The following is a 278362-nucleotide window of genomic DNA, read 5'->3' as shown; positions in this document are numbered from 1 at the left end:
CCTTTTTTGGCTTCCTGTTAGTCTTTCAAGCCTTGTATTATACCCTGCAAAATATCATGGTGTTTAGGCAGTTCTTGCTCCAAACGCCTGACAGATTTTAATGAAAACAACATTTAAAAAAATAGCTAGCTGTTAGTATCTGATATCTTCTTAGTTCATGACTCCTGATAGGTGTGAAGTCTAGGAAAGAAACTGACCTTTTTTCTTTATATTATTTTCTTTATATATATTTATATAATTCTCTGAATTATGCATTAAGTTGTTTTCTTGTGGTCTTCCGCCATAATTTCCTGCCTGATGCTTGCTCTTTATGTTTATGTGAACTACTTGGGAGTTGGGAGAAGACAGACAAAAAGGAGTTTCCATGATGCTCTTTGTGAATGACAGGACGGGATGCAGTAGAAAGGTATTTTCTACCTAAGGGCAAGAGACCTGTCCCACTTTCCCTTTTCAAAGAATAATGAGGTGGGTAAAAAAATCGAAGCATTAATTTGGAGAAAAAGCAAAGGAGATTTGAAGGGCCTGACAAACATCTAGCCTAGCAGCAGAACTGCAAAATTCCCTGCATCTTCCATTCATCTCTAAAATCAGTCATTGCTTCATGTGCTTCTATCTGCTAGTTCCCAGCAAGGCAACCTGTTTAAAATAACTTCATAATGTGTACGAAAATGGTGCTTTTTTCTATTATGAATGGTGCCTGTATAGAATTACTCCTCTGCAGCTGGACGTATCCAGTGATGTAACTGACACTGCAAGCTAATCTCCTGTAGTTCATTTTGTGTCCAGGGGTCATGATACATAATTTAGATCTGACCTGTTGCATACCCTGGCTCTTTAGTAGATCTATATTTAAATGACACTATTAATTCCATAGACCCATTCGGCATTTTGCAATATTTATGTTACAAAATCACTGACTTCCCATTAACTGCGACTTAGTCTGGGGCAATATAGGGCAGGTAAGGCTGGAAGGTCTGTTGTGATCATGGCTATCATGCACGTACAGACTGCATAAAAGTTTATACTGACTACCTGGACAAGGCTATGTGTTGGAGAGAAAGGAAGAAATAGACTTAAATCTGTTTTGGGTTATGGCTACCGCTGTGTCTAATATTAGAGACGGTTGTGGATGGAGGAGTTGGTTGGGCACACTCACTGAAAGATATTTGGGTAAGCTGAAACTTGTCAAAGTAATGTTTTGATTTGAGATTTAGTTGTAGCAGTACCATGGCACAATCAGAGAGGCAGGCCGTTAGAATATTTTTAGGGGCAGAAACAGGTATCTGGGGAAGAGGGGTTTACATTTGTGGGTGTATAATATGGGTACGATGGAGCGGCTTTCTGTATTGTAGGCAGATAACTAATTCTCTGCTACTTCAGAAACCATTTCGTGAATGATTACTGTTGCATAACACAGGGTGAGGAGGTTTATTGAATCCACTATATAATAGCCAGCTTGCATTGCAAGTGGCTGAAATTGCTCCGGAATAGCTTAAATTGTAGGTCTGCCTGGCAGCCCCTGGGAATCAGAATACATGGATGGTTATGCCAGTATCAAAGTTTTGAAAGTGACCTGAATATTTTGATTTACTACGAGCTTTCATGAAAAGCCAATGATCAAGGCAAGTGATGGTGCCCTTCACTTCTAGTCAGTAGGTTCTAGAAAGACTTTTTGCCTATTCACGCAGAACGGGTTGTGGGCTTAATGCATGAAGCACGTAGGGAAATTGCTGGCCTCTGTTATTCAGAAGATCAGATTTAGCAATCACAATTGTCCATTTTGGATTTAAAATCTGTGAAACTAGTGATTAAAAATATTCTTTTGCTTAAGATGTGCTGGCTTGCTTGGCACACACATACTTGAAACAGACTTTTTGAGAAAGAGAAGGTTTCAAGCAGCATTGGACTGATTCCAGGAGGAAATGAGTAAGCTCCTACCTAGAAATATGCAGAAACATCTACGCAAATGGTTTAGCATTAAAATAGGGACGTCTGGAGTTTGTGAAAATGATCTGACCCAGGATATACAATTTAACAATACTCTTTTGGATTCATTTTTGATGCATTTAGCAGTGTAAGGCAGTTAATTTTTCTCAGTAAAGAACAAGTACTACCCGTTACGTAAATGCCTCTTCCATGCTGTAGTGCTTGCTTCCCCTGGGCTTGCTGTCCTTCACGCACTAACACATTTCTGTACAGTGCATTGTATTCACAGTACACATCAAATTAGCTGTACACTCAAGTAAACCTCTTACCTGCTCTATTCTGCATTGTGCAAACAGATATTCACATAAAGTGCTTTGTACTCTCTATTTAAGCAGCTAGCATGACTGTAGTGCAGATGTTAGGTAGACTGTGCCTGACAGGATGGCTTTAGGGAGAAGAGGGCCCTGGTGGCCTTGGCCTCCCACGGAAGGGAGATGGCTGGGGGGCTGCACTGCACTGACAAGGTGTCCAGAAGTGGCTGCGTCTCATCTGAATGTGGAGTCCAGAGCAATGGCACAGCCACACATCATCTGGAAACCAAAGAAATCTGCATAGGGTTGACGTCGCATGTCAGCACGCCATCTAATTACAAACCATGTGTACATAGATAACTGTGCGGTCTCCTAGCCTGGCCCATGGAGCAAAAAACTGTGATTTATAAAAATTATTGGCATTCCTCCCTGGAGAGTGTGTTGATCCTTTTTTTTTTTTTTCCAGATGATGACAGCCAGCCAGGTTGTCAGGTGGTTCTGCTGTTCTGTAATTCCGGAGCACATTTCCTGAGGAGATCTGGCACTCTTGGCTTAAGCTTTCTATTAACTCCATCCTGTAAAGACTGCTTCAGTGTGTGCTTACATTGCTGCATCTGCCTTTCCTGTAAAGGGACAGTATTCAAGAAGTGTTGCCACACAACGCTGCCTGAGAAACTAGTTTCAGCGTTTTATTTAAAATAGGAAATTAATGTCAAGAGTCTCAATAGAAGACACTCAATAGGAGGAAATAAAGCTCCTATTTTTATCCTCAGTCTTAGGTACTTCATAACTTCTACATTTTCAGGCTGAAATAGCTTAGCTTAGTCTATTTCTATATATTATTTTCTCCTTTTTCAAGTCCCAGTAAAATCACTGCATCTTTTTTTAACCACAGCATATATATGTGTGTGTGTATTTACACACTTCTACAATTAGAGAACACATGTTTTTTATGCAAAAGTTGTTGTGAAAAATTCTATAGCTGAAATGAGATGGGATATAAAGTTGCAAGTTTGGCATTGTGAGGCTGGTCTAAAAGTTCTGATGAGCTTGAACATTGTCTTTATTAAAACTGTTCGTGAAATGTACTGTGATGTGATTAATTGATAATTAATTATTTATCATAGCTGGTAAATTACCTAGCTAAGAGAAGCACATGTTTACATGCGTCTGAAGCTGTGTAACTTAGCTGCGTGCTGCAAAGTATGCAAATAACATACAAGTTTAAGAGGTGGTGCTGTGTTTTTAGAGCATATACAGGTAATTGACTTTAGAGATGCTGAATCTAGGTAATGAATGTGAGATCAGAAATCAGTTCCATCTGAATTTCCAAACTGTGTTGTCATTGTTTTATTCTAGCCAACAGAATCTTCTTATTATCATTACATTCTTTTTATAGATTTTATTACATAAAATAGATGGAGACTGATTTAAAAACCTCTATGTGCAAACTCTGGGAAATAATGGTTATTTTTGAAAGGTTAATTTAAACTTTTTTCATCAAATGTATACTCAGTGATAGGTCAGAGATGACACATTATCAGTAATACATGCAAGAACAATGAGTTTAAGGGAAAGGCAAGCCTAATGTATTTTCCAGATGCTGTCAGCAGAGGTGCTGCAGTGCTCTAGAAGAGAGAGTGGCAGGAGGTTATCTGTAAACATGAGTAAAGAATGCGTCTGTTTAAAATGCCAGGTCTTTGTACAGGTGTGAATCTGAATTGTATGTCCTTACATAGCTTGTCAACGATGGGCTAAATAAGAGAAGAATCAGGCCCTGTAGCTGCTATGGCAAAGTGTGATTCAATGAAAGGAATAATACAGTTAAATGAAAAGGCATCTGTGTATGGAAGTACTCCAAAATGTAATTCATAGAACAATGCATGCTATTGAAATGTAGTTTAAAAAAAAGAAAGAAAAAAAGGAAAAAAAAGAGCTGTTCAAAGGGTTCTTTTGTATCACAGACTCATGCTTTTAGGAGTAGTTCCCAGCTCACAAGATGTACGGGGAGAGGAGGGAGGAAGGAAGGAGAAAAGAAAATTTCCCTGTGAGGTAGAGCACCAGCTCCACAGGTGCTATGGCAGTGGTGAGGTTCCTGAGGTCCTGAAGCACTTACCCTGCAATGGACCGGAGGAAAGAAATGAAGAACAGAAAAGTAGACTCCATTGCCAAGGTCCACCCCATCCCCATTTGTTAGGTATTTTAGTAATTTTACTGCCTTTTAAAAAAAAAAGTGATCCTTGCTCGTTATCACGGTCTTCCAGCAGTCAAAGTTTTTAGAGGTCTTCTGTTGTAATAGGATTGTGACTGTGTGCAGGGCTGCACAGGCTGTAGGGCCTGAACCTGTTTGATTTTGTTTAGACTCTCCCAAGACTGAGTTCAAGTTCCAGTGTGTGCAATGGGATGAGTTTATGTGCATTACATGTGCACTTAAATACTGCAAAAGAAGCTTATTAGTGTGACTAATGTATGCAACAAGAGACATCATGTGTCTTGAGTATGCAAATAGAAAGGCTGTTTTCATTGTCAAGTAAGAGTGCCTAGTTAAGGTTGGTTTTTCCAGAATTTCTGGAAGTTGTATGTTCCTAGATTCTTAAGATAATTCAGGTTGAAAGAGACATCAGGAGGTCAGCTAGTCTAACCTCTTGCTCAAAGTAGGATCAGCTGTGAGATCAGACCTGGTGACAGGGCTTTACCGCAGCCTGGTTTTGAAAACCTCCAAAGTTGGAGGCTTTCTGGACAACCTGTTCCATTGCTTGTTCTCATGGTGAAAATGTTATTTCTACTGTCTAGTCTGAATCTTTCTTTTTTCAGCTAACGTCTGTTATCTTTCATCCTCCCATGAGGCACCACTGTGAAGAGCCTGGCTCTGCCTCCTTGGTGGGTTCTTTGTAGGTACTGGGAGGCTGCTACAAGGTCCTCTCAAATCTTCATGTGTTGAACAAGCCCAGTTCCCTCAGCCTCTCCCTCACAGGGCAAGTGCTCCAGTCCCTTGACCATCTTGGTGGCACTGTGCTGAACTCGCTCTAGGTTATTGATGTCTGGTTTGTATTGGGAGCCCAAAACTAGATGCAGTTTTCTACAGGTGGTCTCATGAGTGTTGAGAGGTACAGGGGGATAATCACTTCCCATGATCTACTGGCTGTGCTGCTGTTAACGCAGCCCAGGGTGTTGTTGGACCCTTTGCTGCCAGAGCACACTGCTGGCTCATGCTCATCAGTCTTGAAGTGTTTTTTTGGTAGTTTCTTTGTCAAGATAATGTTCCAACATATACATTTACAAATAGCAATTTACACCCCTTTCATGTTGTCTTTTTGCCAGTTTCATAGGCTGTCATGAATGAGTGGTTTAGAGGCCGCTTAAAGAATCACCGTCAAAGGTATTAGCGAAAGGTGATTTTAATAGAAATTTATAAAAGTGCGACTTAACAGAGTTCCGTGTCAAGCTTCACTCTATCATTTACTACGTGGATGAAACAGACAAAGGGAAAATCGAGTCAGAATAGAGCTAGAATGATTTATACAGAGACCGAAGTCACAAAAGGGTAAGGGAGACTCAACCTCCTGTTGAGTCACGAGGTTCAGAGGAGACCCCCTTGCTTTCTAAACTCCTGTTGGAGCTTAGGTACGGCTGGATCCACTCCTAGTCCCAGACTTGGTCAACGGTTTATGTCTAAGGATTAGATGTGTCTAGCAGCAGTCTAAGATTCATTCACAGTTTTAAGGTGAATCACAAGATTTTAGCAGCACTTAATCATTGACTGATTTAACATTTACAAAGTGAGTTAGTAGAGTCGACTACAATCACGACAGTGACTTAATTACAGATTCGAGATGGTAATATCCACACTATCCTTGCTCTCGGGTACCTCCATCAATTCACACACACGCGCACAGACGCAAAGATAGATAAATATACAAAGGTATACCTGTTAAAAATTCCCCTCGAGTCCAGTGAAATATTCACGTCAAATGTCTCGGCATTTCTCAGAGGGCGAGGGGTTGAGCCTCGAGGAGTGTTTCAGCCCAGGTCCCGTGGCAGTCGGTGACGGTCCTCCAAATACCGCAGACTCGAGAGTTTGTGAGCTCTGCGAGGCGTCCCGCTCCGAGGGAGATGCTGGGCGCAGCCCGCTGCGGTCCAGGAGAGCTCAAAGGCCTCACTTGGGTCTGCTGTTCATAGGGTCCCAAGATGATTGGCTTTAGCCATCTGTAAACTCCCGTCCTGGCCCCAGTCCACCGTGGTAGTTACTAAAATTCTCCAGATTCCAGTAACAAGGGAACCATTCCACTCGAGTTACGACTGAGACGAGGGTGTCAGGGGATGACAAATTATTCCCCACCTTGGCCAGGCAGCAGGAGCTCCTGGTAGGGTCGGTGCCGTTCCCCCACCTCAGCCATGCAAGAGTTCTTGGTACAGTCAAGGGACGCTTCACCGCCCAACTCATTACACAAAGGCCAAGTTTAACGGGAGTTTCTGAGATCATAGAGCGGCCCAGGAGATGGGGTGGGGGTGGAAATACACCACCACATAGGCAGAATTTTTTTTGAAAGCCAGGAATTTGACAGTATAATTTTTTGTTTGTTTGTTGAGGAAACCACATGAAATCTTTAGGTCTGGATCATTTAAAATGATACCTGCACAATTTGATTGCTGTTCATTACTGAGACACAGTTTAAAGTAGCAAGAGGAAATTCCACCTGAAATGTATATTTCAAGGCCAGAAATCACTATTAGGATCATTTTGCTTGAATTTCACTCAGCACTACTTACAGTTTGCCCAGTACCTGGTGGTTGAACCAGAGCACGTGTTTTAGAAAGACAGCTGGTTTTGTTTAAGTCCTTGGCACTGCTTTTAAAACTGACATTGAAGGTACTCGACAGCTTTGGGATGTGGTAAATAATCAGCTTATAGACTAGACTGGACTGAAACCATTAAATATGATACATAAGGAATTTTTTTAATCGACTTAGACCTGAAAGTGCCGAGTGCCTTCAGCAGAACTTGTAGATGCTTTCATTCCACCTGTGATCTTCAGTCACTCATTCCCCTCTGCAGTTACACTGAGTGTTATTGCCTGTCTGTTGAAACACAGATTTACGTTGGTGTTTTACTGGCAGACTAGCAGAAATACATTGCAAATGTTTTTTTCTCTTGGTCTCCATCTTCAAGAATACATATGTATGAAAGTGATTTGTTCTTTAGAGACCTGTTGCCTAAAGAAAGCAGCGCCATCTGGCTTTTTGTTTCTTCTGTCGACTGAATATTTGATGCAGTATATCAAAAAGATTTCCAATATAGCCAGTTTACTAGCACTGTGTTGCCATGTTTTCACTTCATTAGGTGCTTATGCTTGCAATTATTTCCCATTGTTGGCTTTTCTTCTTTTATTTGCTGAGTGACTTTTGTATTCTTATTAAATCTTGTGAGTAATCTTCTCTGACTTAAATATAATAATCAGGGAATTAAACCATCAGTCATTAATAGGTCATAAAATAAATAAAAAAGCTGTCAAGAATATCAGAATGTCAGTTACATAGCCCAGAGATATAAAAACATCTTTGTGTTTACAGGGTATTCGTTGTAATTCATTTGTATCTGCTTTTGTTGTAAGCTTTGTGAGGGGCTTACATGGAATATGATTTTAGGGTAACTGCCCCATTAAGATGCACATTTTACTTTTTAAACTTTGTTTGCTGTGTCAGTTTCTGCCGTCTGCTGAACTGCGCTGCAAACATCTCTATTTAATGTTCGCATTACTCATATGAAGAAGTTGAGCATCAATCCAGTGTTACAAACTGAAATACTGAGGTATAGAGAAAATGAACCAGAACTGATAAGTAATGTTTTAAATGGGGCATAGATAGATGGGGTTTAGATCCAAAAATGTGATTTTTAAAACCCCTGTCTCGTTGGAGATTAAAATCAATAGTTGTGCTTCTACCTAAAGTGAAGAACTGCTCGCATGGAGCATCTTAATGCTGAAGCCGGACTGAAATCTAAAGGCTGGTTAATTCATCTCCTTGAGGGCTCCGAGGATGGATCTCTGTTCCCCATCTACCCCAGGGCATGTGCAGTTTGTATTGACAAGACTGGGATCCCTCTAGAGTGCAGGGGTAAGATGCTACTTTACTTTAAAACATGGACTTTAGAGGAGGCAAGTTGGTAGTTCTAGATAAAAATCTGGAGTTATGCCCAGAAGTGGGAGGTCCAAGGTCTCAGCCCAACACGGAGCTGCTCAGTGGGTGCTTTGGGGAGCATGGGGAAAGCCAGTCTGAAATCACATTTTCCCTGATCCAGCAAATTTTTCCAGGTGTGGTGGCATGACTTCAGCGTGAGAGGTGCTGAGCGCCCCGACTAGCACAGTGTGAAAGCCATTGTTGCAGTCTTTGGGGCACTCTCTTGTTGGGAAAGGAACTGAACACAGCTAGGTACTCTAACAACTACACTGCTCCAGTTTAAAAGGGAAACTTCTTTATTTTAGAATAAAGAATTTCACCCATCTCTGCTGGGGGAAAAAAGTCATTCTGGTGTCTAGCCTATAGATCTTAAATGAAATAGAGTGACTTCTTACACTGTCTGAGGGCAGACGGAGGAAAAGTTGCTAGTTCAAACCATTTGCAAGCCAGGCATACCAATGAATCTGGGCCCCAAAAGGAAATCTAGCGTGCTGGCTACTTTGGATCCCTTTCTGATAGACCAGCTAGGTACCAAACACAGAATCCCCAGATCTGCTTTGGGATCAGATGCCTCAGGATGCAGTACTGCAGAATGCAAGTTCTGTACTGGATCTGGTTCCTAAGGGACCTTCAAGTGACTAAACACAGGCTGCATCAGTGCTTGGAGCAGAACCCAGGTGTCCTCATCTGCAGGCCTGCTCTTATTCACTGCCAGCCTCCACGGTTCCAGGGAAGGCTGTTTTTAAGGCATGGATGCAGGCAGAATTTAATCTTTTGGGCTAGAACTGTCTCTGTTGTAGGACTATACGTGAATCACTTCTGCAGTGCAGCTGGTTGCCGGGAGGTCTAACTGTGAAGCCCTAAATCTACCAGTCAGTGTGATGGATTGTAAAAGCGTTACAATAAAAGGGGAAGTCATTAGTCCCTTCTGAGGATTTCCTTCTTGAGCACGACCAAATCATTTTTCTGACTTCCTAAGTAGGCAGAAGGAGTGCGATATGAATTTATCTTTCTCTCTGGCATTGCTTTTCTGCAGGATTGATATACAAACAAGAGGTAATCAATGCCTGAGAGACAGGAAACGTTCTAATGCTGGGGCCAAGGCAACTGTGGTTTGGATATTGCTGCATGCTGCACTTCTAGGGACTTGGTTTTTATTTCAGAAGAGGAGCTCTAATGGTAGCGTGTAGGAATAATGGATGCTTATACCAACACACTGGGCAATCTCAGAACCTTTATAAAGGCATTGCTTCTAGATACTCAAAGTACAGGAATTTTGAAATGGTTAAAAAAGAAAAGTTTGACCAAGTAGGGGTTTCTGGATGAAGACAGAAATAACCACCTTCACATTTTTAGGAAAAGAAAACACAGAGTCTCAGTCTAGCTTAGAAATGCTGCATTTTTTTCATATCTGTGGCCTATAAAGATGAATCAGGAGGATGAGAAGGAAATCTATATCTGGACTCCTTAGTCTGGCTGCACCATGCGCTAGTCACTGTGTTCTAAAGCCCTAGTTTACAGTATGGTGTAAATATTTAAATTCTTGTCAGCAATTATAGTTAATCACTTTCTTGGTAAAGTAACATTGCGAATTTGCTCAGCAAATGCTTCTGCAATGGTGCTGGCTATATGAGAAGTGAAACATTATTTATTACTCTGAACATATACCTTCTTAAACAACTGCTGTCAGGATAAATACAAAATGTGAGAAATAAAACTGCTCTGATGTACTTAATTGCTGCTGGTCTGTCACTTACCCATCTAAAAATGCATTACTCTAAAACCTAGCAAACCTAGCATGAGGATGAAAAGCAAGCACTTAAAACTGGTGCTGTTTTCCAAACCAATTGACTGGAAATATTGTATGAAAATAAGGATTCAAATTTACCCCCATTTAAGGGATGTTGATTTCTGATTATATGTATGTTCCAAATAATTCTTGCCTTAATGCATAAAAAAAGACCAAAATTCAAACTCCTGAAAGCTTCAACTTTGAGCCCTTTGTGTCAGATCCATTTGCAGTATCAAAGCCAGACACCAAGATGGACTTTAACATCCTGATTCAAAAAAGCACTAAATTTTTAGGTGTTCTTAACTGTTTTTCAGACTAAACATATTCAAGTACATTTTTTTTTGTTTTGGTGGAGGTTTAAAAGCAGCTATATAATAGGATAAAATGTAAGAGATATGTGTATGAGCTAGCATGTGAAGAGATCCATCTTGTTCTGTTCTTCCAGAACAACAAGGTCGTTAGGAAACTAAATGAGATATTTATGTCCATTTTCAGTGAGAGAGGTGAGACCAATGTGCTCTCAAAGTGGCTTTCCAGGAATTCAATGTTCTTTGGTAACCTTAGGGCAAAGTCTGAAGATGAGTTCACAATTTTAATCCTTCAAACACTCACAACACCCTGCCGCCAGATGGTATTTATCCAGGTCATAAAGAAAACAATGCAAAATAGAGATTGCCACTATTATATGTGATGAATTATTGGAAACCAGCTTCGAGGATTTTATTATTGTTATTGAAACAGCTCCATTTTATTAAAGAAAATTTAATCTACTAAGTACATAAGCTTGTCTGTCACTTTATCTGACTGTCTACGCCACAACATATTTTCTTCTTTTTTCCTTTTTTTTTTTTTTTTTTAATAAATCTGTCACAAGCAGAAAGGAAAGGGCATCTTTGGTCAGTGGTCTGAGTAAGTTTGTCCTGATGCTGTTCAGGATACAAAATACATGCTTATATTACGATGTTGTAGTAGTGATCCCAAGAAATTATTTGCTTTGTTTTTAAGTGGTGTACCTCACCATGGACAGTATTACTGTCCATTCAGGAAATTAATTGAAAGTATGATTAAGGACAGTTACACAAGACTTGGAAAAAATATAGCCCCATAGAGCCCAAACAGCACAACTTAACCAAGAGCATGTTGCAATTCCTTAACCTGTTTTGATTCTTTGAAAGGATTTGAAAATGGCTGATGTGTTTAACTTACATTTTTCACAAAGTTTTTAACAAAGATATCTCTTAAAGCTCTCAAGTAATTGGAGGAAGGAGCCGAATTGCATTGCGAGTTAAACCCTGGTTAAGTAGCTGGAAACAAAGTCAGTCATAAAACTCTTTCTGTAAGTAATACTGCGTCAGTGCTGAGGTCCAGGGTATTTGCAGTTTTGGGCAGGGTGTGGGGGAAGCTGCTGCCTCTCTGCCAGGAGCGCGTTTTCCGCATCCCTCGGCCTGGGAGCCGCTGCTGGCGCAGAGCAGAGCGGGCGGCCGCTGCCCTCCTGCTCCGAGACCAGGGAGGAGTGGTGCGGCAGGGTGCGCCAGGCTTTCCCTCCTGCAGGACCTTCGTGCCGTCACTTCAGATGGGCTGTGGGTAACACGGACAATAAGCTGCTTGTATGCAGCGGCCATGGGATACCGTGGTATCACTGCCCCTGCCGAAGAGTTGGACCTGCACTGAAACAAGAAAGCTACTCTCAGTGTTTCCAGTATAAGTTAGAAGCCAGAAATCAAGGGTATGGTGAAACCCGCCTTCAGAAAGTACTCAAAGGATACAAAAGTCTTCTTAATAAAGGTAAACCAGGCCTGTAGACAGTACATTTGAGGACATTTTGGGTTAGTCTCTCAAAGTATGATTCTAGCATACAGTTGTAGGGTTTTGGATAGGTTTTCCCATTATGCAGCTGTAGAGCCAGCAAATAAATTCAAAAAAGGAGAGTAAGATTAAAAAAGTATTCCTTCTCTCCATGTATCTGTTCAGGTTTAGAGGTACAGCTTTCTTTGCTTTAGAAGCTTAAGAGTATCTAGAGCCATTGTCTTCGAACACAATGCAGTATAAATTTGCTGTGAAAAGCAGCTACGCGTTACTGGAAAGACCAACAGCCAGTCTAAAGTAAAGGTTCTGAGTAAGTGCAGACGTATTTAACTTGGATAACACTGTTTCTCACTTTGCTATTATTTCATGGTGCCAGTTGATTTAAGAAGCAACCAGAGACACGACTGTGTATTATCCCACTAATGTATATACTGAGACATACCAAGGAGAGAGACGTAAACTGTCTCCCCCCCCAGTATTTATATCCTAGCTAGGTAACACTGTAATACAGAAATGAGCTGTGTATTCTGGCTGCTGGACAATATTCCTGGATCTGCTAATGCAATCCCACTGAAGCGGAGCAATCATTCTGATGCATCTTTAAAGAGACTTTTGATTTTTAAAGTGAAATAACTCATGGGGAGGGAGCTGCTACCAACATGATTTCCAAGTAGTAGATGTGTGGGTGAGCATCTTGCTTATATTGCCTATGTACTGTGCATCTTTTATGATACGGGAAAGAGAACCTGTGTTTTTGTGAGCTGATCCAAATCTTGCTGAAGTTGAAGGAAATCCTGCAGTGAGCTTTTGCTGAGTGCATTGAACGTGAACCAAGACTGCAGTAAAAGATATAAAATGAAAATGTTTCTTTTAAACAAATAAAAAAAGACATTTTTTACCCGCTGTGTAGTTTGCATGTTTTATCTCCTTTGCCTTATTCTTTTGCTAATTGCCTTGCCTACTTTAGCTGCTCTAGATCTCACTGTTTTAGTTTATATAGAGTCTATAGCAATGGGTTTCTCTTCTTAGCTGGTAGTCTTTTGTAGGAATAAAATACACTAGCAGGGGGGAGAACCAGGCTGCTTCCAGAATAAAAATATGCTGCCTGTATCAAACGTCCCATCTACCTTCACAGCCTGATTGGAAAAAAACGTATTTAAAGTCTGTATTGCTGTGGTTTTTTGTTTTGTTGGGGATTTTGTTGGTTTTTTGTGTTGTGTTTTTTTTTTTAAAGTGATGGTACTTTGTTAGAGTATCTGTCTGGTTTTCTCCATCTCGCCCCTTGCCACTCACTATTTTGCCTGCTCCGTCTTCCTGTGATGTCTCCTCTGTCCCCAGTGTTTTAACTGCCCTTTAATCCTCTGGAGCATATTCATAGTTTCTCTATGTGTGCAGAGTGAACAATTCCTTTTTGTAGGCTCTGTGCAAATGTTTCTGTCACGGCTCTTTGAGCACATGTGCCAGCTCACCATGGAGGGCAGAATTCTTTATTCCTTACAAAGTACTTGCTGTTTTAAGATCAGGGAGCTGTAGGTTAAAGTGAAAGTAGCAAATTGATGCTTGCAAGGTATATGGTGACTACGCTGCAGCCCTGCATGAAGGCTTTGTTATGTTTGGCCCATCTGCATTGCACAGTAATGATTTTATAACTTTGTGGCAAGCAGCACAACCTTTTTCATAGCACCATCAGCGACGACTTTTTTTTGTATCAACAGTCCTGTGGAAAAAGATTCATTGTATTGAAATAGGGTATAAAGATCCTTACTGTGGGAAGAGCTCAAATGCTGCAGCCAGCGTGTGTATCGTATTATCTCTGCGGTTTGTAATATATGCTAATTTTAATATTCAAATGAAAAATGGAAGTGTATAGGCACAACCTGAAGCAATATTATAGCTCTCTGCAATCTTCCCTATTTATTTGTGTATAGGCTGAAATAGGAATGCACAATGGAACACACACATGCTGTGGGTGGTGGGCGACAAATGAACGCTCCCACCTTCGGTTCTGAAACCATGATTGTAGTCTACGGCTGGATCTGCATTGAGAGGGCTATATCCTCCTACCCGGGTAGGCACCGGAGTGCAATACAAGATGATGACGGCCAATTCCGTTAACTCTGCTTTTTGTCTAACAGAACGCAGTTGGGATGGTTCCTGGGGATGATAGTGCTTCAATACGGAAACGTGCAATCCTAAGCGTCCTCCTAAAGGTGACATGGGCAACTCAGGAAGGGGTGGTGGCTGTAGAATGTAAATGCAGTTAAGTGAACACCTACAGGGCCAGACGCCTGAGTGTGCGCTCTCCTCTGCCAGTTCTTTCCTTCCCCCTTTCCTTGCCCCTTCCTTTGACGGGGGAAACTCCACAGGTTCCAACCCCAGCTGCGACAGTTGGTTCCAGCAGTGGGTCTTCTTCTGCTGAGACGTAGGCTGGAAGAGCGAAGACCTCCTCCTTGCAGAGCTTGTCAAAACCTCACCACTGAAGGACAAGGTCAGAGGCAAGTAGTCAAGGGTTTTCTCTGTTCAGACTGGAGCTGTAGGAAGTGTTAGCGCGGGTGCAGGGAGCCCTACCCATGGGGAATGACCACCATCCTCCTCAGGAACTGTAATCCATCATACAAAAATGAAAGGCCTTTGATTCAGACAAAGGTTAGGTGTGTTACTCATCATTCTAGAACTGGGACTTAAATTAAGCTTGGCAAAAAAACTAATGCTGTGAGCACTTTTCAGCTCTGGGTGAGTGCAAGCTAGGTCCAGGGAACAACACCCTGCAAGTCCTTGGAAGAGATGAGGAAATATCTCTTGGGGCAGATTCAGGTTGTCAATTAAAATTTAATGATAGCCTTTGGCAATATGAGAGCAAAGGTTGGGTCTAAAGCCTTTGTTCAGTCCTATAAATAAATTAAAGCTGTTAGGTGCATTGGTCATCATTTAAAAGACAGCTTTTGCCAGTAAACACAATCACGTCGTGTATTAGACTGTGGAATCACGAGTACAAGCGTACAATGACAGAAAATTAAAAATCGGCTTCTACTGCAAGTTTAATATAGTAAATATGTATAGTGACTGAATAAACACAAGCGAGATGGTAGAACGTAATTGGAAGTAGCTGATTACTTACCTGTACTGGTTCTTGTTCTGCACACGGGGTGGGTGATGGTGGCGAGGTGAGAGAGCCGGCGCAGGGTTCTTTCGGGATCTCAATAAGAAACGCCTGACAACAAATGGCTTAATAAGATAACTGCTTTAATAAGCATAGATAGGAAGGAAATCTTAGGTCCCTTTAGATGCTGGGTACCCCGCGTTCATACAGGATCGGACGGAGCCCGGATTGGTCTTCCGCTGGTGCACTGCGCAGGGCAGAGCAGATGCTGTCCGTGGAGAGAAGCCCTCCCTTTCGGTCATTCGAGCTAACATATAATTTCCCTACAAGAAAAAAACATCTATTCCTAAAGGATGTTCTCATGAGAACTTCTTGCTGGGCTTTCAGATAAAGGCAAGGCCCGGCGGGCAGCATAATCGCAGTATTAAGTGGGAGCTGCCGCAGGCTCCTCTCTTACACCGAGCGGGCTGAGTTTATCCGGCAGCCACGGGACTTGTGCGGCGCGACACGAGCCTGGGAGCCACGCTGGGTGTGCGGCACCGCACAGGCACGCGCCTGCTCGGGTCAAACTGTCCTGTGGGTCGCCAACTCCTGAACGTGCAACCGTCTCGGTCAGGATCAACGTTCCACCCCTTGATCCACATACAGCTTACCCTTCCCAAAGATACTGTAAGTTACAGATGACATTAATAACATACGGGCTTCTCAAGCCTGGATTACGAGGTCCAACGGAGCAGACGTGGCTGCTGGGGTCGCGGCCTCCGCGAGTACCACGTCCTCCGCGAGGCCTCCAGTACAGTCACAGTATTACAGCCCACGCTAAGAATGCATCTTGCCACCTTTTGTTTCACATCAGCTGCACAGAGCTCCGTAGCCGACCCACCTTACCCATCGTTTCAGACAGAACGAGCGTGGGGAAAACCTGAAATAGAACTGCTTTGCCCCCCTAAAAAAAGCAGCAGAAATTGCAAAGAGATGGTATGTCTTGGTAATAAGAGTGCCACTCCTCAGAGCATCCAGCACCAGAAGGCTTGTTGCTAGGCAAAAGCACAAAGGAGTGTGTAATAATGTTCCAAAGAGGAGTCTGTAGATTTGATTTTAAGAAAGCAGCTGAATTTCAGCAGAGACATTTACATATTTCGTTTGTGGAGCTGGTGTTTGATATTAATTTTAAAAGAAGTCTATAATTTGCCTTGCTGACTATTGTGTTTTAACTGTGGCACTATTCTAATGCCTCCCATTAAATTTTTTCCCCACTGCAATTAACTTATGTAAAATCAGCTTTCCAGATTTTTTTCAAATTTTATGAAGAAAATTGCCTTGAATATGATTACTGTGCCATGGCTTTTCACAGTGCGTTTGTTCATTGTCTTACACAGTTAAACATGTGTTATTAAAATACAATAACAGTAACATCATAGAGTTGCAATTACATTATGAAAACATTATCTTCATGGAATAATGGTACTTGAGGGACACAGTAAAGTACAGGTTTTCACAAAAGCATCTTGAGGTTATTTTACCAGCGTGATGATGTCTTTCTAGGCATGTCATGAGACTTCTGCAATGCTTTTAAAGTGAATGCATAATAATAATAAAAAATCTTGAAAAGTAGCTCTTGCTTAAACTTTAGTGACTTAATTTAAGCAATTTGACTACCTTTTTGGAGTTGTGGTTAATAGCTGGAAGATTTTAACTGTTGAGAGAGTTAATCAGTACACATATCTATGTACGTACCCTGTGTTTACATGCATGTACAGACAACATCTATGTGTATGTGGGTGCCCATGCAAATCCAACTGGAATACAGACCTGTTAAGTGATTGGATATCAACAGATTTTTTTTGTTTCACTTTTCTCAGCAAAAAAGAGACATGGTAAAATCTTAAAGCTGACCTTACCGGTTGGCCTTGCTAGAGCTAGAATTTCAAACCAGGGATTTTGACCCTCAGGCCAAGGGAAATATAAAAAAATCCGAACATTTGAAGTTTACATAGGAGAACATTTTTAAAGATTTCGGGGGGGTGTGTGTGTGGGTGTGTGTGTGTCTGTTCCAAGTCCATCCTAGCACAACAAGGTAGTAAGAAGAGGGTACAATTTTTGTGCTCTTTGTGGCAAATTTTTCTCCTCTTTATAGGAGATCTGAAATGTAGATGATGCGCAGGCACATGCTGAATGTTCAACAGACACCAAGCAGTCTCTTATTTCCTTGATAAGGGCTGGTTCGTTACTTGCTGAAGTACACCTTGATATCCCATGTAAACAGGCAGAAAGAATGGCATTTCATTTAGGTAGAAAATTAACAGCAATAATTATGAAATCAATGTACAAACTTCTTTCATAAAAAAATTAAGTAATTGAAGACAAAATTAACTGCATATAATAGCATGATTCATATTAATTCAGATATCTCTAGGCAATTCTATGAAGATGGCTTCAGCATTTATATTACTTAGGAAGTCTCAGCCAGTTCTGGCACGCAGCTAAGGAGGGAACAGATTACTCTGCAACAAAATGAAGTTATTCGGATTAACGTTAATATCATGGCTTATTTATAAAAAGTAGTCATCTGTGTTTGTGTAGAACTAGCTCAAAACTGATCTCAGCTGTGGCAAAAAGGGCCACAGGGAAGCTTATGACAAAAGGACTTAGGATGAGTCCATGCCTTGCAAGCAGTTTTCGCCTGGGGACCGGGTATGTTGGGGTCCTGCTTTACAAGCCTTGCTTGGGGTGATTAAAGACTTGATCAGGCTGTAGTAGGGGGGAAGCTCTTTCCGCAACTCTGCCTCTGCCCCTGGCTCCCCTCCACATCCACTTCCTTCACCCACCAGTTATCCTCCGGGATGGGCAAAGTAGCCAGGCTGCCCTTAAAGGGAACGTTGTGCTCTTTGCAATAAGGTGCCTTAGGTACCTGCCTCCACTTGCAGCTAAGGCTGCTCCTGTGAGTGTGTATTTGTGTGCACACACACATATGTGCTCTCTTATCTTTAGCATATTTAGACAAGTGTTGTCCACAGCTGTTTAACTTGAATAAAGTTTTTTTGTCTCTCCTTACCCTTTTCTATGCTACACAAGTTTTGAACTACTGAGCTGCTGAAGGAAACATTTGATGTTTGATGGAGTTGTATTTATGTGATGTGTTTGCTTGGCATCTTCCTATTTTTGCTGATAAATGAGCTTGTCAGTATATAAGTAGCAATCTGCTGCATTAAGCAGCTCCAGCTCATGGAAGATGATGCTAAGAAAGTGTAGTTGTTTTATATTGCTATGTGGTTGGCTTCTGAAGTGGAGTTTCAAGCAATTATTTTATCCAAATAGACAAAGGCAGGATGGAAAATTTTCTTTTGATGTAGTCTTGGACTCTTAAAGGTATGATAAAAAATATTGGCATTAACAAAAGAAGGAACAACTTAAGATCTTTATGGGTGGAAAGGCAGGAAACAATTTACCGTCTCCTAATGAAATAACTGTTCTAAAAGTGAAGCATTTATTTATTCTACAGCTCTTTTAGAAAAGCCACTGCAAGGATACAGCCTAGCATCTCTGAAAGATCGGGGAGATTGGGTGGGGGGATCCTTGACTGCTGGAGAAATGCAAATGTTGTACATATCCTCAAAAAGGGCAAGAAGGACAATCCAGGGAACTACAGGCTAGTCAGCCTTACTTCTGTCTTGAAAAATCCCGGAGCAAGTCTTCGTGGAAGCCGTTTCTGGACATGTAAAGGAGAAGGGGGTGGTTGGGAATAGCCTGTTTACCAAGGGTAACTCCTACTTGACCAACTTGCTTGCCTTCTGTGATGAAATGACTAGATCTGTGGATGACAGGAGAGCAATAGGTGTTGTCTATCTTCACACAGCCTCTCACAGCATCCTTGTATCCAAGAGACTTTAAGAGTTATGGTCTGGGTGTCTAGTTGTAATCTAGTAACAGCCTAGACTACTAGGTAAGTGAAAGACTGGCTGGCTTGTTGGGCTCGAAGAACAGTTCATGCTCAGCCTGGAGACAGGTTACAAGTGGCGTTCCTTAGAGGTTTGTGCTGGCACCTGTCCAGCCTAGTATATACATCAATGACCTGGAGGAGGAGGTAGTATGCACCTTCATCTAGTTTGCAGTGACACCAAACTAGGCAGTGCAGTTGATGTGCTTAAGGGCAGGGCCACCTTCAGAGGGACCTAGGCAGGCCAGAAGAAAGGGCCAGCAGGAACCTGATGAATCCAGCAAGGTCAAACACAAGGTATTTGCCTCTGGGATGAACTAACCCTCTGTAACAGCGCAGGCCGAGGACTGACTGGCTGGGTAGCAACCTGCCGAAAAAGAATCGGGTGTTCTGAGAAACAGTAGGTTAAAAGTGAGTCAGCATTACAGCCTGGTAGCGATGAAGACAGGCAATGTGCTGGCCTCTATCAACAGGACCATAGTCAGTAGATGGGGGGAAGTGATTTTTTTTCTCCTTACTTTGTACTCACTAGACCACGTATGGAATTTTGCATCCAGTTTTGGGCCCCTCTGATGTTGATAAACTTGAATGAGTTTAGTGGAGGGCCCCTAAGATCGTCAAGGAGCTGTAGCACATGAACTATGAAGGGAGCATAACAGAAGTCTTTCCTATGAGGTGGTTACCAGGAACAACCTCCTTTAGGGGCATGATGGGGAAACGAGAGGCCATGGTCATAAATGGGAGGTTCCAATTACATGTAAGGAAAATATTTTTCATTGTGAGGATCCTTAACACTGGAATAAGGACCCAGCGGGGTTGTATAATCTCTGTCCTTGGAGATGTCTGGGTAATGCCCAGAGCAACCTCATTTGAACTCAGTGTTGACCTTGCTTTGAGCAGGAGGTTGGACTAGAGACCTCCTGATGTGCCTTTCAGCCCATGGGAACCTCTGGTTCTACAGAGTAACGCAGCGTGTTCTCTGCTGGAGAAGGCTCTCGGAGTTCTACTACAGCCCATGAAACTACAGGACATTATGTGACTTTCCCTTCTGTTCCTGCAATATGGAAGTAGAGAATTGTCCTAATTTGGTATTACAATATTACAGCATCCCTTGTCTGTGTCTGGGCAGGTATGTGATATCCATGAAAGAGTAAATTTGCAGCATAGCTGATAGGAAAAAGATATAATCCCAAGAAACTTCTCTGGTATGATGGAGCCTCACCGCACGGCTTGTAGGATAACTTCTGGGCCATGACGTAAGTTTACAACAGATTGCATCAGACAGCATTACATACCCAAATGACCCCCAGCAGAAACCATGGGCAGAGATGCAAGCAATCTGGCAGCAACTGAGTTGACATGAAGTGAATGTGTGGGGTAGGCCAACTTTGAGGGCTGGAATAATATGCAGAATATAATATGTGTTCATCTCTTCTGCAATTTGTAAGGAAAAGGAAGGAAGAAATTGTGGCCAGGTTTCCAGAGAAGCAAGAGCAAATGGGGAAAGATCAGTTTCTGCCATCCAACGCGATGTTGGTGGTATTGCCTTCTAGGGAACCAACCCTGGCTGCATATGAATGCCCTGAAGCTTTCACCGCTTTGCAACATGCAGTACCCGTGTCGCTGCTGCACCAGGTAGATGTGAGGCCGACTGCCTTACTTTTTGTTATGAGCAGTGCCTTTCACATGAACAACTTCTTGCTCCTTGTCACGTGAAGCGTTTTTAGGCTTGTAGTGTTTTCTTTTGCCTGTGGCTTTATGAGCTGTGATGCAGTAACATGCTACACAAGACAGGAGTGCAGCATCAGGGTTTCACTCGGTAGCTGGGAGGATGTAAATCAGTTGTGCAGAAGTGTTGGTACAGGCAGAGTTTTCAGACATCTGTTTACTTTAGCCACAACACTTGCGACCCTGACTTCCACCTTCCAAACCCATAGTGTCATTTTTTGTTCTTCTTTCCCATTGTTAGGAGCTGGGCAAAAAAAAATCGAAACCATGCTGCTGTTGTATATTTGTACTATGTCTTGCCTGTCTGAAATTATGCTATTCCTTCTCATCTTTGCCATACGGAGCTGGTATCTCAGGCTAAAGCCACTTCTGTCGTTGAACGTATGACGTGCTCTGACGTACTGAGCTTACAATGATCTCGTTCAGGTGCAGACAAGTGTACTGTGGTTAAAAATGACCTTTTCAAATCTGCTTTTATTTAAAGTACCTCCGCTGACTGCTGTCTAAGATTAACAACACACCCAACGTTGCTGGGATACGAGGCTGTTCACAGGCGGCCCAGCTTGATGGATTTCATGCACCACTTAAATATAAGCCGTATGTCCAACACATTGATCTTTCTCACCCTCCCTTGGGCTCGCAGGTATGTTTTGTCAGAAGCCTGTATGCTCTGCAGCTGTAGCAGCAGGTTCGCAGCTGGGGTGAGTCGGCACACTCTGCTACACTACCGGAGGATGTGGTCTTTAATTTGTACTTCTGGATTTAGGAATCGGAGGTATTCGAGGAGACCAGCCCTGAAGTGTTTGGGGTTCTTTTTTTTAATTATTATTATTATCAGCTGAAAAGTTGAATATATATGTTTAAAGCATTTTTTCAGTCTTCTCCAGTGACTCACACTTTCAGTGAAACATGGTCTGTAATTATGTTCTCCCTCCGTTTTTACAGTGTCTAAGCATTCCTATTACATTTGTCTAATGCTTGTACTGTTTCTTCTGCCTCTTTTTAATTTTTATTTTAAGCCTGTGACTAAGGGAAACAATTTAAAAACCCATTACAGTGTTGTCCTTGATGATATGTTCATCAGAGAACAGCTCATAACGCTCTCCTAGGACTGAAATTATTGGGTATCTTCAAAGTTCAGCTGACAGAAACCAACCAAGCAAGGGAATTAGCCTGATCTACGAGATAGAAGAAATTCCTTTCTGCATTTGCCAAAACATAATAGAAAGGACCATTGTTGCAGTGAGGGAAGCATCCTCCGCTACGGCCCTGGCCATTGGCCTGCATTGTGAGACGTGGATTATCCACCGCTGGAGGTCTTTAAGAACAGGCTGGAACAACATGTAACTTGGCAGGAGTATTACAGGCTTTGACGAGCCTGCCTCAAGCATTGGGTTGGACTAGACGACCTCTCTTAAAGTGCTTTGTTATCCCTTCTGCTCCAATATAGTTGTCTTTTTTCCTTGCTTGACAGGCAATACAAATGTAAATGCCTGTGTGTAGCTAGGCAACGTCTCCAACTAGATCTAAAGTTTTGCCCCCAAAAGTCACTTTTTCCATTTTTGTCTCTGAGAAACTACAGAACTGGAGGCTGGCTCAGACCCCAGGGGAAAGCAGCAGAACCGACGTGCATCTCCTATAGGAGTATGGGGGGGAAAAGAGCACGTGCTGTTCTCATGAAACCGTGCTCTCCAGGCCCCCAAGCCCCTGTTTCAAAGCTTAGGCTTGGAGACTCGTTGAACAGTCGGTCAAGAGGCTTTAGTGTGCAGAACACACACAGAGAAGACAAAGGTATCTAGCTAGGTTCCAGGAGGATGCTCCAAAATCGAGTTAAATTTCTTTTGAATCTGCCATTTAAAAACTTCGAAAGAGTTGATCCAGATCAGGAAAATTAATCCGAATTCAGACTTCTAGGAACACCTGGTGCAATTCTTCAAATCTGTCACGTGCCTTCATAATCTTTTGAGTTTGCACTGCAGATGGAATGTGTTTGGCTTTAAAAGAATTGAGGAGAAACCTGCATTAAAATTTGCTCTAATTCAATTTAAGGCCTTTTGGATTCTTAAAATGACATATCCAGCTAAAGTTGGATGGGGCCTTATTTTGCATCAACCAGGAGTGGTTGGTGTGCTGATCCTGCAGTGGCTTGTTTAAATACCTCCTGACTGACTTGAATGAACCCTGTAAAGTTACGATGCATCAGGATTTATGATGCAAAAGCTTTTCCTTTTCCTTTTCCTTTTTGCCCTGTTAATTACAGTCCAAACAAGCATAGCTATCATCTGGAGCAAAATCAGGCATTGCCAGGTTCATGGTGCAATAACTTAGAGACAGTTAATTCGGCGTTTTATCTGTTTCTTCTTATCTCGTAGTGCAAACCCTCGCTCTGTCAGGCACCTGAGGAGGAGCCAGGCCGGAGGGTCCCTGCCGCTCTGCCCCGCTGAGCGAGGTCTCTCCAAGAGACTCATCGGATCCAGGCCTTGCCTGGACACAGTGGGAATGTAGCAAAATCACTGCTCTCTTCTTCCCTTCCGAGGCGATTTAACCCCCAAAAGGCTTTTCTCTTAAGCAATTTTCAGTTAGTAACTATACAATAGGGGATTTATCCAGAAGTGATTACATACTTCGACTATTTGAATCATTTGGAGTACTCTGGAAACGTCACAGCATTCAGTGAAAACCGCTGACAGCTCTTCATATCCTTAATGGGGTTTCCCATTGTTGTTAAAAATGTATTCAGTCTAAAATAACGTAATGAAAATAGGCAGAATCTCTCTCTCTCTCAATCTAGTCTCAGTGTAACAAAAAAAATCCTTGCTTAGTTTTTAATCAAGAGAGCTTTGCTCTACTATCTTGTGCATACTAATACAGTCTTCTTTTAATAATAAAGAAGAGAATGTTCTTAAAACTAAATTTATCAGCAGTTAACTGGTTAGTGCCATAATTGGCTTGATATTGTTGGTTATGACTGTGACAAAAGACATCCTTCAGTTTTCAGCCCAAGAGTAACAGAACTGGGCAGTCACTGCCATTAAACTTTTATTTTTTACATGTTTGTATTTGGATATTCTTTTTCTATATCTTTTTAATAAGGTTTTTCAGGTCTATCTCAGATTCTGTGTAAGTAGTGCAGCTCCCAGAAAAGGCAATGGATCAGATTAACAACTGATGCCATTTCAAACATACAGCAGCCTCATCTAACTTGCACGTATGTTATTCAGTTATTTCATAACTTGCATTCAGAAAACATTGAGGGGAGCGCGCAGGTAGAGGAAGCACAGCTAACGGAAATTTCCTCAAACAAGACTTGCCTCGCAGCTCAGCTATGATATATGATAGGGATTGTTCTCCGATAATCTGGTCCATTAACTCTTGCCATTGGGTTGCCATGTGCAAGGAAGGAAGAATCTCTTTTTTATTGCAGAAAGAAGGTATGAAGAAAGTTAATATGAGTTATGAAGAGAGCTGCACACCAATATAAGCCATAATGAAAATATACAACAAACTGGAGAACTGCTGAAAGCAGAAGGGTGTTGAAAGTGGTGCACTGTGTACTTTATTTATGCTATTGGCATCATAAAGTGTTTTTGGATGGTGTGAATCCTTATCCAGCTCTAGCAGAAAAGAACAGCTCTCTGCAGTCGCACTCAAACTGTGTGTCTCTCTTTGGGTAAGGGATGTCCTTTTTGACAGCAGAAATAATGCCCCAGTAAAAAGCTTGGCCAAAGGTTTTATTCCTCCACATGAGTGTTTCCCTGCTGGCCTTCCTTATTTTTCTATATCTGAATCTGTGCTTTCCTGCTGTTAGGTTCATTAACTTCACCTCCAGAATGAGCCCATGGTTCCCTATAAAATTACAATACTTGGCAGCAAGGTTGCAAGACCCTGCCGCATCTTCCTATAGCTGCTGGTTCATGGTAATTTTCCATGATACTGAGGAACAGCCGACCAGTTAGTGATCTAGGATCCTTTAAACAGCCCAATTCCTGTGCACTGGTGTAGTAAACCTAAATCAGTGAAGAATATACCCATTGCATGAGTGACAGAAATCTGTATAACATTTCCTTTCTGTTGTTTCGTGGTAAGAAACTTTGCAAATTATTTCGCAAGTGCACAGATATGACAGTGTTTGTTATCATGCTCATTTTTGTTATAGCTGTTAAGGTCTTGGGTGTCTCGAAATATTATGTGCTTTAGCAAGGAAAACGCCTTTGCTATTCTGCTGAAAGCTTGCTCCGTGCAGTATGTTTCCACCAGAGAAGATGCTTGAACCACGCAAGTGGAAAATGTGAAGAAAAACCCTCCAACAAAATGAGAAGACAGCATTGCAGAGTTTCAGCTGGTAGCCTGGATGGTAGGACCTGGGCGGAAGGGAATCCTGTGTCCGGCGGGGAGGGTTTGTCCCGGGGCAAGGGTAAGGAGATGTCTGCCTGTCTGCCGCCGGAGAGAGCAGTCCACTGCTACCCTGTGGAGTGGCCCGGTCTGTGCGATACGTGGAGGGATGGTGTCTCTTGCACCAGATTTACTCACGAGGGTCATTCACGTTGGGGAATTCTCTACAAACCTGGCTGCAGGAGATTCTGCAACCAGAAGCCTGTTTCTATATGTTACTTTGCCAGATGGCTGCATTATGCAGGAATTGGTCAATCCCTGCATCTAAAACCAACTATGGATTTTAAAGTCACAGTAATTAACTAAGCTGGAGGAGATGATCTGCTAAACCTTTCTCATATCTGACATCTGAAATGTGTGTGATAAGACTTCCAGAGTCTAGTGTGTTTCTAAAGATGTGTCTGCTTCCAGTTACTTACTCCAGTACGTCCATGCTTTTTAGAGTGCTCAATTAATTTTCATCACAGCACTCCATTGGCTTTTGGGGGTTATATTACATCTACTGTAGATTAATTTTAGGCTGCTGTATTTGTTCTAACCAATTTTCGTAATGAAACTGCAACCTTATTTATTTTTATTTACGTTGTAATTAATGACAGCTACATATTAGATACTTGGGAAAACTCTGATCGAACGCCTAGGGTGATAAGTTGGGCAGAAGTCTCCCCAAAACAAACTGCCTGCACAAGCTGGAGCACGACCTTGACATTGCAGTGGTTTAAGGAAGGCGACCTGTGTGAATATTAAGTATTTCTGCTTCCATTGGGGGGGCCAAAAGCAACTAGAACAAGGAACTTCCAGAAAGAATGGGAAGGAATGAACTAACTTCTTGAGCTCAGAGTATATCTTTGGTCTTTTCTGTAGGAAAGTTTAGTTGTTAATTCCCTCAGATCAATTCACCTACCTCCAGCTGCCTTAAAGTGCCTTCAGAAGAATGGGAGCATTCATTCTAGCAACAACAGTACCCTCCAAAACTATAAAATCTTTTAAGACTGCTTACTAATTACCCTCATCTCTGGAACAGAGGAAATTTTAGAAGCCATTAAAACAAGGAGGACAAGGAAATAAATGTGAATGTCTCGTATCTTACAGTTTTCAAGAAGAAATTTAGTTTAAAAGAAAAAATCTAAAGATTTCAGATAAACCTAACCAACCTAGTCACAATGTAGATATAATTCAGGGTTGATAAAAACAACCCACAATGGAAAAGAAACTTGAAGCACCTATAAACCTTGCTAGGATGAAATTAAAGGAAGCTGATCAGAACGTGGCAGTGGCCATCTCATAAAATGTGAGAAGATGGATAACGATCTAGATAAATACTACTGCAAATGTAATCATGTGATATTTGAAATCCACGTCGCAGCCTCACCGGAAGCACAACATTTGATTCTGTTTGCAAAAGCATTTTCGAATTAAAGCTAGTGAGAAAAGTAGGTAAGAGATAAGGCAGACACATGGTAGACAGGGAGACTATCAGTAAGAGGGGATGTAATGGATGTGCTTAGAGAACTGAAGAGAAATCTTGTACCTCCATGTACTTTTATTGCAAGAGCAAGCATTTGAAATCAAAAGGCATAAAATCTGATGTATCAAAGAGGCAATACACAGTTTCACTGAGGAGTCACTTGTCTTGAGACACTGCCTATTTTCTGGACAAATGTATTGAGCGCTAGAAAAGAGGTAAAAAACCCCACCTCTAAAAATTGTTTGAGCTGGCGTAAATGATTGTCATCCTCAGAAATCTACTTCTTAAATCTAGAGCAGGCCCCAGGGAACTGCAAATATATGAAAGGTTTTCTAGGCACCATATGGTGGTTATGAAAGAATCTAACACAGGCCTATTTTTGACTCAGAAGAATGGAAAAGAGGAGGGCTAAATCTTGGAAAGCAGTATGTTCATGATTATGAAACCGAATGTGGTAGACAGGCTCAAGCCCTCTACACTTCAGCAACACTTGCCCTAGATCTGTTTATAAGTCATTTTGCTAGAGGGGCATTAATCAAGTGAGAAAATACTCTTCTGCTCCAGCTTGGGAGTGAAGAAACTGTTATGACAAACGACAAGCAAGTAGAGCTATTTTAAGTTGTTGCAAGAGGCATTAAAGACAGCCATATACTCGCAAAGATTGTTGCCTTTGCGGTTGTCGCGTCCTGTGCTGTGAGAGCAGGGTCTGCAGCCCAGCCGCCCCTGAGCAGGTGGCTTTGCAAAGCTTGCGCCGTGTTCTTCTGCGATAAAACAGAGGCTGATATTGCACAACTACCTACAAAAATGCTGGCAAAGCATTTCAGAGGATGTTGATAAAAGCCGACGGAGTGCCTTTAGGACATCTGTGTTGCGCTAGAGGGTTACTGACTCTGAGATCTTCTCCTATCCCGTGTCAGGGAGACACTGTTATTGTTTTGCTGGTCCCGGCACTGTCCTTCTCCATGGCATTCCCTGCACCTCCGTTCCCTTGGTTGCTCTTCCAGCTCTGGGACTCCCCCCACTTGAGTGCTACAGTGTTTGGGAAGGACGTGTTTTATGTGCTTCAACTGTCCATATCCCTCTTAGCAGGGCAGAACCTGCTGGGGCTTTTGTTTTACGACAACAATAAAAGTGCTGCAAAGCATCAGTTGTTTGCTCATGACTTTCCTCCGATAAGCTCCTACCCGCTCCCCAGTTTGGCAAAACCCAGCTCCTCGGGGCGTTCCTTGTAGGAAAGAGAACTTTCAGGGATACTTCCAGGTTGGCTTTGCCTCCTTTTTACCAGTCGCAGGTTTCAAAGAGGACACCGGGAAGAGGGGTCTTTGTGCTTTGGATGCCCAGCAGCATACCTCCCGGGCTGAGCAGTGAGGCGCAGAACAACTCGGCAAGCTCAGCCCAGCTGAGCTCAGCTCAGCCGGTTGTTTCAGGCTACTGATACCCACGGGAGGGAGCTGAGGGGAGGAAGGGAGAACACTCACTCATTTTCACTGTCGTCTGGCAAAAAAAGGTATATTGGGCACAGTGGGAAAACGCATTTCCAAGCAGTGGTGATTTCCTTGCTGTGACACAGTCCTCCATGTTGTCTACTTCATTAATTCCTTTATACCCTCGGTATAAACAATCTTAAGGACAACCAGATATATTTAAATAGGTCACACTGGAAACTGATGTTTTATTTTCCCAATGTTTCTATTATTTAGTAATTAAACCAAATGGATCTGTACCCAATAGCCGGATTTGGCACTGAATAGTTAATCCTGCTGTAAAAACTGCGAAATCAGCGGGAAGAGCTGACTTCAACCGTCAGGGTTTCAGTGCAGAGGATAAAGGTATATTTTTGTTCCCCTGTGGCTCGGATCAGGGATGTACAATCTACTGAACACAGATACAGCTTCAATTACTTATTGAAGTTGGACTCTATTGGTAAAACTAGAATAACATTTTAGAAAATATAAATGCTTAGAAGAAGGAGCTTAAGAATTCCCTGCTGAGGTATTATTTTACTTATATAGAGCAATTCTGCCTCACAAAATGAAATGGCAAAAGATCCAACTGTAACTGGATATTACGCAAAAGGGAGGAATGAGGATTTTGCTTTAAAATTAAAAAAAATTATTTTTATAACTGTTTTTCATTTAATTTTTTAACAAATATTTTCTGCAAACCTCTGGAAAAACTTTGTGAATCCATCTATACAACAGCAAATTTGTACAAAATATTTTGTTCTTCAAGTTTGTTCAACTTGTAATGAAATGCCGTAAAGAATGCTCTGTGTCCTATTGTCAAAAGCTGCCAAAAATTAATTGTAGTGCCTCTCTGATGCATGACCTGAAAGCCCCACGTTTTAACTACTTCTCCAGCTTATAAGAAGATCTTTGCACTACACCCTTGTTTACAGCAGTATTTAAAAAATAATGACGGTATTAAATAACACTATTTGAAAATGAAGATGATCCTTTATAAAGTGCAAGTTGTTGAAAAACCATTCACAAACAGGAACAGCAGAAGCATTCGTTCTTCTGCTTACTGGAAATGTCAGGCTATAGAGCCTCCTAAAGCACCTGTTACAGGAACAACGGAAGGCCGGACGAAAACGAGGCAAACTCATTCAAATCCACGATTGTTTCCCATGGTATTTTCATAGAATCATAGAATCCTACAGGTTGGAAAAGACCTCTAAGATCATCGTGTCCAACCGTCAACCCGACACCACCACGCCCACTACACCATGTCCCTAAGCGCCTCATCTACACGTCTTTTAAATACCTCCAGGGATGGTGACTCCACCACTTCCCTGGGCAGCCTGTTCCAAGGCCTGACCACTCTTTCAGTAAAGAAATTTCTCCTAATGTCCAGTCTAAACCTCCCACCATTCCACCATTCGGCAGGGTGCCAGGCTTTAACCTGCATCTCCTTTAGAAATTAGTGCTTTTGCCAGTTTCGGCTGTGTATTCTAAATTTCACTAAAAGTTGTGAACTGTTTTAACTGGTTGGCCAAGGGAAGAGTGGGATCAGCTTGGTGGAAGCTAGACTTGGGTGGCCCTGTGCCCGGGTGAGGCGCTGAGCCACCTTCAGCTCCCAGGCTGTCACAGGACGGCACATTCACCCTCTAGAAATTATCACCCTGTTTACAGTTTATTACATATCAACGTAATGAAAATTGTAGATTAACCTTTTCAGTAGGCACTGAAATACACCAACCTCTCATTAATTTCCAGTGACGTGCCCACAATTTCCTGAACCTTGAAAACCTGCTGCTCGGGCATTTAATTGTGAGAGCTACACGCTACTTCTTTTCCCTGTCTCATTCAAATTTCTCTGTCTAATACAGATATGCTTTGCCCAGTTACAAGGGTGATTTTCAGGTGATGCCCATTGTTATAGCCGAGGACTGTGTTTACGGTGCGTTGTCAGCTGGTACTGTCAGAAAACATTATCCCTTCCGCACTTTGGTCTCCAGTAGCAACACAGATTTCTCCCTATCTATCTGTGGTGTTCTGACAGAAGCCCTGAAAGGCTGGATATAGCTTTTAGATGAAAATCCTACAAGTAAAACAATTCTTACAATTATGGAAATAGCACAGATTTTGAAGCCTTTGAAGACCTGGCATCCTTTTCAGGAAGGTGATGGAAGAAATCACTGAGTTTGTCTTAAATGCCTAAAGCCATTCTGGTGTTCAGGGACAGAAAATACTATGCGCATCATTTGAAATAATCAATGACTCGGCAGCTTGGTTTGCCTCTCCCAGGATGATGGGCTCACAAGCCATTGATCTACCGTCCGATACGCAATTATATGTCTCCCTCTTCCACTCTTTCCCTGGGGTTGCACCCATGATTCGTGTGCATTGGTTCTACGCCGATGTGGAGATGGGTGTATTTTCATACCTGAGGGGGATGCGCACGATTTACTGAGTGTCGCAGAGCTTGGATGTCAGCCTTTGAAGGAAAGCATGTTTCACGGGAAATGGATGTGGAGGGTCAAAGTGAACAACTGGGGATTTTCTCAGTTCTACTTCATTCTCATATAATGGAACATCATTAAGACCTCCAGTGGAAGGCTGATAATGCTCACAGAATTTAGCTGGCATCTGGAAAAGAAATTAGGGTGTTGGAAAAATCCTGTCTTTTAAACTGTTCTAATTTCCAAATTCACTGTTACTTGAATTAAACGTTCTGTGCTAGTTCTTCATGTTGCTATTATCTCGGAGTTGGGAGGCTATTATTGGCATTCCACTCTCTAATACAGCCATTCAATTATTTTGGTGTTGTGTACTACTCATGACCTTTTTAATATTCTGTCATTTGACTGACTGCCTATTCTTATTCTTTTTGCTATTTACAGTTTTACAGCCCCATGGGAAGGAATAACCACACTGACTGTTAATGAAAATGTAGACTGCTGAAATGAGCAAAATGGTTTCTCAGACTGCCAGTATATTCGTAGAGCTTAGGAATAACAGCAGCCCTGTCGCAATGGTAGTCCTCGGCTCTATTCCCCCTGAAGTCTTCCATTGTCTCATTAATTTGCGGAGAGCAGAAACAGCACGAAGGAGCTGTTCCAACAAAATTTCTAACAACATCATGTAAAATTGTAAAGAAAATGAGAAATTATGAATACAGGCGTTACTGGGTTTTTCCTCCTCAAGTTCATCACAGGTGTTTTTAGAGCAACACGGAGTACAAGTAATAAGGAATGAAGTCTTAAGATGTGAACCTAAGAAAGAACAAGAATCTCTGCAAAAAAAACAGGATCAGGAAATTAAGATTAAGTTTATGTGCCTGGACAGTGAAATTGAGATCAGAAAGATACGCTTGGACTTTCAGTGCAATTTTTTTATTATGTGCGAGCAGCATCAAATAGGAAGGAAAATTGGCAGAGACCTTTTGGTCTCTCCCGCCGCCAGTGCCTGGCCACGGCAGCGGGAGGGCGACTGAGGCATCGAGAGCTGAAGCAGCCCGGAGGCTGCTCGGATGGTTCCTGTCCCCGGGGAAAACCGTCAGCTCTGAACAGCTACAAGGACCCCGGGCTACTGAAAGGTTGCAAAGGGCCAGGAGACACAGCCGCTCCGTGCGGGCTGGCACGGGGAGCCAGGAGTTCTGTCCTGTTTTGAATAGTTTATTTTAGAAGAACCAAATGTTAGCAAAGTTTTGAAGATATGTTATTGGTAGTGTTGTGTACACAGCTGAAGTCCAGGGGATGGATTTACAGCAGAGAATTAATAGTATGTATGATAACACGCAGTTATGGATTTATGAAGTTAAAGTTTATGAAGGAATTATTTTACACCTCTCCTAATGAAATAGTGCAGATAGTTACACTCTTAAAGAAGCAGAAAAGGAATATGAGCTTAGAGTGTAATAGGATCCAATTTTTTCTAGCTGTTGCATTACAGAGGCTTTGGTAAGATGCGCAGGGCAGCACTCCTGGGCCGGGGGCTATTTTTCATTTGCTTGTTTTGCATGCGGCACAGGATAGAGCTGTAACACTCACAGTTAACTTTCGAAGAGCACGTGCAACGTAACCAAAGAGTGGAGAAAATGTGTGCCTCAGCTGAAGGCAGAAAATTACCTTGCACCATGAGCTATCTGCACCATATTTAGCCTCTAATTTTCCCATACGTGTGCTTGCATACTGTACCTTGTCAGGTATATGTTCGGCTAGAAGGTTAGTTTTCCTCAGTTGCACGCTTGTATCCTGGTAAAGGTAGTGTGGTAGCCCACAGGAGTAACCATGTAAAATCACAGGCTGGGATTAAAAGTATGGTCTCCCAATGCTTAATTCTTTTGATGTGTTGTCTGGCATGAAGCAAATTACCCAAATTACAAACTGGGTGTGACGCAGCACAAACATGAAAGAGGAGAGGCACCTGCTTTTGACTGACTTTGTAATATCATACATGAAGAGTATGGGAAGTCGTGCCGAAAGAGGGCCTCTAATCTTGTACTGGGAAATTTGTAATCAGAAATGGCATGGTTTATATCCTTCTGTATTTCTAATCGTATTGTTGTCTGATCTAATCTAAAGCCTGAAGGCTTCTTGCTGGGTGAAAATTGCATGTGGAAATAGAATCTAGATAAGATGCCTGTCATCTTAATATCAAAGCACTTGAGTCCGGGATGAAAATGGCAGGTTTTTATTTTAGAAAAAGAGTTTTCCTTCTGTGGGATTCTGTGAACAACGTGATTCAAAATGTCCCAAATTGTTGGACTGCAGAAAGTCAGACAGAGTCAATTAGGTTTCAAAAATATGGCCATGGCGAGGTGTAACTAATCAACTAACCATGATGAACTCAGTATCTTGCCAATATATATTTGATAGCCATTTCTTACTATCTTCATCTCACGAATGAGAAGCATAAAATACCTGCAAACACTGTTCTCCAACAGCATTTTTGCATTTGTCAGGAGTTTATGGAGACAGTTGGCAATAACTGGTTCCAGCCATTTCTGCCACATCTCTTGGCTTTCTGGAAAAGCTGCTTAAAATCTGCACCACACTGAAAGTGCCTTGTTGCAGAGACTTTTAAGGTCTTTTAGATTTGCTTTAGCCAAATTATTTAACACCACGTCTCCGAGTATTCCAAACAACAACTCACTGAGACCCCTTAATTGCACAGCTGAAGTGGAACCCTAGTGCAGCACATTGCCCCAGGCAAGATGTTTAGACCACAGACCTCTCTGATTAGTCTTTAGTTTCAAGGCAAAAATAAATGCATTTAGTAGCAGTCGTTTTGGGGTTGTCTTTGAGGGTTGCTGGAAAGAGTGATGACAAGTAGGGGAAACATATGACCAGTAAGTGAAAGACAGCAGTGCAGAAGCCTGGTTAGGGCCAAAGCTACTGTATGAGGAAAGGCAGATATCTATAAATAAAGTACAGAAGATATAGAAGCTGATAAGGAGAGAGGATGGTGTGAAAAGTGTGCTCTGTAAGCCAAATGAAAACATATTGCTTAAGCTTTTGTTGTTTGTACTGCAATTATCACTGTAAAAGTTATCGGAACGTTTTCCTCCCATAGCAAGAACCAAAAATATCCCTTTTATCCCAGAATTAACAGCATCAAGAAAAATACAGAATCTCCAGGAGTCCTTTTGCAGCCCAGTCCCCTGGGGGAGAGAGAGAGGGTGAGACACCCCTGACATTCAGCAGAGGAATCCTAGTTATGCCTGCTCTTTGCCAAGTCCAAATCTGCCTCCTGTGAGAACATTGCTGGATTGGTAACGTCCAGCATCAAGGAATTTGTGTTCAGAAAGCCACTGGCTCCCAAATGGTGGTGGCTGCGGGCTGATTTCAGGGGTCAAAGGGAAATGCACAGCCTTTCTCTCCTCCACTAGCCTCCAATGCACCAGCAGGACCCTTTCTCTAAAGTTATTTGTGCTTCACATTTGTCCTAATCAAAGAAAAAGAAGTTGTGGCTTTATTAGCCAATGGAAGAACTCCCCTTTCTCACGGAGGTGCATGAAGTCTCAGCACAGTTGGAGTGGGTTCACGTATCTTCTCACAGTTGGTGTGTTGCAATTTTTCTAGGCAATTTTGACTCTTCTGCAATGAGATACCATAATGCACGAATAAGGATGATTGCAGTGGTTGCTGATGAAAGCAGGTTAATGTATAGAGTATATTCCATCTGTTTTCTAGCTCCTATAACATTGGGACCACTTGGTGAGTAGACAAACCCAAAGAAGGTTTCCTACCTGTCCTAAGGCAACTCCAGAGCCTGTTCAGCCTCCTGCGGGTGCCGAGTGATTAACTTCCAGCTTTGCATTCTCTGCAGCACCTAGCAGACCCTGGAGCAAACACGGCTGGCACAGTTAACATTGGGCACCTTCATTTATGGGATGGGCTACAGCAGTTCTTCTGTTGAAATGAAGAAATGAGAGGTATTCTGAGACATTACAGGTGGACTTCTCCATGCGGGAAGTAACTGAGTAAATTGAGAGTGACATTCTTTAAAGCATCTATAACTCAGCCTTGTGGCCTTCTGATGAGGGATATATTAAAGCAAATACTGTATTACAAAAACACTGACAGCGTACCATCTCAGTTGCTTTTGCATAACGTTGTGTTTTCACTTCACTACGGTGTTTTTACAGCAAATAAGTGAGAAAGGGATCTAAAAGAGCTCAGGTATTTCTCCTGTATGCTGCTCTGTAGACTGTTTCTCAGGCTATGTTCCTCATAGCTGTTAGAGGTTTCTCATAGCTATTAAATGGGATTAAACCCAAGCAAAGAGCAAACTGCACTTTTCTGAATAAATTCTGATACTTCTTCCCATACAAGCAACTGCTGGAAAAGACTGGCTTGGCAAGGAGCTGTCCCAAATCCCACTGCCCTCCTATTCCTCTGAGACCACGCGAGTGCTTGCAGTGCTTAGAGCAAGCTACCTTCCCTTTGGGGTCTGGATTATTTGGCCTTCGCACATGGTACAGTTCTCGATGGCCCCGTCCTCAAGTGTTCCTGGGAGCCGTGGAAGCCAGTGAAGACCGGACTTCCATTTTAAGCTCCAGACGTCCACCCCCCGGGTGCATCTAGATGGGGGTGAGGCACCGGCCCCTCTTTCTCGGGCTGTGCGGTTCCTCCATTCGATCCTTGAACACCTCTTTCTGCGGGCGTGCCCTGGTCACCGTGGAGGATCAGTACGTGTGCTTTTCTTTCTAGTGTTTTTTCAGGTGGCCAGGGAGACAGTCGTCTGTCTGCTCTTTACAGCCCGGGCGTTTGGGCCCGATTCCTCCGAGAAATAGTCAGGGATTCCTCTCAACCTTAACTAATTCCCCGGAATCACATCTCCCTACTCGTGGCCTGCCCTGTCGTTTCTCTCAGCCCTGCTCGTGACAGGGGCATGGCCTGGGGTGGGGAGCGCGGTGGCCCGGACGGGGGCTGCTCCTGGGAAGGAGGAGAGCCGTTTGCCACGGACCTGTGTCTCCGCACCCAGGCATGAGAAGATTTCCCTCAGGAGTCAGGGACCTTGCACAACCCTTTCGATCGTGCTTCCCTTTCAAAGGAGCTACAGGACAACGCGTGCAGACACGGTGTCACACAACACAAGACGGTGTTACACGTTTCCTATGTCACAGTGCGGAAAACAGAAGTGTAACCAATATCTTTTTTCTTTTTGGCTCGTCCTTGGCCATGACCAATTTCTCTGTCGTTTCACAGTCATGAGGTGATTGCGTCCTAGGAAATTCTATTGGTCCCATCTTCCTTTCCTTTCCTGCTTCCCCAAGCATATTAAAAATCTGGTTTGATAAGACTTCTTCTGCGTTCATTTCTCTCTGTGCGGGACGTGCGGGACGTAGCCCCTCTTGCGGAAGGTGCTCTTGCTGGCCGTAAGCAACGCTGGAAAGCGTGGTGCTGCAGGCGGATGAGTGATGGTGCTGGTCCGGGAGCTTTCTTAAGCTGTCCGCAGCTTTACAATCACAGATAAAATAGCTCTCTAGTTTGGCGAGTGTACAGTCTAAGTAACGTGAGATCCAGAAATATTCAGGAGACTGATATTCAGTGAGAAAAAAGGAGATGCTTCCACAGAATGATGGAGAAAGGCAGAAAATACACGTTACTAGACAAGGGTGGGTAGGTATTTTCATGTGTAAGACCAAAGTGGGAGACGGTGAGAAGCTGAACCTAGGAAAAGACGACTACTGTTCTGTGATACGATGGGTTGTGAAGGCAAGGATGACAACAGAGCGACTAGTTCAAATAGAGGAAAGACACAACACTGAAAGCATCACCGTTTTTGGAATACATTCTAGGCTAAGAACACATGTTGCTAGGAAACTTTGATATTAAAAGGCATTCATCTTTAAACCTTGGGAACATAGTAATAGCTTTTCCTCTGTGCTAGGGAAGTTCTTTTAATGTCAGTCCTGATGTTACTTGGACAAGTAGTATGTGAGGGAGAAAAATACCTTAAATTGTCTTGGGCAAAGATTAAAATCTAACATTATTTTTAGGTAGCTTACAGGGTTTAACGGAGCTTTAGTCATTCTGGTCTGACTAATAAGAGACTGATAAACAAAGATGACCGTGTTATGTTTGATGTTATATGGAATAAGAATTGAAATATGTCTTGAAAAATGTTCAGTTAGCCCAACCCAGAAGATAACTTTGGTTTACGGCAAGATTCTGCCATCCGGAGAGGAGGACAGCTAATCAAATTCCTTCAGGTTATCGCATTCTCATCCACAGGCTTTCATGTTTCTCATTTTATACAAGTTCTGTATACCAGTCTCGATAGCTCATATAAACTCCTTTAAAAATCCCCAAGCATCAAATATCTTGAGGCCAGTTTCTAACAGGTTTCTAATATTTTTGCTGATGCTAAAGACCTGCTTCCTGAGCAGAGAAATCTTTAGAAAAGAGAGCTCTTTATGGGATTCTCTGCTCACATGAGACATCCAAATGTGGTTCTAGTAGTTCCTAACCCTAATACTTTAAGATGGTATTTTTCTCGTGTGCTTTACGCTGCATTTTATTCACTCTTTTTATTTTGGTTTTTTTCCCCCCCTCAGTTTTTCCTTCCTTCCCTCCCTGGCTTGAGGGTAGCTGCCACCCTAACACTCCCTGACGGACGTGGTTATAAGCCAGCATCCTGAGATGCCTGACGGTGCAGTGGCAACTTCAGCACCTCCCTCCTACCGCTGCCAGGCTCTCCGTCGCGCCGCTTCAATCGCCTGGGGGATTGCACGGTAAACCAAAGGTACTGCTTTTATTCCCCCAGTGTGCTCTCTCCCTCTGTGCCCTGGGCACACTGAAGGTCTATATCTGACTTGTTTGCCATGCTAAATTCAGAATTTAAAACATGGTATATAACATGTAATGGTCCCCTTAAAAAAAAAAAGGCAAAAAAAAAAAAAAGGAAGCATTACTGATGAGAGTATTACAAGTACTTTTAATGGACTTCTGTGATTAATATCACTATGTGACAGGTTCTGGGGTATTGGGAGCTTTTCCATAGTATGTTCAGCCTCAATCTCTTCACATGTGGCAATGAGAACAGAGAGATCTGCCTTTCTGTCTGGCACCCCCAGAACGCAGAAAATTCTCTTCTGAGGGAGCACTGCAATTCTGAACGATTCACTGAGAGGGGAAAGCACCGTGTTAGGACTGATACTAAACATGCTGTTAAATGAACCTAAAAGTAACATCCTTGCATGTGCAATGAAGTCGGCTTTTTTCTGGGGGAAGGTGATAGCCTTTATCACATCAGCTGATAGCCTTTATCACATCAGCTGATACAGCCGGCAAAAGCAGACAAGCTTTTGGCTCGACCATAACTTAAGACCAGAGAGGAAAGGGCGAGTAGGGGCAGCGTGGGGCTTCTGCGGGTGTTCCTCCCTCCAGGACCAAGACTGTCGGTTAGCGCCTGTGGTACGCCGTTGTCTTTGTTAGCTTCTCTTGCATGCTATCTACTTTTGCTAGTGTTTTTATAAAGGGATATGGGTTAATTTAGTGGCTGGAAACCTTTCAGGGCAGGAGTCATCTTTGTTTTCTGTGCTGGTAACACCATCCTTGTCCTGCCTGACCCACTGCCAGAATGGAAATGAGCAACACCAGAGGTTTGTCCCCCAGACGTGTACGTTCATAGAGGCGGTGGTTCTGCAGGTACGCAGGGGTGTGACACTTGCACAATTAACCTCATAACCAGTGGGATGGACGAGTAAAATTGTACTGCCCGACCACGAGCTCAGTGTTATATGAATAATAATTATATTGCAGGCCATCTTTCCGCCAATGTCCTGCTCCTCTTCCATGTATGAGTTAGAGAACAAAAGTAGCTGCATGCTTAATTATGGCAGGCTAAAGGAGATCGCAATCGCCTCTGAAACCATTCCAGCGCGCGGATGTTATGGTAACACCTTCTCTCTTATGCCACTTGGTGGAGCTTAGTGATTTTGGCTATCACATACATCGTTTTGCAAACTTACTGTTTGATTACACAATCAGTCGTCAGTATATCTTGAAAACGGACCAAATCCCTACTAAGGAAGTAAAACCAAAAGCGTACCCTAAGTTCTAACAAACAAGATGCTGATTCCTAGCTGCTAATGAATTTGGTAATCATCCCTTCTCTTGAAAGCAATAAAATATATGGTGTTTTAATTTTTTAAAGAAAAAGTTAAAATACGGGCTTAGGGTGTTGGTATTTATGATATACAGGATGAGAGATGGGCAGGATTATGTCATGTTTGGTTTATTTTTCAGATTTAAAATAATGTTTTAAATTTTAAATTTTATCTTCCCTTGCAGAATTTTGGGAATGTGTACATGTATCTGGGTGAAAGCCCCCACATTTGTCCGAATGTGTGCTTTTGCTCAACAAGCACGTGAACAGTGAGCAGATCGACAGTTAAATAGGGAAGTGATTGTATCACACACTGGTCCTGCCTTCATTTAAATCAATAGCTGGTCAGGTCAATAAAACCAGAATCGGGATCTTGGCTAATTAGGTGCTCAGCCAAAACACTTGTGCTCAAAGCCTACCTGGAAATTCAGGATATTACACCAATTTGACTGTAGACTGTGTTGTTAAATACAAATCAGTTGCTCTACAAATCTTACTGAGTCTTGCTTTTGAATGTTTACCTAAGACTTTCTTTATTCTAAATTATCAAACAAATAATATTGCCAGATGAATGCTCTCTGGTGTTTTGGGGATGCTGAATTTTGACATCTGAATCTGAACTTCAGACTTGGAGTTTGGTACCCAAAGTGAGATCCGTTAGTTTTATTTTTGTAGGTATGTTGTAACTAACAGGTCTCGATGATTCTTCCTAAATCCTTTCTAATGCGGGATGCCTACTGTCTAAGCAGAGTTGTGAGGAATAAAAGTTTCATACACATTCCCTTTGCTGTTGTCAGGGAAGAGAAGGAAAAGGAACAGAGGGCTCAGTCCTGAAATCTGTTGTCTGCACTCTTAGGTGTCTTCCCGTGTAGGCAACTTCGGGGAGTCAATGGGTTTTCTGGCTTCCTCTGAGGAACTGGAAGCAGTAACCGGGCAGCTTCTTTCCACTGTGGTATGGCCCAAATTCTTTTTTGTTGTGTTGGACTGAGAGATGAGAAGGAAATTTTTGACATAGCAATGTACCACACATATTCGTCAAATACTGAAAACTGGTAGTATATCAATGTTCTTCTGGTGTGGCATTTTACAAGGGATGAGGGTAAGAGCAAACTTCTGTTAGGAGCCCTAAAAGCAATGCAGACCTGGCTGTGACTCCCTGTAACACACGTGTACCAGTGGCTGGTGTTCAGTGTTGCCCAGTAGTACTTACTACAAGAAGAACAGCAGTGCAAGTAATTCTGCCCAGACGGATGATGCAGCTTAAATTGACTTTTTCAGATGTTTACACGGGAGCTAGCAGAGAGAAGAGCAAGACTATACTAAGCAACCACACATGGCTGTATGTGACGACACTCATAGTGCACATGGCTACCCCTCGTGTATAGTCCACGCTCCTTGTCCATGCATTGTTTCCATCGATGACCTCTCTTACCCAGATCGTATTGCATATTTTCTAGTTTCAGCAGATCGGTCAGGACTGGAAGGGCAGACGTCATGTACCTCAGTCACTTTGGGAACGCGGAAAGCTCCTTGTCCTTCTTCTGACTCCTTAAACGGGCTTGGAGCTCCCTGTGCCTGTGTGGTGGCACCTCTCGGGAAGTCAATGGTGTGTGCTACTTACTTAAAAGAACTTAAAAATGAAGTGCCAGTGTGCTAAACAGGAGACTTCCCATCAAGAGGGTGGAGGATGAAGGCTGTTTAGAGCATGGGCATTGACTCCTCAGGTGGTTTGTTTTCATCCGTGGGTGACACAGTCTCTGTATTACTTATGCATTTTACCTTTGCGTACATTGTTTTTAGTTCAAATTAATGCCATAGTAGACGTACTTCTGACTGTTGATCATAGTGGTGTGTTCAGAGTCACTGGAACCAGTCAGACGAATGGGCACATTCCTCATAGCACAGCGCTGGTTCTGACTCTCGTTTGAAAAATGAACCTAGTCACTTGAATGCTCGCTGCACAAAGGGAGGTTTTTGTGCTAAGGTTATATGCTCTCATCACTTCTTTAGTTCATGAGAAAAAACAGGATCAAAGAGCGAAGTACAACAAGCAGCATTGCGTAGAGACTAGAGCAGCAGATGTTCTTACTAAACTTAGAAGAACTTGTGCCTCATCTTTTATGTTAGGAGGAATAATGGCATTGTCATTATGTCTTAAATCTGCCTATTTTGCAACACAATGTGTTAGATGGGCTCTTTGATAAAATATAGCTTCATGATAAAAAAAAGTAAAGGCTATTCACTTGCTCAACAAAAACATTAACATTTTGGAAAGTCCTAACTGCTATGAAGTGTCGCACTTGACTCATTGATTTGGTCTATTTTGCTCTGCTCCTTATTTTGCTCTAATCCTTACTTTGCTCTATCCATCTATTTTATTTCCATTATAAAGGTACTGCAGGGATTGTAGCAGAAAATAGTATGAGAAGAGGCAGAGAGGTTTTAGAAAATACCAATGTGCTGTTTGAACTCTTGCAATCCTCATGGCCACACAGAAGCTTTGGGAAATTAATTGCGTAGTTCATTTGAGTTTCTTACAGGCTCAAAGCCATCATTTCCTGGCAAATAAAAGCAGATAAATAATTAAATACAAACTTTCGAATTGTGCAGTAATTCTAAAGCAACTATTAAACATCGGTCAGCTTTGGGGTGGGAAAGGTGATAGCCTGCTTGTCTAAAAAATAAACCCCACCTTCATGAACTGGTGTGGAGAGATGATGCTCCATGTAAACCATATTGAAATGCAAAATAACTGTGCGCTGTCACTTTGCTGACTCAGCTGCCCTTCAGGGAGGCCCGAACACAGCTCCCTGGGGCAGAGCTGTTTCTTGGGCAGGGGCGCAGGGAACACACCTCAATAAATCCATAAAGCAATGAAGATACTGTCCATTAACTTCTTTGCAGCACCATTAAGTCTGTTTATTTTAAGGAACCTGAGAGGTAATGTTATGGCATGTTGTTATGGGCTGTATAAGCTACTATTAAAATCTGTAGGAATTAAAAACACAGAACATTTTTTGAGTTTAAGATTGTCGTGCATGTTAGAACGATATATTGTACCAGTGTCACCCCTGAGGGCAGACAAAGATAAATGGGGTTTATCCCCTCCTGAGGTGGGTGATGCACGTCTCGCCCACCGCTTGCTGCCTGGCTCGCTGTACCTGCCAGATGAGTTTGCCAACAGCATCCGTCATTTTGACATACAGAGAGTCTTTTCTAAGCATTTGTGATAAGTTTGTATTAACTCGATGGCTTGAACTATCGTATCTACAAACGAATAGTTATAACAGAATACAGATGACCTAACTGAGGATATATTGTGAAACTGGGTTTTTTAATTATTATTATTATTCTTCTTTTAAAGAAAACACAATTATTATATAACTCCGCATTAGGGCCAGTAGCACACGTGCAATGGTAAAAGCACACCCCGGGAGCAACTGCAAGTAGCTCTCAATAGGTATTTGACCTGTTTTTAATCAAGTTATAAATGATTTAAAAAACAAATAAATAGAAAACTGGAGGCCAATATAAATGTTTCCATGGTCCCCTGCAAACATTTATTTTAAACAAATAAAAAATTTCTCGGTATCTGAGAACCTGAAAGTCAAGCAGTTAACATGGAGAACGGGACTGGACTTCCTCACTCAAAACTAACAAATACAGAAAGAAAATAATGGCTGTTATTAGGAGAAAATAGTTATTTTTGTCCCTTTTAAAAATAACACCAGCTATTAGCTTGGACAAGCTGTCCTGCTCTGTGTTGGTTAGTGGCTGACTGTTCCTGACATCAGTCAGCGGAGCGGTGAGGGGAGTCACAGACAGAACGGTGTTAATCTGCTCGTCAAGTGGAAATACCCATCTGTGCTCCGGGGCGATTCAGCTTCTTGCACGGAGAGAGAATTTCATCCAGGAGGGTGAGCAGTTTGGCTTTCATACGTGCAAAGAACAGTTCTCCAAGTCAAAGGCTTGATTAAGGTCGCCATGTCACAGGCAGCACCTTCACTATCTTTTTGTTGAAACGTGCTATAATTTACAATGCCACCTGCATACCGGCGTGCTCTCGGTGGTGAATCTACTTCAGGCTTGCTCTGGTGATGCTCTGACAATCAGGGAAACCGTAACCCTTTATCTTTTTCTATGCCCTTTGGTAATAAAGCATACCTTGTCTGTCTGTCTGTCTGTCTACTGGCTCGCACAGAGCTGAAATCAGGACAGCAGAAGAATCAATAACACGTTTCTGTTCTGGGTAAATTGAGGCAGGCAGAGGAAACTCAATAAAACAGCTTATGGAAACGTAGCTTGTGGGACTCTGTTCACAGCAGCTGAGGAGTCTTTGGCTAGATGGTAGAAACGAAGAGAGCGGCAGCCTTTACCTTCAGGCTTCCTTAAAGTCCTCCCTGTGTAGCTGCCAAGCCCTCCTTGCCAAGCAGGGGTCACACTGGAACGGCAGGCTGCCCGCGGGGCTGCTCAAACAGAGGACATCAGAGAACCGCGCGCGGAACGTCCCCAGCTGCGTGTCCATCGTGGTCACTGACGCCTGGGAAGCTCCCGTGTCCATCGTGGTCACTGACGCCCGGGAAGCTCCCGTGTCCATCGTGGTCACTGACGCCTGGGAAGCTCCCGTGTCCATCGTGGTCGCTGACGCCCGGGAAGCTCCCGTGTCCATCGTGGTCGCTGACGCCCGGGAAGCTCCCGTGTCCCTCGTGGTCACTGACGCCCGGGAAGGCTGGGACAGGCAGCTCCCGTGTCCCTCGTGGTCACTGACGCCAGGGAAGCTCCCGTGTCCATCGTGGTCGCTGACGCCCGGGAAGCTCCCGTGTCCATCGTGGTCGCTGACGCCTGGGAAGCTCCCGTGTCCATCGTGGTCACTGACGCCCAGGAAGCTCCCGTGTCCATCGTGGTCACTGACGCCTGGGAAGCTCCCGTGTCCATCGTGGTCGCTGACGCCCGGGAAGCTCCCGTGTCCATCGTGGTCACTGACGCCTGGGAAGCTCCCGTGTCCATCGTGGTCGCTGACGCCCGGGAAGCTCCCGTGTCCATCATGGTCACTGACGCCTGGGAAGCTCCCGTGTCCATCGTGGTCACTGACGCCCAGGAAGCTCCCGTGTCCATCGTGGTCGCTGACGCCCGGGAAGCTCCCGTGTCCATCGTGGTCGCTGACGCCCGGGAAGCTCCCGTGTCCCTCGTGGTCACTGACGCCCAGGAAGGCCGGGACAGGCAGCTCCCGTGTCCCTCGTGGTCGCTGACGCCCGGGAAGGCCGGGACAGGCAGCTCCCGTGTCCCTCGTGGTCGCTGACGCCCGGGAAGGCCGGGACAGGCAGCTCCCGTGTCCCTCGTGGTCGCTGACGCCCGGGAAGGCCGGGACAGGCAGCTCCCGTGTCCATCGTGGTCGCTGACGCCCGGGAAGGCCGGGACAGGCAGCTCCCGTGTCCCTCGTGGTCGCTGACGCCCGGGAAGGCCGGGACAGGCAGCTCCCGTGTCCCTCGTGGTCGCTGACGCCCGGGAAGGCCGGGACAGGCAGCTCCCGTGTCCCTCGTGGTCGCTGACGCCCGGGAAGGCCGGGACAGGCAGCTCCCGTGTCCATCGTGGTCACTGACGCCCGGGAAGGCCGGGACAGGCAGCTCCCGTGTCCCTCGTGGTCGCTGACGCCCGGGAAGGCCGGGACAGGCAGCTCCCGTGTCCATCGTGGTCACTGACGCCCGGGAAGGCCGGGACAGGCAGCTCCCGAAGGCTAAAGGGCGATTCTCTTCCTGCTGGGGAGCGTCATTCTGCTGGGAAAGGCCGTCGCTGGCTGCCGTAGAGCACTGGGTCAGACTGGGCACCAGCTCCAGAGCTGCTCACACGTCGCTCCGTAGGCGTAATCCAGCCAGAGCGCTGTGCTGGTCCCTGACCCTCCCGGTGCTGCACGCTGCCAGATGTTGTCAGACTGCTGTCCAAGGTCGCTCGCTTGAGGATGTTCAGCAAACCCATAGCACCACGGGAAATGTCAAACAGGAGGAGTGTGAAGGAGCTTTTTCTTTGTGTTTAAATACTATTAAAAATCATCCATGTAAACAGATTCAGAGCACTTGGTAGTGGATCACTGGATTAAGTTTGTGACGTGCAAACTACGTTAATTTTTCAGCAGCCAAACGGACACGGAAAGAGCACTAGGCACCCCCTCGACATGGGACAGCACGACAAACGCCAGAGGAAACTCAGCTGTTGCGAGGACGGGTCTTGCTTCGCTTGCCCAGCGCTGAGGACTGGTCAGGAGCCGCCGGCGCAGCTCGGCAGTGCCTGTGCGTCCTGGAGGGGGTTTGTGGCGCTGCCCTCACCTCAGAACGTGCCGAGACCTGCCTCCCTCCAAGAAGGCCCGGCAGTGAAAGGCAAATGGGGGAACCAAGTCTCTTTTTTTTCCCCATATTTTTCTTTATTGCAGGTTTCGGGTTTGGGTATTTGGTGGCCTCTAGAATATTCCCCATTTTCTTCTGTCCACCTGCTGAGTGAAATGTTGCCTGCTACTTTTAGTCGTCTCATTAGCCTGAATCTTGTCCTTTTTTCTGCATAGTGGTGGGAATTTCTCTGGCTGGGAAGAGAGTTCTGGGTCAAGTTTATGCAATAACCAGGAGAAGGTGTCAGAGCTCTTAACCTTCCCTGCTTTTCTCTTGGTAACTTCATACTGCTTTCTGTTTATTAAACCTCTGGCTGTGGAGTAAGAAGAGCCTGGCACAGAGAACTAAGGGTAGGTAATTCTGTATTTCTATACATCATGCAAACCTGTGTTTTATTCCACAATTGCAAGTCCTAGAAATATTGTATATATTTGAACACTTTGAAAAACAAACCACTGACAGATTGAATGTACCCATAAAGCTAAATTATTATAATCAACCGTGTTTTTTAAAAATTAAAGCACCAGAGATTCCATTTAAAATAACCACCTGTTTTCTTATTTTAAAAGGTTTTTTTTTAATCATCCTTAACTAAAAATGATTTAATTAAAAGAGAAACTAATTATGATTGTCTGGCAGTCAACTTCCTTTCCTTCAGAAATCTCGGGGAATAATTACTTGGTAAACCTTCTCTTTTCTTTTTTTTTTTTTTATTTAGTTAAATTTTAATTACTAAAACATATGGTACGTTTGTATGAACCTAATACTTAAGAAAGCAAGCTTGACAGTAGTGGAGGCCAGAGTCCTTTCGTGAATTTACAGAGCAGAAACATCACGGCTATGGACGGGCGCAGCCTTTAGCAAAGGAAGCCCCCCGTGCCTCCAGCCTCCCCGCCGGGGAAGCACGGTGTGGCCTTCAGAGCCCGGTTTCCCCCGGTCTAGTCTAATGCCAAGTGTCAGCCATAATGCACCACGAGGTCAACATCCATGGAACGATTCACCAGCTGCTAGGAATGAAGAAAAAACCGCAAACAAAGGAAAACCCAGATACCTGTGGCAGGCAGCGTGCTCAAACCCCGAGCGCTGAGGCGCAGGGTGTACAGTACTGGGTTACCAAGCGCTGTGCGTGAGCTGCTCCCTGGTCATGCTTTACGTGGGAAGGATGCTCAAAAACGACGAGGAGGAAGGGTATTCGGTTCCTCCCGAGTCACCTTCCTTCTAATTACACCGGGAAGAGCTGGCTGCTGCCGTCACCTCCTCGCCGGCCGCGGACCGGGAGAGCCGACGGAGCCGCGGGCTGTGGCCGGGACCCGCGCCCCGCGGCCTCGCAGGGAGATGCTCCGCGGAGCAGCGGTGCGGGGCCGTGCGGGGGTGCGGGGGCACCTGCCCGGGGGGGGGGGGGGGCACCTGCCCGCGGCCGGGGGGTCCCCCGGGGCCGCTCCGGCGCCCCCGGCCCCCGCCCGCGCCGCGGGGCGAGGCGGCGGCGGGGCGCGGGGACCCTCCCATTGTCCCCGGCGGCGGGGGGCGGGCCGGGCCGGCCGGGGGGGCCGCCCTCCGCAGCCTCATTGGCGGCGGCCGAGCGCCGGTGCCTTAAATGGGGCGCGGGCGGCGGGGCGCTCCCCATTGACAAAAGCGGCGCGGCGGCGGGCGGGGGCGGCGGAGCGGGGCCGGGGCGGCGGGCGCGGCCGTGGCTGGCGGGGGCTGCCGCAGGGCTCGCACCCCGAGCCGCCGGGAGCGGAGCGGGGAGGCCGGCGCTGCGGGCGGGGGCGTGCTGCAGCGCGCAGGGGCGGGCCGCGGCGCGGAGCTGCGCTGCCGGCAGCCGGCTCCCTCGGCACCCGCTCCGCGGCGCGCACAGCCGGGCGGGCGCACGCACGGCGGAACCCGCCCCTTCTCCCCGCCGCCCTTCGCATCCCCGTCCATGGCGCTGCGGACGGCAGCCCCCCGCTCCGCACGTAAGTAAGCGGCTCCGCCGCGCCTTTGTGCGCGGCCCTGCCCGCCCCCGCCGCAGGTGAGGCGGCCCCGCCGCGCACCTGAGCCCGGGGCGCGCCGCGGGGCTGGGCGGCCGCGGCGCGGCCCGGGGAGCCCGGCTGGCCGCAGCCCGCCCGCCTGGGAGCCCCGGGGCCGCCCGCGGGGGGGGAGCGGTGCCCGGCGGCCGGGGCTGAGCCCGGGCCGCGGCCGCCGGTGCGTCAGGGCGCTGCGCTCTGCCTTGCCCCTCGCAGGTGGCGGTGGGGCGGCTCGGCGCGGGCATGGAGCACGGTGACTTCCCCGGCCCGGGGGCGGCGGCGGGCGCGGAGACCTCAGGCCTAATGGAAACTGGGGGCGATGCCAGATCGGCACCTCGGCGGGGAGGCAGAGGAGGCGGCGGCCGTGGCGGGTTTCCAGCGACTGCCGAGCCCGGCGCTCCCCCGGCTGCGGAGACGAGCATGAATATTGATGGGCCCGTCGGCGGCAGGAGGAGCGGGGCGGCCGCTGCTGCAATGCCGGGAGCCCCGGCCCCGCCGCTCCGCGCCCCCTGCTCCAGGGATCCCAAAATGGTCCATCAGCGGTTCCTGCGGCGGAGCGTGGTGGACTCGGACCAGGAGGAACCTGCTTTCGACCTTCCCGAGTCAGAGCATCAGAGGAAGATTATCCTGCTCCCTAAAACCAGGAGGATAATTGCGGAGAGGGCGAAGGCAGGGCACGGGGCCGGGGAGAAGGTGTGCCTGGAGGCTGAGCCCGCGGGGGGGCTGAAGGCAGCGCCAGCCCCGGGCACCGTCGGCGGGGCTGAAGAGCAGAAGGAAGCCGGCAAAGATGTGGAGAGGAAAGAGGCGTCGGATGCTTCCAAAGATCAGAGCAAGGCTAAGAAAGAGGAGCCCGAGGAGGAGGCTGATATGAAAGCGGTTGCCACCTCGCTGGATGGCAGGTTCCTAAAGTTTGATATTGAACTGGGGAGGGGATCCTTCAAAACGGTCTATAAGGGCCTGGACACGGAGACGTGGGTGGAAGTTGCGTGGTGTGAACTTCAGGTAAGCCGAGCTGATCTTCCTGTGTTTTTTTTCTGCTTTGTAAGCCTGGGCGCTAAGGGCAACATGCCGGTGTCATCTACAGAAGCTCAGCTTTGAGCAGCCTTTATAGTCACCATTGCTTAGTATCCAGTGTCTAACTATAGCGCAATATTCTCATTGGCTCTGAATCTACCACCTTATGTACACTCCTCCCAGGCTTAACCCTCCCGGCCCCGGGATCTGGCTGCCGACACTAACCATGTTAACATAGGACCTGTCATATTGCATAAAAGGGTCACGAGTTGCTCTCTCCGAATGCGCAAAGCCTGGCGAGAAGAGCTAAACGGAGCTCCTCTCTTCCCCCCTGCCCCCAGCCGCTTCAGAAAGCAGCAGCTTGATTTAGCAGGTCTCTGTTAGAAAGGCACCGAACATAAATGAAGTTGGAGAGCATTTGCAGGAGTGAACTTTCCTTTTTCTATAAATAAAATGCGTTATGATTTTAGAGATTGAAGATCTGCTGCCCCCTTACTTGCCCTGTCCCCTGCTCTGAAATTGTGACTGTCGCCAGCCTCTTGTGAATCAAACCTGCGGAAGCTTGAGTGCTTTCCTCCTCTTAGGCATCATGAATTAGTGCTTCGGTTAGGTCAAAGACCTGTCTGTCCAAATACCTTTTAAAAGGAAGATTTTAAATAAAAGGTCTGATTTGGGCTCTAGATTGAAGTCATCCACTAATATCTAAAGAGAGTGATGGTTTAGATACTGTCTTTTGCTGGTTTCGGACTTAGCTGTTACCCTTTTCGTAGTGATTTTTATATTCTCACTTCTGTAAAAGTGACAGTAGTATATGCTTAATTTTTTTCTTTGTGAAGCTTTTAGTGTCTGTTACTTACCTCATTTCTGCTAGCATCCATTTGAATGAGACCTATCTAAGAGAACCTGAAATAGATTTTTATTTTCCTTGCACTATTACTTAGTCTGAGTTACTCTGCAATTTTGGTGGAAACTAGAAAATTTAAGTGTTATAATTTGGGGTCCTTAAAGTCCCACTGGTTGACTGAGCTTTATGGCCTACGAGAGCGTTTGAGAATAGCATGTAAATGTGATGTGATAAGCCTGAGCTCCTGATTGTTTGTTTATTTTTTACTGTTGGCCCAATCTGTAAATCACTCCCGGCTTCCTGGGGTAGGTGGGGATGGATGTACAGCCACATCTTTATTCCCTAATGATTTCATTACACAACGCAATCATAATTCACTGCAGCACTACTTCCTTAAGAAGTATGGGGAGCACTTCTCAGTCTTCATAATCATGCGTTCCCATGGCTTTTATTAGACAGAAATGCAAAATACAGAGCCACAGCAGTTGGGCAAGGTAAGGCCCGGAGCAGAGGACCCGGAGGGTCCCTCCCCCGCCTGGAGGGGGTCCTGGGGGGGGCCGGGGGATCACCAAGGGGCTTGATGGGACCTGAGCGAGGCCGGCGCTGCTGGGAGCCGAGCCTTGCGGGCAGGCCTGGCCTTTCTCTGGCTTCGGCTTGAAACTGAATCCCCAGCGCGTAAGGCTTTTACTTCGCTAGCCTGGAAGCCCTTTAGGACGGTACCTGGGTGCTGTCGGAGGGCAGGTTTGTCTGTAGCAAGAGGCCGATGCTGCTCAGCTGCCGGCGCGGGCCAGCTCTGCGGCTGCAGAGCCATCGCACGGGTCAGGAATTCATCTTCCTGCCAAATTTTTCAGTATGCTCTAGCAGGGGAACTGAAATAGATGTATTTTCGACATACTTTCTGTAACAGAATAGCTCTATCTACAAAAGACTGCTAAATGTGTTGGAGAACACATCTGTGTATTGAAATTCCAGTGTTTGGGTCGTTTACACTTAAAGAGATTGGGAAGGGAAAATTGCGGCAGGAAGCTTACCTGGTGACTGGTTTTCTTATTCCTAGTTACGCTTGTTTAGGAATTCTTGAACCGACTGCATGTGAAGAAATCATCTCTAATAATTCCCTAATTCCCACTATTTCCATTAGATGTGCTTCAGCTTAAATCAGATCTTACTACTAGATACTTTCAATTTAATACAGAATTTGTTTTAGGCCTCTGACTGTAGAAAGAAAACTCTCATTATTATTCAGTGCTTTAGAGAAATTGGTGTGAATCCACAGAAGTAGGCGAGGGCTGCTGGTTCTCCTTAAACGCTGCCTGTGCGCCCTGCGGATTGGGAGGTGATGCCGGAGGCCAGGCGGTGGAGGTGGGGTGGGAATTTTGAAAGCCAGTACTTCGGTCTGGCTTGAGAAAGTCTAACTGAATGACAAAAGTCTTTAATCGCCGTGTGATTAAAGCCTGTGCTCTTAGGATGAGTTTGCATGAAGGAAGCAACCGGGAGAAGGTGTGAATAGCTGTGTGTTGTCTTGGGCTTTTTGGCTTGTACAGGACTCTGCTAATTCAGGTAGGGAGTTCTGCTGGGAAAACGTTCAGAGGGTGCTGCCAAGTAATCACTTTATTCACGGCATTTTGAACGTTTTTAGGTAAGCTGTGCTGGTTAGATATGCCCCCGTTTGTCTCTGTGTAGGAATGTTCGGGTACCCATAGCAGAAGACTGAGTGGAAGCCGTCACCACCATGCTGCTGGAGACAAAATGACGTCCTCTGCAGTCTCAAACCATCAAAACCCATCCCGGAGCCTTTTTGCGGAAAAATTGCAACAAATTGTACTTTGTCTTTCTTCTGGAGATGTGCTTGTGCTTGTTACTTTTAGAGCCTGAGAGTTTAAAAACTAGCAGTATTCACGCAGGCATTAATCCTCTGGCCTTGCTCAGCACTTTTTTCAGCCCAGTTGTGCTGTTGCCTGTGTGTCTGTCTCTCTTCTTTGTCCGTCTGTACAAAGACCTTGCGAGCCGTTCTTGTTCAGTGGTTTTATTTCATTGAAAAGATGGCTTTAGGGTTCAGAACCGAAATCGTGGCTTGGATTAGGGTAGGATCCAAATGCCAACCAAACTAGATCTGGATTTTAGACCTGTCTGAGAAGATGTGAAAGCTGTAGTCAAATTCTAGCTAGAAAATAAGTGTATTGTTCCTTCCTGAACCTGAAGTATTGGAGCAGGATTAGCGTGCCCTTGCAGTTTGGAAGGGTTCGCATTCTAAGGTTTTCAACAGCTATAATTAATTTTAATTGGTGGCATACAATTGCTGTGTGGTGTGGCTTCAGCATAACAGTATTTCAGTGTTGCACTCCTAAGTAAAATGTTGGGTCATGAATAAGAAATATAGGCTTTGCCAATCTACTGCTGGCAAGCCAAATATTCTTTTTAGTTAGATGAATGGTTTCAAAATCCCATCCTACTTCCCTTTGGGAACATGTAGGGGAACTGCAGAAGAGTCAGACCTGGTACTATCTCAGATGCAAAGACCTCATTGTACTTCACGGTTCTCTCTTTGACTCTGAATACAGAGCTTCTGTTCGACTGTATTTAATTTTAGTTTTCTTCGTTGCAAATGTGGAAAGGAGGGACTGCCTCATGCTGCTGTTGCTGTACCCGTGGGGAGGGGGGGTGAGAAATGCCTGCTGGTGAACACCGCAGGGAGGCCAGGCTTTTTCCACCAGTTGCCCAAGCCTTGTTCTCCACTCTGCGTACTGGTACTTAGATGGACGCTGGTTTTCTCGGGACGCTTGGCCTCCGGGTGCTCTGCATGAGAATGCATGGGAGTCCTGGATGCTCCCTGGGACAGCGCTTGGTTCAGGTATCAGATGTTAGAGGTGTTTGCAGAGCTGTGGAAGAGTGAAGGATGGGCAGAGGTCAATTCTCCTTCCCCGCCCATATAGCTGAAATTAGAAATCGAGGGTATTAGAATAGCTCTGACCGCATTTTCCAAATGGCCACTAAACCAAAGGGGCTGTAATGGTAAAACAACCACAAATAGACATTCCACTCTAAGGTGCCAATTTCTTACTCCCCGCACCTGCAGCTTTTCTGCCAAGCTTCTGGTTGTATAGTTCTGTAGGGGAAAAAAATTATCTTTACGAGATAAGTGTTTTACTTCATAGTTTTATAGCGCTTTTTCCTTTTTTTTATGCCATTGCCAGTCTTTTCAAACTGCCTGAACCAAAGAAAAAAACGTGAAAGTACATTGTATGTCTTAAGTCACTCAGATATTCAGGAATTTCAAATTTTTGGAGGGCACAGATCTTAACTGAAAATTAAGTTCTAAATGTGGATGTATTTCTTTCATTTGATTCATATGCAGTATTAATATAGGAACAGATAATGTATTTTCTTGATCTCAGTTTTTATTCCTTAAATGAGAAGCTCATCCAGATTGGCTGATAGCTGGCTGATTTTAATATGGCATGAATATTCTAGAAGTACAAGATGAGATTAGACTTTGTTTTAATGCAAGGTGAATAAAAAGGGCATTTAAAATCATTAATGCTAGACCTATGTGAACTCCCTAATTTTTGTTTCTAAGGCTGATAATCTTTCCTCAAAGCAAAATTTCTAGTTTGGTGAGTGGATGAAGGGAGGAAAAGCATGCAGTTTATTTCTAAGCATGTTACCTTATGTATGAGAGAAGGCTATGATGCCTATGTAAATATTTTCTTAAATTTTTAAGCGTTATTTTCCATCTTATGTCCACTTAGAAGATCTGTGATAGTTGTTCAAAGCGATACCAAAGGTCCATGGCTCAGATGTTTTTGTGTAAGCAGATACATTTGCATGATTAAAAGTGGGAGCCTGTAAAATGAGCAATATTAAAGCAAGTTCACTTTGCTCTAGCTGGCAAGTCACTTTTGGCAAAATTAATTATGTGGAGTTAAATTACGTGGAAGGAGGAGGATGTCCACAGCCCCTGCCTCAAGAATCCAGGGGATTTCTTTCTGAAGAAGGTAACATCTTCAGGATTTTCACTGGTGCAGTAGTTTGGCTTTTGTAGTGTCCTTGTAGGCTGACAGCATTCATCTGGTGTTGAAATAGTAGCTGGTTACTATTTATGCTGTTAATTTATTGGCCGGGTAAACTTTATAGTGTAAATGAACAGAATAATTTAGAAAACCTGTTTGGGAGAAAGAAGGAGGGAGACTGTGTCTGAAAGCTTGAATCTGGTGTTGCTGTGTGCTCATATTAAATTAACTCTGAGACTAATTTTGTCTGTTTCAAGTTAAATCTTGAGATAGTGACTTCTGTTTAGATTTAAACGATTGGTTTAGCTCTGCTTTACAGTGTCAATATGAAAACATGTGCCTGTATCACTGGTGTTTATTAGTATAGCTGTTGCCCTGACATGGAGAAGCAGGATAGGGATACAGTAGTGAACTATTAATAGACTGCTTCTCAAATTCAGTAAATCAAAGAGAGCTGGGTCAGACTTCAGATCCTGCCTTTGAATCGAATAAGACTCCTTTCTTTTGCTTTTGAGTGCATTTTGCCTAAAGGTTGGTTGTATGCTCTTAATCCTGGTTAAACTCTTCATGCTAAGTGTGTGGAGTCCAGCTGCAGTAAGAGGGAATGACTTAAAATAAAACCAGAACTCGGTGTAAAGGATATTTCTGGTCCCTTTGGTCATCTCTTGTCCACAGCTGACAGGGAAAAAGAGTTGATGTTGCAAGCTGTCATCTTAGTAATGTTTGCACTTGAGATGCAGTCTGACTTGTCTGTATAACATGCTGACGTGTATAACATGTATAACGCGGTTGAATGCTGCCTTTTTTGTGGTTAGGGTGCTACAGAGGGCTGAAGAAAGCTCGGTGGCACTGGTAATGGTGTGCTAAAAGAAGGGTGGCAATAGCAATTCGGCTGTTGGATACTGGGGTTACCAGGATTTTTGCGTGCTCTGAGAGATCGGAGCTGCTGCAGAGGCTGGGAAGAGTGATTCTTGGGGGGGCAGAGGAGGGTGGAGGCCCTGCTGTAAGGACCAGCTGTGAAGGGATTGTGGAGGAGGGAGGTGGTGATAAATCTGCTGGGCTTCAGGAGCCCAGCTGGAGGGGTAGGTCTGGGTTTGAGTGCTGGGGAGAGCTCGCTACAACTGTCCGGTCAGGGCGAGTTTGGTTTTCAGACTTGCTGTGACATAGCTGTTGATTGCTGGCAGCAGGATGCTTCCCTGCCTGTTGAGTAGGTGCTGTGGTAGGTCTGACTGGCCAGAGAACACAAATAGAAGGTGGGTGCTGATGCATGATACCCGGGCAGCCTTGTAGGTATAAGGAAAGGGCAGCCAAAGGCATCTCATGTGAGATGTATGACGCTTGGCACGCCTGTTGGAAGAGACATCTTCATTGCTCAGATGGGAGGGGGATATGCAAATAACGTTTGGAGAATATCTGAAATGGTCATGCAGAAGCAGAACTGGTTTTCCTCTTGGTTCAGTTTGTACCTGTGAAATTGAAGTTACATCTGGAAACGCGTTATCTCCCTGAAGCGATATTGGCCTATTGGAAAACATGGGTGCTATCCCAGTGTTGATTTCAGGGTGCCTGAAGCCTAGCTTGGCAAGGCAGGGGAAAGCTGGGGTGCTTTCCATGCAGTTGAGAAAGGTAGAAACAACCTTCACCTAGTATCTTGCTATTCCTATGTAGCTCTGAAACAGAGGAGCCAACTCGCCACTCTCCTACTCCCCTGCCTTTCTGCCAGGAGTGAGTTTTACAATTGTGTTCTCTGCAACATCTTAAACAGTGAATGGCTGCAGCCTCTTCTGCGGGGGCGGCTGGACCCGTTGTTAAAACCGCAAGATGATAGATACTTTTGAATCTGCTGTATATGGTGATTTTTCTTTATATTTAGAGAGAGAGGAGTCTTAGCTCCTCTTTGCCTCCATTTCCCTTCTGCGGAGCAAATGAGGAAAAGGCTTTGATCAGTTGGTGAACGTGTGAGCTGTCCGGTGTGTAAAAAGCAAGGCGTGCACCCTCATTCTCCATAGCCCTCTTTTCTTCCCAGAGTGCTTGCAGATCTTTCTAAATCCAGTTTCCACATAAACCACAAAATAGAGCCCGTTTTATGTATTAGATTGGTCCCTTGCTCTGGAATGGACTAATCCTCAAACCATAAGCAGCTTCCCATATCCCTGAATAAAATCTCACTATCCTCCAAAGAAATCGAGTCCATACCTCCTTTTGGCATGATGCTTATCCAAAGCAGCTTGCTTCTTGGGAATTTTGTGCAGTACGAACTAGCTTGGGTGCTGCATAGCTTCTGAGCTGTTCTTCTGACCTTCTCCTTGCAGATGATCATTCCCATGTAAAAGACACTGAGAATTGAATGCAAGGAGAGGGTCACAAGTCCTGTCTCCTGCGATCACCTCTGTTGTGGACACAGGGTGTCACTGAACACCTCTAAGCCTTAGGAAGCATCTTAGTTGCCAGCCAGTCATCCGTAGGGATTGATGAGCTCAGTCTGAGTTCTAAGTCAGCTGGTAATAAATGTGTTCCAAGGACTTCCTAGAGCAACCATGTTGTTAGCAGTGACTTGGCTTGCTCCGAATATGTACAGCTAAATGGTGTGTGGTGATATCCCTTCTACTCAATCCCTGAAAGAGAAAATAAGTAAACTCATATAGTTGTACTCATCTTGAATTTTATTTTTGGAAGATGCTCCATTTCAGGCTTGAATGGTCTTACATACCTGGGCTTTCAATTCACTATTGTCCCACCAATGCTTTCTTAAAAAAATGTATTACCCCTACTAAACACGCCATAGCCTAAGCCCACTGTGGCTACAGCGTTATTCTAAACCCGCACATTTCTGGAGCTGATGGGATTTCTTCCCTCCTTCTCCAGAATCTTCCATGTAAGTGCGTGTGCATTGTAATTCCTAGCAGGTGTCAGTGTGTACAATCAGATTTTATAAGCGATTTACGGGAAAATAATTTTTCTGTATTGTGTTAATACAGCATAACGGCTATATAATATGGTGGTTAAATACGCAGTGGGAGTAATGGGTAAAATGAAATGCTGTATTATGGGAATATACATGTTGCTTAAACTGCCAGGGAAGGAGTAACTTAAGACCTAATACCATCTGTTCTTCGGTTGTTTGCTAGAGAGGGATACAAAACACTTATTCATGAACTCTGAGGAAAACAGATAGGAGAATGCAGGCTCAAATAACGCTTGTGGGTTTTTTCTTATTTGGCTATTTTTTGTGAATTCAATCTGATCTTCATGCCTGACTTCTTAAAGGAAAATTTGTAGATTTGATCCTATTATAAATCTCTGCAGCACTTTTCAAATTAACTTTGGTATTTTCATGTAATTTTTGGTTAGGTAAGTCAACTTAAAACTGCTTTGATTCCTAGCTTTTTCTAAGAAAATGAAAACTCAAAAGGAAATGCGCATTTTTGTTACACGCTAGTCCTTTTTTTTGCAATGCTGTGTTTTGGGGAAAGCTGTACTTTAGTTGATTACTAAAGCTCCCAATTTGCCTTTCTCAAATTCTGAAAGTCCTGCTGTAGTAGTCCAGCTCTCCTGAAAACTACTTAAAAGGCTTTTTGTTTCATCTTAACCCAGAGAATTTGAATGTAAATCTGTATGGATGACTTTTTTTTCCTAGCTATGTTTATGCTTTTCGGGAACTATCTTACCTTTTCCATTAATTATTTAGCAAAGTACGGGCCTTAATAAACTGTGGTTGTGTACCGAGCACAGCGATGTGGTGGTCCCTGTATTCCTGTATTAGCAGGGCTTGTCCAAATGCCGTTGTCAATGTTTTTCAAGTGCTTAAAACTGTCTAAAACCCAGTAAGACTGAACAGATGGAGGAAGGTTTTTTCTTTAGCTAAATAATCAAAAAATTGTTTATTCTACAAAATAAGGTTTTATTAAAAAGAACAAATGACAGTTGGTCACTTCATACATGGAGAACTGGGTATTTATTTTACAAAAGCAGTGTAAACCAGGCATTGCCTACGTCTGCTTCTGAAACGGATGTTCCTTTTCTCTCACTGGCGTGTGCTTGAAGGATTAAAATCACGGTGTTTGTTCCAGATTTCTGTACAATAAGCAGCTTTCTAACATGGCTTTTCCTGATGCTGTCTTGATTTTTTTTTTCCAGTTAGAGCAACATTTCGGGTGACCCATTGTACTCGCTGGAGCTAATACAGCTGTGGTGGTTGACTGAGCAGAATCAATTTTGTCTATTAAAATAGAACAGTGTAGAAGGGGGGGCGGATCACAAAATTTCCAGCGGATGTATCTCTGCTGCAGGCCGTGCAGCTCTGCTGAAACATTTGATAAAATCTAGTCTTGTAAAACTCATCCCAAATAGGTTTGCTGTGTTCTAGGCTTTACTGATTAATTCAGGAAAATTGCCATGTTTACATGCATTTGAACTTGTTTTGTTTCTCTTACATATCAGCGTTTGTTTTGAGAATTGTAGAGAATAAAGCAAGTGTTGCATTAATAAAATGGACTTGCTTTTCTCTCAGTTACAGTAGGGCTTATATTGCCTTCGATTACTTCGGAGGATGAGAATATCTTGTCCTTTGGCAAACAGCACAATCATGACTGACATGGGTGGTTACTTAATGTTGTTTGTGCATATATAAAACTAATAGTAGAAGCAGAGAAAATGCACAACCACTTGTACTAAGTCACAGGATATAGGGTAAAATGAATTGGCAAGAATGACCTGGAATGGTTGCTTGTAGCCCATCTGTGGTCCTGCCTCTTCAGGTTATGTTCTCCCTTGCATGTTTTTTGCACATGCTTCTGGGGATGTAGCATCACCCCCACTGCCCTCCAGGCTTCTCTTTTTTTTTTTTTCTTGCACAAGTTGTAACAACTTGTGTAACATCTTTCATTGACCTTAATGCATTTAAAAAGTCATTGTGGCAGTTCAGCCTAACCAAAGCCTGTGAGCTCCAGGAACTTCCGGCACGGGCAGATGGGGTCGAGCGAGGGGGAGAACATCACACGATATTTGGGAGTTATTTGCATTGTAAGGGCCTCGTTAATTGTTAATTTGAAGCTCTTGTAGCGCTGTTCCAGAAAACAAATGGTGATTTTTCTGTAACTTCCCTCTAAAAAAAAAAAGTGAGAAAAGCTTCTACTGATAATCTGCTGGTCCTCAGATGCGGGGCAGACTCTTGAATTGGACTAACGTTATCTGAATCAAGTTTGAGCTATAAATTCTTCTAGGCTGCCGAGAGCTTCTGAGCCCCATCGGTGTCAGGTAGCAGTGACCACTTGGTCCTTAAATAGAAAACTCACTTTGGAGTCTTCGTTTCGGACCTTAAGGACTGTCTGCTTAGGCACCAGGCAGCGGGTGTAACCTCGGGCATCTGGGGCCAGCTCCTGTAAGGACAAAGCCCAGCCCGTAGCCTGTTGCCAGGGATGCTGCCAGCAGTGCGGGCGGGAGCTGCGTTAGCTCAGAGCAAGGACCCAAACGAGCAGCACGCTGATGGGGAAGGCTCCATCCAACCGCTGGTGGCTCCATCTTCAGACACATGAACTGCCTGGGAGGGAGGCGAGACCAGTGGCTAACCCCTCTGCTGGGGAGGGGTCCTATCCAGCAAGCTCCATGTTTCCTCTTGGGATTCACTTGTCTGAGAATGGAAGAATCCCCTGTCTTGGAGGCATGAAGTCGCAGGAGGTGTGCTCCTCTCCCTTCCCTTAGCTGCTAGTGTAGTAGTTTGGAGGCTTTGGTGGAGGCTCCAATGACTATTGCAGGTGGGGATGGGAATTTGGAATGAATCTCCCCTGTTATTAAGTCCTTTGGTCTAAGTATTGCTGTCATGGGAGGGGAGATGGGCAATACCTCTTCAGGTGCCACGTAAGAGGAAAGTAGGTGCCATCACCCAGCTCCTTCACAGTGTGGTGGGTGTGCTCTGCAAATGTCTCTTGGCTTCAGCTATTTGAGGAATGGACGAACAGTTCATTTCTGGGTCCCAGCTGTGTTTATATACAAGGCGGGCACTGACCTAAGTTAAGACTGAGGCCATATGGGGCGTACACAAGAGACCTTAGCTTCTGCAGGCATCTCATCTTAAGAAAAGGCATGGTGCCTTCAGTATGCTGGCGGCTGGAGGACTGCGTGTCAGAGCCCCAAGAGCCTTCAGAAGAGTGCATTTGGACCCAGGTCAATTCTACGCCTTATTTTTATAGTCTCATGTTAAATTAAGCCAACTGGATAGATTCCCACATGATACAAGATACTCTTACGAAGGCACCCTGCGGTTTCCTCTAGGCTGTAGACAACTCTCTGAATCCTTGTATGTGGAAGAGGATTAAGCCTTCTTTTCAAAGTCTAGAAGAAACAAACTTGTAGCAAATATCTGTGGTTGGGAGAGGGAAATGAAGGGAAACCTCTTTTTAACTCTCTGGAATAAATGATAGACATTTTGTGGGATCTTTCTTCACAGCTTGACTGCTTGAATTCCTGTTCCTTCTCTACCCCCACTCTCAAGCACTCTGCCAAAGCCCATACCCCTACCAAGAAATCCACTACACCGACACCTGGGCTGTTGATGTGGAAGGTTGTTGTACAGGAGGAGAAAAGCAGCTGTGCCCACTGGTTCCAGAGCTAATTCTGGCATCCCATACCATGAGAAATAGTTAACACTTAAAATGTGCGTGATCCGAGATGTGTAGGTTTACTTAGATGAAGCCAGCATTACAAGTTTTTAACCACTGAAGCTACGGAACTATTAGAAACAGCAGTTCTTCCTCTAAGTAACATCGAAGCATTAAATACAAAGCTTCATTTATTAAAGAATGTGCATACTTTTTTTGGAGTTCTCTCTCAGGTGGTTTGAGGAAGGGAGAGAACAGGCTAGCGCTCACTCACATGTGGGCTTCAAAGAAAACTTTTCTTCTCAATAGCTTTGGGTTTGGGCTGCACACTCGTGTGTGAAATGAGACACCCGAGATGGTGGAGCCTGTGTGTATTCAAAAGCAACTGTTGCAAATAAATGGGACTGTGGATGGTTATTGACTTCTGCCACACTAATATCTGTCCGTATTTTTCTTCCTTTTGTTGTGCTGTTGCTGAACAGCAACTCAATTGATAACAAGTGTTGCTGGGGAGTGCGGTCCGTGTTGGGCGGGAGTGTCTGAGCGTGAAGATGGTGATGGAGAATGACTGAAGCCGGAGGGTCTGCGGTTGGGGCTGTTAGCTTTGCCTGAAGAGGGTGTAACAGAAAATACAGCTCACTAACCTGGGACCTAAAAATGAAATCAGTGTCACTGCTGAATCCCAAATTCCCAGTGTGAGGGGTGTGACTGGTGCTGATCTGGTTTTGTTACAGGTCAGGGAAGGATTACAAGGTGGTTCATCAACCTGCTCCCGCATTCCTTTGCACGTTTTTAGGGAGGCTTTGTTAGAAATGGATGCTACTTCATAAAAACTTTCCAGTAGTCTTTTAACAAACAGTTTAAGTTCGTCTTCCCTCCCATTCCTTCTCTTCCTGTCCTCCACCGCCACCTCAGAAGTTACAAGGACGGGTCCTGCTCTTTGACACCTTCTGCATTCCACAGGGCGTATGCACTTGTTCTTTTTTCACGTCCCTTTCTTTTCTTTAGGGGGTCATCTTCACAATCACATGAAATTATCTTCTTTGATTAATCTCATAAGACACTGTTTCATCTAACAGTCTTCCAGTTCTCCAAGGTGTTTTCTTGGGCAGCTGCTTTGTGCAGCAATGAGACTGTCGGTCGGTGGCAGCTGTGGTAGCTTCTCATCGTTTTGGAAATCCTGATGCACCTGAGGTGAAAATCAGAATTTGCAGAGAAATGAAGGAAAATGAGGTGGCATCTACTGAGATGAGATGAAAGGGCATTTTATAGCCTCTTCTGCAATAATTGTTAGTTTCTCATTCTCAGCAGTGACTGATACCGGTAGTCTTTCTGACTGCCTTGTGGATGCTTAGCTATCCTAATTCTGGTGTTACAATTAATGATTTAACAGTACAGATGCTGTAAATGCTCTTTGTGTAAAAAAAAAAAAAAAGTTTTGATAAAATTTATATATTGTGTATTTTATGCATGTTGAAGTATCCACTGTCCTAGCTGCATAACCTCTGATTTTTACAGCTGAAATTGTAATTTATGAATCCTCTTAGAGAAAGGAGAAAAGCCATTAAAACATTTCCACTAAGCTAATTTTTGTGTGCAGAAAGAGAGAACTCTGTAATTTCTAATGAACTGTGACCTTTGTACCTTAAAAGAGAGAGAGATATATATATAGCGTATATTTCAAAATGGATTTCTGTCAGCAGGGTAACTAATGAAATCATCTTGTAGTTGGAGTCCTCGGTACCTGATAAGATGTGAACTCCCCGTGAAGCTGCTTCTCAGAGTTTGGTTATTTCTGAATGTGCTTTTCTGTGGATTTTACAGCTACTAGGGTTGTGCTTTTTCTGCATTTTTTCCTTCAGTGGGGGCAACAAGAGAATTTTCCTTCCCCTTTTATATCAATTGTCCTGAAAATTGAAAGTTGCTTTGTTTCCGCGAGTCGCTACCCTGGTTTACTCGCTAAATGTGTTGTGGACAACAGGGGAGACGTGCGCACACGCAGAGCATCACTGCAGTCGTATTTCCCGAAGAAACAACGGCTGAAAAACCACCTTTGAATTTTTTTTTGACAACCACTAGAAATAACTAGAAGGGATGGGTTTCCTTAGTCTTGTCTTGCTCTTCCTACGTTTATGATGTCTGTGAAAGATGCCAAACTCCCAGGGACTGCGCGGAGAGCTGCAGCCTGTGCCGAGGGCACGCGCCCCGCAGCGGAGCGGCTCTGCGCGCCGGAGGGGTCCCTCGGGGCCGGGGGAGGGTGCGGGGGAAACGCGGGGTCCCGCCGGGCTGCGGGAGCAGCGCTCGGGAGGGCAGCGCTCCTCTGCGTCCCGCTGGCAGCCTGGCAAAACAGAGCGCGAGCTGCGGTGCTGGAGGGGTTGTGGGATGGTGGAGGGGTGACTGGGCAACCTATACGGAGGACTTCACGTCTGTTTTAAAGTAATTTCCCAGCCTGGATGAATTCAGTAAAAACACCGCTCCTTGATTACCATTGTCGCGTCAATTCTGAACAACGTGTATTCAGTTTTTCCATCAACTTAGTACGGTTTTGCATGTATTTTTCTCAGAGGATACATATTTAAGGGTCGGGATGAACTATAATCTGTGACAAAGCAGTGTGTTTAATTGTGTGAATGGAAAAATGGAAGGACTGGTTTAACTAGAAGATCTTAAACATGCTGAAACGTTAATTACTCTTAGAGGTCTAAGACAGATGAATAATTGGTCATGAAAGCCTGGTCACCTGTTTTAATGAGCTTAGTTTAAGAAAAAAAACACACCCAAAAAATAAAAGAAGCTGCATACTATTTCTAAGGTGCTCATGTACCAAAGTTTTAAAATCCCTGAGCCGGGATAAAATTTGTTTCAAGAAGCATTATATTCAGTCTGTGTTTTAAGCGTGCTCTATATTTTGAAATGTAGTAACGTTCCCAGAGCAGCAGCTTTTATTCTTAGGCCTGCCCAGAATTACCGTGTAAACTTACCTGGTTTTAAAACAATTCCTTGCACTGATAGCGGTGTGATGGTAGCAGGTCTTGAGTGTGTTATTTCTCTTGCAAGATTGAAGTGAACAAACGATTCTGAAGAGAGGTAACGAAAGCAACTGTATAGCTATATACCGTGTGCAGCAGCGGCAGTATGTAAGCCTGTGCCAGAGCTGTAATCTCCACAATGCAAAATCGGCATATTTGTAAATATATGTAAACTTTTACAACATAGCTAGAGAGTCGTGGTTCAGTTGATTGACTTCCCCTTAACCCTAGCTGTGGAGGTGAAAAGAGAGCTCAAATGCTTCCCTTGCTTTTCAGAGGAAAATCCAGTAATTCACCTTTCTTTAAGAAACCATTTTAAGGAACATTGTACCTGCTCTTGGGGTTCATTTTGTAGCGTTAAGCCTCGTTAAATAGCTGACATGGGATGTGTCTGGTAACAACACTGCAAGCGGAGTGGGGAACTCGTTAAGCAATGGCTGTCTCGTGATGTGATTTAGATTACTTTGCTCTCACCTGCTGAGTTGCCGTTTACTTTCTTCTTCATGGCAAGTGTTTACTGTTTGTTTGCTTGGTCTTTGCTTATTGCATAGCTAAGGTGGATGGGAGAGTTACTTTAAAAAAACCCACACAAGGATGCAATAGTAATTAAGGATAAAATGTTTGTACAGGTGAGATTAATACAAGAATCTAAAATTGTCAATGTCCTCCTAAATTTAGCAACCATTAAAGATCATCGTCGCAATGAGTGTTATTCTTTCTTAAAAGACCCTTTAAAGTATGTGGGTTTTTAAAATTAATTGCAGTATGTGGCACTCTTAATTGTAGTGGTGCAGAATATATAACATACTGCTGGTAGCATGCCTGAATGATTTGAAGAAAAAAAAAAAATATTTGGTTTGTGAATTCTCAAGTGCTTTCTTTAAAAAGTACCTGGAGTGGTTTAGGTGGATTGTGAACTTGTTAGGTAGAGTTCTATCTAAGCCTTGCTTTTACAAATGTTTAACTGTTTCTTACATTGCAAGTGAGATATCAACTTTCTCTTGAATACTGTGTATAAGATGGTGCTGATCACGTGCTATCATACCGTAAGATGCTTGAAAGCTGAGAAATTTGATCTTTAAAATGAAATTGCAGCTCCAAGGAAGGCTGTGCAAAACCTTTTGTTTCACTGCAGTCAAGAAATTGTTCTTAGCATTTCTAATTTTGAAAACTTCTGAAAACAAAGCTTTAAAATAGTTTAAGTAAATCACTTTGTGACTCATAAGAAGTTTTTCTTCGATCTTAAAAATGCTTGGGTATTTTTGTATGGGATGATAATCCGTATCTAGATTTTGATGTTTCATTATTATTACTTTTATTTATGATACTCAAACCATTGAGTTCTTTGGAAATTCACTGAATCTGCTGGCAAGACTAATCCAGCCTCCTCCTGCAAGAAGTCCTTCGAAAACTCCTCAGCACCCTTTTCTGAGATACCTAGAATTTAACTACAGCTACTTGGAACCTCTTGGAGCTCCAACTTGTACGTTTTTAGTCTCGTAGACTAAAAATAGAGCTTTTAGAAAAAGAATGATATTTGCAGTAAATCAAATTATATTTGTTTCAAGAGTACTAATGTAAAATGAGCAGTCTTTGAAAACTTTCTCGTCTAGAGCTTAATGAAAACCAAGCTTTCGTCAAAATAAAAGGCTCAGCATAGCGTGCTGATAGTAATTAATTCCCAGGGAGGCTGCCCGCCGCTCTATTTCTTTGCACTGCGGCAGAAAAATGCCGCAGATTATTTCTATAATCAGGTTAATTGAAAGAGCGGAAAGGGGTAAGGAGAAATTTTCTGGATTTAATGTCACGGTTGGGGGAAAGCGCGGGAAGGGCGGGTCCGGCACCTGCTGCGATGCCGCTTTCCCGAGCGGGAAGCGCGTGTTGTCTCTCGGTAGCTGGCAGCCTGTAACGCGTGCCGGGAGCCGCCTCCTGCAATGCTCTTCTAATAACATACGTTTTACGTGTATATTATTAGAGTGGGAATTAATGTTTTTTTCCCATGGAAATGTCTTGGGAGAAAGGGGTGTGATGAGAAAAATTTCTTTACCCAGCCTTGTCTCAGTTTTCAAGGAGAAAACTCCCAGACTCTCTCACTTAAATTTCTCCAGCTCTAGGAAAGGCTATGTGAATTTAAACACAATTAAGAAACTGCCCGAGGATTGGGGTTTTTTTCCTTTTAAAGTTCAATAGGTAAGGGCCTTTTATTTCCTACACCTGTATTTCCTGGTTCCTTTCAGAAGCCGCAGATTACGGCTCGTCTTTTCCCGTGGCGGCCTCCTTAGCTGAAAGTCTGAAATGCGAAATCCTGTTAAAGGCTGAGCCCGTGAGGTTTTTAGAAAAGTTTCGTTGTGTGTGTTTAATAAGTTGCAAAATCTTACCTCCATGTGAAATGTCGTAACGTTATGGTGCGTGGACGTAGTGTTTGTTTCTTTTTGCCTGCTTACGGTCTTACCTGCTGGTGCCGAAAGCTGCCCCGGCAGCAAAGCCGTGCCGGGAGCGTGCCCGCGCCGCCGGGCTCGGGACCGGAGGAGGGCTTCAGGTCCGTCACAGCGGCACCAGGGGCTCCCTTGGTCATCTGTAGGGTGGAAATCTGGGAGGCTTGTGAATTGAATTTGGAGGCTGAACCTCTGTTGACGTATTTATTTCCTATCCTATTTTTGTCTCCTACATTTGAAACCATTCTTATTCAGGGTAATGTTCTGGAGGACCTAATGTAGTTAATAGACTTAAAAAAACCAACAACAACTGAAACCAAAACACCCTATTGGGAATGAAAGGTCATCACGGAGCTTTTAATTTGAAGTCCAACCAAACAGACGTGGTATTTAATCCATCTTTCCTTGGAACAGCAGCCAACGTATAAAAGCCGTAATAAGAAAATTATTAGTTACATCCTCTTCTCAGTCTAACTGAGCGTCCTCTAAGCTAATGCTATGGTGCTGCCTGTGGTGGCTTCCTTTACGTCTGGCTTTTTCTTTTCCTTTAGGTTTCTGGTAAATAATGAGAGGCTGTCCTGGCGTACCCGGGATAACTAGCTGTGCTTCATCAGTTTATTTCCAGCTGGTTGTTCTTTCAGACGGGTATCCCTGTTGTAAAGGGATCCCAATTTAACTAATGTCACAGAAAGTATTTACATTATGTTACCTGAATTCTGAAAAGAACTTCTTCCAAGTCCTATTTCAAACTAGTTAAGGTCTGTTGAGTTATTTGAATTGAGATGGTTTTTGTTGTGAATTTAAGTGCACGCCTCTTTTTTTTTTTTAAGAGATCACATGTATTCTCTGCATCTGTTTTCCACATCTTTTTTAGGTTGAAATGTTCTGAATTTCTTTGTCCAGAGCTTGCAGATTTAATTGGGTGAGGAAATCCTTTCCTCACTTTACATAATAATTTAAATAAATTATTATGTCTCAAATCAAACTTTTATTATCAAGAAAGCAAGGCACATAATAATACTTGGCTGTGCCGTGTAATGCTCTACAGTTAATGAAAAATCTTCCGTGTGAAGTTAAAAATATGAAAAAAATAGAGTAGATTGTTCTATGATAAAAGAACAACAATATTTCTCAGCTGTTGCAGATGAAGAGAGATCGGCTTCAGAGGAATTTATTCAGGTACCTTTTTTTATCACCACAAATGGGGAGGCTCAGCATTTGTCCCCGGGCAGGTTGGCGAGGGAGCGCGGCGGCGGCTCCGTCGGAGCAGCCCCTCTCCGCAGGCAGCGGGCCCTGCCAGAGGAGCCTGGCAAAGCACGCAGCGCTGCGGGAAGGCAAGGCTTGCGTGGCTGCCCGCTATGAAATCTGCTGGTTTAGCAGCGCCTGCGTGGGTGCTTCAGGGATGGGAAGCAAGCTGCGGCGGGATGAGCCGGGGGTGGTGGTGGCTGGAGCCACCGGGCTGGGTTCTTGCGTGGTGGTGGTGGCCATGAGGCTCCTGGTAGCCCGGCGGGCACTGCTCTCCTTTGCTGTTCTGCTGGCACAGGTAAACTGGTGAATGATTTGAGCTGTTTGGAAACGGGGAAGTCTAGCAGAGCCTCTGTGACAATACAGCGTCAGGTTAGGCTGCCGTCAGGACGTTTTCTTCCCCCTCCACGGGTTGTTTCTGCAGAGGCTGTCTCTCTTGGTGGGCAGGCGTTGAAAGCGTGGTTGCGTGCGGTATTAAGGCAAGATGATGATTCACAAGGGTGAGTTCCTAATGTTCCTTCCTCTCAAAATTGCCGTGAACGTACATGGGAAAATGTGGTTAAAGCTGATATTGGAGAGATTTGTCCCCGTGCAGAGGCACAGTTATGTAACGTGGATATGAAGGACAGCAAGCGCTGTTGTCCGCTGGCGCCTTGTAGGACAGCTCCAACGTGACCCCTTGGGAAAGGCAGGCTCGACATTTAACACCAACAGACAAAGCAAGGGGAATGTGATTATTCCAGACTTTCTTTGTCTGTTTGATCCCCCAATGTTTGCCTAATATTCACTACTCTTTCGGCACAGCAGAGGGAAAATGCAAGTCAGGAAAGAGTTAATTAGGTCTGCGTCGGCAGGCCAAGGGCTTTCTGCCCTGCTGGTTGGGCTGCGGGCGGGTGATCCTTCGGGCTTTACGCCAGCCCTGGACCTGGGGCACACCCCGCTGCGTCAGGCTGAATGTGGAAATCGCCTTGCACTGGTCTGGTTTTTGGTTTTGTTTTTTCCTGGGAGTTAAGGAGGGAATAATGTAGTGTCAGTGCAGCAGAAAATTGAGAGTGTTCTCCAAGGAAAGATAAATGGATGAATGGATGCTTGCGAGAGGGGTGACTCGGGGACGCAGCAGGGCAGGGAGGAAGGAGGGGAATGAGGGGTTGGGATAAACGGGGATGGGTGGTTGTGGAGAGGGAGAAGCCAGGGGCTGGGAACTGTGGGCAACGTGCAGTCAGAGCCGGGAACGCCTTCCTGCCCCTCTCTCCTGGGATTGTCTGAATCCCTGTCCTTGCTCCTTCACCGGAGCTGAAGCTGGCTTGATGCTTTGGCGTGAGCTGGGGCTTGGAGGATGTCTTCCCTCTGGGTAACGTTTTGCCCGAGTTGCTCTTTCCGCTTGCCTATGCGTTACAATTGCAGCGAATCATGGAAGAGCTCTGAGCCCTCTTCTCTGCCTTCCTGGTGTGACACAGGACCTGTGCTGCTCTTCAGCTGTTTTCCGAGCAGCTTTCTGACTCGTCCCCGGCCTTGCCGTGGTGGGAGGTGAAGGCACGCGCTCGCGTACAAAGCAGCGGTGCTGGGGGAAGGGCAAACGAGCCAGCTTGCCCGGGCGGTTGTGAACACGGTCGCTGGGGAGGGAGGGTGCCCTGGTGAGAATGAGCAGCACAATCCCCTCCGAGGTGTTGGTTTAGGAGGGCGTCTAATTGGGATGCATGAGCCTCTTCAAACCTTTCTGAAAAACTCTTCCTGTTTAAGGATTAATATCCTAAGTACTACAGTGCCTGTAGGCTTTTCTGGATTTTTCCTCTAGCTGGGGTGCCTTGTCCCGTGGTTCTAAGGCAGAGCGAGTGCACCGACATACCCAAAAGGTTTTCCGGAAAATGGGTTAGAGCAGTATTGTGTTCCAGATCCCACAGGTAAACTAAATCAGCGGCTCGACGTTTGAACAATCATATTAACCTCACCTGGCTGCTGACCATTGAAATGGTATCTGTTTTTCAGATTTAACATGAATTGAGGATCTGTGAAACACCTACTGAGTGTCTGCTCTTCCCGAAAGCGGGGATATGTATCAGCAGGGGCGTTGTGAACCATGAACTCTGCTTTCAGCTGATGTTCCCCAATCTCCCAATCTTAATATACAAAATGTTGGACAATTCCCTTGGATAACTAACAGCATGCTGTCCGGTGCGAAGCACTTCATGCATCTCACTTCAAGAAAGATGTGGACTAGTCAGTCAGCATCCAGCATGTGGTTACAACAGCACGCGGAGATCCAGAGAACATGGCTGGTAGTGAGAGATGGTTCGTCCAGTCTGGGGAGAGGTGACTGAGATAAAGATAGTGAAGATAAAGGTATTTGAAGAATACTGTCTGAAAAAAAAACCCAAAGCCTACTTAAAGGAGGAGCTGAATAAATGATTCTTCATGCCCACTATGTAGAGGCAAATAATTAATGGGCTTAAATTGAAACTAGGGAGATGTAGGTTGGACAGAAGGGAGAACTTTCCAACTAAGAGCTGTTGAGCATTGACAAATATTCCCTAGGGAGGCTCATGGAGCTGGTGTACAGGTCTGTCAGGAATAATTTAGAAATCATTGCTCCTGTCTTGGAGCAAAGGAGTAGACTTCGAGGAGTAGACTGGAAATATAGTGATATTTCCAGATGACTTCCAGACCCACTTGCTGCGATTCTCTTATTCTATGCTGTGGCATTGGTCACATATTCAGGGTTACAAGGTTTGCATTTTTATTGATTTGATGAGTCCTGTGAGCACTGTTATTTCAATCAGTACATGGTTTATGTAAGTTTGGTTTAGTTTGGTAAGGAGCCAACCTAAACTGAACAGTCACAAGTCATCTTTAAATTGAGCTGTTGGCAAATTGTATTTGCATTTGTTTCATTAAGACTGTGTTAAACTGGTTTCAGATGGTGCAAGTGTTATGGTGCAAGTTCAAATAATAGCCCAGCCAACAAAAATTGTCCCCATTTCGCATATAGAAGGATCGAGCACCTAAGAGAAGCAATGACTTGTCTGGGTGCAGAGACTACCCTTACAGTTGTGGTGACTGTCTTCAGGAAGGAAGAACATGTCATGTAGGGCCACCAGAGTGACTGAGTGGAGAACCTTGCTTAGGAAGTAAGGCCAGACTTTAGCTCGGTTAGCGTGGCGAACCAAGAGGGGATGTAATAGCTCTGTAGAAAGGCAAAGGCAGGGAAGACTCAGCAGAAGGAAAAGAACCATGAAAGCTGAAGATGAAATTGGTTCGGGAAGCAATGTATCTCAACTGGCCTTGAGTAAACTAAACAAAGAGGAGGAATAAGGTTTTAGCACAGCTTTGCTTTGGGAGTGGCATGACAAGAATTCCAGTTGTTTTAAGATGAAGGTTGCTGAATTTATGAGCAAGATTATCTGGCATGTCTTGCAATTGACCTCGGAAGGTGGGAGGCTTCCAGAAGAAGAAACTCTTCCTGCTAAGAGCTTGAGCCATTGCTTGTCTTTTTTTCCAAAAGTCAGGAGTCTTATTGTCAAAATTTTCAGGTTTCATCCAACACTTGCAACGTACTAGCGCAAAGTGGAAACTTCAGAGAGAGGAACATTAAAAAACCCCACACTTTAATTTGGAAATCTCTTTTTTTAAGTGCTCATATTACTTCTGATTTGCTCTTTGGTGTTTTTTTTTTTAAAGGTCTGTGGTATCCTGAAGTTAGGTCGGGTTGCAAAACCGCACAAATCGCTGGGTTTTGAACATACGTGTAAAAATAAAGCTTTGTGTTTTCCGGATAGTGCTTCCTATTTAAAAAACCAGGAAGAAAGGCTCTCATTCTGTTCATGAGCCATGATGCCTCTCAGCTTATGCATTTACACTTTTGTTTATAAATTTGATTTTTGTTGGCATTACTGGCAATGGCTGGAGGCTGAGTCAGAAAACTAACCCCAGTGTCTGACGCCAGTGGAGCCTTGAACTTGAGAGCAGAGATGAATTGATGTAACCTGATGGTTGCTTATCCAGCACAGAACATATAAACTGTTTTTAAGCAAAATGCTGTTCTGTCCGACTTTCTCAGCATGCAGAGATGATCACGGTGCTTCAGCAGCTGAGACACTGAAGCCTCAGAGCAGAGGAGCCGGCAAGGGCAGCCGGCATCATTGTTGCATGGCCCTGGCTCTTCGTGTCTTGCCATTCCCCGGGTGCTTACCTTCCAGCCCAAAGTGATGAGGTCATACGTGAACTAATTTTCTCATCCTTACTTTACCGAGCTTCATTTTTATGGCTGTGGAAGTGGTGGTCGAGTGTTCCCTGTAGTTGTTGATGTTTCCTGCTGTCTTCCTGGTTTTGTTTTAAATACCGTACTTGTGTCGGTTCTTTTTCCTTTTTTTTTTTTCAAATGACAGGGTTGGAAAAAGGTTTTCAGACGGTTTCTACAACTTAATTTGAAGGGGTAACTGCTCATCATACGGCAAGCCTGAAGAATGAAGGAGCCTTTTCTTGATATTTTCTAGAAATGCTGCGTCTGTGAGCATTTGCCAAGGTCGCTGTTTGTAAGGACACGATCTTCCTGAGGATGGTGTATCAAGTGCCTTGCTAGATTCTGCTCAGCGTAATCTGAAAATTTAGAGCTGGTGTCTATACCGCCAGAACATACATGGTGGGTTTTGGTCATAGTAGAGGAAAAACGCAACGCTTAAATCTCAAAAGCAATGAAGCCTTAATGTGTAAGTTTTGGCTGAGGCTAAAACACCGAGGTTAACGCGCGGTTTTCCACAAAGCCTCATCTCTTGAGAGTAGGTCTCCTGTTACTGGCTGGGTGCATATTTAGTGAAGCAACCAAGTAAATAGTCTAGAAGAAATCATTGGTTATTAACTTAAGGTTGGTTAACAGAGACAGTAGTAATAACAAAAGAGAAACTAATCTGATTTGTTATAGTGGTAAATCAGCTCTAAATTGGTTACTGCAGTATCTTTATGTTGAAGTATTTTTTTGTGAAATAATAACACTTTATTGGAAAGATTATTGCTGGTTTTACTAGGCATTATTTTAACACACAGTATTGTTTCTGTAAGGACACAAAATGAGTGTGCGTTTGCCCTTCTCCCTTCCTGTCTTTCTGTCAAAGGTATATGATTGCTTTTCTTTCTTCTGAAGCCTTGATGTAGCGCAAGAATTGAATGGAAATGGTGTTGCTGTTGTGGCAGAGGTTTATGTTTGTGAGCCATCTCATCAATCACACCTGCTTTCCTTCTAAGTGTTTCCTATGGCAAGAACATCTGTTTAGGACAATATCACCGATCCCTATGGGATGATTTTCCATATGCTCCCGTTTCAGGATAAAATTAAACCAATGGACCTTGACAGTGTTTTCTTAACCAAAAATGGGTCCTTGGGCTTCTGTTAGCAGAACATGAACAGTATTATTTAAAAACGGCATGAATCACTTCCACTAGTGCTCTTCTGGAGAGTGATGCAGCATCTATGTGACTTGAACCGCCCTTTCGCACGCGAAGGCAGATGGTGTTGAACAAGTCAGATAAGCGTCATATGTCCAATCTGGTGCCGCCTGGCATGCTAACAGGGTAATGATTTATAGGATTGAGAGCTTGGAGGTATGGTTACCACCAGGAGGAAGAAAATAGTGCTCCTGTACTCTTTCCTGCAAGACGAGTAGAGCTGTCAAGGGCCCAAGTTTCCTTGGGTATCTCCCCTTTCTGAGTCTATAAATTTTTGGCTAGAAAATGGAGGGCTCGACTGCGCAGTGTCCAGGGATCTGAGGCAAGTGGCCAGTCTGTGCTCAGCCTCGAGTGGGTGGGTGTGAGTCAGGCTGTAGATGCACAATAAATCCAACGTGTTCGGGCGACAAGGCTTGCAGGGTGGGCTCTGGGCAGCTGCACCGCCTGTATGTGAATAGTCCTGTATGGAAATCTTGCAGAAAAAGACAGCCCAAATGAGTTCAAACTGGCTGTGATTTCTCCCTGCATCTGTCTCATCCTGCAAAATTGTGACCTGGCAAAATTAGCATCTGTAAAACACTTTGTGGTCCTGGCGTGGCTGAGAAATGAACACTAATGCACTGCATGGTATTAATAATAAAGCTTTCATTTGGAAACTAGTATAAAGGCTCAGAAATCCCTCGCAGCTTTCATGAGAGTGAAGCCCATTGATAGAGCTGTGTGCGCACACTGGGATAAACAGCTGCCAAGTTGCACAGTGATATTTTTTTTTAATGTGTTTTCTGAACTTTTTTTTTGTACCTCTCACCCTAGCATACACATCAGCGTGAGCTGAAAATAAAAGCACAAACTGCTGTTCCTGACTTCAGTTGCGTGGACTGGAAGTGCGGCTTGTGCTTTGAACTTGTGTACAGTCAATTGTGAATGAGTGCGTGACCTTGGATTTTAATGTGCCGATGGGTTTTAAAGACAGCCCTGCCCTCTTATGTAAGTTTTTAAGGTATTTTCATGCCTTATTTGTGCTATTTATCACGGTATCTTACCTGAATTTACTATGCAATTATACAAAAAGGATATGTTGGGAGGGTTTGGGAGGAATTGGGCAAGTTACTGGGCAAGAATTGATGATGAGATTTCTGATCGCTCTACTGATGAGTTGAATTAGACTCATAGACTTAAATTCATTCATCCTCTCTGTCTGCTGTACCTTGCATTAATCCAGGTTTTGCTGAAATCTCTATAGAAAATGTGTAAAGAAATAAACTATAAAAGAATTAACTCAAGCATAAAGCGGGATTTTTAATACTTCATTTAAAGGGATAAAAATATTAAAATTGAGGCCCATGAATGCACATGCAGAGACTGAAATCTCTTCTTAGTGCTGTTTCACAGAGGAGAGACTGTATCCTTCAGAAATTCTGAGCAAAAGCATTTTATGCAAAACACGTACCTCGCTGCTTTCTTTGATTTCCCCAGGAAGCTTTTAGAATTATTCTTGATGACAATTTACCATCCTGAGACTAAGCCTCATTTTCTTGCACCCGTAACCGTTCACGTCCTGCTCTTCCACATGAGCACGGTAGCTCCATGGTCCGAGAGGACACGGTGTGATGCCGCGTTAGCGGAGGGGGAGGCTGCCTGTGCCAGCCGGACTAAGGCTGAGCGGTGGGGAAGGGCAAAGCTGAGTGAGTGTTATAGAAGTGGTGCTATATGGAAACAATGATTTTACTGAGAAAGAGGTAGATAGAATCATTTGAGAGTATCTGTTTTGCTTTTAATTTCAGCAACGGTCTTGAACGTTTTCCTGCAAGGATATATCCTACAACATTTCTTTGTCCCAGGGCAGGGCAATTACTAGTAATGTCCTGTGATACGTGGTTAAATACTGCATTCTTTTTTTTTTTTTTCAGTCTACGCTGCAGACATCTGTGCTTTCATTTTTCTGTATAAGTACTGTTTTCCCCACGACTGAACAATAACGTGTTGACCGATGAAGCCCTTCTGTGTACTCACCTGTCACTTATCCTGGGACTGTGGGAAACAGTTCCAGGATTTACATTCTTTCAGTGAGCGTCCATTACTGCTGGTGATTAAAAAATGTCTTACTCGAGTTGCTGGTTCTCCTTCACTAGTAATTAAGCTGCTGTTTCATACTAGGAAAAAGCTTTCATGCTATGCAAGCCACAGGGACTTCAGAGAGACCAGCATTTGCAATCTTAAAAGGGCATATTGATTGGTCTTTATTAATAGGAAAATCTCTAAGGAGAGATGAAATACCTGAATTTTGGAAAGTTTAAAGAATGATTATAAAGCATTTCAAAATAATACGAAAACTAGGCAGAGTTCCCAGGTCATTTTTCCTAACTTCTAGTCAAGTTTTTCACTGTGCTGTATTTTGTGTTTTGTAGGCAGTTAACTTTTACTGAGCAAAGAGATCCATCTTTGGGAAAAAAAAAATTATTCTTTATAACTCCTTAATGGAAGTGTTTAGCTTTCTAATAATACATACTTCTGCATGATTATTAATCTATTGAATACAGAACCGTTTTGTTTAATGTGCATTGAACCAAATGGATCTTCAATCCTAAGTTTTGCAGGCAATGCAATTTGTCTTTAAAAAAAACAATCCCAAGCAATCAAGCCAGGTGGTGTCACTCAAATGAATGTGATATTTGTATGCATTATTGTTTTTTTCTTTAGTTGTTTCATTCAAAGAGATTTTAGTCTTTATTTACTGAAATTGATAGAAGGCGGCAAAGACTTCTGTTGGGTTACTTCTCTGTGGGTGGGTTCTTCACTTCTGTAGTACCTTGTTAGTGCGCTTGAAGTCAAACACTAGCCAAATTGAAAAGAGTTTTTATTTGCTTTGCGTAGGTACACATCATTACAGAGTGAGCAAGATAGCCAAGAACAGCGTCATCTTTATATACCCCCTTCTTAAGGGAGTTTGTAAAGCTGGCTTTTGCAATTTTTTTTCCTGTTTGCAGAGTGTTTTGGGGGAGGGAGAGAGAACAGAGAGGGGAAAGTTTCTGTATGTTTTTCTAACTAGTATTGGGTTTTACGAATGTAGGAAATAATATGTGATTAAACATACAACAAGCCTTTTTTGGCAAATAATGTCTCTGTGAACAGTATCTGCTCCTTGCACTACTCAACGAAATCTGAGTGTGAAGCCCAAACTACCAGGCCATTCTTTTCCATAACCTAATTTTCCCATTTGAAAGTCATTTAAGTATTCTTAAGCCAACCGTATCCTGGGCTGCATCACCAGCAGCGTGGCCAGCAGGTCGAGGGGGGGGATTCTGCCCCCCCGCTCTGCTCTGGTGAGACCCCCCTGCAGTGCTGCGTCCAGCTCGGGGGTCCTCAGCACCAGACAGACATGGACCTGTTGGAGCGGGGCCAGAGGCGGCCACCAAAATGATCCGGGGGATGGAACACCTTTCGTATAAGGACAGGCTGAGGAAGTTGGGGTTGTTCAGCCTGGAGGAGAGAAGGCTCCGGGGAGACCTTATTGCGGCCTTTCAGTACTTCAAGGGAGCTTATAAGAAAGATGGGGACAGACTTTTTAGCAGACCTGTTGCAACGGGACAAGGGGGAATGGTTTTAAACTAAAAGAGGGTAGATTTAGACTAGATATAAGGAGGACATTTTTTACGATGAGGATGGTGAGACACTGGCACAGGTTGCCCAGAGAGGTGGTAGATGCCCCATCCCTGGAAACATTCAAGGTCAGGTTGGACGGGGCTCTGAGCAATGTGATCTAGTTGAAGATGTCCCTGCCCCCAGCAGGGGGGTTGGACTAGATGACCTTTAAAGGTCCCTTCCAACGCAAACTATTCTATGATTCTGTTCTTGAAATGTTTCATAAAATTATATATAGTGTTTTGTCCTCATAGTTCTCTGATTGATATTGCTTTCCGTAGAGTCTCTGAATGTCTGATGCTGTTTGTTAAATACCGTACATGGAACATTCCTTGCATCATGTTATAAAATCCATACTTCTGTAGGCTAGAGATTTTAGCTTATTAAACAGCTGTGATCAAGGGGTCTGAACACACTGTCTCATAAGAAATGTATCTATGCCCACCAGTTGTGAATCTGCCAGTGCAAGATACGGTTTTTGTTTTGTTTGGGGTTTTTTTTGCTAATCCAATTTTCAAACTCTTGTCATCATGGGCTGCAGGAGCTCCTATCACTAAGCATCACTCACATTTGTTTAGATTTGGTGCTGCTGACTTCATGTTTTCATAGGTCCTGTCTAGCCAAGATTTGAACTATCTTGTTTGCATTTGATAACTAGCATTTGAATTAGTATTCCGGGACCTTAGCCAAGGGCATGTGTCTTATAACTATAACTGTAACAGAACTATGTCACAGACTTCAAGTCAGAAAGTACCACTGTGATCATCTAATCAAACCTCCTGTCTACCTTGGTTCGTAAGAGTTTCTTGGATGAATCTCTGATAATCCCTTACCCTCTCTCAGATAAACTGTGCAGACTGAACTCCTTGGTCATGGCCAGCATGGCCCAACTCTAGCGATTCTCACGGCCCACCCTTAGAACTGGGTCCATGCTGAGGGGCATGGTGAAAAGTGTGCTCTGCGCCGGGAGATGCTTTCTGCAGCAGAATACAGCAGACTCTTCTTGCTTCACACTCCCGCTCCAGCCTCGCGGTCCTGCCGCCCGGCAGGCTGTGCTTGGCTGCGCTGGCCTCCCTAAGTCTCGTTTAGGATCACCGCTTAGCAAGGCTGGCTCTCCCCTGCGCCGGCTGGTCCTTCTCTGGTCCGAGTTACACAACCTCCTGCCAGCCAAGCGTTGTTAGACGGCTTGCACAAGCATCTCAGTCTCTGTCTGTGACCGGTCATCTTTATGCTTCAACACTCTCTTAATTCTTTTCAGAGTGTAAAATTTGTTAGTAACGATGGGCTTTTTTCACAGTTCTTTATAAAAATATAAATCACTTCATTAGAACAAAACCGAAGCAGAACCTCTTGAAAATCATCAAGGACATGTATTTTTATGTGTGTAACTTATATTTTGTGACTGATCACTTACCCAATTTTTAATCAATTTATGTAAATGGATATTTTCTGTTTCATTTTTATTCTTTCTTAATGTGAAGCAAATGCATTGCAGAAATCTGAGTTTATTATGTCAATGCTATTTTTTTTGTCAACCCAAACGTATAATCACATTGGAAAGTGGCCAAGATCTGTTTCTCATAAACCCACGTTGATGTTACCCTTTCATGCTTTGCTGTTCAAGGGATGGGAGGTTAAATTTTTAGTTGTTAGTATGTTTTAGCTGACAAGCCAGTGTTATTCTTTTGGGCAGGGCTACAGAATGTCAAGCTTTGTAGGAGGGAAAAGAAAGAAAAAGGAAATATTTTGTTACAAATGTGATGCTTTCAGCTTAGTTCTTAACTATTATGGAAGACTTTGATTAATGTATCCTGGCCAGGAGTGCAGCGTTTGCCTTTGAGTGTGTTCTAACAGGTTGTCAAGTGGTGTTAGGAATGCACGAGAAGTGACAGCTCTTTTCAGCATTTAAAAAGGTTCCCAAGTAAGGCATTTCCAAACTCCGGATAAATTACTACGTAAGTGTTGAGGAGCTGGGATACCCCAATCTGCAAAGCGTCTTTGTGGTGGTGAAAGGTCCCTGTCCCTACTGTCCAAGAGTTTTGCAAGAACACTACAGGGAATGCTTGTTTCCAGTCTCTGAGTTGTTACAGCAGAAAAGATGGCCTATTGGCTTTTTCCTTCTTTGCACTATATCCTTCCCACATATCTTTTCTTTTGAATCTTATTTCCAGCAGTATCAAGCAGTTGGTCCTTTCTCGGGTGCTGCGTGCTGTGGAGCAGGGCTGGGACGAGAGCAGAGTGTTCCTGGGGCAGCTCCGAGGCCTCTGACTTTCCAGGTGCAGGAGTTTAAGTGGGTGTTTGCAATAATATGGCCCTCTGCAAGGATTTTTTTTTCAAAACAGGAAGAGGAAGTCGTTAAAGGACTATTTTCCTATATTCTCTTCCAACGAACTCCCCCAAAAGGTCCCTAGGAAAAAACAGAAGCAAGTTGGGAGGAGGAAGAGTTCACGATACTGCTGGTTACAGTGCTGCTTATCCATGGATCTCCAGGGGGTACCGAGGAACTCCTTATTGGTTTTTTGTGTGTCCTGGAGATGCGAAACGTGGGCACAGAAGAATTAAATGACTAGGTGTAGGTGGCTCAACAGGCCACAACGTGAGGGAAGAACTGAAAACGTTTCTCTCCAGGATGCATTAAGCCACTATTAGAGTTTAAATTAAGACCCGTCACTTTTCTGTTGTCTAGCTATTTTATATTCCTTTCCCTCAATATAATTAAGTTCAGCATGTATGTACATAGACACACGTGCACTTGTTCAGTCTTACTTGTTTTGTGAAAACATAGATACGAAAAGTTATGAGATGCTGAACTTCTATTGAAGGCTGCGTGGGCAAGTTTTCCTTGCTCGCCTGGCTTGTGCACCAAGACAGCTCTTCTCCGAGAAGAAAATAAAATATGTCCAGCTAAATAAAGGCTGCAGTCGTTGGAGTGATAAATGAGACAGAAGGTGCAAGTTGTTCTCCTGCACAGAGAGCTTGGGGCGGCCGCTGCAGCCCTGGCCAGCGAGACTGAGGGAACCTCCTGATGTTCTTGGTGCTCTCCTGGGCTCAGCTCTGCTTTGCTGATGTGTTTTAAGGTCTTCAAGTATTATGCTGCATTGGATGGACAGGAACAAGTGAGAAATGGCTTTTAACTCTGCTTTTATGTGACACGAGGTGGTTTTTGTGAGAAGAATGATCGAATTAAAGGTGTATTCATTGCTGTGTAAGAACCATGATTTGAAGAACTCTGAAAATAGCTCTTTCTACAGCCTGCTACAGGTTGTTGTCCAGCTGTCTGGTTTGGTGGGGAGTCTTGGGGTGTTCTGTGGTTTTAATGGTTTTTTTTTTTAATTAATTTGAAAATTTTTGAGGTAGTTTCCTAAAATGGATGTACTTAGTCTGTAATTAGAGACTAAGTCTGAAGGCCTATTCGGTGGGTATCTTCTAGGATTGGTAAGGCTGCCTAACCTGTGGTTGACTAGCGAATCCAAAACAGTTCAAGGGCTTAATTTTGGAGGTGGAAAATATATGTTCTGACTTGAATGATCTCTGTTACAAACGCGATAATATATTTCCCGTTACCGCATCTCTGCTTAAATAAAAGTTCGACAGGGAATGGTTTGTTTTAAGCGACTTTTCTAAATTAGCTTATTTCACGAGTGATAAAAAATAATACAAAGTGAAAACATTTAAAAGTCATTATATAAATGTCACATTTATGTTCTTCCATTTATAAGGTGTCAGCAGATAGAAATGCATCTGGTTTAGCTAGTGCTCAGCTTTGCTACTGCTCAAAGAAAATTTTAGTCATCTACGAAGTATTTTACTGAAACTGTAAAGCCATGCAAACATTTCTGTTGGGTCTTAGCAGATTTACCATTTTGACAAATTTTACCATTCAAAACACCTACGATGCTGGAAGGTACGTGCTATGCGGTTGCACTCAGGTTACAGTGAAACTGTTTTATTATTTCTGAATGTTTGTGACTGTAACTGAGCATCCTGTTCTCTACTTAGGGTTAATGGTGGATTATAATTAATTCACTGGTAAGAATATTTCACTTTAAGTGTGTTTTACAAACTGAAGTACGGAATTGCTAGGTTATAGCAGGATGGGAAATAGCGGCAATAACGGGATGAAAATGAAATTTGCCTGTTAGAAAGGCAGGATTGAACGCTACGCGAGACACACTCAGATTAAATTTGCCAGGGCAAATCTAAATAAAACTTGCCTTGTTCTGCTAATTCTTCGTGCTGGGGTAATTTTGGCTGGCAAAGCTTGCTGGCCGAGTGAGCATTAACATTTGCACGCTGAATGGTAACACGGGGTAAATGGCACCGTTTTCATCTTGGGAGGCTGAGAAAGGCGGCAGTGCTCCTCCGGCTGGGTCTCCCCGGCGAGCGAGGAGTGGCACCCCCTCTTTTTTAGGAAAGACAACACTTCTGGAGGGGATTTCATACCCACAAAGTAAGTTAATTTGAAAATTGCCTCAGAGTAAGGAGAGCAGCTGAAAGAAGAAAAAAATGGGATGGCTTCTCTCTGGGTGCCCGCGCCCTGCCGCTGTGCTGGTCCGGACAGGCTTGATCCGTCCTGTGACAGCGGGAAGCCCAGCCCTCCCAGGGCAGCGGCATCTCCTCTCGTCCCTCCACACCTTTTCAGCTCTCTGAAGGTGATTTTTGGGCAGCAGCACCGAAATGTCTCTTTCCACTCCTGCTGTGGCCTGGGCCAGAGGGACCGAGCCTGCCGGGGCTGGCGGAGCCTCCTCCTCGGTCCGACTCCTCTGAGTCCGGCACCGGAGCAGAGGCAATTCGTCACCACAGCTATTAAAATTGCGAAGGCATCAGCCATCGTACGTGGAGGTATTCGCATCGTCTTTCTGCGTCTTCCAGCCTGCAGCTCGTGCTCTTCCAGCCCCTCAGGCGTGAAGGCAGAAGTAGGAGCCCGCAGCGGGGGGCCCGGGCCCAGGGCCGGGGGCAGCTGGGCCTTGGCTGGCTCTGTTTGAGGCGGCGTGCCCGGTGCTGTCTTCCTGGGCCACGTGGCGCAGGTGAAGCAAAATGCTTCTTAAAACCAGCACAAACTTTAATGAACGCTAGGCTCAGAAGTGAATTCCGGAAAATACCAAAATACCGAGTTCTCATGACATGTCCAGAATGATTTTTTTGATGGTGTGGGTTTCTTTCTTGCTGTGTGAGCAGAGGTGATCTGGTGTCACGGGGTTTGTCCAGCTTTTTTCACACATTGATTTCACGGTTTCCTTTGAAAAAGTCATTTTGTGAGGCAAGCCTGAACTGTTTCTGGTATTTTGTCTAAAATTACAAGCTTATGTGGAGCCTGTGAAGCACTGGTAATTAAGAGAGTTAATGGGGTGCTACCTGCAATTAATTCAATTGCTTCTGACAAGAACTTTTTTGTTTGACCGTAGGTTATCGCAGTGCAGTTGTGTTGGGAGGTTTTCATCTGTAAAACACGGTCTCTGCCCATGGTGTTGGGTTTCTTAGGTGTTTTCATGGCTCTTGCGTTGGGATTTGTGATTTGAGATGTTGATTCCCCTTCCTCCTGCACCTTGCGGGACGAGTTTTTTAAGTTCTGACATTCCGTAGAAGACATGAATCTCATCGTTCCTCTGCCATAGGACTTTGACATGTCCCTTAAGCAATTTAAAAAGTGGCAAGCTGTACTTGCGTCCAGCAAAAAAGCAAGCTCAGCCTTTTCTACAGTGCCAGATTTAGCCATAAAGACCTGAATTCAGCTCCTAATTTTCTATAGCTTTCTAGCAATGACTCAGGCAAATAAGTAAATCTCTCTCGGCCTGTTCTCTAGCTCCTGTTCATTGAATTGTGAGCATCCTTGGGGGCAAGGGCTGCTTTTTATGCATTGGGAAAATGAGTTACCACTGGGAAACCTCACTGTGCTTCACTAATACAGCTAACAAATAGCAGGCTGTAGTTTCACCAAGGGTGACTTAGTGAAGAAGAATGTTGGCTGAATGCTGATACGTAATGAAGCTGTAAAATTTTTTCCCCGATTTGCAAGTTATCTAATGGCATCTGCTGTTTGTTCACAGAAAGGGGATTTTCTCCTTTAGGATCACTTTAAATGATATGTGCTTATAATTGAATGTACAGGATGTGGGAATAAAAGGTCCTGAATGCTATTAAAAATTTCTAGCAAAGGCATAATAATATTAAAGGCATAGAGCTGGTACATGAGAGCAGCTACTTCAGTAATATCTCGAGCTCTTCACAGTCCCAACTGCTGCGTGTCTGAGCCTGCTTTTGTGCCCAGTTATGTCTTTGGGAGAAATCCTAGATTCCTCTGATAGTGGATTAAACAAGTCTTAATGTGAAATCAAAAGGTGATTGCACTAAGTGAGTAAAGTTTTCATTTTAAAAATACAAAAATTGTTTTTATTTTTTTCTTCTAAAACGTGTTATTGTTCATCTTTATTTCTGAAGGCCTTTGAATTTTTAAAATTTGAAAACTTTTGCAAAATCGTGACATTTCCCTGAAGAGGTGGTACTGACAATACGGGATTTAATGAATTAATAGTCCTATGCAGGTACGAGCTAACACGTCCTAAGTTCACTGTCAGAGCAAAGCAAGTTCTTGGCTTACGCTGCAGGATGTCTGGGAAGGCTGCCGTCTGTTCCCACCAAGCTGGGTATCTCGCTATCGGACCCGTGACTGTAGGGCAGACCAGAACTGCACTTCTGTTCATAAATCCACAATAAACCAACAGGCAGCTACATAGGAGAAGGCTGTCAATGGATCTCTCTGCTGATTTCGTATCTCAGGGCAATCTCTGATTAGAAGAGTAGTTGTGGTACATGAGCAAATGTACAGATTTGGCATGCAGATGTGAAAATGTAATGATATGAACAGATGTTCATTCTGCTGATTTAGATATCTGATTTCTGATCCTGTGATGGAAGTGCCACTTCAGTTTCCTTTTCTTCATCACTAATATGGGTGAGAGATGTTATAGCTTCTGCATGGCAGAGGTGAGCCCTTCCCTCATTTGGTGACCTGCTGCTCCTGCTGCTTCACCAGACAGACCTTAATCTGTTCCAAAATGAGGACTTTGTCCTGTTAGGCAAAGTTAATTAACCATCAGTAAATACAGCTATGTCAGTTTAAGCATTTAAAAAAAAACCCCAACAAACAATATTTATAGGCTAGCTGGACACAGAAGTAGAAGTCCTTAGGCCAAGAAGTCTAGGTAAGGTATCCAAGTTGTGTGCCAGGGAAGGAGACGTGCCCGTACAAATGTGTGGGCAGGAGAGGAGAGGGCTTTCAGATGTCCTTAGCCAGGCTGTAACACACCAAACGGACAGCTTGAACCTGTCGTGGCTTGGGAGGGATCTCTCAAAATAGCAGAGGGTCTTTTTGGAGTGAGACAGGAGAACTTCGGTAGGCTGTCCGAAACCAGCAGTACTGTGGCCCAGGCTCGCTCACTAGCCAGCGTGAGTTTATTCTTAAGTCATTGCCACTTATAAAGTCTTTAAAGCAGTTTATTTTTTTTTTAATGTTACTGAAAATTCAAGTCTTTAGAAGGAGGAACTTAAAGAAACACAGTGAAACTGCAAAGCAGCACAACTTTCCAGTTTGGTAACAGCTGTGCTTCAAACCCTGCTCTGACATGGTTATAGGCATTGCTATGTAAAGAACAATTTTTTGCGTGGTCTTATTTTTCTTCCTGTCATTTGATCCCCTTGCCTCATGGGGTGAGGATGCAGTTTCTTCCCAAACCTGTTAGCCCCTCACAAGTAAGTAGGCAAGAAACTTGACCTCAGTTGTTAATCTTTCTTAGAAATCTTCTAAAGACTCAGGTGAAAGCCAGTCTCTTGCTTGTGTAACTTGCAAAGTCTTAGTCAGAGCCCATATGTTACAACCTGGAGGAAATGATGCTTGGGGATGACTAACAGAACATGTTCCTGCTGTTAATTTGGGTGTCATTCCAGAAATTTAATTCGTAAGCTTTCTCTTTCATTTTGTTAACGCATTTACTTACTAATTCCAGTCTTTGCTGTTGTTCCTCACTAAGGAACTTAATGAAGGGATAAATTTTATTTTAACAAAGAGAAGTATTTGTTCACCCTGCCTGTGACGAGTACGGAGAAGCAGAGAGCATATGTGTGTTAGATTAGAAGAGTTATGATTTACGGATAGGAAACTCACTTTAATGTAGCTTCCTGATGCAAACATCGTTCTACTCCAGTCTCTCTAAATGGGTGTGTAATTTAACAAGGGCGATGCTATAAAGTACTAATTGGGAATTATTTCTTCCTTCCAAAAAAAAGCAAATGGCTTTCAGTGGTCTGATGCTTAAAACTGACCATGCGGTTATAATCTGATTTGCAACAGGAAAGCTAGGAAAATTAGTGAAGAAAAGATAGCTTACAATTTATAACCTCTTCTTACCACTTGCTTAATACCTGTCTGTTAGACTGCCCTTCACAGCGAACGATAGGTTGTATAACCCCAACCCAATTAATGCCTACTTATCTACATGAAAGGTGGCATGATGGAGCCATACGCCAGCCAGGCTGTATGTGTGACTGGACAGTGTCTGTGTGACTGGTGACGCCGTGCCCGAGGTGCACCAGGAACGCTTGCTGTTGTGGTTTATTGCTGCAGAAGCACTCCGTAAGCACTTAACCGCAGGAGCCCAGAGTAGCTGTAATAATAAAATGTCTAATTCTTAACACAGGGTTAAGGCAGCCGACCACGGATCGGTGTGGCTGCACTGGGGAATGCCTTTTTAACCCGTCTGCTTTGTAGGCTGCGTGGCAGTGGATGCAATCTCCTGTCTGCTCTTGTGTTTTGTAAGACCTAGTGCTTTTGTTGCTGCTGGGCACGATTCTAGCTATGGCATTGCGGTAAAATAACAGGCAATTGATGAGTTTGCATTGTGTATGTATTTGCAAAGCTGATACATCTAAAGCTCTGAGGGTGAGAAAGCTCGTTGTTACTGTGTCGGCTCCCGCTGGTGCTCCGGCTCCAGCTGTGCCACCGACAAAGTCTGTACTGAAGCCTTTAAAGCTGACTATTCTCCATAGTTTATTAAGACGGAGAAACAAGTTCAATTTACAGATTCTTTCTTAGCAGTAACACAAACCGAGCAGCTGTCTCGCTTCTTGCTTTGTTCTGTTTAACTTCAGTTTGTCTGGAAAAGTTGAACCAGCTCAGTGCGATTGCTGTGGACTTTTGACGGTTGAAGTTTATTTTAGAAAGCTTGGTGCTAAGTGGTAGGTTTGAGAAGCTTTCAGTTATTTGAAATGGAATTATAACGTCACCTTCTGAGCCAAGGCTTTGTGTCCCGTCGAGGAGGGAAAGAGCCAAGAAGTGTGAATGCCTTAAAAGGAGAGGAAGCCTGTAGATATCTGCAAACTAATATTGATATCGCCCGGATCACGTTGAGAAGAACGTTTTCCAAGTTTCAAGTCTCGTGTCTTGAGGGAGCTCAGAATAGCAGTAATGCCATAAATGCAGTGGAGCAGACTGAGCAACGAGCTTGTTTGTCAGCTCGGCGTGATGCCGCTGGTGCACTTGTGAAGCTATGGAGGAGCAGGCCGTCGCGTGTAACTCGAAGTAACGAGTGTTCATGTGTAACGAAGGCCTCCCTGAGCTGCCTCCTTCAGCTGTACGGTGTTGTAAATGTCTGCTGCTGCAGATAGCATGATGGTTGATGACTCCTTGGGTGAATCCGGAAACTCACTTCATTCCCCCAGATTTTGATAAATTTGGGTTATGCAAAGTGATGCCTTAAATCCAGTTAAGTGGATTAGCTTTCTCTGGCATGACCGTTCCAAAGGATCCTGTTCCTCATCTTGAAATTTGATGTCCTAAGGTTGTTTCAGGCTTACACCCTTACCTTAAGCATAAGGACATTTCACCTTGGGCGGATTATATGATGGGGAGTAAGTGTCTGTGACCCCAGTGAAGGTTTTTTGGGCTTGGATTAAACCCCGAGTGAGTCACGCAGTTAAACGGGTGTTTTTGCTGCTTCAGAGTAGAAAACGGTTCAACTGTTAAGCCCGTTCAGAAACAGCGTATGCTTTGGCCAACGACTCGTGTCAGGTTCAGCCTGGAGGAATTTAGAAAAGGTTGTTTGAGCCCTTACAGCGCCGGAGACCGGTCCCGTGGCGGGGAACGCCGCATGCGAGAGCGGCTGCTCTGCCCAAAGCCTGCCTGCACCTCTTCCCTGCCCTCGCTTCTCCTCTCAAGTGTTAGTACTGGACTCAGGCTTCCTCCTGAGAAAGAAGCTCAGCTATCATTCTGATGAAGAAAAATCCAGATTCTTTCTACGGTAGTTATAGATAAAACAGGTATTTATCTTCCAGAATCACTTTGTTGCAGTTACCCAGCTTGCCGACTTAGTACTTTGAATTCAGACAGCAACCCAAATGATCTGGCGCTCATAATATGTAGAATATACAGATTATGATTGTCTGGAATGTCTGAAGGATATTTTTGAAAGTTACCCTTAAAGTAGCAGTGGAAAATTTCTCACAGTGCTCAGAAATCTGGAAATGAGAGTCAAGGGGTATGGTATTACTTTTTTGTTTTTAATTAGAAGGTTTGTAAAAAACTGCTGGATCTGTGTCACCGCCTTTTCCTTTCTCTGCTAGCCCACACTCCGTTTTTCCTGTCTCAAACAAGGACTTGCTCCTTTTCCTCCTTAATAGCAGTGTGTCTGATTTATTCTACAGGGCTTAAATTAAGAGGAAACTCAGCAGTAGAGGAAGAAGTGATGGATTTGAAAGCAATTCTCAGGCTTTTCTATCCTGGCTCATTAGACAGCCTGCTTTTTTTTTTCTTTTCTTTTTTTTTTAACTTTGAAAAAACACAGTGGCTACAGAGCAGCAGAAATACTGCCTTGCTCTCGGCTGTTGGCATTCGGCGTGCTGCTGCCCACCCGTCCCCGGCAGCGCCGCTGGGTGCGGGGTGCTCCCGGCTGCCCCTGGGGATCCGGGCATCGGTCCCCACGGGGCACCCCGCTGTGCCAGCCCAGGAGGCTGCTGTTGCTTGGGGCAACGTTAGCTCTGATGCTGCTCCGTAAAATGTAAAGAAAACTGAGAACCTCCTCAGCAGCCACGGTGTAAAATGGAAATGTTCCCCCCATGCACACACGCTGCTGGGAAGCAGGTTTTCTGTCTTCCAAAAGAGCCAAAGCATCATTGTTTCAACCCGGGTTTTGCTCTCGGGAAGTCTCTGTGTAAAGCTGACTTGTTTGTAGCCATGGAAATTCTCATTCCCGTATTGAGTTCTTTGCAATCGCAGATGAGGGCAGGCTATCAAAATGGCAGCGGCCTGATCCCTCTGCATCTTGGTTACAAATCAGATGGGTGCCAATTTAATTCACTACATATATGCTCTTAGAAACATTCCTAAGTGAACCGAGAAAAGGAAAAAGTCTGAGGTTAAAATACGAGCTAATTAATCTTAGTGATTTGTGAGCCTTTGCTTCTGTAAGAACAGTTACACAATCGTGCCTTTTAAAGAACGAAAAAGCTTCATTTCTAGGGCAGTGGAGGGGAGTGCTCCCAGCCCGAGCAGCCATCCAGGGGAGACAAACCAGACGGCGACAGTGTGGTCTTCGGTGAAACTCCCATTTTGCTCTTTTACGTCGTCTAAAGAGGCTAGAGCATGCATCTGAGCTGCTTGTTGGAGGGGTCTCCATGTTGCTCATGAGGTCCAGGCAGCCCAGCAGGCTTCTGCCGCGCGGTGGGGAGGAGGAGACAGGCTCTGCGTGCTCCTTGCAGGGTCACTTCACAGTTTATGGTAAATGCTGCTAATTTTCTCTAGGAAAACCAGAGTAGTAGGACATGACATTCCTCACATTTCTAATCTAAAAGAATAAGTATTTCCATGTGGCCAATGTGCAGCCTCCAGAAAAGGCTGAAGGACAGCTTTAAATCCTTCCTTTGCCAACTTGAAAGAAAAGTCTGTAAAATCAGGGAGAACAGCAAACAAATAGAAAACTTTGTGTTCGTTTTTTTTATTTTTGCGGGGGGGGGGGGAATTGTTTTAATTTGTCCCTAGAGAAATGGGATGGGCCGTACAGGCCAGCGTGGTTACGGGGGGACCTCAGCCGGTGGTCACTGCCGGAACTTCGCAGGAGCAGCCGTGGAAGGTGGCGAGCGGCCACAGCTGTAAGAGACAGCAGCAGCTTAGCTGTGAGGACGTTCATACCTGGAAATGAAATCCTGCGTGTGTTAATCTCTCAGATAACGAGCCTCACAAACCAAAACAAGTGTTGATCCATCAAGCCACAGGTGTGTTTGTGTTGCCTGAAATATTAATGCTGTCATGTAGCATAGTGTAGCACAGTCATCTCTTTGTTCGGAGGCGAGTCTTTGTCTTCTTGACACTGGATTTAAGGCGAGTGCCCTAGTTCCTACACGCTGCTCATCTCTTACGTAAAAGATTTTATAATTGCTCTTGATAGAAGCATAAAACAAATCTAAAATTCTGAATACCCTCGCATTGCAGTGCCTGTATTTTATTTTTGTCCATTCGTTGCTAATAATGTCTTATTTTGGGTTATAGGACAGAAAACTCACAAAAGTAGAGAGGCAGAGATTTAAAGAGGAAGCAGAAATGTTGAAAGGTCTACAGCATCCAAACATTGTGAGATTTTATGACTTCTGGGAATCCTGTGTAAAAGGCAAAAGATGCATCGTGCTGGTTACCGAATTGATGACCTCTGGAACACTAAAGACGTAAGTACTGCGCTCCTGGTGAGGAGGCTAAGAATAGCGATGGAAATTTTTAGAAAAATCCTACTTTCATATTCTGAAAAAAGGCATCTCCAGATAAAAGAAAAAAATGGAGCTGTTCTCTGGTGTCTGTCATTTGTCCCTGCGTTTGAACTGCATTGATTTGACAGGAAGAATTTTGGCCTCCATCTCTCTTTCCCTGCTCTCCTCTTTCAGTTATGCAACTAGAAGCTGTTCTCTGGTGTGTTTCATCTTCTGCCTGTGACGTTTTAATTTGTCAGGGTGTGTTTTTGTGATTGCTTTTGTGCTTGTATTTGCATGTTTTGTTAGAAAATTGAGATAGAATAACACTTGAATGGTAGAATCTCTTTTTGAAGCAGAAGGTGCTCTAGGTTATCTACTAAACAATATTAATTAATAGCTTTTGGTACTGACAATCTTGTTAAGGTTGATATAAAACAGTTGGCATGAATTCTGGAACAGATTTTTAGCCCCAATGGGAGCAGTACTCATCACTGCATATATCCAGTGTGCTCCTCTGCCAGTGCACAAGCAGGTTTTAAATTTTTCCAAAATGTACCCTCCAAATCAGTGTTTTAGGTAAATGGAAAAAATGCAGGTGCATGGTACAGAGGTCAAAGTCTTGTGGTTAAAATTAAGCTTCCGTATTCTTCTGATTTGAATATATGAAACATATTCTAAAGCTGTTCTCTGCGTGAAGTGAATTGCTGTTCTATTAGACTTGCAAATGTTTGGTTGTATTTGCACCAGAAATGCTTATTATCTTCCTCCCTAAAAATGAATGCTCTAATTCCTCCTTTGAAAAGATCTATTTCTTTCAATTTTGTGATATTTCTGAGCTGCTATTATGGCATCTAATAAGGGGCTCTTATCCAGAATGGAGTTTCAGCTGTTAAAGCCCCTAGAATCTCTAATAACACTTCATTTTCTTTATACCCACTTCTGTGTATGTTTGTGCTCTAGGTATCTGAAGAGATTTAAAGTGATGAAACCAAAAGTCCTGCGTAGCTGGTGCCGGCAAATCCTGAAAGGTCTTCTTTTCTTGCACACAAGAACTCCACCAATAATTCACAGAGACTTAAAATGTGACAATATTTTTATTACTGGACCAACTGGATCTGTGAAAATAGGAGACTTGGGTCTGGCAACCCTCAAGAGAGCTTCGTTTGCCAAAAGTGTAATAGGTAATGCTCCTGTTCTCCTTGGCTTCCTTCTGTTGGTATGGTGGTCGTCTTTTAATATCTTTCTTTCACATTTTGCATTAGTTTTTTCACTTGCAGGTTGGTAGTAGAAATTAAAGTGGTTTTGTGACTGTTCCCTTTATACCACTATAAAAATCTCAGTCAGTAGGAAATGGTGTCAAGACTTCCTCTTCTCCTTCCTTCTGTGTCACTTTTTTGTTTGTTTTTTAATTGAAATATTACTTGGTATCCCAAATCCTTCTCCTCTCTCCTTCAAAAGGAGCGGCGAGGGTTCTCAGCAGCTTATGTGCATCATCCTCCTGAGAACAGGCTCAGTGCCTGCTGGGGGGGGAGAAGAAAAGAGAGAGGATAGGGAAGAGAAAGGATGCCCTGCTCTCTCCCTAACAAGGGAGTGCTGCAAAAGCCCAGGAAAGCCCCCGGGAAGTCTTCTGCTTCCAGCGATGCTGGGATAGGGATGGTTATTTTTGCTGAAGGGAGAGGCAGTAGTGCCCTGCGGAGCCGGGCTTCTCTCCTTTGCAGAGAGGTCGCAGAGGAGCCGGTCCGGCTGGAACACCTTATCCCCATTTACTGGGGCATCAGCAAAACAGGCTGCTTCTGCAGGCAGCTGCAGAGCTCGTCCCTGCCTCGACGCCGTCCTGGCAGAGTTCTGCTGAAACAACATCTGCAATTTATTAAAAATCAGTAGGTACGAAATGAAAAGAAATTTCCACTAAGATATGCAATAGCTGATGCCCTTAGGTGGTGCCTGCGTGAGGAGTGTTAGAACTTGGGTTTGCTTGAACTGGGAGGACATTTTCTGAATGACTGTTGAAGGACATCGTTTCCTTGCAAAAATTGAATTTAATGTTTTCTGTGTAAATGTAATGTTTTCCTGAATTCTCAAACATTTTGTGTTTTTTACCCAAGCTTCTGTAGCAAATCTCCCTTGTTCAGATCTGTAGGTGATGGTTCTAGGAAGCTGCAAATTTCTGAGAAATGATGCTGAGGGTGGGGGAAGTTACGATGCACCTAGTCGTATTTCAGCTTACAATATAAATGGAAATTAGAATCTAAGTAATTAGAGTTAGCAAACTGATAGTGACAACCACTCTTCCCTTACTATATATGAAAATAGCATCCTATCTTTCAAGCAGTAGTTGCTTAAATAATTATTTTAGCATCTCAAATTTTCAGAGGTTATAATTCTTTACAATTATTTGTACAAAAGTATCAACCTTAATGCTTAGGGAGCCCAGTATCGTTGAAGTCGAAATGATAGAAATTTTGGATGTGTGCTTGGCTACTGTGGGTCTGCTTAACCTTGTTGATTTTAGTGAAATCATGTTGGTTTATATCTGTTAAGTTTCTCTAATTTTTAACTTCTAATAATTGGTAGGTTTTTTCTGTTGAGAGTCGGTATTTCTTCACACAATTTTTTTGCAGTATAACGATTGTCCATGGGACATAATGGAATCATATCAGTAATACCAATACTGGGAATGATATCAGTAATACCAATACAAGTTTTTGTAAAATCAGTTGTTACCACAACACTGTCAAAGCACCCTCGTGTCTAAAAGAAACTCAATACTGAAAAGGGCTGCAGGTTGCTGGCAATGTGTCTGCTTATCTTTTTCATGAGTAGTGCTGCTCCAAGGAAAGAATTAGGAGGGCTTGGAAACGCTGGTGAGATGAGTAATTCTGCTGCCTCCGTAGATGTAGTAGCTTTAAAGGAATATTAGTAGCTGCGATTTTACGTTGGTCTGAAGGGAATGAAGTCAGCATGGCTGAAGTCCAATTTTTCCCTTGCTGCGTTCCTGCCATCGCTGATGCTCATCTGACCTTGCAGTGTATCTCCGCAGGGAGCCGAGCCAGGGCAAATCTCCTTCTGCCAAGAGGAGTTGAATAGATGCTGAGCGGCTTTACATTTAGGTGGTCAGTTTTGTTTAAGGATACTCATATGTGTTCCTTCCCACCCCCAAGGGATGGGGGAAAATGTCATTTTTGTGCTATTTTGGAATGGTGTCAAGAATTTCATTTGCTTCTTAGACTATCACTATCACTTTTTCAGATTTTCTTTAAATGCTCCATAATTCATGAGATTCACTCCTGCCTCTGAGTCTTGTTCCTTCTAAAAGGAAGGTAGCAGCTCCAAAAAACGTTCTCTATGGCAGTTGTTAACCGTTTCAGAGCAGCAGCCACCGCCTGCGTGACAGCTGGGAGAAAAACCCTAAGAGCAGGCGGTGAGTTAGGCTTTCACGAGATGGGTCCGGCTGATTCACAAAGGCTGAAGGAATGAGTGTCTTTGAGGTGGAAGGAACGTAACAAGGGGAGAGATCGATCCCGAATTTTGCAAAATGAATTTTACAGAAATGCTTGTGCTGAGGCTTGTTTTGTGAGTTAGGCCAAGTCTACTTCAGAAAACGTGCGAAAGCGGAGGTTTTACTGACAGACCCTAATTTTGAGAGATGTCGTTTATGTTGCCATTAAAAAAAAAAGCTTACGTCAAGTCCCCAAACATATACAAGAACTATTTTTTCCTGGTATATGTTACTCCAGTTACAGTTGTGCTTTTGCTGCCAATGTAGAGATGTCATAACAAAAAACCGACGGACCTGCCAGGCTGCCGCGGGGCTCTGGGGGACAGTTTGGGTGCTGAGGCGGCTGCTGCTGGGCTGGACGGGCAGAGCTTGTCCGGGTCCTTCACGTGGTCCGAGACCTCTCGCACTCCTTTTGGCATCCTGGTGCTCACGGCTCGCTGGTCCTCTCCCACAACACACGACTGCATTGATCTCTCTTCCTTCATCTTTTCTAAATGTAAAAAGGAAATAAATTAGTCTTGACTCCTAAGCATAAATTACGTTACGAGATACAGCTCCTGGAATAAATTACCTAAGTGTTAATTTTTTTCCCTTTTGCTTTATAAGACCACACTTTTCAGAGTAGTTTGCTGTGCAAACGTTGCAGGCGTTGTAAGTCACCACTTGTCATAAAGCTGCAACTTCCCGTTACGAAGCAGTAAGTACAGTGCTTCACTTAATATTTATCCAGTTGCATCAGATTTCTGACACCCTAATCCCTGTTGAGTAGGACCTTATTCTGTGAGTAGCCTCATTGATTTGTCCCACTAAACCAGTGACAGAATTACGTTTAATGTCTTGTGCGTGACTTTGTAGGTTATTTGTGATGCCACTTGCTTTCAAAGTGCTGTCTGTCTGCCGGGTGGTTGCTATGTATCTCTGGAGGAAAAAAAATATAAATTTGCATTGATAAAAACACGAGTGATGGTTCTCGTTTCTTCTGTCCTTTTCACCTGCACAAGCCTGTGCACATCCCTCTCTCCACCCAGAAAAAGAAACCATTTCATGACTTCCAGCATGGTCAGGCAATGTGCCATATGTCATTCTCTTGTTCACTTTTGAAATTTTGATACTTTTTCTTTTTTCCTCTTTTTTTTTTTTCTTTTTCTCTTCCCCCTTGTATTATTACCAGCGAGCCATGGGTATGTAAGTGTGTGTGTTGACTTTGGGTTTCTTCCCTGGAGGATGCTTGAGCTTATTCTAGTTACTTCCCTCTTCTGAAATAATCTTGCATGCACCCTTACACAGCTATAATGGGCACTCTTCTTATAGGTGAAAAAGATTGTGGTTAAAGCCATTTAGACTTTATCAAAAATTTACATTTTTTTTATGTGTGTCTGTGTAGGTACACCAGAATTTATGGCCCCGGAAATGTATGAGGAACACTACGATGAATCTGTGGATGTCTATGCTTTTGGAATGTGCATGTTGGAAATGGCTACCTCAGAATACCCTTACTCAGAATGCCAGAATGCTGCTCAAATTTACCGGAAAGTAACCTGTGTGAGTAAATGTCCTTAATTTGTATTGGGATTTTGTAATTTGAAGGTTTAAAAATGTATTTCGATGAGGTGTCAGTACTGTCAAATGTGTAGCGTGTTGTAGAAGTTGAGGTGTCTGAGCTCTGGGTTAAGCAAACCTGTTGCAGGTTTATTTGTGAGCTTGTGATTCCACGGTTGGATTGTGTTTGACTGTTCAGCAGCTGTATAAAATATTTGCAGTAATCTTTGTTGCTGATTTTTCTCTCCATCAGCCAAAAATACATAAATCTTGGAAAGAATGAGCAGGGAAAAATCTTTGCTCTAGTCTTGCTTCCTAAATGGGGGCTTTTCAGACTTGATCAAGTTTCCCACAAAGCTAAAAGGGCTAACTTTTAGGTTGCAGCCTAAATACTTATTTATATGGTGGAGGATGTTTGATTCAGATTTCCAGCCCAGGTTCTCTCTGTTTGTATGTGTAACAAATTATCTCAAGATATTAAAGGGAAAAGATAGCAATGTTTAGTTTTGGAGTCAGCCAGAGGAGCATTTTGGAACTCTGCAAGGTCTGGAAATGGGTTTGCTGCATTTTCAGGTGAGGTTAGGCTGGAGGAGAAGTCAATCTAAAATAATTTCTACACTGAATAAAATACCCTCTCCAACATTCTCACTCCCAGATAATAAATGTATTTGTCTACATAAGCTGTACTGTGAATGCCTGAAAAAACTCCTGAGTCTGTAAGATGCTATCAGATTGCAAATCACTGACTGCAGAGAAATGAGACTTGCCAAAGGCTTTGGCAGCAGTGTTTATATTCTGTTCTACTTGGTTAAGTGAAACCAAGAGTTACAGGAGGTTTTTTTCAGGGTAGATTATGTTAAGCAGACTGGTTTGTCAAAGATTTTCCCAGGGACTTCTTTCCATCTGGTTGCTACAAGAGCAGATAGTGAGCTGTGTGGTCAGCTCGTGCATCACCAAAAGATGCAGCCTGCACACTCGGGATGTGAAGAGGCCCTCGAAGAAAGCTGCGCTAAAATTTGCAAAGATTAGCTACGGATAAGGTTGCTTTTATTTCTTTGACCTATAAGGTAGAAAGAGTAGTTAGGCTTACATAGTAGATATGTTGAGCGGATCCATCTCCAGTCCCCAAAAGTGTGGTCCCAAAATTAGTTTGTATTTCTCTTATCCAACTGCTTGTTACGAGCAAAAATCTTCCCAAATGAAACTTAGTAATGACTGGTTGATTTTGAAAGGTACTTGAGACCACTTGCCTTCTCCAAGAGGTTTAGTGAATCCGGCCAATACAAACATGGTTCTCTGAAATCCTGCAGTCAGCAAACACTGCTCGAGGTCAAAATTGCATTTTCTGATTTGCCGTATGCTAATCTCTCACACTGGATATAAAGGTGGTTTCATCAGATACCCAAACACTTGCATGTGCCAGGTGATGGGTTTATGTGCAATTTAATGTTTATAGGTATAGTTTGTATTGTTCACTGTCTGTCTTTTCCCACCGCTGAAGACCGGGATGCCGGGAGGTTGGTGCTGTTGTTGCAGGTTGCTGTGCTAACCAGCCATGATGACGCTAACCTGCTGGGAGAGGGAGGATGCAAACGATTTGGGAGTCTGCGCTTAAAAGTTGAAGTCAGTATCACAAGACGCAGGAGGATGTCCCTGCTGGAAATGAGAGAGATGCCGTGTCTTTCTGAAAGCAGGAGGACACATCTGAAGAGGGGAAGCAGCTTTATCCCATTTTTGTGTAAACTGTTGCAAGCTGACATTTGTAGCTTGGTAAAGCTGAATCTTTCCCAATGGACTGCAACCCTCATTTCTGGTAGTTTAACTCTTCTTAGAGTGTTGCTTTCAACCCATAGCTACTCAGAAATAATTAAAAAAAAAAAAAGGCATCAGAAGCGGCTCAGCAGTGCAGTTACCTTCACCGCTGCGGCTGGAGCAGCTCCCTGTGGTGCTGTAGGGAAGGGAGTGTGTGCAGAGATGCGGGTTTACTGACTGCAGGCCATTGCGCTCTGCACCGTGGGCTGGCTGGAAACGCGTGTTACATCTCCTCAAAGAGGGGAAATAGCTTTGGTGGCTCAGTGGAGTTGCTTGCCTGAATCCTTTTGAGGATGGCTGCTTGTTCCACATCGTTATTCCACGGTGCTTTATCACATTGTTATTCCACGCACTCCTCCCCTACATGGAAGAGTTTATTTCATTTGGTACAACGGCTTGTTGGCTTCATTTAGGTACGTAGTCCTTCGATGTGCTCTAAATGCCATCTTTGTAGGTAGCCTAGGAGACATCTCCTTGGGCTCTAAAGCTTCACATGGTGACAATGGGAGTCTCTTAATTTTAGGCTCTGGGGTCTCGTCTCCTGAATGTGATACTGGTCTTGTAACCCTCGATACCGAATGGCTTCCATGAGAAGTGTAGAGTGTGTTACCTGCTGCCGCGGGCAGGCGTTGCGTCAGCAGCGTGCCTCATTTGTTTGTGGAGTGCCATCGTGGTTAGCTGGTGTTAAGGCGACCTGGGTATGTGTGTATGCATTTAGAACCACAAATAATATGGATGTCTTCCATTGCTCCACATAGCCAGAGAAACTCTGTACAACTCTTAGCCATCTGGAATATTGGTAATTAAGACTTTGTAAAACTCCTAAGCCTCATTTATCAAAGCAATATCCAAGATGGCAAAGAATAATGATTAATCAGAGGATTCCTAATTAGATGTTATATTTCAATTTGCAGACTTAAGTAGTCATTTTTTTAAACACTGATGAAAGCCTGAGCCAACTGATTTTCTGTGGCAATAACCTTTACATAGCTGAGGATTATATGGTAAATTATTACAACTTTGTAAAACTGGTCTTATATTAGCAGCTTTAGAGAGGTGGAAAATAATGCTTATCATGAAGAACAAGTAATGGCAGAGAAGCTGTTGAAAGGTCACTTTATTACTTGTAAGGGGTACTTTTGAAACAGAGCTGTCTAGCAGGGAAAGCTGAGGCAGAAAGCATCAGGTACAGACACGGAGGCTGTGTTTACTGCTATTTTGAGCTGAACTTGGGGCAGTAGCAGTGGCAGCAAAGGCACTGGGATTCCATAGATGGAAAAATTGGCATTACTGTTGTTCCAAGGAAAGGGTTAACCAGCTCCCTGTGGAGAGGGAAAAAGCCCTGTGCATGCCAGGAGCTGCATGAACTGTCGGGCACGGAGGAGGAGCAGGGGGTGGACCTCTTGGTGAGGGTGCTGAGGGTGCCAGAGGAGCAGCGGGCGCCCTGGGGAGATCCCCGGTCCCAGAAGGAACCTCTCTGGCCGCTCAACAGCTTCTCTAGAGGAGCTGCATCCGCAGAAGAGCTGGCGACAGCAAGGGACCCCGCTTCGATCCGCGTGAGTCGCTCAGCCAGCGCCGCGCGGGCTGAGGGGAGATGCTGCTATTGAGGTGTAGGCAATTAGTGTGCGGGGTCCCTCCGCCTTGTCCTGAGCCATCACCTCACAGTGGGGTCTACCCAGTTAGTTGGGGCAGTGGCGACTTACAGATGAAAAAACTTTAAAATCACTTTTCGTGAAGAGTTAGGGTTGGCCGTGCAGCAGCTATTGCTAGTGTTGGGTTTTACTAGACTGAAATGTAGCATAGAAATGGAGTGTAGACTAAAACCAAGAGGCTGAATTACACTGTTTTCTTCCCCGTGTGAGATGAGGTTTGAGGTTCTCACTAGAGCAGAAGGTGGCCCTGACCTTCTCGGATGGAGGGGATCAATGGTGCAGTGCTCCTGGATGCTGTCACGTATTTCAGCATGTCAGTGAGAAATTTAATTTTTGATGAAACTGTTTTTTTGCACCAGAAATGTAAACACTATTTTTAGTCTTTTAAATTGAGGGTCAATGTAATGTAAAAATGCGATTGCTGTCTAGTTTCCTGATGCTTTTATTTTAAAAATATAAAATAAAATAACTGACTTCTCCTGCCTTGGGCTCAGCATCGTGGTGGCAACCACTGGAGGTGCTAATAGCATCTAAAGGGGTTGGAATTGCTTGCTAGCGTTTGCATCAAGCAAGCGATTGCTTGCTGGTGAAGGTACAGTAACCACCTTACTCTTTAGACTGCCTCTAACCTTACTTTGGATTACGCTGGGATGCACGTTCCCTCTGCTGTCCAGCACAGTCAGTGTGTTACTTTGGTTTTGCCATTATAATATCTTTTTCAATTGTTTCTACTCTGTGTCCTAACACTCTCTCAAACTCTGCCTGCTAACAGGACATGAGATACATCTGAAGTCATAGCTGTCCAAGTCACGTGCATGGGTAGTCCTGAGTGGTATAGAAAATAGAAACATTACCTTTCTGTGACATTACCTTTCTGTGACATTACTGGTTTGTGTTAAGATATTACACGTTATGCATGTCTGTAGCGTAAGATTATTATACTTATTTATTTCAGTGACCTTTTATTCTACCTGACCATATTCTCATGGCTTAACTGCTGCTCTAGTTTTCCACTCTCATTTCCACATATGTGTAACTGCATGTGTATAATAGCCCAGCATAAAACGGCAGTCACTCCCCAAGCTGTTTCCCAAATGTGCAGGGAGGCTCACTTCTTTGCCAGATTAGACATGCTTGTTACGAGTTGTCACCTCTCTCTCTGCCCTTTCAGCCTGGATTCTGGAGTGTAAACATTAAAAAAGTGGGTATGTAACGTAAATAGAAAATACATATTTTTCAAGCAACAGGTGCAAGCCACGTTTACTGCAGTTAATTTGAAGTGGTTTCCTGGTCAGCATATTTGCAGTGACCTTCAGTCTGATGCCATAATCTCATTTTTCATGCATAACTTGATGGTTTTTCTTAGTCAGATTTTTTTTGTATTTAATCATTCTGCCAAGTGATTTTGATGCAGACAATAGGCATATTAAGTGATGAAACATCAGAGTCCGTGACCTTCCCATGCAGCTCCAGTCCAATGTTTTTTTACTGATGCACAGCAGAATGCACAGCAGACCAGGGGGGTTCATGGCAACCTTCTTGGGTTTAGCAGCACAAACCTGTGCTTTAAAAAACCCCACGTTTGTAGTGTTCGGTTTTGCATTTTAAGTTTTCATATTGTTTCTTTTTTATACGTATTGAGTGTTTGCTCGGCGTTTGCAGGCTATATTCTATATTGCTCTTACAGATAGAATAAGTTCTATAGCTGTAGCACAGCAACAACAGACAAATAATGTTCTGAATGTCATTGCATTGACTTTTTGTGTGTTTCAGATATCTTCTTAGGTCTGCAGATAATCTTCTTAGATTAGCATTAGGATTGAGTACCACTTTGGTGTGAAATAGAGATGAGTTTATAACTGCATACAGCGATCTCGCTGCTGAATGTCGTGGAACAAAATCCTGACAAAATTGAGAACTTCCCCTCCACTTTATTGACTTCAGAGAGTGTGTGGTAGGGTGGAATTTCACTTGGAAACATGGTTTCAGCTTTTTTGGAAGAAAAGGTTTTTTCCTTTTCTAGGAACTACATGAGTCTAGAGACTACCTTCAGGTAGAAGGTGGAGTTTTAGTCCAAAGTAGACTGTAACTAGACTAGGAGGACACCTCCTAGGTGAAAGGAGAGCCTTTAGAAAAATTACTGGCTGACATGGGTCAGACTTAGGGTTGACTTGTCTGGCATACACTGTGTATCTTATAAAGCATTATGTGTTACTCTCAAAAGTGTGCTCTGCTGATGGAAAAACGGCAAGCGGCTACTTTTAGACCTCTGAAAAACAAGCTTCATGTTTTTACACCCAACATAAAGGTTAAAATTTTAATGCCCTATATGTGCCTGACTGTAGACTCAAATATCATATACTGGAGTGCAATGTATTTCAAATCTAATCACTTCAGTAAGAAGATGAGGAGACTAAGTGGTGGTGAGGGATTCAAAGTAAATAATCCTGTTTGAGACAGAGAAATCTCAAAAGGGAGATTATTTGATCTTCACTCATTTTGCTCTTGGATTTTATATATATATATATAAAAGCATTTAAAGAATTTGTATGAAAATATCCTTATGCACCTTATGTCAACCAGTTAGCCCTGCATTTTAGATGCAGTGGTGCTGAATTTCATTTTGGTTACAAGACGGCTGTACAGTTTTCAAACTGTCATGGATAATTCCTTAGCTAATATACTTTGAATTTTGGTGCCATGTTTCCTTGGGAATGCTCAGGAAAGACAGATGGCTTTTGTAGAAATGAATGAGAGGAGTCCTTTGATTGCAAATAGCAACCTGTGTTTCGCATAAACCCCCTTCATTGTCAGGAGGCTCATAAGCATCAGGGCACAGCGCTGTAGGGAGGGTTTGCAGCATTGCAATGAGATGGCCTCGGAGATTTTAATGACGAGTAAGGAGCAAAAGCATGCTATAGCATCTGGGCAATGGGAAAACACTTTGGCAAAGCAGTTCAGTTCAGTACTTCACTGTGCATATTTTGTCCTTGTTTGTTTTAGTCATCTATTCATAGCTTAGCTGTTCAGTAGATTAATACAATAGATATTTGGAGAGGAGTCAGTGTTCCTTCAAAAGATGTTGAGAGTAAAATGGTGTTTGGAGGAGTTGCTTTTTTTTTTTGTGGAAGCAATTTGTAAGGTCAAAAATAGGGGTCAGTCATCAGGGATCTGTCAAAAGGACCATTTTCAGGCAAACCTAATTTCTAGGTGCCCAAGATGCCCTGCCCTGCTCCATCCCAGTCATGTCAGAGTTCCAGTCGATCCATGTAAATGAAGATTGTTCGAGAATTCTGGAAAAGAAAATTAAATTGAGAGATACTGTGGTATGCCTTATGCTATTTGTGTCTCTCATATGTTCAGTTTGTGTTAAGATACCCATGAAGTGCTCTGCAATTATAAAAAGCAATTGGCAGGTTCCCTTGAGGACATAGATAAGTGAGCGATGTATTGCTCTAGATAGCTGAAAGCTCTTCAGGTAGTATGGTGAAAGGTGCCCCTACTGCTTTGTTGGGGGGTTTTTTGGTGGTTTTTTGGGGTGTAGGGTTTTTTTTCCCCCCAGTTAAATTGATACCGACCGATGCACGTTTGTGGGATATTTTTCAGTAAACATTAAGCTTTAGCAGCTATATATGGTTTTTATTACCCATTCTTCCTGATAAGTGTCACTAAGATGGAAATCAATGGTTTCCAATAGCAAACTGGAGTGTTTGAAAACGTAGAGATTTGTCCCGTTGCTTTCCATTGTGAATTACAGATTCATTACAGAAATGAAGATTTCTTCAAACTCCTCCCCATCTGAGGACAGGGTAGGCTCCTGTAGCTTTCGGGTGTATTAGGGTATAGAGGATTCATGTTAAAATGTCTTTTGGTGGTACTTTGTTTTCTTTCTAATTCAGATATCGGAGCGCTCTTAAGAAACACTCTTGACACACTTTTGCTTGTTTTGAGCACGCCTGGGCTTTGGTGGGCTGGACACTCCCTGTCATTTTGACATATTTTTCTACTACACAAAATTTGAACCCTCATCTCATAAATAAGATTTAGGTTCACTTAACCAAATAATTCCTTTTAGTGGGTCACAACCAGCCAGCCATGTGTACGGATTATTTTGTTTTGTTCCCACAAGAATGTTTGTTTTTGGCTCTCAGCAGCTCTCTGCCTAGGCAAAACTGGGAAGCTGAGTCTTTGTGAGTCTTTGTATGACTATTCCATCTTTTTTTTTTTTTTTCTTTTCCAAGATTTATGAATTACATATTTCACTCTTGAGTTTTAAGACAAAAAGGGAGTGGTTGACCTGAAATAAATAAATAAATAAATCTGAGTTTGAAGTCGAATCTGAGGCTTGAATGGCAACAGAATGTTGATAAAAAGATAGAAGTATAATCTAATGCTGGAATATTCAGAAATTCTCAGAGAGGTGACAGCCCTCATTGAAATTCACCTGTAAAATTTATTCAAGACTAAATTCAGTGAAGTACTTGCAGATACTTTCTGAAATACATATTTTCTTTTTTTTTTATCCAAGGCAGCATCAGGTGAGGCAAAAGTCCACTCTTCAGGACTTCAGGCCTCCTTATCTGCCACCGCATGATCCATTATTTGCTGTTCTTTCAGGGTGAAACTTTAAAAGGATTTGAATGGAATTAAATGTCCAAATCGCATTCAGTTATGTGCTTAATCAGATTCTGGGTTTTTTACATAAAGGAAATCATGTTTCCTTTTTATTCTGCTTATTGACTTCTTTGGGAATACTTGAATCCTTAAGTAACAGGGTCTAACTGCAGAATCTGTTCCCAAATTAATTTGGTCAAATTTTCATCCATATACATTTGTTTTGGTACGTGCAGTTGCTATGTGTTTTTAAAACGGAATCAATTTTTTTGTGATTTAAGCTGAACATCAGAAATAAAAAGGATAACTTCTTGCGTTGCCCCTCTTGTCATCTGTAGCTGGATATATACATGAAAAGTATTCACAGTTACCAGCATTGCAGATGTTGGTATCTATTAGTTGCTCCTATGTCGTTTGACAAGGAGAGCGACAGGGTGGCCTCACTGGAAATGACGGCTGTTCCTAAGGGAACATCCCTTCCTCCCTGTCTGCAATCTGGCATCAGCAGAAATTGTCAGCCTGGGCTTTGAAAAAGCGCAGCTGCACGTGTGTGTTAACTGCCCAGGTGTTCCTGGTAATTATTTTTTTTAGTACATTTTTTGATTATGTGTACAGAAAGATGACATAATACATAAACTGTTATTTAGCCTGAGAACTTGCATACTACTTCTCCTACAGTCTCTCCTTCTGTTGGGAAGATACATGTTATTTTAATTAAGAGGCTGTATACCCTGAGGAGGATCACGCTGAGTTACGATCTTGGTCCTGAAATATTAGAAAGTAGGGAGAGATGACCCATGACTGCCCCAGAAGTGTGTATGTGTTTCTTTTAAATCCTCTCCATCTTCTTAAAACAACCCTACCTAACCTGAAAGAAATGCGGACTATTCCTGTGGCACCTACGTCGAGCCACAGCTCCCTATGTGGAGCAGCGGATTCTGCTTCTCTAAGTTTTCTTCTGCAGTGAACAGTTGGGTTTCCTCCTTGAAAGGCCATGCTTATAGGTTATAGATTCCAAATCTAGAACTGAACACTATTCCCAGCAAAAATGTTAACATTTGACAGAGACTTAACTTGATTTATAGGTTGATTTATAGTTACACCTGCTCTGCCACTTGTTCCTGATGAGATTCTAACGATGTGCTGGGGAAACGCAAGAGCAACACAGAGCTGTTGGGCATATTCTCCTGCTCCCCTGCTTGGTTTTGGGGTTGGTTTGGGTTTTTTGGGGGGCATGTTGGAGAGTGTTGGGGACATAGAAAAGCAAAAGATTTGTGGGAAACAGGAATATGGAATATTCCAAGGTATTTTTGACTCATTCTTGAAACTAGCTATCTCAAGAAAAACATGATTATTTGTCTTTATTTATTGAGTGGTTTGAGAGTTAAGGCAAAAAACACAAAAGGAATAATTTCAGAAAAGAGTTATTTTGAAAATTTAAAATTGGCTGTTTCTTGAATATTGACTTCAGAGTCCACAGGATATAAAGGTAAAGTTTGCGAAGGTTAGTAAAGAAAAAGGGAGATTTGCCCTGTGTACGGCTGAGTTCATGTACAAACTAGTGTGCTTATTTTGAAGTGTAATGGTACTTAGAAATGTGGTAGCCCTAAATCTTCAATTCAGTTTTGCATTAAGACTAACAACTCTAAAGTATTAGTTACTTCAAGGGTTGAAATGACTGTAAAATGGAGAAAAAATGTCCTTCATTAAGAGATATAATGTAATTCTTTTTCAAACTAAATTGTTTTTCTCTGTTGTTTTAGGGTATAAAGCCAGCAAGCTTTGAGAAAGTTACTGATCCTGAAATTAAGGAGATAATTGGGGAGTGCATTTGCAAGAATAAAGAAGAAAGGTTTGTTTCAAGTAATCAAGTTTTGTATTAAATAATGTGTATGCAGGGATTTCAAAGCTGTCTGTGGATTTTTGTTCTGGCCTCTGGGTCTCCTCTCTGCAGGAGAAAATGCAGAATGGAAATACAAATATAAATGATTGCCTGCTTTCCTGCCATATACTGTCAGGATAATTGAATAAATGCCATTGTTGTGTCTCTCAACCTCTCAGCTTCAAAGGAGGTCAGAAAGCACCATTGTGGACATGTGAGCTAGCGTATTCTGGCATAGCTGTCCGTAAAATCTCACTCAGGAGGTTCTGCGTGGAGCATCGAGCGTGGTGGAGCTCGGCCACGAATGCGACACGGTAGATTCACCACAAGCTGCTATAGCAGATTCCATTGACTCATTAGCTCTGGATATGGAGGCAAACTGTGCCGTGTTTCCAGCTTTGGTTTTAAAACCTAATCTTCTTATACTGGCCTCTCCTAGATGAGTGTGTCTACTGCTCAGTATTTCATAACTTTCACGAATACAGTTTTTAGGGATCTCAGCTGACTACCTAGAGGGAACCTCTTTTTTAGTACTCTCTAAGCTCAGATACTCAAGAAAAGTTGAGCAAAGCTATAATCTGCATTTGTGTACATGCTTACGGTGTATGAATATTGCTGAAGCTTTGTGAAATAGGAAATGTCATTTTTTCAGCAGTCCTCAGTAATACTGGAAATACTATCTTTTCACTAAGAACACAAATTTGCTATGGATGAACACCAAACATACTGTAGATGTTTTTGCCTTTAACAGCAGTTTCTTGTCACAAACCTCTTTGAAAGGGCTTAAGACTTGCAGTATTTGAATATTCTTTATATCCATTGCAGATATGAAATTAAAGATTTATTAAGCCATGCCTTTTTTGCTGAAGATACTGGGGTAAGAGTGGAACTTGCAGAAGAAGACCATGGTAGGAAATCCTCTATTGCCTTAAGACTCTGGGTAGAAGATCCTAAGAAACTGAAAGGAAAACCCAAAGATAATGGAGCCATTGAGTTTACTTTTGATCTGGAGAAGGAAACTCCTGATGATGTTGCACAAGAAATGGTAAAATAAACTTCTCCTGACAAAAATATATATATATATAAAGTAGTGCATAAATCTCAAAAGGACAGCAGGAACGAGTCTGGTAAAGTAACTTCCACTTAAACCATTCCAGGTGTCTAGTTTAAGCAGTTTGCACTGATTTTAGAATGAATGCTGCAAGAAGGGGATAAATGGGGGAAAACTAGTAACTGAAAAATATTGTTTACCAAGTATCAAAACAGATGCATGAAATGGCATTTCAAATAGCTTAGGGACCATAGAGGTCTCTTCTACTTTCATATTTTGAAAACTCTTTTGCCAATTTCTGTTAGCTGTTGAATGTCTTTAAATTTGTTTGGAATCTGTTTAGTTTCAGACAGAGCTTGAAATAAATTAGGAGAGTTCAAAAGTTCAATCACAAAATATTCTGCACTGAATTCTTCAAAATGCTTCTTTCCATCTTTTCTGTCGGTGTTACTTAGGAGGAATGTAGATGAGGAAAGTCTGTGGTCAGCCATTCTATCACCAAACATAAATAGGAAACTAGATTGAAGCCCACTGCACAGAGTTAGGAATAAGCTTTGAATTTTTTAACAGATAAGTTTAACTTGGTGAATTTCTGTATCTTCATAACTTGTAGGGTTTTGTTAGAAAAACTATTTTGTATTCCAGTTTCACTATATAGTCCTTGAACTCATATTTTAATGATGTCTATACTGCAGTTGGTTAGGTTCTCTAACGTCATGGAGACATAGAATCAGTAAGCACTGAGTCAAGGGTCTGAATTTTCTTGTGCTTGCAGAAACGTCCTATTATAATCTAAATCCCAAGGGATCCCATTACCTGTTCTGCTTAGGAGGCGCTCATTTTGGTAACATTGCCTTACTATGCTTGGACTCATCACCACGTACTTCAAATTTAGTGGGAGAAATCCAGGCTCCTCTGTCTTCTTGTCGTTAGATTGCAGTAGGTCCAATATTTTTCGAGCAATGTATTGTTCCAGAACTCATTTCATTTCAAAGTTACTCTGGTACAGTTACTTGCTGTTATATTTTGCATTTAAGCGTTTGGAATTTTGAAGTTCTGTAAGTTACTTGGCCCATAGTTGTGATATTTTGTTTTGAAGAGGAAATAATTCTCATTAAAAGTATATTTAAAAGGATCACTCCCAAACTACTGTGATACTATACCCTTTCCCAAACAATTTTAAAACCTGTGTTTTACTGTTACATTAACAGTTACCTAAGCACTGCATATGAAATGCTTTCAAAGTTGAGGCAGCTGCGGGGGCGGGAAAAGGGGACATTTATTCCTAAATGTCTTTTTCTAGCCCTTATGAATTGTGGAACACCAAAGCCATGTGCTTTCATCAATTTGTGTTGCTTTATGTGCTATGAAAGAGAAGAGCAGGACCTTTTGAGTACGGCAATTATTTATCATTATTGATGGGTTTTCAGTAGTCAGGCGTTCCGGCCTGACCAAACAACATGGGCAAAAGGAACTTGAAACGTTCTGGTGGGTTTGCAACCTGAAGGTACCTTCCAACAACCAGTGGGTACTGTAAAACAGCATGTCTTCATTAAACTTTAACCATTGTCTATATAGAGATGTAGGAATAAGAACTGTTTAAAAAAATTGTTAATGTGGCAGGTTTTCAGTGCCTTCCCATTAAGCTTTGTCATGAAGAATCTACTAGGCATGTTAGTTACTACCATACAAGGTTCTCTGGACCTGTGTGGTTCTTCTCCCGAGTAACTCCCTTCTGTTGTTAGCCTTTGCTGGATCATCGGTTCAGGAATGTCAGTAAGGTCTGAGGGCATAGGCAGTGGAAAATACTTATATCCATCTGCAGCTGTGTTTTAAGCTGCTTTGCACCTATTAATTTTAACCAGCGAAAATCTAAGCTGTGAAACTGTCTTGTGTTTGGGCAAGAGCAAAGAAGGAAACCCTCTAGATTTCCTCCATGTAAATAAGTGCTTCCAAATCTGTAGAATATGCATGTTAAGAATGTAGGGAGAGCAGACAAATCTCTGGTAGGTCATTATTAAACTAAAATTCATACCTTCCTCTGTAGGAGATTATGCAAACAAATAGCACAAAGATGAATTTCCATTTTATCTGTTGAGCAGTTGAATTCTGAGAAAGCCTGGTCCCCTTTTCAATCACATGTGAACAGCCTGCATTTGACTCAATGATAGGCTTTTTCTTTATAAAAGTCAGTCAATACTGACTGACTTTACCATTTAAGAGAAGTTAATTTGAGACGAAATTCTGTTAACAACTTTTCCTTCATGACTTGTGCTGTGATATCAAGCACAGCAATTTGGGAAACTGTGTACACTGGAAAGGTTAGGCAATAAATTCTGATTTAGGGGTAGTATGGTTTAGTCCAGTTGCATTGTTCAAAGAGCATTTTTCAAAAATGTTTTTTTCCTCTTTTGACTATTTGCTACTCTTTCCAAAAAAAAAAAAAAAGGGAACCCATCTGCAGTTAAACTTGCTCTCTTCTTCTCAACGGATGTCAACTGGTGAATAAATTGACCCAATCCATATTCAGGTCTTAGAAATTATATATTGTTGTTTTAAAATGCATTAAGAATAGAAGTTTTATTTAAAAAACAAAAAAATCAAGCTCTTGAGTTCCTGTTCTTGTGAGGAATAAATATGTAATTCATGTTGTTTCAAACTGATGTTTTCTCTGTTAGGAAGAGATTCGAGTAATAGAGGTGTGTGCACACGTGTGCATGCACATCCGTGCGCACATAATCTTGCTAAGTTTGTGCCTCCTCTGTAGATTGACTCTGGATTTTTTCATGAAAATGATCTCAAGATAGTTGCGAAGTCAATACGTGACAGAGTAGCATTAATACTATGGAGAAGAGAGAGAATTTGGCCTAGGATGCAGTCAGAGGAACGTCGGGACTCTGAATGTCTGGAGAAGTTGAAGACGCCACATGCGCAGCAGGTCCAGGTCACCTACCTTTCTCACACTGGTCACCATGTCCTGTCGGAGTCGGAGGAGCCGGAGGCGGACCAGCATCCCTTTCAGCAAAACCTGCCCACCAGCGTCACGTCTGTGGCATGTAAGTCTCGTGTTGGTTTTGTGTGCGCACAGTGATGAATGTCCGAGGGTAAAAATCAACGATAATCTGAGCTCAGTGGTGAGATGAGCGAGTTTTTGCACAGTAGCTCAAAGGACACAAGCATCTCGGGCAGATGCATAACAATTTTGAAAGAAATAAAGTTGCAAGAAAAACTATATTATATAGAGATAGCTCCTCCTTCGGTAGCCATAAATGCAGAAAACATAATATATTTGTAAATGGAAAAGCAAGGAGACCTCCTGCTAGACACAAAAAATACGTTCTCTGTGCCAGGTGTTGGGACCAGCACTAAGTTTGTGCGAAACACGGTTTCAGAGCCTGCAGAAGTTGAATTGGCACCAAACTGGTCAGAGCGAGTGGTGGCTCTTTCAAATGATGTTGGCAATGTGGAGATGTTTATTCAAAAGCAGACCTGGCTGAAACCAAGGCACTGCAGTTGCTTGTGTTTTGCGAGTTACTCTTGATGGCTTGCGTGAAGTTTTTTGTGAAGCTGTGCAAAGATCTACAGCAGAAAAAAAAAAATCCTTCTCTGAATGTTACATGACGCAATTCAAGATTTCCCTGTTTTGTGGGAAATAGCAACTGTGGTTTGGTCACGCGTGTCGGGAGCACCAGACCTTGTGGGCTGACTCTAATTATTATTGGGGTCGTTAGGTCATGATGCAGGCGCTCTCTCTGTTCCTCCGGGCTCTCTGTTTTGTCCTGAGCTCAGGGCCTTGAAGCAAGGGGGTTGTTTGATCTTCGTTATGGCAGGTCAGAGTAGGCGGTTGCTCTCCTTCGTCCAGGCCCTGGTAGCTGCCCGCCGGTGATCTGCCCACTCTTCACATTCAGCTGGGGGCTGACTCGAGAGTGATCACTGGGCTATTTCAAGACAGGTGGATTTACATCTCCTGTTTTAATTTCAAGCACTGATTTTGGTCTGTCTCTGAATAAGAAACTACCTGGCTTTGCTTGCAGAGCTGCTTGTTTCTTCATTTTATTTCTGAGCATCAGACTTAGCAACAGCAAGACGTGAGGAAGTAGTGTTTTTATTTCCCTAAAGTAACTCGTCCCTGTCTCTGTCCCCTAAAATCAACCTTTGTTACTGAGTCAAGCTCTGGTATTGAAATCTTAATCTATTTATTCTTTTAAACATCTTGAAGGAAATGTTGCCAGATACTTTTAGCTTGGAAGATTTGAAATTTTATGAGAGTTCTTTTTTTTTTTCTAGCCAGTTTTTCCTGATAAAATCTGATGTACATATTTTGCTACTAAACTATTATCATAATGTTTCTGTTTTACTGTTCTGGACTTTGTATAAGCATATTTAAATTAAAGATGCATTATCTTTAGCAAAGAGACAGCTGCTGCTTTAATTCAGGTATTGTATAAATTGCTATACAGAGGTCTGCTTTGAATACTAAAATAACCAAGCATGCCTCTACAAGAAAACAAACCTTTACAAGATATGAGAAATGGCCATATGTGCATAACACTCAGAATATTGCAGTATTTAGAAAGCTTTTTTTTGACGCTAAATTGATCTCATTTCATTTTTTTGGATCATATACTTATTTCGTGTTATCTAATTCCTTTGAGAAACAGCGTGATTATGACTCTTTTTCTTTCCAGTGGTACAATGAGACTACTTGTGCTTCCCATGGTTCTGTTGGACATGAGTTGGCAGAATTTTATACTAAATATAAACCCCTCCAGTTTATTTCCTACTCCTCCTCAACTTTTAACCGATACTTGGTATTATTTGACAGTTCACTATCAGATGTCTTTGAACATTTTCTTAGTGATGTTAGGCCTAAGACCTCTATAAATTACTGTTCTACCAATTCATATAGTAACCTGAGGTCAAATGTAAAAATGTAAATTAATAACTTAACCTGTGTAATGCATGTTGTTTTATAAAAATCTGAGACTGACTCACAGCTTTTAATTTAGCACTTTACTGTTACAGTTTTTTTTTTTTCCCCTTTGAGGTTTTAAATAATTGTTTGTAATAAAATGGAAGTGTGTACGCAGCAGAAATCCCTGCGTTCTTAGAGTAGGGCCATGTTGACTCTTTTTGGAAATGAGCTGAATAAATATAGAGGGGAGGTTTAATTTTGAAAAAAAAAAAGAACAGTTGGGAGAATAGTTTGTGAGTACTGAGGAGAAATGTCATCTCTAGTGCTATTAAAAAATAATTTGTTATTTAAAAGCCAAATAAGTGAAGCCTTATTTGGAATATGGAAAAAAGAGAAGATGGAAAGTGTCTGAAAAAGAAACAGCGTTTAAACTTAGCTGTAATTTAAGCCATTTTTTGGTAACTGTGTTACAGTTTTGAGTTTTAAATCTTTGTTACAAGCTATTTGTCTTTTGGATGCTTACAGCTATGGTCTTGATTGTCTCATTTCATTTCTCAAATGAAGAAAACAGTAGTTTATGCTGAAGAAGAACTGGGCACCTGTACTTTACAGGCTTCAAAAGTCGTGAAAAGACATTTTTAAATCAGTAATACTCAATTGTACAGCTAAAAGATTTATTTCTGTTTGAGGAAGGATACGATGCTTGCCCAGTAACCATAGCTGTGCAGTTCTGCAGGTTAGCTGGGAAAACACCCTGCATGAGAAATTCTGACAGAGCTCTGAATGGTAGTCGTAAATCCCAGCAAACCTGCAAATTATTTTGTTATCTATTCTTCATCTTGAGGTATTGCTATATACTCAAGTAGGGTATGATTTGCTGAACTAATAAAGCGTACAATATAAAGAATTTTGTAATTTTCAGTGCTACTAATAAAAAAAGGTGTTAAAGTCAGTGCATCCCTGGGAGATCTAACTCTGAAAGACTCCATGATCTGCTATGAACATTACAATTGGGGTTTTCTTTCCTTTCATCCTACAAAATCTATAAATGTCTGCAATTCTTAATGTCAACCTTATGCCCTTTAAAGAAAATATCAATGTGCCTAAAGTATTGTCGTGCACAGAAATCCATGGGGATGGTTTTTGGCTTAAGAGAAGCACTATGTGTCTTCTGTAGAAAATAACATTTGTGTTGTATAATTTATTTATATAATGGAAAGGGCTAGGGTAGTAAAAATGCTAATTACGTAAGCCAGTGTTGACCTTGCTCTAAAATCATTACTTGAACATTTGGAGTTGTTGAGCTTTTAATAAAAAATATTGTTCTTTCAGCTGACAGCACATTTGACAGTGGCCAGGGGTCCACTGTTTATTCAGACTCCCAAAGCAGCCAGCAAAGCGTCATCTACTCGTCTCTGCCTGATCCAGTACCTCCTGCTATCCAACGGGTGTATAGCCCACCTCTGAGCGAGAGCCAGGCTGTGCCCCATAGCCTTCAGCAGCTGGGGCACTACCAGCAGCCCTCAGGAGTAAGTCTGAAGCTTTTCAAAATCATTTTGTATCCTAGATCATACTTAGCGGCTCATTTATACTCTTGTTCTCAGTAGGTGTGGATTCCAGGGCTTGCTTCATCTATTCCTCACTCAGCTCTACCGATGGTGACTTGCTTAGTAATACATTTCTAGTTGATCTGAAATGTGCGCTTAGTAGATGGTGTCTGGCGAGCTATATTTGCCATTCTGAAGAACTGCTTCGCTGGTAGCTGTCATACTTTCAGTAAAAAAGCTTCTTATCAATCCGTTGTCACTGAATTACATTAGTAGCTTTGCAATTTTTAGTTTTAGACTCATGCACGTAATTGAGAACTGTTTTGTTTGGTTTTGTTCACTGTCGATATAGCCACACATTATTGTTCCTTCATTTGTTCAAGAGCCTCTTGGGCCTGATGTTTCTTCCAGTTGTGACGAAGGTCACACATCCAGTCACTGCCTTTCTGGCTCTGGATTTGGATTTAATCTTGCACAGAGATGGCGACGTACGTCCATTCCTGAGGCTCCAAAATCAGGCGCTGGTAGTCCAGCCAGACATTCACGCTTGCTCCCATTTTCATGCTGTTATGACCTTGACCAAAAGCAATTAATGGAACTACTGGTGCAAGAACAAACACATGCGAGTGAACATAAATCTTCAGGTGCTTCCAGTGAGAGGCACAACATGAGTGCGTTGCGTCCTTCAGAAGCTGTGGCAGCACCGTGTTCCAGTTCCAGCCTGCACCCGTTACACGCGGCAGGCAGTGCTCGCGCTGCGTTTCACCGCCACAGTGACCCCGACGTGGCTTTGACTCCAAACGCAACGTCCCTTCCCCAAGAACCGGGAGAGGAAATCGCACATCTGCAGACTAGAGAAGAGGCAGCAGGCGCATCGCCTCTGGTGGCATTGGGGACCTCTGCACACCCTGCGGAGCTGACGGCTCCTCAGCAGCCCCGTCAGACATGCCTAGCCTGTTTAGTTCTGTCTGGCCAAGATCAAAAGGTGTCGGGAGTCTTGATGCCTGTTGAAAATGCTCACTCCCCAGGTAGCCAACTCCCAGAAAACTCGGTGTCTCAACCTCTCCCGCAAATCAGCAGGCCATGGGGCAGAAGTTTAGACCTGCCTCTGTTACATGAATCTTTACAATACATAATTAGCCAAAAGACCAGTTCTTCTCCCGCGAGATCTGCAAGAGTTGCAGAAAACGTTCTGCCTTCTGAATCCTGCGATGGCGGAGAAGCCGGCGTGCCTGGATGGTCCCAGCCCTGTTGTAAAGTGTGCGCTGGCAAAACACCGCTGGCAGAGAGCAAGCTGGTGACTGCAGCTACCCTGAGCAGTGGAATCCACCCGCCTAGTAAAAACGATAGTAATGTCGTGGTAGGTTAATTTTTTGTTCGTTTGTTTCATCCTATTTGACTTAAGAGAAGAAAAAATAAAATCCAGGACCAATGTTTTTTTCCTGCTTGATCCAGATTTACCCTACGTACTTGGGAAGTGCATCATTTCCCTGGTTTTACCTTACATTTTCCAAAATGCCTGCAAGAAATTATGAACTGTGCTTTGTGAATGCATTGAAACATGACTCCGTATACCTGAAGGAAAAAAAATCATCCTTGGCATCTGTAGCCAGCTCCCCCAGTGTGGAAACCACCTTTCCTATCTGCATACGTCTCCTGGGATGCGTCCTTCCTCGCTTCTTGTTCACCTGAAACACTACCTTAACAACTCCAAATATAACACTCAAAAGACACATCTTGAGCAGAATTTTTTTTATTAAATTGAGCTGTGCAGCATACTCTTTTAGAGCAGACTCATTCTTTCCATTGATAGGTTTCAGTAATTTTAACCTAAGTGCATTACTTTTTTCGTGATTGAGGGTTTGGCAAGATAATAACCTTTATTCACAAGCAAAATATTTCTCATAGCCTTTTATTTTCTGATGGGTTTTCCGTATTTTTTTTTCTTCCTGCGATAACCTAGGTAAAAAGTTCCGAGGCTTGAAAATCTCAACACAGGAAACAAAAGTCTGACTCAAAACCTTCCATTTTCCAAGAAAAAAAAAAATTTGTATTTGTCTGGGAGGTTATTTACCAAGATAACAAGCACATAACTAGAGCTGTAGTAGGTTTTTTTAGGCTTATGAGCCTCAGTCTGACATACTGTTTATTTTTAATTTATCTACTTTGAGCTGAAGTTTTAGAGAACTGCTATTGTTACAAACCTTATCTGAATTTCTTTCAATTTTTTTTGTTTTCACTTCCACTGTGGTTTTAATTTGTTTCTCATTTCTGTATTCATTTTCTTGGCATCCATTTCAAGTAAATTACCTGCTTTTTTGGAAGATAAAGATTCTTTATGAAATTGTAAAAATCTTCGTGAAGATAAATTTCTTTTTTACCCAGTTAACAGCTTGTTGTTGCTGTTGGTATATTCTCACTGTGTGTGTGCTTTCACTGGTTTTACTGGTCTGCATGCTTGCTTCCAGAAAGAAATGCAATGCAGTTTGGTTGTCTATTTGGAATTTGCTGACTTTTTCCCACGTGTTTAGATGAAGTAACTTTCCTTTCCTTGCAGATATTTTTTTTTCCCCCCTCTGTGTTGAACAGAGTGCCCAGTAGACTATTCCCTTGCAATTAGGTTCCTGGTGAACAGTTGCAGAGACTCTTGACGTGAGGATGACTCTTCTCTAACGCCGTGCTCTCCCTCCTGCAGCCTGGCCTCCCTGCGGTTCAGGCTGCGCCCGCGGTGGTGCCCCAGCGGCCCCAGCACTACCAGGAGCCAGCGATGCCGTTCCCCGTCGTCCAGCCCACCACCGTCGCCTCCCTGCAGCTGGGGCAGCCGCAGCCGGTGCTGGCCAACCAGCAGGTGAGAGCTTGGCTGCTGCCGAAAAGCGCTTTTCTCATCCCGCTCCTTGCCCATGCTCTGCTCCAAGCCATACCTCTAGCACGTTTGAGGTGTTTGAAACTATTGAACTGCAGCTGGGGAGACCTAGGGATGGGGCAAAGGGCGTTGGGTTTAAGGGACGGAAGAGTAATGGGCTTGAGGACAATCGTTGTGTGATGCCACGTTGTGTGATGTCCTGATGTAGCTTAAGACTTCTCTTCCATTGTGGCTTGACAGCCTTGCATTGGTTTCAATGTACTGTCTCAGACCTTAGAAATCAAATAGTTTTTTATTATTTTTGTGTTATTATTTGGCACCTCCTTTCTAGCCTTTCTAAAAGGTTAGAAAGAGACTCTGTTGCCTGGTGTCAGTTGTCTTTAAATACTTGGCAATGCCGCTTTTTGATTTGTGCACCGTGTTAAATAGTTAGAATCATAGAATCATTAAGGTTGGAAAAGACCTCTAAGGTCATCGAGTCCAACCATCAATCCCAACACCACTGTGCCCACTACACCATGTCCCTAAGCGCCACATCTACAAGTCTTTTAAATACCTCCAGGGATGGTGACTCCACCACTTCCCTGGGCAGCCTGTTCCAAGGCCTGACCCTCTTTCAGTAAAGAAATTTCTCCTAATGTCCAATCCAAACCTCCCCTGGCGCAACTTGAGGCCATTTCCTCTTGTCCCATCACTTGTTACTTGGGAGAAGAGACCAACCCCCACCTCACTACAACCTCCTTTCAGGTAGTTGTAGAGCGCGATGAGGTCTCCCCTCAGCCTCCTCTTCTCCAGACTAAACAACCCCAGTTCCCTCAGCGGCTCCCCATCAGACTTGTGCTCCAGGCCCTTCACCAGCTTCGTTGCCCTCCTCTGGACACGCTCCAGCACCTCCATGTCCTTCTTGTAGTGAGGGGCCCAGAACTGAACACAGGATTCGAGGTGCAGCCTCACCAGTGCCGAGTACAGGGGCACGATCACCTCCCTGCTCCTGCTGGCCACACTATTTCTGATACAGGCCAGGATGCCGTTGGCCTTCTTGGCCACCTGGGCACACTGCCGGCTCATGTTCAGCCGCCTGTCAGTCAGCACCCCCAGGTCCTTTTCCTCTGGTCCTTTCCAGCCACTCTTCCCCAAGCCTGTAGCGTTGCCTGGGGTTGTTGTGGCCCAAGTGCAGGACCCGGCACGTGGCCTTGTTGAACCTCATACATTGGCCTCAGCCCATGGATCCAGCCTGTCCAGGTCCCTCTGCAGAGCCTTCCTGCCCTCCAGCAGATCAACACTCCCGCCCAGCCTGGTGTTGTCTGCAAACTGACTGAGGGAGCACTCGATCCCCTCGTCCAGATCGTTGATAAAGATATGGAACAGGACCGGCCCCAGTACTGAGCCCTGGGGAACACCGCTCGTGACCGGCCGCCAACTGGATTTAACTCCATTGACCACAGTATAGTTCAGTATAGGCATCCAGCCAGTAGCTTTATCTTCCAAGAGAAGAACCTCTCTCTCTCTGAATTGTCTCCAAATAGTAATTCTTTGTGCATTTTGAATTACCAAATTCCCCGCAAAGCCTGTGTTCCTTAAAGGTATTTACAAAACACCTCTTTCAAGCAGCTGAGGGGCAGCTGCGAAGGCTGCAGCCTCCTGCAGAGGTGGTGCCAGCCTGGGAGGAATGCAGCCGCGGACCTGTGCGGCCTGGTAATTCGTGGCTCATTTTTGTGATTCTACCAAAAGCTTGCCTGCCTTTGGTAGAAACTGTTGACGGGGCTGGGGAATGTCTGTATACTTTGTGACTGGCATGCATCATACCCCTCCAAACCTTTTTAGTTATCAACATTTATCTCTCAGGTTGCTTTTTTTTTTTAACATGCCCTATTCTTCTGAAAGCATGAGTATAAGAACAATGTAATTTGTTCGAAAAACACATGCTTACGTGAAGTTTTTTCATATATCATTTTTTTTTCTAAAGGGCAGGGATACTCTCATGCTTCTCAGACAAAAATTTTACACTTATGCAAATTTAGGACCTCACCAGTTGCACCGGTCTCTCTAGTGGCCTCGAGCTTTATGCTGACAGTTCAAAATCTGTTGTTTATTTTCTCCCATGAGTAAATGCTGGCTTGGAATAGGATATTTGCCCAACTTTCTCAATTTCTTTCACGTGCCCTTTCCTCACAGCGTTGCTGTCTCTTGAAATAATTCTATCCCTGATAGTAAAAGGGTTTAATAACTAGTCTGTCGTTTTCTAATCTTGCCAGGAAGCCCAATAAAAGGCTGACTTTTTACAGTATTATTATTACAGAAATAGGTAAAATGGTAAAGTTTCTGTGCAGAACTTCCCAGAGCACCTGTGCGCCTCAGAGGCCGAAGTAGGTCTGGAGTTCCCAGAGTCTCCAGGCATGATGCTCTGAGCCGTGGAGATCTGCAGTCTGTTGTAAATGAATGGTAGGGCAGGTCAACAAAAGGATGGGAAATCAGGGTGAGAAAATTCATCTGTCGAACAGAATGGAACGTATTGATCTTGTATGAATATTCACTGATGGCTCAGACACATGGGATCAATACCGCATCTCCTCATTTTTTTTTTCTTCCAATTTGGGTACCTGTGCATTTATAATGTTAAGGTTATAATGAAGCAAAGTTAGCATAATTCGTTTGGATATTTTGCCCTCCCTATGCCTCATTCACAAGCATTTTGTAAGACACAAGTTGAATTGGAAATGGAGGCTTAAGGAAGCTGCTTAGTTCCACGAGCAAATTTTTCTGCTTTTAACGCAGTGTCCTCTCGAGTCGAGGGTGGCTTGAACAGCCTGTGTCAGCGTGCTCAATCCTGTTATCTGTGGGCAGCCTGTCTGAGCTGCAGATTAACCAGCCAGGGATGCCAAGATACCTGGGCTGGCTCTGCGTGCCGGCAAGGTTCGTTAGCTCCAGCCCAGCACCGTGTGAGTGGGACTGTTCCGCGCCTGAGGCCGGGTCAGGTCTGGCAGGAGTTTCCCCTGTGGCAGAGCTGAGGAGCCCGGTGGAGCAGAGCTCGTGCTGTGGGACGAGCGGGGGCTGCCCCGGGGTCCATCTCAGCCGGTTTGCTCTGTCTCAGCACCGGTGCCGGGCCAGCTCCTGCTGAGCCGCTTGTTTGCATCGGCGCTGCCATTCCCTTCAGTTTGGGATTTTAATCGGGTAAATGCCCCTGCCTTCCCAAAGCCTGGAATGGCAGAGACTGCAATACAGAGCCACGTCATTGTTTTTGTCTTTAGTGTGGCAAGATGAATACTCAGGCAGGACTAATAAACGCTGGAGGAGCTGAGCTGCTGCTGTGCAGTTATTCAATGCCGCCTCCAGCATGTCTTGCACTGCTTGTGGCATTTGGTGCATTCAGCCCCGGACACTCGACACCAGTCGCCAAATACTCTTTTGTTCACTGATCCTTGTATTGGAAACTTACCAGTCGTGGTTGAATTTTAGCTATTTAAGGCTGCTTCCTTGATACATCTTCTACAATTTTATTGTATTAATACCTAAAAACTCTGGTTGAAGAATCCTGCTGCTAAAAAAATGCAGAGCAAAATATTACGACACTGATTTATGGTGGAAGTTGCGAAGATGAAAGATGATAATGCTTGGCTATTCATTTTACAGTTACCTTTTGACCATCGGGCATGATGTTAGGTTCTCTGTGCCGCAGAGCCCGGGTGAAGCAATCAATCCTGTGGTCCCAAGTAGGTCAATCCAGAGCCAACGTGGTGCCTCGGTGCCGTCCTTCTGAAACAGAAGATTTTTTTAAAGTACTTTCAGCGTTAATTAGAGAAACTGAAGAAGGAGATACCGGTAGCATGGAAAATACAAAAGCTTGTTACTGATTATTTTCTGCTTTAATGCAGCTTTTTATTTCTGTTCCACTGTATGAAATCTGGCAGGCCAGTGGAGCACTGTTTTCCCTGGATTGGTAAAACTGCTTTTTTGGCTGCCACGTTGTTACTACAGCACCTCAGAAATAACTGGGATCCAGCTTTTACTCTAATTATTGTGTTTTAGTCACGTCTCAGGTAATAAGTGTTGTATATTTCAATGCCTGCTACATTATGTAGTCAGCTTTTGAATGCCAAGATTAGCTGGGTATAATCTGCATAGTAGGAATCTTTGAAGTTAGTAGGTGGGGATTTTACAGGGCCGACTAGAACAATCTCTGGGATTTAAAGTCTGAGTCATTACAAATAACCTTTCCAAGACAGTTAGAACTTGTCTTTTCAGGTAATGTATCTTGCATTTAAATGTGTTTTAAACATAGGTTCTTGTACAGTGTTTAAATTGGGAGCGCCCTTCTCTTCCGTAAACCCTCCCTACTCCGAGCGACAGTTCTGTGCTGACTGTGCTGCTTGAACTAGAGAGAGAAATGGGTGGCTGTGTCTGGTGAACTGGATCTTTCATAATACACAGGCTATAACCTTTTTTTATTCTTCTTTTCTTTCCTAGCAGCAACCCATATCACAGCAAGCTTCTCTGCAGCAGGTGCTTGCCAGCCAGCCAGTTTGCCCAATCCAGCCTGCAACCCATCTATTGCCCCAGTATCAACCCCAGACCTCTCAGGTGGCAGCTAGCAGTACACCACTAAAGCCCCTCCAGATTTCAACTGTGCCACAGCTTCCGCCGGTGGCCCCTTCCCAGGTAATATCTTTGAAAACTGAGTGTGAATACATCCATTTGAGTAAAGCTTTCCAGCTAATAATTAACATGATTTGCAGTTTTTGTGTGGCTATTTTGAATGCATGCCAATTTAATTAGTCCGTAAGAATATAGCTTTTTCCTAATTCCTGTATTTTTCTTTATATTTGTTTTTGTTTGGTGAAGCAAAAATCTCCTTTGTGAGTGCCTCTGTGTCGTGCCTAGAGAACCCAGTTAATGGCAGTTACAAAATTGCAATAACTGCTTTTTTTTTTCCCCACCTTCCCCTATGGCATACTCTCTTCCCCATCCCAGGCTTAAGAGCATGAGAAATTGCCCATTTTTTTCTGTTTCTGAGCTCCTGACTTCACCACTTTTCCCCATCACCCACCCGCCCCCCGCCCTAGTTCTCAGCCCTGTTTTTGTTTTCAGTAGCAGGGACGGACCCTTTCCTTGGCCTGGAAGGGTTTGTGGGTGCTATTAGTGTGTTTGCTAGTGACAGCCACCATGATGTGAAGCAGCTTGTGCCAAAGGGAAGAAGCAAGCTGCTTCCGTGATGACAGGGTAGTTACGGTCTGCTACATCACTGGGAAGTTTTGATTGTATAAAAATCCTTTTAGGGGATCTTCCATGCTGCCTGGGTTGCAGCCAACCTGTTCAAAGACAAGGGTTTTAAATTGTCTTGCTGAATTTTGCATGAAAGAGTTTTGCATTTTGTCTCGTCCGATTCCTTTTCATTTCTGTTAAAATGAAAGCAGCTTTTAATTAATATGTTGCTTGAAGGCTTCAAGCTAGTGCTAGAAATAGTTTTAAGCTTCTAAGGTATAAAAACGCCCCCCCAAAATGAAGTTCTTTCTCTTTTACTAATGATTTAAGCATAAATCGGTTTTTATTGCTGTTTATAAACCTCAGGAAATGAATGGAAGTGATTAACAAACAGACATAATTATCGTCATGGCACAGGTGATTTTTACGTACTTGTATGGCAAATGAAACTACTTTGTTCCATCAGCGAAAGCACTTGCAATTTATGTGGTATTGTATTTTTTTCAGATTCCTCAGTTTCCTGTCATTCCTGCAATTACTCCTCTGGCAGGACTTGACAGCCTTCCTCCAAACCTCTCTGATATGCCTGCTGCAAACGTGCCCCCCATCCCTGCTCCTTCTCAGTATTTCGCTCCAGCCGTGATTTTACCCAGCCTCCCCATGAACCCCACTCTGCCCATGGCACCCAACTCCCCTGCCCTCCCCATGCAGGCAGTCAATCTTCCTCATACAACCGTGGCTTCTTTGGTCTTGCCCTGCCAAACAATAGTGCCAAATATGTCGGCTGCTACAATACCATTGCTTGCTGTGGCTCCGCCGGGGGTGCCAGCGTTGCCACCGCATCACGGGGTGCCCCAGCTCCCCCAGCAGCAGATGTACCAGACCACCTTCCAGCAGATCATTCAGAGCGAAGCGCCCTCTCCCCATCACACGCAGAGCACGCAAGCAGTATCCCAGCCGCAGCAACCTCCACCTCCTCAGTCACTCCAGCCAAGCATAATTCATCCTTCAGAACAGACTCTCTCTGCGCCTGGGGCTGGTCACCAGGTAATCCGCTGGGCACGGGGCTGTGGCGGTGCTGGACCGTAGGGCGGTTACTGAACGCAGGCGTTCCCGGGGCCCTCTCCGTTGTGAACACGCAGCGGGGAGGTTTTTTTCCTTGCTCTTAAGATGTTTTGTTAACTTCTTGACCTTGGTCCCGGAGGTGGTTGCTAGAGCTGTGAAGTCAGGTGGAGCAGGCGAGGTCTTAATCCAGGGGCAGGTGAACGTCGAGGGGATACAGGGAATAATCTAGGGGCTTTGGAAAGTGAGCAGACGAGAGCACTTTTTGAATTCCCTCTTCCTTCTCCCTTCTCAAATACGAAAGAAGCATGAGCTGTCATTGTCCTGTGACAGGAGAAGAGGCTGAGCCGTGACAGCACCTGCACAGCCTTGCTGTGCCTTTGCTCCAGTCTGCGCGTGATGCATGCACAGGTTGTTGTACGCTCTTGGCAAAATCATGGGCGAACTGGCAGCAGTGAGCGAACTGATAGAGTTGTTTTGACGTAGAACTGCTTTAAAACAGTACAGGGAAATGGCCGTTCAGTAACGATTCCAGAAAACTGCATGGAAGAGGTCTATCGGACAAGAATGAATTCTAGCTGCAGACCCTTTCCCCCTTAAAAGAAATGAAGCATAAAACGGAGCTTCTAATATTAGCACTATTTACAAGAGAACTTGTTGTTCAGGACTTGTTGACAGAGTCTGTAAATACTTCTATCGCCACATCTTGACATATGACAACACGCAATGCAGTCTGACCCAAGAGGAGAGGGCACTAAATCTGTTAATAATAGCATTCTTGAAAATCTGTGTTCTACTACGTCACTTTGCCATAACACATTGATTAAAATTCATAACATCCCATTTCAACCTGCCATATCATGGCATCTTCAAAGTAGTACATCATTTTTAAATTTCTCTCTTCAGCCGTATATTTGGTACAGAAATATTGTTTGTGAAAATGTAGGCAACACGGAGCCCGAGGCAGTTCCCGCTGAGCTCATTAGCCATGGTGTTTCCAATGGCTTTTGAGGGAATTGAATCGGGCCCGTTACGCACAGCAAGCATGGCAAACACCAAAACTGGAGAACTGATATTCCCAAACGGTCCTGACACAGTCATTATCTATCAAATATGTATGGAAGAATTGCATAGTAATTTTTTCAGGATAAAAAATAGCTATGGCAAACAAAATGGACAAATGCAGAGGGATATTCAAAAATACATTGTTCCGTGTTTTAAAGTACTTTTAATGGAGAGGTATTTCTGTAAATAAAGGTTTTCCAGTGCACTGCTGTTTTGGCAGTTGATGTTTAGCACCTCTGAGTTTAGTTTTGCCCAGGTAAATTATACATTGAAACATTTTGTGAATTATTTTACTTATATAAGATTTTTTAAAAAAATTTCACTGCTCTTCTGCAGTGTACACCACAGTTGCTATTCTAACAACCTCCACTTAGGCAGTCATGTAACTGTTATGTGTTGCGAAGCACACCGCATCTTTATTTATCTACATTAAAACCTGGAATAATAATTTCAGCTCATATCCAGAATCTGCAGAGAGCATGCAGTAACGAAATTGTGTGGCCTGGTTCTCATCTGAGTCTTGACTTTTTTTTTTTTTAATATATTAAATAGTCTAAATCTCTAGGTGATGATACTTTAAAAAAGTAAAAATTAGGCAGAGTTTTACCTAGTACTAAAAAGCCTTTTTTCTTCCATATTTTCCTTTCTTTCCTTTTTCCTCTTCCCACAAGCTCAGTCCCCTTGGAAAAATACATGATGTACCTAAAAGGAGAATGTTCTGTTCTTGAATGTACAGCTCAACAGAACTGTTATGCAGAATAACAACATAGTCTCTAAGGTAGTTGGCATCTAATCGCATCGGTCCAGTTCCCACAAAGCGCTTACGCACACGAGTTATTTTAATGCACTGAAGAAATCCACTGAGATAAATGAAACTTCCTCTGTGCACGTAACACAAGGAAGCGTTTGCAGGACTGGGGCCTCGGCCCTTAGCATGTCAAGAGTTAAGTTGCGTCTTAAATGTTTAAACTAAGTGGAAAACAATGTCTTCCGTAAGACACTGGTGTATATTCAGTAAAAAAGAGTTAATTGTGTGGTCTATACCGGCTACTGGTTCTACATATAAACCAGATTTTTTAATAAATCCTAATTTAGATTATGGGTAGAGTATATTTTTTCTCTGCATGGACTTTGTGGTATGCTCGTTGAAAGCAGAGCAAACTATTCAGGACAACGAATTAATAATCTAAGATTTTAATTTCTTAGCAAAATATGGCTTTGTTTCTACAAACTAAGTAGCACTTGAGCAATACACATTGTCATAATTACGTAGGAAGAATCCTTAGATTTTTATTTGGTTGTTTCAAAGCGAGTTTAAACTCTTAAGTAGTTGCCTTTCCAAGCAGAGACCACACAAATACAGTCTCACTGCAGAATTATAATCCGCTTTCCATGAACTCCAGTGGCTTTAGTACCTTGTCATGTAAGTCACAAGCACTCTAAGTAGAGATTTGTTTTAATAGCTGTCTTGTGTTACAGCAGATTACTGGACACACTCAGTATGCTTTGGAAGCTGGAGCCCAGGTGCCCGTGCTGCCTGTGCAACCTTCGATAGTCATGTCACCGCCTTTGCAGTTGCAGCCTGAACTGTTGCCTCCCCGCGTCGCTCCAGAAGGCATTTCACAGATTCATGGCAGCCTTGCTACAGCTAGTCCGCCTGTCCCCATAGATCACTGTCTGCCTCTTCAGCCTTCTGGTCTGCTGCAGCTTCAGCCCGATCTTTCCCAGCCGCTGGGTCCGCAGCTCCCAGCTCCCTGCTCCGCTGTCCAGGCAGTCGCAGAGACATCCCAAGAGGTAGAGCCGTTTCCTCTGAAGTAACTCACCAACTTCACCCTTAAACTTCTTTCTTACTTCTTTGTGAAATAATGGGCTTATTTCACAAGGGAGATTATCCCCCCTCACCATATAGAGCCGCTTGTCCTAGATGCTAGCAACTCTGGGTCAGCAAAAAATTGGCTATTTCAAATGAAGCTGGAAACTGCATGTTGTACCTTGAGAAGTGTCTCCTTGAAGTAATGAGACCGCAGGACTAAGTAGCTCTTTGTCCATAGCTGAGCACAAACACAGAGCTAGAAATTACTTTCTCTCAGTGCTGTGGGTCAGTAAGAAGCTGTTCTGTAGAGTTTCATCCATGTTTTGTCCAGTCTTGTTTTAAATGTCTCGAGCACTTGTGCAACCAACCATCATTTGCCTTAAGAAACTATTTCATAATCTGATTCTTCACTATGTAAAAGCTGTTCATGCTCCTCAGCTTGAGCCTTATTCCCATTTCATTTAGCGTTGTATCCTCCTGTATTGCCTGAATTCTAGTCTAGCCCTGGGATTTTTGTTTCTTCAGATGTTCGTAGGCATTCCCAATTCTCAGTGGTCATATAAGCAAGATACATTTTATTGTTTTTCTTTATAAAACTGTCAGCTCCTCCTGTCTGCTACTTTGACTTTTCTTTCCACTCCCATAATTGTTTAACCTTCAGTCTTGACAGAATGTCACAGAACGTTTCCTTCTCTTCAACTCTTTAATAGATACCCATAAGCAAAGCAAAACGAAGGTTTTGGCATTTGTACCAGATTTCAGTAAATAAGTCTAATTTGTTCTTCACTTCTGAATGGAAATGTCCCTCAGCAATTCTGCTTTCTGAATTGTTCCTCCTGAGGCTCTCTGTTCTGAGCTACCTTTCCTCCCAAAGTAACAGTTTCCATCTTTTCAAACTAAATGTCTGTTGTTTTTTTTTTTCACCCATGCTTCCCTGCACTTGCCTTGACTACACAGTACAGCCTGCGGATTTCATTAGAGGGACAGCTTAACTCCTCTTCCAGAAGATGTTCAGTAAGGATGCTGCTAACACTAAAACTAGATTCTAGTTCCCCATTTTGCCTGTCCTTCTAGTGGCAGCCGAATTCTTGTCAAATAAATATCCATGCTGTGATGCAGGACGTTTCCCGGTGAATTTCTGTATCCTCTCGGTTAGACAGAGCAGAAACGGTAGAACCAGTCTATAGTGCTTCACTTGCAGAATGCCCCAGTGCAGCCTGGCTGTGTCAGGCGTATCCCTTACTCAAGGTATTTCTCCTCCAACTGCCTTTTTTCTGTATGCACAGCTCATGTCAGGTTCAGCTGACGCCACAGCTACAGCCTTCAATGCAGGGTCCGTCCCATTAGGGATATGGAGATATGAATAACCTTCATTGTTATTGTGCCGTGTGATATGGGGGATACAATTTTTCATAAATTGCCTGAGAAATCGGTGCCCACTGAGGCACGTGTCTGTCCTGTCACTTTATCATGTCCCTAAGAACATTTAACCGCTGTTTTGCTAACTTCGTTCCCATATTTCATCTGTAAGTTAACTCCCTTCTCTGGTTCAAGTTAAGAAATCAAGCCAATGTCATAGGTTGGTCAAATTGATCAACGTGCTCCCCATGCTGATTTTATGACATATATTACCAAGGTTTTCTTGGGTGTAAGAACAGTTTCATATCTGTATATATTCGAAACACTGCATTTTGTTGCTGCTCTGCCATAACGTTTTTCTCTCTTACCTTTTGTCTGAACGTGTGGCAGTACTCGCATCCAACCCGATCTGAACTGATCAGGCAAATGAGATTTTGTAAGGCACTTGATCAAGTGCATTACTAAAATTTGGATACATTATGTCTGTGTTCTCACTGTTCATTAATTTTGCAGTTTTATTGAAACTGCAGTCAAGCTTGGCATGGCATATTGTGGCATTATAAGCAGGGAGTGGGGTGACTGGTTAACCGCTAAGCTTTTAACTCCGGTTTACCAACTGCTTTGGTATTAGATGTAGTGATGACAGTCAAGGGGCTTGTTTCTAGCTGTGTGTCTACAGAAGGATTCTATAAGCGTATGTTTGTCAATGTATATATAAATATATATAAAATTATATATATTTATGAATATATTTGGGGTGTATGTATATATATATACACAGTTATATACATGCACAGGTGTGTGTGGGTCTGTGTACATATATGGTAAGTTTGTTGCTGTAGGGCCAGCAGCATCGTCATCACAAATTCTGTGAAAACAGGTCTACCCGATGCGAAAGTCACTATCGACGTCTATCCTAGCATTGCAACCAGTGAAGAGGGAAGCTTTTAGGGAAAATTTCTATTGTGTAGAGAGCAAGAGGACATGATATGAGAGCTGTTTTTAAATGATGAATTTTCATCTTTTATTTGCAAGTTCCCCAGAAATTTTCACAATAAGCCAAATACAGTGAAAATACTTGACATATTTCAGGAACCTATACAAAGCGATGAAGCAAATTAGCTTATACTTTATATCCATTCCAAAAAAAAAATAGGTAGGTGGATTTGTCCTGCAATCAAGTTTTTCCACTGTGGTGAGAACTGTTTTGTTTCTTTCACCACCTCTTCTGCTTTAGAGACAGCAGAAGGGGACTAGCAGATTAGTCTCTGTCTTAAAAAGTGGTTGTGCACAGATGTTGATGCTTTGGACAGGAGTAATGTTGGGAGGGTACAGTGGGACATTTGTTTTTTTCTGAATTCCAAGAATTGGTTAAACAGAATGGTTTAGGATTACTGGTGTCTCAACAGCAAAGCTTTCTTAAAGGTGTTTTTCATCTGCCAATATAATGCATTTACTTAAATGACTTTTTCTTGCATTTTAGGAGCAAGCAATACAGGACAAACTTCAAACTCTGTCACAGAGCTGTGAAAGGTATCATTATGATCTCTTTGGCATAAGAAATGTTTTCTTTCTGGAGGCTGTTTTTCCTCTTTCTCTTTACAAGGCTGAGCCAAATGCCTGGCCTTTGCCTTGGCTGAGAGAAGAGTAGCAGGAGCTGACCAGGAGAAGATGGAAGGGTGCAAGACTAGGGAGAAAGCTGCAGATGTTCTGTGTGCAGTGTGCCTATTTTGGCTCCTCCAACTCTTTTAATTCTTTAGTTTGGGTGCTGCATCCTAGCCCTGATGTATGTACAACAGCTTTCATTTCAGCAGGTAACCTCTTTTTGTTAAGATAACTGAAGTGGTACAGTCCCTGCTGTTCCATCTGTATAAAGACATGCCACGCTACTGTAATTGGGTGTATAGTTTATTCCCTCTTCAGACTGGTTATGCCTGTGTCACCTTCTGTAATGATCTTTCCCCAGGTATGTTACGGGGAACGATGTATCGCTGAGGGTTGTGTGTTAAGCCTCTCAAAGGTATCATTACAACAAGTGTTAGAACACGCGGCCAGAGCCTGTTCTGTGGTTTTGCAGTGCACGAGGTCATACTCAAGCCTAGTAACGCTAATTACAGAACTAATGATAAATAACCCCCAGAGCCAGCTCAGCGCTCCTCAGAAATGAAAGCAAATTTCAATTTTTGCCAGCCCTCGTCTGCCTGTTTCTGTACTCAGAAGCAGAAGGGGAAGCAGCAAGGTTTGGAGGAAGCAGTGAGGAAGAGCCCTGGAGAGGAAGGCTCGCTGCTGGACTGGAGAGGGGCTGCCTGGGGGCAGTGGCTGCTGCTTCGGGGGCAGGACTCTGCTGCCCAGGCATCTGCTGCTCCCGCGCTACAGCTCCTGCTCCGGCACCAGCAGTAAGCCGGGTTTTTCAGTGTTTGGATATGGATAAGGTAGATATGAACAGTGTGTGTTCATAAGCAGCTGAATGCCTTACCTATTGCAGGAGCCAGCACCACCTTCGTCCTTATTTGACTGTAAAGCTTTGGGGTTAGGGTTTTAGTGACCCTTTTCTATTTTCCTGAACAGATGAGGTGAGTTAAGTTTATGAACTTTGAAGACACCTCTGTCTTACTGTTTTCATTCTACCCCACCAAACAAGTTAGCCTGACACAAGTCAATGCAACCCCACGACCTTAGGATGGAACCTTTTTTCCCAAGAATTTGCTGGTTTTAAATACTTCATGGAAAGTGAAATCTAATTTTTCATGACTATAGGTTAGTTCTGGCTATAAATAAGTTACACAAAATGAGTTCATTTTGTCTATCTAATCACTTGTAGAAAGGCACATCAAATTTTCAGTCACCTATTGAGTTCTAATTTGCCTGTTCCAGAATTGTGTTTGAGAAGCTGACTGTCGTGACTGCAGCAGCACGGAGAGTCTGTGTCAGCACACGTCTCGTAGTCGTAGAGGGAGGTCTCTCTTTTCCAGGTGCATAGGTAACTCAGCGCTGGAGTTGGGTTGTGCTTTTGCAGAGTGGAGGGTAAAGGCACGTGAATCACACGGCTGGCAATTGCAGCAAAGATGTGATCTAGAGCATACCCTATGCGCAAAATGTGTTCGCTTTCCTAGCGTACCAGTTACACCTACTCCCTTTGCAGCTGCCTTGTACAAGTAAGCTGTTCTGTGCAACTAGTGCAGAACAAGAAGTAAAGGCCTTAAATTCAAGCAAGGGATCCACAGGTTAGACTTAAATTCCTTTATGCCTGTATGGCTAAATGAACACAGGAATAAATTGCCCGGGAAGGTTATGAAATCTCACAGGAGCTTTGTAAGATCAGTTTACACAAAGCTCTGTGAGGACTGGTTCAGAGCTGATCATACCTTGGGGTAATAAATAGGCCAGATGGCCTTACAAGGTTCCTTCCTGACATGGTTTTTATGAACCTCTGAAAATTTCCTGCAAATTACTTGCATGTTGATGTTTTCTGTACATGTCATATTACAATAAGGTTGTTAGCAGCTACTGTTTTGGCTGCTAAAACTAATATACTGTTGCTAGCTGCTCATCTGGGATATTGTGGCATAAAACCTTCCTTCTGGTTCTTGAGAACTGCAGGGAGAGGAGAGGCACTCTCTTACGGGATGCTGTACCGACTTCTCACTCTTCTCCTTCATCTCCGACACACATAAACTGACCCTGTTTAGACCTTCTGCTGTGAGTGCGGACAGGCAGGAGTGGAGAAAACCAGACCTTAGGAAAACAGGAGCTTGTGCCGTTCAGAGGGGGACTGTTAGGATCCCTGAGGTGAAGGGATTAGGGGGATGTAGTGATATATTAGGAGCGATGGGACTTTCCCTATGGTATTGGAGGAAATGTTAATAGATCATTTCTTATTAGGTGTGATAGCCAGAGAACATGCCTGACTTGGAGTAGTCCCTTCAGGTACTGAGCATCTTTCAGTAGCAGGCTTGGTTTGGGCCAGAAGAGTGCAGATGTGTGCTTTTTTTTTGCAGTCTCTGTTGCGTATCTTACCTATGCATAACTCCATCGTGTGTGACGGTGGTTTTATTTTGGGGTTTTTCTTCCTTTCTCTTACAAAGCTACATGAGTCCAGATGTTGCTTCAGGTAAAGAGATGAGTGACAGCTTTGAAGGAGCAATAGGAAGTGGAAAACAAGAAGGAAAGTCTTCAAAGAAACATAAGAAATCTACACGTGCTCGTTCACGCCAGGAGAAGTCCAGCAGACCAAAACTGACCATATTAAATGCAAGTACAATCTCTTTGAGGGTAACTAGGATTCCTTTGGCTGTGCCAGAAATAACCGTTGTTAATCTTTGCCTGCAGGTTTGTAACACGGGGGATAAGATGGTGGAGTGCCAGCTTGAAACACACAATCACAAAATGGTGACTTTTAAGTTTGATTTGGATGGTGATGCGCCAGAGGAGATTGCTACTTACATGGTAAGACTTGGTGATGCGGCTGCCCGCGGTCTCTTAATGCACTTCAGCCAACCTATTCATATGTGTGCTTGTGGACTAAGCGTTCTGGTAGCTGTGGAATGGGTTGTTAATCGAAACATTACTGTTTTTCTCTTTATTTTGATGTGACCTTATAGGTAGAGAATGAATTCATATTGCAGAGTGAAAAAGAGACATTTATTGAACAAATGAAAGATATTATTGATAAAGCAGAAGATATGCTCAGTGAAGATACAGAAGGAGAACGAAGTTCTGATCAGGGAACGAGTCCCCAGCAAGATACCGATAGACTGGAAATGAATGAGGTAAGAAATGTTAAATAAAGATTCCTAGTTTGATTCCTTTTTCTTAACAGCCAGTTACTGTAAATTAGTTTTACATCCTGTGTTAAAAAAAATGTTTCTTGGCTAGAAAAATAATGCTTTTACTCCATTAAGGCTTACAATGAGTGCTCCTTCGAATGTGCTCCTCTTGCATTGATACAAAGCAGCTAGTTCTTCTATTGTTCTGTTTGTTTTTTTTTTTTAACAGGAGAAGCGGCAGTCTCAAATGAAGACACCCGTGTATCAACAAAATGGTAAATGTGCCTTTGAATACAAACTTAAGCTCAAGCTCTAAGGCAGTTATGAGCCTATGCAGAAGTTTGCTAGATTCAGGAAGAAATCCACCAGTTACTGGTGGTTGGAAATACATCTAGAAATATGGGTATAACAGTGGTCCCTGCTGTTAGCGACCTGGAAGGTTGCAGGGCTAACCTGGATGAATCTAACATTGGGGATGTTTAGGGAAGCCCTAAGCTTCCTAATTATTACACAAGCTGATAATCAGTGGTGGAACAGTCAAGAAGGCACGGGCGAGCATACTTTTTCCACAACAATAACTACATTTGCAAGAGAAAGCTAAAAGATTATGTTTGCGTTGGTAATTTAATTGAAATTTCTAACCCGTAACTTTTCAGCTACTTTGGTACTACGGGGGGACCTTGGCCTTCTGAACACAATTGTATCTTACGGGTTTTACAGACAAATGGAACGGGAAGGGAATTGGCCCTTGATTCTCTATGGAAGTGTATGCTGGTGGGAAAAATGAAACCTCTGCTGAAGGAAGCATTGTTTCCAAAATTCTTGTTACTGCGTGTGGCGCTGTGTATTTGCTCCATGCTCACAGGGGAAGAAGGATAATTTAGAACTTCTTTGACAAGTGCAGAAACTGGGTAATCCTCCAAACTAGTCTTTCTGCTGAAAAAAGCCGGTTTATTTTTTGCCTGTAAACGTCATACAATTTTCTTGGTACACCTTTTTTAACATAACATTTATATTTCTACTAATGAGAGTGACAAAGTGTGTATAGTTCTGGTTTGCCATTTACATATGCCAGGCTTTGAGATAAAATGTGGAAGGAAATATTAGCTAGAAAACTTCCAACATGGAACCATTAAGCTGGATGAACTTTACAAAATCAACAAATTTTTCATTGTGAGAAAACTGTCCACAGTACCGTTAATAAAATTTTCATGTACATAACTATTATCCTTCTGAAAGTATGAACATTTGAAAATAAATTTTCAAATAACTTAAAATATGTGGCAGAAGTGGGAGGCATCCCTGTCTCCCTTCCAGAAGGGACGAGAATCAAATTAGGAGCCGTTGATTTAATCTTGGCTAATACTGTAGAATTTCTGATTTTCTTTCTAAACATGGAAATTAAGACTAGGTTTTGACAGATGATCTGGAATGAATTGAAACTATTGTGTTTACTTTTTATTTTCTTTTCATCTCTAGTTTTGCATACTGGAAAAAGGTGGTTTATTATATGTCCTGTTGTGGAAAACCCTACTACTGATGCACCAGAATTTTCTCCACCGGTACCTCAGAGTACACAGCAGTCTGAAGGTCCAGGTATTGACAAACTTTATAGAAAACGTTTTCTTCTCTGAAGTTGCTGTGTCATCTCTCTTCTATTCTCAACTGACTTAGTTGCGATTGTTTCATTTCATTTAGTCAGAGAAAGAAAATGATGAATTTTGTTAAGTCGTGCATTTTAAGTGTGTTTCTGGTGTTGAACCAAATTAGGAATGTTTATTTGAGTTTCAGGACGGTCTCAGTATTTCAACTCTGCCTTACGCTATAAGGTAGCTGAACTTCTAGTCACTGCTGTTTTAATAAGCCGTGTCTTTTCAGTGAGATATTTTTGTGTAATGTGTAATTTTAGGTTCTAGTTTGACTTGTATAACAGTTATTTTCTGACGAGAAGCGCTAATGGGTTTCAGCTAGATGTGGTTATCACTGCAGCTAACCGGGAAGTTTTGCAGTGACTTACTTTCATTCTGTGTGGCTCGTAAAAAAGTTAACCTGATGTTTGCATGCTTTCTAGACCTGGAGCAGTTGGATGATCAGCAAGCGAGCTCTGCGGTGGCAGATCTGCCTGGTGTCTTGGCGGGTCAGCAGCTTCCCCTACCAGCAGGTGTATGTGACAGCCCCATTGGAGCCTCTCCATCTTTGGCACAAGTTCCTGCTGCAGCATCTTCTGCTGTCGCACCGAGCCAGGCAGAGTTTTCAGCTCCGGCGCTACCGGGATCTGCTCCCAATATCCTAGAGCAGGCGGCTGCTAACGGCGGTCAGCTGGAGTATTCACTGAAGGCAGCGATGCCCGCTCAGCCGGGCACTCCTGCCCCCCGTGCCGCCTTGCTGGAGGAGCCTTCCGACGCCCTCCTCGCTCCTCAGCACCTGCAGCCGCAGGCCGACGAGGGCACGTGTGTCCCTGACGTGGAGATAGCGTGTTGCAGCGTCGGGCCGCACAAGTCGGTCCCGGCAGCTCCTGCGAAGGCAGCAGAGCTCTGCCCGCTCCCTGTACTCCCGGACACCGTCGTTTTGGAACGGCAGCCTGCGGCGCAGGTCCCTCACCTGCCAGAGGCCAGCCAGCCCGGCGTGGTGCAGCACTCCTTCGTGAACCAAGCGTTCCCTGCCGCTGCCTCCGATCCCCTCGCCCTGGCAGGGTCTCAGCTCCAGAGCCCTACCCAGGTGCCCGTGGCCGCATCCCAGCAGCACGCGATGCTGTCCCAGGCGCAGCCCCTAGCCTGCGCCGGCGTGGGGATCAGCCTGCTGCAACAGCAGCAGCCCAGCACCGCCGAGTCCGACGGAGAGGGGCCGCCCAGGGTGGACTTCGTTGACAACACAATAAAAAGCCTCGATGAGAAATTGCGCAATTTGCTTTACCAGGAATACGTTCCTACTTCTTCTGCATCAGCAGGGACCCCAGACACCTCTGTCCCATTAGAACAGGGCGACAGTGAATTTAACTTGCCACCTTTTCCCGAAGATCAAGTTCCCGCGTTGGCGTTGGATTTGAGAGAACCAGGTCATAACGTTGCCGGTACCGGCCAGGAGGTGAAAGCTGCTGCCGAGGCCCAGTCGGTGCCACTCGTACCACCCGAGACCTCGCCCTACCCAGTCCTGGTTAGTCCAGCAATGGCTCTGCCCTTTATACCCCCAAGTCCAGCTGCTGGGGACAGCACCAAAGCAGAGCGCAGAACCGACGAGCCTGTGGTAGGACATGTGTAGATTTCTTCCTTCTCTAAACATTTTATGTGTCTGCTCCTGGGTATATTACCTTTTGTCTCTTGACTGCTTTCCAGTGTGAAAGGTCTCTTAAATTTTTACTGTCAAATGCATTCTGACTCATTTTACATAAATGCTCGTTAGTGAAAGCCAAACTTTTGCTTTGGCTTTAAAAGTGGTATATCTTAATTCATTCTCCTCCTCTTGTATCCTGTTTCTAAAGCAGGCAGAAATGTGATTATTTTTTTATAGTTTAAGCATGTAAAACACCCAGGGGGTGTGGTCATTCAAGTAGATGAAGACGATCATGCTTCAAGAGGAATTTTTTTTTATATAAATTAATGGCAGCGATTATAATGCCTGCCTTCCAAGTCAGTCTGAATAAGATAAACCCTTCAGGAGCCTTTGCTTTGTTCAAGTGCTGCAGCTAAAGGAAGACACTCCATAGGTAGAAGCTTGCTCTGCTTCCAGTAGTGATTTCTTTTGTCTTCCCCTGGACTTGGCAGAGCAAGACTTCACTGGGAAGCATCTAAGGAAAGCTGGAGCAGGTGGTCTGGGTCATTATTTACTCAGTGTCTCGATTGTGCGTCTGTGTTGCGTTCTTTCAGATAAAATCCTGAGTTTATGAATTTCAACAGATTTGCAGCACTTTCTGCTAGAAGATCAGTGTATATCTTACTTGAAAAGTAGCATTTCTGGAGATAATTACATCACCACTAGCAAGGATGAGGCTGTTCCGTGTAGTGTCAGCTGGATGAACTGTATCAACTGCTTGAAAGATGCTGTACGTTACAGGAAAGACGGCTGCACTTGAGTAACTCTTTAGAGCATATTGTTTGTAGTGATAAAATTTTCTCTCTACGAAAGGTGTTACGTCTCTCCAGTAATTTGAATTTGTCCTCTTAAAATCTGTGCCGATAAGAAAAGAGACATAGAATTTCTGAAGACAGACATACAGATGAAGAATGTACAGTCTGGCTGGAAAAGCAAACCAGAACAAAACCCCAAACTGATCTATATAATTCAGTGCATGTTTTTTAGTAACTTAGGCTGCAGTTCCCTCTGTGACACTGCCACTTCTTTTTTTCTTCCAAGGGAGGAAAAAAATGGAGGAGTTGAAGGAAAAGCTAGAAGGCCACCTTCACAGACGCTGTAAAATAGTTTAATATCCCACAATAGTGTGAGGGCAGAGAGGGAGAGAGAGGGAAGGAGAATGCATTGCCTTTCTGCTTTGTGCGTGAGACTGAAATCCTTTTTCTTTTTTCTTTTTACCGAAAGTTTGAAAAGTCGGAGGTCACCGGCATCGGTGCTCGTTCCTCAGAAGCAAGAGGTGGGTCAGCAAGCAGAAAAGGTAATGCTCCTTTCAGCAGTGAAGGCAGCGATGCATCTGTGTAGTGCGTGGTCCTCTTCTCCGGTGTCCCCTTGCTGCTCGCCCTTCTGGTTAACTGGGGAGCACTGCCCAGCACAAGGCATTTCTGATCCTATTTATCATATAACTGATATGAAACGTCTCAATTCTGTCAAGCTTCCTAGAAAGAAACTGCCTCACAGGTGGATTTATTTTAAACCGTAAATATGTAATATGTGTCTGTGGTGTAGGTATAGGGTATTCACATGGAAGGCTACGTTCCCAATAGTGCATTTCCAGTGCCCTTAAAAAGTCCAAACAGAAGGTCCCTTGGATTTCCTGGGTTTCATAAAAAAGTGTTGACAAAAATAACAATTGAGGATAGCCCTGCTTGCGGGAAGCCGATAAGATTTCCAAGGAAGTCCCATGGAGAACCAGGAAGGAGTACTTTTCTGTAGGTACTTGTGGATACAACGGCACTTTCTATAATAACATAGTAGGAGCCATAGTAAGAAACTGGGTATTTATCATGCTCCATTTACCTGTCTTGCAAGTCATGGGAAGTTTTAAGGGCTGAGGAACCCAAAGCTGCTCCTGCTGTCATGGGTGGGGTTGGGGAGGGCTTGTCATATTTTTTTTTTTGAGATTGTCGTGGCAAAGCTGGCTACCAGGTTTGTGCGACAGCGTAGATCATTCTTGTCCTGGTGGATGTAGCTTGCCCACTGCTTTTAGGTCAGTGTGAGAGGGGAAGACTTCGGGTAGCCTGCATTCATCTGTCTCGCTACAGTCAAAGGAGAGAGTATGCAAGTGGAATGTAGCACTGTGTGGTAGAATTAATGTGTCTTGGATACCATCAAGCAGTGATGCATTTCACCATTTCAGAACTATGAAGTGACAGATTTTTGCCTGACGTTCACTCTGTGCAATGTGCCATAAGAAAGCAGCTTTCTGAAAAGCTTGCATTTATTGGTTTAACTTCAAACCCACTGTCCAGATTGTGAAATAATCACGTCTTGATTACTGCCACTAATATTTTGCTTCTCGTGTGCTTCTGTGGTCCGAGTGGCCATCTCTTGAGCTTATAATTTCCACTTTCAGCAACGTGTGTTTAACTTCATTTCAGGCACTTTTAATTGTTGGTGTCAGTATCTGTCAAATGAAGGGTGTGAAATACCAGTCCGTCTGTGGTCAGCTGCAGCATTTTTTGTGCATGAATAGCTGAGTGCAATTACTCTTTCGAGACATCGAGAACACCTTAGTAGTGCAGGCCCAATGTACCATGCAGATTTCGTTCTTCTTCTGGTTTTCTCCTTACAAATTTTCAACTGACTAATGAAATTCCACACTCCTATTATTATTTGAATTCCCCAAATCAATAGCTTGAAGAGAGTGCCTACCTGCAGTTATTTTATATTGTCATCGATACTGCCTCCTGCGTTATAGAACCTGTATTACAAAGATTGGATATTTAAATTATTCTTCAGTGCTACACTTTATCACACTTCATTTTGTCACAATAAACATGTTGGGCTTTATTATACTAAAGCATTCCAGACATGAATTTTTTTTTTTTTCCAACTCAAAAAACAGGTTCAGCTGCAAGCATCACTTCAGCTCCTGCTGCTGCAACACAAGGCCTCCTTCAGGTAACCAGAAACTAGGAGCAGTTTTATGCTTGGTTGTTACAGTTACTTTCAAAATTAACCTCCATTATTTTCTCCAGGTTGCACCTACATCATCAAGCATAACTAAACAGATGGAAACTTCTAAAAGGAGCGAGAAGGCAAAGACTACGACTTCGTCTGCAGACACAGATAATGTAACGCAGATATCTACAGCAGATGGGGTGATAAATAACCTTCAAAGGGATGACTCTCTAGACTCTGGTTCCTATGGAAAACAGGCTGAGACTCATGATAGCGGTACACCAGCCAAAACTATTGGCAGGTTTTCAGTAATCAGCACGCAAGATGAATTAACTTTAACAGCGCCGCACTGCTTAAGGTTCTCGGCACCCCCAGACGTCTATTTGGATGAGCTACCTTCCAGCCCTGATCTGAAGACAGCTGTCCGACGGGTGCAGACAGCCTCTTCCGTCGATGTCCTCTGTGACCAGGGTTCGAGTGATTCTGCTGATGAGCCTTTCCATCGTCAGTCGGCTGCTGCTGCCCCACTGTCCCCCCCGAGCAGTAGTGCAGCCACTGACTTAATTAAAAAAGCAGCTGCTTTTCTGCAAAGATCTGGCAAAGCTAGCTCACCAGGCCTCGACTCACCTAACGGGCAAGGAACAAAAATTCCTACCATCAACATAACATCTTTCCACTCGCAGTCATCGTACATGAGCAGCGACAACGACTCGGAATTTGAAGACGCAGATATGAAGAAAGAATTGCAGAACCTGAGAGAAAAGTATGTCGGGTTTGCAAACAATGCTAGGGAAGCTTGTCTTAAGATACCTAGGCAGCATCTCTGCCTATGATGAGCAAATATGTGGTTTTCATAGCTGTAATGAGTAAACTGGTTCTGGGCCAATTAGGCATCACTAGGACCTTCCCCCAAATGTCATACTGCATCCTCTTATGCATCACTTTGTTTGTCAATTCCATTTAGAAGAATAATTCAATAATAACTTTGTTAAACCCCAAAACATTTCTGCTGCGATGTCCAGTTTCCTTACTGAAAAGCCACGTTGATATGGTGGCAAACGACAGCTCTTGTAATGTGCGTGATAGTAGGTTCCCATGTGGACGCTATTTAAAGCGGCATAAAAATAATCTGGATGCCTGCGTAGACAACTGCCGTAGTGTTCTCTTCATGCCCTTCTCTGCAAGGGTGATTTAGACTGTCAGGTCTACAGACCCATCACTGTTCCCAGGCTCGCTTTTACAGCAGATAACCTCGTATCTCTGAGGCTTCGCCTCCCATCGGATCTCTCATCAAGTCATCGGTCCGGTCTCGGCGGGAGGCTGGGTGAGCCTGGCAGGAGCCTGTCGTGCTGCCAGTCCTGAGAGCTAGCTTCTTTCAGTTTGAACATTTGCTTTCTTTCCTGGCAGGTGATGGGTAAAAACTAGCATTAGATGCTAGTTTAACCAATATGTTAAACTTTATCTTAAGGTATAGTTTCGGTTTTACTGAATACAGATGATGCATCTTTTTAAAACAGAACTACAGTAATACAAAACCTTTAAACTCACTTCATGGCATCATGAAACCTGAATTATAAATAAGGTAATGATTCATGTGCTAATGGTATTTTTATGGGAAGCACTTTTGTTTTTCTTCATGTTGAACTCCTTCAAACTGATGTACGTGCCTTGAGAGTTAACTTTTTTGAGGCCACTGGTTTGGAGAGAGAAATTCTGGAATAGTTTGGAGTTCCTGTCAGATCTCATGTTTTTTCTGAGGATGCTGAAAATCTTTTTAGCCATCTAGGAGTCTGTCTTATAAATGAATATTTGAGAAGTCAGTCACCACATTTGCCAGGTAGATTGTTATAACTTCACATACTTTTGGATGAGCAGTTGATTGTTTTATAACCAAAGACTGTTTTGTTTCTAACTAATTATGCTGTCAAGATGTGGTGCTTTATCAAATACATCGCTAGCAGAGTTCTTTATTTTTTATGTTTAGGCACATGAAAGAAATCGCTGAACTTCAGACTCAGCAGAAGAATGAGATAGAGGCACTGTATATCCGGTTAGGGAAACCCCTTCCTCCCAACCTGGGGTTCCTTCACTCAGCCCCACCAAGTGGCCGTCGCCGAAGAACTAGCAAAAATAAATTGAAAGGTGGAAAACTATTAAACCCTCTGGTCCAGCAGCTCAGAAGTGGAACGTCAAGCACAAGTAGGTACACTAGGTTGCTTTCCATATGCCTGTTGTTTGTGTCAGTTGTGGTTCTGCTGTGTAATTGCATGGACTGCAGAAAAGGCACTGAATTTTTATTGTTTTTAATATTATGACTCAAGTTTGCGTACTGCGAACTGTTTTTGAAGTGGGCTTCCTTTGGGACAGGCTTATTACAGCGGCCCGGCGCTGAACCATACATACCTTCTCTGTGTCGGTTACAATACTTGGCAGAGAAACAATATTCCACTTTAATTTGGAATACAGCCTGGTTACGTTTTCTTATCCTTTCTCCAAATGCAATTTATTGATGTTTGTATTCACTTCTTAGGTGCTGTTATCCTCTATTGATTATGTGCTGTATCTTGTTGTTGTTTATTTTTTCCTACAAGATGCCGTATAAATAAGATTGGATTGCATTTGCTCCCCCAAAGGGTGGGAGGTAAAAACAGTTATAAAACTGTGATGGATGCTTTGACCATCTGAAGTAGTTTGAGATTTTTCAAACAGCAGTACAGTCTTGAGTCATTATCTCTTTGGAAAGTCTAAAGATATAATTCAACTGGGAAGTGCTGATATACTCCAGTGTCTATTTCTTCAGCAAAATGTAGAATAGAATATGAATATTTTTTCTTCAGCTTAGCTCATGCTGTTATTTAGAGGAGCAGCAGCACTTCCAGCATTAACCCTGTATTTCAAACCTGGTAGCTCTTGTTTTCAAAATCACTGCATCATGGGTCCACTTTGAATTTCATTGCATCAATCTTAATTATAGACAGAGTGGTTTTTAAGAGTGTTAATTAAGGATTTCAGCTAAGATAGGAAAAGCAAAGATACTCAGAGGCAAGATGTTCTGTGATCCATCTTGAATCTCAGTGTTCTTGCCTGCAGGAACTGAAGCGATGTTCGACGCTTTATACCTCTTTAGCTGCTGCTTGGCTGACGCGCATAGGTTTTACTTCCTTTCCTTGTGACGAGATACTCTGAATGTCTGTATCCTTGGTCCATTCATTTTCCAGTTTGTTCTTGGGTTCTCTCTAGCCATTTTTCCCTCTGTCTATTCATAAAACTCACATCTGTCTCCATGGATCTTGGCTCATATCAGCGTGCTACCCTAGTCCAAAGAATTTAAGCTTATTTCTGCATAGAATATCCCAGTTCTCCTTTTTTGTTCTTTGTCACCTTCAGTTAGAGAACAGAAATCTACTCAGACTGCTACTTTGGCGCATGCTTTCCTTCATGCATTTCTTCTGTGTTACTTTCCAGTTTTTTTAAGCACTGTGTAAAGTTCACATTATTTTTGAGAATCTGTATTCATGCCTGAGTCTTCTCAACCTTGTCTATGCAGATTCCTCATTTTTTGGCCTTCCTAGGTCCTTTCTCAGGGACCAAGGGCGGGCAGTTTCTAATACGGCTACTGGTGTAATCGTCATTTCCACGGTTAGATGCTTTTGCTGATAAATCCATATAACAAATGATTACACAGGTATTCTGGTGGTAAAGCTTCTTTACCTGAGATATCCATGTAGATAGATACATACATACAGATATTTATATATAGACATGTATCTATCTATATATAGATAGCTATGAATAAAAAGTTCCTCATGACTTTGCAGCAACTTTTTATTTCTCTCCATTTGCTTGCTTTCACCTTTCATGTTTGAGAGCAAACCTACATGTTCTGCTCAGTCGTTCCGTGCGTTCATCCTCCTACGTAGGCGCTTCTGCAGCTCTCACTTTGTTTCAGCAGTGCTCCTTGTGAGGTCCTGACTCCAGCCTTTCTGAAAAATGCAGAAAAGAAACTGTAAAAATTAAACCTACTCCATAAGCTTCTCGGAGAAACTGGATCAGCGATAGCATGCGCAGATTATTTGCTGGTGCAGGCTCTCCGTAAAGCCTGTGCTTCATGCGGTACTTCAGAATTGTAAACCGCTGTTCCTCTTGGTGGCAAAGTAACGATTATTTTTAGGCACGGATTATTATTCAGTGGTTTCCTAGCATTTGCCGCTGCATGTATTTTGTTTGTTTGCTCTTTCAGGTAATCTTTCAGACTCTAAAGACTCACCCCACAAAGAAACAGCTAAAACTCAGCCTGGATCTCCCGAGGCAGCAGCAGTAACCTCCCCTGCATCAGCCACCTTTGGGAAGGCTGTTCAGACACAGCAGCCGTGCTCTGTCAAAGCCTCTTTGTCTTCTGACATCTGCTCCGGCTTAGGCCCCGAAGGAGGTGACGTGAACGCAAGCTCTGGCCAAGGTGATTTTTTCATACCAGCTGTTCGGCATGTCTTCCAGCACATGCTAAAATTAGTTCGCTTCCCTTACGCTTGAACTTTTTAGGAGTGGATTTCACTTCTAGTGATATAGGAACATGAACCTTTGACAATCCAAATTACTGGCTTATCTTTAAAAAGATCGTTGCACTATTGTCCGAAGAACAAAAGTAAAGTATCTTACCAAGTGTTAAGAGTCAACACTCAAGAAGGCTTGCTAATTTTTACGACAGAAATACCTTTTATTTTTGCCAGCAGTGGCTTTATACTGACACCTTTTCTGGAGTCTGCCTTACAGATTTCTGAGAAAAAAGAAAGGGAAACAAAAAAGATATAGAAGGATAGGAGATTGTTTCCTTTGGTTCATTCTGGGCTTCTTTTTTAGCCCCTTGATACTGGTAGACTCAGAGTTCCTCATTATAAACTACCAAACCATCTTGGGTGTGAGGGGGAAAACAAAAAAAAGAAAGGAAAAAAAAAAAAAAGAAAACCAAAACCAGAGAACCAAGTTATGTTTCCTTTATCTAAGGGGTTAACTTTGTGCATGATTTCGGAGTCTCAGCTAAATGTAGATTGGCTGTGTTCCCCAGTCCCGACCTCTGATACTTCTGTGTATTGCACACCTCCGTAGGCTTTGACTGATCTTGTTGCCATGCATATTGGAAGTTATAATGATGATTAAAATACCTTCCTCTCATTGCACATCCTGCCAAACTAATCTACAAAATATCTATCTGTTCTCTTCTGCTGTTATTGCATCCTTTGTGTATGGTCAATTAACTTACTCCTCTTTGGCAAAGTTAAAATGGAGATGTGGATGTTTAACTAACAAAGCTGATTTGACTGATGGTATAGGACATCTGATCACAGCTACTTGTACTTTATAAGTGTCTTTGTTTTCTTCCCTTTATATTCATTTGCAGGCTGGACGGTTTTCCACCAAACGTCTGAGAGAGTGACCTATAAATCTAGTAGCAAACCTCGTACCAGATTCCTCAGTGGACCTGTGTCTTTGTCCATCTGTTTGTATTTGTTCTTTTGTATTTTATCACAGTCCATCTTTCTTTTACCCCCTTTTTCCAATTCCATGTTTTATATCTCTAATATGTTTGGCAGGATGCCCCTTTTTCTGAACCATCTTTTCTTTCTTTTTATCTTTCTTTTAAGTAATCATCATGAACACACCTTATTTATATTAATTTTTCATATGAAAGCTTTTTTTGCACTGCTTTTGGCTCGTGCCTGGGCACCAAAAGCATGTGTGGAAGATCTCATCATTTATTATATAGCCTTATGGTAAATTTTACCCTGGACTTATCAAAGCTTTTGTACTTTATGTGATTTATGTTGAAGTAATTTTATTTGCAATGTGGCAAATATACATGTCTGCTGTCCCGGTTCCAGCGACAACAAAAAGAAATCCATCCTTCTGTAGACGAATGGTCTCTTTCACACATGTTTGGACTATGAAGACATGCATGTAGCAAGCTGATACAATACTAGAAGGTCACTGAAGGGTATAACTTCCATACAAGGGCTGTATTAACACGATATACAGTACTGTTTATATCCACTCTATTTTCTTTAATTTTTTTTCCCCGCTCTTTGCATGTGGAAATGCTGAGACAATAGTGCTCCAGCTAGCTCTTTCAAAATCTGTTTTCTAGGTGGGCTTTTCCCCATGCATTCACTTTAATTACTTTAAGTGAGCAATTTTTTATATACTCGTAAGCAGCAGGAAGATCTGGTTACTCCAAGGGAGAGTACCATCAACTTTTTTTGTGTGAGCTGATCTGGCTGAAGCACTTGACTCAGTTTAATTTCTTATGACCTTATGTGACCTCAGAGATGAAGTCAATTAGCAGTTCATCAAAGCATAAATAAGTAAAAAGCAATAATCAGATTTTCAGATGATACTTTGAAATGGATTGCTAGGATCCAGTATTTTTTGTTTCAAATAATTGTGCACCTGCTATTTGTACCCTATTTGTATGACTTCTAAAGTAATTGGCAATTCAACCAAATGATATCAAGCTATTTAATTAAAAAATTAAGACCTTTTTACCCAATCATATATGCTGCTTTTTAGGCAAACAGATTTTGCTTGTACAATAAAGATATGTTGTGCTGAACAGGTACTATAGGCCACTTACATATAACATTAGAAAGGCTAATAACGTTCTTGAGAAAATGTTTGGTTAACTAACTGTTCATTTGCATTAATATCAGATCTCCCATTGGAGTTCTACATTGCTCATCATTATCCAAGTGGTACAGATCAAAGGCACAAGACCACTCAAATACACTCCTCCTAATTTTGTGAATAAACAATATTGTTAAAAGTAATCTTGATTTTTTTTTGTTTGAGGTCCCTAGAAGTCCAAGCACTCAGGTTCGTGAAAACTGATGTTTACTGCTCGGCATACTGAATTTATTATCATGCAAGTTTTTAACGACGATTGAAGTCGTGAGACAATTTTGCATTCGGGGATTTTTTCTGAGAACCTGAGGGGAATTCTCAGTTCACAAATTTTCCCATTTGGTATTATAACGGACATAGTAGTTTCTTCCTCTGCACGTGTAATTCCCAGAAGTCGTTTCATTAATCTTTCACAGAATTACTATTCAGTAGAATGCAAAAAGACTGGGAGATGGCAATTAAAAACCAGCGTATTAAAAATGTTTGGGTGCATGGATATTGTGAATGAAACCAAGGGAATATGTAAATCCTTCAAATCGTGAAGCTTCCCAATGCTTAAATAACTCGGCACGACTAATTGCTTTCTGTTCTCAGCCCATATGCTCTCTTCTCGGTTTCTCCTGGGCGAAGCGTTTGGAGAGGAGGTTTGCACTCCCCCATTTCTGAGTCATACCAGGAGATGGACTGAGTTTCAGGCACTTAACCCTGACACATCCATCCAAAGTCACCGCTGTCAGAGAGCGCAGCTTAGTTTCAAATAGTGCCTGCCACTTGAGTTGCTGGACAGTTTTCCACAGCTGAATTACTGGTAGGTTTTGACGGGGATAGGAGGCTCTTTTAGCTTGTTTTCCTAGTGAGTCCAGCAGGTTGGTAGCGTGTGTGTGAAGGGATGGAGATGGGGCTGGGCGCGGCCCCGTCGTTCCCCAAGGGCTGGGACTGCTGCTGGAAGGAAGTACGGCTGGTGGGTGCATTGAGCCGGTACCCAGCGCAGCCGTGACCATGTTGAAGAACAGTGCTAGATGACCATGATGGGAATGCCGGCTGGCTCGTGCTCCTTCCCCTCTGGACGGGACGTAGGTTGACCCAGTGCAGGCAGAGCCAAGCGTTCGGACCAGGTGCTAACCACGTTTGCATCTGTGCTGGGTGCTTGAGCGAGGGAGGGCTGGGCGCGCGGGGCTGGGACGTGGCTCTGCAGTGCCGGCAGCTCGGTGCGTGTCCTGGGTCTGTTCCCTGGGTTCGGGGTCCTGGGTCTGTTCCACCAGTCGAGGTTTCCCCGGGATTTTTTGTTTGTTTGAGAGCTGTTGGGAAAAGTTGTGCCGGGTTTTCAGAAACGCTCTGAATCTATACGTTTGATTAAGGAAAAACAGCCCTTTGGGGAGCGTGGACATTCCAGTGTGAGGCCCGTACTGTATTAGCAGTCAGATTAGCAGCACGCTTTTAAAAAGAAATGTTCAGATGCCTTAAAGGTAGTTTTGCCAAATATCTTGCCCTGGTTACAAGATCCATCAAACTTGAACACTTTCAACAGTGTTCTCCCAGAACAGCTTTTTGATCTCTTTCCCGTGTCCAATATTGACTTTTCGTTTGTACTTTTCATGGAATAAAATATTTTTGATGGGCTTCAGCATAATTTTAGCCTGAGCTCCTTCCCCGGGTTGAATTGCAAGGGTGTCTTAGGGAAGAGTTTGCACTGATTGTGAGTGGAATTTTCAAAAGCTCCATCTGGCTTAGACTTGTAATCTTGTGTAAAGAGATTTTTGAGGGGTCTGTAGTAATTAATATATTGTATGTGCATATGCGATTATGGAAATGGTCTAACAATTTATTGCCATTTCAATTTTATTTTAGCTTCCAAGCTTTTTGGCAGCTGTTAAGAGTGCAAAGATGGGACAGTGGATTTTTTCTGTCCTGTATGATATAGTAGCTACTTAATTTCTCAGCTAAGAAATCTGGAATTGGAGGTAAAGCACTCTGCTGAACTTTTGCAGTCTTAGATTAAATCTTAATTATGATTCATCTCCTGAACTTTACAGCTATTAAACACCTTGATTTTAGAAGTAATACAGTTAATCTGGTGAATTAGGTTTACCAAGTGCATTTTTAATTGAATTTGAATTTAAAACCAACTGTAGCCGATGATTGTCAGTCCCTGCTTCAGGCAACATCACCACGTAGATAACATTTCTCATCTCCCGAGCAACATGCTGGAGTAATACAGTTTGGAAGAAACAGCTCTCTTTTGGTGATAGACTCTCCTGTAATATTTTCCTTAACGTTGACTCCCCTCACGCGGGTATTTTGTGAATCTGTCTAGTATCGCTGGTCTCTGTCGCTTCCCCACACGTATGGGGGCCCCAGGTTTGATTTGGCACCCGAGGTGCATATAAACTTGTGACTCGGTTTTCAGGAAGCAGAGGGGTTGGTGATTAAACGTTTTTACATGCATTTGAGCACGTACTGTAGTCAGCTGCCTGCTTTTATTTTTCGCAGGCAGTTGCTTTTCATTTGCATACATATTGTGCTAAATACTACTGATTGCTACACGCAGAAATGCTGCAGGATAGCTAAGAAAATAGCATTCTAGTATTATTGCCACTGATGTTTCCATAATGGGAGCTGCTAGCTAACTTTGAGATAGGCAAGGTAAGGTATATCTGAGGGAAAAGAGGGGAAAAAAATTAAAAATACAACACAGATTATTGAGTTGTGAATGTGACTTGTATTTGTTATCTAGGCTTTGAGATGAGAAACTAAACTTGGTCATGCTTGCATAAGACATTACTGTAGTCATGTCCTTCTGATTTTCCTGGAATAGAAACCTCATTAAACTATATGAACTAATAAGAAAATCTTTCAAGGCAATCCTTCTGTTCCTCCTCATGCCACCCATATCAAAGCACAAACATTTCCCTTTTTTTCCTCCTCCTTTACTTTCTCTTCCTCAGTCTCTGACTGACGTCTCTCCTTTCTCCTTTGAAGACTCATTCAGAGCCTATGTCAACCTGGACCTGCAATCTCTGAGTTTAAAGCTGCATTTCTGGCATAGTAACATAAAATATCTACACTGGTTTGCTGTGGAGAAAAAACACATCCAACGTGTGCCTTGGTTTTTGCCCCACTCTCTGAGTTTGCTCATGTTTCAAGTGCTTCTTCACAATAAACTTGCCATGCCCCATGTCAGATACTCATCTCCTCCCATACCATAACGATATTCTTCTTACCAAGTCCAAAATACCTTTCAGGAAATTTGGCACTCGAATAGAAACAGTGCTTATGTCTGGCAAGATCTGACAGTCGAGTAGGGTTCTTGGTACGCTTCTGGCACTCCAACTATCTATCCAACAGAATATGTAAAATCGTGATGAAGGATGTAACGAGATGATAATGAAAAAAACACACAGTTTGGTTAAATGAAAACTCAGCGACTCTGCTGGATTATTTTTCTGCACTGGGACAAGGCATAAGGGAAACTCATTCACAGTTACTTTCAATTGAATTTCAGAATCTCACATTTAGACACAAACCCTACTAATAAAGCATTTGGAAACAATTGGCCTCAGACCTGCAGAACAATGTATCTTTTTGGACTTGTAAAACAGGACTTTTAGGGTTGTTTTACAGTTTGTCTTTGCAGCCAGACTAGCTTGACTTGTTCCTGAAAGCATTTTTGGCCTCCTATCACGAACTGAATTGACATCATTTCCTGCATAAATAGAGTAGGAATCAAAACCTCCTATTAGGAAGCCAAGGCAATTCGAAAAAAAAAGCCAAAAGACAAAAAAGACAAAAAAACCAAAACAACCCACCAAAAACCCAAACAAATGCATCTTTAAGTCATGGGACCTTGCTTTTGGCATGCTATTGTACTTCTCAAAGCTTCTGAATGGCTGCACATTAAGAAAGGTTTGAGCTGTCCAGTTACTTAGGCTTCCTTTACTCACCTGAACTGCTGACTTTGTCTGTCCTTTCTTGCATAATAACTACTTTTTGATTGCTTAAAAGTACAGAAGCTTGTCCGTCAGATTTGTTGTGTTTAGTCTTACCTAATTCTGTATGTCTTGTATTGTTTTACCTTGTAGGGTCCACCTTGAAACGACTATGTCTAGGCAAAGATCACAGTAGTAGTAACTATCCCATTTTTGTTTCTCAGTATTTCCTTCATGGCATGGGATGTTTTTTGCTTTTTTTATTTATTATTTTTTACTAAAAGCTAGTTGTTTAATAAATAGAGCTGATGCACTTATACTGATATGAAATTAGACTGTAAAAATTGTGATACTTTCATAATAATGCATGTGCTGTGATGTCTTGGGAACCACGCATGCTGCAAGACAGTTGTGGTATTCTTTGTGTGTGAGACTGTGCACGCATGCGGCGAGAAAACTGGATTCAGTGTTTGTCTTTCTGAAATACACACCTTTATATGACTGCAGTTCTCTGCTGGAGGAATTTATAGCTTAAAACGATCTCGTTCCTGTTGAGCTGCATGAAATATTAAACACTAATTGAGGAGCTTTCCTGTCAAAATACTTGGTTTTCTCACTGGTCCCTTTCCCCCAAGCAAAGGAAAAGTAAATGAGCAGTATTCACTTAGAAGTTATGTTGCAGGTTGAATGCATGATCATTTAAAGGTTATTAACGTATTTTATATAACCATAGGACTAATTAGTTTACTCTGTTTCATTGGCTGGTAACTGATTAACAGAAAAAAGAAGACTGAATGTTCATGTTTGCTTATATAATAATTTTACTACAGTTCTATGAACTTTTTGCTTGGAGAGATGGTCTTTATTTCAAATCTTTAGCTATATCAAATACGTTAGCTGAAAATTACTGTTATTATATTTTCTGCTTAGGTCAAATTCAGGCACCTTCAGTTGCTGTTCCCTGTTGATCTTGCTGTGTCAGACTTGTAGTTACCAACACATCAAAAAGATAGATCTTTTTTTTTTGCCCCCTAGTTCTTTTAGAAATAAGTGAACATAGAAAATTAAATCTCTGTCAATGCTCTTCCTGTCTGCTTTTATCTATACCAGAAGTTCTGTATCTTTGTCTTTGTCTCCAAAACTCACACACCCACTTATGTCCTCCTCTCTGCTCTTTCTTCCATACCTTCATGGTCCTGATGGGGTTTTTTTCCAAAAAAAAAATGCAGATGGCAGAGTAAATGGTCCTAACATCATCGGGAGAGATTGTGGGTTCCCGGAGCCTTTGAGGTGTAGTAGCCAACCCTGCTTGTAGCCTATATGACAATTATGTTTTTCCAGGAGGACAGTAAACTTATGCAAGTAAAATAAATGGTATATTCATTTTTTAAATGTGTGCAGTTTAAGCAAGTAATACATCCTGCCTCCCACTCTCTCGTGGTAGTCTCCTCTGAAGAGAGTTTGTAAGCCTTAGGATGTCAGTGTTACTGGGACTGCATCTGTTTCTTCTCTCCGAGTCATTAATTTCACCTAGAGAGAAGTTGTGGGCGCAACAGCTAGCGGCTGAGGTAACGTCATGTGATAGACAATATGAATGCATTGGACTTGGACCATTTCTTTAAGCAAAGGTGTTCTGTAGAAAGGAGGGGAAGGGTTAAAAGGCAGAAAAGCCACCGTTTGAATTGCAAAAGATGAGAAACTGTTGTGAAGCAGAGATGCCATCGTCAACTTTCTTTGTGTGTGATTTTCCAGGATCCTCGACAAACAGTCTGGTAACGTGTCCTGAGCCCCTCCCGCAATCAACCCTGCAGGTTCAGGCCAACAACAGTAACAACAAGAAAGGGACATTCACGGACGATCTTCACAAGCTGGTTGACCAGTGGACAAGCAAAACTGTTGGAGCTGCACAGACAAAACCTTCCTTAAACCAACTGAAGCAGAACCAAAAAAGGCAAGACATGGAGCCAAAGGCTAATCCCATGCAAACGCAGAATGAGACATGTGGAGTAAGTGGCACTCCTTGAAGAACGTACCTTTTGCTATGTGTCTGAAAGCCTTTGCAGAACTCAGATTTGGAGGAGGACATAAACTAAAGTTGCTTCAGATAGATGTTTCCTATAAATGTCCATCTCTTTTCATTAAGTACTAAACCAGATTTTTTTTTTTTTAAATTGTCTTTTGGAATAATCTTGAGGGGTATATGGGCTGCTATATATATAAAAAATATATATTTTTAGATTGCAAAATGCTTATTAACAGCAATACACAGCAATACTCATATCATTAACCCTATGTTGCTCAACTTAAGTTTTAACTATTCCTAAAGTTTTCTTCTTTTTGATGTTTAATATTAATCTTTCTTAGGCAGAACAGTGGCTGGGCTGGTGGCTTGGTGGTAGCGAGCCTTTGTTTTAGCAGAAGCGGAGGGAGTCCTGCGCTGAGCTAGGGGACAGCTGGATGTGTTTCTGACCCTTGCTTGTTCTACTGGGCGTCTTTGAGGCTACCTACCTCATGAAAATGCCATCTTCAGAAATGCTGTGAAAGTAAACTACAACAAAATAGAAATTGGAAGCGCCCCCTTCGTCCCCTCTTGTTTCCAGTAGCAGGAAAAAGACATTGCAACGTGCATGTGTGTCTGCGTTCTGTGCTTGTTTTCATGGCTGAGTGATGATACGGAGGCAGGCACAAAAATGAATGAAGAATCCCGGTTTACACCCACTCTGGTCTGGGTTTCCAGATCTCTTCCTCTTCCTTCTGGTTGGTTGATTCCTTGACTAATAAATTTTGCTGGATTCATTTTTTTGGAAGACTGGAAATTGAGCCAAAGTAGAGGAAAATAAGTTAATTTTAAAAGCAAAAAAATAGTGAAAACAAAACCAGTGAGGGACTGCTTTGTAATCCCTTAAAAACAAGATAACTGGATTTGGATAGTAAACCATTGCCTTTTGGGCATGTAGAAGGAAAAGGAACTTGCATGCAGGAGTCGTAGCTCTGTAGTTATTCGTGAGGCGAGACATCCAAAGCAGGAACCACGCTAACACGTCTGCGTTGGTACCTGCTGGTTTCTGCGTTAGTAGGGTCACTGACTTCACAGGGAAAAGCATTTGTGCAAATTTGTTAAGCAATTTTCTGTCAATTCTTAGTTGCTGTAAATGAACAAAAACAAGAGAGTAAATAATCTTTTTACATAGTGATGGTTTAACCAGTATAAACCCGTTCTGGAGTAACAGTGACATCTACTTAAGACCCTATTAGTTCTCATAAAATAAGCCAAAGGAGGTGCTAGTGAACACGGGTTGAAGATACCTGTAAAGTGATGGTGATTTTGTCCTGTTAAGTCACTTCTTACTCTCTTTGACGTGCTTTTTGCAGCTTGATGTCTTTTCCCCGAGACTCCTGCAGTAGTTTGAAGTATTCGATGAGGGTGTTTTGCCCATTTACAACTCTGGAAAAGAGAGGGATTATTTTGCTTATTTAAATCACCCATTAACGTCAATTTAGGGTTAATTTTACCTTCTGTAGTCTTGGTGTCTCTGTTTGAAAGCCTATGGAGAAGGCAGAGTATGGCTGTGAGAGGAACAGGAGTGTCCCTGTCTCAATACACTGATTTTAGAGGGTTTATTTCTTTCTAGAACGTGGTAGTTGTTCCAGGGAATTAACAAGGCTGATAGAAGTCTTTTAGAGAGAATTTAGCAAGAGCACAGAGAGGTTGGGATTCCCTGCTCTCCATTTCACGTCATTCCGTGTCGCTTGGAAGAGCGGCAGTCAGCTGGGACCTTGCGGGCCCCGCGCCAGCTTGCCCTGGCTGGTTTTGTGCATAAAGTCCTCGCAGGGGCTGCAGAAGGGATGCAGAGGTGGCTGGCAGGTATTCCTAGCGTGGTCATTGCTGGGGAATTTTGGCCATGAAGATGGCACAGCATGCAGCAGATGATAGAAAACGGGGCAGTGGGTATGATTTAGAAGACTTTCACAAGGGTTGTTTCGGGAGTTGAGCGTCACTCTGCTGTTTGTACCTTCTGAAATGTACCCTCAAGGGGAAATTGAGGTTAAGGGAGGAGAGGCCTTCGTGAAAAATAGCCAAAAGAGGAGGAAGGGAATTGTGTGACAGGGCCCTTAGTCTGGACAGCCAGACAAGCGACCCCTAACATCCGTGCTTGGAGTGATGGGTTACATGGGGAGATGTTACACCTGCACTGCATCACCGCCGAGTCCTTCTTTTAAAATGGCATTGAAAAGACAAAACGAACTCAGGAACTCACATAAAGGATGGGAAAAATAGCTTTCTAACAGGGAGCATATAAAGCTCAGGCTGTACTTCTTCAGTCCATCTGTTAACACCATCTTTTTGTTGTCTTTTTGATCAAATACAAAAATGCCTTTGCAAGAAGAGAATAAGGAGCACTAAACGGATTTCCAGCCCATCAGAGAAAGTTATAATAAGGTTTTATGTTGGAAATAAAGGCTAGATAAATTGGAAGCATGGTGATTCTTATGCCTTTTTTTTTGACTGGAACAAACTAGCAGGAAACTGTTAGGGCAGGTTGTCTCGTATCTTCAGACTGGGTGTTTTGTTTTAGGAGAAGCTATTGTTGGTCCCGTGCGATGATCGGAAATGGGGGAGGCAGTATTCGTACCTTCACTTCTAAATTGTCTCTGGAGGTTATTGGATGGAAAGATGTCTCCTTGAAGGGTTTTTAAACAGGAGTAGGAGCGATGTGAGTTGTCCCATGGTGCTCTGTTGGTTATGGGTCCCCTGGAATTAGCACCGCACAGAGCTCTTGTACGTGACACCGAGGCCACGAAGGCGATGAGCATCCTCCTGGGGTGGAAGTGTAGGGCTTCTGTTACACAAGGTGTGACAAAGAAGGCATCAAACCCCATGGCCCCTTTCTACTCTGTATTCAGGGTTTCTTCAATCTCGAGGCCAAAGGAAAATTGCAACAAATCCTTATTGGTTAGGGGCAGAGTTATTTTATTTATTTTTAAACTTATTATTTTCTCTTAGTGTCCACCCACTGTTATTAATATGCAGGGTAGTTGTGTGGCCAACTTCAAGTCTTCTCTTTCAGCCTGGAAACAGAGGACTAACTTTCCTGAGTTATCTTTTTTTCTTGAGATGCTTCTACCACCATGAGCAAATTGTTTGCTGTGTGAATACAATATATTATTGGTACCTTTTTTTAACTAAGTGAAGGCTACTCTTTAAGGTTGGGATTCAGTTCAGAAGAGAAACTGGTGGTGTGTTTAATAAGAGTTAGTGGTTTTATTTTCATCGTCTTTATCATCAGAAGTGTAGAAAGCAATAAAATAATTGGGATGCAAAGGAAGACTTTAAATTCTGCTTTGTTCCTGTAGAAGTTACCTGTCAGTTTGGCTGCAAACCCTGGTTGATAGATACTAGAAGTTTGTGGGGGAACCTTCAGGCATCCAGTTGTCACAGGAGCACTGAAATGTTTCTTTTCAAACGTTTTATTTAAACATCGAAATACACGTAGATTCTCATCACCAGTAATTTGAAATGTAATAGGAGCTATTAGGAAGAACTGAAGTCAAACTGCCTGATAATAGTTATTTCTCTCATTCTCATCCATGTTGAAGATATGATGAAATAATCCGTTTTTACTGGTAATGGTGGTTACCACCAGCCAAGGAATACGCTTAGGAACATGAGCTGCCTTGTGTGTAAAGAGTACTGAATATTATGTAGTTCAAGGCGTTGTTTGAAGATGCCTGGGAATAAAGGGCTTACCAAAAGTGTTTTCTATTCTTCATACTGTTACATAGCTCCCTGGGTTTTAAAGAAAAAACTGTTACCCAAAAAAAGCTGTAAACATGTTCCAAGTCCGTAATAAGGTTGTTTCTGTGAACATGCAGGTCTGTGTCAGTCGGTGACATGTGCTGGGGCTTAGACACCGTCGGTAATAGCTGCACATCTGTTTGCATTTAGTACATCTTGATTTTAATGAGCTGGCTGCCTGGGAAGCAGGCTTTCTGGAGATAGCCACAGATGTGAAAACGGAGCGGAAGGACCATTAACACCTTTTACTTGTCTTCCATCTCTATTGGATTGGAAAAATAATAAAAAATAGGATGAATCTGTGTTTGAAGCTATTCAAAACTGCCTTCTCGGTCTGAATGTCAGAATAGCTTTCCAGGAACCTGGAAGAGCACAAACACAAATCTTCAGTAGCACCTAATAACTTTGGGTTTTCAGCAAACTGGAAAACGGTGATAAAAAAGATGTATTAGCATCCTTGTCCTGCTCATGTTGGCAGCCAGCTCGAACCCTGTCCTGTGATTCAGTTTTGTTTCAATGGTAGTTGGACCATACAGAAGTAAAACAGTAATGCTAATAACGTAGCCATCAAAATGTAGCTGGAAGAAAAATAATCTAGATCCTGCATTTTTAGAATGGGTAGTGATAGTTACGGTCATTTTTCACAGTAGAATTACCCCGTTTCATCTGTTCTAATGTAAAAACATAAATATTTATAATGTTTATAAGTCAAACACAACCCTTAGCTATATGCTTTCACAGTACTGTAGCTATGATTATTGCTAAAGTGGCACTTCAGAGCTTGCCTTAAAGCATGAGAACAAGGTAGAGAATTAAAAAAAGTCCAAAGAACAGATATTTTTTTTTTCTGAACTACCATAGCCTTTGGCCAGTGGGGTTTGTTTCATTTTTAGGTATGTTTTTGTGTACGTTCTTCTTTGTGTATGTATTATTCGTGTTTTCTACATGAGTAGGTGTGATTATTTGGGGGAGCAGGAATGACTGGCGGCACGGGAAGGACTGGCAGCAGAAGGCAGGCATTTGGGGAAGCAGGAGCAAGAGGCGGCTCTTACCCGGCAGGGACTTGTACAAGCCCTCGGGGCAGAGGTTTATTAGTGCAGGGGGAGTTCGGCAAGTGCAGGAGAGGAGGCGGCGTCAGCGGAGGTACGAAGGCGCAGGCAGAGATGCCACCATAGGTGTTCATTCAGTAAGTATATTGCTTCTATAGAGGAGGCTAATTGAGATGCAGAGGGAGAAAAGAGGGGGGAATTTCACTTCCTTCACATATAATATAGGGTACGTTTTAGGACGTCAACCCATTCTCCCTTCCAAAAAAAAAAAAACCAACCCTATTAAATATTTCTAGCAGACAGACTTTTTTACATGGTGATGACAGCCGTAAATTCTGCAGTGCATTTGTTAAATTCATTAAGTTTGAGATTGTGTCTACCTTATCAGCCTGCTTAAGGCCAAGGCAGCTGACTTTACTAGGCTTTAGACAGGCAGCTGAAGACACAGAAGTAAACTAATATTGTAGTATTAGAAATGAATTGATGCTATCCATAGTTGGCTAAGTCATATAATCAATCTCATTCCTCGTGTTGCATCGTCTAAAGTTGAATTAGGAAGGGAAAAGACCACTTCTGCTTTACGTTCCTGCGGGAGGATTAGAGTATTTCAAATAAACCCCAAACACTTGTCCTATGGGACTGCAGGCTATGGCTGTAAAGATCTTTTCTTTTTCAGTGATCTCTAAACATTGGTTGCTTGAGCTGGATACAGGAGTCTGATATTGTACCACTTGTTTTCAATTCCCAAGATAGCTTCAGTGTAAAAGAAACAATTGGCACCCATATCTTTAAGCCCAGAAGATGCACCGGGAGCCGAAGCCTTGTCAGCGCTAGGATACACTGTGCTGTAGTTGATGCACATTTTGGAATCGACAGCTTCTGCCAGAACTGGCACCTTTCGGACAAACTTGCAAAAATGACAAGGTAATAGCTAAGAGGAGAGGTCACCTGGGCGAGCAGGGAGCTACAGATAGCAAATGCGTCCTTTCAGCACAGAACTGGCCAGCTCATGAGTGACGGGAGAGCTTACGGGTTCATAGCTTCACTTGGGAGCTCCAGCCCCCCGGCAAGTGTAGGGCTTGTGCTCAGGGGTGAAATACCCTTAGCATTGACGAGGCTCCTGCCGTGCCATGCATCTCAGGGGCTTCCTTCGGTGTACCGCCGTTAAAATACCAGCTTGATTGATTGAAGCGCCGAGCTAGTTCTGTTTACAGCCGTAAATTTGACCCCAGTGTAGGTACACACCTTGTCCATCACTGCACGAATGGCCATCTGCTTCCCTTTGAATTTCATGAACAAAGTCTCATGGCTTTCCTAGAGCCGGGAGAGCCACAGGTCCTTGTGCTGTTTTGAGGACCGTTCTGGTGCACGTTGATTTTGATGTTTCAGTCGGCATCTACATGCAGGAAGAAGTGGGTTGTTTTGGCCTCCATCAGTGTTGAGACATCATAGCTGGTTAAAAGAGGATGGTTAAAAAATGGCTTTGACCAAGAGACTGCTATCCAGGGGAAGACGCAGGAGCGAGATGTCTTGTTGCCTCTTCAAGTGTGTGTTTTGCTCCCTTGAAGCATGCGATGAAGGTCGAGAAGCAACCTTAAGTCATTGACGTGCATTTGTCACGACATTAACAGGTTTTAGTAAGTATGTGTAAGGGTTGGTTTTGGAGCATGATGTAATTTTATTCCTGGTTGCACGTGTGTAGCCTTAAACACGGCTGCTGCTTCACGGAGTAATTGAGCTGGGAACAAAAAAGTCAAGAAGCACGAATCAGGTAGAGGTAGATTTCTCAGCATTTTAAAAGAACGGAAAATAAGCTTTTTCAAGTTAGAATTTTTAAATAGGACCACTTGCTGAAATGTGGCCTTACATTTTCAATGCTACTGTATAATATATTGCTTGTATAAGAGACTATATATTTCGTTTAGGTATGTTTACAGGCCTCATCCACTCACAGTTGTCTAGTTTGGCGGAAACCATCATTTTGAGGATGTTAAAACAAGGATCTAATCATAGCTTAAAGAAGTCTTCAGGTCTTAAAAATATGTCCTCAGTTCCTCTGTTTCTTGTTCTTTGGTTTCTTCTGTTAAATTTGGTGGATTTTTATATATTAATGATGTTAAACTCATTATGCTGAAGCAGCTATTTCTCTTAGTCCAATGCTCACCATCAGATTCAGGTTTCAGATTAGAACTGGAGACAGTGAAGCGAAGAAGGATATCAGATATTTCTGTATTTTTCTAAGATTGGCTCTGGAGCACAGGTTAATGCCCCAAAGCAGTAACTCCCAGAGTGACATTGCCATTTTTATTTTTAATGGGAAGAGATACTAAAATCAGAAACACAGAGTAAGCAGTCCACGCAGTCTTGTACATATATTCGTTTTTTCCGCTGAAATTTCACCTTCATACCAATTTTATCAATTCAGTGTGAAATATCAAATTAATGGGAGATTCCTGGACTTAAATAATATCCTTTTTTTATTATGCCATGAATAGGTGCTTGCTTGGTGGGAACCACAGCAGGGAGTTGTAAATTCTGTGAAATTAAAACCGCAATGAAACGCTGCAAACCCTCCCCACAGAGAGAGCGGGCAGCATTTTGGATAACGATGTTTCCCTGGCATTGCACATGACGGAGTGTATAATTTGGGAAGCTCTGCCATCCCAGTATTTAGGAAGGAGAGCTCTTTCCCTGACCCTCACATACAAAAAACCTGAATAATTGAAGTGGATGTTAATAGAATTTTAGAAAAATAGCTGGAATTGGTTCCAGCGGAGCCCGAGGCAGGAGCAGCTCCTGCCGTGTCCTTGCTGGTTTGCCTCGCCCGATCTCAGCCACCACCAGTGCCGGGTCCTGAACCGCCGTGGAAAACCTCGTTCTGTTCTTCGCCACCCTGAGCTCAGTGAGGCCAGAGAAACAACTTTTGACAGAAGTATGTGCTAGAATTTTTAAAACCTGTTCTGGAGATGGCTGTAAGAGTACGACATTTAGGTTAATTCTGCATTTAGCTTAATTTATTTACTTTTATGCACAAGACCCAGCATAAAAGATACTTGATTACTTTGGACATTGGAGGTTTTTCATGGCTTTTTCTGTGGCGTTCAGTTCTCAGCTGGTCAGCGATGCTTCCTGCCTCCTTAAGTCGTAAGATTATATTCAGACAGCTTTCCCCTCCTCCCCGCATCAAAACCATCTTTAAAAAACACAACAAAAAATAAAGGGGGAAAACCCCACAAGCAGGAAGAGAAGGAAATGAGCCCCAGCCCCGAGGACGCCGTGCCGGCCCTGTGCCCCCCAGGCTGGCAGCCGCCTGCCGGTGCCCCGGCGCGGGGCGCGGTGCTGCCGGCGGGGCCGCGCCGCGGGGGAGCAGCCGCCGCGCTCCCGGCACGGACACGCGTGTCTCGGCACTGCCCGCGGCAGGCGGGCGAAGAGGAGCTTAACAGCCACGCTTGTTGTGTTTTTCTTTTTGTAGGTTAATTCGGTAAGAACGGGATCGGGGAAAAAGTGCGTTCTTCCCGCGTCTTGCCCCAGGCCCGCTGCCGTGGCTCCGGGAGCTTCGCCGTCCCCGCCAGTGCCTGTGCCGGGGCCTGCCCTCGCCGGCCCAGCGACACCTTACGTGATGCCTCTTTGCCCGTACGGAGGAGTTTTCCCCACGCCCGTTTACGGAGTGCGGTGGCCGGGGCCGGCCGCGCAGCCCGGCGCGGCGGGCGCCGCGCGGTTCTCGCCGCTGGGCAGGACCTGCCTGCAGGGCTGCCCGGGGCCGCTGCCGCCGCCCGCTGCCCGGCCGCCCGGCCCGCACCTGCGCACGGCGTAGCTGGGTCGCGGGGCCGCGGTGGCGGTGGTTCAGCGGGGCCAGGGGTGCCGGGTCTGCAGGGGCCCGCCGCCTGGCAGGAGGCCCGCTGCACCCAGCGATCACTGTGAAGCGGTTTCACAAAGGGTAGTTGTTTGTTCCGGCGGTATGTGCTTGTGTTCCATTGCTGAAGGCACTTTATTCTCTTGTGTTCTGATCTTTTACACTCGCGAGCCTCAAAGTCGATGCACTTGAATTGATGACTAGAAAATTGTACTAACCCCTGCAGGAGTACAGTGCCTTGAATTTCAGCTTTTCAGTTCCAGCTGGAAAGAGATGTAAACTTATTTGAAAGGTGTGTTTTATTTGCAATCTGCTTGTGAGTTGAAGTTCTTTTTATTTGCAGAGATATCGAAGGTTTACAGTCGACGTTCTTCCTCAGTTTCATTCTGCTGTAAATGCTTTTATTTTAATTCATGAGTTGAATTTTTGTTTCTGAAGCTTTAAAAAAAAAAAAAAATAACTGTGAGGTGAGGTTTGTTTGAGATGCCGATCAAAAAATTGTTTGTGTTTGTACAAGGAGTAGTGAAATGCACATTTTAAAATAGGAGCATTTACGGAGTGATGCAAGTAAGTTGTATATAAGGACAGGGAATAGCTTCGGGCAGTGCAATTCATTCTTTGCCCCAGTCTTTGGTGAAGTTGTTGTAGACAGCAACTCATTTCTCTAACAGGCAGGCAAATACTGTTTTCTTCTGGATCAGCAGCAAATTGGATTACATTTTCTTTCCCCTACTGGGCTTTTATAATTTAGTTAAATTACAAATTCATGCATGTTTCGTAAGTGAAAAAATCTATCTGAAACCTTGATTGTAGGAGAACACGTCTCCAGGTTCCTGTAAGAACCGTGTAAGTACAGCACTTGTGTGTATTCTGGCTTCGGTTCGCCCCCCGAGGTTAAGAATGGTGTTTTGCCACTGACGTGCTAGCAGTATTCACGCTAAAACGGAATAAAAATGTGAAGCTACTCTTTTTCATATCTGATACTTCAGTTCTGGAGTCTCACCATCTTTTGCTTGAAATTTTTTTTTTTTTAATATTTTTTTCTTTTTTTTTTTAATTTTAATTAAGTTTGCGCTCTAGGTGGCACGGACACCTCTCTCCTGTTTGAAAGTTGCTTTTTGCCCATTTAACTGGGCGTAGAGTCTCCATCTGCACCTCTCAGTCTAAAGGCACAAGATAACCACTAAAACTGATTTGCTGATGGTAAGTCTCTTCTCACCAGACAGCGCTAAGGGAGAGCGTTGCAGGCACGGGTCGCGAACCGTGCGGTCACGTCGGGCGGCACGTTGCTCTGTATCTCTACTGCGATGACATTTTATACTGTCTGCTGAAGGGCAGAGATGTCTTGTGCTGCCAAGCTGTGAATTGTATAGTTCTATTGTACTTTGAGCATTATATCTGTCTAAATTATTTTGTTTGTACCCTTTGAATATATTATTCCATCAATTCAGTTAGAATTGAATTTTATAGACGATTATGCAGAGTCTTCTGCCTGGGCAAAATACTTACTGGAGTAAGAGATTTCTGTTCTCTGTAACATGTATCTTTAATTTGTTTGGGTTTTTTAGATTCATGTCTGAATGCTTCCTGAGCAAACATGGAAAATATGTTCTCACACCAGTTTTCCTTCGGCTTGCACTGAATCTTACAGTTTATGTCGCTATTGCCTGTTGTATAGTCCATCCCTTGTATACTGACAAAGTCAGTGGCACTAAAACCCCGAGAAATTGTATAGATTAAAAAGAAGAAAAATAAACATTTTGTGCTTGAAAATTGTGTGAAAAACCCAGTGTTTTTCTAAAACGTAGAATTGTGTCCATTCCCAGCTGTTCCGGGTAACTCTACGTTTGTTTTCCAGACTCTTATCCCTTGACTTGTGTGGAAGGAGACGTGATGCCTCCACTGTTTCTCGGGTTCTGCCCGTAACTGCCACGTCCCACCTCTGGCAGCTGTAGAATTGAAACGGTGCTCCAGGAGTCGCGTAGTGCCACCTCGCAGATTATGTTGCTTGAAATCCCCTGCCTGCTGCAGCTTCTCTGGTGTTAGGCTGCTGCAGAGCAGACCAGGCTGGAACACGAAATGGGTTCCTTTAAGCAGGTGGTGTCTTCAGTATTGCTGGGTGCTAGAGTTTGGTAGGTGGTGAGAGGCACGTGGACTCTGTCTCTCCTACACGGAAAGGTGCTAGGGAAGCCCTTCTAACTTGATCCTGGCATCATTTAAATGTGAGGAAGCGAAGGTATGAAATTCAGCCCCGATGCAAGCAGCCTCTTGGCGGTCGCCGTCGTCGGTGTAGGCTGCAGGAGAGCTTAGGAGAGGACGTGCAGGAAGAGGTTTGATACTTCTGCTTCTGTGTTCCCGTGCATCCGACCCGTGCGGCTTTGCTGCATGTGCTGCGCACGTGTGAAAGTCTGCGATCTGTGCTGCAGCTCGCTGGGAGCCCTCCTCTCCCAGGCGGGCGGCTGCGTTGCATGCGCTGAGCGCCCAGGCAGAGCCGGCGATGGGCAGGGGGGCAGCCGGTGTCAGCGAGGCTTCAGTGCAGCTTCCAAATTTCTAGTGGGTGTGTTCCTAACTACTGCTGGTATTGGGGCCAAGTAACGGCTCAGAGGTTGATATTTGCATTTCGGTATTCATGATTTTAATTTTCTGATAGCTGTCTTGGCTGCAATTCTTCTGACTGTTGACTTCGAGCTATGTTTTGTTACCCTCCATCGTGCCGATCGTGTCAAAGGGTGCTTTAAGCCTCGGTGGCAATTAAGCAAATGACATGAGGTGAAATAAATGGGACAACTTCTTGAGCAAAAGGTGAGCAAAGGAGCAAGAGGGACCTGAGGGGTCCGTGCTGCACTATCGGAGGTGGGGGGGTCTGCACCCAAAAAGACATTCCCTGCAGATCCCAGAACTGAACTAATTTTATTCCTGACTCTGAATATCGCTTTGATGTGCAGCAAACGGGGCAAACCCTCTGGGTAGAAATCCTCACCTCGCCGGTTGCAGGCCTGCGGCCGTGTCCCGTAGCTCGGCCATCTCCTGACGTTCCCAGCGCTGCTCCGCAAGGACGCCCGTGAAGTCAGTACGGATCCTCAGCGTTAAGTACGAGGTTTCGATGGGGGAGTTCGCAGATCCCCCCAGTTTTCAATCTTTTAGAAGTTATAGAAACTTATACAAATATTGAAAGAACGTTTTAAATTGCCAAGTCATGCACCCAGTAGTTCGGAAATGCCAAATTAAGTTTGCCCATATGCCATTAATTTGGCTTTCCGATGGCCGTACATCGTGATGGAGTATCTAAATGCGTAATCACATCCTGTTTTCCCACCGCATCCCCGGCTTGCCTGGAGCGGGGCTGGGCGGGGAGGAGCCGCTGCCGCCGGCGCTGCTTGTCTGCCGCGGGGATGCAAAGCGGGGAGCGGGAGATGGCAGGGAGAAACATTTGAGCGGGTTAGGGCTCTTCTGCAAATCCTGATAAAACCTCCCTGACTCGGATTTCATTCCAAAGACTGATGTAAAATTGTCCGTTGCAGTTTCATGTTTAACTCTAGTCTTCATTCTGCAACTTTAAAGAGGAAATATTACTTAACTATTACTTTACACCTATCTCCAAAGATGCTCCTTTTTTGCTCCCTACCGTATAACTTCTTTACTTTTCTCTGAAATATTTGACATTGGCTGGCATCAAAGACAAGGTGAGGGATTGAATAGGCCAAATGTGGCAGGCTCTTTGCTCCCACAGAGATACTCGTGTTTGGGAATAGGGCCTCTCGTGCTAAATGGCAGTATTTCTGAAATGAACTTCATAATCAAGTTGCAGGTTTTGCCATTTGGTATTTGTGGAAGGAAATCCCTAATACTTTTGAATCAGACATTAGTTTAACTTGGCTTTGTCAATAGTTGCTCTTTCCCTTCAAGCATTTTTTATGAGGTCCCAGTGCACGATTTTCAATTCCAAGAACATTCTGAATTTTTTCCAAACAAGCCCCATGGACTTAGCGCTTGGTGGGTCCGTGTCAGTATTGTTCAGTTAGCGCATGTTTGAGTAGGAAGAACATCCCTTCTCCTACGTTCTTTGGAAGTTGGCTTTGGAGAGCTGTAATCAGAAGTCTCCCTTCTGAAATGATTTGACCTCAGCATTGCTTTCCCTGTCCCCCCCCCGATTAAGCAAAGGGGTCAAGTCTTTTTGAGTCAGACTGATGTGTTGGACGTTAGCTAATAGGGCAAAAACCGACCTGGTTTCCTGCCTTGCTGCCAACTAGCCCCCACCTGAGTTTTCAATAGATGCTGTTGAAATTGTTGGCTTGGAGACAGAAGTCACAAGTGAAAGTTCATGACTATGTTTAATACCTTAGGAAGGTTTCCTTGCATTCTCTGGTTCCTCGTCTGCCCTTCTCAGTCCCCAATTTCTGGTGATGTTTGTGGCGAAGGATAGCCGTGCTGGAGAGGTCTGTGCCTGCTGAATGTGGGCAAGGTCTCTGCAGAGTACACGAGCAGGGAGCTCGTGCGCTCTTCGTTGTCACAGACGGACGAATACCTTGCTATGGGATTGAATTTATGAAACAGCAAAACCATAATCGCGTGGAATTTCTTGCTGTGGTTACTTACTATTGATTGAATCCTGGAGGAGCGTGTCTTTGATTTGTGATGTCGGGCTGTGGCTGGCTGGCGCGTAGGCAGGCTGAGCTTCAGCTGAGCGTTTGGGCAGGCTGTCCGGTGTGCTGGTCCGGCTGGTGTTTCTTCTGAAGGAACCTGGTAGGCGCAATTATTTTCCTGTCGATGTACTCCTGAAACGAACCGTTGATCAGATGGGAGTTGTGTTGTGACTTACCCGTGTCGGTGACTTCTGGCTGGGGCGGTGCTTGCTGGTTCAGGTGGGTCTGGTTGTGGAGCCCTCCCTGCAGATGCAGCAGGAGGGTGATGTTCCAGCCCTGGCCGTGCTGGCTCTTTTATTAATGCGGATAAGCTCCAGAAGTGCACCATAATGAAATGGATTTTAGGAGCTGTCAGGTTACAAATTCTGCATTATGAAAGAATTTGTTGCTCAGAGGGATTTGGATGAACCGTGATGCTGACGTTAGCTGTGTCGGTAAATAGATTACTTGTAACTGATTCATCTGAAAGTCAAGCTGGCAGCAGGAGGCAGCAACTTTTGTAAATTATGTGGTCCTTTCTGCTTTTTTGTTTTCAGAGTGGTAGTTGTAGTGTACTATCAAGATTGCTGCTATATACGCTTGCAATATACGTTTTATATTTGACTATAAAACTTTTCCCTTGAAATAACTTTCACGTGGAAAGCTTAGAGGCTGCGTAATTCAAGCGTTCAGCCTTACAGGCAAAGCCTCATTAAGCTTTAGATTTTGCTTGGTAAGTGTGGAGAAGCTATGCATAGAAGACGACCTACTATTTCGATAAAGTATCTGTTATTACAGTGAAATTCTTGTGACAAGTTCTTGGTTTTTCAAAGTCTGGTGAGCAAGAGAAGCTTGGATTAATTTCTTTTGATGTAGTGCCACTGGATGGATTCACGGCCTGTATTCAGTGTGTTTGTATTCGCACATTAACGAGGCAGAGGGAAAAGTTAGGATTTTTCATTTTTTTTCCCTTGGAAAGGAGCAGATCCCCATACTTTGCCTTTCCCTACCAAGGCACCGCTGCGTGCAGCTACGGCACCATTGCTCTCGAGGAGCTGCGAGTGACAGGGGGGCACGGGGAGGCCTCTTGAGCCACTCCTCTGGGGACTTTCTTCTGCCTGTTGTAGTTTTTCTGAAATATTCAGGGCTTTGACACATTGTAAAAACCTAGGAAATTTAAGAAGAAATAACCAGCTGCCAGTCCTTCTCAAAGGGGCGTTCTTTAGGTCTGACATAAAATACCCCAAAAAAGTATTTCCTTGTGTGTTGTTGTTGTTTTTTTAATTACTTTGCAAATAAGGTAAAAACTTCCTCGGCGTTCAGGTTTTGTTTATCGGGCTAGACAGACTACATCTAATATCGTTCTCGCTGTTGGTCAGCAGCTGCAAGGTGTGCAGTCGCTGCCTTTTTCCCATCGTTCTCCCCAGCACCGAGAAAATTTTGAGTGTGAGTTCACCGATCTCTTCAGTGCTGTTGCCCTTTCCGTCTTTGGTTGACAGTCCAGATGGACTTCAGAGTCAGAAGTCGAGAGTTGTCCTCGGGACGCGGGCTAAGCGTCTGCGAGGGTTGGCATGAAGAGCAGGCACCTGGAGAGCTCTGGTTTTGGCTTTGTGGCTGACCTGTGCCGAGACCGGGGTCAGGCCCGCGCTGCCCTGAGGCTTTTCCCCATGACCTGGGAACAGATAATTTTGCCTTATTTTGTTTTCCTGGATGAACTTCTGTGCCAAATGCTGGTTATCAATAGCGAGCAGATGTTGAGCGCGGTGGTGGATACCGATGGATCTGCAGAACTGATGTTGATCGGAAGCTCGGGGAGGAATTACGATCAAGACATGATTTTACATCCTTTAAAAGCGATTCTTCCTACGGGCAGGCAGAGGAAGAAATACGGGAGGGAGAAAATTGGGACCGCATTTAATAAAAGCAAAGCCTAACACGTGGAGACCCGCCGGGAGCTATGTTTGCACAGTGCGCTTTTCCCCGCCGTCCCTTGCCCTCCCTGCTGTTCTAAAAGACTCGCTGCATTTTTTCTGAAGGCATCTAGCAAACTATGCAGTATAAAACCCTCGTATGCTTGCAGATCCAATAACAACGTGCATGTTTCCGTGCCGTAGAGCGAAGGGCTTTGGTGCATGTCACTGTGAGCGTGTCACCAGCGCAGCCGATGCGAACCGGCGGGGCACGTACCGCGGGACGCGGGGGACGCGGGGTGGCACCCTGTGTTGCTGCTGCTTCAGCCTTGCGCTGCGCCCTCGGTGCGTTATTCTGGTACTGCCACGTCAAGCCCTCGGCATCGCTGTGCCCCTTCGTGACCGGCCGGCCATCTCGCCCTGCGGCCGAGACTGACGGATCCCACCCCTGCCTGGTGTTCTGCTGGCACGGAGTATGGCATCCCTGCTTCCCAGGTGGCAGGAGGATCCCAGGCTTGGCTCCGTTGCTGTCGGAGGAGGGAGGCGAGCTCGGGCCGTGCTGCCGGGCCTGCAGGCGCAGGAGAGCCGGTGGCCACGACTTGCCCCGGCAGCCCCGCCATCCCTTCAGCAGCCGCCGGCGGGCAGGCGGGCCGCGTCCCTCTCCCCTGCGAACTCAGCGACAGAGTCCCATAAACCGAGGCGAACACCGGGCGTCTTTGCTGGCTTTCTCCCCGTCTGCCTCCTAGGAGACCAGCTCTTCCCCCGGGGTCGGGGCTCCGGTCTGAGTGCCTCCACGAGGTGCTCGGGCTCTGCCGCCAACAGAAACGCGTTTATGCTTCTAAGCTTTCGGTGCGACAGGGGTGATGTGTTAACGGAGGATTTCGGTACCCGAAACGCGCGCGGCGGCTGGCACGCTCTGGCAGAAGCATCTTCCGCGCGCTCCGGGTCCACGATCTCACGTGGCCCTTTTGGGTTTTGTTTGGGTTTTCCTATATGTGAAATCCATCTATGGATATCTTTTCTTTTAGATTCTGAAAATGAGACCGTCAGCGACTGACACGTGGCCCCCTCAGCTACGGTGCCAAGCGCGAGGCCCCGCCGCGGCTAAGGAGGAGGAAGAGGAAGATGGGAAGTGATTTATCATGTGTGAGAAATTCTGTGCCGTTCTGGTCCACTCGACTCAATTTTGTAACTTCTTTCTAATCATTTTTTTATTTATAGTTGGAAATACAAAAATGTTATGCAAAAAAAATAAAGGAGAATTATTTTGGGGGAAAAGGATTTTGTTCCAAATTGTTCCCTTCTGTTGTGAGCCAGGTTCCCGTGAGCAGCGGCTGGAGAAGAGGGAGGAGGAGGAGGCACTCCTTCAAATACTTTTTGTTTCACACAGTTAATTGTAATTTAAGTAATTTTCCAAAAGATAAGCTAGGCACATGTGTTCGGATTCTAGTACAAGGAAGATAAGTTCCAATTCCATTTAAATTTCTCGCAGTTCTTTTGTAAAGATAATACTCTATTTTAAATCCGCTTAAAACAAGTAAAGAAACCTACAGAGACTTCACCGGAGAGTAAGTTTGTGCTTGTCACTTCCCTTTTTGCCTCTTTCTTTTTCTTATAGACTGGCTGCGTTTTCTTGCCAGAGTTACATACAGTTCTCGAGTCACTTCTAATTTTAAATGTAAGACTAAAATTCTTCTACAGACGAGTTGGTAATTGGAGCAATTTTTAAAAGACTTCAAAGTGCCTTCAACAAGCTAAAATTATGTAGTGGGAGATTTCTTTTTCTTGATTCACTAACGATGGGTTTCAGCTGTCTCCTGGGTTGAGGTGACGTGCAAAGTAGTTTGTAGCAATAATCTCATGAGTAATCATTTATTATAAAGGACTACTCAACTTTTTTTTAGAAAGATGGGTTTTAGCACTGTTCCTAAGGAGCGGGAAAGAGTGCTGCTCTTGCTGTTACGTTTGGGCCCCGAACTCTTCCGACCCTCTGCTGCTGTGCCGTGCGCCCAGGGACCTCCGTTGCTTCCCCCGTAGGCAGTTCCAGGCCAGGACGTTCTGACCTTTTCACTTCTTGTTTTTGATACCAGAGAAATAGGAATTTCTATTTGCCCCTAAGCCTTTCAGTACCATCCTTTCTCGCAGCTGGAGCCTGGCGTATTGTTTCGTTGTTATCTGCCATGTCTGTCTCTTCCAAATCTCGGTTCTAACCAATAAATCTTATTTTGATGCCGTTGTTCCCTATTTCCTTTCCACCTCGGCTTCTCTTGCCCGTCAGCGAGGGTGATGAAGCGCAGGTGGATTTAGGTGTATTGCTGAAGCTCAAGAGCCCTGAAGCAAAGAACCATTCAAACACTTTGTAAATTCAGAGTTTTGAAGCCCCAGGGCCAAAATACACATATTTGTGTTAACTTTGTGCTTCTCTGGGGTGCCTCCTGTCCTATCCCCGTCTGAGGAAATGGGACTGATCTCCCGTGTGAGAGCAGGGCGAGGTAAGTGGTAAAGGCTAAATTATTGCTTGCCTTGGGCTCTTCTGCCTGTGGGAGGGACCAGATCCGTTTCCCTTTCTAACGGGTGGGAGATGTGGGCTCCAACCGAGCACTACACCTCTCATTCTCTGTTTTGGTTGCTGTCATCTTTCCCGTGGCTGTGCAAACCCCTCCCTCGCCCGCCGGTCCCGGCACGCTGGGTACGGGGGAGAAGGGTGTCGCGTCCCTGACGTGCTTCTCCAGGGGTGAGCCGCTATTCCAGTGATGGTGGCAACGAACCACTGTGCCCTCACCTGAGATTTTTATTCCCTAGAAGTTTAAAAGGCTGCTTTCTCCAGGGAAATCCCGTGCTGGGTCTCCTGGGGCCACGTCTGCAGCGTGGGCAGCCTTCGTCAGTTTTTCTGATGCCTGGCCCTCTTCGCTCCTCCTGCAGACCCTCGGGCTCCTCCATGGCCCCGGCTGTGGCTGCAGGAAGCCAATGGGCCTCTGTCTCCAGAAAAGTAGTTTGAAAATAGTCTATTAAGGTTCAGATTAAATACAAGGTTTAGTATCAGGATGAAAGATCAGGAGCGGAAATTGCAGCGAACCCTGGACGGTGGTTGCTCCCCACCTCTGCCAAGCCCGCCTGGCTTTAGATAATCTCTTCTGCAAAACGCTGCTCCGTTTTGGGGTGTAGCCCACGTATTTACTGCTTGTGTTGCAGTTTGAAATAAAAGCCCCAAGAGGTGCTAAGGGTCCTTGAGCTCCTCCGCTATGAACCGCTGACCGGGATCCTCTGCGGAGGAAGAGCTGGGCTTTGGTGCTTTTCCTCCCTACCTGCTGTCTCCAGTTTCTCTCTTCCTTGCGGAGCAATAACAAATGTTCTCCCCTCGGCGTGATGCCAAGCTAACATTATGGTTTAGATTTTAATCGGAAATATTTTCTGCTGGCCATAACCACAAGCCCAAGCAGGCGAGTATGACCGTTACAAGGTTTAACGTAGCACGTAAGAGTGAAAAGGAGGAGTACGAAGACTCGAGCTTTAACTTTGCTCTGAAATGCAATGCTTAGTCCCTGCTTCCATCAAGGTGCTGACACGTTTTCTCCCACCGAGGCTGGACATGCTTGTTCCAGTTTATTCCTGCGTTAAGCTCAGCAGCCGCTGGGACCAGGGACAGGACGCGTGGGTGGACAGCCCCGTCCCCCTGCCCGCGAGCAGCAGCCCCTGCGACGGAGCCCCTTGGGTTTGACCCTGGGGCTGTTGGGAGTGAGTTGTTTTCAGCCTCCTTTTTTTGACGTGCGCATTGATTTCTTTGCTGAGCGATGGGACGGGTTAGCCGGGTGCATCTGGTACCTGCTGGCTGCCTGGAGCAGCAGTGCCGAGCGAGGGGCACCTAAAGCAGCGCTCTTCGTTGCACCCATGAATATTTCAAGGCATCGGTAATGTCTCCAGCTCCATTTGTCCGCTCGGATCCGCCAGCAGTCTCACCGTCTCCTCTGAACATCTCATATATAGTTGCCATCCTAACACGATTAACCCTGTGCTGAAGCTATTGTGGTGTCCCTGGATAGCGTCACTTAAAACATCACCTTGGAGCTGCCCCTTTGCAGTGCTGCCGTGGCCTTGGCTGCTCGCTCGAGTTCACTGGAAGCCCAGGAGGGTCCTCTGCCAACGCCGCTGCCTCTCCGGAAGCCTCTGACTAATGCCGATTCCTGAAAAAGATTCTCCCATGCTACCTGTGAGTCACTGCAGTTCATACGGGCCTGTACCACCGCCTGAAAAAACACCTCTCCAAAAAAAAACCTTCTAGTTTGGGTGCTAGGTGCTGTGACAGCAATCCAGCCCACTTGGTTTGACCGTCAGCATGACCATAAGAATGGGACTCCTTGGTGTTGGCTGGTTATTCTGAAATCACTTTGAATATAAAACAAGTGTTGGAGGAAAAGATAACCAGTTTATTGCAGTCTAGCTATTGATAGCATAGTTACGAGGTGTAGAGAGAGTTGTACAGGAGTAAGATAAAACCCAACTTGTCTTTAGCTAAATTGTAGGCCAGCTCCTAGAGGTTGTTCTCCCAACTTCTTCCACCCCAAGATGTGGTTGTAAAGCAACTGAAGTCTTGGGATAACTTTCGGCAAACATTTTCTGGGTTATTGGTATGCGGCGTCTTTATATATTCAAACTCTCTTTGGGGATGTCCTCAGAGTCAGGCCTCGGCTTCAAGGTTTTCTGGGATCTGTTAATCAGCGTGCAATCCTCCAGGCATTAGTTTGAGTTACCGGCCACCCCTCCGGCTTCTGCAAGAGCCAGGGGGGCCGCTCGTCAGTAAAGCCGTGGTAAGTGTGCGGGCAGGCAGCCCCGCTGCTGTGCCAGCCTAGGTACGACGCCGAATGTGGTGTCCTGGCTCTTAGCTGAGGCAAAACGGGGGCTCCCAACCCCCCGAGAGCTGAGCTTTGGGGGCTCCCAACCCCCCCGAGAGCCCAGCTTTGGGGGCTCCCAACCCCCCCGAGAGCCCAGCTTTGGGGGGTCCCAACCCCCTCGAGAGCCCAGCTTTGGGGGCAGCTCCCAAACCCCCTGAAAGCCCAGCTTTGGGGGCTCCCAACCCCCCCGAGAGCCCAGCTTTGGGGGGTCCCAACCCCCTCGAGAGCCCAGCTTTGGGGGCAGCTCCCAAACCCCCTGAAAGCCCAGCTTTGGGGGCTCCCAACCCCCCGAGAGCCCAGCTTTGGGGGGGGCTCCCAAACCCCCTGAAAGCCTGGCTCTGGGGGCTCCCAAACCCCCCTGAGAGCCCAGCTTTGGGGGGGGGGGGCTCCCAAACCCCCTGAAAGCCCAGCTTTGGGGGCTCCCAAACCCCCGAGAGCCCAGCTTTGGGGGCTCCCAAACCCCCCCTGAGAGCCCAGCTTTGGGGGGGCTCCCAAACCCCCCTGAGAGCCCAGCTTTGAGGGAGCTCCCAAACCCCCCTGAAAGCCCAGCTTTGGGGGGGCTCCCAAACCCCCCTGAAAGCCCAGCTTTGGGGGGGCTCCCAACCCCCCGAGAGCCCAGCTTTGGGGGCTCCCAAACCCCCCTGAAAGCCCAGCTTTGGGGGGGCTCCCAACCCCCCGAGAGCCCAGCTCTGGGGGCTGAGTGGCCGAAGAACCGAGGCGTCCCCAAAACCGACCGAGCGGGTACGTTTGGGTAACCCCCCTGTGCTCTGCCTCTCCAGAAGGATGAGGCTGCTCTGTCGCAGCCTTCGCGACCTACTCCTAAAACGCAGCGCGAGCACCAAAATGCTCCTCGGGGTTAGGGGTGAGGCGACGCGGGCCGCAGCTTGTCTCCCCTCGGACGCACGGAGCTATCGCCGGTACCAGCACAGCCCGGGGCAGAGCAAGGTGAGGCTTTAAGTCTCCGCGCGATCCCGGTTCTGTTCCGCTCGGTGGATCCCAAATGGCTCTGCAATGCGTATTCCTAAAAGCAGGTGAGGCTGCGGATCCAGGGCCGCCCGGCCCGGCGTTAGCCGGGATGCGGGGCGCGGGCAGAGGTGCGTCTCCGCCACGGGTGGTCACGCCTGAGCAGGCGCGTAGGCACGGCCAGGGCAGCCGTTGCCCCGCGTGCCCTGTGCACGGGCCGGCGACCACAGTTTAGGAAGCAGCCTTCGCTTCTCGAGCTTCTTCCCGTGCTCTCGGGCTACGTTGGTCCAGCACAACCCAAGGCTTTTGCCAGCGCGGCCCGAAGCCACGCGCCGAGGGGGAGCTTGGGCTCGGGCTTGGGAGAGCCGGGGCTTCAAGAGCCGGAGGAACGACCGGGGCAGCTCTTGGTGCGTGGAAGGAGGAAGCGGCCCCGGACCTCCCCGCCGCTCTGCAGGCCGGCTCCCGCCTGGCCGGGGCGCCTCGTCCCAGCGCTGCGTCCCAGCCCCGCTGCTGGAGAGCAGCCGTGTGGATGCTGGGGGTCTTTGGCAGCTGGCAAAGGGAAGAATGGGGGAAATTACGGAGGAAAATGGGGGTGCCTTGGGCTCTGTTGGGCAAGGACTATTACAAACAGCAGTAAAGTTTACGGATGAATTCTGCCTTTTTTTTTTTCCCCTGGAACAGGGGAGTTCTTGTTATTATTGAAGCAATAAGTAAAAACGCTTGATATATTAGAGCAGCTGTGAGTTTTTTGGAAAGAAAGACATTTTAATTTGACAAAAAAATATTTTGGGGCAATAAAAGGTAATAATTGCAAATGTTAAAAAAGCTTATTTTCCTGCAATGGGGACTTCTGAAGCAGTGAAGTATTTTAGTAGCTACTGATTTGGGGGGGGGGGGGATGGAAATTGAAAAGGTTTCAAATCCCCTCTGGGTTTGTACAGTTTCTGTGAGGCTTAAGAGCGTATTTAAATGGTTTATTTTCTGTCTTCAGTTTCTCGGTGCTTTAGTGCTCCGAATAGGAGAATTTCTGGGAATAAACTTGGTGAGACACTGGTTTGTTGCTGGGGGCATATGAAGATATTTGAGGCTGTTAGATGTTTCACAAGGATCCCAGGGGCTGTTAACACAGTCATGGAAATCGGGAGTCAGTTAAAAACGTCAAACATAGCAAAATAATTCTCAAATATTCGCTAATAGCACGTGAGGGCTCGGCCGGCCCAGGCTGGGGGGTTCGCCGGGCGGCTGCTGGCGCGGGCGATGTGGTGATGCTTTGGAAACGAGGTGTGCCTGGAGACCTCGTGGGACTTCGCAGCCTCGGACGTTGCGTTTGGGGGTTACTTTAGCAGGTAACCTGGTTTCGTTGTCCGTTTTAAATCGAAGCATGTATTGATTTAAAAAAAAAAAAACCGTAAATTGGAGTCAGTGAAGCTCGGCATTGCTGCGCCTGCCTATTGGTGGCAGAATGAACCTCGATTTTCATGTCCGATACTGTCTTGTAACGCTGGGGGGTGCGGGGACAGGAGAAGGTGGCAGGCGGCTGGGAAGAAGACACGCTGCTCCCGACACCTCCGCCTCGTTAGGACAATCCCTGTGGTTTTGCTCTCGACAGCGTGAAGTTACAAACAACCCAAAAATTACTGGCAGCCTTGCATTTGCTCTTGCAGTAGGACTCCAGGAATGTATTTCCATTTTTTTTTTTTTTTTTTTCTGATGAACATTCATCACTGAGAGATGATAGGAAAGAAAGACGGCCATTAGCAATGCGGCAGGAAAAATATTTCTGTTTACTGACCAGCGACGATGAGTAAAGGGACACACATCTTGTAGAGTTAAGCGCTTGGAGCCTTTTATTCGTCCTCTCTCCTTCCATTATTCTTCGCTGTTTTCTAACGCTTATTATTATAAAAGCAGACAAGTAAAATTGTTCAAAAGCTAGCTGCCTGGATGGTTCCTCGATGAGAAAATGTAGTTATTGGGAAAGCAAAACCCAAATACTCCATTTCGGTTTGAGCGGACGCTGTTAACAGATTTCCCTTGTCCAGCTCCAGCTAAATCAGAATCGACCGGGGGTAGGCTACCCCAGCCCCTGCCCCGCCAGAAGCGGGACCGTCTCGGAGGTAGGCTTTGCTCTCCATCGCTTTTTTAACAAGCTCTGAGATGCTTTTTAGTTACCTCCTTTGACCCGAGCGCCTCGTCTGCGCTCGCAGGCTCGCAGCGCGGTGTCCGTTGGGCAGATGAATCGATTACCGTCTTCCAGGCAGCGCTGGTCATTGCTTTATTTATCCTTTCTGGGCAGACTTCGTGCTTCGGTCGGTGGCAGACGAGTTCAGGCGAAGGTGATAAACGGGTGTCAGCAGGAACGCTGACCCTCTGCGAGAGGGCGGCGCGGGAGGGCTGCGCTGGGCCGCTGGAGACCCCGCCGATGGGCGGGGGGGCGGCGGGGTCCGGCGGGAGCAAGCCGGGGGGGTCACTCTGAGGCGTTGTTTTCCAGACGAAAAAGCAAAGCAAAGCACCCCTTCTCCTTCCCTCCGCTCCGCTGCTGCACGGAAGGAGCACCTCGAGGGGCCGTGCCCGCAGGAGCGGGGTGTCCGCAGGCCGGGGGGCTGCTTGACGGGGGCACGAGCGGAGAAAAGAGGACGGAGAGGGATGAGGGGGTACACCCGCGCGCTGCGCCAGCGTTTAATCCCTGCGGTTGCAAACTCATTTCAGAGTCTGTTTCTTACGAGGGTGTGAACCGGGGGGAAGGGTTGGGAGCCAACGTGTCATTTTTTCGTTGTCCTTTTTAATCCGATCTAGGACAAACTCCCCAGCGTGCAGCGGGCGAGCGCGACGCTGCCGAGGGCAGCGCCCCCGAGCGCCCGGCCGGGCCGGGGGGGCTTGGCCAGGCAGGAGGCTGGGGCCGCGCCGGCCCGTAAATATTCAGTTTGCTCTATTTTTTAAGAAATAACTGCCTTACCTCCTGGCTTTACAAGATACTGCTGTTACCGACAGTTAATGAAACGACACGGACACTTGCGAGCTGCCCAAAACCCACTCCAAAATATTTATTTTCACGGAGCACTAAAACCTGAGCATTAAAGTAAAGCAACGACGGCGGGATGTATTTTTCCGTGTACGCCGGATTTCTGATGGGCCCGAGGTAGCTGGTCTGTGGCAGCAGCCTTCCTCTCCCGTCCTTTGTCATGGTGATTCAGTAATGCTTTACCGTTGTCATGGTTGCAGGGTTACTACTAAAGCCAAAGCAACTGCACAGCCCTTTTATTCATAGTTTCAGTGTATAAACTAATTAAGTAAACTGAAAGCAGCAGTCTATTCCCTGGGCCTTGTTTCTATAATACTCAGGATCAGATAGACTCGGTTTCTGCAGTCCTCCTAAATATCAAAGCGGACTCTGTTTCGTCTCCTTAGATGAGTTTTGTATCTTAAGACCTGGCAAAGTTCACTAATCATTTAATTGTCCAGAAACGTCCTCGCAAAATTGAAAAGGTCTCTGGAAAATCTCTTTTGAGCTGCTAAAATAAAGCTGGGAGCCAGCGTGTTTCAGCCAAGCTGCATTCCTTATCGCTGCTTTAGTTGTGGCAGAAGCCCAAACAAAATGTTTAGTTTCTGAGTTCATGCTTCACTGTGTTAAAAAAAAAAAAAAAAGTGGCAAAATGATGGAGGGGGGATTTCTGCAAAGCTCCTCGCTCCTCGCCGCGCCGCAGGCGCCCGGGCGCGCAGGAGGGATGGAGAGCAATAAACACCGTGCGGTACCAGCCGCCGGCGGCGGACAGAATGTTCTCCTCGGCTGCGAGAAGGTCGGTTGCACAACGACATGCGAGCTCATTTTTTATTAAAAACTTCATAGAAGCACAGGATCTATTTGCGAGCCCCAAGAGCGATGAGAGGAGCCCGATCGTTTTTGCGTGAGATGGGAGCGGTTGCGCTGGCATTTGCCTTTGTCGGGGAAGGGTTTAGAAGGTTTCGTGCCCCCGCTGGTGCCCTGTTTACTGATCAGCTGCTGCTCTGCCCTTGGCAACCGTCCTGCTCTGCCCTGGACAAGGGGGAATTTCGGGAGACATTGAAGCAAAGTAAAAACCTATTTCCTCCCCAAATCAGCTGCGCCTTAGCGTTCCCTTGGTGTCTCCCCAGGAGGGTGCACGCGCTCTGGCGTCCCGTCCCGGGGAGCGCGGTGCGTGCGGGGTCAGCCCTTCGCTGTCCCCCCGCAGAGGGGAGCGAGGGCGCGGGAGGTGCTCCCTGCCTCTCGGTTAAGCTGGGCTGAGGACGCAGGTGCTGATCAGCTCATCTCCGGGTACAAGGGGAGCTCGAATTTCCCCCCTCGCCCCACGCGGAGCTGTCGGCCGCGGGCACGGCAGCGTGCCCCTGGCCACCGGTGGTCCTCCCTCCGTGCCCCCGCTGCAAGGGGGGCGGCGGGAGGGCGCTCAGGGCGTTCGGCCGCTCCCCCTCCTTAGCGTGGCCGGATGGGGTCCGGCAGCTGAAGGGGCTCTGCTGCTCCGGGAGGGCGGTGGGCGCCGGGAGCTGCCGCTCGTTGAGACGAGGGGACCAAGGGGCCTCCTGGGGACCATTTAACTTCTTCCCTTTTTCACGCAAAATGAAAACTCCCCAGTTCTCGTACAAACTGGCCCCGCAGAGAAGTTTCTGCTGTCGGTGGCCCATCCCTCTCCTCTACCTTCCCTGGGGCGTGAGAGCAGCAGGACCCCAGCTGGGGTGCCCAGGGCTGAGGCGTTCGGAGGACGCTCGCTGCGCCGCGGCTCCTGCTTGCTGAGGGCTTGCAGTATTTTGCATCGTTACCTATTACTCTGGTAGGACTGACTTTTGTTTTTTTAAATTATTGTTCACATACGGAAAAGAAAAAAAAAAAAAAAGGGTGCCTCTAAAGAGCCCAGGAGAGGCAGTGGATCTGCAGCGGTACTTGTCATTCCTCAGAATCAGGTTTTTTCCACTAAAGCTCCCGTTAACTGCCCAGCAAGCCGCCCCTGCATCACCCCGGGGAGGTGAAAGGGGAGAGGGGCCCGACCGCCTGCGGGTGCCGAGGCCAAGAGCCGCTTGCGTTAGCAGCGCGCTGCGGAGAGGGGGTTATTTGATTGTCTGCCAAATAAATAAGGAACCTTGGCGGCGCTTAAAGGGACATAATTTGCAGTAGGAACGGAGGGCTCCTTCCCCGTTAGCCCAGGAAGCCGTGCCGTCTGCTGACCCAGAGAGGGGAAATAGCCTGCTCCATCCTCGCGCTCATCGCTTCTGGGAGGCAGAGATTTCTTTTGCATGGCAGCAGGGACATCGCCGGGGGGTGATGGAGGGGTCCCCCCACGGCTGCAGCCCCTCTGCCACCGCCAGCGCATGCGGCTGCACGACGGCATCCCCTGCTTTCTGCCCCTTCCCCGTGCCCCCCCCGGCTGCAGTGGGTGCACGTGGCCCGAACCTGCAGGGAGCGGAAGGTGGCGGAGCCGCAGCTGGAACCTGTTGTTAACGTGAGCAACGTCTGTGCGCCGGCCCCGGCCCCGGGCGGCTGCTCCCGGGCGCCGAGGGCAATGGGGGTCCCTCCTGCTGCCAGCGCCTTTGCTGCTGGGAGGGCTGGGCTGTGGCTGCGGCCGGGAGCTGCCGAGCGCTGGCTGGGCTGACGTCGGCCGCTGGAGCAGCGGGACGCCCGGGCAGCGCCGTGCCCTCTGCTGCCGTGCGGCTGGGGTGGCCCCGTTGGGACGCTGCGGCAGCTTTCCCGAAGGCCGAGGCCAGTGGCCGGAGCGGCGCGGCCGGGTTCGCCTGGGCGAAGCCCCGGTAGCCGCGCGCAGAGCATCGGGGTGGCCCGGCGCTGCTCAGCCCGGCGCAGGTTGTTTGCTGCAGCCTCGCCTGTGCCAGCAGGTAGCCATGAGCCACCCCCGGCCGGCCCAATCGCTGCGTTTGACAGCTCTTAATTTGACAGCCCTTAACGAAGTTCTGTTCAAAAGAGGCTGAATTAGGTGAAAGTGAAGAAAAATAAGCATGTTTTCCACTTCTTTTTTCATGTAGCAAAGCAGCGTGTCAGAGCCTGCAGCTCCCCCCACACCCAGAAAGTGCCGTCTCATGCTGCAAACGCCGCCTTTTCCCTTTTTATTAGCAGAGGCAGAGATTTCCGCGCTCGCACCAGGAACCGGGCTGCAGGCGTAACAGCAAATCAGCCACGTTGGTGGCATCGCTTCCTCGTACATCCAGATGCTCTTTGCTGGGAGACGCTCTCCCAAAAGGCAGTTCATAACCTCCGACCGCCGAGCTGGCTCCGGGTTGTTGGTAGTAATGAAAACTGAAAATATTTTCTCTCTAAGGAGTGAAATTTTCAATGCTGCCTTTTGCTTTGAAAATTAATTTAATTAAGGCAGCATGATCCAGTGTAACTTCAGCTACCTAAAGTCGGTTGTGCAAAGTTTAGCATCAAGCGTTTTAAAGATACTAAATCCCTATTACAGAGAGTAACGGGATTCCTTTTCCTTTCTTTAAGGGACGGCTAGAAACATTTTTCAATAAGACTAGTTTCAGCCTGGTGATCTAAAAAGCAATGCTGTAATACAGAAAGAGAATTTCCTTTGAAGATATGTCAAGAGTTTCTGAATATTTGTGTTGCCATTCCTTAAAAGAGTTCAATATCTGTTTTTCCTTAAGCTGGAGTGACTTCTTTTGGAGGAGTCTATTTACATGGAATTTTGCAACTTTGCATGTTTAGAAGAAAAGTAACTCGATAGGCATTAACTTCAAAAATGCGACCTTCAGCTTTTCAGGAACGTTTTTAACCTCGTGATTCGTTATCGGTGCAAAACACCGGGTCCAGGCGCTTCATCAGAGTCCAGCCTATTGAATCGTATTGCAGAATGCAAAAAGGGAGAACACGGAAGCAACGCGTCGCTCTGCTAGGGGTTACAGCTCTGGGCAGGTGGGTGTCCTGCAGAAGTATTTCCGAACGATGATGAAGTTCTGCACATCGAAGCAAATGCATTTCGGTGCAGGGGCAGCCTTTCTAGCGCTGAAGTTATTTGCTGAACATGCTCACGGCACTGCTCTGCTCCCTGGCAGCGCTCCGCGGCAGGCGTCGCGGGGACGGGGCGAACAGAAGGGCCATTGCTGCCTGTCCGAGGGCCGTGCCTTCGGCCCGCGGTGGGAGTGACTCTTCGCCGCCCCACAAACACGCAGGAATAATTGCTTTGGTTGCTTTCTTAGCAAATATTTTTACTGTTAAACTTATTTTGCCGGAATACTTGTGGGGAGTAAACACAACGGAGGACACAAATATAACAAATGTATGGGTGGTAGATGTTCTTCTCGGCTCCAGCCCCTGCCTGGGGACTGTTACGGTGCTTAATGCATCGGCTGGAGCTCCTGCCTTTCCAGACGTCCCAGGTCCACCGTCACCGTCCTGGTACGGTACATGCCTGAGATTTGGGACTGGGGTCTGCGCAGGCGGGAACCGGCTGGGGTGGAGCAGGTGCCCTGCTCCGCAGAGCTCAAAACATGCAGGACCTGTAGCAAGAGCTCCATCAGAGACGGCCGGGTACCCCTGAACGAAGGACTAGCAAGAAGGTGGGAGGAGGACGGCGGGGCACGGAGTGAAGGTAACAGCCTGCGCGGGGAAGGGAGAGCGCAAACAGCGGTCAGCAAACGCCACGGAGAATTTAACCAAAACTGAAGGAAGTTCTCCCAAAGGCTCTGCTCTTTGCTAGTCAAATTCTGCCAGGATAAGTTTTTTTTTTAAAGTAATAATCTTGTAGCAAAGCTGCAGAGACAGTTTTGCAGGGGGAGATGACGATTAGGACAATTAATAATTCTTTGCCGCTGAGGGGACATTTACACAACGCGCACCTAACGTTCAGATAAGGCTGAGCCAACCTTACGAACAAGGTGCTTTCCGAAAACGTGCTGCTGTCAGCGACGCTTTGCTCCCGCGCTGGAAACCCCTGATGGTTTCAAATCCCTTTGACGTATTTTTGAGGCTGCCAGCTGATCTCTGCCCAGCCCAAGGGATCTTAGTGGAGGAAAATGACTCGGACTCCAAGCGTCACCGGGCTTGTCAAATATCAGCGCTCTTGAATGCAACGTCTTCCCCTCCTGCTGGGCATCGTCACCGTGGTCCTGGTGCTCAACAGGCCAGGAGGGCCCGGCCGGGAAGAGCGTCGCAGCGGGTGATGGGGCTGCTGGGCTGCGCGGCGCAGTGAAGGCGCCTGCGGGGCCCCGCGGGACCTTCCTGGCTTGCTGGGCAGCGGCAGCGGAGCCGTCGGGAAGGAGAGCAGCGTGGCCGAGCAAGACCGGACCGGAAAGTGCAGTAAGGAGTGTTCCCTTCATTCAATAAACGACTGGGACTTGCACCCTACTACCTGATAACCTTAACTACAAGCAAAAAATAAGCCACTTTTACATACAACTGAGACTACTGTATTTTTGCAAACTGAGGACCTATTTTGGGCTGACCTACCAGATGAAGGGACGCATTCATTCTCATGCAGGAAGGACTTCCATGACTGATAAACATCAGTTTATCTTTTTTAGCCCCACCAAACCAAGCATGACAGAAGACAACTATTTATAAATACCCTTAGGGGTAAATATCGAGCAGGAAGAACTGCATGAGTTAAAGGTTACTGTTAGCCTGGGATCAAATGGGTATAAATTAGTCATGAATAAATGCAGACTGGAAATTAGAAGACAGTTAACAGTAATGTGAGGAGCAACATTCTGGAGCACCCTGTGATTGCAGAGGTGGTCTGAGAAGCTCGTGGAAGGATTGTGCAACTAAGTAGAAATTCCTGAAGACAGAAAATGGCTTTTTGTTGTGAGTCCCCGGGGATTTGGTGTGCTGCTGTAGTTGAAAAGAGAAGGGATTGCTGTTTCCCCCCCCAACGCTAGATTTATAGTGAGAGTCCTAGGGTTTCTGCTGGTTATCTGTGGGGATAAGAAAAAATTCCTGTTGGTACATCATCTAACTTGAAGTTTGGGTTGTTATTTTTTTTCCCATTCTCTCAACCACTGAAGATTAGTCACAGCCAGAAACAGGATGTAAGTGAGATTTGCTAAGTAGCATTAAATCAGGGGGCTCTGGCTGGTGGTCCTGGCTGGTGTTCTCAGCCAGGTTACTCTCAAGTTCAGGTTGGGATGGAAACTCCTCCCTCGGTCAAGGCAGCAGAGACTACCGAGAGCTGGTATCCTTGTCCTCCCGCGCAGCAGAGGACATCGCTCACTTCCTAAAGACCACCAGCAATTTTCGCTAAACAAGTTTGCACCAGAAACCGATGCTATTGATGATTTCTTCTACCTCTCTTCTTGGTGCATGTCACAGGCATGAGCTTGGTCTTTTGCTACGGCGCTGTCGTGCCGTGGCAGGTAAGCAGATATCCTTCGCACCGTTTTGCCCAAGACATCTGTTGCCCAGTGGCACGCAGATGTTGGGGCCTCAGCTACGTAACCCCGGTCTCCCTTCCAGCCCTGGGTTCTTGTATTACCCGAACACGCAGCAGTGCCCCACGGTCTGTGCAGATCATCTCACGACAGGCCATCCCATGCCCGGTGGTCTTCCAGTGGAAGACAGGTGCGTAAAATTGTGATTTTCCTGCGGGCGAGGAAGGTGCTAGGAGGCACGGCGGGCGGGCGGTCTGCTGTCCCGCTCGCCGCCTTGGCACGTGTAGCTTCACATCTGCCAGGGACTGCACCCTGTATCTCTGATTAAACACACTGGACACGGCGCGCGGACAAATGGAGAATACCTAGAACGCCCCAGTAAATCATATATTCACCTTCTTTCTGCAACAGTGAAGACATAGTCAGAGGTTGGTATTTCATTCATTGAAGTACATTTATTACATTTATTTAGGAAATAAAAGTCCACGCAGCATTATAGAGGAGCTGAAACGTCATAAACTGTCCAGCTCTCCCATTTGCTTTATTGATTTTCTTGGTCCCCTGCTAGCAACTTCAGGCCTGGTTAAACTATTTCTGTCCGTTGTATCACAGCCGCTGTATTTTTGTGGACTCTCGAGTGAACATCCTGCACTCTCCAGGTCATCGTCCTTTCTTGCTGTTACACCGTATAAGCCCAGAATATTTAAAGCATGATTTTTTTATTATACCCAGCCGCTCTAGAAAGCGCTTTTTACTGATTATAAAGTAATTATGGAGGACAAGTTTCACTCCGTCCCAAAATAGCCTGGTGTCAAATTCTCAGCTGAAATAAACTGCTATCCTGCCGCTGCCTTGAGCGCAAACCGACCCGGCCAGAGCAGCAGCAGGTCTGGTCCCGAGTGGTGAATGTGGCAGAGGAACTCGGTCATAAAACTGGCGGTGAGTTAGACTATATATATATAATTTTATTTTATTTTACAAACTGCTGGGAAGGCTAAGACTAGTGGGGGCTCTCAGAATATTCAAGTCGATGTAGTTAATTATTTAAACCAAAGATACAGCTTTCTTCAGAGCCCTTTATAGGTTAGTGGTGAAAAATAACCTCTAGTTGAAGGCTGAGAAAGCAGGAGATGAAGATACATTATTTAGAGCTGAAGATGTTCAGGACAAGGACTACCTATTCCTTTGTGCCTGCACAGTGCCTGGCCCAATGGGCAGTATGTATTAAGCATAATTAGCAAAAACATAGTATTCCTTGTTCAACCAGAACAACTATAGTAGGAGAAGACTGGCAGATGGATTAGCCCACACTTGTCATTCGTGTTTGAGCCCTATTTAAGTAGCGAGGTTTTTCTGCCTACTGATCTTGATTTCTATTCTGAGAAAAGATGTTTTTCTGATATGTATTCTGATACGAGCTTAATAGCCCGTAGGATCTTCAGTGAAACAAACCACCTGAAGAACGCTGTAAATACAGGTACGGACATGCAATTGCCTCTCTTCAGGCATAATTTTGAGAAGTTTCAGTGGTTGTTGGAATAGCAGACTTTATGGTACAGGATGCTGCGGGCTGATAGTTGTGCGGTCCTCAAAGCTCACGTGCTTGTAATCACACTGCAGCCAGTAGCACCCAAGAACATGCAACAAAAGTATTAAACATCAGCCTAACTGTTCCCAACCAATTAGTGGGCTTTGGATGACGCAGTTTTAGGGTGCTCAACCTGATGTGTCAGTTTTTAAGGTTTGCTGAGCCTGTGTTCTCCTACAAGTCATGTTCTTTTAAGATGTACTCAGCTGAGCTTCAGTTTCATGTAAGGTATACCTTTATTTCATGGAATATGAATTCTTTGCTCACCCCTATATAATGTAAGTAAAATTTAAATTTACTGACCAGTTAGAGGAAGGAATGGCAATCTATCAAGCTATTTAATTTCCTCTTCCCATTGCAAATCATAGTCTGCTTAGTGGGGGAAAAACTAACTCTTTACTTAAGAGTGTTTTTATATGGGCTGAGAATACAGTAAACTTGAAGGCAAATGTGTTCTGTCAATCTGTAAAAAACTGCACCACTTCCACTTAAAACCCTCTTGGAAATCCCTTTATGAAAAATTGTATCTTTTACTCTTACAGTATTGACCGTAACACTATACTGCATCACCATTGTGACAGATGCCACAAAAAGCCACTGCTTTTGCAAAGCCCCAACCTGTGGATTGCTCTTTACCACCAGAGACGCTCTTTTATATTTGGCGTTCATATGAAAATGAAACTCCTCATTCTTGAATTTGGTAGCTTCCCACAGATCTGTTTTTCTCAAATTCTGCTTTTTCTTTTTCTCTTATAATTTTCACCAGTAAGAATAAGCCTTTTGGATCAATTAAACTGTTCTTTTTTCTAGCAAAAGGATTCTTTCCTATTTTCTTTTGTGACTCTCTCTTCTACTATCCATTTATTTCGGTAGGAATTATAACAGACTTGACAAGAGCAGGGATGTTATTCCCCACTCCTCCTCTTTCCTCTGATGGATTTTTCAGAGTTGGAGAAAAAAGGTCACGTTACTTTAGAAACAATTTGATCTACCTACGGAGTCACGTGTTTTGGCCTTCAGCTCTTCCTTTCAGGACTTAAATGACCCCTTTTATGGGGCAAAAAACCCCCACCTATGTACATTATGTGCATATCGTGTGTGTTAAATTTCCAGGGTAACTAACCTCGCGAGTATTAGGTTAAAGCACTCTGAGGCGCCAGCGGGTACGCCCGTTCGCTTAGTATCTCATCAGCAAGGTAACCGGACTGAGGGGTGTGCTGCGCAATGGTAACGGAGCAGCAAACACTGGAGCAGTCCCGCCTATCCTGGCCAGGCTCCTGCTGGGAAAGGCACGGGGGAAGTCGAGGAACTGGAAGCTGAAGGGCCACGAACAAGGAAGGCAAAGACGGGGAGATAAGGACTACAGGGCCTTGAACATCCCTGGGGCCACAACCGCAATGTCCTCGAGGGTGCGAGGTGCCAGGCAAAGGGAAGAAAAACACTCTCTGCTTCCAGCTGCTCGGTAGATGAAAAGACAAAGGGGTCTCTGGAGAAAAGGCTACCACGTTAACGTAGATCTGGTGATGGCTAACCACGTTATGGTGTGTGCTGTGTTTCTAATGAGCTGTATCATCTGCTCACTGTTGCTCCTCTCGTTTTGAGGAGCTGTAGGAGGGAGCCCTGGGATGAGGGACATTACATAGACAACTGAGGGATTAAAGGAGCAAAGGACAGAGGTAAAACACGTCCAGATGAGTAACTAAGGTTAACGGTAACGGAGAAGGTCTGGAGTGGATAACAGAGCAAGAAGGTGGGCAATAGGTAGTAGCTGGGTCACGAGACCTCTTTCTGGGTTTCAGAAAGAGGACTAGAAAGGGATGAGGATGAAGACATCTGAATAAATCATGTAAAGGGAAGAGACCCCGCCATGAAAAAGTACGGAGGAAGCACTGTCAGCAAGGGCAACTGCAGCTGGTCGTGTGCAAGAAGAGGCAGGACCTTTTCAGGGTAAATCGAAGGGTGGGTTGTTCAGTCACTTCACATCTTTCATTGTGCTCCGAGAATTCTTCCTGGATAATAGTCTTCCAACTTTCTAAATGTTTTTGCAATTTTAATGATATTTTTAAGGTCAAACCAAGCAACCAGGGAACAGCATCAGGCTGCTTAAAGTCAAGCACATGGATGCTGTAAGTGACGAAGCAAAGTGGAAGACTATCAGAATCACAGATCATGATTATGACAACAATTTGTGATGTCTGGATTATCACATGTGATGTCTGGGTACAACACAAAGCGGTTTTTCTGTTCTTTTATTTAAAGCCATCTGTTTTTTTCACGTATTCTCTGAAAATCTTTCGTCTGCTCTCAGTGCTAGAGCTGACCCTTGTTGCCTGAGATATTCTTCCACTCAATAGGTTTGCTCCCAAAAAAGCCCACTCCTTCTCCCTCAGTGAAGAAAATAGTACGATTAATGTTTTTCCAAGGTTAAAAGTTTTTTTTTATTTATATAGGCAGAAAGAGAGCGCTTCTCAGTAGTACCACAATTGACTAAAATAGATTACCAGCTACTCAGCAGGTCAAAAGGATGCTTGTGAGTAGTGTTCAATCAAATGCGGGGGATACAGATATAATATCACAAAGGTACTCATGCCACAAAATAATTAGGGTATTTCCTAGCACAGAAAATCCTTCTCAACGCCACTTGGGGCATCAGAAAAGTGCACCTAATGCTAAAGATTATGATTTGTTCTCAAGTTCTCAGATTCGCGTATTGCTGTAGCAAAACCTAATCTTTTGAATTGCTAATAACACAAAGCTTTTTCCAGAAAAAAATGCATAATACACGAAGTATTAAAAATGATAATTAGAACTTCTCAGATTTAAAGACTGCAAAGATCTTGCATTAGATCCATATGATACATATGATTTAGATGATAGTGCCTGTGCTATAAACTGGAGGCAAGGCCAGACATCACTGGTATCGACAGGACTACAAATCAAGGGTGTCTACGTTCATGATTGGACTTAGATCATCAAATAGGAGGTAAAAGGCGGTCTGCAAAATTGAGAGATTTTGGCAAATATATTACCAATATTAGAACAGAAAGTGCAGGTAGCTAGGATATATCTTTACTTACTTTGCAAGCCTCAATTTTGAGTGAACTGTCACTGAATCATGAAGTAAGTCAGGCTGTCCAGATCCGGTTTTGATCTAACACTCAATTTTATATCAACAAATAATATGTTGGTGCTAGTGGAAATTACTTCCCAGGTTCACTGGTGTATTCCAGAATAGGCTCCAGCGATCAATCCTCCGAGACTGGTATTATCAATATGCTGCCACCAACACCCAAAGTAGGTGCACAGAGAAAAGCGCTAAAATTCTCAGGAGAAGAACTAGCAGGGAAAGAAAATCTCGTTTCCTGATTTCCATTTAGTCTAAAATAGCCTGTCTGCTGGGAGCAGTAGTTCTTTGGAAAAACAGTGATTATGAAGACTGTGGTCTTATTTACTTTCCGCCAGTGTTGCAGCATACTACGTATACTCACAGGGTATTTTTAGTCACAGATTCTGCCAGGCAGAAACACAGTGGAGTTAATCACACGTAGCAAATTAAACAAAAGCAAAAAAGCCACTAGGCTTGGGGGGTCTGCAGCAGCTGAACATTCTGTTACCCTTTCCAGGCAAACTTTCCAAAATTGTATATGGGGAGGGTCAAGGCAAAGGGCAGTGGTGGTTTTTTTTACCTGGAGCAAACAACCTACATATGTATCTGCAGTTAGTAGACTGAAGCAGGCTGAGAAATATGTCTATATTCAGATTACAGTCAGAATTAAAGCTCTTTTGTAGTGAAATTGTTGAAGCTGGTCCACCGACATATTAGCTGTCCTCTGACAAGTACTTCGCAGGCGACGAGCTACGGTGTGCTCCGAGCTCCTGCCCCAGGTGCCGGCGGGTGATGCAGAAAGGGCTCCTAAAGCGCAGAACGGTGGGCTGAACGTTCACCCGCGGTGGACTGGCATTACCATCCGAAGACATTTCAAGCAGTCTTGAATCTAACGTGAATTTCTAGCTTGGGAGGAAAGGTATAAAGGGCATGAATTGAAGGTGGTTTCAGCACAGCTCAACTGGATGCAGGTATCCTCACCCTGTATCCTAACGGGCTGATGAAATAGCTCCTGGACCTCATCTTCTGCAGCACATCCTTCCTTTGTTAAAAGGTTGCCTAGAACATTCTTGCAGAAATACACCTTTTTTTCATTGTTCCCTTCAGTGGACATGGAAACTTATCAGTCCTGGTAGCTTTCTCTCTAAAATCATAGAAATAGCAAAATTAATTTATAATCAATGGTTAGTGTTAAGTCATAACAAGCTAACTTGGTTCAGCATAACGGAGCCGAGAACATACAATAGAATTACGGCAATCAGCATTTATGGGAACGAACACATCACTGTTTTAAATGAAAGCTATTCTCCCATTAGCTCAAAGTAGCCTGTAAAATCTTTCACTACGACTAAAATCTGGAGTAATGAAGGATATCATTCACCCAAAGATTGTGCTGTAATGCTTATTGACAGCATTAGCATTTTAAGTTTTTTGTGAAGTAAAGCAGTAGGGATCAAGTGGACTCCTTTGCATCTGCTGTGCCTTTGAAAGATAGCATGTGTCTGCTCAGGAATTAAATTAGGAATTAAATATTGCATCAAGAATACACGTGTAAGGAGTTAAGGAGATCTGAATGCTGAATTCACATCCACCACGCCACAGGCATAAACAGAACACACTAGTCACGCTCTATCCTGAGCAGAAGATAGCTCTGCCAGCATCCCGGTGCGGCACCCCGGAGCCTCTTGCCCAGAAGGTGGCTGGCTTCCTCCCAGGGAGTGGGGAAGGAGAGACAAAAGGTGGCCTTAGGACAGACGCCCGAAGCGTGCTTTGTGTTCTTCCACGAGGGGAGTAGATGACTGTTCATTTTATTACTGTGGACTGAAAGATGGGCTGGCGGAGATGCAGTTTACACGAGACTCCACAACTCAAAGGCTGAAAAAGTACACGAGTTCAAGACCGATTACGTCTCTTCTGGAAGGGCAAATCCTTTACTCTCTAATGGGAAGATGCAAAGAGGATTATGATGGCAATATCCTTCCTCAGGCAGGTTTTGGTTTTTTTCTGGCAAGAGAGATCTTTCCTAATAAATAACTGCTCTTTCTTATGAGCTAGCTGCTGTCAGTGATCACAGGACTGCATGGACACAAAATAGATTCTATCTGCCCAAAACAGCTCACAGACATTGACTATCATTTTGTTTTCTTTACTGGGTAAAAGGAAGAAAATGGCTTTTAAATTAGATGTTGAACCCCTTCCAGAATTGCAATATCAGATACTGAATCAATCATTCTTCATACAGTTACCTCCTACTCCACAAGCTCCTACTACCATAAAAATTGGTTGTTGCCAACTGAGCTGAGTGAATAATTTGCAGTTTCATATTTGTTAGAGGAAATTTTCCTCTTCCTCATTTCATTATTTGTCCATGAGCAGATTAATTTTCTTGAATTTTTTTTTCAGAAACATGCTGTAATCAGTCTGCAAGTAATTCTCGTTGTAAATAATTTGTGAGCAATTTGTTGCGAGAAGTCTTCAAACATTTGTCCTAATTCTGTTCGTTCTATATGAACTTGCATCACGTGATGTCTGTTTCTGTGAACACAACATCAAAAGAGCCGGTTTTGAGTACTCTCCCTGAGAACTATCCCATTTCTGAACCTAGATAACTCACATAGAAAGCACATTTTGTTGAAAATTATTTAAGACTTAGGGATGCACATTCACTGAGATGCTTGCAGTTTAGATGCCTCTGTAATTTTCACGCTAACTAGAAGATAGCTTTTCCAGCCCTAAAGAGAACATTATTTCACCCACTTCACAACTCAAATCTGCTCCTCGCCAGAGCTTTTGTCTCATCCCAATTCATTACAATTTCTGTCTCACAAAACATCCCTTGTGAGAGATGAGGCTTTCAACGGCATATGAAGTGGTTTGGTTCCAAAATACGACTGAAATGATATACAGTTTCACCATTTAAAAATTACTTAATTCCCAGAAATAATTACAGGATTCTCCTGGTTATTGTTGCATCTTAATGAAAAATAAGACTGTATCAAAACACTAGCAGAAGAGTCTGATCCCAACCCTGCTGGAGTCAGTGGAAAGCCTCCCTTTCTCAATTATCTAGACGGAGAAAACTGCCCTTCTCAGATTGTAAAATACCATCTTTTCAGATAAAAGTTTAAAAGAATGATTGCACTGTTCAGAGGGATTTGGGTACTTTACCACGTGTTGTCTTAAAAAGAAAAGTATTAGAATGACTCTGCAATATTGAAAAGGAGGTAAAAGTCAACTCGAACACTGAGTGCCATTTTACACCAGAGTGAAAATTTCAAATCCAAGTCTTGCAGCTGGCCTTAAATGGTTGCTTTAAAGACGTTTATAAAATATAGGCCTTGGCTTTTGCTGGTATGCAGTGGAAATACTTTGCTGGTATTTTAGATAATGTAAACAGTTGCTGCAACTGTCACCCAGGCACTTGGTAACTAGGAGAAATGGAAATGAAAAAGTCATGAAATTCATGGATGATGATGTCTGTGATTGTAACTGGGACACCTATGGGTGTCTCTTCCCTTGTCCCTTACAAAGCGTCCACTCTATGAAAATATGAAAGCCTTGAAAAACAATTTTTAAAAAATCCACATAGAAATACTGAAGAATGCAAGTCATAAACCAATTAACATATTTTCAAATATGAATTTTGCGAAGGGAAGTTATATTTTGCTCTCAAACCAACTTCTTCTGAAATTATTTTTAATTTTGTCAGTGCAAAAAAGACTTAGTGCACCTTACTAATGTTCTTAAGCTGTATCGTCTGAGATGGACTGAAATTTTGACTCTTGGTGCTCATAAATAACTCTTGGAATAATTTAGTCTGCTTCATTTCGTCTGCTACAGAGATAAGTTGTTGATGCGAGGCATCAAAGTTCCCTGAACCCAACTTTCAAACAAGCAGCTTAGGATTGTCTACCAACCTGGGTGCTGAATCAGCCCAGCCACCGGGACAGGGGAGCCCCACGCTCCATGGGAGCTCCCGCAGGGAGCCGCGGCCACCTTCCGAACGTCAGCGGACCCGGGGCGGCTGGCACGAACCGTGAGTGCGCTGGCTGTAACACGGAGACTAAAATCACCATCAGACGTTCAAACGAGGTAATTGTATCGTGCTAATTTGCATCTCATTTTAGTGATGTAGTTGTACGCAGCCAATATAGTAACTGGAAATTAATACAGCGTGATTCGTGCCCTGTCATGTCACACTGCTGGCCTTTCTGAGCAAGAGGTTTTTTTAATGCTATACTCATAAATCAAGTCCCTCAAGACAAGCAGATTATTATGAAGCTGAACAATAACAACTTACATGTAGAAGAGCTCCCTCCTTGTTCTTCCACCCGGAGCAGAATAGGCAGCTCTTAGATTGTTTTCTTGTATGCTGAAGTTAAATTTTACATCTTCAGCAACAGCAAATAAATCCATGTTTCTGTTAAGTTACTTAACCAGTGTAGCATTGTATCCACCCTCGAGAAAGGTCTGTATTTTCTCCTCGGAGTGGGTAATACTACCTGCATCAGTTCAAAGGCTGATCCCACCATTTTATAAAAGCGGCACAGCAATTCCTGCATCAAATGGTACGTACAGTATTCCTCTTCCTGCTAGACGTGGATCTCAAACATAATAGAATCTTTTAATTTAGTTTTACTTATAGTTTATGCTGAATCACGTATGTGACTAACTCAGAGACGCAGCATATTTCTTTCCACTTTTCACCATTAGCTGGTATTTTTTTCCCAGTGCCTACGTTACGCGACTTCACATTTGGTATTCTGATACTAACGGAGTTTTAGGGCAAAGAAATGGCGATGTGCTGGCATACAGTTTTTTAAAACTTTGTAAGAAGATAGATTCTTGCCATGCATTCTTTTACCTGGAATTATTATAGAGACTTACAATATTATACATGAAAGGAAGAAGTTGCTATACTAAAAAAAAAACCCCACCAAACTCTGTTTTATTTTGAATCTGCATATTCAAGTCCATTTATATCACTGAAAGGGCGGCAGTCCAAAATATAAATAACTTGAGCTCAAAAAGCAAAGTTGCCACCCCGCATAGCCAGAAACCACGGCAATCATTTAAATAACAGCACTCTGTGTGGATTCATGCCCAGTTTCATACCTGTGGCTCACTTCCACCTACAACAGAATGAAATACTTTGTTAAACTCCATCGCACTGTGCTCTGCTTCGCTGGGCCAAGTGATGTGAAATAACACAAAATAAAGTACACTGTACACCATGTACTCTTACTCTACAGAGCAGGTATAATCTCTGTAATTATACCACAACCGCATGGCAAATACCATGTAAATACATAGCAATTGCATGTTCCTACAGCTTACTTGTTAATTATGCATTGTTACTAACAAGTTCAAAGATAAATTATCATAGTACTTGCAGCATTTTACTTGCAGCATTTAGGTGCTCGCAAAGCTCCTAAGCTGTGTAGTAATGGAATTCATACTATTAAATGCCTGCTTTTGTTGATTTTCCATTGGAATGGGGAAGGGAAACAACCCACCTCTCACGCCCGAAGGCCTATAGCTTAAGTGCGTATTTCTTATTGCTATAGCAGGGGTACACTGCCATACAAAATAACATAACACTTCTATCAATAAGGAAATCTGGATGAATTAACAAAAAAATCATTTCCATTAATAAATCACCTTCCAAATTCCATTGAGTAATCCTCCTAAGCAAATGCTGTATTTAAAATCACTGGTACTTGCATGCAGTAGAACTAATACTGTTTTCCTGACCCAGTATTTAAACTTGCACGGGCTAAAAATGAGAGGAAAACCTCATTTCCCTGATGTTGCTAGCAAAACTATTGATTTCGGTGAGGGCAGGGCTCTAGCCAGACAGCTTACTTGTAAATGGATTCTTGAAATAGCTTATATTATACTATGTCAGAAATATATCAAATGTAAGGCCATTTCATAGTCCATGCTAGCTCTTCTATGAGCCACTCTGCAGTATTTTAGACTACAACTTATAACTTTTAATAGGTATTTTAATAGTATTCAATTAAATAAAATTAGCCTCTCTATAAACATTGCTCTTCTCCAAAGTGAAGCTTTCCTGTAAGTTATGACTCCGTAATGGTTTGGGCAGTCGTTTATACCAACTTTTACAACCCATGTTGGATAACCTTGGGGTTTATTTTTTTCAATTTCATTATTTTCATACTGATTTTCAATCTCAAAGGTGATGTTGATGTTTCTGGCCCTTTTGTTCTGTTGTAGTTGTTGGGCTATTTCTTCTAAAAAATGACTAGCATTCATTGCAAGGAAGTGCAAATGTTAGTCTTCAGGTATTGCAGAATTTGTACTAGCAGAAACAAAACAGCCAGCTCTTATTATCTGTTACTTATAAAAATCTTAAGTACGGACTAAGAACCCGCTGTAAATGGCCGTGCACAACGGCAGATGAAAACGGTGACCCCAGGGAGGAGGTGACACACTGGGGATGAAGCAGACGATACAGACAAGCGAGAGAAGATGGAAGCAAGGGGACGGCGGCGCTGGTCGTGCTGACGGGTAACACCCTCAGCCCCTGCCACCACATCTCTGCGCCAGACAGGAAGGCCAGGATCTTCTGACGGCGTTTTGAGGAAGATTAGGGATAGCTTTGTGGATGAAATGACTTCTTGGCCACAGAGGAAATTTTGGAATTATTACCCGTTGGAGGGACGAGTCAGTCGTCTCCTAGTGAAAGAGATGGGTGGGGAGGTGGGTCAAGGAGGGTACTGGGAAAGCAAAGAGCAGTAACTTGAAGTGACAGAGAAGAAGAAAACAAAAGGAGGCTGAAGAGATTAGTAAGGATGCAAAGCCATGTATTAGATAAAATTGTTTTACTTTATCATTCGAACAGCGTCGGTCAAGCCCAGAAAGCAGGAATGTATATGTGAGCCGTAAGATCATCAGAGTCTGGTTCAAAGCTTTTCAGTTGGGATAGAAAAAGATGTATCTTAAATGCCATTTCTGTCACAGAGAAATAACTGTCGAGTTTAGATACAGCCTGTACGGGCTGACCCAGAGCGTAACCTCTGCTGAAGATGAGACAGTGGATGGGAATGACAGAAAACCCAATGTGATCATACTGTTCATAGAACCTGGGAAATAAATTGATGGGACAAGATTGGAAGAGACTCTAAACCCCTCCTGTTTTAAGATACTGACCTTGAACAGATAACTAGACCTTCATGAAGAAACGCCAGAGACATGGGCTGAGGTTCTGGTTTGGATAGAAGAGAAGGCTGTCCAGGAATGATAGGCGAATTCCTGTTTGTGGTAGAGGCTCCTTAATGACCAAGTGTGGAGGAAGCAGGGGGAGAGAGCGGGAGAGCTTGCGGGGAGGTAGAAAAAGGAGGAGGATGATGTTCCAGCCCGTTTTGAAAGAGCAAATAGAAAGGAGAGAGTCTAACATACAAAAGTAAGACTGCATTTCAGCAGGAGAATAGCTGCAATGCTTAAGGCAGATTTTAAGGTTAAACACAAGACTAAGGGAAGGGACAAGAACTGGCTTAGGGAAGCCAAACAGGAACCAGAATGGGATTAGATCATTGCAGCAATGCATGACATGTTGGAGTATTTTATTATCCTGTGCTCTTTAATGGCAAGTGTAATACAGGCAATAATTTCTAAAACAAAGTATGTTCTTTTTGAAGATCCTCGGGAAAATAACTTCATATAAAGAATGACTGTTGGTTTTAATGGGTTTATTTTTATGTAACTTACACTGACGTTAAATAAAAGGGAGCTGTATGTTTCCAGTGCTCTAAAACTGGCAGTATAATAGATGGTCATTAGCCCATCTGCTAATGCTAATAGTGTCTTTCAAGATGGTATCCTTGTTCAGATGGAATTACCTTGTTTTCCTTCACTCATTTTCGCTGCCTCCTCAGTCCTACCCTGGAGCCTGAAGAAATGTTTGTCGGTTCTCCTACAAAATAGACATCTTCCTAAGACAAAGTGAATGAAATGATCTTTCTTCACTCCTAGGGTCTGATCTTGTTCTTCCCAAAATCTGCAGCGAGATTCCTGCTCTCTTCAGTGGTACCAGGCACGGTTCAACCAGGCCAGATGTAAGCTTGAAATTCCTAATGAAAAAGGCCTAAGTATACTGAACAGGGGAGATGCTCATTAATAACTATTTAGGAGAACACAGTTCCCTTGAAAGGCTAATTATTTTGGGAGTTACCCATTCAAAGAAAGTCTAATCAATGAAAGAACAAATTAAAAATTAAGAATCTCTCATAAAAACAGGCAGCAGAATACTGCATTCAAGAGGACAGCCACCAATTAAAAGAAATGTCAACAACTCAAGTGGCAGCAACTTCAAAAGGGAAATCTTCTCCTCATTTTCATATGGATTCTTCACAAGCAACATCAAGAAGTGTAACATGCTAATAGCTAATAACACTCAGAATAAGATTCACTAATTTACTAACTGAATAATTTAATGCATATCAAAGGAATGATTTTCTCATTTCATTCTTTTTTTAGATCTAACACTAAGCTGGGTATTATCAAGTAGATGAAACTGCACAGATTACAAGTCATCACTGAAATAGTCATTTTAGAATTAAGTTTGTTTTTTTCTGTTGGATGTCTCTTTTGGGTTTAAGGAATCGCACACTTTATTTCCTTGTTATCATTCAGATTTCAAAAAACAAATCGGGAAGATACCTTCGTGGAAATGTGATGTTTGGCTAAAACCAGAGTGTTGTGCGGAGGCTGACCTGTTATGATGTTAAACTTTGAAAATGTTGGGGCCTGCAGAGAGGGAGTGCCATCCCCCTGTCCCAGGTATGCCAGTCACGCAGCGGCTGGGAGATGCAGCTGAGGTTTAGGAGATCGGGGCCTGAGCTCAAGCAGGGATGGGACGCGGATGACCGGTGTGCCGCAGAGGGCCCTTGGCTGTCCTGGCATGGAGGACTCTCCCTCCTGCCTCCCGGGAATGGTGAGAGGTTGGTTTGAGTCCAACGCAGAACAAAAGACAAGTGTTAATTTTTTTTTAATTGCAAGAGAGCTTTTGTGTACTCCAAAATGCTAGACTAGGCATTGAAAAAATGTAAAAAGTCTACATGGTAAGAACCATTTCTTGTTTACTGTGATTTTTAGAAGCCTATTTACAGAATTCTACTAAATTTAAACAATGTTTTGCCTTTGCTACTATTGCACGCTATGTAGCCCACTACCATCTGCTAAAACACTTCGAGAATAGGTTACCAGTTAAGGTACCAAACAGAAAACCTTCAGTACCAAACAGCTCTTCCTTCAGTTCGTGTGTCACCGTCAGAAAGCTTACTCAGCGAGACTCCAGACAGAAAGACAGCCATCAATGTCTCAACATCTGTTTGGTGGCCGGAGGGAAGCAGAGTACTCCAGGGTCAACACCAGGGGTGGTACTGTTTAGCATCTTCACTGAGGACCTGGATAATGATACAGAATGCAGACACAACAAATGTGAAGATGACGCTAAATTAGCGTTGAGTAGTTGACATGCCAAATATTAACTTTTGTGGAGGGATCTTCAGGAACTTGGGATCTGGCCAGCAGAAACCCCATCAAGTTTAACGAGATGTACAAAGCCCCACATCTTGGGCAGAATAATGCCATGTGCCAGGACACGCGGGGAACTGCCTGGCTGAGCAGAACCCTCCTGGAGAGGACTTGGAGGTTACAGTGGATGCCAGGTCAAATGTGAGCCAGCGGTGTGCTCGCTGCAAATGGGGCAAACTGCACATTGGCCTACTTTCGAAGAAGGGTGGCCAGCAGATTGAGGGAACTCATTATCCCTGTCTCCTCAAAGCCCGTAACGTCACACCTGGAATACTGCGTCCGGCTTTGGGCCCCCCAGGTCAAGAGGACGTTCAGAAAGGGGAAGGGAAGGTAGCAGCGGGCTACCGGGCTGGTCAGGGGCATGGAGCAATGCTTCAGGTGATGGAGGAGGCTAAGGGGTCATCTAATAGCAGACTGCAACTGCTCGAACTGGAGTTGGAAAGAAGACGGGGCCAAGCTCTTTTTGGTAGTGACAGATGGTGTAGAAAAGGGCAATGGCCACACATTGTAGCCTGGGAGGTTCAGACTGGACATTAGGAAGAACTGCTTCGCTGGGAGCATACTGCAGTACTGGAAGAGGTTTCTCAGAGGGGGACACCCAAGATTTGGTTAGGTAAAATTGCAGCAGACCTATCCAGTGTTGGTAACAGTCCTGCTTCGAGTGGAAGGTGGGAGTTGATCTAGGGGTCCCTTCCAACCAATATCTCTGTGATGTAACCCAGACTCTAGCCAGTGGCATTATCAAAATCTTACCCAAATGACATTAAATACAACTAAATTAAAGGTTCACTCATTGAAAGTAAATAGGAAGGAAGGTACACCTCCTAGCTGGCTTGTTTTCTCACGGCAAACTCTTCACCAAGAGGGCAGACTACTGCAGAGGCCACACGTTCCTATTGCTTTCCTCTCCTGACACCCCAACAACAAACATAACGTTTCTGTGGTGCCCCTTTAACGGGGAAGGACAGACTGTTGGAACCAATGGCTTTGTGGCAGATGGAGCGACATTTGCAACTGGGAAAAAAACACTCTCGTGCTGCCAAAATATTAACAAGGGGCTTCCTCAGAAATATTCTGCCACAGTCATCGATACATGTAAATTCCCCATGTAAATATGACTTCTTCCAAGGAAAAAGGCATCGTTCAGCAGGCTTTCCAGGGACAAGGACCCCTCTGCACCATTTCTTTCTTTTCTTCTGCAAAACCCTTCATTTCCAGTCACAAATTTTCAGCGCTGCAACACTTTATGGATGCTACTTGTGGCAATTCCGATGAGAGACAGCAGCGAGCAGGGTTGGTTCGGGGCAGGCTGTCCAACAATCCCCGTTCGGCTGGTCAGGGGACAGACTTGGCAGCAAGGGCACACTGTGAAATCGAACAGGGAATGGGTTCTTTTGGCGTTTTTTCTGCATAATGCATCTCCCTCTGTGAATGCCCATGTTCCTTACATGGCAAGAAAAACAACAAGAATTCCCAGACCTTCCTTTATACCACCCATTATTTTGCATAGCCTTATAATGTCTTTTATTAATTTCCTTTTAAAAATAAACTCTCCTATTCCTTTCAAATTCCTCATGTATGCAACATCAAAGCATTTCAGTGAATTTTTCATTCCATTTATATGCCAGCTCTCTGGTGCTGGAGTCAGACATGTTGTGGTAGTACTGCAAGCAGTAAAGATGTCCAGCTTCTCTGAAACTGCTGCAGTTTTCATTGCTGTAAGTGCTGATCACTGGGGAAACTGAGCCTCAAATACCAAAAAACCTCTCTGTGATGACCTACTGTTTTGCAGAGGGCAATGGGACCAGCGTGCTTTTTTCTTAAAAGAGAGAAGACAGCCATTGCCCCTCTACTGAGAAGGATCTAAGATTTATTTTTAACTTCAAACTTTTCTATGCCTCGTGAAAAAAGCTGAGTAATTCTATTTTCATTTAGGGGAGAAGATTATAAGAGGGAAAAATAGTCTGATACATTTTAGATTAGAGATTCTTCCCTAAGAACAGCGGCTGTCACAGTGTGGTGTCCCACGCCAAAAAAAATCTTCTTTTCCCCCATACTGTCAGGTGGGTCCAGTTCTCCACCAAATACATTTTCAAGAATTTTTGCGCTAAACTGAGAGTTCTCCAACATGATGCTTCTGGGAATTTAGATTACTCTCCCTCTGTCACTACTGGGATTAAGAACTCGTGAAGGTAGTCTGCATCACAGTGATATTGTAACGATTGCTCTGAAATGGAAAAATATCACACACCTGTGTTTTCATTCTCCAGCTTGAGACATACCTTTAGGAAGTCAGTTTCTGATGACATGTTTGGGCAAACGATGCCTTATCTGCATGCTTTTTTCATGTATCATCCTGATCTGGTAACTTGAATGCCATAACCAGAAAGCTATGTTAATTGGACATGTTTTTAAGTCAGCATAGTCCAAAACATATTCCTCAAAACTATCAGCCTCACAAAGCCTGCTTGTCTGTTTGAAAAGCTGGAGATGCTCCATCTCTGTTAGAGGAATCACATAAATTTTTTGTAACAACAAGAATCTCCAACCAAGATAATCTTAGCTGCATGGATATTACATATTTCTGTTTCCTAAAAATAAAAACCACTAACTATATGAACTGGTACTGTAAAGACAAGCACAAGTAAAAGAGTTCTACTGTTGCTGGACTCCTCCTCCCACTCGATTTTGGCAGTTAGCAAAAATACTTATTCAGTATTAAGTTACAGTAAAGAATTGTTGACTCTGGTGTAATTGAGAGCAAAGATAAAGTCAAGTCAATGGGGTTCGCTTCAGCTTGCAACATTTCAAAAAAAGCCTCTAAATTTGTTTGGATCATACAAATGAAAGCATACAGAAAACACTTGTTAAAAACAAAAATGCTCCAAACAAAAGCCTCTCCATAAAGTAATTTTTATTGAAATGCTCACAGTTGAGTTAGCATTATTTGCTTCCAATTTGGGCTTCATTCTAAATACTGTATGTTAACACACTTAGACCACTTCATGCCAAGTGCTTTACACATTTCTCTTTAATTAAATTTCTCCAAAGCATTAGATAAGCATTTGCCAATACAAAGAACACACTCTCAGAGGTCCTGGGTAAATCCCAGGCACCCCTGCAGTAACTAGAAAAATTCTCATTGACCTCATTGAAGACAGGAGTCTACTCTTTAGGTCTTTGCTATACATGGGTAATAAAAAATTATCTTTTACTTATGTATTAAGTTCTTAGGTACACTATTCTAAGAAACTTAGATCTTAATGAGGTCCACGCTATCATTTACCATTTCCATTACTAGTTAAAAATAAGAGTTACTTCAGAGTTCAATAATGTCTAGTTTCAAGTATGTTTGTAATTGCTGGAATATGCAACAGATCCCAGTTTAGATAAGCTTCTAGCCTGTGGATGGAGGTAGGCATTTGCTCTAATCATCTGCAATTTTACTGCAGAATTTGAGCACAGAAGTGCCTGTACCAAGCTCTGGGAGAAATGTGAACCATTAGCATTTAGGGATTCTCTTAACTGTACAGTGATATGTTCAGTAATAAATTATAGGTGATTAGGACATGGAAGTGGCTTTTAAAAATTAAGAAGATTTTAAATAACCTTTATGATCATTAATATAAGATCAGGCATAACAATTTACCTTTATTTAGTTATGAGATATTTTTCATCTGTGTGAAACGTTGAAGTGGGCTACACTTAAACTAGTTCCGTCATTCTTCCTCTCACGCAGTTTTTTGCAGCAGTTTTCTCCTCCATAACTCAGCCGTGCAGGGCTGTGGGGTCTGATGTTTCCGTTCTCATGCAAAAGAAAAAGGTAAATTAGGGCTGCTCCAGGACAGCACTGGTCAGAAAGGGAAAGAGCAGGAGCGGTTTGAGATGGTACCCACTCCTGCCACGGCTCTGCGCGACATTACCATCCTGCAGAAATGGAGGGGTTGTCTGAGTGCTGCTCAACTACCTCACTGCAAAGTTACTTTCCTAATTGATATTTTTTTCAAAGTTACTAAGATGTTACCTAGTTACCAGCTAATCACAGTGTGGTAACCATTTAGAGAAATCTAGATTTTTATTTACGACAAGGAAAGTGACCCTAAATAAATCAGTCTGGTGACATCTAAGCTGTCCAACTGTAAAATAGGATGAGACGCCACATGAAATTTATTTGAAGTGCTCAGACGAAAACTGCGGTATGAAATTAATTATGATTAGTCTTGACAACACTAATTCAATTTAAAATATGCTTAACTTGTTTAAAAACAAAACTTTAGATTCCCTTCGACTGCAATCCAGTCCTGAAGCCTGTGTTGCCTATCCCGTGCCTGATTTTCTGATTCGGTTGTAAGATTACTATTAATAGACCAGAAGTGGGGTAAAAAAAAAAAAAAACACAAGAAAAAAGTGAGATTACCTAATTCCACAAACACCCACGTTTGTTTATTTGCTTGCTTCGTTTTAGAGAAGCATTGTCAGAAGTTTAGTTTTCTGCCGGGGATTAATCTTTCCCTTTTGTGACTCTGGACCATCCATCTCTCCCCGCCTCCCCCGATTCCGGCGCGGGGTTGCTAAGCGACATGTTCTTCTCTTCTGTACTTTAGCAGAGAGGAACAGATCAAAGACACCCACAGTCCTGAATTATTTTATAAATGAATTTAAAGAGACACTCTCCCGTACTGTATTATGTAGGGGGAGATCAAAAGTTGCTCTATATACTGAGAGCATCTGGAGAATTAAACTGACGTCTTCTGGAAAATAAAAATGCTCTCATTACTGAGAACTATGTAATTTTTTTTTTTTTTTGCTTTTTCAGAACTAGACTATGAATTTATGCTAATTAATGTTTCTAGTTTTATGGCAGTCAAGACATTGAACGCAGGCCAGGCTGCATGTTTGTATGACTTTCAAAAGTAAGGTTTTCTGTCATCAAGTGACAAGCTTGCTGTTTTTTTAACTCTTTTCATCTCTTGCAAAAGAGTTGCCATTATTCAAAAATATTTCATTCTCTAAATTTTAAATGCTTTCCTGACTTACATGAAAGGCGAGAAAATCACAGGGTAAATTTCAAGTGATGCATCTTTAAAAGAATAAATGAAGATGAGAAAGTAATCTGCGTAAAACAGGCAAAAAAAAATGAGACACCAATATCTCAGACCTTTCTGAAAAGAATGAAAACCAAATGAATAATCTTTAATTAAAAAAGCTGGGGATACATAAGTTTAAACGTTACCCCTTACCAGACCAGCACTTATCTGGCATCAGCTCAGTCTGCCATTCTGTACAAGCTGTGGGATTTGTCAGAGCACACTGGCCGTTAAGGCAAGCCTTTCCTGAAACAGAAAAGGGAGGAATTATTTGCCCTCGGACCTACTCAGTTTCAAACACCATCGACGTTGTAAAAGGAAAAAACCAGCGCTTCGTAACAAAGTGCAAGAATCTTTCAAGACTTTCATTTCCAAAGACACCATCGCCGCACAGCCTTAAAAAAAAGGAGAGGAACACAAATAACGTGCTTGAAGCATTACCCGAGCAAGCGAGACAGATCACGTACATGGAAAGCAAAGCTCCCGGGTCAAATGGCTGCAAAAAAGGCATCTTGAAAATTGCACGCAAAATTCTTCCCATGTGCAAATCTCGTTGTTTTGTAACCAGCCACCTTATCTGCATAAACAAATGTCTCCTCTAAAGCAGTTTCAGGGGCTTGTTCACACAAACAGGTGCTCCTGCAACTACAGGCACAAAATCGCTGGCTTCAGGTATAAAGTGCACATAGATGATCTCACTCTCTCTGCAGCGTGTCTGGTCGCAGAGCAGAGCCAGCTCCTCGCTCTCGTCCTATGCCTGCAATCTCACATAACATTGAGGGTAGGTTAGTGATACCTAACACACTCTAGGACTGTAAAGGGATTCATCTCACATAAATCTTCACCAAAAAAAAAAATCAGCACATTTATTTACGTGCATTTTATTTTCCAATGAGAAAAACAAGCCGCCTTTTTTTCCTGCACCAGTAAAAGTCTCTTCAAAATTCTAATTGCTTAGATTTGGCATTTAAAATCCACTGTACTACAGTTAACCTATACTCTCATAAAAGCATGCATGTTAGAAAAGGGCTTAGCCAGCTTTTCCATTTCATTACTAGATATCTGTAACACGGGCAAGATGTGTACTTTACTCTCACTGATACAGTGTTTTATGTATAAACATCTTGACCACCACTACGTTGTCAGTGGTTAGCAGATTCGGTGTGTTTTGGCTGAATTTCTGAGGGGGAAAACTGTGACTTGCACTCTAAATATTTTTTCTGGAGAATGGATTCCTCAACAGACTATGGGCATCTTGTACAAAATACAAGTAAACATTCGGAAAGGAATTTAATGCTTCTGGCGGGTGCCGACTTGCCAGCCTTGGAAACCGAAATCCCTGTGACCTGCGGCACAAGCACGGCTCCGGCATTGTGCGCTCCGCAGACCGGCCGGGTCCCCCACCGCGGCACCGCTCCTCCTGCGCGGCTGCAACGATGAGGGAAGAAATAACGCCCGCTACGAACAGGCGCGCGGCTTGTTAGCGTTTGCGTTTCTGGAGAGCGTATTTAAACATCCTGACCACGCGTTGTCCTGAGATTCAGTTCGATCGAGCTAGTATTTAAGGTAAAATGTTCTGAAGCGGGGACGTCGTAAGGATTTTAGTTAATATTTATTACTAGTATATTTTATTAACATTTGTAGAATTTTGGCTAATGAATGTAAGTAATTTTGAATCCCTGCGCTTCTTTTCTTATTTGCAGGATGCTGTAAAAACATCTGCTGCAGCTGGGCAGCTGGATCACAGATGTGAGCAGCCAGGGCAGAGGTTTGGGCCCACGAACAAGAGATGATGCTTTTGATACGTGGGAGGGCGTTGAAGGCCATTGAAAACATTAATAATCTTACTTCACGTTTCTACAGTGCTTGGCCTGCTTACAGCACTACACAGGCTACTAGTAATTAGCGATCTGGATGTTTCTGAAATGATCAGCAGTATCATTTCGATTGTCATTAAAATACAATTAGCAGCCCTTTGAACTGCGCGCTGTAGTTCAGAACAGTCTAATTGGTGGCTCGTGGGCCGGATCTGGACAGCGGGAGGATTGTGTCTGCTTTTCTTCTTCCCTAACTGCACCCGCTCAAGGAGCACCTCGTCCCGGAGCGGCGGCTGTGCCCACAGGACGGACGTGGAGAGCCATTATGCGACTGGAAAGGCAGCGGCACAAAGTACCCCTTGTGTCCAGCCCACTGCCTTGAAAAGCCTGGGTTTTGTAGAGCTCATTTCAGCCTGTGAGCAGATTCAAGCAGGCACAGCCCCACAACTTTATACTTTGCAATTCAAATCAATTTAATTTTTTTTTGTTTTACTCGACTTTTAGAGCACAGCTTTGTGCAGCAAGAGTCGTAGGGATGAAGTAAGGGCAGTACATGGTAAGACAAATAACTGGGCGGTCTACATCTACGGCTGACGCGCTGGTAGACCATGCTGGCGTGTGTTTGGGTAAGATGAAGGATTTAGTTACTGTAGCAGACTGAAAGTGAAGGTCTGGCTTGGATGGTGTTCCCAAACCTGGCATCCATATCCCACATTTAGGTAGCTAAATCTGTCGCTTACATGCTTTAGATACTTGTGTTAATTGCATAAATGCCAACAAAAATGACATGTTTTTAAAGTGTTAGAAGTGTAAATAGCTGCTCTTCTGAAATGGCCACAGTATATATTTTTAGCTCCTATGTACTCTTCCGACAATACCACTTGCAAATGCATCGTTTTTGTTGTAGTATCTAGCGATAGTAATGTATTAGTATCTGTTTGTAATACTATTGATTCTCCCACATAAAGCGCTGTAGAATATACTTTAAATACTGGCTTTTTGTACGTCTCACACAACTATTCATTAATACCAAGGGAACAGCACGCTACTGTTCCAGGTTTTCTAAGAACCAGTGCCATTGCCCTCCACCAGCTCCTGTTGCCTGCTTCATAATGCCTTTATTATTTATGCTTTTACCCTTGAAAATTCAAATTTAGAACTGAAAATTTTCATGCTTTTGTTTTTTAAAAATAATTAAAGGCGGCGAATGGACCTGATGTAATCTGTATACTGTGTGCCACAGCTAAGTATCCACTGCTGTGAAAGCACTGCTTGTTCTCTGAAAGGAGGAATTCTTTCAGACAGCGTCACTTGCCCCCTCCTCTGCGAGGCCGCTTTTCCCATACACTCGGAGGACTCGCTGCCAGTCATTTTCTTGCCCTAAAAGTTTGCCGGAGCAGTATTGTCATTTACCCGATGCTTGCACAGGGTCTAGATCCTAACAGGTTGGCCTCTAAGTATATCAAAAGTTTTGCGCTCAGGTGTAGCAGTTGCTCTATTAAAGCACGATGGCTTTTTAATCATCTTTTCTTGGGATTGGTCCTTGGACTACATACTGCTCCATCTTAACGTGGGCTTCACAGCAGGCTTTCGGAGAAGTTCTTTTCTCTTCCTCTGCCATTCACATAGCAAGCAGCATGCTTTCAGATATGTCCCGTCTACAAAGGATGTCGGTGTTGGCCCGGCGTGTTTTACTAGTATTTGAATGGCCTAAAGAAATTATTTGGAAAGCAGCAGATGCCTTTGGAAAAGAGGGAAAGAGAAAAATAGACTTGAAGAGGATATTAACGGGTCAACTGGCCCAAGGAAATAGAAAAAAAGTGCAACTCAGAAGTGGTTGCCAACAAGCGGTCTTGTAATACCCGCCCAGGAAGATAACGCAGCTCCTCGTGATCCCATTTTTGTCTTCACTCCCTCTCTCTGCATTCACCATTCTATACAAGAAGCGTAAATTGTTGCTGAGTTCATTCAAATACAATACACTTCGTAAATCTGCTTTTTTCAAACACACAAAATAGGTATTGTCTCAGGAAGAACAAGAGACCAGGTACTCGAAAACATGATGCGGGGTTTATCATAGCCACAACTCTCAGAACAGGCGCTCCAGGGGAGCCGTTTGCTAGTGTTTTGCATAGGTAATTGTTAATGATAGTAAAATAGTCTGTCTGCTGGATAACGGACGACACACCACAACACAGGCCAACAACCGTAACGGGAGAAAGTATTACAAGGAGCTCACAGCAAAACTAAGCTGCCAAGTGAAATTCCCAAATAATACGAAGACACTGAAAAAAGAGTCTGTTCCACCACTGGTGTCTTTGCTGGGCTTCTGCCCCGGTGTCAGCCCTTTGGATTAGCCTCCTCTTCATGGGAAACCATCAGGGATAGCACGCAGAAAACACTCTGAATATGCAAGAACTCAGGAGGATTTAGCAATTTTGGGAAAGACTGACAGTTCTTAAATAACTTATTGCAATTAATGATGGGCCAGAAATGTGAGAAAATCTCCAAAGAATTAATCAAGAATCAACAGCAGTTTGTCTTGAGAGTGAAGGCGGACGCATGAAATAATAGAACAGCTTACCACAAAATGGCTTTTGACTGAGAGTGAAAAATGTCATGAAGAAGAACATTGGATTGGATAAATCTACATTCCGTTAAGAATTGGATTGGATAAATCTACATTCCGTTAAGGTAAATAAAAATGCTAGTAGGAGGAAAAAAAAAAGAAAAGGCCTCTTCCTGTATGGTCACCACCAGCACGTATTTGCATGAGGCAAGCGCAGGGAGAGCGGACTTCCTGAGTGCCAGAATAGCACCCCTACCTCAGATGGGCAAAGAAGAAGTAGGATTTACTGTCAACTCTCACAAAACATTAAAGGTCTATTAGGCCAGCTGGTAAGGGAGAATGAAAAAAACAAAAAATCCGTGGACTGCAGTTTCTTGTGCATCCTTACAGAAGCTTGAGAAAGGCACAAAGTCTACGTGGCCAATGCAAGAACCGCACTGAAAAGCAAAATAAGATGCTGCAAAGCGATCAGTCACCACAGTTCATAGTGGCCAGTGAGAAAGTGCAGAAGAATATTCTACTCCCCAGCACCAGTCTCCTGCAGGAGTTCCACGCTGTAGCAAAACAGAGTGGATGCGTACGCAGCCAACAGAAAAGGCTTGATACCAGCAAAAAGATGCAAGTTGTATTCACCAGGTATCAGTGCAACTACTTTCTCACTATTTGAAGTTATGGTGGAAGCTGAATTTCAAATTCAGTTGAAATGTTAGACCGGAGGAATGCTTGATGGGTGAGAGCAGATCAGCCAAAACTAAAAATTTCAGCAAAGTCTTCTTTGCAAGGAGAAAGTTTTACAAAAGAAACTGTGAGAATTGGTATTACCGAATTGTTGCTGGAAGAATAATATTCCTTCTTGTAGATGAAGAAAAAATTTAACTGTTAGCAATAAATCCATTTAAGCTGACCAATCATCTATGGGTTTCTGCAATCTTATGTCTTGCAGAAAGCTGAAAAAGGAAGAAGTTCCAGAAATAGACTGAAACTCCTCTGAGAGCTGATGCTGATGGAGAGACTGATAAGCATTTAAATGACTCAGTTAGGTGTCTCCCATATGCACATTTTTCTGTCTTAAGAGAAAAATGTTCCATCACAGGTATCATTGACATTTGAAAAAAGTTATTGTACGCTAAAGTGAGATGGTGTTTGTAGGTATTTTGGAAGGCTACAGGGAGGTACCTGAACATGGAAATTCTTCAGCTGTATAAATTTTGTGTGACTGTATATGGCTTAATATCACCAACCTAAGCTAAGAAAGGGATGTCTCACCTGGTAGCAGGTACTACGATACAAAATTAGAGCACGATTGTAATGAGTGATAAATTTTGTCCCTCAAAATTTTTTTAAACCAGAGTAATTTTTCTTCAATTTCTACTATTTTCGCAACTACTTTAGACTAAGTGGCAGGCATGCCTAAAACTTAAAAAAACCCAAACAAACAAAAGGAAATCATTTGAGATAACATACATACTGAGGATGAAGGTAAGTGAACCTGCAGAAGCGTCCCGGTAAAATTTTGCTGGTTTTATATAAATCACATGAACATTCCGCAAGCTTCTGCAAGCAAAATTTTTAATAAGTAGGTATGCAAGCAATATACCATGAGAGAAACAAGGGTCAGTTCTATTGCCGCGTGCTATTTACCCCTGCTACAGTCAAATGCTCCACATGGCAGGAAAGGGAAACAGGGCAGCCAATATTCGTAGCTAACAGCAGAATGTTAACATTTATTGGATGTTTATTTGCAAATGTCTGCATTTAAATTTCGTACCGAAATAATAGTATGAGAGACATATTTCACTTTGAGCACTGAAGTAACAACGCAGAAAAGTATCTTGTCTACAGGACGAGCCCGTGGCTGCTCGCAGACCTGGCAGTAAGGAGGAAGGCTGGGAGTTTTTCTCCTGCAGCTGCAAGAACCGGGAAGTTCTGGGGCAGCAGCTTCACGCTGAGACACACCAGGGTAAGAAAGGAGGAGAAATATTAAGGGAAATCATGTAAAACAAGTGCTTCCCATGGATAATACATGTATCAATTTTGCCTAGGCAAATGTACCTATCAAGGTTACCGTGGATAGCCTATTCCACAGCCTATGTCACCTCACAGTGGGACCGAGTTTCGTTAACAGAGGAATCAAGACTAAAATGATAACATTCATCTCTATGTTCTTGCCCTGACATGGTTATTCATTAGGAGTTCTTCCTAATGACTGTTCAGTTCCTTCCTTCTAGGGAGCCACTCCTAATTCTCTTCTATTCAGGTTGGATAATGAGTCACTGACTTTAATATTAATCTTTATTAACCCTCACACAACCAACATATGGGAACAGTGAAATGTGTTGTGTCTCAGCGCTGAGAAAGCAAGCTTTTCAATGCCTTTTCCTCCATGGCGCCATTTTCTTATATGCAGATAGCGCGGCAATTCCTGCAGGCTTTCTGCCACTGGTTGATGAAAAAATACCCTGTTTGTCTTCATGCCTTTGGTTAATTGCTCTTTAAGTCTATCGTAGTCTACCTGTTTTCCAGTGTAATTTTGCTTTCCATAAATTACACTTCTTTTCTGTTGCCTTCTTGCCTGGCCAAAGTTTTAGTTGCAGCAAAACAGCTATCTGTGTCAAATAATTTCCTGAAGCACCTTGTCTGCTCTTCTGTTTTTCCTCTCTCTTTTCTTTTGGAGACGGAAGGTTGTGTTTGTGGGTGGGCACGTGAGCCCGGCAGCATTCAGTTCTGCTGTGTCTGCCTAACTCCATGGGAAGTGTCAGGACGTTAACAGCCAGGTTTCCGGTGGGAGATGCTTTTGACTAGTTTTCCTTCTTAAACAATAACAAAACAAAAAAAAACTTAGGAGATATTTTATTTACACATGATTTGCCATTCCTAAGACTATTGAACCTAAATATCCTGTGAGACAATTAATAACTCAAGTATTGAATTCTTCTTGAATCGGCTATTGCTCACTTCTTAAGACTAATTAGAGAATGGCCTGTCCTGTTTTTTATCAAACTTTGTACTCCGTTTGGTTAGAGCGTTGAATACACGTAGGTATGTCTGATCACCTGCTTTTTATGCACTTCATGTATGGCGGTACTTGTTCTTTGGACCAAATTTTGTTGGTTTTGGGGATGTTTGAAATTTTAAAGTTCTTTCTCCTTTCCTTGTATTAGCACTGTTGGTCTACTACCATGTTTTGTCTGTCTTTCAAAGTGTTCTACAGTTTTTTCTTATTTTCATGTTATCATAACATGTACCTACTCTTAAAGGAAAGTCTAGGAAGTCTAAGGGAAAAGTAGTTTGAAGAGATCCGACTATTTACTTAAGAAACCACACTCTCAGATTATTACAAAAACAGATTTCTAGGAAGAAACTTGTATTTCCCACTGACTATTTCCACAGCTTTTTCAGTACTCTATTTCACCATCCTTATGCTGTACCAGACGGTCTTGGATACAAACATCCACTGAGCAGCCTTGCGTTAGCGCTGCGCTCCTGCGAGCGAACCAGCCCACTCCCTAAGAAACAGCTATTCCCCAGTGGGAATATTTACTGTGGGTGCCAATCCAGTCCGACTGAAACCTCACTAACAATGCATTTTTCTCCTGATTAATAAAGTATTAATGTGAATATACAGCATGTGCAGCTTGACATTTTCTCGACACCTGCATAGCAGACAACTACTCAGACGCTATGTTATTATTTCAATGACAAACTGCACGGAACTTCTGAAGTTTGGGCACAGGCCTAATCTTGGCCTTTTAAAAAATAATTTCATGCGGCTGAAACTGAAGACAGATAATTCCTCGCTGCCTGTGCAGAAAAGAACGGTTTTTTTCCGCAATAGTTCACATTTACGCTCATTTACCAGCCACGGCAAGAGTTCAGCTCACCTGTGGCTGGCAGGCCTCAAGGTGCAAGCAGCCACTTTGGATCTACTCGAGGCGGAACGGCCATCAAAACCATCTGCAAGTTCCACCGGCAGCAGTAAATACTCAGTTGCGGGCGGGGTGAGGACAGCCTGTAATTATTCTATGTAAATAACGGCCACGACTGCCGTTTCTGTCAAGAGGGGAAGAACTCTCAGTTAGCAGAGCGCCTCAGACAGCCCGAGGCCGAGGGCGGCGTGGCCGGGTGCTCGGCAGCGCCCCGGGCCAGCCCGAACCGCTGCGGGGGTCCTTCTGCTGTGCACGGCAGCGCGGCCGCTGCCCGCCGGGGCCCCGTGACGGCCGGAGACCCCCGAGCCGCGGGGCAACAGGTGCCCCGGGGCGCCGCTTCCCGGCTCGGGGCCGCCATGGCGGCGGCCGCGCCGCCCCGCCCCGGCCGCTGGCGGCAGCGGGGCTGAGGGGAACGCCGCCGCGCGGGAACCTGCGGCCCGGCCCGGCCCGGCGGAGCGGGCGGGGGGCCGAGATGGCGGCGCGCCCGCCCCGGCCTGGCCCGAGCGGGCTCCCGCCGCCCCCCGCGCGGCTGCTCGCCTCCCTCCGCCACTCCCCCGCCTCCCCCCGCGCCCGAGCCCCCTCCCCTTCCCCGCCACCCGCTTCCGCCCGCGCTCCCGCGCATGCTTGGGTTATGCAACCGCCGCGGCGGGCGGGCTGCGCGGGCCCCGCCGCCCCAGTGCCGCAGGGCAGGGCAGGGCAGCGCGGGGGGCCGTGAGGGCGGCGGGCACCGGGCCGGCGGCGCGGCGCTCGGGGCGCGCTCCCCCCCCCCCCCCGCGGCCCCCGTGTGCGCGCCCCGCGCTGCCTGTGAGTGGCAGCGGCGGCCGCCGCCAAGTCCCGCCTGTTCCGCTCTCCCTGCCGCAGGCGGCGGCGGCGGCGGGTTGGCTTCCTGCGCGCTGTGCCGCTCCCCCTCCCCCCGGCAGTCGGAGCCGCAGCGGCAGCAGCCCGGATCCCCGAGCCATGGCTCTGTGAGAGCAGCACATGGCGGCCGCAGCAGCCATGAGCCCCCCACTAATCCATACAACTCCCCCCTGAACGGCCACCGACGGCAGCCAGCGCTCCCACCCGGCTCCACCGCTCCCACCGCCCACCCGCAACTACAGCCGCCGCCGCGCCGCCCGGCCCGAGCCCAGACCCCGCCGCCGCTGCCGCCGCCGCCGCCGGGCCCCCGCTCGCCCGCCCGCCGCCGCCGCCCGGTCCTCACCATGGGAGTGCAGGGTTTCCAGGACTACATCGAGAAGCACTGCCCCAGCGCCGTGGTGCCCGTCGAGCTGCAGAAGCTGGCGCGGGGCAGCCTCGTGGGTGGGGGCCGCCAGCGGCCCCCCCAGACCCCGCTGCGCCTCCTCATCGACGCCGACAACTGCCTGCACCGGCTCTACGGCGGCTTCTACACGGACTGGGTGAGCGGCGGGCAGTGGAACCACATGCTGGGCTACCTGGCGGCCCTGGCCAAGGCCTGCTTCAACGGCAACATCGAGCTCTTCGTCTTCTTCAACGGCGCCCTGGAGAAGGCCCGGCTCCACGAGTGGGTGAAGCGCCAGGGCAACGAGCGCCAGACGGCGCAGCAGATCGTCAGCCACGTCCAGAACAAGGGCACCCCGCCGCCCAAGGTCTGGTTCCTGCCGCCCGTCTGCATGGCGCACTGCATCCGCCTGGCCCTCATCCGCTTCCACATCAAGGTGAGGAGGGGGGAGACGGGCCTCTCCCGCCCCAACCCCCCCGGGGACACCAGCGCCCCCTCCCCGCTGCTCGCTTGCGCCCCCGCCGCTCCCCGCTAACGGCGCCGCCGCTCTAAGATGGCAGCGGGGGCTGCCCTGGGCCTTGCCAGTGCCCAGCCCGGCAGGGGAGGCGGGGGGGGGGGGCACCCTGCCTCTCCCCTCAGCGCCTCAAAATGTCGTCGAGGCCCGCGGGGGCGGCCCAAGTTTCGGCGGCCTCAATCCCCGGGGGATTTTGCTATTTATACGGCGCTGCCGCTCGCCCCGCCGCCCCGCGCAGGCCTCGGCCTGCGCGGGGCGGCGGGGCGAGCGGCAGCGCCCAGGGCCTCCCGGATTCCCCTGGCTGTGAAGCCAGGCCCAGCAGCAGGGAGGTTTTTGCCTCCATGTTCTTTCGGGGCCGCCGCTCCGTTGACTCAAAATGTCCCTTCTTGCCCAGGCCCCCCCCGCTCGGGAGGGTGGTGAGGCTGGGACTTTGGTACCGCAGGTGGGAGCGGGTGGCCGAAAGCATCGTCATCTAATTAATTATTAAGACGAAGGGGGGAAAAAAATAATCAGTTTAGTTATCGCGCACGGTGGATCTGCAACAAGTTCCCTACAGAGGCGAGGTGTTTAAACTTGCGCTGAAGGTGGAATCGCTTGCTCTGAAATAGAGGGGTTCGAGTTCCGTGTTTATGAAGGTGAGGGTTTTGCCCAAACGTATTACTGGGCTTTTGATCAAGCGTAGAATAATTCATTCCTTGCTCCGTAACAGCAAATGCGTCCAGTTTGTGGGGTCAGGAGCACCGATCTGACAGTTCTTCATTTAAACTTACTTTAAGGGGGAGTCTCTGTTTCCTGATAACATAAACAACACTTCAGGCAGGAGTCCGTGGTGATCTTGCACTGACACAGAGACTGCGATTTCAAAGGCTGCAGAATGCTAACACGTCGCATCTCTCTGTACAGCAGTCGTGATTTATGATGGTTTCTGTTAAGCCGAGCAATTGTGTATATTGAAACACAAGACGCTAGAAAAACAAGCCCTGGGATGAAGCTGCAATTTTAAGAGTTGCTTGCTGGCTTTCCCGCTAGGGAAGGAAGAGCAGCGGGAATGAAGTGCATACTCGTAGGCTTTATTATCGTAAATTACTTTTGTGTGTAGAAAAATATTATGCAACCTTTAGAGTTGCACGCTTGATCACTAGCAGCAGCTTAATGTTGTCTGGCTTTTGTACTGCCCTTTCGGCGGATTAGAAAAATTCTGGCCGGGTTGCAGCCCTGGGGTAAAGACGTCTCTCTCGAAGGAGCTCATGTAAAAGGTGACTTTGGGTGAAGTTTCTCCTAGTTCTGCCAACGGGGCGAGAGTTGCTGTTGTTCCCTCTTAGCGCCCTGCTTGCTCGGCCAGACCCATCCTTGGGGGAGCTCCCTGCTTGCCGGGCTGGCGGTGGAAGTCCCACCCTGCCGTGGCCCCGGCCGCGCTCGGCCCCGGTGGGGGCCAGGCGAAGAGCGTGTGGAACAAACTGGAAGTGGAGGCGAAGCTCGTTCTTGCAGGGCACGTCGAGCTCTGCGGAACACGATGTCTTGGGCTTGGCGCTTGATTAAAGTGAAGAGGTTATGGCCGTGTCTGCTGTAGTAATGTGTTTTCCTGATCAGCATAGAAGCAAAATAGTTTTGGATACGAATGATGGTGGGAATTTGAATGATAGCAAAAACATCCTCTTGTTTGAACTTTTTTTTTTTTTTTTGGTAGCTAGGAAATACTTTTATTCTTTAAGCAAAAAGTTTTAGGGACCATGCAGTGAAGGTATTTAACTTGATCTGGGTGCGAGTGCATTATAAATCTTCCGTAATTTGTTATTGAGACTTAGCGATCATTAGTAAAACCAATGAATGGGGTAAAATAAGAATTTTTTTTTCTTTTAAAGTGTTTAACTGGATACTTTGTTTAATGCGATATTGAAATGCATAGTACACAACAGGAAGCCAGCTGTTTTAATATTGATAGGAATTTGGTGTTTGTAACAGTCTGTGGCACGTTGAACTAGCTGTTAGTCTTTTAGATGCATTCTGTTTCAGACCTGGTTCGTTCCTGTTGAAGTACATTACATCTGAATGAAGTTGCCGCATTTGACAACGGTGTCACCTGTAGCACTTTGTTTACTTTCAAGCTTAGCTGCAGCATTAGCTCCTCTACAGTCTCTCAGTAATAGGCCTTATTCTTAATCTCTGGAAACAGTTTTAGGAGTGAGAGGACACGTCATACTGAGTCCCTTTTCTATCATTAAAAAAAAAACACACCCCCCCCCCCCCCAAAAAAAACCCAAAACAAAAAAACACCCAAAACAAAACCCTAAACCCCCACAATTTTGATGGGGCAGATCTGAGGGGTGGATACTTGTCTGCTTTAGGTTAGCACTGGTAGTTGGCAAGTGCTCGTTACCAAATACTGGGGCAGGGGGGAGAGTTTGTTGCTGTTAGGAGCGTTCTTGTCACTGAGCCACCACTGTGCATGTCCGAACTGCACTGGTTGTCTGAACTGGTCAGATGTCTCGGGGATGGGAAGGACATCAGCAATTCCCATTTGATGCTTCATTTGTACAACTGTTGAGAAACTGTGGATAGCTCTGTTTTTAATTGATTCATTTTCAGGTTAGGAAGTATATTTCATGGTTATAGCGGTAACATGCATAATACACGTCAAAGATATTGCTGAACTTAAATCACATTCCTTTTCTGCTTTTCTTCTCTTACACAATTTGTTATCTTTCTAAATCTACTTTATTACATATATCTTTCTTTCTCTAAATCTTACTCTGGTTTTATTCACGTTCTCCCTCATGCTCCCTTTCTAGCAACTCTCCCAGTGGGCAAAGAGCAAATGCATCTTGAAGGTGTGATTTTTATTTTCATATATGGGTGATTTTTTGTATTTATATATGCATAAGACAGTTGCCAAATTCTAGTGTTTTCCTGCTTTGTTTTGAGAAGTTGGATTTGAGAGTACTGATTAACTTTAAATATGAAACTGGTTTTCATATTTTCAGGAAACATTTGAGTCTTGAGTAGAAGGCTTCTGTACAGAGCTAGGAACTGGCTATGAATTTAATCTATTTTGGTAATTAGAGGGGAGAAAAAGAGTAATGTCTTCCATCCAGAACAATTATAAATGACTTGCAGATGGTTTCAGCAGGATGTAAAAATAACAGGTTCCTCCAAGTTATAACAAATATCCTACGGGTTCTTAGCTTAATTGTGACCTGGTTTGGGGGAGGGGGAAATAATTCTTAAAAGAAACTTTTATGCAAAGCAGGTTAGCTAAAATTTGAATATTTAAGCAGCAGAGATCTTAACATCTTTAATATTTTGGTGAGACTTTGTTTCGTTCTCAGTATCTAAACGTGCATGTGCCTGTTTATTCGGACAGGATTCTTTCTTTCTGGTCCAGCATCATTAATGTTTACACAAGATTTAGACTTCAAAATTATTCCAAACTCCTGGCTGTGATTTCCCCCGCGTCCCCCCTCCCTGGGCTGATTTTGAAGTGTGCATGTTGCCTGGGTACAGTTGCATCTTCGGACTCTCCTTTTGTGAGAGCTGTAAGCTATTTCTCTGACTCTCATCTTGTTAGAGTTCTATGTTGCGGGTTAACTGTACCTTGGTAAATACAGCTCTTTTCCGCGTGACAGTTCAATTATTTGAACGTGGATTCTAGTATTACCTAAACATACTGCAGTTTCATGCTCGTAGCTTGCTGTGTCAGCTCCATAAAATGGGGAGGGAGGGAATTGGAGGCTGTGGAGGTAGAGGAAATAGTTTATAGGAGATCAGAGCGGGCTGCACACCGAGTTTCCTCTTGTATTATCTGCACACCCATGTCACACCTAGTGCTGCAAAGAGAGTTCTTACTTTGTTTTTTATAGATGATCTGTGGTTGTCATGCATGCAAAGATGTTGATTTTAGATATATGTACATAGTTTGAATCTATCCATCCTTAATAAAAAAAACATCGGGGATTTTCCTAATTTAAAACATGTACAGACTGGGGGGGGGCGGGTGGCAAAGCCTAAATTGCCCTCCTTGTATTAGTAACTGTATAAATCTGATGTCTTTAAATTTTTCCGAAGATGTTTACAGTCTCTTCCAATTTTGTGTACAGCAGGCACACGTTAGCTAGGTGACAGTATAATCATTAGAAAAATGAATATGCTTGTTTTTCTCACAAACAAAAGTAAGTTTCAAAAACACTCTGAAACAGTCTATCAAGCATGTTTCTGAAGAAGTAGCGTTTTCTTAAGACTATAAGGTGGTAGCATTAGGAGTAGAGAGAGCTTAGTGAGCTGGTTATTGATCATAGGAATATGTCGGAGAGTGAGGTGCTGGCTGTTCAGCTGCTCAGGATTTTGCTTGAAAGGGAACAACTTGTGAAGCTACATGGGAAAAGCGAAATTTTGCATACTTCACCGGAAGACTGTAATTCAGTGTCAGGTTCTGAAAGTGTAAGGGCATGAGTAGAAAAGGAAGGGTCACTGTAAACTTGCTGTTGGACAAAAACTCTTTTCTGAGAGGTAGATGACTGCGGGACCGTTGGAGCGGGCTGTGGAGGTGTAGGAGCCTCGCTCGTGTTCTGCAGGGTTTCGGCTGGAGAGGAAATAAATAGCATCACTGGCACTAACACTGTAGTTATTCATGCGTACTGTGGAGACTGAAGCTAATAGTTTTGTACCAGTCTATTTTGGGATAGCTTGCTATCTATGTTGTTAAAAATGAATGCTTGGTGAGGGTAGGTTTTACCAGCACCCAGCTTCTGTGGGGTTTTCTGAATGTTTGTTATGTATGTAGATCGTAAAAGCGTTAGGCATCAAAAGCGCTCAGCTCGCTTTATTTTTGTGTGCTTGTATGCAAACTGTAGTTGTAACGGTTCTTGACGGTGTGTAGAAATGCAGGACTGTAGGTACTAACCTGTTATCCTGGGGTTTTTTGTTTTGGTATAATCTTGATAAGAAAGGGTTGCTTTTATATTTCCAATATTAGGAACTGGCCCATATCTCTCCTGCACAACATGTCTGTTCTAGTCATCTGATTGCCATAGCCTAAAATATGTGCTTTGCTAGGCAACGTGAGTTGAGAGGTGAAGTTTGGGCTATAAACTTGAAGCAATTTGCACCATCAGAGACAGCTGTGCATAAATGAATAGCCTGAAAGTGGAAAGAGGGAAAAATTTGGCCTAACACAGCAAGGTAGACGTTTGAAAGGTCAAGAAAGTTACCTCTATTCATCTGGGGTTATGTTTGTTCCTTTCAAAACAGGGCTGCAAAACTTTAAAAGTGATCCTGTGATTACTTTTTAAGGGGGTGTCTTGGCTTGCTGAGCTGCTTAAGTATCCACAGCCTTAAGATTTTTCCCATGAGTTAATACAGACATTGGTATAGTAATACGTTTAGAGTTTGAGCGTTTCTGTTAATAAACAGAAATAATAAACTCTTATTTCAGATGAGTTCAGTAATACATAATGCCACTTCAGTGTGTACTTCCAGAACTTTGTGTTGTGTTTATGGGCGCTCTTTACATCCTGTCCGTATGTGCTGTGTCATTGGATTTTTTTAATTACTTTAAATGTGCTAGTGTTTCAAGTGCATGTATATAATTTCAGAAAGACCCAATATATCGTAATACATGTGATAAATCAGTACTGCAATTTAACACTGTAGCTAATTATTCTGTCTTCCACTATAGGTTGCACAGAGCATTGAGGATCATCATCAAGAAGTAATTGCTTTCTGCAGAGAAAAAGGTTTCCATGGTTTGGTTGCATATGACTCCGATTACGCATTGTGCAACATCCCTTACTATTTCAGTGCCCATGCCCTAAAACTGAGCCGTAATGGGAAAAGTCTCACAACAAGCCAATACCTAATGCATGAAGTTGCCAAGCAACTGGACCTGAATCCAAATCGCTTTCCTATTTTTGCTGCTCTTTTAGGTAAGTGAAGTAATAGAACTTGATGCTGCTAGTCAGACTTATGATTTCAGTTTCTATTAACTGTTTTGAAATACGTGTGTATAATTTGACAAAGCACCTAGGGAAAGACATCCCTTTGTTTCAGACATTCCTACTATACTTGAGGTGGGCCGGATGCGTTTTTATGAGGCCAGACATGCCGAATTTGTAGAGACCTGCGAGCGATGCAAATTGTGGCTGTCTAGAAACAAGAGCAGAAAGTAAGAATTCTGCAAAGCTCTGCATAGCCAAAATGTTCTCAGTGGGTGGGGGGGAATTGGGACAATTGTGGTTCTACTAGTTTTGGTCTTATATAGTATATGAGGTCTACTTTTAATAATATGCTTTCCAGACTAGGAAAATATACTTCTGTCCTGTTTCATATTCTACCTAAAAATGACATATATGGAGTGAAGATGTTTGGATTGCAGGGGCTTTTTTTTCACTCATTTTTCCAATGAGTATTGGACGTCAGCTGCACCAGAAATATATTATACTATATAATTGAGTGAAACTCCACATTTCTGAAAGCACAGGTGACCAGCATCTTACCATTAAGTTAGTTTTGTTTGGATAGTTTCTTAGCAGTCCTGCTTCTAATGCCAAATGGTGTAGTATCTTTAAGAAGCATAGGTAGGAGGGACTTCAGTTTCACATCTCTGCTTAAATGGGACAACTTTAACACACTCTATTTCCACAACAGTGGTAGAGAATAGCTGTCATACTCTCTCAGATGGAAGAGTGAATTAATTACTAATAAAGTTGACTCCAATGAATAGGATCTATTTAGAACAGGATTCTAACTTCTTTTTGGGTAAATAAGCACGCAGCAGCCATATTCTTGATCTTGTCGTACTGAGCAAACAAATTAAGAAAACTGGATATTCTTTTTATTTTCTCACTGACTTTGTGTTTTAGTATGGGTACATGACAGAAGAATACAACTTCTCATTTGAAGCTGTGAATGAGGGAGGCTATGTATTATTGCTTTAGCATACGGATATTTTAGTAGTCTTTAATATTCAATTGTTTCTAGTCCAGGCAGGTACCTTACATGTTAAGAAGGAAAGAACCAATGTATCTTGCAGTAGAAAGCCACAAGTATTTGACTAGTTGAAGTTGCGTTTTGTTAGCGTATGTTTTTTCATACCCAGAATGGTTACCTGCCTGCATGGCTGTGTGGAGGAATGATTGGCTAAGCTGCAATTTAAAACAAAAACCCTGTGTAAATTGCTTGACAGACTACTATTGCTGGGCTTTGTTTTGGAGTCTATAAATAAGTTGTTGCATGCCAATTCAGTGAGTAAGAATTACTGCTTGAAAAGCAGTTTCACAGTTGCGGATATGCTTTATGGAATTAATGTGAAGTACATGTGAACGACATCGTTTTAACTTGTCACAGAATTACAGCTGCATGGCCAGTTGAGGCATTGCTTGGTTATGCTAAATAGTAGGTGAAAAATATCCTGGCAAATTTTCTGAAGGTTTTGCAACTTTATGCAAGAAGCTCTTGAATATTTTTCTCTCTTAATATCTTACATGACAAAATATTTTTCAGCTTGCCTTTAGGAGAAAAAAACTTGAGGTCATTTTGTACCTTTTTTTTTTTCCAAATTGGTACGAAGGTTAAAAAAAAACCAGTTCAGCTACAAGTTTAGTTTTGTGTATTCTTTTGCATTTCTTTTGTGTGTGTATTCAGTATGAGTAAGCAGAATAGAGTAAAGTTTATGGGAGTCAGTGTTAGAACAGAAGATACTTTAGAGGTCTTCCTGCGATGAGTGTTCTTTTTTTTTTTTTTTTTTAATATTAGTCAATATTACAAAACCTAGGTATTTGGTGATATAAACAATGATTATATAAGCTTACAACAAACAAGATACTGTTTGACTTCAAGTACTAGCAACATTTTTTAACTTTTGCAACCTTAGGAATATAGTAACTTCAGTTTTTTTAATAAAATATTAAATACATATAGGCACGTAATTGTGTGTAGTGTGGCATATGTTTAAAGCAGGGTAGCTCATTCAGATCTAAATTTTTATATTTTTATTTAATATCTGAGGGCTTGTTTGGCTGCACAGGTTATTCTGCCCTGGCGCCTGTGGCCTCTTTGGGTCTCTTTTGACCCTGATAAGTAGAATGAAGAAAATCACAATGGGAAAGAATAAGTGAGCACTTGATTACATGGGAAGGCATATGAATCTGTTACATTGCTCTTCTGTTCTGGGTGCATCAGTGTAACTCCCCATGCTAGTACTTTGTTTAGGAATAAATTAGTGTATTCTGAAATAATTGCAGTTAAGCTGCTGGTTTAATGTTTACAGAAGGCCGAAACTATCACAATAGCTGTATCAGTATTGAGCTTTAGGTCTGCAAATCCGTTTCCCTGTATACGAAAAATTCAAACTTCTTTGTTTTCAGATACTTTCTTGTCATTACCTTCAAGGGTCAATTTGCAGATGCTGGAAAGAGAAAAAAATCTTGAATGGTTCAGCCAAACATTCAGCAGTTGGAGGAGCCTGAGGAACGACACCTAACTGGTCAATTAAAAAAACGTTCTCAGTGGCAAATTATTTGGGATTGAGTTATGTTCAGGGGTAAAGTCTCTATTGAAGTATTCCAGCAAAATATTTTTCTGACTGTACCAATTAGGCAAATTTTAAAGATTACTTTCTGAAAAGGTTATGTATACCTAACCAACCACTGTGGTTGGTTGGTTTGTTTTATAGCTTTTTCCTTCTTACAGCTTTTCATGCAGAAGGGTTTTGTAGTTCTAGCTTTATAAGGAGTATCCTTGTCATGGGTAGTTAAAATGTGGCCAAGATACTGTGTCCTCTGAGAGCGTGCTCTTAAAAAGTTCTGTCCTAATTGCTGTTGATGAAAACAGGGAGTTGATTTGGGTTCTTTTGTAAATTTTGACTCAGATACTTCAGAATGATTAAAAAAAAACAAAACCAAGCTTCAGCAGTAGAAAAACAAACACAGTGTGAGGTATAGGGCTGTAATTCAGTGAACTCTTTAGAAAGGGCAGTGGCTTCAATTAGTATCTAATTGCTTTAAAAAAACCTAAGGCATACACTATAATAAGCCATTAAAATGGGAAAAATCAATATATGTTGAGGTTGTTCAGCCAGGTCGAGAAATAGAGGTTGCTTATGTAACGTTGATCTCTTTCCCACTGTGACAGTACTTTGTAACGTGTTTAGTTATGTGGTCTCATTCTGTTTCTCAGTAAAATTTTAGAACTACGTAAGGTAAGTACAGGCATCACTTCTTATTTGGACTACAGAAGACACTGCTGCACTTCAACGTCCTAAATTCTACAATTCAGTATGTGGTGAGAATTGATCAAATGGCCAGACTGTCTTATGTGTGTGTTCAAGGGGATGGAATTAACTGAAATGATAGGTGGAGACCAAACAAGATTGAGTTTTGGTGGAAGGGAGAGAAGCTCTAACTGTTTTAAAAGGTAATCTTAGCATCTGCAGGAGTTGTTGTGAGTTATCACAAAACTGTCTAGTGGTCTGTAATTGATTTTTTCAGACCTGCATTATAAAGGCTGTCTAATCCTACCTTGATTAGATTAGTAAGAATGTGGCTGTTACATACAAACTTGTTGAATCTTTCTGATGTGAGTTTAAAGTTTAGCTCCTAATGAATGAAGATTATAATGTCTCTTTGCTGGAGATCTCAGCAGTAGGTAAAGTATTGATTGGACACGAAGACTTCCCTCTCTAAGAGGGCATCTGCTAGTCACCAGGCAATGGACAACTTTGTTGGATTTCACATGTTAAAGAGCATTAAAAGCAAACTAAATTATTTTACAAGCAAAATATATTGAGAATGTAAACAATTGTTGTCATATTCAAAGAATCTTGTCATACTCTTTATGAGTAGGTGAGAGTTCAAGATGTTGTCCAAACTGTGAAATTTAAAAAACAAAAAAAAAGCTGTAAATATATTAACAGCAATGAGAACTGTGCATTCACTGCTAAGCTGCAGCTCTGTAAAACCAGATATTGAAAATATCCTTAAGTTTTCTACCAGAAGTGCAGTAATACATTCTGTTTAGCTCTTCATAAAGTTTGGATCCACAGACGCTGAACTGTGTCAGTGGTTGATTAGTTAGTCTTTGATGAATTCAGATGTTTGAGATGTTTCCTAGTAAGAATTTTTTAGGGTTTTTTCTGACCGTGATAACCAGAATAATTTAAGTGATCTTCCATTTGGTATGAACAGCTTGGTAAATATAGCCACTACCTCTATTCATTGAAACAACTACTTCATTTCCCAATTACTTTTATGCTGCCAGTTCAGGCTCCTGTCTGACCTGGTCAGGTCAGCAAAAGAAACTTCAGGAATTGGGAACCTGCTAAGTGTCATCGGAGCTGCCCGCGTTGCTGAGGGTTAGGTAAATCTGCCTGGTGGCTTGCTGCTTGACCCACGCTACGTGATGGAGCAGAGAGCAGATTCCAGAGGCACCTCCGATGTTGATCAGTAACGGCACGTGCTGGGACACAGGAAGCATCCAGCTTGTGTCGGAGAGCAATAGAGTGTGTTTTTACACTGTTGCACCTGCATTACTAAATCCTGCTGAGGATCGCCTAATAGGACACGCCAGGTTGAGGTTGAGACCATGTGTTGTGACTGGCTCTATTGCTTCTGTAAGTGAGCTGGGTTTCATGGAAGAGTGCTCCTCAAATAGAGGGGAGTGTATCTTGCTGCAGTGGCAGCATGCTAATTAGGTTTTTCTGGAGTAACAGAAAGATATCTGCAAGTTTAATCTCTCTTTGCTAATCCTATTGATCGGGAATTGAGGACTGATTGCAAATTTGTTTTGCTGCATGTAGAAACAGTATGTAACGTCTTATGGTGTACTTAAATAAAGTTTTGTGTTATGTTCTAGGTAATCATATTCTACCTGATGAAGATTTGGCTTCCTTTCATTGGAGTTTACTTGGTCCAGAACATCCACTAGCTTCACTTAAGGTACAAATTTAAAGTAACTACGAGCGATTAAGCTGAAATCAATCATAACAGTTAATCAGAGCAGTGTAATAGGTTAATTCACAGCAGCTCTGCAAGGCTCTTGTTCTCAGTTACCCTCTGGTGTCCCAGTCCCTCTCTGTTGACTGCAGAGGATACCTGGGGCGATTAGCCTTACAAGGCTAAACTTAGCCTTTGTGATCCCCCTCAGTGTCCTTCAGCTACATGAGCCATATAGCTTCAGTGTGGTTTGGCTTTGAGAATGTAGCTTCTTACACTTCTTTTTTTAAGCGGAGAATTTTTTGTTTAGTCATGTTCATCAACTGTCAAAAATAATTAGCTGGATATCTTCCTACCATATTGTTTTATTTTCTATTGACCTGAGTTTGTGTGTAATAGTCAGTTTTCTCTACTTCTTAAAGTGTAAATATGCTAGAGAATAGGTTGCACAAGAAAGCTAACGTGGCCTTTAGTAGATTTTTTTTTTTGAGGCAAGTAACTTGTGTCTGATGCCCTTAGTTTACCGTATGTCTGTTCTGCTGCTTCATCACACTTGCTTTGTGCATCTGCCAAGTAGACAGCTATAAAAGGGAAACTGGACACATTAGAGAATGGGATAATAGTGACCTTTCTTTCTCTCTGCCACAACAGACATATCTTTTTCCCTTTCTCCTAAGGTGTACCATGCAGCAAATCAATTTGGTTTTTGTGAAGTCTGTAAGACTGTTCTGTTATATCTACAACAAAAATAGGTGGGGTTTTTTCCCTTTCTGTTCCAAAAGTTTATTAAGCATTGAAAAATTGTAACTTATTTTGCTGAAGGTAGAATTTAGAAACAGATTCAAGATTTTCAGCAGAGTTTTTAAGACTTGCATGTGCATTGCTTAGTGAACAGCTGTGACAATTTGATGTTACGCTCATCCCCTATTTTGCTGCCGCTCCTGTTTCTAGAAAGGTAAGTGTCAGCACATTGTAGTGGCAAAACAAAATATGCATGCATGTTTGCTACTCCCTTGTAAAACTTGAGATGAAAAAACGAAAGACTGAAGGAGTGTGCCTGTATTTTCATTTTTACTAAAAAGGTTAAAATGTAGGACTTTGATAAAAGTGGTTGATAAACTTAAATGTAGGAGTTCTCTCAAAGTGGTTGATAAACTTTCTGATATTCAGAATACTTTTCTGTGGTTTAGGCTGAGTAGACTTGTTCTACAGCCAGTTCAGAATATGACTTCAGACACCTAGACCTTCTGAAAAGCCTTCTAAACATATACTGAATTACTTGACTAGAATGAAAATTAGATGTTTGTCATCTTTGCTTCTAGATTTACATTTTCAGTGGAAACACCAATTGGGCTTTGTAGCTGGCATCATAAGAAAATGAAACTGGTTTCCTTGGAGCGTAACTGGGCTGTCTTAGGCAGTCCTCCCTGTATTTATTTAATCTGTTGGCCAATGTTAATCAGATTTGAAAGCGGTTCCCGTTTGGCTGTTACAGGCTCCGTGAAAACTGATACACTGTTATCAGTGAAAAAGACCCAAATTACTGCCCTTACTGAGGGAAAAGGCTAGCATAACACGTTATTTGTTTAATTTCACAGCAGCGTGCTTGCCAGTTGTTAAGTACATGCCCCAAACTAACTGCAGTGTTTCTGTCTCCTGGCTGATAATGATGTCAAAGAGGGAGAAAGAAGAAGGGCTAAAGCGAAAAGGACACAAGTCTACAGGAAACTAATCTTCATTAGTTACTGGTCATGGAACAACTTAGTATTTTGTTTAGCTTCAGTTTCAACAGTGCTCATGATTTGAAATTATAACTTGTTTCAGTAGCTCATTAATTCAGTTTAATTTCATTTGACATACTAGGATGTCAATGATGTCATTACAGCTCTCTCTGTAGAGACCTCTTCTGTTAATTGTAGATGTGCAGAAAGCAGTATTTCTTGTAAATTTTATAAATGCTTAAAAAAACTAAAAGACACGTTTATATTAGCCACAAGCTTGATAGCAAGAAGTAGTTTCAGAACAGTTACAAAAAGTGCAGGCTGTCCTGAAAACTGGAAACGGGGGGAAGTTGTGGTTGCCCAGGATGTCATCCCTGAGCTATACTTACAAGCTTTGCTTTGGTGCGTCTATTTAGAGTTCCTATCGAGTATTCTCCATACTCGGGAACCAAGGGCTTTGATTCCACATCTCATTTAACTCAGGATTTAGAAAACTTTCTCTCCTTGTGTAGATTTTAATCTTTTGGATCTAAGACAGTATGGTCTTGAACATCAAAGCTAACAGATTCAGTTCCCAATGGCCTGATTTGTTGCTTTTTAGTGAGAACTATGACAGTTAATAATGTACAATTTATTTTCTGCATTCTTTCTCAGTCTTTTATTATGATGTAGCAAAATGGTTAAGTCTTCCTACAAGAGATGCTTTGCTAGTTCACCAATTAAAAAGTGTAACTTGGAAAAGAAACTACCAGTCTTTGCTGATAGAAAATTGGTGTTTCTGCTTAGGTGTCAACATAGTGAGGTGAAAAAAGGCAATACTGAGGAACCTGTGCCTCTGTTTTAAAGAGGGACACAAGGGTGGTGTATTCATCTAGGAACAGCTGAGTAGAAATGGGAAAAAGGACAGGAAATGGAAACCTGAACGAAGAATCTGTATTTTGCATTTAGAAGGAAATGAACCTGATGGTCAAGACAACATCTTTACATGCTGGATAAAAAGCCATGTCTTTCAGAAGACACCAACAATGACCATCAGCTCAGCAAAACTATTAAAGTTCCATGGACAAATTTAAATGAAGAGATTTGAATTGCTATTGCTGCAGAAGGGAAAAAGAATCAAAAACTGACACTGCAAGCTGTTCTGAGTCAGGATCTTGTTTGTCTAAATGTCCCTGTGTAAACAGATAATGCGTCTAATAAATGTGTAGACCTGTGCTTGCGTCCTGTTACCTGACTGAGAACACAGTTCAATGAAATGACCACCTGAATCAGAAGCTGAAACAAGAAAGCAGTTGATAGAGAAATAATTTGACTGCCAGACCTTGTTTGGAAACTAGCATTATACCACTTTTTATTTGTGTGCTTTGGGATTTATCTTTAAGAAAAAGACAATTCGGTTCTTACTCTGGGGAAGCTTTTTACGGTATGGAGCTTCAAGATCAATGTATAATACCATCAGAATGATATTAGAAGGGCAGTTGCTTATCTCTGGAATGAATTAGTACCTATTTGGGAGCCCATACCACCGAAGAAGTGCTGACTCTTTATTCACAAGGTAACCTTAGAAACATGTCTTAATGCAATCTCCCTTTCTGAAAAAGAAGAGTGTGCAGGGAAACTTTGAGATTGCCGTCTTCATTTTGTGGTGGATCATCTTCCTGTTAGGATGGTTTTGAAAGGATGAATTCATTGCACTGTCTTTGGCAAACTTTTTATATGCCCACCATCCAATATTCCACATCTATTTTTACCTGGCAAAATTAGTTAGCTAATCTCCTTGGTTGTTTCATCTCAGTAGAGAGGCAAAGAGAGATGCTTCCAGAAAGCAATCCAAAATATGCAGGTTAGGCTCCTTCTCTGAATTGCTCTAGGAAATTCCTGTCTTTCTCTGTTTGTTGACTTCAGAGGGTGTCTGCCAGAGGGAGACTACTATGCTAAGTAGGTGCTTAGGTAATTTGCTGCTGCTCAGATAACAAGGTGGTACTCTTAAGATAGGCTTCAACTAAGTGTCTGTCTTTTTTTTTTTTTTTTGATGCTAAGGGTCATCATAGGATGATGCAGGTCAGAAAGGACCACAGGAAGTCATCTAGTCCAACCTCTTGCTAAAAGCATGGTCAGCTTGAGGTCAGAACAGGTTGCTCAGGGCTTTGTCTGGACTAGTCTTGAAAATCTCCAAGGTTGGAGACTGCACAACCTGTCTGGGCAGCCTGCTCCATGGTTTGACAGTCCCAATGGTAAAAATGTTTTGCCTTGCATGCAGTCTGAACCCATCTTGTTTCAGGCTATGTCTGTTGTCTCTTGTTCTTCCACAGTGCACCACTGTGAAGAGCCTGGCTCCATGTGCTTGATAACCTTTTTGTAGTTTCTGGAAGGCTGCTGTTAGGTGTCTCCAAAGCCTTGTCTTTGGCAGGCTGAATTAAGCCCCATTCCCTCACTCTCTTCTCGTAGAGCAAGTGCTCCAACTCCTTAACCATCTTGATGGCCTTCTACAGAACTAGCTCAACTTTTTTGACATCTGGCTTGAGCCCAAAACTGAATGCAGCGCTCTAGAGGTGATCTTACGAGCGCGGAGGAGCAAGATCCCTCGATCTGCTGGCTATGCTCCTGCTATACAGCCCAGGGTGCAGCTGGCCGCCTTTGCTGCCAGAGCACCCTGCTGGCTCATGTTCAGTTTGCTGTCTTCCAAGAGCCCCAGGTCCTTTTTGGCACAACTCCAGCCTGCAGAGTAGCCAGGGGTTATTCCTGCCCAGGTGCAAGACTTTGCTTTTGTAGTTGTAGAATTTCTGAAGGTTCCCGTTGGCTCATTCCTCAAGCTTGTCTAGGTCTTTCTGGATGGCAGCCCAGCCCTGGAGTTCGTGGTAGTGTGCAGGGTTGTCACGCAGGTTGTCTCACATGAAGTCTGTCTGTATCACATCTTTGGCTTGTATTTCTGCTCTCCCCTTTTCTTTCTGACATAATTTTTGTTCCTCTGTTTAGATTTGGTTTTCTTGGAGTCCTGTGTGTATAAATTGTTAGCAAATTATCTCCATGTTGTGTGTGTTCTTGTTACCATCAAGACATGCAGAAGGAGGTCAGTTTCCCAACCAGGATGGAGGGAGGAGGAGAGAGAATTTCTAATAGAATAACCCGATCTTCAGGGAAAAGCTGAGCTTTGCTGGTTTGAGAGGATTTTAAGTCATCCGGGGAACTTCTTGCCTCTTCAGAAGGCTTGTCATTAGATCGGATGCACTACAAGCTTTAAGATTAAATGTTTTTAACATTCAAAGGCTGATACAAGATCCAAACAGTTTGGATTCAATCTCTGATAGAAATTACTAGACAAAAATAACAAAACCCAGGCAATTTGTTGTAGTATTCTTCATACCTTCAGCCTTTTCTCTCACCAGTAAAAAGAAAAATGTTCCCTATGTGTCACCTCACAGTAACCGAATGTTCGAGGTCTTTTTTTTAATGGTTTGAAAATAAAACTAAACTGATTATCTGTTTCCAGCAGGCACAACAGTAAATGCTGGTACTTGTGTTGATTAGCTTTTAAAGGCTTCACTTCCTGGAGACAGTGGGCAAGTGGAGTTGTCCCAGAATTGGGTAGTTTTTCCCAAGTGTATCTTAAGTACCTTCCACAGTATCCTAATAATCCTGTGGAGTTATGCATATGTGAGTCTATTCTCTTTCAATAAAGCATTTTTGCAAGTTTATTTTGTCAAAACCAAGACATTTTTATCATGTAGCTTCTAGGCTTGTAATGTTTACTCTCTGCCTCTCATTTTGACAAATACCTATGAAAAATTAATTTCCTTTCCCCGCTTAATCTTTTCAGAGTGCATTAATAGGTCTTGTGATTTTTGTTAGTCTGTCGTGAAATTGAAGTAGTCCTTTTACAACTAGCAAAGAAGCCATGCCGTTTTCAGATGTCATGCTTTCTGACCTGATCACCTCCAAGTGTGTGAACCACCTCCATGTTTGCCTTTCAAAATTGGTTTTCCATGTTGTTGCTTGTCTGAAACTTTTCTGTAGAGGATAAGGAAAAAAATAGCTTCTAGGAAGAAATCTCGTATAATGAGAAATTGGTAAAATACGATGCTGATTTTGCTCTGAAATGCTTTGTGTGCAACTAAAAGTAAGTTTGAACCTTGAACACGTTTTCTGTAACTTTTGCTGTTAAGTCTTAATTTTTCCCATACCTAACACTTAATAAGACCTAGCCTGTATTTTAATGCAAACAGTATTAGAAACATTATTTATGATTCAGTACAAAAACTACAACTTTGGATTTCTGGAAGGTTCTAAAATGCATAGAAATCTTTTCTTCTTCAATATCAGGAAAGTACACCTTATTTCTCCACTTTCCATTTCTGGCTTCTGTGTAGGTCATGACATCTCTAGTTTTGAGGGTGTTGTCACCTGGACTGGGTGTCGTTGAAACGGAATAAAAGAAAATAAAACCCAAATATCGGAAATGTCTCTAAATCTTTCAGAAGGTCTCACTTCAGGAATTAATATGCTCCAGTGAATCTTTAGGCAGTTTGTTTAAAAGTAGCTAAACTGGGGGCGAAACACATAGTAAGCCCTTAATATGTCTCACTTGAGCTTCTTACTTCTAGGGTCTGAGCTGTGAATATTAGTGCTAGAGTGATGTGATGTCTTCTCTTAATGCTGACTCTTTATGTTTTTTTAAATATTACTCTCTTGGAGCTCACATAAAACTAATGATAGATTGCTTACTCCTTTTATCCACTGAATTTTCAAGCATAGATTGCAGAAACACTTGGGTAGTAATGCAGAGAGCACATCTAACATGACACAGCCATGTTATGATTCAGCTGCTTTAGAGATGTATGATTGTTACGCGTACAAATAAAATCGTAGGCGTTCATAAAACGACTTAGATTACTAGTGAGAAGAAAATCTATTGGTTCTGCTTGCAGATTGGGTGCAAAATTTTATCATCAATATTTGTGACTGTAAGCTTACATGAGAATGTGATCTATATTTGGTATTTTTGTGTATATTCAGAATGCACACTAGTGAAAATTTAGAATTTACTATCTGAAATAGAAATAATTGCCGTGCCACTGACTACACTATACAGAACTGTTCTTAATTTAGGCTCATAAAATGTAGAGCTCATCTCTGGTGGAGAATGACCAGGTATAGAATGAATATCCTGACATTTGTAAAAAGTAGACGTTAGGAGAAGGAAATTGATTAAAATGGGAATCTGGGCAAAAATTCCATGGTCCAAATATGAAGAAGGCAGTCTAAGAAATTGCATAATAAGTGGATCAAATAAGAGCAGGAAAGAAAATAATTATATACAGTAGACTCCATATAAAATAAAAAGGGGTTGTGGTACAGATTTTGAGGTTGAAAAGATAAAACTGATGAAGTATTATTCAGAATTCTGACAAGGCTGAATTGCCTTGTCAGAATTTTCTAGTAAAGTATGATACCTCTGTGTAGAATGCAAGCATAAAGATTATTCACATTTTCTCATACCTTAAAAAATAGAACTCAAGTCTTGAATCACTGAATTTTGCAAACAGGCAGATTAAAATATGTTAAAAGCAAAAACCTAGCTGCCCCTATAAGCACAGGTGGAATGCTCCAGAATTGTTCAGAGGTTCCAGACAGAATTTTTAGAAGTTCCTCAGGCATCCTCTAAAATTTAGGACACGTAGTTGGAGACCTCTTTCCTGCCCCTCTGAGTGTGCGCATTGTGCAGCGCGGAGAAAAAATAACAGAAACTGCCTGTGGTTGAGTAGTCCTTCAGACTCAGCTAGCAGCACCGCCCACTGCTTTTGATTTCGCAATGGTCCTGAAGTTTCTATACCCCATATAGGGTCGCGCAGTGCATGTAAGAGCAGTAATTCCCATAATCATATGGTGAATAATCCTTGGTTTATTTTCGGGAGGAGCCTATTGAGAGTGTTGAGATGGAAGTCCAGGGTTTCCAGGACTATCCCATTCCCCTCCTTTCTCCATGTGGACATGAGAAGGGATCAGGCCAAAGAACTGAGTCTAGAACTTCTGGTACAGCACATCCATCTGCAGCTGCCAGTCGCTGAGCTGCGGGAGCTTCGTCTGTAGGGGCTTTGGACGGCGTCCCACAAAGTTTTTCCAACTCTTTCTTACTACAAAGAAAGGTCTTTTGCTACAAAGTCAAAAGTGATTCTTCAAACCCGTGGTCTGAGTCAGTGACCAGTGAATCAATGGGAATTCATCATTTTCCTAACATCTTGAGTAGAATGTACTGTGGACTCTGATTTGTAGTCAAATCTAGGGTCTGCATGGGCTCGAGTCATTAACTGGAGGGAAATTTTTAGCATGCATTTAAGCGCATGTTTCTCATCCATTTAAAATAGTTGGTGAATATGGGAGGTCAGACACATCTGTCATTGGGTGGTGAAACATCAATTATTTTAATGCTGAAATATTGAAACTATTTTATCAGTGGAATTATCTTAAGAATTTCCTCTGTGACTGCAAAAAGAGTAACCAGCCCTATAACCATGTTGATATTGAAATACTTGAAAGAGAAAGTAACTATGTTCACATCATAGCAACGAAAGAAATCCATACATCATTCTTTGTCTATGTCTAACACAAAAAAGATAAAAATAATTTCTTGCCTGAGATGTTATATATAATGTGAAGCTGTATGAGTATATTCTGCTACAGATGATATACAAAATTTGAAAACACTAATTATTAAACTATGTAATCTTCAAATAATGATTTTTAGACCAATTTTTGTAGAATCTTGAAAATAAGTTTCCTTGAGATACTCCTTTTCTCCATTTGTTTCTCCAATTCTCCTTTTCTGTGTACATAGAGATCTTCCTGTTCCCAGTGGATCTCTTTCATCAATTCTGATACCACTTTACATTCAGAATATAAACTGTGTCAAAATAAAATATTTTCTGGCATATATATATATATATAAAATGGATGTATCCACATTAGATAAAGCATTTTGCACTAGAGGAAATGTCCAACTAGAAAGCAGTAAAATAATTAGCATTGTTGACCTTGTTTGTTGTTGGAGCTGATATTTAACTAGCAAATATTTACATAAAGGTGAGGTTTCACATATATATAAATATACCGTAGATGAAAAACATGTGAGTTGTAGTTTAAGGTGAAGTCTTAAAAAAAAGGTGGAAGGCCCAAAAATATTTAGGTACTAAATCTGGCAACATGGAATTTGTTGAATATATTTTCAGTAAATAAACAATTTAATTTTCTGCTGTGTAACTGAAGTATCTTGGGCTACCCTGTTATTTCATACTGGCATGTATGTTTGTTTGCATAGGTACGTGCTCACCAGTTAGTTTTACCACCTTGTGACGTAGTGATCAAAGCTGTAGCTGACTACGTCCGTAATATTCAGGACACCACTGATTTGGATGCCATAGCAAAAGATGTTTTTCAACATTCACAGGTAAAGTATAAAGCAAAATATTGGTTTGGGTTTTTTTAAACCTATTGCGCTATACATTTGTGTTGAAGAATTGCATTCTATAGCGTTTTGCATCGGTTGATAATAGGAGTCTGTTGGTATATGCAGTGTCTTAGATACCCTAATTTCATTTTCCAGACTTTCCGAAGGTAAAAATGCTGCGTTTACCCTCGGTGCTTTGAAGTTAAATTCTTGATAACCAAAGGGGCTTTGTGTACTGCCATTGACAGTCGGTGGTACATGGAGGTAGCATTGTAAAGCTTTATCCTTACATGCATTGACATAATAGTTCTTGTGCTGGAGTAGTGCTGTAGTCTTCAAGGGTCCATAGGCCTTAATACTGTATGTGATATGTTATACATTAACTACTCTACAATACAGTGCTGACCTATAGGTGACATGCCTGGATTTGCTCCTGATAGTGTTTTCTTTTTTTTTTTTTATTTTAGTCTAGAACAGATGACAAAGTTACTCGATTTAAGAGAGCAGTTGCTTATTACTCAGCAACTAATAAACCTATGCCATTTCATCCACCACATTACCTAGGTAAGTAATTAAAGAAATAAGGCTTTTCATTTTAACGAAAACCTGGCGTAACCCTAAATCAGAAATAGTATTATTAGCAGAAGCTTATAAAAATGTTGATATTCTCTGGCAATTTTATTGACCCTTGAATATGAGGTTTCAAAAGAAGGTTTTCACAGGATACATGCAGAGATTGTGTTTCCCCGAAAAGAGGAGAACAACCTGGACTGATCTTCCTCTTAGCTATTGCTGCATCAGTTCTAGCATTCGGACACTTAAGAGTGTGGTGCTGTAAACAACTGAAATCTGGTGACCAGTTCCAATCATGAAAATGGTTCTAATTCTATTCCATAAAATCTCTTTCCTGTTTCTCACTGGAACTACCTGACATGTTTTAGAAATCCCTTTATGGTTTTTGATTTTTTGATGTCATAACATACCTGCTTAAATTGCAGCCACAAATTGTTCTGGCATTGCAGATTATTCTCAGGGCTTACAAATTAACTGTATGATCACAGGATTTACTACATATACCTCATTCTTAACACAAAAACACAATTTGAGCTGAAATTTTCTAAAGATTTTCAGTTACCATACTGGAATACTAATACCGATTTTTCCTTCTCTTTTTTGGGGGGTGGGGTGTCTTTATTTACATTCAAAGACCTGCATTAAAGGGCGTTAAGGCTACTCTACGTCAAATATTCAAATGATAGAAAGTGCCAGCATTATGTGTCTCTGTGACATTGTTTTTGCCGGCTTCTTCATTATGACATCTCTTGGGCTTTTTTTCTTTTAAGCTTCCTTTGATTCCCGGGTAGAATAGAAATGTGCAGTAATGAGAGATACAAAGAACTGAGAGAAGGTGAGAGAAGTAAAATAGACTTCACAAGCTACAAGGTACTTTTAATAAGAGGCAAAAATGAATAAAACTGACTTAAAGGCATACTAGAAAACAGTAATGCTAGCAGAACAAGAATAAATAAACCATAGAAGCAAAAGGATAAAAAGGGTAACATTTGTGTCAAATAGTGAGCGTTTTCATGACTGTTTGTGGGTTTTTTTCTTGCCTTTTTTTTTTCATCTTTTTTCCCCCTCCTCCCCGTTTACAATACAGCAGCCAGACCGAATCAGTTTGGTATGCCTGGGATAGTGCCACCATATGTTCCTTCTCAGATGCTTAACATTCCACAGACCTCACTACAAGCAAAACCTGTGGTAAGCATAGCCCTCTGTCCTTCTCCTTGGGAGGAACCTGCTGTGCTCATCAAATTAAAATCTAGGTGGGAAAGGTATATCTAACTTCTTTAGCATGGGCGTTCACTGATTAAGTCTGGAACTATAGCGATGGTACAGACTCTGGTAGAACAATTTTTGTGGATGTCCAAGATGGCTGAGATTTAACGTCTACCTTTGGAAAATGCCACTTGATTAAATATTGTATTTTGTTTTGGAAGAAAAGCCTTTTTGTTACCTTCACTTAAGAAAGATCACTTCATTTTAGGCCCAGCAGATGTCCAGTCAGGGTGGGGCCCAAGGTCAGGGTCCATACCCATATAGTCTCTCTGAGCCAGCCATCACCTTGGAAACAGGTGGAAAAAGTCTTTCTGAGCAGAACAACTACAGTAACATTCCTCACGAAGGAAAACATACACCATTGTATGAACGATCTTCTCCAATAAATCCAGCTCAGAGTGGGAGCCCTAATCATGTGGATTCAACCTATTTTCCTGCTTCTTCTACATCTTCGTCCTCCGACAATGATGAAGGCAATGGAGGTGCAGTGAAGTAAGTTTTTCATGAGGATATTTTCTTACTTGGCTTCTGTTAAAATAAATTTATTTTCCAAATCGTTCACCAGTATCCTTAAAGTAAGCAATCTGCATATTAGTGATATGATAGACCTTTAGAAAATAGTTTTATGTCACTATGACTGCAAACATTTCCATGGTTCACTCTAGTCACCTTGTTCCTTAACAAGCAGAAATCCAAAACCAAATAATGCTGGATGTTTTTCCACTTCTGCCCTTCTGTTTTATTGAAAGAAGGAGAGAGAGAGATTTTGGTAAATGTTATAAAGCCTTAGAGTTCTTTACTTTGTATAAAAGAAATATTCCTACTTCACAGTATAATTCATTAAAATTTCAGTAGCTAAAAACTATGGAACTTCACTGAACTTTAGTGTTTACACTTCTAAAATTTTGGCATAAAGTGGCTTTGCAAAGACACCTGGTGTGCGTGGCAGAAATTCACCATTTAGGACAGTGACTTAAGAGCCCTCATTGACAGGCTATGCGTGGAACAAAGCAGCAGTGAAATTGTTTGTGCTCTCTTCTACTAATGTGCCTTGTTTACTGCAGAAGTATTTCTGGCTTCCACTAGATCATATGTCTGTCCTTGGCAATAAAGTTGTGCAGGCTTTCATTTAATTACTGCTTGCTGACCTACAAAAAGGAAATTTGAACAGAGGTAGTTTGTGTTTACCTTTGTTTTGTTAGGTGTAGTGGCTTACTGTGTCAGAATCAAAGCCTGGGGCTTTAGCACTCTGATTGCCTCTAAAAGTTTGGGCTTGAGTATAATAGTATGTTACTAGGTATTCAATTCTGAATGTGTCTACACTTGTGCATGACGGCTTGGACTTTGTTTTTTTGATGCAGTCTGTCAACTTTAAATATTATCATGTGTTTTGCTTAGTAAATCGAATAAGTTTGCATGGCTTCCATGCAGTATAGAACTGGAAATGTGCCTGTTTTAGAAAACACAATATTTTTCAACTTTTTTTATAGTGTTGCCTTATGCATTTTATGCAATACATTTTGAATAAATTTAGAAACTGAAATCTAGACAGTGTCATTTATATCACTGTTTGTAGAAGTAGTCTTCTAATTGATGGAAGTTACTTGGCATAGTGACAAATATTTAAAGTTCAATCAAGAATTTTTCCTATATGAACATTATTTCGTCACTGTAATATACAGCTTTTAAATACAATCCAAATGTTGATATAGTGTAAATGAATAAGTGTCAGTATTAAAGTCTCTTCAAGACTTCTACAGATTGACATTTCTAATACATAGCATCCCGTAAAATCAGAGTCCTCTCTGGCCCATAGTTCCAGTAACAGTCACCAAGGATTTATCCCATTGTATCTTAAAGAACACTTTAATACTATGTTTTTCTTTATGTTGTCCTTCAGCCATGTCAGTGGGAACAAAATAGGCTGGGAAAAAACAGGAACCCAGTCAGAAAGTCAAACGCGTGCGGAGCTGGGAGACCAAACAAAGGTAATTCCTTAAGTTCTGAACATTACAATTTATTATTTTGTATTAAAGCTTTACAGCGAATTGAGTAGAATTTTCAATATTGATCTGTAAGATTTAGTGTAAACTTTCACACCTTTTTGTGAATTACAAAACAACAGCTTTAAAGTACAGTAAGACGTTTTCCAAGGAATATTGTAGCATATACATAAAAATGAAAATTAAATAGGACATGTTAGAAAATACTAGATATAACATAGAAGGAAACCAATAAACTTGTTTCCTCCTTAGCTAACAGTCTCATCCTTGGATATCGCTACCTGTGTTTACAGTAGTGCACTATTTTGATTTTTACTGAGGAGTATAGTAGTCTAAGTGTCCGTGGGTTCAGGGTTCATGTCATATAACTTGCAGTGTAGTGAGAACAGCTCTAACACGCTTGTCAATGTTAGCCACAGGCCGTTATAGGTGTGTTAAAGCTCAGCTGAGGAGTAAAAGTCCTTTATAACCGCCTGGTATGAATTTCACACAATACATATTAAAGTAGCTCCGTGGGACCAGTTAGAATGTATTGCTACTTAACTAAGTAAGGATGGGATAACTAAGCCCTTGATAAAGACTTAACATTATCCTATTAAATTTCTTCAAGATTTAGAACCATTGTCAAATCAAGAGTATGGTGTTCTGTATTCCAAGTTTGAACCGTGTTTAGGAAGAACATTCAAAGCATTTCCACTTAATATCTCTGCGTCGTTGAGATGGAACTGTACACCAACTGTTCATTTTGTGTCAAAAAAACCAGTCACGAGTTAGTTACGCTGTAGACAAACAGAACATTTTCCCTGTACCTTTGGCATAGAAATTCGAGTAAACTTGGGCTTTGTGCTTAAAATACCAAGCTGATGATTTCATCCATCAGTGGTTATTATTTTTGCAGACAACACCCCGTACGATAACTGTATCTGCCTGCGGATTAGTCACCGTATGCAAATGCTAATTTGACCTATTACATTCCTTTCCGCTCTGTATTGCGGGCCATGTATGAAGCCCGGCGCGTCCCAGCTGCAGCCCTGCGTGTGTGCTGCGCAGCCCGGTGTCCTGCAGAGGAGGGAAGCGGAGGGGGGGAGCAGCCGGAGCGGTGGTGGTGCCGCCCCTGCAGCTGGGCGATGGACGGGTGGGACACGCTGCACGGCCAGTCTGGCTGCCTGTCCTCGTACATGCAGAATTAGAGCTGTATAAGCAGTGATTAAACTTTGCAATAGATGTATGCATGCAGTCCAACTTAAATGTGTCCGGTTTAATGTATAAATGCTTGTGAGTTTTACTTGCCTATTTTTTTTTTTAATATCAAACCACTTCTTCAGCCTTCAGTAGCAGGAGAAGACAGTGGCATCTGTTGAGCATGGCAGGGAGGCTTATGAGTGCGTTTTGTAGATGAACTCATTTCCTAGAGAGATATATATTAACGATTAAAAAAAAAGAAATATTTCCTGAAGATTTCAACTGAATGAGCTATGTGAATTTCTGAGGTAATTTAAAGTGCTGAAAGACTAGCGTAGATCAGACAGGTAGCAGCAGTCTTGACACTCCTTTCACTTGACTTAAATGTCAAAATTCCTTGCTTGTAGTTGTCTCACTGTGTGATTATACATGACAAAGGTACGCTCATCTCATTTGGGTGGATGTATGTTACTAAAGAAAAAAAAATACTTTTAACTGTGGTAGTTCCTCAGCTTAGGTGTTTGAATACTGCTGGAGCAGATCCAGGAAGAACCAGCATTGCTATCATTTGGGGCTTTTTCTCTTCTTCCCTCTGTGCCCCCAGTAATGGGCAGTTTTGTAAACTTCTCTTTGTGGTCCAGTATCACTGACTTTTACTTGTTGGGGTAGTAGAAGATGGGCAAAAATCTTTAAACTGATAAAGAAATATATGTGATAATATAACACGGGTTTAATAGAGCTGTGATAGCTCACGTTTATAAAAAACATTCTGTATTAGTATACTGTGTTAGAAGTGTTCTGGTTTACAGGTTTTAACCATTTCTTCTGTATATTTTCATTTCTATAAATAAAATGAAGTCTGGATTACCAATATAATCTTTCAGTAACGTCCTTTTGATCGTGTGCTTAAAATGTAATCTGAAAATAATGTTGCCCCTTTGATATTTTGCTAGATCGTGTTTTCACTAATATACACCTTCCTATGGAAGGTTTTTGGAGGTTGTGTGGGGTTTTTTTTGTTTTTACATGCAGGTTTCTATTTTTCATAAGAGCCTGAAGTGAACAAACTGAGCTTGTTTGGGCCTATTTTTTGTTACTTGTTCTGTGGGATTTCATGGCTTCAGCAATGTATGTTTCAGCTTTGCTTTTAAAGTCTTATGAAGCATGTGAAATTTTCTACACAAATTGTGAAAATACTCATGCATGATTTATCATCAAGTGAACAAATTAAATTTCACTCTCAAAAGTTTTGAATATTACTGTAATAGTTTATAGGCACAAAACTAGTATGAATTCTTAAGCTAAAAACAGCTTTCAGTTTTGAAGACAAGCATTTTTAGGAATGAACTCTACTTTTTTGGTAGTATACAACATAAACATAGATACAACATAAATTCTTACGAAAGGCTTATTCACCAGGAGGTTTACAGTATATTTTTATGCGTCATGTTTTTTCTATGAATTTGTGAACTACATTTCTAGAAATGGAATAAAATGCCAGTTTAATCTTGCAGTCAGAGAATGTTGCCATTTTCTCTTACAATCTTCTCAGAGAAAATAATTTTATGTTAAAAAAGAAAAAAAAAACATGTACAAGACTTTTGTGTACAGACACTATATATTTTATATGTCTTTAAATTGAACTATAGTTTCTCCTGCTTCATTTAGAAACGCAAACGGGGAAGGGATGTGTTAATGGAAGTCTAGATAAATTATAGACTTTGTGACTGTTAGTTAACCTATTTAGTTGCTAGTATCTTGGAAATACTTAGTTAAGAGGTCATTCACATTTCATTAGGATGTCATCAGTCCCCCTTCTGCATTGTGCAATTAAAAATTAATAATTACTGTTGCTGTTAGTAAGTTAAAGCTTTACAATAATACTTATTTTTTCAGTAATTTGCTTCTGCTAGCAAACCATAGCTGAAAGTTTACATTTTCTGAAAATTATAACGTATTCTACATACTGGTACAACATAATGTGAAGATTTACTATCTTCATTGTGGGTGAAGGAAATTTGCTGTTTCTCTTGGCTGGTCTTCTGGTATGTTTCTGTACACATTCAAAAGCACTTTACTTTGTATGTTCTGTTATAGGCAGAAGGTTCCTCTAGTGCTTCTTCAGGAAGTCAGGCAGCTGATGTCAAAGGGAATCAAACCAGTAATCCACAAATCCCATGCCTGTTGTCAATGCCCACCAGAAACCACATGGATATTACTACCCCTCCATTACCTCCTGTAGCACCTGAAGTATTAAGAGTGGCAGAACACAGGCACAAGAAGGGGTTAATGTATCCCTACATCTTTCATGTCCTAACCAAGGTATGACATTTAAAAATTCTGTGCTGTGAAATAATGTTTCTGTAAAGATAATTGCACTTACATTTCTGGCTAAAGAGTATCATACATTTACATCCTTCTTAATGCTTTGAGTTTTGGTCCATTTTTAGAGCTTCTACAATTTTTTTTCCCTGTTTTCTAACTACTGATCTGGTCTGGTACATTGTTCCAATAAATATGAGATGACTGTAATTAGAAGTGTTTACTTACAAAATTATTCACTTTTCCTGAATATTTCCTACATATTTTTATGTCTCTATGCATGTGTGTGTATGTTTGTGTGTGTGTGTGGTTTTATATAGAGTCCACTTCCATCTAAAACCTCCTGCGTATGTGCTTTGGTGTCTGTGCCAAGTCTTTCCTATTTTCAGTGTTCAAAAATACTTAGATTGTTTTCCCTCACAATTTGATCCCTCCTATCCTTGGTAGCTAGCCCTGATAAAAACATAGCAGCTCTAAGAAATCCCTTTTGTATAATCCTAAAATGTAATTATAGATGAACTCGATGATGTTGGGAATTTTTGTTCATTTGAGTTTGGCAGAACATTTCTGATGCCTTTCTTTTTTTGGCTTGGCTATTTTATGTGCTAGCCTTCAAATCCCAGGTAAGCTGCAAGCATTTTCACACAGCCTAGGACTCTGTCTGCTCAGTGTGTCCAGTAAAAAAATCTACCTGAATGGCCACATGAGGACACCCTGAAAAGCAATGGGAGAGCTTCTTACAGAAATAAGCAGTGATAACCTGCTTCAGTGTCTGGAAGCTGCTGAAGTCTGCTCTGTGTTGAACTGGGAAGGAGCCAGAGCAGTGGTCTTCCCGCACAGCTCTGTATTTGACTTAATCTAGTCTCAAAAGACATAAGTTCATTGTTCCTTCTAAGTGCAAACAGATGAGTCCCACAACGAGACAACTTCAATCTTCTTCCTCTTTAGTATTGAAAACGCTTACTACTGATTCTCATACATCACGCCCATTCAATGTACATATTTGTACAGCATCTAGCAAAACGGCACTGTCCACATTCCTGTTAACTTGTATTCATCTTAAACATCCTCTTCGGGACAATAAGGACCATAGATGGGGATCTGAAATCCATAAAAAGAGAAGTTTCTGCATCAAGGTTGAGCTTTGGATTTCCTATTTCCCATGTGTTTGTTTTGCACCATAGCTTATATTGCTGTCATATTCTTATGCTTCCCTTCTTTATCGAAGTGGGGAAGAATCAAAAGGCATATGAAGACCATTGACGCCAGTTATGTTTCATACTTCGCCTACCCAAATATTCTTAGTACATTTAAATACTACTTAATATTTAATACCATATTTCACAATGGGAAGAAATGAATTAAATGCCTGCATTTGAGAAATCCACTCCCAAGAGAGGAAAAAAGTCAAACTACCAAAAATAAATTGGTACTACTTAAGACTGTTTTTCTTTCCCCACTCTCTGAAATGCTTTTGAACAAGTATGCACAGGCGACCTAAAGTATACCATGGGTACACTGACAGATATCTTGTTGTATACTTATGGGATTCTTTAGAAATTGGCACGTAGAGGTGTTCCAGGTTATGTTGCTGTTATGTATAGAGAGAGACCTTTCAGACATACCTTATACCTAAAGTAGCGTTGTCTGAGTTAAACCTGACAATATCCTAATGTAATCACTCCAAGATGTCACCTACAGTATTAATTACTGGGACAGTTTAAATGTTTTTTTAGTCGAAAGTAGCAAAACAGAGCGCTTGCTTGTCAGTGTTGAAAATAAAGGCTGGTATTTGGGAGCAATGCAGTGAAGTCAGTCATTTTCCAAGAAAATATTAACATGGTTGGATGCGCAGACACAGAAAGCAGAATGTTGCTGCTGTTTTGAGAGGGAATGTTGGAAGGTTCTTTCATGCTTTTTTCTGAAAAAGTATAAAATGCTAAAGCTTTATTTATATACATTCAAAACCAACCTTACTTACGTAATTCACAGTTAGGATTTTTTGACCATGTCTTCTCATAATGTTGTTGTTTACAGTGAGTCCCCAATACTGTTTCAAATCCTTGCGCCAAAAAGTCACACTGGTGTTTTTAAACAGCGTGAATATTTTTTAAAATAACTGTCTGAAATCTAGATCAGCTTCAAATGTGCTTTGACTATCTATATGCACATTACTGTATTTTCACATGTACTGTTTCACTCCTCAAAGTATCCATATTTGAAGACCAATATTTAGGTAATCCTCACCTACAAATAGTCCAGACAAAAAAAAAAGGGTGTGTGATGGAGAAGAGACAGAGGAGGGCAACAGGGATAATCAGAGCCTGGAGACTTACTGGAGGAAAGCAAGTAGATTGTAGGGTAATCCTCCTCTGCTGTTACCTTCACATATATAGATCCACATTAGTGCTGAATCACATTTTTCTTGACTAGATGAGGTTTATATTAGAGCTGGCTAGAGTTGCCGTGCATATGTAAATACTTTCTGTTCATTATAACATGTCCTATTTTTCTGCTTTCTTTCATGCAAAAGGGTGAAATCAAAATTGCCGTTTCTATAGAAGATGAAGCCAACAAAGACCTGCCTCCTGCTGCTCTCCTTTATAGGCCAGTTCGTCAGTATGTTTACGGAGTCCTGTTTAGTTTGGCAGAAAGCAGAAAGAAAACTGAAAGACTTGCTTTTAGAAAGAACAGACTTCCACCAGAATGTATGTACTGTAGAATCCATTCTTTATCTCTCTTCCCTTTGCTATGTTTTCATATCCATTTGTACCGTGATTTGAATGAGAATAGTCGCTAAGATTTCATCAGTGTAGCTAATGCTGGAGGAATTTATGGCTTATTTGATCCCATGGATAATAGAAAAAGATGTTCATCTGAAATCTTATTTCCTGTAGTAGTTCAAGAACTATAAATGTTACCATTTCAAAGCAAGCTCTGGGGTTTGTTTTTTAAAATGTATGCTCAAGCTGCTATCAGGCTTGCAGCAAGTAATGTCAGTTTGTGATGTAATTTTCAAAGTATATGGCACAGCTTGATTATAGGAAACTTCTATTCTGTGCATATGCATACACATTTGCATACTTTTTTCAAAAATGAGAGGTGCATATGTTAATTTACCCTGTCTTCCCCTCCATCTTCCCAAATGTGTAATTAAATGTACTTCAGTGAAATTTGCAAGTCTCTAGTATCTTTCGGGTATTGGCATATAACAACTTGGTTTAAAATCTGCAGAAGTCAGGTGTAATGAAAATAAAGATAAACCCGGGTGAAGACAGATTAAACTTCGGCAAACAGACTTGTCAAAAATCTTCTGCTAATTCAGAGGGATGAATGTTAATCTTCATATTAATCTGGAAGTTGTCTTTTTAAGTCGTCTGCTTCCAGGAATTGCTGTCATTCCAGAAAATTCAACCCCCTCATTCTGGAGTGTTTTTCTTATAATGAAATGCATACAAGGAAATGATTGAACTTTACAGTAGCATCTTACAAAGGTTAAAAGAATACTAAAGCATTAAGTGGATGGCGGCAGCAGCAGAAGTATTTATATATAGGAGTCTGCTGTTACTAGACTAAATTTAAGAATCAGATATTTAGAATGTATGAAAGCATCCTTCACAGTCTTCATGTGTAAAAGGATAAAAATAAGAATCAGTTGTAAACTTTATGTTCATTCCCTTTTCTCTTCCTATTTTTAATTGTGAAATAGTGAAGATGATAATCTTCCAACGATGTTTGAAAAGCTGTTTTTCTTAGGCAGTTATTTTGTGGGAATTAATATTTACCTTGCCTGAATAATATCTCAGCACACATATTGTCACAAACTTCTTAATTCTTTAAACTCACATAATATAGTAGTACTTCAGGTTGCAAGGTTATTTCAGGATAAAATAGTGAAGTTATTTGCAGTACTCATTTATCCTCAGTAGACTTCTGTCCTTAAAAGTGTACTACAATGTTTGTAGTGGTGAAGTAGCTGAGTGCTGAAGGTCTGCTTCAGTTTTCAGAATGTTTTTATCTTGTAAACCCAGAATGTTCTCTCTAGGCTACTGGGGATACCTATATAATCTCTATTTTCTCTTCTTTTATACCGCTTTTCTGAGGTTTATTCTCAACGGAGGCTAAGAACGCTACTGCTGACTTGGCTTAGTTACAGGAGCTCCGGCAAATCTTGCTGCAGGACACATTCAGCTACTGACCTACTTCTGTCTTAGGAGTGACCATGTTCTTAAAAAAAAAAATGAAAAAAAAGAATTCAAATGTCTGCCCAAAAGTTAGTTGCTTCACTGCAAAGCTAACAATGCTAGTAAAGATGGATTTGAGCTAAGATGCAAGCATGTGGCTTGAAAGGGCTGTGTTGCAGTAACACATTTATTTTGGTCACCTCTCTTACAAAGTAGCAAGAGTTGGGCAGACTGTGCAAGATGGAAAGAGAAAATAGTGTCTTAAGAGTAAGAGCAGATTTCTCAGATCGAGTAGTCACACTCGTTAGCCCTTGCTCACTTCTCTGAGGACCCAGGCTATATTGAACTAGTGATGCTGATTCTCCTTCAGTGTCTTAATTTTTTTTTGCTGCTCTCAAAAATGAATAAGTTATGAAACGCAGTAATTAAGACAATTAAGAGAGAATTTAAGAATTAAAAGACATTAAGAGAATGAGGAAATTAATTTCTAAAGAAATGTATATTGTCCTTAAGATTTATGTAGAGAGTTAATGAATATATTAATATCTAAAATCCTGTCATCTTTGTTGTACAAACCATAACACTGGCAACATAATAATTGTGCGTGAATAATTTGCAAGTATATTGCATGCGAGGGTTATAGGAGACTATGAAAGATACATAATAAACTGACATGTCAGTATTATTACTAAATAGATAGACAGCAAGGTAATGGATCTTTCAAAAAATGGATGACTTCCTGTCTTTTAAATCATTATGATTTTTATGTAGTTGAAAAGCCAATAAAAAACAACAGATCTGTTGGAAGAGGTAGTCAGTGAGGTTCTTCAGTGATAATTGATTATAAGTAATGCCTTTGCTGTACATGTCCTCATGTCTGCTCCCAGAGGATATGAAAAGCTGAATCACAAAGTTCTTAATTGTGCTTTTACTGCCAAGGGCACAGCTTTGGCTGTGCTGCCCTTCCTTCTGAGGAGATGGAAACTGAGTGTCTGACTTGCTCTTCTTTTCAAGCTCTGAAACAGGTTGTTTCCCATGTTCTGATAAATACATATGTGTAGATGAAACCATCTGCCTTTTCCACTCTGTGGAAAAATGCACACTTGTACAAGCTGTCATAACTCCTGGTTGGATCCAAAGGTTTGTTATTTTAAGCCTAGCCACCTTGTGATGTACTGTTCTCTATCAAGGAATTATTCAGCTGGTGCTGTTTCTGCCAAAAGGAAAGCTGCATCTTGGGCAGCAGCCCTTTTGCTAAATCAAGCACACTTAGCTCAAGCTGCGCTGTCAGTAAAGATTATAAGGTTAAAAATGAGGCTTGATTAATCTGCATTAGCTAGCTCATCTTCTGATGGTATTAGGTACCTCACACCTCACGTTCAGTTCGTGGAAAAAAATGCAAAGAGAATACCAAAACCACCTGAGCTGTAGTTAGCAACAAGGGCTCTAACAGACAGCTTCAGCATGCAGGATGCTGTTGCTAATGACTTTAGAGCCTGTAACAGCATTCACGTGTTTATCAAGCAGGTTACCCTAATGCAGATTGCTGCTGACCCTTTTTACTTGGGTTGACATTAAAGTGTCGTGAGGGTAATGTTCAAAGCAGATGTCAATATATTGTGCAGTTGCTTAGGCTACTTTGAGTATTCAAATCTGCTGATCAGCAGCAGGAGGAAGCTTAGTATGAAAAACAGTACAATTAGCACTGTGATGTTGTGGCTGAACACACTCTGATCCTGAGTGTTCGTTGTAGCTAATGTACTCTTCAGGGTAGACATTGGTTATCTCCAAGTGGAAGTCCTGGGAGGAAAACACAAAATGTTCCTCTGAGGACAGAGATCCTCAGCAGCTGAAGAAGACAGCATTTTTGGCAGCAGTCCCAGTACAAAGTTGTCATAGGTGTAAGAAATGCCCTGGAGAAATAAGTGGATATGGACAAGTCCTAGATGCATCTGTTATGTTAAATGCTAAATTTGGGTGAACAGTGCTACAGTTACTTGTCAGCTGATACAGCTGTAATTCATAGAATCATAGAATGGTTTGGGTGGAAGGGACCTTAAAGATCATCTAGTTCCAGCCCCCCTGCCACGGGCAGGGACACCTTCCACTAGACCAGGTTGCTCAAAGCCCCATCCAACCTGGCCTTGAACACTCCCAGGGATGGGGCATCCACAACTTCTCTGGGCAACCTGTTCCAGTGCCTCACCACCCTCATAGTGAAGAATTTGTTCCTTATATCTAATCTAAATCTACCCTCTTTAAGTTTAAAGCCATTACCCCTTGTCCTACCACTACATGCCCTTCTAAAAAGTCCCTCTCCAGCTATAAGCTGCTATAAAGTCTCCCCAGAGCCTTCTCTTCTCCACACTGAACAACCCCAACTCTTTCAGCCTGTCTTCATAGGAGAGGTGCTCCAGCCCTCTGAGCATCTTCATGGCCCTCCTCTGGACTTGCTCCAACAGGTCCATGTCCTTCTTATGTTGGGGACCCCAGAGCTGAACGCAGCACTCCAGGTGGGGTCTCACGAGACCGGAGTAGAGGGGGAGAATCACCTCCCTCAACCTGCTGGCCACGCTTCCTTTGATGCAGCCATGGTTGGCTTTCTGGGCTGGAAGCACACATTGCTGGGTCATGTTGAGCTTCTCATCAACCAACACCCCCAAGTTCTTCTTGGCAGGGCTGCTCTCAATCCATTCTCTGCCCAGCCTGTACTTGTGGTTGGTATTGCTCCAACCCATGTGCAGGACCTTGCACTTGGCCTTGTTGAACTTCATGAGGTTTTCACGGGCCCACGTCTCTAGCCTGTCGAGGTCCCTCTGGATGGCATCCCTTCCGTCCAGCGTGTCGACTGCCCCACACAGCTTGGTGTCATCAGCAAACTTGCTGAGGGTGCACTCGATCCCACTGTCCATTTCGCCAACATGTTAAATAGCACTGGTCCCAATACCGACCCCTGAGGAACACCACTCGTCACTGGTCTCCAATTGGACATCGAGCCGTTGACCGCAACTCTTTGAGTGCAACCATCCAGCCAATTCCTTATCCACTGAGTGGTCCATCCGTCAAATCCATGTCTCTCCAATTTAGAGACAAGGATGTCATGTGAGACAGTGTCAGATGTCAGATGCTTTGCACAAGTCCAGGTAGATGACATCAGTTGGTCTTCCCTTACCCACCAACGCTGTAAACCTGTTATAGAAGGCCACCACATTTGTCAGGCATGATTTGCCATTAATGGAGCCATGTTGGCTGTCACCAATCATCTCCTTATTTTCCTTGTGCCTTAGCATAGTTTCCAGGAGGATTTGCTCCATGATCTTGCCAGGCACAGAGGTGAGACTGGCTGGCCTGTAGTTCCCCGGGTCTTCCTTTTTTCCCTTTTTAAAAACGGGGCTTATGTTTCCCCTTTTCCAGTCAGTGGGAACTTCACCGGACTGCCACGACTTCTCTCTCCATGATGGATAGTGGCTTAGCAACTTCCTCCGCCAGTTCCTTCAGGACCCGCAGATGCATCTCATCAGGTCCCATGGACTTGTGCACCTACAGGTTCCTTGGTCTCGATCTTGATCTTCTCCTACAGTGGGCGGTTCTTCATTCTCCCAGTCCCTGCCTTTGCCCTCTGCGGCTTGAGTGGTGTGGCTTGAGCACTTGCTGGTGAAGACCAAGGCAAAAAAGTCATTGAGTACCTCAGCCTTCTCCATATTCTAGGTAACCAGGTCTCCTGTTTCCTTACAGAGAGGGCCCACATTTTCCCTAGTCTTGTTTTTATCCCCGACGTACCTGTAGAAGCTTTTCTTGTTTCCCTTGACATCCCTGGCCAGATTTAATTCTACTGGGGCTTTAGCTTTCCTAACCTGATCCCTGGCCGCTCGGACAATTTCTCTGCATTCCTCCCAGGCTGCCTGTCCTTGCTTCCACCCTCTGTAGGCTTCCTTTTTGTGTTTGACTTTGTCCAGGAGCTCCTTGTTTACCCATGCAGGCCTCCTGGTGTTTTTGCCTGGCTTCCTCTTTGTTGGGGTGCATCGCTCCTGAGCTTGGAGGAGGTGATCCTTGAATATTAACCAGCTTTCTTGGGCCCCTCTTCCCTCCAGGGCTTTATCTCATGGCACTCAACCAGGCAGGTCCCTGAAGAGGCCAAAGTCTGCTCGCCTGAAGTCCAGGGTAGTGAGCTTGCTGTGCACCCTCCTCGGTGCCCTAAGGATTTTGAACTCTACCATTTCATGGTCACTGCAGCCAAGGCTGCCCTTGAGCTTCACATTCCCCACCAGCCCCTCCTTGTTGGTCTGAACAAGGTCCAGCATAGCACCTCTCCTCATTGGCTCCTTTATCACTTGGAGAAGGAAGTTATCATTGATGCATTCCAGGAACCTCCCGGATTGCTTATGCCCTGCTGTGTTGTCCCTCCAACAGGTATCGGGGTGGTTGAAGTCCCCCATGAGGACCAGGGCTTGTGAACGTGAGGCTGCTCTTATCTGTCTATAGAGGGACTCATCCGCTCGGTCTTCCTGGTCGGGTGGCCTGTAGCAGACCCCCACTGTAATGTGACCTGTCCCTGCCCTCCCTTTAATCCTGACCCATAAGCTCTCGTTCGGCTCCTCATCCATCCCCAGGCGGATCTCCATGCACTCCAGCTGGTCATTGACATAGAGGGCAACTCCCCCTCCTCATCTCCCTTGCCTGTCCTTCCTAAAGAGCCTGTATCCTTCCATTCCAAACTCCAGTCATAGGAGCCATCCCACCACGTCTCCATGATGCCAGTAAGATCATAGCCCCGCAGGCGTGCCACGTCTCTAACTCCTCTTGTTTATTCCCCATGCTACGTGCATTTGCATAGAGGCATTTAAGGTGGGCCCCTGATGAAGCTGACTTACTGGCTGGAGTGGCTGGAATTCCTTTGTGCTGCTCTTCAGGTGCTCTCCTGCTGACCTGTGACCCTTCTCCAGGCTCTGGGCATCTATTGCTGGCACTGGCATCAAACTGGTAAGAGTGGGATGGATTGAGGTTCCCCTCCCCTGGCAACTTTAGTTTAAAGCCCTCTTCACCAGCTTGGCAGCCTATGCCCAAAGATGCTCTTCCCCTTCTCTGACAGATGGGCCCCATCAGCCCCCAGTAGACCAGGTTTCTCAAAGAGAGTCCCATGGTCTAAGTAGCCGAACCCCTGGCTGCGGCACCAGTCCCGTAACCATTTGTTGATTTGCTAGATTCAGCTGGCTCTTTCAAGACCCTTCCCTTTGTCCGGGAGGACCGATGGAAAAACTGCCTGTGCTCCAGAGTCCTTCACCGTCGCTCCCAGGGCTCTGTAATCCTTCTTGATACTCCTCAGACTGCTCCTGGCTGTATCACTGCTGTGAAACAGCAGCAGCAGATAGTAGTCAGTGGACGGTGCGAGGCTTGGTAGCGTCTCGGTGACATCCCCAGTAAGCAGCACACCTCGCTAGAGCGCGCGTCAGGTTGGCAAATGGGTGCCTCCGTGCCTCTCAGAAGAGAGTCGCCTACTCCTGTCACCCGTCATCCCCATACTGTTTGCCAGTCCTCTAGAGTGACCTTCACATCAAACCGTTCTGCAGGAAGCATGGTTACCTTTCCCATAATAACCATTACTTCGCAAAATTTTGCAGCCAGGGTGGATCTCCAGTGTGGCCTGTACAGGTAGCATGTTACTGACGACGGTAGGTTTTGAGAGCAAACTGAGGTACTCTTCCTGTGGCCTTAATCTCTTAGGGTCGTGGAGGTTGTCGTCCCCAGATTAAAAGCTTTGAACCAGATTTGAATGTTGAAACATAAGATTGCAGGTAGAAAACATAGACATAAAATATTCCCTTCTTCTAAGCTTGAGGTCTTTATATGTGAAATATATGTGAAAGAAACAATAGTGAAACATTTGTGTTCTGTACAGCTCTGTTTCTTTGCTGTTGTCTGCCGTTACAGGAGTGTAGGAGCTGAGGAAGTGGTCATCTGAGGGTGCTTAAATGTGATGTGCATATGGAGTTTGCATCTGCTTGCTTCTGCAGGGGCATCCAAACCGAGAAACTTGAGTGTAGCTAGGAAGGTCGAAAGGAGGTTGAAGGAAAGAAAAAAAGAACTTCAAAACCGCAAACAACTATTTTATGTCAATTGTCAACAGTTTGGGGTTTTTTTACTGCTAACAGATTAAACTGTTCTGCATAGTAGCCTCAAAACTAAGAATTTTTGGTCCAAAAGTATCTCTTGCTTCTGAGACCTAAAGCAATTAAACAAGTCTTTGAAAGCCTATGTAAAATACATCCTTTTATTTGTTCATGTTTACTGTCCCAGGCCTAAACAAGAAGTGAAAACTGGGGTGACAAGCTGTGCACAAATAACGGAGTAGCTCTGCTGGCTGTTAAAGTCCATCTTGTATAGCTTGGTGGCATATAAAAACTGGTAGCAACCAAAATAGAACATGATTTTGTAGTGAGGCTACCAACTAAATATATCAGAATATTTATTTTCATTGCTGCATGTTATCTTTGTAAAACCTATCCTGAGCTCTATGAAATGCAGCTATAATGCTAGAGTAGTTTGATTCCAGAAAAGCACGAGAGTGCTTTGGGATGTTCTGGAGCTTCTTTTTTTAATCCCAGATGACCTCTGCCATGGTTTGCTTGCCCCTAAATATAAAATCACTTGTAAGGCTGATGTCTGATTGCTGAAGGAGACTTTGTGGCTGTAAGGGCTATCCTGGCACCAGTAGTGCTCTCTTCACGATCTGCAACAGAAGGATTTCTAGCAGAACGAGCAGGTCTGTGCTCCTGCAGTGAATCTCTCTGGGCTGTAACCTGAAGCCTCACTAACAAGTTCCTTGAATCTTTCCACACTGCATAACTGGGCTCTGAGTTAAGAAGGGTGCAAGCAAATTTTGAGCTGTGTCAAACTTGGGGTCATTCCAAGGCCAAAGGTATCATTTCTCAGTCTTGACTTTTCGTTTTTTTTTTTTTAAACTTGTGTTCTGTTTTGGTTGCCTTCAAACATAAAAAAGGGAGATGATTTAGCAGCAATATAGAGTTGAACAGTCTTTGTTTTGATGTGGGTGAAAGGGAGCTTAACAGACACAAAAATACTAACCTCTTAATAGAAAGCAGTGCAGTAAATTGAAAGGCTTATGTAAAGTAATGTTGTGTAAAATTTTTAGGCAAAAAAACCCCAAAACCCAAACCCACCCATATTTGAGATCTTGTTCCATTGCAGTAGTTGAACGTGACGAAGTATAACGTAAGTTTTAAATTTGATTTGAATAAAATCACTAGGAACAGATTGTTCTTAAAAGACCACATATGGAATATATTTGTATTTATATACTATTTTTATTTCTCACTGTAGGTTTTTGATCAATGACATAGATATTTCAGGGGAAAATTGCATTTTCAAATTATGCTGTTTGTTTTAGAAAAATATATGTAGTTCCTTTATGTTGTATATTAATTTGAAAATATTAATGTGACATTGCTAGTGTACACTCGCTTGCATGCACTTACTTTGTATGTGATCACAATTGAAAGGTGGTCCATATAGAGTTTGATTTACCAATTCGGCAATGTAATCCAGAACACCAGTATGTATATCTATCGCAATCTCAAAGTGATGCTTTTTGGATCAAAATCTCTTGCATACAAAGTTTTAAATATACGCTGCATTTTAACTCTGAATTTTTTCTTTCAACTCTTGCCATTTTGTAGTTTCACCAGTGATAATTAAAGAATGGGCTGCTTACAAAGGAAAATCTCCTCAAACCCCTGAGCTGGTGGAAGCACTTGCATTCAGGGAATGGACCTGTCCTAACCTGAAGAAGCTGTGGCTGGGAAAAGCAGTGGAAGACAAGAACCGAAGAATGAGGGCATTTTTGGCCTGTATGAGATCAGATACACCAGCAATGCTCAATCCAACTAATGTGCCCACACATCTTATGGTGCTCTGTTGTGTACTAAGGTCAGTGTTACCTTAAGGTGAAACAGAATGAAGGAAAGGTTTTACCGCGTAATATTTCTGACATATTTAGCTTTGTATTAAACCGTGAGTATAGAAAGTGTTAATTCATATTTGCAACTAGGAGAGGGGGTTTGTTTCATTTGTGGAACATTGCTGCTGTGAGTCTTAAGAGCATGCTGTATATTCAACGTTTCTTTCTTCAGTCTCTAGAGGACTGAAGGGAGGAGAAGAAAAACCTTGTGTGGCAAAGAAGCCACGGTAGCATTTGAATTAGTCTACCCTTACTATACTGTAGGCTTCAACTTACTAAAAAATAACATTTGGGGTCTCAGAGGCTGCGTGGGTGAAGTTGTGAAGCAAAAGAGAGTTCTTCAGAGAACAGCTGCATAGCAGCTTATCAGGATGCGAAGTTCATGTGAATAATACTCTGCCTATGATGTGTTAGATTCCCTGTGTTAGAATTGCTCATCTAGTTGAGATGATGGTAACCAACAGTTGAAGTATTAATTCTATACTTCAGCTTTTCAAAGAGAAAGTCACAAGTCCAAAACACTTACCTGTTTAATTTTCAGATTGAAAATTGACTGAGGAATTGAGAGATGCTTACCTTTTTGGAAAGGTAATACGACTAGCTTACAAAAATACGACTAGCTTATAAATTTGGCAGAATCCAAGGTTAGAATGTTGCACATGAAAAATTTTAAGCCATTTTTGAGAGCGATAAACGCAAATTTGTCTTCAGTTCTATTGTACTTTGTCTTGCCTTTTGAGCCCTAAAACTCCTTTGTTTTTCTCCTTATGGAATAGAAAGTATGCAAAAAATATTCCAAATGGTGTCTTAAAGCAGAGCTCCTTATTCATTTGGACAGCATGTTTCTCTCCTGTGACATGTGGTATATTTAAATTGTTGTTCATTAAGACGTGATGAGCATAAAATTCACTGACTAGATAATTTTTGAGTAGTGCTCAATTAATGTTTCTGAGTTATCTGGAAACCATGTTCACAAAGTCCTTTTACCATTAGCCTTTTTTATAAAGATCATTAATCTTTATATTATTGTATTTTTAGATGTACCAGAATCCACTTATGTTTTAAATTCTATTTTGTCAGCCTGTCCTCCCCTTCTTCACTGGAAGCAGGCTCTTGCACAACTGATTCACAGCCAGTAGCTCTTCCATATGAATTTAAACAAATTTAAACTTCAAATCTATTTAGTGTTTTGGCCTTTTTAACTCTTCAAGTCTAGACAACAAAAAAAATTTTTTTTGTTGTTGTGTTCTGGCGACTTCTGATCAAATAAAATACCACTTGATTTACCTATTAAAGGAAGCTTCTGAATAATTATGGGCTTCCTCTGTAGGTATATGGTACAGTGGCCGGGGGTTCGTATACTTCGTCGCCAGGAACTTGATGCTTTTCTTGCCCAAGCATTGTCTCCAAAGCTCTATGAACCTGACCAGCTTCAGGAACTCAAGGTAATTTTAACTATAACTTTCATAATTTAAGAGGTTTATTCCCAGCTGATCCATATTGTTAACTGTAGTGGGTGATGTGTATGTGCCTGTCTCACTAAAAGCCTTCCATAATTACGTATACTTTCCAAAATAGTAGTCTTAGTATTTTAAAGTGTTGCAAAGATTGATAATCAGTTCTGTTTCACTGGTTGGATAGATAACTAAAATCTTAAATGTATTCTACGCTGCAGAACCTTTTTTCATAATTTCTTAAGTAATTGTCTCTTGGAAGTTTAAAACAAATGTGCTTCCATTAAAAAGATAAAAAAAAAAAAAAAAGAAAAAGAAAAAAAAAAAGAAAAAAAAACTTATTCCTTGTGTGGCTGTTCTTAAATACTAACATGGGTGTTTTTTGATGATTCAGCATTCCAAAGATTTTTGCAGCTAAGTATAAAAATGGAGAGACTTGCATAATCTTGAACGGAAAAATGCAGGAGAAAAAAAGGGAAAACAGTTTATTAATACTCACAGAATTGTAGAAATAATTATTTTGAGGATTTTAAAAGTTAAGATCTAAAAGTTTCTATTTTTTTCTAATACGGTAGTATTCTATGAAATAAATACTGCTAGCTAATTGATAGAGTTGTTTAGTGTGGTATCCTTACTGTAAATACAGAATGCCTGTCAATCTGTGCAACATCATCTTATTCTGGGGGATTTCCCTGTTCAACCTTCATATGCTCACAGTGAAATTTCCTCTTCTAGCCTTTGAGCTAAAATATACAAAACTTGGTTTTTGCTTTTACCTTGTTTGCTCTTCAGAATTTGTTCAGAACCTACTATGAAGTTCTCTGAATACAATGGTAGAATTTAGTCTTTTTTTTCTTTTTTTAAGCAAACATTTTTCTGAATGGAAATAGTTTTAGATACTTTTTTCTACATAATGTATCTTAAGCCCAATAGTGTATTTGATAAGTGGAAGCTATGGGAGGTGTTAGGACGTACAGGGAATGCACAGCTGGAAGTGATCCATCTTATCTCCTGTCTGCATTGATGATCAACATAGCAAAGGAGGTGAGGTGCTGATCGCCTCTTCATCACGCAACCTCATGTGGAAGAAGTAATTTCAGATAGTCCTTCAGGTACTGTAGGGCTCAAGTCAGGAAAGTCTAATGACCGGTTCTGCTCCCAGCAGTGCCTGGATACATGCTGTCCTTAGTTAAATCAGCAAGCAGAAGGCGGCACTTGTTTCCCAAGTTTGTTCATATTCACAGGTACACACTGCAGAGGGACACAGACAAAAGCAGCAATCCTAGCACCGCTCTTGTCAGAAGAAACAGTAATTAAGCTCACGCAGATTTCAGCTATTAGGCTTTTCTAAGGAGTATTTTGCCACTAATACCAAGTCTGCAAGAGCATTCTCAAAGCCAGCAAGTGACTGTTTCTCTTCTGTGGGTGACGAACAGAACCTGGCTTGCATTCCTGCATGTAGCACCCTGGCAAGGACTTCTCAGTCTCAATCTATAAACCAAATCAGTCTGCTCGTGGAAACCCAGCACTTAGCCGTGGAAGTATTAATAAATGTAAGGGGAAGGAAACAACTGAATCCACTCCAGAATCTGTTTGAACTTATCATGCAGCAAGTAGAAAATTCACGTTAGCAATCTTAATGGCAGAGCTAACAGAAAAACAAAAGCCTCTTCCCATATACCAAAGAATGAATGCCAACAACTTAAATAATAAATAAATAAATAAATAAAATCCAACAGGAAGAAATCTATTTGGCCTTTCCCTCATTGCTGAAAAAGATGTGAAGAAACACAGGATGAAGACAGCTATAATGAACACCTGATGAGTTCATGCAAGACTGCTTGTTTGCTTCAGCACTTAGGACTGGATTGCTGCTGACATGGATTACAAGCGCATTAGAGTCCTGAGAACAGCACTTTTGAGTACTCCTCATTGTGGGTAATTCCTTAAAAGCACCCTAAATGTAGATCCTGTCCATCAGGAGAATCATCCAGGTGTTTGCTGGAACTCCTTTTCAAGGTGTTTACTAGACGTTCATGCTGTGTGCTTACTGGGCCTTTCAGAACCCCCAAGATTCTGGTCCAAAGAAGATGACAGTTGTCTGTGTTGTATGAAGAGCAGTACCTTGTCTTCAGGGAAGCATGTGGCCAACCTCTGCCAAAGGAATGAACTGACAGTGAGTTATCCTGTATGTTCAGAAGAAATGTATGTAGCTCATCTGAGGTGACAAACATTGGACTCGACAGAGTACAGCGGAGAGCCTTTTAAAGTCTCATGAGAACCATGAGAGCATGGTTCAAGACATCTACCCCAAGCTCTTCTGAAAGTGGAGTACCTGTGGGTATGGGTGGAAATTCAGATGACAGTTTTATAGGCAAGACTGGATGCATCACAGAACAGCAATGTATCAACGACTTAGTCTTCAATGTTCATTTTCAAAACACAACACAATGAACAAATAACATCTAGGGGTAGAGATTTTGGCGAAGGTATCTATAAGAGTTATCAAAGTCTTGCCTCTATCTTAAGATTTGATGCAAAGAGGAGGAAACCCCACTGTGAAAATTGTTGGTCCTAGAGATCTAAGGAAGGAATTCCCAGGGAAAGTATTTTTTCCATTCCAACACAAAACGAAAGGCAGAGACAAGGCAAGTGATAAACAGCATACAATATTTTTAACAGAAATTGTTCTCCAAGTTTTATTTTTAAATCATACATGAAGAGTAATATGGATCATTTCCATAATATATGTTGGTTAACTGAAAGATGCAATATTTCATGCCATGTTGTTACTGTCTTCATATGAAGCAGCTGCTTCTCTTTTTGTTGAAGTCAGACAGAAAGAGCAGCTGAGTTTGAACCCAGCTGCATATCTGCAAAACGATCTGGATAGTCTTTTGGATCTTAAAGGTTGCTTATGCATAAGGAAGGTAATGTAGTTTAATTTTAAAATTTAATACCAAGGTCTTGAAAATGTTCCCAAGAAAGGGCTGATATTTTCAGAAGTATTTTAGAGAACACTAGTAGTGATATTTTCTTATGCCAGAGCTAAAAATATATTTACTGCAAGCAAATCCTTTCTGCTTGTACCACCAGCTATTATTCACTATTTAATTCTACCTTTGTGTATCGATCCTGCATCCTAAATAAAGCTGTTATATGCATAAACATTACTTCATTAATGAAGAGATGCATTCTAACAGCAAAATTTTGAATCAAGCTAATAGAAAATCTGCTTTAAAGGAGTTGGAAAGAAAATGTGGTACGTGGGAAGAAGAATTGAATGCTAACATTGAGCTCATTCCCGAGACTTTCTGCAAAATATCTCAGAAGCACAAGATCATTTGAAATAAATCTTTAGTGACATTTTCTACTGCTAATTTCCTATAAGTGTCTTTAAAGCTTTCCTGCTATAATGTGCTTTATTATTGTTTGAAAAACTCTGTACTGCATATTTATCAATGATCTTTAATGCAGCTAAAACCATCTTACATGGTTTAGACACCACATGCTACAAATTAAAGATGAGTATTTTACTTAAAACTTTTTACTGACTTCTTGATAATGAATTGAGTTAAAATATTAAAATATTAGAAACAATTTCCTGTGCTTTGTTTTTGAGAATATAGAGTTTTTTGGTTTTACCTCTCACCTCTAGACTGGATGGATGGGAACAACAGCCCTCCTGAGTATTGCAGTTTTGTATATACAGGCGATAGATCCTGGTGCGTTGTTCTAGTCAAACTGGCAATTATGTGTGAAAAGTCTGGACGACTTTTTAAAATAGCTCTGTTTTCAAGAGTTTTGAAAATAATGTAACTATTGGAATAACTTTGAATTACATCTAATTATCATCTTACTAAATTTACTTCTTTTTTTTTTAAAACAGATTGAGAATCTCGATCCCCGAGGAATTCAGCTGTCTGCTTTATTTATGAGTGGTGTCGATATGGCACTTTTTGCAAACGATGCTTGCGGACAGCCAATTCCATGGGAGCACTGCTGTCCGTGGATGTATTTTGATGGAAAATTATTCCAGACCAAGCTCATCAAAGCAAGCCGGGAGAAAGTTCCGCTCATTGACCTCTGTGATGGTCAGGTGTGTAGTTTCAGAAGTGTGACAGAGTATCAAGTGTGCCAAATTTTCAGAAGTGTTAGGTGTGGTTGGTTTATCAGTCGCTTACTTCTCGCATCATCTCTCTACTTTTAAAAGGGAAATATGAGGTGAATGGCTAATAGGTATTTTTCAGCTCTATTTACTCTCCTATCTCTTGTTGATGATAGGCATTTTGGTAGATTTGAAAAAGTAAACTGGCATAAATTTTAATTTAATTTTTTTTCTCTGGAAACAGAAACTTGAATGCAATTGTGATGTAATGAACGACTGAGTTGAAAACTGTCTCTGCTCGTTTGTTCAAGTACTGTCTTTTTGGGTCAAGCTAGCAAGACTGTCGCAAAGGACTAAGCTGCAGTGGTTTTACAGTGAAAGAAAATTTGTCATTTCTAACTTATTTTACAGACTGTGAAGTCATTCTTATGGTCCTTAAGCTCAAAATCTTTTCACATTTCTTAACAACCATCTTAAAATACAAATGAATTAGGTTTTTGTTGTATCCAAATCATGCAAAGTTATTATCTAACTATAAAAAGAGGAAACTGTTAAAAATCAAGAGTTTACTGAATGACCAAAACTTTTTTTAACTTTTTGGGAGGTATGAAATCTTAAGAAAACAGCTTACCTCTTCTTATTTCTGACTCAAGGGAAACTGATCACATATTAAATATTGATGCTGGCTGTGGTCCCTCTCAGGCTTGTTAGCCTCCAGGCGTGCTTTAGCCTGTTTACATAGATTTTGTTTTGTACTCCAGGTATATGATGATTATTCTGTTTAAAGTAAAGGGCTGCATTAAGTGTTCAGGAGACTATAGATGGAGATTTCTCAGTTCCTTTCTGGAAAACCCTTTTTAACTTTTAAACTGTTTCTGTGTTACTGACTTCTAAATTGTCTCAGATTTAGACTCCTATCTCTCTACTGATACATAGAGATTTTCTTGTGAACAATTTGAATATCATTGAACTATTAGTAGGTATGCAAGACAGATTATTGTAATTTTCTAGCTAGCTTTATGGAACTTGTTTGCAGTAGTTATCTACTATTATTTTGCTTTCTTCTTTGAATTTGTTGTGTAAATGTGCTTGCTACAATTGAAATCAGAATTTTAACATCTCTTTGTAACTTTCTCTTTATTCATAGGCTGAGCAGGCAGCCAAGGTTGAAAAGATGCGTCAGAGCATCCTAGAAGGATTAAATTTCTCCAGGCAGAACCATCCTCTCCCTTTCCCACCTCCACCTGCCATGCCTTTCTATCCAGCTTCTATGTATCCTCGACACTTTGGGCCAGTCCCACCACCTCAGGGCAGGGGGAGAGGCTTTGCTGGTAAGTGATGGGACAGCGGTGCGAAACGTGTTGGTGTGAAGCGTTATCTTGTCTTTCACATTCCCAAAACTATGAACTGATTTGCTTGTTCTGTTTCATAGGAAAAATACGTAAAAGCACATGGTTGGCATCTGCCAATCACTGTATTTTGTTGTTACTTTTATGAGCCATAGCCTAGCAATACGGAATGTGTCCTATTTCCGTCAGGATTTTTAGTAACTGTGCCAGGTCAAAATATTTGTACCGCTATTTTATGAAATGGAAAAAAGAGGAATGGATCAACACTGGATGATATGAAAAGGCTCTTATGTGCACTGTACGATGCTTCAAAAAATATATATTTATACATATTAAGAATGCCTAAATTAATGGACACAGTTTAACGGTCAGGGTTGAAGACAACCTTTCCTCCTCCCCACCCCTCTGTATTTTGCTACAGTCATTTAACCATTGGCACCCTTGAAAGTAAATACCGCTATAACCATTCCAGGCTGTTCCTAGAATTACTCCCTTTCTCGAAATCTCTCCGGTACCAAGGCCCACGGGTGTTTTGATACTTGACATTGGGAGTAAGACGTTCTTGGGGTGCCACAACTGTAGCCATCGGAGCTCATTGCCGAAAAATTGTTGCAAACCTTTCAATGCTCGTTACGCCGTAGAAGTCGGGATGCCCGATCCAAACCCAGGTTAAAGGCCTGCTCTTTGGATAAGAGACCCCGTGCTCCCTAAGGCAGCAGGACGTCTTTGGCCAGGGCTCCCTCGGCGGTGGTGGCTTGCCCCCGCGCAGCATCGCCCGGGCCGGCCACGGGCTGCTCCGGCCCGGCCGCAGGAGCGCGGCCCTCCCTGCTGACTCCGGAAGGGTGGAAGGAGGCAGCAGCGTCTCTGCGAGGGGCCTTCCCGGATGCCTGGCCCCCTCACAGCTTTTCCCCTGTCTTTCTTTACCTGGGTCTAACAGGAGTCTATGGCTTCGGAGGCCCTTATGGGGAAACAGTAGCCACAGGCGCTTACCGGGCCTTCCGGGTGGCGGCAGCGGCAGGACACTCCGGAGCCTTCTCTGGCAATGACAGCAACAGGACTAGCAAGTTTCAGGGCGGTAATTATACCCAAAACCCTTTTCTTAGAGCTTCTGGCAACGGCTTCCTTCACTTTACGGTTTGGTCTGAGGCTTTCCTACTGACTGCCGGTCTCCCTTCCTCCTAACTGTCTCGGCTCTCCCTCTCCAGAGCCTGCCCAGGCTGCTCTCTGCTCTGCTCCCCCAGGCCCCCGCCGCCAGCCCCTCGGCGCCCGCCTCTCTCACGCCTAGAAACCCTCCTCCGAACACAGGGTAGCCGTAAAACCTAACGAGACGGTCTGTCTCCTGCGCTTCAGAATGCCAGGGCGGAAGCTGTAATCAGCTGAACTTTGCTTGAATGTATTCACAGTTATTTTCTGAAATTTGGGGGCAGTTGAGCTTTCTGCAAAGCGACCCAACGTAGAAATGACTGGCTTCGGTGTGACTGCCAGCCCCTTCTCCGCTGGCATCAATGTCGGCGTGGACACAGGCGTGAGATTTACTTACCTCCCTGTGTGCCCGTTGCCCGTCTCCTGTACAAGGTGGGACAGCGGAAACCTGTTAATTCCGATCCCCCTCTTAGAATAAAATTTTTCCATATATTTAAGCTGTCCTTTCTGGCCTCTGAACTTTTATCCTAAGAGCAAACATACCTCTAATGCTTCGTTGTGTGAATAACTTTGCCCCCGTAAACAATGTGCATTTGAAGCTGAAAGACTTGTACAGGGAAGTAGGAACCTTTTTGAATTTAATCAGCAATTTAGTTCCTAGCGTATTAACGTTTGAAGACTAATCGCGGCTGCATAAATGCTGTGTTTTGTAACCCTGTCAGTGCTGATGGTCTTACCAGTAACATCTGGCTCAGTTGCACTTACCTAGATTTCTTGAAATATATGTTATGCCCCAGTGTTGATTTTTAAGGGGAAAACACAGGTATAAAGATATGAGCAACCTGAACAGAAGATACATTCGTATTTTAGACAATTGCAATTTTAGCTGCTTTCTTGGTAGGGGAAGGATAAACCTACCTTTTATACCCAGATCAGTTTAAATGCTGTATTTTTATAACAACTTAGTGTTAGTACAGATAATTCTGCCTAGTAAGTTGTTTATAGCAATTATAATCTGTGTGTCTTATGCTGATATTTGGTGTTCACTGAAAAGTGCCTTTAAACCTGCAAAAATTACTTCTTCATTAGGAATGCAGGAAAAAAAAATCTTCAGATAGCTTGTAAAATTTCACTTCAGTTTCTTAATGTTTATCTAAAGTATATTTTTAATTACTGAAACTGAAGTACTCATGTAAGATCATTTTTCTTTTCAGAATTCATACCTATTTTTAAAAAGGGGGGGAAAGAAAGACTCTTGGAGCTACAATATTTCTGAAAGACAGCAAAACGAGAAATAATCTCCCAGTATCAAAAGAGGAAACTGTATATGTGATAAAATCTGGGCAAACCAGTTTTCCATTCATTCATAACCTTACCGTTATGATTGTGAAGATCAAGGTTTGTTTTGCTTTTATGTGCAGGAGTCCAACCTATTCCTTCTCAGGGAGGGAAACTTGAAATTGCCGGCACTGTAGTCGGCCATTGGGCTGGAAGCAGACGTGGACGAGGGGGTAGAGGGCCATTTCCTCTGCAGGTCGTTTCTGTGGGAGGACCAGCGAGAGGGTAAGTGCAACCTTCTGGAATGTACTTTTCATATGTAATTTAATGATTGGGGAAAAAAGTAAAGCAGGGAGAAGTTGGAGGCATTAGAAATTGCATACAACGCATTTTAGGACACATTAGGTAAATTATACCCACTGAGTGTTCAAGAAAAGCATTTACATTCATTTTAAGATGTTTTTAATCAGTTATTCAGATGAGTATAAGCATTTTTATGTGCAAATAAAATTCATGCTCTGAATCTGATATGTACATAAAAGATAGAGAGATACATACACACACACCGGATTGTTTTGCATGAGGAAATGACTTGGGGCTTTCTCTTACGTGAAATCAATAAATACATTATACCCGCTCAAAACTATCACAGTACTCAATTACTTTCTTTGTCATGGTAGAACATTTATTAAGAAGTATGATAAAATTTTTAATAACTTCATTATGTAATTCTTCTGTGAAGCGGAAAACACCTGAAGGACATTTCTAGGTTTAATAGTTCTCTGCTACAGTCATGACGGGAGATGTGCTTAGAAGAATATTAATTTCTTCAGCTCTTCCACTTCATTTCACTACAGCTGAAATTACAGGTGCACAACATTTCTGAAAAAGAAATACTTTGTTACAAAAATATCTAGTCCTTTACTTTTAAGATTATATTTTTTCCATAGACTTAATTGTTCTGTGCCTTACATCTGTGTCTATCATCTTTAATTAAGATTGTATCTGTTACAGGAGACAAACCCAAAGTAATGTGATTTATATATTACGTCTGTCTTTAACTATATTAAAGGAATGGAGTAAAGTCTGTGTATTTATGCCATCTTGAGCCAGGAAACGGCAGTCTCAAAGAATAAGTCTGAACTGCATGAATTCCTCTCTATCCATTAATTTAATCAAATGTGCACTATAAAGCATAGTGCGAAAGTCAGCAAGCGCTGTTGGAATGCTTGTCTTGTTGGACTGAGTGAGGAGATGGTTGGATCTGAGGCCCTGGGAGAGTGGGAGCTGGGGGAGAAGCAAGAGCTGCTGGTGTGGGGACAGGGAGAGGCAAGAACAGCAGAAACAAAGATTTAAAAGTTCAGCAGCAGCAAACAGCATTGGTGTAAGAGCAGAGCTGTCACTTGGAGGGGAGCAAATTTAGGTAGGAACATACTATTCTCTAGAATGAGATTCAGTTGCCAAAACATAAGCATCGAGTGTTGTGTTAGACACTCCAGACAACTGTCAGCTAACTGCGCAGGCTAGCGGGGTCCGAGGGACACCTGTGCTCTTCCAGAGTAGCCGCTGGAGACCAGGGGAATAAGCTACGGTGTGTGATGAGGCACTAGGTTCCTTTAGGTATTTTAGTCTTACTCCTCAGTTTCAGTGGACGAAATAGCTTTTCTCACCATGTAAATGAGGTTAGTGTGTGGTCATAAGTTCTGTTTTTCATGGGGGTCCATGAACAGAAGAATCTGCCTTACTACAGAGCTTGTTACTTTTCTTCAGTTAAATGCGCTGACTGCAGTACTTGTGGAGAACGTCCGGGTAATTTATAGTGTCACACTCAAAGACTGCTGTCTGACTGAGGCACCCTGAGTGATGGTCTGGAGACACCTTCAGGCTCAGATCTGGCTTACATTTAGATGTACCATTGACTTCCTTCACAGAATAGCAGTTCCTCCATTTTCTGAAGAAGCAAATACATCAATTTATGCAAAACGTCAGTAGGCAGGAACTTAACACTGGCAAGTCCTAAATTGAGAGCCCTCCTTATCTGGGAAGCGGTCAAATCACTGAAGGGGTGGTACTGCTCCTGTAAGTACCTTTACGACAGAGAAATACTATTCTCCAATAGTAGCTTTTGTGTTCGGAATAAAATATCTGATATTTTCCTTCTGTCAGAGGTACTGTCTTTGGGCAGTTAGGTTTGGGTGCAAGTTGTCACCTCAAAAAGACAGGAAAACTGTCAATGCCAGGTCTTCCCGTCTCCATGTAATCATAACTGATGTTAAATTCTTTACCTGTAGAGTTACTAGAATTAGTCACAGAGGGAAAAACTACTGGAGGCAGCTTACCTGCTTGCTGTGTCAGTTGATACTAAAAATAAAACCTAGTAGGAAAACACGCTAATGTTAGTGTTCTGTCTAAAGACAGGTATTCTAAAGATTGGGGTCTGTTGGCAGATGCTGTTCGTACTAAAGAACACTACTAGGAAACTGCACAGTACATTGTCTGCAATTTATCACCTAGTCCTGCACACTTCTATTTCATCTTTTATCTGTTTCAGCAGAGGGGATCATGTCACTTGTTTACACCATTGTCTCATGTCTCTATGCAGCACTGAACTTGGATATTCTTATTGTGTAAAATTATACCAGCTGCTTTTTATTGGCTTCCATCCATCAGTATATTTAGTGTGGTTTTCTGAGTAGGAAAAATGTTACTCAGCTCCCTGAAGGGTACACTTTCACCTTGCAAAAAAATCAGCAAGTGGGATAGGTAAGCCCTGTAAAAATCTTTGGAAAGAATGCAGTGAGAGTTACTCAAACATACAACACTTCTTTCCTCTTTTTATTCTTTGCTGTTGTATATAAATCCCAGTATTTAATTTCTTATTGCTCAATGTGGGAATTTGCAGTGTGTGTGCAAAGACTTGCATGGCACAGATTGGTGTTTCTCCACCGAGTCAGTTCAGCGTAACTTCGCTTTTGCAGCACAGCAGCAGAGGAAGTAGGAGCCCTACAGAAAAGCTTACCTCCTCTTCAGGCAGTTTTTTGTACAGCTCACAGGGACCTTGCTGGCCTGTGGGAGCTGTCGGGTATTTGAGTTACAGCTGAATTGCAGAAAAATGAGATACAGTTGAATTGCAGCTGTCATTTGTTGCCAGAATGGCAAACGGGGCGATTGCAGCCCATGCAGCTTAGAAACTGGGCTGGATGCAGGCCTGGACCTGAGCAGCAGCTGGCTGCTGCGTGCCAGCCTTAGAGGGGTCAGGCTTCGTGCTGGGAGTCCCAGTAACGGGCAGTGGATTTGGAGGAAAAGTAGAGCAATCACGTATTTCTGGTAGAGAAAACAGAAAGGATTTTCAGGTGAGAAGTAGTCCTTGACATAATGATAAGGAAGTTTGAGTTTCTGCAATTGAAGGCATTAAAATAGTTTTAGCTGAATGAAAGTTTGTTTTGATCTGATCTAATCTGTATTGAATCAAATCAAAATGCTACCACCTGATGTGTCCTGGTTGGAAGCCTCCATTTGAAACATCCAAACTTGATAAATTGCTATATGTCAGATATGGCTGAAGCCTCCTTTTTTCCCCTCAGGTTCTTAGATAATTTTGTATTCTCCCATCAAAACTGAAGCAATTTCATATTTTGCCTTTCTTTCTTTTATCTGGTTTCTTCTGTCTAGCATGTTTATATGTGGGAAGTGTATTAACAGGGAGAAATGGCCTTATAAATGGTTCAAATTGCTTGCGTATGTTTTTTAAGGTGAAAGTATTTTGAGCTCTGTTTTTAAAGTGCTGTAAGGATAATTTGAAACTTTGAAAATGTTACTGCAAAGCTTGAAAGTACTCATTTATTGTTTCTCTAGAAGTGAAATATAGAAGTAGTCATTTTATTGCTATGAAAACAAAAGGTTTGCTAGGTTTCATACACTTGCAAGCAGTAGAACCCTGTAATTCTGAATTAGTTAGTCATAGTACTTCTTCAAAGAAATGTAAATGTTAGTCACTAGACAGTAAAGCTAGGAAAAAAATCTTCCAGCAAAATGAAATTTAAAGTAGTTTTAAACAAAGCTGATAGGTATTTTTCTTTCTTTTTTTTCCTCAAAACTTACAGGCGTCCTAGAGGAGTTATTTCCACTCCAGTGATAAGAACTTTTGGAAGAGGCGGAAGGTACTATGGGAGAGGTTATAAAAGCCAGGGAGCAATTCAGGTAATAAAGCCATGTGCCTGACTTCAAAACACTCTAGTTTACAGGCTAGTATGGTATGGACTTCCAGACCAGCTAATATTGACAAGCACAACTTTAAAAGATAAAAAGTGTTCTTACAATGATCTTGCCTACGTGTTGAAGCTGTAAGCTGTACAACCAGTGATGGATGACAGGCTAGTGTTGCATCTCAGTTATAAGCAAACTTTGGTTATAAAGACAGACGTGGAAAAATGTATTTTGATATGAAGGCTGTGCCTACACAGCTCTAACCAGCCATGGGAGTAGAAGAAAATTTAGGAAAATGGGAGAAATACAAAGCTGAAACAAATTAGCCGTTTCTGTTCCCACCCCCACTCTTTCCCAGTTTCTTTTCTGGGACCACGGTCCAACCTCATGAAGAAAAAATAGTAGCAGTAGAAGGATCTTTGCTGCTGCATGGCTCCGAATATAAGAACTTACTCTAAACTTCTGGGAAATAGCAGACCAGTCTTTGCCCCCATGAGCACACAGTTTCATTTTTGGTGACAACGTATGAAGCGTCTGTGGATCGTGGTTTTTGTCTTTTCCATGGGTCCTTTATATACAGCTGAAGCAAACTGCTGTTTTGTATTAAATGCCAATTGCTTCAGAGTTATGTTTTCCTCCCTTTTCCATTGTTCTTGCTGCTATGCAGTTTTGAACATTGATGCAAGTCCCAATGGTAATGGATGAGTGGGTAGTAAATAGGTGGAAAACTTTCACAGTAAATATATCATATGGATCTGCAATTTGTCATGGAGACATTAGGATATAAGAGTAGGGGGGTGTTTGCAGGTATCAGACAGTAAGAAAGGGACGTTCTGCAGTGGATAATGAAGCAACTATTAACTTCAGGTAAAACTTGCTGTGTTCTAGGTGTAAAAATTCAAATACTTCTCTTCCTTGTTAAATTTCTGTGTATACAGATTATATATGTCTACAAATGTACCTATGTATTTAAAGCTTTACATCTTTTACTTTAAATAGAAGAGAAACCACTATGTTAATTATATAGTATCTAATTTCCAAGTACTTTAAGCTATGAAATAAAGGAAGTCCTGAGAAGGAACTCCCAAATATTCTGGGCTTACTAGAGGTTTACATAGGTAAATGTAGTTCAGAGAGTACTTGTAGGTTGGTGGTGGATAGTCTTGACAGACAGACAGCAAGTTTGGGTAGTCATATTTTTATTAATGATATGTAATTTGGATGGTAAATACTTGGATTTTGGTCTAAAATTGTGCCTGTGATAGGGAGAAGAAAGATAAATGGTGGCATTTTCTATTGACGGCTCCTGAGCTCATTGGATTCACTATACTCTAGCATATGTTCCTTTCACAGGAAAAGAAAAAAGGTGAATCAAAATGCATGTGGCAGGGAGAAGTTGGAAAACTTGATGCATAACAAGTAGATCTTGATACCCAGTTAAGACAACTGGCCACAGTGCACTTCCCTGTCTTACAAACCTGGGCAGGTGAAGAAAGAGTGCCTATGCGGGGCCAGATTCAGACATGTGTGTTTACACCAAGTAAGGTCCTCCCTGCAGTGGCTTTATTGATACTCGTTATGAGGCGGTATGAACAAAGGTTGGAGAATCTGACTGAAATAAGCAATTTGTATTTAGCAAACATTAGACGTGCCTATTTTTTCACAAGATGAGACCTTTCACTCTTGAGAAAGAAAGAAAGAAACAAAAGCATGTATTTAATCTAAAACTTAGTAAAGCCTGTAAAGAAGTACATTTACACGTGTGATAAATATTCATTGTCCTCATATGCCAGTCATATACCTATGCAATGTTACTGCAGAATTTTTTGTGATTTTCTGGAAAACAGCATTTGTGATCCTGATGCTAGAGAACAACAGTTCTTACCTGCAAAATCTTTCAGCAATTCAGAAAAGTACTAACCATGCTGTTTCTAGTGTGTCAAAATGAAGATTAGTACACTATGAAACTGTTTGCTGTTGTTTGAGGTGTATAAGGTGTCCGTATCTTAAGTCACTTCTTAGTACTTGACTTTGTTACAGCGTGACAGATAAGAACATTACTTCTTAGCAACCCAACCTACTGATTTTGTTTTGTTGTTTAAAGCCTATTATGTTTCTGAAATGCTAAGATTCATTGTTGCAGATACCTAAAAACTAAATATACGTTCTAATGCTGCATAAATCTGTTTTTTATTGCCATACTCAGTCTTGTAAGATTCTACTATATGCTTTTCATATGAAGTCACTTTCCTAATCTCCGAAGCATACAGACTAGTATAGATAATATTGCATGGTACTTTTGCACTTCTTTAAAAATTGTCTGAAAAAAGTTTTGGTTTGTATTTGAATAACATGTAATCATATCATTAAATTATAATGTATATGAACCAAGAAGCAGAGTTAAGCTGTATATTGATTCGCAGTTTTGGTGTGTCCAGACGTTTATGTAGCTCTTACATTGTGAAATAACGTTAGAAAGGGCATTTTACCACAGGAGCATCAGAAGGCATGGCTAGAAGGCACTCAGAAATACTGAACATTCTTTCTCATCCGTGCTGTGCTGATTATTTTGTATGCCACTTCTTATTTCAGTAGTACATAATATTCAGTATTGGCTTGTGATACTTCTGCACACTGCATGCTGCCTATTAATAGTGTCTTTGTAACAGATTGTGAATATATAGCAGTGGTTCTTCAGTAATTTTCTTCTTTTTTTAAAAAATAGGGCAAACCTCCTTATGCTGCTTCAGCAGAAGAAGTAGCCAAAGAACTTAAGTCAAAATCAGAGGAATCTAAATCCTCAATTGTGTCTTCAGATGGATCCCTGGCTGAAAATGGAGTTGTGAATGAGGAAAAACCAGCTTCCCAGATGAATGGGAACACAGGAGACATCAGGGCTTCCAATCAGTCTGAAAGTGCCTTGAGTAATGACTCTAAAATGTGCAATACAAATCCTCACTTAAATGCACTAAATGCAGACAGTGTTTGCCATAAAGATGATACTCTTGAGGCCACTGTCTTAAAAAAAGAAGAGTAAACTTATTTTTTATAGAGGGTGAAGGATGTTGGGAAGGGTCAGGATTAGGAATATCTGGAAAGAAAGAGAGCCTACAGTTACGTACATTTTTTCCTTTCCGTAAGAGAAAAATGAGGACTTTGGAAATTCGGATCCCTCTTTGATGTCAGAGATTTAAACAACACATTTTTAGTTTTAACCAGTTGTAGTCAAAATGCTACAATAAAACAAAAAAGAAAGAGAATGAAGAGCATTTGACTCCCGCACTTAAAATGAAGTATACATAAAGTTTAAACTGGTTATGACAAAAGCTTGTAGTTTTGTTTTTTGAAATATAAAGAAAACAAATTTTGGCAGTCTTTAAGTATATATAGCTTAAAATATAATTTTTAGTACTTGGCACCATATGTATGCCATTATATTTGATTTTGCATTACTGTGTCACAATAAAGCTTTCTTTAAGGCTTTGATTTCATGATTATGGGGGGAAAAAGGCACAACCACAGTTTTTTCTTTCTTAAATTTCATCACCGTTGATGTGGTTCTTTTGTGTTAAAATGTGCAAACTATCGAAACTAAAAATTATAGAGTAATATTGCAGTTCTGCTGATTTTAAATATACATCATACATACTTTACAAGCAAGTTAAATGGAGATAAACTTGAAATCATAGAAGATGCAAATGACCTTTCAAAATAAACACAATGTGTTCTGAAACTTTTTGTGACTAATACCATGCATCCGTGATCAATGAACTATGTGGTTTTGAATCAGACGTAGACCATTAGTACTACTATTTGAGCTAAACTTCTGCATGGTTCATAATTTTTAAAGTGTGTAGTTAATATTATGCATGTTATTGTCCTCTTTCTTCCATTCTTACAAGTACTGTGCCCATTTGCAAAACAAAAAGCTAATAATCAGTAATAGTCCTATAAAAGATGTTAACTATGTTTAGTCATTGACTGATCTTGCTCTAACCTTAAAATTTTGTGATTATTGACCTCTGTTGCATTTATTCTAAAACTTAAAAAAAAAAAAATTATCTAGCCGTTTTGAATATCAACGTTACCCTGGTGTACTCATTGCTGTATGCATTATTGTTCTCTGTTGCTGTTTTATGCCTTCATATTAGCAAATATGAAATTCTGTGAAAAACAAAAAAAAAAGCTTTGATCTTCAAAAAAAAAAAGTACCCCCCTTCTGTAGCAGGAAACAAATGGCTTGTTCTTGAGAACTTTCCCATCAAGAATTTAGTATAAGCAAATATACCTGTATCATTTTGATGTTTTTGTTAGTGTTTCCAAACTTAATGTACTTCAAAATCAGAATCATTTCTTTATATTCGTTTTCATATAATTCTCCTGATGCTCTTCATCACACATTAGTGATCAGAAATGAGGTGTAATTCCCCATTCCCTGCCCGCAAGAGCTAAGTAGGTATCTTAATGTAAGTTGAAGGGAGTTCTGCCCCAACTCATGGATTGTGCAAGAATGAACTACTGTTGGGTTTGATTGGTTGTAGATGGATTGTGGTGTGGTGTATTTGAAGGCTATTGAATGCAACTTACAGTGCTTAATAAAAATCTTTATTCTTTTAGTATAAAATACTGTATGCCTTTTTTGTCAAATATTTTTTTAATTAACATGTTGTAAATAAAAGTTTTCCTATGCCCAAATAAAGTCATTGAGTTAGCAGACTACGTGATGTCCTCCCAAAAGATGGAGAAGGAAAACACAACCTTTACACGCTGCCGCTGTTGGGGGATGCCGCACTTGATCAGAGTAATGCTTTGTCCTTTTTATTTTATGCAGCTACTTCAGCTGTCCACGTTTAAATGCGAGATGGTTAATAAGATGCAAATAAGGCAGATGACAGGGGCAGTTGTTTAAGGAAGAGAAGGACCAACCCCAGGTGCTCGCAGGGTTTGAAATACAAGATGAGCGACAATGCCAGTATCTCAGCTCCTTGTAGCTGAGAATAAATTAGTCTGTTACGCAGGAGTTTTCCTACATCGTGGATCGTACTGACATAGCAGGAGGAGTTACAAATTTATACCTTGGGTGATATCAGGAGAGCTTTTTTGTCTGGGCATGCCCCTACTGTCTGCTGTCTCTATCTGAATGTTCATCTGTTTACTGCGGTGCCTGACACACATTGTTAAAAACGGGCTTGCCCTGAGCGTTTTTGATCTCGTGTTGTGTCTGCACGAGGGTGTTAACAGCTCTGATCTCTGGGGGTAGGTGCAGTTTATAGCAGCGCAGCTGTGTTTTGTGGAAATGAGGGCGGTCGGTCTCCCTCTCTCCTTCCGAAGCCAAACAGCTGGAGGGCAGCGGTTGTGCTGGTGTCACGGCAGCTGCCCGGGGGTCCCGCTGTGAACTCTGGCGGGATCGCGCCCCGTCCTGCCCGGCACCGGTGCCCTGTTACTCGCCCCACGTTGGAGCTTGCCTAATCTGGAATACCCGACCTCTCCTTCTGGTGAAGGTTCGAGGCACCAGTTGCCTTCTTTCCCAGCAGTAGAGAGGATGTATTTCACTGTTCTAGCACAACCTGGCCACTGGCACGGAATAAGAAATAGCTACAAAAATAAACGTGCATGGGAGGTTTCACCGATGTGCCACATACTGCGAGCGTGATGACTTCGCTCCTTTCCTCAAAGTAACTATGCCAGCAAAATTCTTCTTGGGCAGCCAAAGGGTGACAAGCTATCCGCACAAGCGCGACTAAAATTAGGGTATGAAAGTGCAGCAAATTAACTCGTTCACGGGCCCACGTGTGAGGTGCTGCATTTACTTTTCCCAGAAATTATGGTGAAAAAGTTTGGCTCGCGTGGCGAATGTCTACTTGACCTGGAGCACAGTGTTTTCTTCGTGGCCCATTTAAACCCCTGCCATTGCCCCGGAGAGGCCGAAACCCAGCGCCTTGGGCAGAAACTGCGCTGGGGCGGGAGGAGGGTGAGCTTCAGCTGTAGGTAGATGCTGGTGGAAGCAGCGGTGGGGACGTCTTGCAGGTACCAGAGCTCCCTGGTTCCCTGGCTGGGAACATCGGTGTCAAACCCAGAACCAACGCCGAGTTTCTTTTCTGCCCTCTGCAATGGGTACGTGCAGTTCAGCGGCTGAGGGCCGGGGGGTGCGGCGGTGGGTGCGCTGGGGCTGAGCAGGGGCTGGGGGGCTGGGGGGACCGAACGATATTCTGTCCATCTGCAGCCCTCGGGGGCACGCACGGGGCCGCCTGGCTTCCCTCTTGGGGAGGTAGCTTCCTGCAGGAAACAAGATGCATTTCAAATTAATTTAGTCCTCTTCCAAAGAGTTAAACTGACTCTGGAATCGCAGATCCTACGGAATGACCAGGTATTGCCTGGGCTTGCTCCTGAAGAACGCCTCTCACGCATGAGTGTATGCATCGGCAAGTACGTTATGTTCTGTTATACACTATGTTACATGGGTGTTTTTAATGTGCTAATTAAAATAGTTAACACTTCTTAATAATCTATTACCCCTGTGTAGGCAGGTTGCCTGCATCTCCTGTACCAAGACTGTGGACTCCTGTTTGACAGCGGCTCAGCCCTGAGCCTGGAGGGGTTGGTGCTGCCGACTTGGATTTTGCCGGTGGTCCCCGCTCGCTGCGTTCGTCTCTGCTGCCAGGCCACGTGGGATGGGGAAGCGCGGGGCTGTGCCGTAGCGGGGGAGTGGGGTGTGAGGCTTGTCACGCGTTGCCTGAAGTTCTCCTCTTGGCGACCCAGAAGAAGGTCTGGCACCGGGCGTGGAGGCTGAAGCCAGCTCCTCGCCGTGCAGCAGGTCTTTGCATCCAAGCGTGCCCCTGCGGATGCAGCGCCTGGAATAGGTGCCCGGCGGGGGGTGCTTATTGTTATTTATGAAGGCCAAGGGGCTCTACGAGAAGTGGAGCCTTTTTATTTCTGAAGTGAAAATGATACGGATAAAGATGATGGCGCTCAGACCTCTTGGCTTAGATTAGGTTAGATTAGAGTAGAATAGAACAGTTCAGTTGGAGGGACCTACAACGATCACCCAGTCCAACTGCCTGACCACTTCAGGGCTGACCAAAAATTAAAGCAAATTATTAAGGGCGTTGTCCAAATGCCTCTTGAACACTGCCAGGCTTGGGGCATCGACCACCTCTCCAGGAAGCCTGTTCCAGGGTTTGACCACCCTCTTGGTAAAGAAATGCTTCCTATGTGACCAATATCTCATCATCCGTCCCCGGGACAAGAGTTAAACTGGGAGAATCGGCCATTTGGGTGGGGACGTGTGGCCACGGTCCATCCCAGGCCAATGGCTTAGCTGTCAGCTGAGGGCAGGGCCCTGCTCCCTTGCAAGCAACTGAAGCATCGACGCTCCTCCCTGCGCTGGCCTCGCTAATTGTTTAACTGTGTCGTTAACGACTAATAGTGATCTATGTGTGCCGCAGTCAATCACTTTTAGTGCATTTTTTACATCCAATCTTCAGTGAGTCCTTAAAGGCAGGCAGGTGGGTAATTACTGACAGCGGAGAAGATTTAGGGGCCGGGGGTGTCTGCGCAGGGGAGCCCAGCGCGGGCATCCCGGAGCGTTTCTCGTTCTCGGCTCTGGCACGTTGCGCGCAGCGTTGTGTTAGGGACAGAGGAGAATGAGAGTTAAGATGGCAAGTGGCCAAAGGGCCCCCCGCCCGCCGGGGACGGCGAGCGGCGGGGGCGAGGAAGAGCCGCGACCATTTTATTTCCTGCTACTTGAGGCGGTGGCTGCGTCGCTGGATGGCTGCGTCATGGGCCGGGGGCGTACGCCTGCCCGGGGCGGCAGCAGCCGCCGTGCTACCTTCCAGGGCCTCTTTAAAAAGCCTCGAAGGGGTGAGTTTTTCAGGGTTGGGGAAAGCCCTGCGAGCAGGAGAGTCCTGCAGCGAGCGACGGCTCGGGGGGCTGTTCCTACGCCCGTCGGTGAAAGGTTCTGATGACCCCTCGGGAGCGGGGTCCCCCGCGCCGCTGCGCAGGATGGAGCCCCAGCGCCCGGTGGCGGCCAGGACGGGGAATGGGGCAGCGCAGGCACCGCTCCTGTGCTGTGAAGAGATGCGCAGCGAGATCCCGGGCACGTTTCTCAATGCAGTCGGTGCTTAAGAGCGTTATTATCCAGGCCTGAGGCGGGTTACGGCTCCCTCAGTGAGAGTCTGTACAATCCTGTTTATTGTGCTGAAAACCCGTAAAATGGCCGGAGCCCAGTCCGGTCGTGCCCACCGCGGGCGAGAGCCCGCAGGCGGGAGCCGGCGGCCGCGCAGCGCTGGGGAGGGTGAGGTCACCAGCAGCTGCTGCCCCTCTCCCCGTCGGGCACCGCTCTCCCCTGGAGCTGGTGCAGCGGGGTGGTGGGGGGTGGTTCCCAACGTCAGTGCCCCACTGGTGTCCCCATCCGACCCACCCGAGGGTGAATGCCTCAGCAGCAGCAGCTCCCCGGGGGCGGCGTGAAGGGCCGGGGCCCCAGGGATACAGCCCCCCGGCCACCCGCACCCTCAGGGTGGGTTTTGCAGGGTTTAGCAGCCCCCGTCTCTAACTGTGACTACTACAAATTAAGAAAAAGGAAGAAGTAGTTTGGCATTAATCATTCCCTGAAAGGCTGTTGTTTAAAAGAAAGTCAGTCGCTTAAATCTGCTTGGTAACTTTAATGAAGCCAGTGGCAGTACCCATGCAGAGCAAGCGCCTAATTCCTGCCTGCCTGTGGTTACAGCAGGTTTTGCTCTGCTCCCCTCTGGAGCCCCGAGCCGGGGCCTTTGTGCCCCCTTTTTCCTCCTTATTTGATGAGTTACGGGGGGCTGCACCCTCCTTTCCTCTGGGCCAGTGCGAGGGCTGCGGCTGCTCCTGCAATCGCCACCCCCAAACCTGGAGGGGCCGGGGTCCTCTCCCCCGACGCTCGTCTGCTGCCTCCTCCTAGACTTGACCCGAACCACGGGCCTGCGCTCTGCTCAGCCGGCCATGCCCTGGCCCGGGACGCAGCGGCAGGGGGGGACGCAGCGGCGGGGGAGGACGCACCGTGTGCCAGCGCAGCCCAGCTGAGGGCAAACCCATGGCCGCTGCTCGGCCCAGAGCCCCCGCCTGAGTTTTGCCCCGAGCCCCCTCTCCTGGGACCAGGCGGAGGAGCGCGAGAAGCTCCTGAGCCCTTCCCCGGGGGCTTTGCCTTCCCTCGGCGCAGCAGCAGGTAAGAGCTAAATGCTGTTTCTTTTCATTTGATACCCAAGTAGAGGATGGTAACGCCATGAGGGATTCGGGGGTTTTGGCAGCAAAAGGTGCGTTTCTGAAAGTACTGTGGGATTGTGACCTGCCCTTGGTTTGGCGTTTAGGTCTGGGGCTTGCTGGTGTGTTTTGTGAGGCGAATGGGGGGGTGTGCCCTGCTTTCTGGTTGAAATCGCGACTGTCCACACATGGCGGTGCGAAATAATGCAGCCATTCAAAAAAACACGAGTGAAGGATGAAAACAAAAATATTAAGTAAAAGTTGGGCAAAGTACTACAGAAAAGCAGGAACATCGTAAAGCACTGACAACGTTCAGCTCAATTCTAGTGGTTCTGTTACAGTGTTTGTAATAAAACCTAACCTTTGGTGACCTGGCGCATTGAATGGCTGCCGGGTGCAGCTGGTGAGCGCAAAGGTCGCAGGACGCAGGTGAGGAACCAACCCAGGGACGGGGGGCGAGGAACGAGGACCTGTGCGACCGCCGCTGCGGGGCGGGAGGGGAGGGAGGGGAGCAGAGGGCGGCCGGATGCTGCGCAGCTGCTGGGAGTGGTGTGGGAGACGCTCGGCTCCCAGGGGTGCCGGCCCGGAGGCGCAGCACCCACGGGTGCCCGGAGCCTGGCAGAGGGGGCGAGGGCGGGGGCAGGAACCCTGGCCCGTGGGTCGGGCTGGGCGAGCGAGCTCGGTGCCCGGGGCTGGAGGTAGGCAGATCGCGCTTGGTTTGCATCTGCCTTTTCAGAGGATGCGTCGAGGTTGAGTCTCGGGGTGAATCCTCCGCGGGTCGGCGGTCAGCGGCGGGTTTTGCCACTTGCTTCGGGCCGGGCAGCGCCTTCCCCGCAGAGCCCCAGGCAGCGTGTCCCCACGCGCCGTTTCTAGTAACCCTCGGCAATGCAAATGTCCTTTCGCTTCGTGCCTCCGTCAGTCGTGTTCGTCTAACGTCTAATTCTGCTTTATTTATACTCTGCCTTCTGTTTTAGAACAGGCTCTCAGCAAATTGAAAGAGAAAACTCATAAACGCCTTGAAACTCTCTTTTACTTGGTAAACTTCTGGCTTCTTTGGCTTCGTAAAAAATGAGCTTCCTGATCGCTAATAAAACACAGAGGAGAGAGGCAAAATAAATGCGAATTCGACTCATGACGGCGATGGGCTCGTGCGCATCTTCCTCCTTTACGATGTTTCAGACTAGAAAATGCTTCTGGTCCCGCTCGGACTACGCTGGGTAAGAGATGGGGACAGAAGGCAGCTGCCAGCACGGCAGCGTGCTCTGGGTGAAAAATAACAAAAATTGAGTCCAACTGCCAAGTTATGAAACCTTGTTTACAAATGGTTTAACTGTTTATAAAAAACATTTTACATGAGGCTCCACGGTGGCCACATCACTTCAGTAACTGTGGCCAAAATCCGTTTTTAAACAGCTTTTTTTGAAAGCCGTTGCCCGGCTGGCAGCCTGCGCAGGCTGGGGAGCGCCGCGGCGGCCCAGCCAGGGACGATGCCCCCCTGCCCAAGGAGCGAGCCCCGGAGGAGCCTGCTATTTCCCCCCCCCAAACATGACTTTTTCCCACAAAATGTGGCAACCAAGTACTGATTTCCAGAGATTGCAACTGAAGAGTTTTTGGGTTGTTTTTTTTTTCTAATAGATTTTCTACTTGGCGCACCTCAGCCCTCGTTCCTGGTGGGTGACCCCTGCTCTTACGGCGGCAGGGATGCGCGCTCTGCCTGGCCTCGCCCCGAGAGCCAACCGTAGGAGAAAGGATTATTAAAATGCATTTCAATAAAGATTAACATATTTTTCCCTTCTTTCTGCCTTTCGGTTCTTTTTATCTGGTTTTAACTTTGCATTCAGACCGTTGTTCCTGGGGGGGCTTAGGCGTGGTTTGGGGGGGGCTCAGGCAGGGTTGTGGGGGGCTCAGGCGTGGTTTGAGGGGGGCTCAGGTGTGGTTTGGGGGGGCTCAGGTGTGGTTGGGGGGGCTCAGGCGTGGTTAGGGGGGGCTCAGGCAGGGTTGTGTGGCTCAGGTGTGGTTTGAGGGGGCTCAGGTGTGGTTGGGGGGGCTCAGGCATGGTTGCGGGGGCTCAGGCAGGGTTGGGTGGCTCAGGTGTGGTTTGGGGGGGCTCAGGTGTGGTTTGGGGGGCTCAGGCGTGGTTTGGGGGGGCTCAGGCAGGGTTGTGTGGCTCAGGTGTGGTTTGGGGGGGCTCAGGTGTGGTTTGGGGGGCTCAGGCGTGGTTAGGGGGAGCTCAGGCAGGGTTGTGTGGCTCAGGTGTGGTTTGAGGGGGCTCAGGTGTGGTTTGGGGGGCTCAGGCGTGGTTAGGGGGGGCTCAGGCAGGGTTGGGGGGCTCAGGTGTGGTTTGGGGGGGCTCAGGTGTGGTTTGGGGGGCTCAGGCGTGGTTAGGGGGGGCTCAGGCAAGGTTGGGGGGGCTCAGGTGTGGTTTGGGGGGGCTCAGGTGTGGTTTGGGGGGCTCAGGCGTGGTTAGGAGGGGCTCAGGCAGGGGTGGGGGGCTCAGGTGTGGTTTGGGGGGCTCAGGCAGGGGTGGGGGGCTCAGGTGTGGTTTGGGGACTCAGACGTACCGTGCAGATGAAGCGAGGCCTTTGCAGGGAAGGAGCGGAGCGGATCGCCGCTGCTCTCCCCCCAGGTTGGTTTTGGGGGGGGGTCTCCGTGCCGGTGCTGGGCTCCGGGCTCCTGCTGCCCGGGGACCGCCGCAGCCCCGCGGCTGGGCCGCGCTGCCGGCGGGGGCCGTTAGGGTTTGCCGGGGGTTTTGTACCTGCTGCTCCGGATTCGCAGCCGCCGTACTCCTGAACCGGCCGTTGCTATAGAAAACAGAAGAGTTTAACCAGGACTTAAGAAAGAGGCAACGAGCGGGAGTGGCATGAGAGGGGGGTGCTGGAGCATCATGTCTTGGGGTTTTTATTTTTTTCGTGTAAATGAATGTGAATCCCGGTGCTTCAGAGGTTCCATTTGCTCCAGAGCCTGAAGAGGGCTGCCGAGCCCAACCCGACCGCGCTGGGCGGGGAGGAGCTGCTGGCGCTGGGGACGGAGTCGGGAGAGGGGAACACGAACACATTTTCCTTTCTTTTTTTTTTCCCCCCCCCCCCACAACCTCCATCAAAACACTTCCGAAGCACTGGGGATCTCCCCGTGTGTACGAGACTCAGACGCGGAGCCGCCGCCGAGGCCCGCACGGCGCCCGCGCCGGCAGACGGCGCAGCGCCCGCAGCGGGCAGGCGAACCCCGGCCCGGCAGCACCTCCTAGGGAAGGCGCGGAAAGGCTCCGAGCGCTGCAGCCGTGGCTGCCCCACGGGTGCTGGCTTCTGCGATTACGGGTGATTCTCAGGGTGGTTCCCACGCCACGGCACCCGCCCAGGGCTGATGCCGGTCAAGGAGAGCGAGGGCTGGACCCCGCCGGCGGGCCTGGGGCTCTCCGCAGGGCTCCCTCCACGCCAGCCCCGCACGGTGACGGTCCTGCAGGGATGACCCCAAAAATAAGAGCGGTCCCGTCGAACCGCTCAGCGCTCCCTAACCACGGGCCACGATGCAAACTGGGACCAGTCCCAGGCAAGCCATGGGGCGAGACCCCGAGGCTGCGGCTCCCAGGCGCGCCCCGGCTCCCCCGTCTGTGCCAGCCCCCGTCTTCTGCTCCCTGCTGCTTGCCTCACCATGGTGCAGACCTCCTGCCATCACACTCCGGCCTTAGTTTTGCTCTTCCAAATGAGGCTCCACTGCCCTTTCCACTCCCTGGGTGCAGCCGGCGGGCGTACGGAGGTTTTGCTTTTTTCCCTGGCCCCCAGCACGGAGGGCACGGGGTGCTCCTTGGGTCTTTTTTTCTTCTCTTATTTATTTACGTTATTCTCCTGAAGGTTACATAAAATGAAGAACTGCACACATGACATGAACGGTGAGTGAAAAGACGTAGCTGGCATGATACCTCCTGCCACGTGGGCTTTGAACTTCAGGACCACATTTAATGGAAATATTTCTGCTGCTAAGTAAGTGTTTGCTTCTGTCGCTGAGCTTGGTAAAACGTGACAGTCATTTCACTGCTTTACACCCTGCTGTAAAATATAGGCGAAAAACGCTTCAAGAATATTTCTGTACTCAATGTTCATCAAATTGCAGGAGGCTTTGGTTGCCAGGTGTTGGCAACACCGTGCCCAGCCCCGGCGTGAGGCCGCGCCGGGCAGTAAAGCTGGCTTTGCTCAGCCGGGGCTTCCCGCGGAAAGCACCTACCGACGCTGCCGCCTGCCCGCAAGGCTGCAGGGCACGGTCTGGGGGATGCTGCGAGGCCTCCTAAGGCTTTAATACAGGGCTGTTTAATCGCCCACACAGCTGTGGAACGAGTAACGCATTAAACGGTTTCAATATTAAATGCAACATCAATGTTTTAGACTCGGACCCGTTTGCACTCTTCCTTCAGTTGCTTGCGCAGGCGCAGTGAACTCGGAGCAAGGTGCATCTCCCGGCTCGGCCGCGCACCGCAAGGAAGTGTTTTTTCCACCGAAGGAGTGCAGACATGTTGTTCTTCGTCATCTTTTCCCCCAAATAAATATAGAAACATAATCATAGAACCATAGAATCATAGAATGATTAAGGTTGGAAAAGACCTCTAAGATCATCGAGTCCAGCCGTCAACCCAACACCACCATGCCCATTAAACCATGTCCCTAAGCGCCGCATCTACACGTCTTTTAAATACCTCCAGGGATGGTGACAAAGACATGCCATGAAGAAACCATGAGACCTCTAGCAGGAAGGAGGACTTCTGGCCCGCTTCCCCGCAGAGTTATCCTGCCTGATACCCACCGAGTGGGACTGGTGCCCAGGCGGCGTTACCGACGCTGCTTTCTGCTGCGCTGCCCGCTGCTTCCCCTGGGCTCCTGCCCTTCCCACGCCTCCTGGCCACGCGGCCCCCTGGGGCTACGGCACGGCAGTGCGGGGCGGCTGCTGTGAATTTTCTGAGTTATTACAATTGTTTTCCCTAAAAAATAAAATAAAAAATAAAATAAAAAATAAAATCTGAAAATTTAAAATCTTATAAGAGAAACTGATAAATTTTTATTGACGCCTGATAGGATGGTCAAAGTTCAAATTTTGTCTGTGTACTCTGTACAGATTCTGGTGACCCACAATAAATACAAGATTTTAATGTCAGTATGACAGTGGTGCCCAGTGAAGTAACTTCTCCATGTCGAGATGGTACGTGACATCAGATTGCGTGCCCAAATATAAGGCAAGAGAGAAGTGTTCAAGTGAGAAGGTGCATGTGTGGAATGATAAATGCAAACTGCATTAAGAGTTATGAATACAAAATAAATTCTTTAACTAGGTCTTTAAACTAATTTGCTACATGAAAGGCCCTTTTAAACCAGTCTCCTTTTATGACTTTAACCATTTTAAATTAAAAATGCTGTTTACATCCTCGAATGCCTTGCTTGAAACTGCACATCTCATTATTCCTCCTGGTTTGGGTTTATTTGGGTGTTTAGTTACAGCATTTGAACCACCCCTTTTGTGTATTTACTGCAGGGTTCCCCGTAGGACAGCCATGGGCTGATGGGTGCTGCTCGACCGTTTGTGCCAACCGGAATAGGACCAAAACAGGACAGCACGGTGTGGTGGGAGATCGAACCCTTACTGCAACAGGGAAATCCGGCGTCAGGGGGGCAAACTGGGAGGGATGTGAGCTGTCCTCTGCCGATCCCTCTCTTACTGCAGCTCAGCGATCCCTGTTCTTTCAAGGTTGGCTTCACAGATAGCTTCTTTGCAAACATTTACCTGAAGAGTAGATATGGCCAAGAGGAAAAAAGATAATTTGGTTTACTTCTCTACAGTAGCATTGAAATAACGATGGGGACAATGTGTCTAAAGGTACAGGGCGTCATAAACCAGAAGGACCTTGTATATACCACTGCAGAGGAAATCTATAGGAAGAGCACTGCAAAATGGAAGAAAAACTGGGAAGCTCAAAAAATGACAGCAAGCCTTCCCTCTGTGCTGGTGACCCAGCCTGAGCCCTCTCTCAGCACCACACCAGAGGTGGGACCGCAGAGCTCAGCACCGTGAGCCACCACTGGTCAAACTAACGGAGCAGGGGGAGGCTCTTCCAAAGAGCCCACTTCAGGATGTCACTGTCGGTGAGACTTCTCCTCCCGGGTCATTTAAATGCTCCTGAAAAATCCCATCCTCTCCCGTGAGCTCCAGCAGATCTCTTCGTGCGATGCACCCCTGGACTCCTAGTGCTGCGTCAGTCGTGTGAACGTCCAACTGCCCGCAGGGTCTGCGCCCACCATGCAGATGTCTTCTGGGTATCTCTTTGGGCCTATGCTGCTCATTTTTTTCCAATTGGTTTAAAAGTATGTATTAAAAACTCACTTCAAAATTTAAAAAAAGTTAACTCGACGATCACGTTATGTTTTGCAGAGGCATCTCAGCACAGCTCCACTCCTCACTCCTCCCTGCCGGAGAGCAGCCAAGCACCCTCCTTGCATGGCTTCTAGATGAAACGCTCATGGAAAACTCAGGACAATGAGACAACCTCACCAATTAGTTTCTTTATCTGCTAATCCCTGGCAAAACGATTAGTAAGATCTCTGTGTTGCCAGAACAGAGCCACCGAGTCTCCCATAATTTGTTTCCCTGCAATACTGGCAATGTCGGCTCCAGCAGCCTCCAGCACAACTTCAGATAATCCAACTGACTTTGCAGAGGAAAGGAGTGAAAATCCTGACACTGCCAGCAGAGCCCTGCTGCTGGAGATAACCATCACCCCAGGAGCAGCGCGGGACGGCTGAGGAGCCTTAAACTGCTCCAGCCCCATTTGCAGAGGAGCGTCTGGCTACACCCTCGTACGCCCCAGCTGCCCTTTGTTGTGGTCACCAAAATCCCCGCGGCATTAAGAGGGTTTAGCTCACCAGCGGCTGCAGTGGAGACATGCTGACACTAGAATTTTGGGCGATGCTTTGGAAATAGGGCTGTTTTCATGGAGATGCTCGTGGGACTTGAGGGAAGGCAATGAGGATATAATTTTTCACAGATCGTACAGGCTTGGTGTGAGCAAAGCCCATGAAATAACTGGGAGAGGGAGACTAGCACAGAACGTGGTGTGATGATCGGCTACGCTTGCAAGTGCTTCCATGCTCCTTAAAAATTAAAACGCTGGTTCTACCAAAGGAAGAAGGCACTCCAGCATGCATTTTGAGTCTGCAGAGGCAAGAAGCCCAATTTCTGCGTGACTGTCCCATACAAAGGGCATCAAAATACCCTGAATACCCTGTTCAAACCCATCCTGCGGAGCAGAGGGGTGCTGGTAGATGCACTTGGCATTGATGAGCAGTGAACAGATTCTGTAAAGGTGTGTGCAAGTCTCGTGGTGGTTCCCAAGCCTTTCCTCCTCATCCTGCTTGACTCCCTAGACTTGCTCTTCTACTTTCCGGTTGAAGCTCTGAGCAATTAAAATTTTGATAGATCAATTTAAGCTTAAAAGAGGTCTGATTTTTAGAGGGCAGATACTTCTGCCGCTCAGCGCGATGAAGAAAATAGGCCCCTTTGTGCGTCTTGAGACATTCAAAACATGTCATTCAAAACAACTGAGTCACGATTTACCATTCAGGCCTATAATCTTCCTCCCGCATTACCACACCTTGAGCTATGTCAGAAATTTAATTTCACTCTCATAAACATCCATGGTGGACCAGAGCGTGCCATTTCTGACACTAGTTCAAAGGTAGCTTCGAACACCGGCTGAAAGTCATTTCTGTGGCACGTAACTTCAGTGGGCAAGGCAAATAAGTTTGACAGTCCCTCTCCAGTTGTCCTAGGCAGGTCCTGCCTATACCGACAATGTATCTCTCTGTAGAAAAACCGAGAATTGAAGTTATTTGGCCCCTTGAATTTCCCTTGTCCTCTGCAGGTGATTTCTGAGGATTTTTGCAGACTGATGAAATAAAGGCAGAGAAATGTCCATTTTCTCTTTTTGCTCTAAGATAAAGAGAAGATATTTTTCCCCCTCTCAAATGAGATGGATTCAAGACACAGAATCTATCGTAACTGGAATTAAAATCACGTCTCAGTTGGGACTCCCTTTGTGAGTACTTTGTAGGAAGCTCTCGCGCTTCTCAGGGAAGCGTGCCAGTGGCGATCGAACGCTCTTGGGACACGGATCCCACCAAAATACCCCACGGTACGATCGTTTCAACCACCCTAACGCCTCTTCGGGGTTGAGGGGGAGAGAGGTTCTGCATCCTCAATCTCGGTTCAAACTCGAGGGTTCCTCTTTTGCCCTCGCCGCTGCCGCTGCCCCATCTCTGTCGGGGAGGAAGCCGGTGTCTGTGAGTATGTGCAGTCTTGGGCTCTGTTAAGTGGCCCTTCACAGCACGCATCCAGCACCCTCCTGCTTTGGTTTGGTGCTTCATAGGCGCCAGGTATTTATTTTCACCTCTTTGGTGTAGCAGCCCTACTTGCAGCGGTGAAAGGGCTGCCACGGCAGAGGTGGGTAACTTTAAAAGTAGTGATATAATTCTACCAACTAACAAGAAGGTAATTTTTTTTCTTTCTGGATGTAAATCAACACCTGTGCACGTTTATAGGCCTTTACCTGCCATTTCCACCCAGACACCAGACCACCGGGGCGTTAT

At 43.7% G+C, this 278362-nt stretch overlaps 3 protein-coding genes and 3 long non-coding RNA genes across 19 annotated transcripts in view; 4 read left to right on the top strand and 2 right to left on the bottom strand.

Moving 5' to 3' along the window:
- The window catches only part of CARD19 (caspase recruitment domain family member 19), a 64938-nt gene extending 60803 nt beyond the window's left edge, over window positions 1-4135 (top strand). Inside the window, exon 7 of the transcript XR_012675114.1 lies at window positions 2704-4135. The gene's annotated coding sequence lies outside the window, so the exon portion shown is untranslated. The remainder of the gene's footprint in view (window positions 1-2703) is intronic.
- A 42732-nt stretch (window positions 4136-46867) lies between these two features.
- On the top strand, window positions 46868-164056 carry WNK2 (WNK lysine deficient protein kinase 2). Of its 2 annotated transcripts, XM_075159465.1 has the most exons (29): window positions 46925-47028; window positions 47296-48081; window positions 87866-88038; window positions 89020-89240; window positions 92943-93100; window positions 102939-103027; window positions 103883-104102; window positions 106876-107164; window positions 110356-110552; window positions 113266-113418; window positions 117898-118089; window positions 119140-119679; window positions 122239-122553; window positions 125415-125464; window positions 128017-128182; window positions 128261-128377; window positions 128533-128700; window positions 128927-128972; window positions 130177-130293; window positions 130769-131940; window positions 133231-133282; window positions 134891-134946; window positions 135024-135709; window positions 136931-137145; window positions 139187-139402; window positions 140342-140440; window positions 145698-145742; window positions 147297-147550; window positions 163804-164056. In XM_075159465.1, the coding sequence occupies exons 2-29, from the start codon at window positions 47323-47325 to the stop codon at window positions 163909-163911; spliced, it is 6873 nt and encodes a 2290-aa protein (XP_075015566.1). In that variant the 5' UTR covers window positions 46925-47028; window positions 47296-47322; the 3' UTR covers window positions 163912-164056. The 2 variants fall into 2 exon arrangements, with proteins under 2 accessions (XP_075015567.1, XP_075015566.1); XM_075159466.1 differs by lacking the exons at window positions 140342-140440; window positions 145698-145742 and having other exon boundaries at window positions 46868-47028; window positions 117901-118089.
- A 17923-nt stretch (window positions 164057-181979) lies between these two features.
- On the bottom strand, window positions 181980-186507 carry LOC142086409 (uncharacterized). Its single transcript, XR_012675110.1, has 2 exons — window positions 184919-186507; window positions 181980-183816 (listed from the first exon to the last, which is right to left on the bottom strand). It is a non-coding gene; the product is annotated as an uncharacterized LOC142086409 (long non-coding RNA).
- Window positions 186508-186591: 84 nt separating this feature from the next.
- On the bottom strand, window positions 186592-206925 carry LOC142086408 (uncharacterized). Of its 6 annotated transcripts, XR_012675105.1 has the most exons (7): window positions 206834-206919; window positions 205588-205756; window positions 197474-197566; window positions 195883-196038; window positions 191358-192103; window positions 186973-190791; window positions 186592-186721 (listed from the first exon to the last, which is right to left on the bottom strand). It is a non-coding gene; the product is annotated as an uncharacterized LOC142086408 (long non-coding RNA). The 6 variants fall into 6 exon arrangements; XR_012675106.1 differs by lacking the exon at window positions 205588-205756 and having other exon boundaries at window positions 206834-206925; XR_012675108.1 differs by lacking the exons at window positions 197474-197566; window positions 205588-205756 and adding an exon at window positions 194516-194601 and having other exon boundaries at window positions 206834-206915.
- FAM120A (family with sequence similarity 120 member A) lies at window positions 206475-265137 on the top strand. Of its 7 annotated transcripts, none has more exons than XM_075159451.1 (18): window positions 206476-207308; window positions 213058-213304; window positions 218229-218311; window positions 227342-227470; window positions 227938-228034; window positions 229131-229231; window positions 229518-229801; window positions 231210-231297; window positions 234592-234816; window positions 237350-237524; window positions 246695-246944; window positions 248306-248420; window positions 252319-252528; window positions 253685-253868; window positions 254824-254961; window positions 256451-256592; window positions 260411-260507; window positions 261867-265137. In XM_075159451.1, exons 1-18 carry the CDS (start codon window positions 206835-206837, stop codon window positions 261927-261929), a joined length of 3102 nt encoding a protein of 1033 aa, XP_075015552.1. In that variant the 5' UTR covers window positions 206476-206834; the 3' UTR covers window positions 261930-265137. The 7 variants fall into 7 exon arrangements, with proteins under 7 accessions (XP_075015556.1, XP_075015552.1, XP_075015551.1 ...); XM_075159449.1 differs by having other exon boundaries at window positions 206477-207308; window positions 263239-265137; XM_075159450.1 differs by lacking the exon at window positions 254824-254961 and having other exon boundaries at window positions 263239-265137.
- Window positions 265138-268055: 2918 nt separating this feature from the next.
- On the top strand, window positions 268056-271536 carry LOC142086405 (uncharacterized). 2 transcript variants are annotated; one of them, XR_012675103.1, is made up of 3 exons: window positions 268056-268373; window positions 270716-270958; window positions 271377-271536. It is a non-coding gene; the product is annotated as an uncharacterized LOC142086405 (long non-coding RNA). The 2 variants fall into 2 exon arrangements; XR_012675102.1 differs by lacking the exon at window positions 268056-268373 and adding an exon at window positions 269501-269706.
- The last annotated feature ends 6826 nt before the right edge of the window (window positions 271537-278362 follow it).

This window comes from Calonectris borealis, chromosome 10 (genome assembly GCF_964195595.1).
Source record: "Calonectris borealis chromosome 10, bCalBor7.hap1.2, whole genome shotgun sequence".
NCBI lineage: Eukaryota > Metazoa > Chordata > Aves > Procellariiformes > Procellariidae > Calonectris > Calonectris borealis.
The sequence above is the reverse complement of the archived record's forward strand: the minus strand, read 5'-3'. Positions and strand labels throughout refer to the sequence as shown.

What these genes read in the sequence shown, in the direction of transcription:
- WNK2 (XM_075159465.1), top strand. Translation starts at nt 47,323, where the DNA reads ATGGAGCACGGTGACTTCCCCGGCCCGGGGGCGGCGGCGGGCGCGGAG. An exon ending in ACCTCTGGAACACTAAAGAC is followed by an intron (nt 88,039 to 89,019) that starts GTAAGTACTGCG and finishes TTTGTGCTCTAG; the next exon opens with GTATCTGAAGAGATTTAAAG. An exon ending in CGCCGGTGGCCCCTTCCCAG is followed by an intron (nt 118,090 to 119,139) that starts GTAATATCTTTG and finishes TATTTTTTTCAG; the next exon opens with ATTCCTCAGTTTCCTGTCAT.
- FAM120A (XM_075159449.1), top strand. Translation starts at nt 206,835, where the DNA reads ATGGGAGTGCAGGGTTTCCAGGACTACATCGAGAAGCACTGCCCCAGC. An exon ending in ATCCACTAGCTTCACTTAAG is followed by an intron (nt 218,312 to 227,341) that starts GTACAAATTTAA and finishes TTGTTTGCATAG; the next exon opens with GTACGTGCTCACCAGTTAGT. An exon ending in TTGACCTCTGTGATGGTCAG is followed by an intron (nt 252,529 to 253,684) that starts GTGTGTAGTTTC and finishes CTTTATTCATAG; the next exon opens with GCTGAGCAGGCAGCCAAGGT.